Raw genomic sequence first — 288,358 nt, 5'->3', positions numbered from 1 at the left:
ACGACGCGCTGCAGTAATGTAACTGAGAAGTAATTAAAGAAGCTATTCAAAGACCCTACCATTTCCTGCGTGTTCCTGGGGCCAGGGAACACGACATCTGGCGACGAAGGCGACGGCATCCATCTGCGTGCCCATCGAAGAAAAGTGCGATTTTACACCAGGAACCCACCCTGGATCGCATCGTGCCCAGAAGAAGCATTGCATCGTGCCCAACAATGAAGCGCAGCGATGCGGGAGCGCACCCTGACCGCTGCGAGAGAAGACTGATTGTGCCGGTAAGCGCCGTGTATCAAAGCGCGAAGTTTAAAGATTTGGCACGAGCTCTCGCGAGAGTCTCGGCGGCCATCTTGGAGTTAGGCGCGAGGGCCAATCAGCGAGCAGCAACACGCAGGCGGCCATTTTAAAGTCAGGCAACACCACAATTGGCTGCGAAGTCTCGCGAGACTCTCGGTGGCCATCTTGGAGTCAAGCGAGAGGGCCAATCAGCGAGCAGGAAACCCGGGCAGCCATTTTAAGGTCAGGCAAAGATCGAAAATAGTGAAAAAGCACCAATTTATAAAGGAAAAAAAAGGAAAAAGCACAGGCAAAGACAAGGGGAAGAAAATAAAAGGAAACAAAATGGAAACAAAGGAATAAAAAAGGAAAATAAGAGACATTACTGGGCAAACAAAGGAAAGAAAAAAAAGAAGGAACAAAGAAGACAGAAAAGAAGGAGGAACGAAGAAATGGCAGACCCGAAACTGAGTGCGCAATACAGAAGGCCACTACCATTCAGCCTTTCTGAACCACAAACAGGAATCAGATGGGAAAAGTGGGTCAGACGATTTGAAAACTATGTGGAAGCTACTGACGTAGCAGAAGCAAAGATGAGAGGTCTATTTGTGAACCTAGTAGGAGATGAAGTGGAGGACCTACTGGTGACTCTGCCGAAAGAAGAGATTGCCACCTATGACCAGCTAAAGAAATGCCTAACGAATAAATTCGACCCCCATAGAAATGTGGATTTCGAACAATATAGTTTCATGATCGCATTCCAACAAGCAGAAGAATCTCTGGATGACTTTGCAACAAGGTTGCGGAAACTGGTAACTCATTGCGAATTTGACAAATTCGACAACGAACATCATGGAAGGTTGTCGTGACATCGAATTCCGCGCAAGGATCCTAAAAGAACCGATCTCATTAGAAAATATTCTGGCGCTGGGAAGGGCTGAAGCCAGAGCGACAGCACACGCAAAAGAAATGGAACGAGGCAAAGGAAGAGGCACAGAACAGATTCAGCGAATGACGAACAACAACCGCTCAGGAGGCTAGAGAAAAGAAAAGAGTGAACAGACGGCAAAAATACAGCCGGAAGGAACCTGCTACAGGTGCGGACTCGAGTTCCCACACAGAGGCCCATGCCCGGCTTTTTGCCAGACCTGCAGAAAGTGTAATGGAAGAGATCACTATGCCAGTGTGTGCCAAGGGAGGCAATTCAGAAACGACCGAGGAAGGCCAGGAAGAGCACGAATGCCAACAAACAGACACATCAGACATGTCGAGACAGGGGCAAGAAGCTCATCAGTAGAGTCGGAAGAAGAGGGAATAAATGAAAAAGCGGAACGATTGTATCTCATGACCGCAGAGTCAGAAACAGAAGAGGAAGATGAAGAAAGAATATGCCTGATAGACAAAAAGAAAATAAAGAAAACAGAGTCGGTGAACATAAAGGTGGGGCCACATGAAGGAGAATTTGTCCTGGACAGCGGTGCAACATGCAACATCATGTGTGTCTCTGAATATGACAAGATGGAAATAAAGCCGATTCTAAGACTATCTCGGGTCAGAGTATTCACGTGGGGGGCCAAAAGACCAGTGACAAACATGGGTAAATTCAAAGAAGAACTGACGTACAAAGATCAAAGGACAACTGAAGAGATACATGTACTGAAAGGAGACATCCCGGCACCATACCTGCTGAGCAATGTCATGGCTCAAGTAATGGGTCTCATGGCAATGACATACAACATGTCAGAAAAGAAAAATACTCTGAGAGAATACCCCAAGTTACTACGAGGACTAGGAATGTTGAAGGACTGATAAATTACGCTGCACATTGACGAGACAGTAAGGCCAGTCGCACAGCACCACAGAAGAGTGCCAATACATCTGCAGCCACAGGTAGAAGAAGAGCTGGAAGCACTACTAAAGCAAGACATAATAGAACCAGCGGAAGGACCGACGCCCTGGGTGTCGCCCATTGTGGCTGTCCCAAAGAAAGACACATCAAAGATAAGAATATGTGTAGACATGAGGATACCGAACAAGGCCATTGAACGTGAACGACATTCTGGACCACACTTGGATGACATGATCAGCTGTCTTACAGGCACAAGGCGTTTTTCCAAACTGGACCTAAGTAAAGGATACCACCAACTAGAACTGGATACTCAGTCTTGATATATCACAACATTCTCCACCCACCTAGGTCTGTTCAGATACAAACGTCTGAGCTTTGGAATTTCATCGGCTGCAGAGATATTTCAAGAAACAATAAGACAGATAATAAGGCCAATAAAGAACAGCTTAAATTATAGCAATTACATTTTAATATTTGGCAAGTCAGACGAAGAGCATGACAAAGCCCTAAGAGAAGTGTGCTCACACCTGGAGCAGTCTGGTTTAACACTGAATGAAGATAAATGCGAGCTAGGGTGAAATGAACTGGTTTTCTTCGGCCACATCTTCTCCAGGAAAGGAATGCGGCCGGATCATAGCAAGGAGGAAACATTGGAAAAAGCAAAAAAAAAACAGATGTAGCGGAAGTAAGGTAATTTCTTGGTCTAGCAAGCTACTGCGCAAGGTATATCAAAGACTTTGCCACTGTAAGCGCACCACTGAGAGAGCTAACAAAACAAGGACAAAGTTTCCTGTGGACCGACGAATGCAGCAAAGCATTTGAAGACATAAGACAGGCCGTAACAGCGGTGGATCATCTGGCCTATTTCGACCCAAGACTATGCACCGAGTTAACGGTAAACGCCAGCCCAGTGGGATTAGGAGCAATACTGGCGCAGCATCAACAAGGGAGGGGCTCCCCAAGACAAATAGTGGCATACGGAAGCAAGAGCTTGTCGGAAGTTGAAAAAGGATACTCGCAACCAGAAAAAGAGAGCTTGGCAGTGGTGTGGGCCTGCGAACACTACCATATATTCATCTACGGGATGCCATTTGCAATCATAACAGACCACCAGGCACTCACAACAATTTATGGACACCCGAACGCAAAAATACCGCCCAGGATAGAGAGATGGGGGATCAGGCTCATGGACTACAACTTCAAGATTATTCACAAGCCAGGAAAAGAGCACAACCCGGCTGACTATGTGTCGCGGCACCCTCTGCCACAAGCATCACAAGCAACAACGATGGCAGAAGAATACCTCAACTTTGCACTGAAACTCAGTACACCAACAACAATTACATTGGAAGAACTAGAGGACGAGACAAAACGAGATTGCACCATGCAGGAATCGATGAAGATCAACAAACAGCAAAGATGGAGACACATGAACAGCAACAGCTATGTGGAAAAAGGGGTAGAAAAAGAAGAACTGTTAGCTTTCAAAAGGATAAGTGAAGAACTATCGGAGTGCGGGAATGGAATAATAATGAGAGGCACACGGATAGTGATGACCAAGACACTGAGAAAAAGGACCGTGAAGCTGGCACATGAGTCACACAGAGGAATAGTAGCAACAAAAAAAATGTTGCGGGAAAAAGTGTGGTTTCCGGGACTAGACAATATGGTGGAAGAAATGGTGATGAGCTGCTACATTTGTCAAATAACAGGACCGTCATCAAAGCCAGAACCACTGAAAATGTCCCCACTACCGAAGGCGGTTTGGACAGAGCTGGCAGCAGACTTCTATGGGCCCTTGGAAACAGGGAGTTACCTGTTGGTGATCATAGATGAATATTCAAGATTCCCAATAGTGAGACCAGTAGCATCAACGTCAGCAAATGCGACACTGCCTGTGCTAGATAATGTATTCCCAGCATGGGGCTCGCCCCAGACACTAAAAACAGACAATGGCCCACCATTCTCTGGCGAGGAATTCAAGAGGTTCATGGCGTACCTGGGAATAAACCACAGAAGAATAACGCCGCTGTGGCCACAGGCAAACGGCATGGCAGAACGGTTCATGGGAACAATCAAGAAGGCGATACAGAGGGCAAAACTGACACAAATATCAACGGGGCAGGCCCTATGTCAGGTGCTAAGAGACTATCGCAACACCCCCCACAGCTCCACGGGGAAATGCCCTGCAGAACTGGTACTAGGGCGCTCAAGCAGAACGAGACTGCCACAAATAAAAGAGGTGGAGCAGACAGAACAAAAGGACATCGCGGCAAGAGACAAGGGACAGAAAGCGAAAATGAAGGCGTATGCTGACCAGAGAAGACACACGACAAGCACAACAATTAAAGAAGGAGACACCGTGCTAGTGAAACAGAGACGAGTAAAAAAGTCGGACAGCGCTTTTACAAGGGAACCTTTGAAGGTGACTGAAGTCAAGGGGCCTATGATCACGGCATCAGCCGGCAGATATCACATCACGCGGAACAGCTCCCACTTCAGAGAACTAAAAACAAAGGAAGAGGAGACACCAAAGCAAGAACAGAATGAAGACACAGCACAAACAGAATCACCAACTGACGTCAGTGAACAACGACCAAGAAGAGAGTGCAAGAAGACAAAAAGACTGATTGAGGAGATGTAAAGGGACACATGAGGTGGACAAGTACATGTCCGAGGGATAGAGACCTTTATCTCTCTCTCTCTCTCTCTCTCTCTCTCTCTCTCTCTCTCTCTCTTTTTGTTTGTTTACAACAAAGGGGGAGATGTCGTGCCGTGGAAATGGCACTTGGACCCTGGGGCACAGGGTGGGGACAGGGGACACCGGACAACACATCCGGTCAGGGGAGGGGACCAGGGGATAGTAACGAGCAGGACCTCGGGGTGAGAGGTCGGGGACATGACGCGCAGCAGTAATGTAACTGAGAAGTAAATAAAGAAGCTATTGAAAGACCCTACCGTTTCCTGCATGTTCCTGCGGTCAGGGAACACGACATCACCCAGCACCTGTGGAGACACTGTACTTCCCCAACCACTGTCACTCCAGATCCAGATATGCAATACACAACAGGCAGCAAAAAGACACATAGCACACAGTAATGCCCACTTCTAAACGTGGCATTTCTAAATTAGTGATAATAAATCTGCGAACACCATCCAGCAGCATTTATTACCACTATTCCAAACATAGCAAACTTGACCATGCAGCTCCTCTCATGTCTGGAATTACCACTGAAACAAATATCAGGGAATACCCTATGCATTCCTATGAGAGGGCAGCCTCATAGTAGTGAGAAACCAAAATGGTTGTTTGTCACACGGACAGCCTGAATTTGTCACTTTGTTCCGGTCTAGCGCGACCATATAACTACAGTTGGCGCATTGTGCTTTTTGGCGCTATTTTCACTAAAATATTTAAAATTATATATCTATGGTTCTACTGATTGGATTGTTGTCATTTTGGTCTTAAATCATTTACAAAAATGTACCTATTTTCTAACTAGGTGTGGGATTTTTCTTGTGTTGTGTTTCACTTGTTGCATAAATACTTTACACATTGCCTCTAAGTTAAGCCTGACTGCTCTGTACCAAGCTGCCTGAGGGATGAGTACAGGTTAATTTGGGGTTTGCTCATGACTTCAAGTGGCACCCTAAATCGCAATATCCTGATTATCATTTCTGCAGAGAAATTGTAACACCTTGGACCCTCAAGATTCAGGCATGCACACGACACTGGTGATTCAGCCAGTCAGTAAATTCTTTATTCAGTCAAGACATGACCATAAAAGCACACAAAAAGACATCACTCAATAATAAAAAACACTTTATTAAAAACAAACTTTCAAAATGTAGTATACCATATAAGAAATTCTAAAAGACATGCTGTTAGAAATGGGGTCTCTAGTTGGCAATGGATTGCACATCTGTAGGGACCCTTCTTCCTAGTCAGGCTAAGGGAGTTACACTCCTAAAATAACCCCTGCTCACCCCCTTGGTAGCTTGGCACGAGCAGTAAGGCTTATCTCAGAGGCAGTGTGCAAAGCATTTGCACATAACCAACAGTAACACAGTGAAAACACTACAAAAGGACACCACGCCAGTTTAGAAACATATCCAATACTTTATATATTTAAAACAAGATCAAAATGATAAGAATACAACATAAAATTCGTACAAATATGCACTTTGCAAGAATAGTCTAAAAAATGCACTTCCTTGGAGTCGGTATCTCAGTTTGGTGCTACCCTGATACTGAAAACAACAGAATCCAGAAGTTCTGTCTGACAGCGTTGGTTGGGGTGTCGGAAGACTTGTAAACAGTACCTTTTTGTTGCGGCCGACACGTTGGTGCAAGCCGTTTGTAGCAACGAGGCGTAGCGGTGCAGCGTGTGGTACCCTCAAGTCGCAGTGCATGCAGCGGCTCGGTGACGGTCGTCCAGCAGCATCAGTGAGACCATGGCTGCAGTGAGGAGTGAAGGTGATGCTCGATGCCATGCTGACAGATCACAGTGCAGGTGACAGAGCCAGTTGCGGGGAGATGGTGTCAGTCGGTCCGGACTGTAGTGTGGGACAGGGCGGTGCATCATGAGACTTACGAGCGGTGCCCCTAAGCCATGGTGAGGTCACCGGAGTCGAAGTCAGCAGGCAGCAACTGAGTTGGTGAGACCAGGGTGCCGAAGTGAAGGGAGGCAGTGCGGAGTGTGGTGCCCACAGGCCATGGTACAAGCAGCAGTGTTGGTAGTCGTTGTTGGTGACACTAGGGTTGCAATGCAAGTTGCAGCGGTGCCCTGTGCAGAGCCTTCAGGACATGGATCAAAGTAGAAGTGTCTACAAGGGATTTAACTTGCAATCAAACAACGTTTTAACGAATTCACATTAATTTTCGAGTCAGTTTGAAAAAATCAGACTCACAGGTGTCCTACTAGACAGCCTAACACAATATCATTTAAATAGCATAGAAAGAAGAAGTAGGGGAAGGAGCACACGACACATGGAAAATCCTAGTTGTAAAAGATGGATTTATCTGTTTATAACATTTTAAAAAAATGACAAGGGTACAATTGGACAAAGTAAATACCAGCAGGTAGAGTTATGAAAAAGATGTACAAATAAATTTGGGCATACAGTTCATAACCAAGCGTCAGCTCCTAAAAATCACAAAGCAAATATTATCACAAAAATCAATAAATATTGCTTGAGAAATAAAACTTTTTCGTGGAGTTCACGGGAATTTCGACGTTTCGGTCTATGTGGCTTCAGTCCATAAGACCATCCTCAGGACAAACAACTTTGTGCAGGATATATGACCCTAGACAAATATAACAATATGTTTATCACATATCATTATTAAAACATTAATGTTCAAACAATTAAATTAAGCTAGAGACAAGCCGTGTGCAATGGTGAAGAGAAAGAAAGAAAAGGGGGAAGAAAAAGTCTGTGTTTTAAGAATCACTTTTGTGAATGGTCCAAAGGAAGTACCACAACTAAAGGTCAACCTTAAACCCTGTATGTTTTATCAAGGTGAATCAAAGCGAAACCAGAGAAGGATTAGGCTTACTTTTATCTTGGACACAAGGAGACACTAGATGATCTTGAATCAAAGTGACGATTTAAACAAACAGCATGGAGGTCACTGTCAACCTAAATAAAGGAGTGCTCATTACTTAACCGATCAAACATCTATTTGATGAAAGAGAACACAACCATTCGAAAGCATACCTCGTTTAATTGAGCGAGCATGCGAAAGATAGTAAAGCCAACAGCGGGTCTTACTATGTTCTTCGAAGGTGGGAAACACTTCGATTTCTATGAAAGCATGTAATAAAAACATGTCACAAACCATTCTTATAGCTGAAACTTCAACAAAAACTATAGATTCAGTTGAACAGAGCTATAATCAATGTGCTCGCTCTAGACTGGAGATCATGTCAGGTAAGTCAGAGCATAAGGACACATAAGGTGTTGCTTGTCTGACACATCTAGTTTCAGGACATGGAGCCAGCGATGGAGTTGGCCGCTTTCCCCCCTCTGTGACAACTGAAACCACGGTTCCAGAGGCGGTACCCAGAGGACGGTGAAGTCTTTGTGGTCCCTGAGACTTCAGAAAAGAAGGCAAGCCCTACTTCAAGCCCTTGGAGATATCCAGCACAAGTAAAGAAAGTTCAGTCCAGTCTTTTCACTGTCCAAGGGAGAAGCAGCAACTGCAGGCAATCCAACAAAGCAGCAACCCAACAAAGCAACAACACAGCAAAGGAGCAGTACTCCTCCTGGCAGCTGTTCCAGCTCTTCTTCTTGGCACGTTCTTTGAGTCCAGTGAGTTCTAAAATTATAGGGATGTGGCCCCAATATGCTCCGTTTCTCTTTGTTCTTTTGGGCAGAGGGTGACTGTGCCCAGCCCAAACCAGATCTGTCCCTGCTGGCCCGGCTACCTTGCAGGAGTTTTAGACAGCATTGTCCAAGGCGCAACAAAATCTCCTCCCACTACTCTAAATGCAGCCCAGTTCTATTCAGCCCAGTCCTGACTCCTCCAGGAAAGGCAGGACACACCTCGACCCCCCAATGGCTGTCTGAAGAGAATGCACATCCACAGCCCCTGTCACTCCAAAACCAGAAAGTCAATCCACAAACCCAGCAGAGACACACAGGATGGCTAAGTAAGAAAATACCTACTTTCTAAAAGTGTTATTTTGAAGCTCAGAACACAAAAATCATCTTTACTAAAAGATACATTTTTATATTCTGAGTTCAGGCATACTAAACCCCTTTTCCCTATCTTGTCCCAATGGGAAGATATGCTTATAAGATGTTATAAGTAAACTCCCATTCTATCCTATGGTACAGATAGCCTTTCCATAGTGAAAAACTAAATACACTGAAAATTCACTACCAGGACATGTCACAAACACTAATACATGTCCCAACTTTAATATACACGCCACCCTGCCCACAGGGGTACCTTGGACGTACCTTAGGGATGATTTATATGTAAGAAAAGGGAAGATTAGGGCCTGGCAAGTTGATGCACTTACCAGGTCGACATGGCAGTTACAAACTGCACGCAGACACTGCAGATTCCTTTACAGTGCTGCTTGTGTGGGTGGCACCACTAGTGTTGCAGGCCCACTAGCAGTATTTGATTTACAGGCCCGGGCACCCTTAGTGCACTTTACTAGGGACTTATTAATAAATCAAAAATGACAATCATGGAAACACAAATCCATTACACAATTTATAATAGGAGCTCTTGCACTGTAGCTGTGAACAGCAGTGAGAAAGTGTGCAGAGACACTAAACCAGCAAAAACAGAGTCAAAATTGGGAGGTCAGAAAGCAAAAAGATAGGGGAAACACACCAAAAGATGCCAGGTCTAACACATGCTTGTTAGTAAAGACATCTAAATACATTACAGCAAGCTGGCCAAATCTGATCCTTGTTAAAAGAAACTTCAATTAAGGTCCCGTTATGCTAAACGGAAACACATTAAAGGTATTTCATCACTAACAGGCCATCTAAACAATCTTATTATTTAGACTGCAGTTTTAAGTATAAAATATATTTAAAAAGTGCAGAGCGTCACCTCCAGGATACAAAACTGGCCGTAATAACATTTAATTAAAAAACAGATCAGCTTACTAAACAGAGATGCCATACAGATGTTAAAAAAACAGTGTAAAGGTAGCCAGCTTATAAGGCACATTTCCTTCTTATTTTTAAAACAGTGGAAATATAGTTGATAACTGAGGAACACACCAATTGGGAATCTGAACACTCTAAATAATGCAACCTCTCTTTATGTGAATTATAATTCATGTGGTGTAAGAGTGGACATAAGAAATGCGATCTTAAAGTTAAGTACAGTCAGTGTGCAAAAGAGCATAAAGGGCAACATAGATTGGGAAGAAACAGAATCACAGGGGCAACATGGGAGTGTGGTGAACCAGGAACCTGTTAGTGGAAATGCTACTATAAAGTGGACTGTACTTAATCTTACATTTTTAGATAAAATCTATGTTCGGGGTTCACTACCCACAAGTACAGTTCCATCACTACTAAAGTTGAAATTGACACATAGCGGTGAACCAATGCCTTTCTATTCTGCCATTTTTCCTGTCAACAGAGAACTTTTGTTTCACCACCTCTGTGGAATAGACACCAATACTACCTGGTGAATCAAAGAGAGTGTTCAACCAAACATCATAAAATGCTTGCTTGAGATATGCAATCCAAGAAAGAGCAGCCATATTGCTTAAACTAAGAAAGTCCTCTGAAATCATTAAAGAAAAGCTAGTCTCAGGTGTGGACCAGAGTTTCAGACAAAAAAATAAGGGAGCCATTCTAAATTGGTCCTCCAAATAAACCAAACCAAGTTCAAGGTGTAAAATGAAACTTGCCGTATCTTTGGAAACGGCCAAGAGTTTGCGCAAAAATGTGTTCTCTAAGGACTGCAAGTTAGCCAGGCCAACATTACCACAGACACCCACCCAATAAGTCCCTGCTGGGAGGCATTTGCTCTTGTATAACACAATCATTTCTTCTAATTGGCGTGTGGCCTAAGCTTTTCGCAAAGCTACAAATTGCTTCGCAAGATGCTACAAACACCTGAGCTCTCTGAGTAATTAACCTATCCGATTTCGTATTGGCATCAAACAAGATACCCAAATACGTAAAATTTGATACCTTAAGAGTGGGGATACCCCCAATTGAATAATTTTTAGATCAGGTGTTTGTTTAGGCGACAAGTAAAGATGAAGACTTTCTGGTGGATGACTTTCAAATTTAAATTCCTCATAAAATCATTAAATTAATCTAACAAGGACTGTAAGCCATTGGCTGTACGAGCTATAAGAACTGGGTCATCCCCATTTTGGAGGACGAGTACTGGTTGAAACCCGATTTTGGAAAGTTTCTTACCACCTAAGAGTCGAACCAAATTGAGAGCATTGGTTTAAAATAAAATTGGTGCTAGGATACAGCCCTACCTAAACCCTCTTGTAGCCCGTAGTGGCTTAGTACAATCTCCTTTCTGGGTTAAGCATACTTTCATTGTAGTTTCCCAATACAAGCACTTGAGAAGGTACAGTAAAGGAGAGTCGGTTCCTGCCAGATCCCTCAGCTCCCACTGTTTCCCTCTGTCAACAAAGTAAAAGGCACAGTAGAGACCCACTGGTGATTCAATTCTCTCTTATTTCAAACAGAGTGAAGACCCAGGTCCTTTTTTTTTAAGTTAGCAAGGTTAATTCGATATTCATTCATCCAAGCTCTTATTTACTGGTGCTCTCAAGGTTAACCGGATCGGAGTGAGAGGTTTGTTTTTATTATATGTTTAAAAACAAGAGAAAATTAGAATGTTAAATACAGACAAACAAGGGGGGCAGCTGACTGCATTTCTGTGCAGCCAATGCTTTGAAAGTGAAATGAAACTAAGTTGAAAATTGGATATCATTGGGGTAGATTAACGGACTACAACAGGAATTGTGAATCAAGCTTCATAGTGGGCATTGGATGAGAATTGTCCAAGACAGGTACGGAGGCCTGCAAGGTGAGTATTCTATTGAATCAACCAACTGCTCTTCAAAAGCCCTGTTTCAAGCTGTTTCCAAACTCTCTTCCTCAGCGGTTACGAGTTTGGAAACCACTAATCAGGACTTTTGTGATTCCCTGGCATTATTTTTTCTGAATAAAGTAGAAATTATTTTTAATAAATTCACTTCTAAAATAGCAACACAACTCCCTGGGAATGACAATTGTCCTATGGACCATAAGAAGCACTCTTTCTCTGAGTTTAATTCACTCTCAGCATACCAAGTTAGACAATTGGTCCTTTCGACCAAATCTGGCTCTCCTCATGATGCTTGTCCCCCAAAAGTCTTACATCTTATACCTGACATGGTTGCTGCCAAATTGTCACCCATTTTCAATGTTGTACTCAGGACCAGTGTCTTTCCAAAAGCTTGGATATCTGCTTATTTTCTCCCACCGCTTAAGAAAGCACTCTTGACCCAAATAGCTTTAGATCGATATCCAGGCTGTCCTTTCCAGCTAAGATATTGGAGAAAGAAAATAATCTTCAATTATCGGCCTTCCTGGATAGCAATCAGCTGCTGGATGATTCCCAATTTGGGTTTCGCCTGGGGCACTCTACGGAATTGACTATTATTGTAGCTACAGAAATGGTCAGGGCCACAGTTGATGGTGGGCAATGCTGCCCTCATCCTCCGTGATCTGACGGCAGCCTTTGACACTGTCAATCTTGATCTCTTGATACACCAGTTGGTAGACCTGGGTTTAGAAGGGGCAGTGTTTGTCTTTCCCAGGCCCTTTCTGTCAGAACGAACCCGAATGGTAGCCATGAGTGATTTCACCTCTAAACCATTGTCCTTGCTGTGTGGGGTACATCAGGGCTAATTGTTGAGTCAAACTATTTTAAATATTTATGGAACACCGCTGGCTGCCCTAGTGAAATCATTTGGTCTCTCAATTGTTTCATATGCGGACGACACTCAAATTGTCTTGTCCCTTTCCTGAAATGTTCCTGACATGAATGATTCGTTCCGGGTGTGCATGTGAGGTCGGTGCCTGGATGGATGTGAACTGCCTTAAGTTGAACTCTGCAAAAAAGGAGGTCATCCTTTTTGGGAATAACACTTCCTTTTGGAATCCTTCCTGGTGGATATATGACGGTACCACGCGTACTTTTACAACGCGTACCGTTACAACGCTACTTTTACCACGCAAGTCGTTACAACGACTTGCGTGGAGGGGCGCTGGATAGTAAATTTTTTAATTTACTATTCCAACTCCAGTCCCCGTGGACTCTAGGGAAAGGAGTTGGATAGTAAATTAAACTATTTACTATCCTGGAGCGCCCCCCAGCGCAAGTCGTGGTAACGACTTGCGTGGTAAAAGTAGCGTGGTAACGGTACCGCGTTGTAAAAAATGCGTGGTTACCGTTGTATACCCTTCCTGGTGAATTGGGTTCACTTCCGGGTCCTGCGAAAAGTGTGAAAAACCAGGGAATCCTGGTAGATGATAAACTTACATACAAAGTACAAGTAATAAGGTAATTTCTACATCTTTCTCTGTGTTACGCACAATTAGGAAATCAGCACAGTTTCTTCCATCTAATTTACTGAAAACAGTGGTCCTTTGTCTTGTAATTTCCAGGGCGGACTATTGTAATGGTCTTCATGTCAATCTACCCAATACTCTTCTAACAAAATTGCAGATTTGACAAAATACAGCAGCAAGATTGCTGATGAAAATCCGAAGGATTCTCTTTGAAGCGCTCTGCATCACCTATACAGCGATTAACGGACAAGGTCCAGCCTTCTTAAGAGAAAATCTTAGATGGTAAGTTTCTAACAGAACCCTTAGGCCCAGTTCAGCTATGAATTTGGTGGTGCCTCTCTAGAAGCTCTCCTCTTGGGAAGGTAGGAGCTTTTTGGTCTGTACAACTCAAAACTGGAGCAGGCTTTCTTTGGAAATTAAATCATTGCCCTCTCTTTGGAGTAAGCTTTTAAAACCTTGGCTTTTCACTAAATCCTAACTCTGTTCTCTATGTTTCTTTATTGCTTAGCGCCGAGATGCCTCCGGGTATTTGTTTGTGCTCTACAATACTCAAATAAAATAAAATAAAATCCAACCAGTATGTGATTCAGTAGACTGTAGGTTGAGAGCTTCAGAGGGCAGACAGACAGACGGCTTGAGGGCCTGTAATGTTATCACCAAGACTGTTTTCCAGACCACAGTTCTTACATATGTAAGGCGAAGTCTCATTCAAAGACAGATGACCGGAATGTACTTAATTGTAAAGAATGCTGTATTCCATTTTTTCATAGAGAAGTAAAGGTTTCTTCCCTTTCTATTCAGATGGCCCAACCCCTTAATCTGCAAAACTGCTTCAGCCTACAGCACCACCACCCCCAAAAGAAACTAAGCAACTACCAAAGGTTTAGGCATGAGTGCCACAGAGAAGACTACCAGAATGAAAGTAGGGCTGGAACTAAGGATGGGACACGTAAAACAAGTACTCCAAGTAACGAAGATTACCCATAAGTAATCTGGACAATTTTACTCATAGGATTACCATTTGTTAGACATGAAAACCTTTGGCATGGTATTCCCCCAAACTTTTTGCCTTCACTTCCTTACTCTGCTGAAATTGTTTTGGTTAACATCAGGACTCTGCACTTTGAACCTGCTAACCAATAACAAATGCACTTGTACTCTGTCCTTAAAACATGGTAAAGTTGCACGACATCTAATCGGCACCTATAATTTAATTGTAAATCCTTGGTAAATGCTACCAAATGTATCCAGAGCTTGTAAATTAAATACTGCTAGTGGGCTGCAGCACTCATTGTGCCACCCAAAAAGTAACCTTTTAAAGCATGATTCATGCCAGCTTGCCATTGCAGCCTGTAGTGCAGATTTAAAGTGCCATTTTGACCTAAAAAAATACAACTTTTCCTAAGTTTCTCCTTTTCTTTCATTGCTTATAAGTAACCCTTATGGTAGGCCCTAAAGCCTCATAGGGCATGGCTCATGGTATTTGACATGCAGGACATAGACATGTGAGTGCAGTTTTTACATGTCCTGACAGTGAAACACTCCTAAAGTAGGAGTTTGTCACTGTTGTAAGGCCTATCTCTCCCATATACTGACACTGGGTTACCTTATTACTCTTAATAAGTGCTATCTTCCGATTTGGAGCTGATAGAGAAGTGATGTTTACACTGCAATGAATTGTATTTAAAAATCCTCTTTGATGGTAAGGTCGAATTACAGTTACAATTTTGAAAATGTCACTTTTAGAAAGTTGCCATTTTCCTGCCCAAATCAACTGTGCTTTTCTGCTAGTGTCCCGGGTCACAAGATTGAAAATGTCTCTACTGTTGTGGGTTGTGAATTGCTTTCAGGTAGTGAGACATCGGAAGCCTCGGTGTGAGGGGGGAGGGTCTTCCTTTTCTTGCTTTTGGGGGTACTTCAGTGAATTGCCCCACACAAAGGCTGGCTTCAGGTATAAAAGTAGGACCTTCAGAAGCTCTCATCAGAACACACCTAGACTTGTGTAAGATTCAGAAGAAGGACTGCCCTGTTTTTTGAGGAAGAGAGACTACCTTGCTGACTGAAAAAGGATTTGACCCAATTCATGCTTCCAAGAGTGACTCTAAAGGCCAGTTGGTTGACCTCCTGTTAGAGCTACAGGGACAGAATAGGCTTCCAAAAGACTGTGACCAGCAGCACCTGGGCCTGCTTGGACCTGCCTGGGCCCTGCTGCTGGCCTCTGGTGGAGTGAGTCCCCAGCGGTGCCCTAGGTCATGGACCCTTGGGTGGCATCAGTGAGAACTCCTGCTGAAAAAAAGGAGAAGATACAGAGGTATTGGGTTGCTCGTGACCACAAAGTGACCTCTTTGTGCTGTGAACTACGACAACTGCCAATGTGAATATCCACCGGGACCTGCTCTTCGTGCTGACAGTAACTGTGCGCGACAACGACTGGCAACTTGAGACCTGCACTTTGCACAGCGACCAAACGCAATGACCTAACCAATCTTTTACACCACTTGACATACTCTACCAGATCTACTTGCTAAACACTGAACCACATATTGAACCCTGAAAAGGGATTTAAATAAGTACTGGCTGAGGCAATGTTTTTGGCTTTTGTCCACTAAACAAAAGTTACAAGCTTGAATAACAAACAGAAGAAATAGGCCTTAGGTAGAAGTAGTGGGTGTTTATTATCTGCTTACAGGGTAACTGTTCTACACCTGTCATTCCTAGCACAATGTATGTGTGATGTATGTTTGTTTGTATGTGTGCTTCCGCCACCTATCCTCTAATTAGAAAGTTTGTGTTGCTGCCAGTGTCTGTCTGTGTTGTATGTTATTGAAGCTTTGAGACAATAATTTACAATTGAAAAGGAAATTAATTGCTCTATCTATGAGAATCAGAATGTACAAAGGGGGTGAGTGGCAGATGTATGGGGGCATAGAAGGGGTGGGAAGGGTGAGAGTGCATGATGCAAGGATAGAAGGACTTAGAGTGTGAGGATGAACACAGATTTGACAGGAAAGAGCAGTATACAAATAAAACACAGGCTGCAAAGGGCCACAAGGTGCAACAGAAAGTCTAAGGTGTAAGCTACAGTACGTGTTGCAAATGTTGAGTGTAAAGATGTTCACGGTGTAAAAGTTGGGCAATCACAGTCTACAGGGGAGTGCAGGGTGCATGGAAGATGCTGGGAAAAAAGGATGAAAGGGGGAAACACAGGAAGGGTGAACATAGAGACCACGTAGGGTCTCTATGTACGTAGGGGAATGCAGGGTTTAATGGGACAGCACTGTGCAAGGCAAGCACAGAGTGCAGTGGAAACACAGGGTGCAAAGAGGCACCGAATGCAAGGAAATGAGTACTCTGGACACACTTAAGGAGTGGGGAAAGCCAATGGGGAGGAAAGAGGATGACGTAGTTTAAGGGGAAGCAAATATTGAAATTGAAATATTCCGAATAACCATCTTCTTTATGGAAACCAGTTTGGCAGTGCTCCGGGCCAGGACACCCTAGGGTATAAGTGCACTTTAAAAGCTTCACTAACATAACATAACATAACTACATCCAAGAACTCTGGACGTGAAGTCTAGGTTGATAACATTATTTCTTAGTTTGTTCTCAAAATGATTGGCAGATTCAATGGTTTCCATCCATATGATAAACAGACCATCTATGTAATGAAGCCAAAGAATAGCACACCCCATGAAAAGGTTTGCATAGCTAGGGGTGAAACAGGTACCCATTGTGGTACCTCTAAGTTGGCTGAAAAAGTCACCATCAAACGCGAATATGTTATTAAAGAAGCAGTATTTGATCATTACCAAGGTCATCTCGATGGGGTGTCTGTGACAGGTAGGCCTTGTTCTGAGAAAGTGTCTACAAGCTTGTAGTCCATGTGTGTGTTGTATAGCTGTATATTGGGAACAGACATCCAGGGTCATGAGAATAAACTCCTCTTCCCATTCAATCCCCTCTATCCTTTGGAGAAATTCTTTAGTGTCCTGTTTGTATGAGAGTATCGTAGATACAACGTCTTTTAGATATAAACCTATGTAACTCAAGGTATTTTCTAAGGCAGTGCCATTGGAAGACACAATGTGCCTACCAGGGGGATTATTTCTGTCATTGTGGATTTTTGAAGGAGATAGAAGACCGGTAAGTGAGGAGAATCTTTCTTTAGATACTACAATTCTTCTACCTCCAACTGTCCTCTGTCCCTCTAATCCTCCAGTTTTGCCAAAAACTGTACAATAGTCTTATTGTATTCCTCTCTAGAGATGGAGGTGTAACACTCTTTCTCCTTGAGTTTCCTACATGACTCCTTGGCACACATCTCATTGGGGATGATCACAATGTTGCCCCCTCTGTCGGCAGGGTGGATCACTAAATCCTGGTATTTGGCATAAACTTCAATGATTTGTCTTTATTTTCTACTGCTGTCATGTGTTTTGTGTTGTCTATGTTTAAGCCTTTCAAAATCTTTGATAGTCTGTTCAAGAAAAGTGTCTTCGGTGTCATGGGGCATCTGTTGAGGGACTGTAGATGTGGGTCTGACCTCATTGGGACAGCCCTATCATATACTATTCTCAGTTCATCTGAAAGAAGAGTGGGATCATTTACACAATTATTAGCTGCTTTGCCACAGTCTAATTAATGAAGGGTTACCAACATATGACCATCACTTATCGTGAGATCAGAAATGCGCATTTGGTATTCACAGAGTTCTTATTATTATCATACTTGTGTGTCCTAATCTAATGCCATTTCTAAAGTTTAAGTTTCCTAACCAGTCTGAACATATCAATGCAAGATTGTATATTGTCAAAATTGGTAGAGGGGCAAAAAGAGAGGCCTAGTTAAAGCACAGTGAGTTTATCATTAGTTAGCTGCCTTTGGGCAAGATTGACCACAGTGTTATTTACAGTGTCATCTATTATTGATTCTGTGTCATTGCTCTCTTGTTTGTTCCCACCACCTCGCTGTTGCTTTCACTTTCTAAACTTCCTTTGTTTAGTCCTCTTTTTCCTCTTCCTCCAGCTTCATGTCCTTTTTGCCCCTCTGCTTCTGCCCCTGTGTCCTCCCTGGTTGCTGAGGTCTCACTGTGGTACGATACGCCCCTTTCTCAAGAGGCGGTATTGCTCTAAAAAAGTCGTGGGTTTTACTATTACTTCTCCCTCCGAAGGACTGGTCTCACCTGCATCGGAGAAGTCAGTTTCCTCTGTCTTCGATGCTTTTTCTGAGATCATGTTCTCAGGAAGACCTCTTGTAGATATATTGGTATCATAAATGCTATCATATTTGCTGCTGAAGGTATATATTCTACCATACTCGTAAGGCCAGATGCACAACCCTACCAATTTGCGAGTCGCAAATTGCATAATTTTGCGACTCACAATTTGCGACACATAAATAGGAATGTACAACAGTGTCTCAGACACTGTTTGCGATTTCTAATGGGGTCGCAAATTGCCTGTCTCATTATTATTCACCAGGCAGGTGGAATTTGTGACCCCATTAGGAATGGTTAGCACTCCCAGGGATGGTGGCCTGCTGGGGTCAACAGACCACTATGTCTGTGACTGCTTTTTAAATAAAGAAGTTTTTTTTTTTAAATGCAGTCCATTTTCCTCAAGTAAAACGGTATGCATTTAAAAAAAGAAAAATTAAATGTTCCTGTTTCATTTTCTAAGAGTAGGCAGTGGTCCGTGGGACCACTGCCTGCTCTTATAAGATATTTTCAATGCCAGTCACAAAGGGGAGTGGTTTGCTAGTGGCTTACCACCTACTTGAAGTAGGTGATAAACTGCGAGTGTTTTGTGACCTCAATTGCAGTTGCTAAACAATGTTACATACCACTGGGACTCGCTATTAGGAAGGGATACCCTTGGCACGCCCCTTCCTAATAGCAAGTCACAAACCCTATTTTCTGAGTCGGTGATAGGTTATCGACTTGCAAAATTGGGTTTGTACATGGGCCAGACCTATATTGTGGTCGCAAACGGTCCGATTTCCAGTTTGTAATTGCAAAAAAACGGTCGTACAGCTGGCCCGTAATCCTCACAGTCCCTGATATATTTTCTTTGTTTGTGGTTTTTGAGCTCATCTTATTTCTCTGTCCATTTCTTTCAAGAATTTATCTATAGTGCTGTTTTCATTGCTGCTCTTGAGGTCTTCCTGTAGTTGTTTTATTTCTTTTAATATTTTGTCTCTGTCGGACCAAGCATATTCACCAAGATTTTTAGCATCGCTCTAGAGCACTTTGTGGAGTTCTCTGACCATTCCTCTAGCATCCTTGGGTCAGGGGATTCGCATGACGGGATGGTGTATATTCATAGTCCCCAAGTAACTATATTGGTGTCTAAGTAATGTTGTAGCTAGTTACCCTCCTAAAACTTTGCCAGTTCCGTTCTGGATGGCTTTTAGAGCCTCTTGGGCTTTTCTTTGAGTTCATGATTCTTGGCAGACACAGTAGTTTGTCCTCAATTTTTATTCTGAGAGAACATTAATTTTGCTTCCTGTGTTCTCCTTAGGAAAAATCCCTGTAATGTACACCAACCCCCACTGTATCAATATAGGTTACCCACCTTCATATTTGCACTGTTTATTGATCAATGGTTCACTTCTGGCCATCCATCATACAGTTAATGTGGGTTCGAGCAAAGCAAAGTTCCCTCTTGCTGTAAAGGATATAACTGTAATAGCCCGAATATTATTGGGTCTTTCCTCAACCATAAAAAAAAGGCATAAAACTTCTCTGCTAGGTGTTCTCACCTCCCCAGAGACATGATAGGAGGTGGGTAGAGGTCGTGCTGTGTTGAGGGCCCCATGTATCCCCTGACCCTTCAATTCCAGAAACAAAAACAATCCCCTACCCCCACACACTCCTCACCTATGAGGTGAAGCGCAGATCGGTGGTCCACCCTGGGTTTCTTTTTGTAACACCGGGCTTAAATCATTGCGATAAATGCAATCTCTACTGCGGAAAACTGTTGTGACTTTAGAACAGACTGGGTACTTTTGTCTCTTGTGGCAGAATCATAAGTAGGGCTCCCGGTTTTATGGTATTTATTTTTATGCCATTTCCGTCTGTATTTATCCATATTTATTTTTTGCAAATTTTATCTGTATTTATCCATATTTATTTTGGGTTTGGTTGAAAAGTTAAGCTGAAATTAGTATAACTCGACATTTATTTAACCGGTAAATATGCACTCATGCTTGAATATCTGCCAGGTTTCAGTGCTGTGAAGACCAGCAGAAGATAAATCAGTGCACTTATATGAAAAAATGCATACTTCACTATCAACCTTGCGCATATCTACTGCTGTTAAAGCCTCTTTACTAAAATTCCTTTCTTATGTAACCCCCTTATGAATCAATCCACACATCTATTGGCCTGGCAGTCATGGCAGACACTATTTAGAATTACTCAAAAAGCAACCTAATTTCCCTTTGTATCCACATTTAAAAATAAATACAGACAAGGAAATGAATGTTTTCTGTGTGTATTTATCTGTAAAAATCTGTAAAAACTGAAAACAGGAGCCTTAATCATAGGCTGCCCTGCGTGGCTCTCCTCTTAATGCTTTGGGGCTTCTCCACAGTGCTGCTGGTAACTGCGAGCTCCGCAGCAGCCAAGTGTTGCCACTTCAAATCGGAGCGGGTGGGTTTATCTGTGGCGCCAGACCATACGGCCCACCCAATATCCTGGGTACACCTTGGTGTCTTTTCGAAGCCAGTTGCAGTGGTATCCGGCATACAGTGTTGATTACCGATGTCAGAAAAGGCAGTCACAGTGGGATCCGCCACGCAGTGTCCTCTTCAAATGCCGGAAGAACCAGTCTCAGCAGGATCCAGCACTGATTTTGAGTGTCAGAAAAGGCTGTCACAGCAGGATCTAGCATGCAGCATCAACTTTGAATGCTGAAAAAGCCAGTCCCAGTGGAATCAGGCATTTGAGTGTTGCTGGTCTTCCTCTGTAGTGCTGCACAGTATTGCAGCCGTCACATAAGCAGCCTTTCGTGTAAACAGGGAACTATTCTACAGACCTCGTAGTTGCAGTTCCGCAGAGCGAAGTATGCTGAATATTCTCAGAAGGTGAGTCAGGGCATATAGATACACACCATGCGAGTTCCCAGACAATCCCTGACTAATTGGGGGGGGAGGGCACGTCGGCTGGAGGAGAACACCAGGCTAAAATGTCTCAAATCTAATTGAGTAAAGCACTCACACGAAGAAAAGTTAAAACGGGGTTTAAGTACCACACCAGATGTGTTTTAGCCCAGCTGGGCCTTGATCACATGACCCAAAGTTACAAGGATCTACTTATAGTTACCCTTTATTTATGTATAGCCTGACCACTCTGGCTTACTTACAGTTCACTCTCTAATAAAAGAGAGAGGGACCCCAGCTCCAAAGGGATAGGGTTCCACAACTGACTTTCGTCATATAAAGATTCCCTTTGGGCACCTTAGTGTAAGGAACTAAGTTCACACAGACATATAGACAACCAATCAATAATTAAAAATTTTTTAACTAAAGAAGCAATGTAAAAGCAAAAAACACTCTAATATGGTTGTCCTATACAGTTTATTTATATCAGCATACATTGAAACATAATTAAAATTGGGACACAGACATTATTTTTAAAGACCTAGGTCAACCTTTACCCCAACCCTAGGTATGGTGAGCAAAAATGTAGAGGCATTTGAGACAGCGCTCGAGAGCGGAATTCATATGCTGCTTGATAAAGGAAATAAACCTAATGCCTTTAATATCTCTAAAATTGAAAGGGAAGATCTGAATGAACCTAGGAATGATAGCTCCCTTACCATTAAACCTGCGGAGAAGGGTGGTGGAGTAGTTGTATTTGACACTGTTAATTATGAAGAGAGGATACTCAAGCTATTGGAGGTCAAGGAACATTATGTTCGAACCAGTGCCAGTTGTCTTACTGAAATAGCACGTGAATGCTTGGCTCTATTAACAGATGCAAGAGAAGCAGGTTATATCTGTGAGGAGGAGTTCAGATTCCTTAATAACCTGGAACCAAAAACTCCGGCTATTTATGGCCTGCCTAAGGTTCACAAACACAAATTGGATCCCCCTATGAGGCCAATTGTAAGCAGCATTGACTCATTGCTTGAGCCGGTGAGCAAGTATGTTGACCACTTTCTTAGACCTTTAGTGTGCAGCCTTAAATCATATGTGAGAGACTCTGCACACATTATCTCGATGGTTGAGGGTTTAGCTTTTTGTGAGGAGACTGAGGGCCAGATGTAGGAAAATAGGATTTACCGATTCTAAAATACCGAATTTTACCAATTCGGTATTTTAGAATCGGTAAATCCTATGTAGGTAATTATTCGGTAAAAATTACCGAATCGTTAAGATTCCGTATTTACCAAATCGGTATTTACCGATTCGGTAATTGCCATTCATTCCTATGGGCCTGGAGGCCCATAGGAATGAATGACAATTACCGAATCGGTAAATACCGATTCGGTAAAATAGGGAAAGGGTCAAGGGTCAAGGGTGTCACTTTGACACCCTGTTGCACCCCTGAATAGTGCTTGTGTGCACATGTGGCACACATACATGCCCTAAGGGCATGTATGTCTGTCACATGGCACAGTTGAAAATGCACATTTATGCTTTTACATAGGAATTCCTTATTTACCACCAACTAATAGTTGGTGGTAAATAACAAATTCTTAAAGCCCAGAAGCACTGTTTACAGTGCTTCCTACATCTCATTTACCGAATCGGTAAATGATGATTCGGTAAATACCGATTAGTTATTTACCGAATCGGCAAAATAGCCTCCTACATAGGAAAAGGCTTTTAACGTTCGGTAACGGCCGATTTCAGCCATTACCGACCGGTAAAAGCCTACCTACATCGGGCCCTCAGTGTCTGGTTACTCTAGACATTGAGTCGCTTTACACTAACATACAGCAATCAGATACAGTGGAGGTAATTGATGCTCTCCTAACTAACCAGGATCTTGGTGGTTCCAACAAAGATTTCATAGTTGACTGTGTGAGATTGATTCTCACTAACAATGTGTTCCTATTCAAAAATGACTACTATAGGCAGCTTAAGGGTACCAGCATGGGGGCCACCTGTGCCCTCAGTCTGGCCTGCCTTTATGTAGGGAATTTCGAGGCCAAACATATAGATAACGAAATAACTCCGTTTTTTGAAAATGTAGCGGGCTGATACCGCTACATTGATGATATTTTTTTCATTTGGGAAGGCTCCATTGAGCTGTTGGAAGAATTTCTGAGCTGGATTAATTTGGGGTATCCCAATCTTAGATTTACGTCTTCATATAGTACTACGAAAGTAGATTTTTTAGACATCTCAATCAAGAACTCCAATGGGCCGCATACAGTTGAACTATTAACCAAACCAATGGCGAAGAATACTCTCCTTCACTTCTCTTGTTTCCATCCGAAGTCCCAGAAGGAGAGTATCCCATTTAGCCAATTTCTTCGATTACGAAGAAATTGCTCTGATGTCAATGATTATTACAAGCATGCTGAAGTACTGAAGAATAAGCTTAAGGACAGGGGGTACCCTAAGAAATTGCTATCACACTCGCTGAAGAGAGCGAGATTTTATGATCGTGAAGCATTAGTTCAAATCACAAAAAAAGAAAAGGGCCTTCCCAATAAAATTGTATTTGTGAGCAAATTTTCTCAAATGAGTAATCAGATCAAAAATGTAGTGAATAAAAACTGGCACATCTTGAACCATGACGAGGAAGTGACCTTAGAGAAACCTCTTTTTGCTTATAAAAAGAATAAGAACTTACGCGACTTACTTGTGCACACGTATAGGGATGATGTTGTTGACCGCCAAAGGACACTAGATAACACTAAAGTAGTGGGTACCTCTAAGTGTGGAATGTGCAATATGTGTGCCCAATGTATAGTTGCCTCAGAAGTGACCTGTAATGGAATGACTATTAAATGCAGAACCCACAATAATTGCAGGAGCAAGAATAATATTTATCTCCTTATGTGCCCATGTGGGCTATGTTATGTTGGAGAAACCGGGAGAGTGGCCCGTACCAGGCTCCAAGAGCACAGGTCGGCTATAAAAACTCAAACGATCACTGCCCCCATCGTAGGACACTTCATGGAGAAAAAACATGGAGAAAGTGATTTTAAATGGCTCATCTTGGAGAAGGTGAAAATTGGCAAGAGGGGTGGCAATATAGTCACCGTACGAAAGCACAGAGAACAGTGGTATATTTCTTATCTGAACACTGTGAGGAAGGGACTGAATTCAAGGGAAGAATGGGATCGAATCATTGGAGCTAGTTAGATGGCCGTAGTTGGACACTGGATAGGGTAGCTGTTAGTTGGCTGTTGAAACAGTATATGTAGTACAGTGATTGGTTATCATGTCGGTCTTATATAATACTGGCGGGTGTGATAACTAGAACATTTAGTTATAATTGGGTTGTCTAGGACCACTATCAAAACTTGGCCCATAACAGCGATAAAAATGAATCTTATGCCTTATTAACCTGAGCGCCCTCGGACTTTAGGGCTTTGTGAGTGCTTCATTTTATGCGCACCGTTGGATAATTCAGATACCTGAGTACTAACTACTTTGTTATTCTTTATGAACATATTGAAATAGATAGGTAACGGATGTTGTAACAGGAAGTGGCACTTGCACACCGTTGGCTAGTTTTAGATACTTGAGCACTAAGTCCTATGTCTATCTGTATGGACACACTGACATAGCAGTGAACCGGATGTTGTAACAGGAAGCGGTACTTGGTCGGTGGGTATTTAAATCGTGGTTTAGGCGCCCGGAGTGTTTTCCAGCTGGAGGTAATCGGGTTTGCACGCGGGACGTTGGTGTTTTCAAGACCTCAGGTAAAGATCAGTCTTGGTTTACGGAGCGGATTGTTCGCCATTTTTTAGACGTAACTTTATAGTACGCATCGCTTTTTCTTGCAGGGCACACACTATCATATATAGACGTGTATGAAGCTAGTTACAGCTCTTCGTTGTTGCCTGTCGATTTTGAAATTTGTAAGTATCATCGGTGGTGGAATATTCAATAAAGCCCGGCTATGCTGAGTAGGAGACTAATGGATTGTCTTGTATAACAGTTTAGATCAGTGGCTAATGAAGACGTGGGTGGATACAGCCGCGTTTGGATTTAAATTTTGGGCCAGAATTTACCGCGTGCATATTAAGAGAGCATCATAACGCTTTTCTTTGTAAGTATATTACCCGTATTATGATATCTTTTTTTAATCACGCGATATGTAAAATAATTAGAGTAACAGAGTGCCTTTGTGGTATCTTGTAGGTGACAGATCCATGGAGACGCAGGTGTGAGATACCGCATTTTACGCTTCAAAGTGATCACAGCCTTTCGCGTGCTTATCTAACAGCGTGTTGTACCCATCTTTGTGAGTATATTTTCATCATGATGAAAACATAACGAGTTTACAACTGAGAGTGAGTACTGATGGGGTACCTGGCCTTTTCTCTTTATAGGGGTCTTTTAAAAGAAAGTGTTACCCCGCTGAACAACGATCGGAGTAATTTCCCTGGTATATATCGGTGCGATGAGAGATATGCACTGAGTAAGTCACTTTGCTGGTTCTGTAACTGTTAACCTTTACGAGTACATGCATGGTTACCAGTGGTCTACATGTACTTTGTTTTAAACTTTAGAATTACATGAATACTATTTTAATGAGAATCCGTGGCGTCGCTGGACGAGACTGACGTGAGAACATAAGGAGGCACAGACCCCAGGGTTGAAAAGTATAGAAATATTTGGAAGGTATGTTTTTTGAGACAATCTTGAGATATTTTTTCTCTAATAAATGTGCTTAAAGTGTGGTGAATGTAGTTCCATCCCATGCGAGTAGCCTTTCTTCAAGATGAGCCTAATTATATACCAAGGTTGACCTCTTAGCATGATAAGTATAGACGACTGTTTTTCATTATGTAAATAAAATGTTGTTGTTCATGCATTATGATGATATGAACCTCTTCTATGGAGGGTATTGGGCCGTAATACAATGAGATAACTATGTCCCCTAAGTACTACGTCAGTGTTTATCATGTATATATCTGTTGGAGCAACTACAACAGTAAGAATAAGTGTACCAAAATGGTGCAATGTGTTTGTATATGTTATGTCTAGGGAGGATGTGACTTATGATTTTGGTTATTACTATAGAGGCAATGTAGATATAGGTTGTTTTGTATAGGAATTATATGTCTATGTACATTGTTTCTTATTTTAAAATGTATGAACTATGTTTTAAAACAAATTTTGTTTAAATTACAGAACTACTAGGGAAGACATTAGATGTATTCCTGATGAAGGTGGCTGTATTTTATGTCCGCCGAAACACGTCGATGCAAAGGGAGAAATACACCTTATACTAATTGAGGATAATTCTGACTTCTGCTGGATTAATTTTCTGTTTTGTATCTCCTTTTTACTAATAGGAACTCTATTTTTCCTTTTTTTTTTTAAATAATGTCTGTGTCCCAATTTTTAATATGTTTCAATGTATGCTGATATGAATAAACTGTATAGGATAACCGTATTAGAGTGTTTTTTGCTTTTACATTGCTTCTTTAGTTTAACATTTTTTAATTATTGATTGGTTGTCTATATGTCTGTGTGAACTTAGTTCCTTACACTAAGGTGCCCAAAGGGAATCTTTATATGACGAAAGTTACTTACAGTTCACCTATTAAGTTGACACTGCTCCGCACACATGTGCAGAGAAAGGCTATTATTAGTAGTTTAACATAAAAAATACAACTTTTTTAATTTTCCCAATACTTTACCACAGGGTGACTCTACAGTCGGAGTAGAGGTCCATGTATCATAAAGTATAGCAAAAAGTAAGCAAAAATGTATTAAACTTGGAAAAACTCATTAAAACAACTTTTATGTTTAATATTAATGTAAATGATTTCTATATATTTATTTTAATTTTGAATCCAATCTTTGCATTTATTTAAATATATTACATGTAAATAACATTATTTTTCTGAAGTTAAAATATAAATCCCCACTTGCAGTAGCGCATATTTTCAATGATATATTAATAAAAGTGGAGTATCGAATAAATTAAAAACCATTTAATTATATTTTAAGTAAGAAATGAATGTTTCATAAATTTTAAAATTCAATAAAGATTATTACAATATTTATAAATAAATTGTATTATTTCTACAGTTTCTAATTTAAATGTTATTTATTTAAACAGGATTTGTGTATCCCCTGTCTAGGTGCTGTAGTAAATTGCCTTCATCCTATCAGACTCATGCATCTTCCCTTACTGTGGGTACAGGGTCTGCGTCAAACTGGATTTTAGTTTTAGATTTGGGGGGACACTACTGATTACCATAGTGCACTCTGCTACACACGCATAATCCATAGAACCCAAGTTTAGTATGGCTGAAAACTTGTGCCATCTTGAAACTGCCTGACACATGGCTTTTGGGGATTGTTTGCAGTAGGCAAACAAGAACTACTGAAAAGCTGGGTAGGCTTCTCCCCAGGAGCTTTTACACCATTGGTTGGGCGTGTCCTAAAGTCATCCCCACTCACTAGGTAGTGCCAGGCATCAATGTTGCAGCCCAAAACATCCCATCAGAATACTTTTTGGACCTGTGGAAGAGCAAAAGAAATGCTGCACCTGTTGTCTGAGACTTATAAGGAGACCTGAAGGACTGGACCTGTTCCCACGTCTACCCAGGACAATGACGTGGGCTCCAAGGGTCAGTTGGCTGACTTCCTGTTTTTCTACAAGGACACAACAACATGCAATATGCCATTTTCCTAAAGTGCCCAGCTGACCAGTAGCAGCTGGACTTGGACCGGACTCTACTGTTGACATCTGTCTGACACCCTGTGACTCTCTTAGGGCCTGATTCACAGAACTAACTTAAGACAAAATCCTAAACTTACTACTTTTGGTATTCACAGAAGGCATTTAGTAGTAGTAAAGTTAGGATTTTGTCTTAAGTCTGTCTTAAGTCGGTCTTAAGTCTGTCTTAAGTCTGTCATAAGTCTGTCTTAAGTCTGTCTTAAGTCTGTCTTAATTTTGTCTTAAGTTTGTCTTAAGACTGTCTTAAGTCTGTCTAAAGTCTGTCTTAAGTCAAATTTAAGACAAAATCCTAACTTTACTACTACTAAATGCCTTCTGTGAATACCAAAAGTAATAGGACAGGCTTAAGACATACTTAAGACAGACTTAAGACAAACTTAGGACAGACTTTGACCGACCAATTACGATGGTTCCGAACACCGTTCAGAAAGTCTCCCTTTGAATTCAATGGGAACCTGTGTTCCGACCGACAACACAGGCACCCATTGAAAAAAGGGGTAGTTGCGGAAAACCTTGCACCCCGTAGTAGGCACACCATGGTGCCTGCCACATTGTGCATGGTTGTAAAGGGGGGTACCCCAAAAATAAATGGGTACTCCCACGAACCCCAACCGGAGTCCTCAGGGTGAATGGGGTCCTGCTATGGGCCCCCAAAGTCTAGTTCCGACAGCCGATCCATGTCAGAAAGAACAATTTGGAAAGGCTGTCTGAATCTGACATCGTAATATGTTAGTCGGAAATGCGGTACATAGAGCTGTACGATTCGGCTTTAACCGACTCGGAGTCCCCAAATGCCAGTCGAAACTGACTCGGACTGACTGAACGGTTACCTTTCCATCGTAATTGGTTGGTCGGAAATGTTTGAGAGTCGGTCGTAAACATAGGTTCCGACAAGGTTTTGGAAAATTTGAATGCCGTTTGGAGCCTTTATGACTGACATTGTAATGAGGCCATTAATACATATATGAATCCCGGCTTCAATTCACAACAAGATTCATGTTATCCTATCAAATATGAACCATTTCTATAAGTGTTTGAAAAGAAGGAATGAATGGGCCATGTACTGCAGAGTTTGTAAGCAGGAGTGGGCTTCAAAGGGATATAAGTAGGGCTCCCGGTTTTCCGTTTAAATGGATATTTACACATAAATACAGACGGAAAACTATTTTTCCTTTGTCTGTAATTATATGTAGATGCGGTTAAATACTAGTAAATTGTGCGTGCTGCCGTGCTCCAGCCGAGGTGACTTGCCACATCCCTCAGCTGCAGACAGGCTCCCCTCGTGTGTGGTTGCCTGGGCTGAGTCAGCTTCCCGGGCACAGCCACACCCGAGTACTTCACAGGTCTTTAAAAGACCTCTAACTTGTTAATGAGGCTTTGTTATTTTGTCACCACTTCTAGAGCCTCTGCATCGCCAATCTAACTATTGCTGGGAGAGTCGTCTCCCCTCCCCCCCGAAATGTTTTCCCAGCCCCCTACCCCCACTAAATTTGGCTCTAGTTGCGCCGCTGGCTGCAAGGCTTGTGATTTGCTGGAGATTCCTTCTAATAAGGGTATTTTTTGACCTGCTGCCGTGCCCCTGAGCCAATCGCGGTTGGGGCTGGAATCTTTATGTGTTTGTGGCAGGTTGCTCTTGCAGTGCAGTGTACTGTGTACTGTCACATAATCTCCCCGTGACTGGCCAAAATGAATGTGTCCAAATATGAAATGTGTGCGGAGCCGTGTTGACCCCATGGTCATGGGTTGAAATTGCAACAGATTCACGTGACGTTTCTTCCCTCCAAGGCTGATCAGTATTGTTGAGTTGGGTAACAAAACGCATCAGTTGTTTGTCAATAGCGCAAGATCCCTCTGGATGAATATGGATGCTGCAAATGCCCCTGTTTCATGTTTTTACGTTTATTCGTCGTCATATGATGCAGCAGTGCTGGGATGGAGTTAGGCAGGTTTACAAAGGTGTGTGTATGGGGCGGGGAAGCACTCTGCTCCTAACTCAGCAAACGTTCCAATCTGCCAGGTGCAGTTTATGATTAATTCTGGAGCTGGGTGTCATTAAGTGTTCACAACACCACCTTACTTTTGAGTTACTGAGTTTATCATGAACTGCAGCCACCAAAATGCAATGAGGATCTTTACCCGAGTTGCCAGCATTGTGTCTGCCTCCTTGCCCTGCTGCTCATGTGTTCGCTTTGGTCCCTTCATACACATGGCTGCAGTCTGGTGTCACAAGTTCCACAGGATTAGATGGGCTTTCTCATATCCAGCCAACAGAACCTCTTAACTCAATATGAAATTATCCAGCAATGCGCCTTTCGAAGATTCCCCTGGTTTGGTGGAAGCCAAGCTTATAAATATCTGGATATTCATCCTGATTCTGCACCGTCTGGAAACTGCACCGTCTGGAAATGGAGAGGGCGAACGAAGGACAAATGCATGTTACATGGTCTCACAGTCTGTTGGTGAAGACCTGTAGTTTCTGGCATTCTATAGGAAGCATTGATTTCTGCTAGGTGACATGATATATATGGGGTGCCCTGACCTGACTGGGGTGTGCTAGCGTTTCATGGGTGGCAATTACTAGACTGATGGCCAAGTGAACATCACTAAGGAAGTGTGTATTTAGGTATTCCTTAATAGCTTTTGCCAAGATGTTAGGAGCTGTTGGCCTAGAGGGGATGCTAATCTGCATTAGCAGTTGGCATGCGGATGGTACAGGCTGATGGCCTAGTGTGCATCACAAACCAGAGAGCACCTAGAAGCATTTCTTTTTTCAGGATGCACTATGAGAGAATGAATTAATTGACGCAGCAATGCTGGTCTGCAGTTTGCATGTTCAGTACCTTATATAGTAACACGTGAAAAATGAACCATGGCTTCAAGTAACTGTGGTTCAATGATAACTCAAGTTTATCATAATTCCAGAGGGCAGGAGCTCCCAGTAGAAAACATAAGCACACACCTGAAGCTGGACGGTGTACATTGTCCTCTTAAATGTGGAAAAATACTAGCTGCAGCGCTGCCTTTTGATTGCTGCAAAAATAAATGTGGATAAATACAGATAAAATTCCCCAAAAATAAATATCGATAAATACAGACGGAAATGGCAAAGAAATAAATACCATAAAACCGGGAGCCCTAGTTATAAGTTCCATACAAAGTGATAGAATCACAAAGGACTGAGTGTCCTAATGCATTGGTGCATTCAGATGTGCTAATGAATGTGGGATTGTCTCAGCCAGGGTGACTGGGGATCACGGTTCGATCTCCGGTTGTGGATTAGCCCAGCACCATTTGACTCTGGGCAAAAGCTTGCTTAATCTTCCAGACGGACCCCAGCGCCTGAAGACCCTTACGGGTGATTGTTTGCGCTTTACAAATGTGGATTATTATTATTATTATTATTAAAGGAATTATAGAAATTAAATATATATTATATTTTAAAATAACTTATTGTAATAACTTTTTTTAAATTTACAAATAAATGTAAGTTTGGGGCCAAATTAGAGTTTGGCAGACAGGGTACTCCAATGTAACAAAAAAGTACCCTGTCTACCAAATCTTCAGTCCACACACCCATATTTGAGTCATGCGACCTCCAGGTTTATACCAATGGAGAGTAATATACTCCATAAGCGTAAATCTTCCTCTGACATACCATGGGAGTAATTGTCTTCAGAGATGAAACATCCGACCACCCATCTTATTTAGAGTGGGCAGTCCTATAGCGTATTTTCTTTTACTGTCCCTCCCTGTCAGGTATACTCTGGCAGTGAGGGACAGTAAAAATAAACAAAATACTTTACCTTCACTGGAGAAAACTCACATGGTGCTGGGGCCACTTTTCCAAAAACAAACTTCCACTTTAGAAGTTTGGAATTGGAAAAGTAAAATCTTTTAAAAGTTCGGTGTTAGCATCTGTCACCAGTGGTGGACGCACACAAAATGTTTAAATGGCTTTGTACGAAATGCTGTCACTGCTGTTCATTCAAACTCTTAGAGCTCACTGCGGGCCGGTGGGGAACTCTGAATTTGCTGGGCGAAGTAAAGACAGGGTGGTGGATGTAAAGTCCTCCACCACCAAGACTGCGTTTACTCTTTCCACCAAACTCTGGGGCTTATTTATGAGCCCTTGCGTGACTTTTGCGCCTCTGGTGCGTCACTTTTTGTGACGCACCGAGGGCATAAAAAATGCCCGATTTTACATTATATTTATAAAATGACGCATCTAGGTAGCTGCATCACTTTGTAAAGCCCTGTGCCACATTAAACCTGCGTCAGGTATAATGTATGCAGGGTGGGCGTTCCTAAGCAAGTAAGCCTCGTAGAAGTGACGCAGTCAAATCTATGAGATTTCACTGATCTACTTCTAGGATGCAAATGCTTCAATATCTTACGCCTGCTTCACAGCAGGCGTAAGACTGACGCAAGCACATTTGAAATGGGACTTGCCCATGTGAAATTACCCTTTACTGGAGTTGTGTCACTTTTGTGACACACTCCAGCAATGCGTCATTTTTGCGCATACAGATATGTCAGAAATACTGACGTATCTGTAACTCCTTGCTACATGATGCGTCATACTGTAAATATGATGCATCATTGGTGTCGCAAGGAGGGCGCAATGAACAGTGACGCATCGCTGTTATCACGCAGCGATGCGTCACTTTTCATAAATGAGGCCCTCTAATTCTGGCAGTTTATTTTTTAAAGAAAAATAATATAGTTTAACTTAACTCCATACATAACTTTGAACATATTTAATACATAATAAATATATAATCATTTTACTGTAGGAGGGAATTTTGGTTGATAAATCTTTAAAAAAAATTATTCAATTTAATATATTTAAATTGATTAAATATTCAATAAAAAATTAAGGTAATAGTACTGTAGCATTTTACATTTAAAATAACATATAAAATGAATTTACATTAATAGTTATTGTAAACATATTTTAAATTTAATTATTTTTTTTAATTGTCGCTAAACTTTTCTGTCTGGAAATGTCTGCCCTGATGGCAGCGACCACAGCCTACAAGTTCTCCCGAACCCCTCATTCAGGGGTAGTAAATATACACTTATAAATGGTGCATAGGCAAAAGTAGTAATTTTACCTCAAAGTGCAAGGGTAAATCTTCACCTGTAGATTTACTCATGTGTAAATTTACCTTTGTGAATAGGCCCCCACATTTCCAACCACCATCACGGAATATATCCCTAAGAGATTTTCCGGTTATCAGTTTCAACCCAGAACTCCATTGCTTTGACGGATTTTACAAACTGATCAGATGGTGTAATTCCTCCATGGAGATCCGTAGAAAGAGCAGGTTCCAACCTTTGGACACAGTCTGACAGAAGTTCTACCAGGAGCCAGTTATATTGTGGGGAAAGAAGCAGGAGGGTGGAAGCCAGGCAAAATTAGAGGTCTCACTTCTATTTTACAAAGAATATGTATTCTGCAGTTTTATGTCTCAATGGATTAATCTGCATATTTTAAAATCAGATGAGGGATGCTTCAGGTCTTCATACTTCTAAATCAATGAAAGGAATTACCATTGGTTTGCGTAATACTAACACCTTTTATTAAAAACCACAACAATTAATTCAGTTGACAATGTGCCCAATGCCAGGGGCACGGAATTATGTGTCACCAGAGAGTCTAATTGTGCAGTAAGAGTTATGCAAATTATGTATTAAGAACTAGCAAATCTTGCACCAATTAAAGGCAATATCCTTCTTAATTCTGAGTGTCCTCGGGAAATTGATGCTTCATGAACAGTGAAATAAAACAATTTCATTACAAAGACGCATTCACTTATTCCACATTGTTTAAATTGCTTGCAAATATGCAGGGTTTTTGGACTTGGTTTTGAGCTTGGGTGGTTACGAGGTAAAACAATGAGCTGGTATTATTGTTACCGGAGGACCTCTCCAATCTACTTAGACCCTGGTCCAGTAATTTGGGGATTACATCAAAATAAACACTGGTTCATTCAGTAACTCAGTACTCATTGTGCTTAATTTGTAAAATCTTAAGTGCCAGGGCTCCGACCAGGAGGCCACTGCAGCTTGCATTACCCATCGCCCTTGTCATCGCTGCCAAAACAACTACTAACCATCTCTCTTGCATGAAAATACGACAGTTCAGATTATTCCAAGTCCCAAAGCTAAAGGAATGGCTGGGGAGGCAGGTATAAGCAATTTTAATGTATATTGTATTCCTAAACAACCGTTCTGCTCGTCTCTAAGTTAGATGAGCAGCGCCACCATGTGGCAGACTGTTCTAAGAATGGTGTTGACAATTAGGTGCGTGTGCTGAGTACCGGAAACCAATTAAGTGCAGGTGCTGAGCACCTGCTCAAATTAAGCAACATGTGTGGTATTAATTACTAAGAAGGCTCCCAGTGTTAACACTGTATCTGAGAGGAATATTAGAGTTGTTTTCATAATGGTATAGAATCGAGAAATGATTGTGCAACCTGAAATACTGACAATAATTCCTATGTGCACAATTATTCAAAATGTTATAATCCAACTTTAATTTCCTGCTAAGGTAAAAAAATGCCCTTCACTTAGTCCTTCAACTAGACATATTGGGACCATCTTGAAAAATGTCCTCCTTATTCAGTCAATGATAACTGTCATGAAGCGTGACTATTTAACAGTTAACTTTTACAAACTAGCCAACATTGTATTAAAATCCATGAGAAGCAAATGATGGCTTGTGTGGCAAATGCAGCAAAATTACAAATATGCAAAAAATACAGCAGGGTCCAAATAGGGTGACCCCGGATGCCCTGCACATGTTTGGTTAGGTATGGAGCCTGATGGGGTCGTTGCGCCTGCAGCAGAGATTTATGTAAATGTGAGGTTGTATGAGTTACCCCATTTTCTCATTCTGAAGTTGATGCACTGAGTACCACTGGGCTGGTTAGTAATAAACCCTGCATTAAAAAACACCAAGAGTCAAGTCGGATGCATTTAACATACTAATTTCCCTAAACGGTTCCCTTTTCTTTGCCTGCTTGAAAAGGAATCGTTAATTTCTATGGTCTACTGAGAACAGCCTGTGAGACCAGGTGAAATTAATTACAGCTCGAGAAACCGACATCTTGTGCAGAAGGAATGACCTGACGTGACCTTTCCAACAAATGTTTCCTACAGCTCCTGTCTGGAGCCGGCAGCCAGCTGAACTTTTCAGATCGAACTTCCATGAAGCCGCAAGTCCCTCATGAGCATAAACCTCCCAAAATATTTTCTGAATCAGCTGGACCATGAATGCTAACAACTCCTCTCATCAGCTGGAAGGCGGAAAAACACTCTTGGGACCAGCCTCCTCAGCACTATAGTTCGGTGTGTTGTCATTTCTCACATTTAATTGGCAGATCCCTTCTGGGGCTCCCGGTGGTCTGCACTTCCAAAAGCATCATGAATTGGTAACTTTCAGGACATTGCAGCACCTAACTTTGCCCTCTTGGGAACACATTGGTTGATGCCACTGTTGCCATGGTAAATTGTGGGAGGCTTAGCAAGATGCTGAGCTTGCAGCAAGTTGGGCAGTTAAAAGCAACGGTCAGCCATCTTCATAATTGGGTAAGCATTTTCTTCCTTGCTCAGTCACCTCCCCCACTGCCACCTGAATTCAGTCAGAGTGCAATCAAAACAAAAACCACTTTATTGCTGAAAAAGCTTTTGTGATGGTTCATTAAAACAAAAGCAAAGGATCTTGAACCAGCCACTGACAAAAACACACATTTTAAGAGAGGTTTCTATATTTAAAAAAAAAAATCCTCTGTGTTGCCTTAAAATATGTGCTGTCATGGAAGGTTGCCAGCTGGAAACAAGCCCTGGGGCTCTGATGCTGCACTCTGTCACACATTCGACACGTGGGCAGGTGCAGGATGGCCAGCTACCTACCCATCGGCATGTAAACTTGAACTCTATATGTCGCGCCTACTGAGCGGCTCTCCTGTGGCGTAATAAAACTTGAGGGGGTCCCCCCTGCAAGGTACATGGAGGGGCCCCTTCCGGAATCAATCAGGCAGTGGCGGCTGGTTGATTTAGAAAGTGGTGCAGTGTAAACAACGTTTTTGATTTTGACTAAGCAAAAAAGCAAAGAGAATGAGATAAATTGCTATGCCATTTATAGGATGGGCATTACAACAGACTTCCCTTTAAATTCACTAATTGCATTGAAGTCTGATGGGGAGGGTGAATGTTGAAGGCAATGTTGCCTGGTGGGTATAGCTGCTATTCAAACAACACGAGGAAGCAATTTTGAATCTCAGAAAATCTCCTTGTGCCCAAAAATTGAGAATGGCCTGTGTCTTTGGTGAAGCACACATATGTCCTTCAGCAAGGTCGCTCTCTGAAAAACTGCTTTTGCATAGGTCTTTTATGTATTGGTCTTTAATCAGTAAAATGGTCACTGAAAGGGGTGTGATTAATTGGTGTACTGAAATATGTTTGTCACAAGTGACAAGATGGTCTTTGTTGTGTAGGCTAGTGGTCTGCTGAAGTAAGTTAAGGCAAGAGTGACCTGGTGGTGTATGGTGAGATGTATTAAGTGATGCTGTTGCCCATGTCTCTGCAGTGTTGAACCATGTGCTTAAGTGTGAAGGCAGGTGGTGTTCTAGATTTGGAGTTTGTATGAAATGCTGTGACCTGGGTTGTATGCCATGGAATATTGTGGTACTGTAAGAAGAGAAGGCAAAGTAGGGACCAGGGATGAAGTAGCCGGTGAGTTTTATTTGGACACTGAGTTTTAGTGGTGGCGTGTTGTTGAGTAAGTAATGGTCTAGAACAGGTGTGGACAGTGAGCAGGAGAGAGAGCGGCAGGAGAGAGACCAAGAGAAAGAGAAGAATCCACAGTAGCGAGTATATTTGCCAAAGGCTGAAGTATCGTATGGTTATGTGAGGTGGGGTTATAGGAAATGGTATAGTGTTGGGTGAATTGTAGTGTGGGAAGTTGTAATGTCGACTTCTGATGTGAACGATGTCCAGGAGCCATATATAGTAGTTGGTGGTGGGGGAAGTGAGTAGTGTGGGGGAGGGAGGCAGTGGAACAAGAGGTTTACAACTGGAGGGAAAGTTGAAAATAGTAAAGAGAAGACAGGACGAGGGCCCTTGTAGTTAAATGTGAGAGGGGTTTAGAGGAGTCAGCATGAGGAAGTGAAGTAATGGATAGGGTGACATGAGAATGGTGTAATAGAGAGGGTTTGGGAGCTGTCTGTGATGCTGTATCTACATTCTCAAGAATATTAGACTGGTGGACCAATTATTTTCAGGTATGCAAGGAATGTAGGTGTGTTGAACTAGATGTGCTGTGAGTCTCTGTGTTAAAGAGATGGGAAGTGCATTAGGAGTAAATTTAGGGTGAAGAGGAAAGATTAGCTAAATAGAAAAAAACAAGAATACAAAAATGAGGGAGAATATTAGGAGGGAAAATAGAAAGAAGACATGAAAAGGGAAGGGGAGAAGAGAAAGACGTAGAGAAAGATGGACAGCAGAATAAAAGACGTGGGAGAAAAATGGATGGAATGAAAAAATAAGGATCATGTAAAGAAAATGAAGAAAGAGGAGAGGAAACAAAAGGAGAGGCAAGAAAAAGGGAGAGAGTTAATAGTGGAGGTTATCAAATTGTGAAGATGGATAATGGAAATGGGGAAGACTGCAAGAAGGAGATGAAAATGTAAAAGAGGGAAGTAGAGATGGGATGAGTTATGGGAATGTGAGAGGTAAGAAAACAAGAAATGAAGAGAAGAAGAAAGAAAAAAGTAAAGAGGAGATGTAAAGCAAGAAAGTGAAGAGAAAGAAAAGAGAAAGGGAGAAAGGGAGGACAATGGCACAACAAGGAACATGAAAGAGGAGAGAATGAAAAAAGGACAAAACAACATAAAGCGGAGAAAAGGAGTAAGAGGAGATGGAGAAACAAAGGGAAGGAAGAAGCTGATCGCAAGACTAGCCTCTCCAACTGCTTTTCAGCTATTTTAACACATATTTTGTGCTCTATTAACGTAATTTTCTCCTGATGCTCCCCCATACACATCAATACATTTTAATGTACATTTATGACACAGAATAAGTAACTACACTCCATCGCAGTATCTATTTTCACATTGTGGATCTGCTGTTTTTGTCAGCCCTTCTGTCTGGGCCAATTTCTAGTCCACGCTTCACTGGCTTGTAATACCCTTTTTATTATCCTAACCTATATACACAAACAATTCTGTGCAAACGTTCTATTTTTATAATCATGTGCAGCACCTAAGTCAACGATTGTTAAACTCAAAGGCCATTCCCACTGACAACCTTAAAATTAAGTTGAGGCTGCAAATGGAGTTTTTATATTGAGCTGGATTGGTACATCACCTAGCATTACATTTCAATGAGGCCCCTGATTCCGCTCAGGACTACAGCCAGATTTAATTGTTCCAAATGCTGCTTGTTAATGAGTAGCTGTGCCATAGATCAGAAAATAACAAGTATTGTGAAACTGCAATTTTACACATACGAAATGTTACGGTATCAGACTCTTCTATTCATGTCTATAGCATTCCACATAAACCAGAAATGTATGACCCTTATCACTGGTACGTAATGAAACTTGAGGGGGCCCGCTGCAAAGTACATGGAGGGGGCCCCCCATTCTCCACATCAGCAAGAGCTCTCAGGCCAGCAACCCACCATACTGCAGGGGCTCATCCCCACCATGAAAAAAGGATTCTGGTTCCTCCATTTGTCACATCTGCCCTTTCATCGGTTTATTTACATACATCAGTAATACTGCTGCTGCGCCTACCAGCAAAGTTACATAACACTGCCTCCAGCCGGCCCAACAAACACATCCTCCTACTTGATGACCCACCTTCAAGCGGTGCCCGATCAGTTGACCGCCTCCAAACACAGACCACTGCCTTCGTGTCAGCTACTAACGCATCCATTAACTCTACTCTCACTCCTACGAAACCCACAGTTATGCTTTCCGCCCGCCTTTAAAACATGTCTCGGTTGTCACTGTGAACCTGTGACTGCCGCCCACAGCTCCCTTGTCCATCACCAACAAAAAGACTGATGGCCGGTCCTCATCTAACCACTGCCTACCAGTAAAGACAGAGCCTTTCAGCTGCTGCCCTACCCAATGCCACTGTAGTAGTTTAAACATGTTAAACAATCTCTTCAACTGGCCACCCCAAAACAGTTCTTCCTGCTAGCCTCTACGGCATCAAAGCGATTCCTGCTACTTTTCATCCTCTGCCTGATGGTCATAATATTATTAAATGTACAAAGGGTCCGATTTTTGTTTGCTCACACCAACATTAATTTACACTATGTACCCCACTAAACCATACCTCCTGTCAAAGGCAAACCTGATCCCAAGTGCAGCACCAGTCAGCAAGTACCCCAAGGACAAACACCAGAGAGAATGTGCGATTCATGTAATTAAACCTACAGTGACAATGTAGCATTTCCCCACCCACTGTCAGCCCAGCAAAGTCTGCAACCTCACAGTAGCCATCAATACCGGCAACATCTTAAGCACATTTCCACTTCCTTTCAATGGCAGCTCCTGATACACAAACCTATGAATTCTGGGCGGCATCTACCACAGATCACAGCATTCTTTGTCTCCCTAAGACTAACCGAATGCTGTTGGTGAACGCTTCTCTTCCCCTTCCTTACTAATAAGTAATGGAGGATAGCAAAAAAAATATAGTATTTTCTTATGCAAATAGGGTATCAAGTACTTGCTGCCTGCAGTCCTCACCAGATCCACATGTATCAATATTCTGCTATCACACCATCCTGTCAACCCTATTATTATCTGGAGATGTTTTTTATCTGTTAGAAAGGCGATCCCGGGGGAGGCAGAAGATGTCTGACTGACCACCCCAAGGTCCACCCCTCCTTCGGGAAGTGGCCGAGCGTTGTCGAGAGGCCTCCTGGGTGAGGTTCCTCTCCTATAATCGTAACAGCAGAGTAATCACACCACTACAAATGGACACCACACAAGAGGATAGATTCTTAGGCTTTATCAGTAATAAAAGGTTGATTATCTTCGGCAATATGTACAAGCGGATCGAGGGATCCGTACAGTCTCGGTAACAGGGAACAGGGGGTAGCGGGACAGTCTCAGTACCGGATGGGTACAGGGATACCCTGCGCACAGCTCTCAATCCTCGAGCTGGGGGGTTCCGCAAGGTCGAGCCGTGGCAGCGCCAGCAGGGCTCCAAAGGTGGGTTCAGCGAAGATGGACCGCGGCAGCGCCAGCAGGCTCCAAATTTGGTTTCAGCGAGGTTGGGCCGCGGCAGCGCCAGCAGGCTCCGAAGATGGTTTCAGCGAGGTTGGGCCGCGGCAGCGCCAGCAGGACTCCAAAGGTGGTTTCAGCGAGGTTGGGCCGCGGCAGCGCCAGCAGGTCTCCAAGATGGTTTCAGCGTTCAAGGTAGTGAGTTTTTCTCGGGGTCAGCCACGACAGCGTCAGCAGGGCTCTCGACTCCAGGATACAACTGGCGTCCTAATCCAGGGCTAGCCCAGATATAGGACTGGAGTCCTTTGATGTCCGGACCCTCGCGCCTGGGGGCCAGAGGGGCCGGGATAAGGGTGTCCAGACACCCAGCAGGGGGGTGGAGCCAGCGCCCAGGGAGGCCGGAGGGCGATCGATACCAGGCGTCTGGGGACGGCTGGAGGGCTATCGAAACTCCCCTCCTCTCAGATCCGTCGAGTGGCCACTCTACCACCTGGGTGGATCTTGGTGCCTCGATGTCGGGGCTTCGCTGGGGCCGTGGCCGGGGTCGGGCTGAGGCCACGTGCTCGGGACGTGATGGGCCCAAGATGGAGTCGGGCCTGACTTGGTGGTCCGGAGTAGTAGCCGGACCTGCAGCGGTGGGGCGAGTAGGGTTCGCCGGGTTCCAGGGGGGAGAGCCGTGGGATGCCAGGGTGGCTGCTCTCGTCGAGAGTTCGTGGAGGGTGGTGCCAGGGGGGGCAACAGCGGGTCGATGGAGGGCCGATGTCGTCCCGGGCCCGCCATGCGGGAGGGGTAGGACCACGCCACGAGGCCGGGTCCAACATTATCACTTCCGTGAACTGGGAAAAGCAATACCTTGTACGAAAACAAGTCCCTTTAAAACCTTTGCTACTTATACAGGTACGCAAAGCACTTACTTGTTTTACTAACTGTCGTTTTAAAGCAAACAGGTAACTCATTCTAGGATTGGAATTACTGCTTAGAAGTGTGGAAGTGAATACTGAGACGTAGGATGATTTTTTGCATGTCTGCCATACACTCTTCTTCCCTGCATGCGCACACAATGCAACAATACAATTTAGCTTAACAAACTATTCAGAAATGTACCGGAAGGTAAGGAAACAGCCCATATTATTTTTACAAAGAAAAATAGACAAACCTTCACTTTATACCCCATGACATAAAAGCCTTTAGCGTGCACAGCTTGTCCAAATCCACACCACCTAATACAGCCCTGCCAAGCATACTCATCTGGCGTTAGCCTAACGCATTTCAGTGTGGTGATCCGCATCACGGCACTGAAATGCAAAATCACGCATGACAGGCTTCGCGCCTCCTCGGGTACCAGTGCTGCTAATCAATGCTGGTGTAGTATTATTTCCATGTGGCCGCCGTCTGTTTTCTGGTGCTTCCTCTGTCTCCTAAACGCGATGCAGTAAATTTCGTTATGCAGTACAGCTGCCTGTGTGGTAGTCCTGTAAAAAATTTCCCTTTTCTATGCCCACAACATTTTGCCATATTTCCGTAGTGTGTCCATAAAGTTAGGTCTCGCGAGGATTGGTTGCAGGCACGCGTGCACCATGCACCAGCAGCCCTACGATGTCAGCCGAGTGCAACATCTGCAAGGACTGGTTCCTGATGGGAGCTGGGGGCTTGAGAAGGGCACCGGAGCTCTGGAGTGGGTAATGTTGTGACCCGGGATAAACTCCACCTCCCTGCAGGGAGCGAAGTGCAAAAATGGCAGCTTTGTATGGAGGTGCTGGGATCTAAGATTCCAACACAATGACACCATAGCGCTGAAGTGCCCAATTTCATAGCTATTTTGATGTTGGGGGGAACAGAAATAACGATGAGTAAGTACTAAAGGAATAATATGCAGGAGTCTGTTTCCAGGCTGATTCCTACTTGTTTTCTTCGAAGCTTTCACATGGCGGTAAAAGCTACTTTCAGCAGCTGACATACCGGAATGAAAAACAAAAAAGTTAATTGTGAAGATCCCATAACTCCTGTGACCTATGTGTATTAGTAACTCTTACCTGTGTCAGAGCGTTGATTTCTTCAGATGCAAGATAGATATATAGCTACACTGGTTAGGGGTGTTACATTGAGTAATTGCTAAATGCGTGACAATGGTTTCCGAAAGCGGTACTGTACCCAGGTGACATTGTATAGATACCACACATTACACTCTCGGAGTGCATAGACATAACCTCACCTCCCCTTACTGCCATGAATTATTGCTCCTCAGAGGGTTAGCATCTCCAGTCATCTTTCGGAGTTCCACCTGTTACTGTGGTCAGTCACCTCACAGCCATCCAACGCCTGTTGGCACTCCCATGGTCCTCAATACTCCTCTTTTGACTAGAGTCCATCAAGAGGCATGCTCTAACAGTCTACTATATTGCCTCATCCAGCCTCTCAAGTTCGGGCCTCTGCCTGCTGGTCGCAGGCCAAATTTACAGACTCACAGAAGAGGTCTCAGGTCCCCTTCCGTCCAGCAGGTGTTGTATTAATGCACCTACAGACCTTGCTCCGCAGACGAGCTGATTGCGCTGAGGGTCTAGGTGCCTACCGTGGCGCAGGGAGCTGTGGCTTAGCTCCAATCTGGGAGCATCAGAGACACTACTGCACATACTGTTTCCGGCTTGGATCTCCCCTCCTCTCACACTCTTGGCTAAATGGATGAAACATTTCATCCCAGGGCAGTCTAGACCACATAGTCCTAAAACATCTTAGATCCCTACCTCAGACAGAAGGTCACTGAGGAGGTACTAGCGGGTAAATCACTGGGTCTTACTTTGATTTTAGCACCCCAGAAACTGACTGATTACTCAAAGATGAGAGCAGCTCTTTTTGGAAGGTTTAATCTGACCTCTGCATTTCTACGCAGAGTAACCAGACATTATGGGAGGCCATATTGGACCTTGAATGAACTACCACTTTTAAAGTGCTGGAGTAAGTGTAACCTGCGCAGGCAAACCTCTGATTTCTGCAGAGAACATCCTATGTATTTATTTTGTAGAGTTAAGTTAACATGTAGCTGATTGAAAACTTCTTGGGGCTCGCAAATTTGCAAAGACACCTGGCAGGCTGTTCACCATGAGGGTGCAGAGGAATACACCTCAATTAGAGCATAGTTTCACACTGATTCACTCATAGATGCCAAGGATTCAGATTGGTAGGTGTGGCTTTTTCATAATTTAACTGTGCAGTGCTTAATTTGTAAAATGTTAGGTCCCGGTGCTCAATTATTTTTTAGAAGGCCCCATCCACGTCCCAGGCTCTGCCCACTTCCTTCAGAGGCTCCACCCACTTCCTTTATTGGTCCCACTCACATCCAAAAGCCTTGATACATCATAGCCACCTCCTCACATCTTGAGTTCTGCAAGAAGCGGAAGACCAGGCTCTTCACAAAAGCACCTCCGGGACATCATGCCTACACAGCTGCTTAAGTGCCTGGATACCCTCTTGGGTGATTATTGTGATACATAAAACAATCTATCATAACATAATGTAACATATAGGAAGGCACTTTCATACTTGTATAATCACTTTTACAAATTCTGAAAGCATTTGTGTGATTTGTCATTCCCAGAAGTTGACACAAGGGCATTATCCACCCACCGCTAGAATATTTTGGGCAAAAGAATAGTTCCTCGGTCTTATAGAAAAACATGCATGACAGACACAATGTAGACCCTGACTGTGCAGGATGCCATATTGATGTAAACACAACAATCAGCAAAGTCCTGTACCTCTGCAAAAAATGTGAGTGTGTACACCTCAGTCGGATACAATTTAGGAATCCCCCTGCTTAGGCGCCATCTTGTGCAATAGAAAAAGCCTTGTTCAGCTGCTGATGGAACTAGGCAATTCATTCTGAGCAGCAACTCTCTCCCAGTATTTTGATTCGACAACAGTAACCACAGCAGGTGCGACGTGGGGGATGTATGATGGTTCAACACGGTACATAACACCGCAGTACCATCACAACGCAGCTTTTACAACGCAAGTCGTTACCACGACTTGCGCTGTAGGGTGCTGGACTTAGGAATAGTATGATTTACTATTCCAACTCCAGCCTACGTACAGTAGGAAAGGTGTTGGAATAGTAAATCACACTATTCCTTAGTCTAGAGCGCCCTCCAGCGACTTGCGTTCTAAAATCCGCGTTGTAATGGTACTGCGGTGTTATGACCGCGTTGTAATGGTTGTTTACCGACAGAGGAGGGCTCTTTCCAAAAATTACCTAGGCCCATGTCATACAATTATTTTTTGACATAGGCCAACCACTTGATCTTCTTGGAGCTGTTGGAGCTGTCTATACTGAGAATATCAACAACGCCGTCTCTAAAGGAACCCAATAAAGTACCGGCGTAAGGGTGGCAAACGCAGATATAGGTTTAGGTTCAAGGTCCAATGTAAAGGGAACTAAGGGGGTGCCTCTCTCCATCACTGTTTGAGCTCTTATGAAATTGTTCTCCCTAGTTCCCAGTTGACCTGCGTGACAGTGGACCCATAGTTCTGTGGCATTTAATACAGCACCCCTTGGTTGGGCCTTCTCTATCTCCACTGCTGGAAGAATCCGATACCATGGTGCCTTTTTAGCAAATCTAAGAATAGCCCCAGCTCTATGGGTTAACAAAAGTGCATTTTTAGAAATCTGTGGGGCCCATGATCAGGAAACAGGCAGATACATCTCTAAATAGTTAATTCTTTGACTCTTTCCAAAACGTCCCTTCCCAAGCTTATGGTACCCCTTGACCCCCTGAAATAAGTTATATGCTTGGTTTTGGATGCATTAATTTTAAGACCATATAACATACAAAACAGATTAAAATCTGTTAACAAGTGTTTGTAAGCCACCCCTGATTTTAGCTAACAGAACTGTATCATAAGCAAAGAAATGGGCCAGAACTTTATGGTCTGCAAGCATGGGGGAATCATTGGCACAGTTATCCATTGTTCCTTTCGGTGTGAGATCTGGACTTCTGGTTAACACTGAAGGCTAGATACCATTTGGTTCTCAGAATATATAGTGATAAAGAACCATATTCATGTTTGTATTTGGCCTCACTAATTCACTACATCTCTTTAATACCTGCCAAATTTTCTTTAAAAATTTTCAAAACCCAAAGGCCCTCGGTCTGGGGGCTAGGTGATATCCATTTTTTCTGGTAACAAATATGGCAGTCGAATAGGGGATGACACATAATGCAGCAAGTACTGAATTCCCAATGCCTTCTACTCTGGTATCTCACCCGTTCAAATCTGGTGAAATGTTCAATTGGGAAGCAGCTGAAAAATAAGGAATTAGCCTGGCAATTGGTGTGGTTACTGATTCCGGCAGTAAGTCCCTCAATTTTGTGCTCGCACAACCATCTATTATTCCTCAATACTGGTAAATGCGTATCCCACAAACTACAGTTATATCTAACTCCCCTAATGCCTCTCCGCTGTAACCTTTGTGGATGGGCAGGGCCAATCCTTACATGTGACTACAAACATTGGTGAACAAAATCTGACCAATGCAAGTACCAGTAATTCATTGCATGATAACAATGGCTCTTGCGAAGCTGCTCAGACCTTTGCAACCACAAACAAGAATCCTCGGCCTATTAGGTGTATTTTACTAAACACCAGGTCTATGGCGAAACACAAAATTCATTTAGAGTGTTTTATACAAGTAGAGGATCCGGACCTTGCTTTTCCTACTGAAACGTGGGCAAATGAAATTAGTGACCCAGACTGGCATCTTTTAATTCCAGCCAGATATGTTGTCGCCGATTCTGACATAAGAGAGGCAAAGGGTGGTGAAATTGCGATAATTTATCGCTCCCAGTATTCGGTTAGATTCACTCTAGAGACTACCTTAGAAGCTGAAGCAATGTCTTTTAGCATAACACTTAACAACTTAGAAGGGCTTCCAGGTCTGTTAATTTATAGACCCCCTGGCCCCAGATCCTCTTTCTCGATCTCTCTCCAGACATATCTGGAATCATATTTAGACACGCAATCCACCATACTAGGTGACTTTAACTTCCATCTGGAATATAATAATAATCCTGATACCACCAGTTTATTAGGTAAATTAGCTAGTTTTGAATTAAATCAAATTGTCTGTGAGTCTACACATCTAGCAGGGCATACATTAGATGGTATCTGCACCAATAACTCTCTTATAGAGATTAAGAAAGTCTGCCCTTTACCCTGGTCCGACCACTCTGCGGTCATTTTATCATCACGCTACCGACATCAAATGTTGGTCGGAGGATTAGACCCTCAGCTTTCAAACATCGCGCCTGGAAGTCAGTCAGCAAGAATGACTTTATGTCAGCACTAAGTGATAGGCCTGCAATTCCTACTGACTCTAATCAAGCTGCAACAGTTTTCCACAACTGGCCAAATAGAGCAGCAAACATTGTTGCACCAGAAATAATAATACAATCTCGACAAAAAAAAGGCCCCATCCCCCTGGTATTCTACAGATCTCAAACTAGCTAAAATTAAGTGCAGGCAAAAAGAACGTATCTGGAGATCTCAATATAATACTGCACAAAGGAAAGTTTACTGTGCTGCTCTTGAAGAATATAAGGTTGCAATCATACAGGCTAAAACTGCCTACTTTACCACAAAAATCCAAGAGGCTACCAACTCTCCAAAAGAATTGTTCCAAACGGTCTCAGCATTACTAAAGTGTCCGCGGGACACAACATTCACACCAGACCAAAAGTTTATAGACAAACTGGCCGGATTTTTTCAAAGCAAGGTCCAGTCTGTATATAACGACCTCCTAAAATCAGCTAAGGATACAGCGAGAAATGTTTCAGCTCAGCCTGATGACAAGGTCATGCACTGCAGCCTATGGCATTTCCCATTACTGGCAGAAGAGAAAGTGGCAGACCTGCTGTTAAAAATCAAATCAGGCTCTCCCCTGTACCCTTGCCCACCGTATGCACTACATCTGGCTCCAGAGGAGATAAGTATCTCGCTATCCCCTATATTAAATCAAGCTTTGACTTCAGGAGTCTTTCCAACAACCTGGAAAAAGCCTGTATTCGTCCCCTCTTAAAAAAAACAAAGCTGGACCCCCTAGACGAGAAAAACTATCATCCCATCTCCTGCTTGCCTCTACCTGCCAAAGTTCTTGAGAAGGCTATGGACTCAGAACTAACATCTTATCTAGTGACTAATAAAGTTCTTGATACTACACAACATGGCTTCCGATCAAAACACTTTATTGAGACAGCCTTGATCATGGCAGCAGAGGAAATACATAAGGTGATGGATGGGCTGTACTGGTCCTGCTTGATTTAACTGCAGCCTTTGATACCGTGAACCACGCGGTACTAATACAAAGACTACAGGATGTAGGTATCAGTGGTACAGCTCTTGTCCTCCTCTCTTCCTTTCTATCGTCTAGGAAACAAGTGATTTTTTGGGATGGATTTTGGTCTGAGGAGTTTATACTCCTTGGTGGAGTCCCACAAGGTTCGGCCCTATCCCCTACACTTTTTAACATGTATGTAGCCTCTCTGGCCAGACTAATAAAAAGTAACGGCTTCACGCTGGTGTCGTATGCTGGTGACACACAGCTTATAATGTCTGTAACTCAGTCAGTGGATGCCACGACAGCCGAATTTGCAAATGCACTTCTCCCCTGATGACCTGGATGAACTCTAACTTCTTAAATTTGCAGACTAATAAAACTGAGGTCCTAGAGTTTGATCAGAAAGTCTCAATTTGGAACCATTTTTGGTGGCCAACTGCAACAGGTACCTGTCCCACTCTGGCCAACAAAGCCAGGAACCTCGGTTTTATGTTTGACAAAGACCTTACCTGGGCCCCTCATATTAATCAAGTTTCATCCGCTTGTTTTTTTATGTTAAAAGGCCTGAGGAAGATTCTCCCATTCATCCCTTTTCTTTGAGGAAAACAGTGATATTAGCCACGATTCTGCCTAGAATTGACTATTGTAACGCTCTATACTTGGGAGCAGGTGCTGCTCAATTTGCCAAACTTCAGTCTATCCCGAACGCGGCAGCTAGTCTTGCGCAAATTACCCAAACATCACCGTACATCGAACAGTATAAGCCAACTTCACTGGCTCCCAGGCCGACGACGTGCTGACTTTAAAACGCTATTCCTGATGCATAAAGCCTTGTTTGCTGCTGCTCCCGAGGATGTGCAATCCCTGTTTTCCCATTACGTACCATCACGGTGTTTAAGGTCGCCCACCCTTGGCCTGGTACAACTCCCTAAGATAAAGAGAGTAAGGTGTGGAGGAAAACACTTCTCTTTCTTGGCATCCAAACTTTGGAACTCATTGCCTACACACTTGAGACTTTTACCAAATAGATCTGTCTTCAGGAAGGAAATTAAAACATGGGTCTTTTCCCAACCCTGAACATGCTGGCCATTATGTTTAATCACATTACCCAGCGCCAAGACGCCTCGGCAGTAGTGTGCTCTATAAATACCTTCAGTCAGTCAGTCAATTTCTAAGGACACTGTCGGGATCCCAGTGCGGGACATTGTGATATTCCTGCATCCAGGAAATACTGATACCAATGGTATCCAGCTCAAACCCCATCCATTACTATCAGCAGCAAAAGTGCTGTTTCCTATGAAACAAGATTATTATCTACTTATGATGTCTTTTAAATTCCAAGGGTCATACAATTTATTCCTAACAAGTCAAGCAATAACCTGCACACTCTACCTACGCAAGTGGAGCCGGAAATTTGCAAAAATGCTAAAGTTAAAAAAAGCAAATGGGAAATCCTGCAGAGTACTTAGGTGAGAATTCTTGTTTTTTGCCTCTACCTCCTCCGAACTCTTCAGTTTGGTACTACACTATCACAGAACTATGCCAGACAGAATTACCATGTCGTGTAGACAAAGATTTTGGCAGGCTTATTGCGAGCAGGATGCAATCTGCTTTAACATGGTATTTCACACAAAAAATTGACCTAGACTGAGTGTAGAGCAGCGCGTGCACTATGAGACTCAAGCGCAGCCTGCCCTCTGGCAACCATCGTCCGATTTTACAAGGCAATAAATCTGAAGCGCAGGCCGGGCCCTCAGCACAGGAGATTAAAACAAACGTGCCTAAATGCCGTGAAGTTATTTATTTTTGGCGCGTGCAGGTGCAGCTCTTGTTGCTTTTATGAAGCAAGTACATTCTATATACAAAAATGATACCTGTATTGAATGCGGGTGCTGGCGCTCATATATATATTCAGCATTTCTAAAACATTTATTGGCACTTTGGCCGGCCTGCACACTTCCAGCCTGACGGGCCCCAGCTCAGCCAAAAGCCCGCCCTCAGCCATTCTTCAAAGAAAATGAAACAACATTCTGTGAAAGCAGGCGTGATCTGCTCACGACTAGACATCACTAACGTGATGAATGATGACTCTCTTCAAGTATGCCTGGACAAGGGTGGGACTTCCTCTGAGACATACCAGGCAGCAGCCACAGAAGAAGAGCCGCGCAGGAAAATATTTTAATAATTACCAGACCATCGATCTGCTGGTGGAGAAAAATCGGAAAGACCTGGCCCTGTAAAATAGGTACCGGCGCTGAGCACCGGAAAGCTCCGGCACAAATTAAGCACTGGTAATGGGTGACATTCACGCAGTCTGACTCTGCTCAATTTTCAGTTGCCTGCAGTTAGCGCACTTTAGTTCAGTGACTTTCTTAGAGTTTCTAGTTGCTCAAATGGGTGTAATTTCTGATATTTATGTGACCCTCCTCTTCATTGCTTGATTTTGCTCACAAAAAAGTGTCACTCATAGTAGTTGAAATGTCACTCATAATAACACTGAAATTATGAAAATGCTGGGGACATTAACAAACTTACCTGGAGTGCTGCACAAGGGTCCACGAACGCCGCCACCGACCGAGAGTCATTCTACGCATTCCAAGGCGCCACCGCCCCGGGACCACAGTTCCCGGAAGCCTCAGCGGCGGCGCGCACCTCTGACCTCGCGCCAGCACCCGGAGGCGCTTTAAATCGGCGCTGAGGTCGGCGGAGCCTGGGGACATTAACAAACTTACCTGGAGTGCTGCACAAGGGTCCACGAACGCCGCCACCGCCCGAGAGTCATTCTACGCATTCCATCGCGCCACCGCCCCGGGACCACAGTTCCCGGAAGCCTCAGCGGCGGCGCGCACCTCTGACCTCGCGCCAGCGCCCAGAGGCGCTTTAAATCGGCGCTGAGGTCGGCGGAGCCTGGGGACATTAACAAACTTACCTGGAGTGCTGCACAAGGGTCCACGAACGCCGCCACCGCCCGAGAGTCATTCTACGCATTCCATCGCGCCACCGCCCCGGGACCACAGTTCCCGGAAGCCTCAGCGGCGGCGCGCACCTCTGACCAAGCGCCAGCGCCCGGAGCCGCTTTAAATCGGCGCTGAGGTCGGCGGAGCCTGGGGACATTAACAAACTTACCTGGAGTGCTGCACAAGGGTCCACGAACGCCGCCACCGCCCGAGAGTCATTCTACGCATTCCGTCGCGCCACCGCCCCGGGACCACAGTTCCCGGAAGCCTCAGCGGCGGCGCGCACCTCTGACCTCGCGCCAGCGCCCGGAGGCTCTTTAAATCGGCGCTGAGGTCCGCTCCGCGGGACGCGAGCGGGACGCCCGGGGCTAAGCCCGGGCAAAGGGCGGGCCCTCTACGGCCCTCATCGGCAAGAAGAGGCAGGAGCAGGGCCAAGAACGCTGCCTGAAAACGCCTAAGTAAGTTAACCACTCCCTTAAACTCATTTACGCGCCTGGGATACTTCATTGTTTTAATACCCTACGAACTTGACAATTGAATTTAAAATGTCTAAAGCTAAAACATCTTCAGCTCCCCTAAATACAATTGATAACTACATGGTTCAGAAAGTTGCCAAAATTAACCATAACAGGAGATCATCTTTGGGACTGAGTTACTCACCAGACTTGCTTATTGATGACACGCCTTTATCTACTCCAACTCTTGACAACAGTAATGAGGTGTTTCAGAGCCCAGAAAATAACCATTTGACCCAGCTACTAGTAGCCATCAATGAACCACCTCCCGAAACAACACTGGACATTGATATTATTACTCTGGAAGAGGTTACCCCCATTCCGGTCCCAGCTCCCAGAGCGATAAAGGGAGGGGAAAAGAACATGCCTAGACGGGGTGGTCTTCGATCAAGCAAAAACCGCCCTGACGTTTCCCCTCAGGAAAATAAGGGAGATGATACTAGGAATAATGGGGGTGGAAAGGCTTATCTTGACAAAGAACAATTCAAGAAGCTACTGAATGCCATAGATAACAAAATTAAAACTGTTACTAAACCACTCTTAAACAAAATAGATCAGCTTACAGAAGAAGTCAATAAATTGGGAGCTCTTTTGCAAAAAACACTTGAGGAACAATCAAACACTGCTTTGCTAAACCTAGATACGACTGTCCCAAAAACTACTCAAACTGCATCTGGGACAGATTCTTCTACGAACACCCACCGGAACACCATTAGGAGATCAGCCCAAGGGGGGGAAGGATCGAGAGTCCCTGATCCAATTATTGATGAGGAGGCAGCAGGGCCGAGTATTATAAGTACAAATGCAATTAATTACATAGAGAAAGGGCCTGTTGAACTAGTAGTGGAAGCATCCCCATTAATATTGGTTCTGGCAAATGTCCCCCAACTAGAACCAGGGCAAGTAGAGAACGTCCCCTCCTTGATAAATAAATCACTCCATTGGTTATCTAAGAATATGGCTTTTAAACCAGGAGGCAGGGACCAGTTGGCACAGGAAGTAGTCAAAGCTAGAAGAGTCGAATGGATTGGGGGTGGCACCAAAAAATTTGAGGGGGATTGTGTGGTGCTACATTTCTCTGATCCAGTTGTCTTACCAAACATCCTAGCTAATATATTTCCCCCTCAGCGGAGATCTACCGAAATAGTGCCACTAACGTTGGATTTCTTTTATATAAAAAAGGGTAACAATCTAAATCCAACACTGTTGAAAACGAAATGGAACCCTGTAATAAGAAAAGCCAAAACCCTGGAAAATAAAAATAATTGGGGCATTTCTATTGAAAATAGGTTTCATGCCCTTTCAGGCTTAAGCCAATGTGATTGACTGGAAAAACCGAGAAACCTAGGTAAAACTAAGGTTGTGGATCTTGAACAGGGAAATAATAGTACTCTTGGGTCATCAAGAATAGATGGTTGTGAGAGTAAGGCACCTGTCCTTAGAGATTGTACTTCCAATTTAGTAGTGAATGACCTACTAGCTGTCCACTCTAGTATCAATGCTGTAGAAGTTATTACTCCTTCCTGTTCGCTTCCTTCTATCCAGACTATTCCCTCAAATGAGAGGAATATGGTAGTGGAAGGTAGTATTAAGTTCATCTCATGGAATATAGCGGGCATTAATCATAAAGTAGAGTCTCCAGAGTGGTGCGACTTCATTGACCGCTATGATATTATTTTGTTACAGGAAACATGGTCAGGGTTACCAGTTTTTCGTCAGGGTTTTTTAAACTTCTACGCACCCGCGAAAAAGAATATCAAAGGACGTCCCTCTGGGGGTCTAATTATATGGTTACGACAATCCCTGCAATGTACTATTAAGCAGAGATATATTAATAATAGTGACCTAATTTCCATTGAGCTTACTTGGGCTGATGGCCAAAAGTTAGTAATATACAATATCTATGCAAGGGGAACCCAAGGGGGTAGATCATCTTAGGTAATAGGTGTTTTAGATAACGACATAGAGTTACTACCCACGCAGTACATTATTTTGATGGGTGGAGATCTAAACACAACTTTCGAACCTCTAGGCTGTGAGGAAAACGATCTGACCCAAGAGGAAGATACCAAATGGGGAATTCCTCAACTAGACCTCCAGGTGATAAAAAAGTGGACAGAAGTAGCAATACAGGTCAAAAGTCTATGCCTATCCAGAGGACTGAGGGCTGCTAATGGCCGCACCCCTTCGGATCTACAGGGTAGGCATACCTTTGATAACCTAAGATCAAGTAGCAGGATAGACTATATTCTTATAGATGTTAGAGGATGGCATAAAGTTGTTGATATGCAGGTCATTCCTAGGTTGGAGAGCGATCACAATCCTTTGTCTTTGCTCTTCAACATAGAACAAAGAGTATCCCTAGAAAAGTCGTCTAGGGAGTTCACGACCCTAGACATTGTCCCATCTAATGATCTTCGTCATATAAAATGGTCAACTTTGGCAAATAATTTAGAGGATAGACAGGATCTTGAGGGCTTGGTTATCGATGAAGTATCCAGATTGCAGGCTTTTAAGAATGATACAAATTTTAAATTAGTAATTGAAGAATCACAGCCAAAGTTTTTTGATAATATACAGAAGCTATTCCTTAAGAAAAGCAAGAAGAGGAAGGGTACCGGACCACATAAACAGAGGGGATGGTATGACCAATCCTGCAGAATAGCGAGACAAAATCTCAGTAAAGCGCTGAGAGCTAAAATAGGAGTTTTAAATGCTAGAGATGAATATAGAAAAACACAAATTAAGGCAAAAAAACGGTGGGATGAGAAGTTCTGGTTAGACCTGAAGGAAGCATGTGTTGACAAACACCAGAAAGAATTCTGGGCCATACTAAAGTGGGGCTCAGGGGGATTGGTTGATTGCCCAAAAAATCATGTAGCAAAGGAGGCTTGGGTGGACTTTTTTAAACCTCAATATGCAGATCAGTTAGGTTTGCTAACTGTTCCTCCTCCAGCAAGGGTATACTTTACCTACGATTTATTCACCCTGAAAGATGTACAGGAGGCAATGGATGGAGTGACCAGAGGGAGGGCGCCAGGGATTGATGGAATACCGGCAGATGTGTTTTTATCGGACAGGGATAGCTGGTGTAAATACTTCGTATGGCTTGGAAATGCCATTGCGCAAGGGGCAAAGATACCACCAACATGGAAAGGAGCGGAAATAATACCTGTTTACAAAAAAGGGGACAAGGCCTTACCACACAACTATAGGCCTATTAGCCTTATCGACTGTGCCCCGAAGTTGATGGGCAGGATGGTACAAAATAAAATACAAAATTGGATAGTCGACAAGGATATCCTTTCCCCGTACCAAGCTGGCTTTCGCCCCTTAACTAGCTCCGTCGACCAGGTATTCCACTTTCTAACGATATACTGGAAAAACGTGACCCTAATAAATGGTCCTCTCTTTGCTGTTTTTGTTGACCTGAGGTCAGCTTTTGATCTAGTTCCCCGACACAAACTTTGGGTTGTCTTAAGGGATCTTGGATTAAGCCCTGATTTACTAACATTGCTTGTGAGGATGCATGAGAACAACTATGCCCGGATTAGGTGGGGAGCCCAGGGAGATGTCACAGAATCCTTCCCTGTCGAGAGAGGCGTGAGACAGGGTTGCGTTCTGGCCCCCACCTTATTCTCTCTCTACATCAATGGCATAGTTGATTTTTTAAATCAATTTCAGACGGATGCTCCTCTATTAGATGGGAAGCGAGTTCAAGTATTAATGTTCGCAGATGATACTTTGCTTGTCTCGCGGACCCCCAGTGGTCTACAAAAGACAATAAACGCTTTTGGTGACTTTTGTCGATCTCGGGGTTTGGAAATAAATGAATCCAAGACCAAATTCATGAACTTGAATCCCGCTAAGAAATTTAAGGGGAAAATGATCTACAATGGGGCTTTACTGGAGGAAGTGGATGCTTTTACCTACCTAGGCATCTCGCTAAATGCTAACATGAACTGGAGATCTCACATGGACTTTGTAGCGCTAAAATTCCAACAACTGGCAGGAGCAATAGCCCAAAAGCATAAATCATCATTTACAAAACCAATGCAGCCTATAGTGGAGATTTATGGAATGAAAGTATTGGGCGCTTGTCTCTATGGATCAGAATTGTGGGGTTTCACCAATTTGAATACACTAACAGCTGCAGAAAACAAATTCCTTCGGTGTACAATTGGCGTCCCACAGAGTACCCCCTCAGTTCCTCTTCATTACGATCTTGGGAGGAAAAAGATCGAGGACATGGTCAGACTGCGACCCCTTTTATATTGGAGACGCATAAGAACTACTCCTGAGTTGAGCCATTATGCTGCTGCTCTTTTGGATGTTGATAACGCTGATACTTTCCATAAAATACTCTGGATTAAAGAAGTGAGGAACCTACTCCAAAAACTGCACCTCGAATCATTGTGGTCTGCAGCAAACCCAGATGACTTTCCATCTAAAATTACATTAAAAAAAAATTGTACTGGGACATGATAAATAATGCTGCATTGATTTCCAACCAATCTTCTGTGTTGACTTCCCAGTTTTTGGAAGTTAAAATTAGTCCAAAATTCGAACAGTACTGGGATTTGATCACCAAGCCTCTAGACAGGAAACTGTATTTTCAGTTTAGAATTGGCTCCCTACCACTAAATGCTTTCACGGTTAAATGGTCTCCTGATAATGTAAATACTTGTTTTTACTGTAAAACATTTGTAGAGGATATCCCACATTTTTTATTTGCATGCCCTTTATATGCCGCCCCAAGAAGTAAATGGTTGAAGCCAGCATGTAGAAACCTAGGGACAAGGGAATATTTAGAGGCCTTAAGGATTTTAAAATCAAATTGTGCCCCTAACCTTGCAATTGCTGTAGCTAAATATTTGGGGTGGGCATGGATAATACGCAAACGCACTTTAAAACCCTAAATTATCGGATTATCAAATTTTACATTGCTTAGACTTTGTGCTGTGATTCATTCTTCTAAATGTATATTTTCATTGAGTTATTCATCAACAAAGTACAAATTGTATGGAATTTAATATGTTTTTTAAATATTTTAGATTAGTATTTATTCTGTTTAGATTAGGGACACATGCTTTTATGACAATGTTGTCGAATAAAGTATTTGAACTTGACTTGAAAATGTCACAGATAGCAATCTGAAACCTAGCAGCTATGCTAATTCTACCACACACAGCACATTTAAACATCTCATAATTACATGCCACACAATTCAACTATAAATACTTTAGCCCTACAACATTCCATACCACATAATTACAATCCTAAAAATTAAAAAACACATATTTCCACTTCACTCCATACCACATAATTCCAATCCACACAACGCAATTCAACTACACATAATTCCACTTCAACCAATATAATTATACTACACACAGCATATTTACACTCAACTCCAAAACACATAATTACCCTCCACAAAATACAACTCTGCAACATGATGCATAATTCCACTCCGCACAATTATACACCACACCATTCCACAATTCATCCCCACACAATTCATCAAAACATAATTACACTCCACATAATACCACTCAGTGCCACATAAGTTACCTCCATATAATTATGCTCTACTCCATATTGCATAAATGCATTCCACATAAATCCAGTTTATGCCACGTAGCAACATTCCACATAACTACACTACACACCATGCCTCATAATACCACCGGTCTATGATGCTTGTCTCCAGTCCAGGGAGGACCTGGCCTGGCAGTTCGGGCTGGACTGTTCCCATTGGGCACAGGGTCAAGACTAATTTGCATATGGCTGGGTCCAAACTGGAATGGCATGGTGAGCAAAAAACGATGGATTTAGGCCCGGATCTCTGTACAGGGGTGAATGTATGACATTGTTCTGCATTCTGTCCATCAATTGTTCTTTTTTCATAATACCACTCAACACAATTTTAACTCAACAGCGCACACTTCCACGTCACACACATTCAACTCTACACATTTCCATTCCACACCACATAATTCAACAACAAACTACATAATTCAAACTAACAATACAATTACACAACACACCACATACATCCAATCTACACCGCAAAATTCCACATCATGCTACAATATTTAACAGCACACCACATAAGTAAACTCCACTACATACCACTCCACAACACAAAATACTATTGCAGATAATCTTACTCCAAGACACACAATCCCACTCCATGACACACATCCCACTCCAAATAATCCCAGTACACTCAATACCACACAATTACTGTCAACATAATTACACTGCACACCATGCCACATTATTTCACTTCACAGATCCAATCCACAAAACACAATTCCACAACTAATAATTCCAATCCAAACCATATATGACTTGCATATATGCAAACGCATATATTGCAAATGCTTGTTTACCTTCCAATGCGTCCCAGCAGATCCTGTTCCTGGAGCTGCAATCCTTCTCCTGCCCCTGTCAGCTCTGTGCTGTCTCGTCCCTTCTCAGAGGCTGTGCCCTGTGGAGAATGCTGTCTCTGGGGCCCCCATCCCCATCCTTTTTCCGGGCATGGCTCGTGAAGAGAAACAATGTAAGTTGATACTTTGTTTCTCTTCAGTTCTGGGTCAGTGTGAGGAGCTCAGAGAAGACTACACACTGCAGCTGCTTTAGAGCATGCTACTCTCTCACAGCTCTCTACGGAAGAGCTGAGAGGGCCCCCTTCACCTACTGAAGACTGGGGGTCCCCTGCACCGCAGGGGCTGCCGAGGTGTTTGTTACACCCCTGATCGAGGCACAGGGGCCACCAGGGAGACACTAGGTGGTGATGGGTGTTTCAAGGCACACAGCAATCATGGACGTCAATTAGGGGTTGCTGCTGCGACCCCCGCATGCCCTTTGTGACCCCTGGAACTGCCTTTGTGACACCTAGCTTCAGCAGTGACAAAATGAGTGGCAGGAACAGAAGCAGCTCGTCCTTATGGACATCAATGGGGACTTCACTCACCTCTTTTTTTGTCAAATTTGTATTATATTAATAGTGATTAATATTACATTATTCACTATTAGTTTAATAAAAATGGAGTACAAATAGCTGGGTTAGGACTTTCCCCGGGAGCTGAGGTAAGTAAAACAATTCTTTTAAATGTATGTATGTTGTGTGTGCTTGCAGTTTTGAGTGTGTTTATGTAAGAGAGAGTGTGTGCATGTGTGAGTGTGTGTGCATATGTAGGCAGAGTGTGTGTGTATGTGTATTTGTTGTTGTATGACTTTATTCGATACAAATATCATAAAAGTGTACACAATTCGTTCCTCAATTTAAAAGGGCATCAATGTTATAAAAAAGAAGGGTATCCTTTTGCCATATCCGGGGAGACAGGCCTAGTCTTAATTCTCCGGGGCCCTTAGGGTGTTTTCGAGGCTTGGCTACCTCTTTGCACTGGCAGGGGAGGTAGCGGGGATGGAAGCAGTAGAATATTTGGCCTGGGGAAATTCTGATCACTCACTACTCCTGTTGACAATGGGGAAGAGGGCTGGCAGCCAGCCTGCAACTTGGAGGTTAAGCTCTTGGGCCCTGAAGAACTTAGAGGTGACAGATGAGCTAAGGGTTGAATCAGACCTGCACTTTCAGGAAAACATCGGTTCAGTTCAGTCGGTGGTCACCCTATGGGAGGCCTATAAGGCAGTACTCAGGGTTAGGGCACAGAATATTGTTTCCCATAAAGGAAAACAAGAACTGGCGGCTCCAGAGGGCACTCTGCTACACTTAGAGAGTCGAATTAGTGACACGGTCGATACCCATGCCATATGCCAACTGGAAATACTCAAACAAGAGTATCAGGCATTAGCAACTCGTGCGGTCCAGTCGCAACAATTGGCAGTGCAGCATCGATTGTATGAAACAGGGGACAGGGCAGGGAAACTGCTTGCGTGGCTGGGCAGGAAGGAACTTGAGAGCGCGATGGGGGTTGTCCATCCGGGAACGCCAACACTTATATACCACACCAGCAGATATAGCGGGGGCCTTTGCCTTATATTATAAGGACCTTTACGCAGCTAAAATGCAGGTGAGGGTGGAGCAAATCACTCATTATTTTGGCACAATCCCATTGCCATCACAGTACCAAGAAGATAGAGCTAGGTTAGAGGAAGTCATAGCCCTTGAGGAAGTGGACAGAGGCCATTGGCCGCCTAAAGGCGGGGAAAACCCCTGGTCCAAACAGACTCCCAGGAGAATTATTTCAACTAAATAGTGGCCTACTTGCCCCACATTTATTGCAGATGTATTTGAAGTCAAAAGAGCAAGGGATCCTATCTCAGGATCTCCGGACGGCCACGGTGGTGGTAATCCATAAACCAGGGAAACCACAAGACGGATGTGGATCCTATCGTCCCATTTCATTGCTCAACGTTGAAATGAAGATCCCGGCTACCATTCGTGTTATGCGCCTCTTGACAGTTTTTACCCCCCTGATCCATAGAGACCAACTGGGTTCATGCCAAAGCGAGCCACCCGATTTAATTTGCGACGCCCGACTGGATGGACACGGTCCAGGGCCGTGCTACTCCACACCTGCTCCTGTCCTTGGATGCCGAGAAAGCATTTGAAACCATTCATTGGCCTTTCATGAGCTATGCCTTAGAGAAATTTGTGCTTGGTCCCACATTTTAGGGAATGGTTGGCTCTTCTATATACTGCGCCCGAGGCTAGGGTTCGAGTAAATGGGATGACGTCATCGAGTTGGGCCATTCAGCGAGGTACTAGACAGGGCTGTCCCCTATCTCTTCTACTATTTGTGCTCATAGGAGCCCCTGGCCTGAATGACCAGATCCAGCCAGGGATTGGGTGGGTTTATAGATGATTCCCGCTATCTTGATGCCGAACGAATATCGTTATATGCGTACGATATCCTGCTCTAAGTGACGGACCCGACCGAGACCCTTCCTAAGATTCTTCAGCTCTTTGAAGAGTATGGCTGTCATGCTGGCTATCTGGTCAATTGGAACAAATCCTCTCTATATCCAGTGGCAGGGGTGGCGGACTCCCAGTCCTACCTGAGCGGCCTGCAGGTGTCCTCGGAGGGGTTCACATAACTCGGATTGTACATCAGTACTAACACCACGGCCAACTTAGAACATAATCTTCAATGTATCTTTGGCAACTTCCAGGAGGATGTCAAAAGATGGAGGAAACTCCCTCTAACAATCATGGGACGGGCGGCAATGTATAAGATGATCACACTCCCACAAATGCTATATATTTTACACTACACATATTGTAAAATCCCAGAGTCGATATTTACATCTCTTAACAGTGAACTCCGTACACTTCTGTGGGATGGAGCCCAGCCGCGTAGAGCGCTGTAAACCCTACAATGGAAGCAGTACAACGGGGACTTGGCCCTACCTGATATCAGGGCTTACTATAGGGCGGCACACATTATTGTAATTAATGAATGGAGTCATGCACCAAGAGATCACCCTACTTTCCTGTTAGAACGACTGCAATTTAGGTATCGCACACATGTACATTACCTCTATGGTGGGAAGGGTTGCACCCGACTCCTCCTGGCCACTCGACTGACGATAGAGGCATGGAAATAGGCAGAGAAGCAAATGCAATGGGATAAGAAACCTTATTCTCTTATTATTTTTGGGGTTGCATCAGAATTCCAGGGTTCAGCAAAGAACTTACTCTTCTTCGGTATCTTGTTAGCCAGACGGGAAATTTGTAAGAAGTGAAAAGACCCGCTACCCCCTCCCTGCAGGACTGGCGTTCGTCTGTGCTACAAACATCAAAAATGGACCTACAAAGAACAGGCAATTCAGATAAGAGAAACTTTTGGTCTTTACTACATTGGTCATAATTGAGCATGTAATCGGGTTTTTTTTTTTCCCCGAAGTCCAATGATTACGCTGTTTGGCTATCTTCCTCTTACATGTTCGTATACCCAACAGGGCTATTCGACATACGATTGGGTATTTGACTACAGCAAACCACCCCGAGGGGTATCTTGATGTGGTGCCATATGAGCATAGTGTAATACTGTGGGGCGATCAACCTCGTAACATCTAATGCCCCCTACCAGTTTCACTGTGACAGTACACCTATCTCTACGCACCACAACTTAGATACCAAGGGTGGGAATGAGGACAAAAAAAAAAAAAAAAAGAAACCTACTAGGGAAACTCCGCTATGGGAGGGTACCAGATTGAAGGAAATTGGAAAGTTAAGAGGTTTTCATCACTGGGATTTATTAGGAATCTCCAAGGTGGGAGATATCATGGAAAGAGGCACACTGGCATTGTTCGCATGCCTGCAAGCCACTTATCAACTCAACCGAAATCAGGCCTATGCTTACCTTCGGCTGCAACATACCTGGCGCACTGAAGGGTTAGATGCGGAGACACTGCTGGAGTATGCCCCCCTAAAAGGTAGACTCCTTCAGGAAGAGATCCCATGTAAAGCTATCTCGCTAACGTATAAGATACAAATCAATAATATTCCTGACAATCTGGCCCCATTCAGAACTAAATGGGAACGCACTACTGGCCCGTTAGAGAACCTTGACTGGGAGGCTGCTCTTATGCACCCACGTGAAGTGGCGATTAAGCTGCGACTGCGCCTCATACAATACAAGATCCTACATAGGACACATTTTGACAGGGCAAGACTGATGCAATGGGTAGGGCTGACAGCCCGGAATGCCTTAGGTGCCATGCAGATTGTGGTACTTTATACATACCCTCTGGGAATGTACCAAGATTCAGGTGTATTGGAATAAAATAGTGTGCAAATTAAATAAAATACTGGGGGCTCAACTTGAGCTGGAGCCTCGCTCCCTCTTACTGGGAATTGCTACTGAAGTGGATCTCCCACGACATAAGCTGCTGCTGGTCAACCTAGGATTTATAGTTGCTAAAAGGGACATAGCTCACCACTGGGGTGCACCTCAACTCCCTACGTTACAGGAATGGAGAAACAGCTTGAATTTGTATATGGTGGCGGAGAAAATGACGTCCACAGCAAGGGGGTGTCCTCGAAAATTTCGTAAAATATGGTTACCTTGGTTACGGATGGAATGGATCTAGGATGAGAGGGGGAGGGGTTGGGTCCGTCAGGGGGAGAGCTGGGAGGATTGCCTTGATAGTTACATTGCCTGGCCTATTGTGGGAACATGTGGTTGATGTGGATATGAAACCCAATATGTGGGCATATGTAAAAATGCAAAGTAGAACTGTGCTCTTTCAGAGGAAGTGTCGTTTTTATTCTGTATTCCACAGATTATCCAAGTCTACTAGTTTCTTGATTTCTCGCACTCATGATTAAATTGTTCATTGTTTAAAAGTAAATAAAAATATTTATCAAGAGAAAAAGAATCATTGACAAACTCAATAGTACGGGCTTGTTATAGGTGTAATTTTACTTGTAATATTTATCTGGAGGCAATGACAGAAGTAGAAAAATACCAGTCGTGCGCCGCACCAGTGCTAAGTACAGATTTATATAGCTTACATGTTTTTAAGCCACACCCTTGATTACATTAGCCATGCCTCTTTGAGAGACCGCCTAGTTTTTTTCATTCCACTTAAAGCCCTGCTGTCAGGTCAGTATGTGGGCCGTTTTTTGGCTAGTTGTCGACCTGCTTTATGGTCAGGTGAGCCGATTTTTACTGTTGATTGTTATGATATTAAAGCAAACATTGCTTGCTGCAAACTCAAATCAGTGCAGTCTTCCATACCTTACAAAAAACCTATACAGCAGGTCTTTACAACTTTAAAACTGCATTAGTTTGCAAACATGGGACACTTTTCTAGCTAACTAACTCACTAATAGGGGCCCCTTTTACTTTGGTATTGGGGCGTATTTTCTGTTCCAGTATGATGCTGCATGTTAGGCTGGGCCACTAGAATTATGCGATTGTGTGGAAGCAGCAATTTCTGCATAATTATGCATTTGACGTATTTGCCACATAATCGATCATCTGCTGCATAGTCTACAAATGTTAACAACAAAATTGCTTTTTATCTCACACGGTTCAAACGTCACTAAAAATGCAGCGACACGCTTTGCCGCATGTGGTAAGGCCCTTTGAAAAACTGGAATAGTCAACTTTCTGTTTTCCACTACCAAATTTGGGTGTTAAAGTATCCTAATGGGGTGCAATCAGTGCCCAAACAGTGTTACCAAGTTAAAAATGGCAAAAAAATGTAGTAATACTATTTCAAAATTATGCTGCATATTTTGCCTTTTCTTGCCACATAATTCACTCATCCTGGCACATAATTTAGCCATCTCCTGCCACATAATTCCAGTGGTCCTGATGTTAGGGTAATCCATGGTAGTGATGTTGTTCCTGTTTATATTTCCCATTCTTTACTTAAACTTTTTCATTCCCCAAGAGTGGTAGCTATTTCTAACATGTGTGTTTCTGTATTTCATTTCACAGTATATTACTCTTGGATGACGCACACTTTGTACTGAGTCGCCTCCAGGTGTTTATAACAGGCTACAGTTGAGCACTTTGGAGTTGAGGCTGCAGGCGGTACAACTTTCACACTGTGACTGTCTGTGGATCAAAAAGTTGTTCATATTGCATGATCATTCAAAATATGGCCTCTCTGCAGAGCAATGGTCCTGCAGTCCAGTTGTGATTTTATGCAAATGTGTGTGAAGGAGCTACTTATTGGTCAAAACAACAAGGTGAAAGTAAAATCATTTATTGTAGTTACTCATTTAGCTTAAACCGCTAACAACCATTGACAAAACTCAGTCGGCATGACTCGCGGGTGTGAGGGCAGGGGTCACATGGGGGATGGGGTGTATTTAAAAAAAAAAACACAAAAACTTTCCTTAGCCAGCCTGATACGATCCAGAGTCGTCTATGCTTAGGGGCCTCACATGTTCTTATTCTGCCCAGGGCCCCACATATCCTAGGACCGGCCCTGCTTACTACCTAGTTAGCCCCTTTGTCTCTAGAGCCTGTTGGGTTTAGCTGAACTCCCCTCTTCTTTCAAAGGGAGGGCACATGCTTTGAGTGTGTTATTGAATGTACAGCTGTTTTTGTTCGCTTGTCTAACCGCTCACCCTTGTTTCGAATAACACTTAAGTAGACTGACTGCATCCTCTTGTTTCACAATTTGGTCTAGACAGATAAAGCATTTTTTCTTTGCAAGTAAATGTGCTGTGTGGGACTACTGGGCGCTGTAGCATGGCGCCCAGTAGTATCATGTTCTTTGTGATTTGTTAGCACTCTAGTTCTTTGTCACTTTTAGCCTGAATGGTCGGCTGCGCATTGAATGGAGTGGGCCCCCCATACTTAACAGCAGACGTGTGCATGCGTATGCAAGCAATTTATATTTTAATCACCGCCAAGAGTTCCAGTACTGTATGGCATTACATTCTTTTGCTATTTATTTTGATTTTCTTTACTTGATTTGTACATGGCTTAAAGGGGAAAAAAGGGCCATAATGCTGCCAGCAGTGACCACATCATAGCACTTTTTTTTAAATCCCCACTTGTATTTAGATTGTGCCTCATGGAGTTTGTGCGTATACTGCTGGCTCTTTAGCGACTTTAGGGGAGATTTTCAAAAAAGTCGCGCAACGCAGTGCAGCCCACCGAGAGGCTGCCCCGCGTTTCACAACAGGGAGGGAGCAGGAGAGCGCCATATTTTTAAAGATATGGCTCTCTCCTCCGCTTTCCCTTGCGCCAGCACTGATTTCAGCTGTCGTGCACCAGGCACACACCTTAGCGGTGCAGTGCTAGGGTGGGTGCATGAGCGTAGCATATGTTTTGTACAAAATACTATGCAAGGCACGATGCAAAGCATTTCCCACTTTGCATATGTGCTGCACAGTGCACGGGAAAGCCCATGTACCACCCATGTAACGCCCCCTTGGCGCAAAGTAACGCAAAGCAGTGCTTTACGCTGCTTTGCGCTACTTAAAGAGTGTTTTCCAGCGCAAAACAAGTTTTGCACTGGAAAGAAAATAGCAACAAAAAAAATTGCGCTTGTTTGCGTCACTTTTCTGACCCTAAACCAGCGCAAACATTTTGAAATTCTCTCCCTTCATCAGCATGGGCTGTGGTGGAGACTCAGGTCATCGTGTTCAGCAGACTGCATGTTCACTTAGTTGGTGTGTTATGCACAGTGAGTGCATGCGCTGCAGGCTCGGTCTTTGGCCTGTGTGTGAGGAAAAGTCGTGTGACACACTGAAAGCTCATGTTAGCATGTTTAACACACTGCATACTCATGTAGGCTGTGTTATGCACAGTGAGCATGCGCTCTTTAGCATATATATCAAAAAGAGTGGTGAGGGCTCTGGAGACTGGTGGATGTATGACGTTATAACGCATACTTTTACTCCGCAGACCATTACAACGCGACTTTTACACCGCATACCGTTACAACGCATAGCGCCTTGGGGCGCTGGATAGTGGTAAGTATAATTTACTATTCTAACTCCAGTCCCCGTGGACCCTAGGGAAGGTGTTGGATAGTAAATTATACTTATTCCCTATCCTAGAGCGCCCCCCAGCGCAATGCGTTGTAATGGTATGCGGAGTAAAAGTCGCGTTGTAATGGTAGTGCGGAGTAAAAAATGCGTTGTAACAGGTGTATACCAGACTGGTGCTTCTTTTGATCTGCTGCATCCGGCACAGTCGATTCGCACACAGCATGCTCCTCTTGGCTCCTACTACATTGAAGAGTCAGACAAGCCATGCAGCCTGTGACAGCTTGCAAGGTGAGACTTTCTGAAAGCTGCATAAAGAAATTGAAAATGAGCATTATTTTGAGAGCGGTTAACTGACACTTCAGCACCATTGTTGGCAGGCACCAGGGCCCTGTGAGGCAACAACATGACAGCCTTTCTGCTCTAGGGCCTCTGTTAGACCTGATCCTCATCAGGTACCATTTCCCTAAACGTTTTGCTTTATACACCTGTATTTTGCAGATTTTCTTGTGTTGCCTCTGGGCCCTTTCCCCTGTCATTATGGTGCACGCGCCCTTCCTATCAGTGTTGGGAAGTGGCGCTGACTCAATGTTCTGAAACATGGGCCGGCCTGCTATTGCAGACCGGTGTGTGTGCACTGGTATCTATCGTGTTTAGACTTATAAGCAGCCTGCTACTGCAAGCAGCTGTATGCACGCACCCACACCTATGGTGCCCTTGATTGCATGTGCAGCCTCCTATCACAGGCCTGTGCATGGGCCCTGACACGAGTATTATTTAAACCCATGTCCTGTCTACTTTTGTAGACTCAGGCGGGCGCATTTACACCTCTGGTGTTGGGGTACTACGCGTCTAACCTGCCATCGCAGGTCTGTGTGCGCAATAGCACACATGCGCCCAGGTAGTAAGGAATACCTGTGTGTGTTTTCACTACCTATGAGGCTTGCTCTTCCCATAGGTTAACATGGGGAAGTGGTTGACATTACTTCGGGCGTCGATAGTGGACTGCAGTGGAGCAACGTCATGATGTTTCCTATCAATTGTACAGAGGGTTTTGGCAATAACACTCTTAGAAATGGCACTTATAGAATTTGGACATTTCTATGCCCTAAGAGTCTTGTGGGCCCCGGTGCCTGGTTTCGGTGGACACCAGGGGATGGGGGAACACATCTGTGCATTTCCCTGCAACAGCTATAAACGATGGGCATACCACTACAAGGCCAGACCTCTGCCAGTTGAGAGCTGAATGAGATAGATTGGAGAGAGATATTTTGACACTTAGATTCTAGGAGCCGGATAATGGCACCACTAAAAATTAAGATCTACATTCCATGGCAGACAAGCCTACAAGGGGAGACATCGTGGTTCAAAGGGAAACCCCTTAAGCCATGCCTAACTTCAAAGACATGACAATATAACTTCTTGTGCCATCCTTCAGCAAGGGGTGAAATATGCTTGTGGGATGCGGGACCAGAGAACCCAGACTGCATGGTGCACATTGCCAGAGGACTCTGTTGTGCACATGGAAGATTACTGCCTGTGAAGGGGACTGCGTGCCTTTTCTGAATAGTGGGTGGCCTCAGCCAAAGACCTGATGAAGTGTGGCGCTTTGAAGTGTGCTTTCCAAGGGCCCATCTGCGGCCCTCCTGTTCTTCTGAAGATCTCAGGGACATCAAAGATCTCCTGCGAGGGAACTACACCAGCCACCTGTGACATCTGGAGAGCGTTGCACTTTCAAATGCCCACATTTTCTACTAAATGACAACTAGTAGCGCGGTGTGAGTGTGGAACTAAGACTCGTGCCTAGAGACCAGCTTGTCTAGTGCGTAGCCTCCAAAATCTTGCACGCATCTAAGCCATGTAGTTCCTTTACCAAAGAGACCCGAACTATCATAAGAACTTAGGGGTCGATTATGATGGCGGACGGATTGCCTCATCAGAGCTGGCGGGGGCAATCCGTCCGCCATTCTCCCTGAAATGACCCCCCACCACATTAGGATGGCTGGGGGGTCCGCGGCGGACGGCAAGACCGTCCGCCGCTTTTCCGCCGTTCGCCTTCTCGACCGGCGGAAAAAGTGCTCACATATGGTGGCGGTGTCTGCGAGACACCGCCAACCATATTAAGATGCTGGCAGTCCAATGCCTTAAAGGGGCCCGTTGGGGGCCCCCAGGGTGAAGGGGGGTGGGGGGTGCACATGGGGGGTACCTATGGTACCCCCCTGCAGTTGCATGCACAATGCAGCAGGCACCACGCGGTGCCTGCCGCTTTGTGCATGCAAATGCACAGCATGCATTTTTAACTTTGCGTCGGGTGCACCCGCCGCAATGTTAAATATACAGGATGTGACCGCCAGGGTGGTGGTCACATCCTAATCCCAACAGAGGGAACGCCGCTGCCCCTGCGGACGGTCCCTCCACCTCGGGGGTGGCTGACGGACGCAGGTCCGTCCGCCATCATAATCGACCCCTTAGTTGGTGGTGAGCGGATTCACCGAATACAGGGCCCAGCGTGGCTCGTTTCGTCAATCGTGCAGCATCTCTCTCATGCGTCACGCTGACTGCATGCTCATGCATCCGATTCACAGGGTGCGACCTTCGGAGATGGGGGTGTACCCGTAGTTGTGCATCATTCTACCACACATGGCTCTGCTGAACTTGCACCTGTGTGTGTGTGACCTGGAGTGTCTGGTGCGATCCATACCAACGCGTACCAGACGCTGTGCCTGGATTGCCTGGGCATGACCCTGATCAATGTGTACCAGATTGGGGTGCCTCGTCCTAGCAAGAGGATCCCCTGTGTTCCTCCCCTTTCATTGATTGTTCCCCTTTGACACTCATTGCGGCGGACAAACTGCCCTCTCCACACCTGGCCCCTCCCAAAGGCAGCTTGGCACCAGGTAGTAGCGAGAAAGATTAACTGGGTTGAAAGAATGCTTCCAAGACAGTTTGTAAGTGGGTCAAGAGACTGTGTGACTCTATTCTATTCTATTCTGCAGTTTTATTAAAGCGCATGGCCACCAGAAGGTCTCCCAGCACTGCCACAGATAAAGCAGACCATAAGGGAATAGAAATGATTCCCTGAACAGCCAGGTCCTAATGGCTTTGTGGAAGGGGAGTTCTTTCTCCAAAAGGCATAGTTTCAGAGGAAGGGAACTCCAGAGTTTGGACGCCAAAAAGGATGTTGAGCACCCACCCCAATTTGATCTCCAAATCCTGTGGACCTTGAGTAAGTGGGCAGAGGCTAATCTGAGTCTTCTGGGCACAAACAGAGAGCAAAGGGGGCCTCTTCTATTTATCGCTCTATGCATGATTCACAGAGATTCAAAATGAATCCAGCTTTCCACCGGGAGTTCATTGTGTTTTAAGACCTGTGGGTGAACTTCCTGAGTGGCTGCCAAACTCCCCTTGTTTACGTCTACCTCCTAATTAAAACTTACTACATATCTCCACCTGCTTTCCAGGGACCCACACTAAGAGCCAGATTATGAGTTTGGCATCTGAGGACCGCAAGACTCTTGGTGGTGGGGTATTGGCAGTCTAGCCACTGCAGCACCAGCGGTCCGAATGCCCAATGAAGATTTTGTGATCGGACCGCCATGGAACTACCCAAGCTGCCTGTGAACCACCATTCCCTGGTGGTGGTGCGGCAGTATCGAGGCCGCAAAGATGCTTGGTGGGAAACTATTACAAGTTTTCTCTCCACCACGGTTATCATGGCCGTTCCACTTCCATAAAAACTGGGCTAGAGAGGAAAGAAAGGAGGCCCTACAGTGCCTCTTGGCGCCTCACGCAATATGGATGCACCTAGTGGAGCTAAACATGTGCCCGCCTGTGTGCATGTACACCAGTTCCTGCATGGCTTGGACTTTATAGCCCATGCCATGCATTAAATAATTTTGCGGTACCCATTTTTAGAGGCACCGAAATGGGATCACCAAAAACCAGTCCACCAGGCAGGAGGATGCAACTAATCTGGTGGGCAGCCCAACAACAGCTTTGGCGCAGTGTTAGGATGGTAGTAGCGTACCGCCCACACCTGCTGCAACAAAAGTCGTAATGGTTCCATAAGTGTGGCTTCAGCCGCATGCGGCCTAGTATCCGGGAGGAGGGTCTGGTTTTATTCCATCTGAGGGTATAGGACAATCGGGGTGAGATAGAGGGCGGAGGGAGGCTGGGGCCACAAAGTCTGCAGGGTGTTGACCTGCTGAGTACCAGTAGCACCACTTAGGGTGCTGAGTGTGTATGTGTGCAAGTGCATTCTGTATCGACTGGGCTGATACCTGTCGTTCCATATGGTGGTGCAGAGTGAGTGCGTGTGAGTGGGGGGGATCATCTACGGACCGCCTGTAATTCTCGACACTGGCCGGAGGTGCCTCTTTATGCGTTGATTTCATTCCAAAGCACAATGCATTTGACTTTGGGTTTACCCGCATGGCTCCGGCCCGCGGTGCTGCTAAAGGGTGTTCTAGTTTCATGTATGTACATATCATTTGATATCATTATGACCTGGGTGTACTCTATAACTTTGTGGGATGGCATTATCAGGATTGGGCCTGGAGTGTACAGCATGTCGCACCACATAAGTGTACTCTCTCTCTCTGTGGGGGGGTTGGATTAGGAATTGTCCACAGTGTGCATACTATTGATATCATAACAATACGAGTGTGCCTAGTACTGCTAGTAATATTTCCCAATGTGTTTTATGCCCAAAAGTATATAATGTTCATGTTATAATGATAGAATATTTGTATTGAATATAAACGTTATTTACATACATCCTGTGAGAAATCTCTTTTCTGACATTCAGTGTATTTATCATTAGTGGCAGCTGTGCCTTTGCTTACACATTGCCTCTGAGATAAGTCTGACTGCTCAGTGCAAAGCTACCTAAGGGTGGACACAGGTTATATCACTTGCCCTTGATGGGGGCGATAGGTTTTGCCTGGCTGGGGGCGTCCCTTTAGGCAACACAAAAATGTTGGTTTCAACAGTCTCGCTCCCGGATAAAATACTCTGATATCTACCTCTGCCCCTTCCTTTTTCTGCTTTTCTTTTTCTGTTTGCTCTAATTCAGCATTGAATAAGAGGAACCATTCACTGGTCCGTAACCTCTATGCCTCCTTCTTTCATTACACTCTCTAAACAACTCTCCTGCACTCTTACCTTGTCTAATTGATAGGCTTTGCTAAGCTATGTGTGGGCACACTACAGGGAGAGCAGCAGTACTATTGAGAATGACTAGGGTGCATGAGCTGTTTAGGGATCGCTGTATATGTCTTGGAAAAGGAGATAGCGCTGCTGAACAGATTTATGTTTGGAAAATGTAATGCAAGTCTCTGGATAGACAGTGGGCCACATGCATCAAGCGAAAAAACGGTCGTGACCGTTATTTTTGCATTTGGGATGCATTATCCCAAATGCAAAAATCGCAATTATAGAAATCGCTAAAATAGTGATTACTTAATTGCAATTGCATTTAGGGAATCACAAATTGCGACTACCTGAATGCAATGCATGCTGAAATCGCAAATAGAGATTTCGCAAATAGGGGTCGTAAATTACAGTAAATTTGAACTTGATGGTAATTTGCAAAAACTTTGAAAAATGCACGTGTTCAGATTACAATTTCAGGAGTGCAGCAGTATGTCCTTTTTGCACCCTTGCACCCTTGAAATTGCATGCGCAATTTGCGAGTACCTATTGGGTACTCGCAAAATGCGCATGCAATTCCCATTCATTCCTACGGGCCTCTAAGCCATTCCTTGCGACTTGCAATTTGTGAGTCGCAATTAAGGAATGTTTAGGAATCGCTATTTTTTTAGGATGCCTACATGCATAGGCTTTTGCAATTTTTTAATAGCGATTCGTTAATAATCGCAATTAAGGAATTGCAAAAGCCTACCTTGATGCATGTGCCCCAGTATGTGGTACTGCTCTGGATTGAGGTCCACAGGTGCTTGAGATCCTCATTGTGATAAACAGAGGTGTGAGCAAGTGAAGGACTGAGGTTATTTGGAGGGGCTCTGTTTGATAGAGAAGCCTGTCTGTCTTGTGGATCTCTTAAAACAATTTTTTACTTGATTTACAAGTGCATCATTAGGTCCCAGTCTACCAGACAGCATAGCTGCTTGGTTTGCTTATAACTTCTTGTGGGCATTCTGAACGCTTCCCTGGAAATGCTTTCCACCCATTGCGTACTATTGACTTTGTGGTTTTTAACCCAAAGTTTCTTGCTTTCCATTGGCTCACTTTACTTGTTTTAGGCTGTCCAGCTAAAATTCATCCATCCCGTGAGCAAATCTTGTTTACTGTATCCTTCAGATTACTCTAGCCTTTCCAGTACTCGCTGTAAATAGGCTTTTACAATTTGTTTTCTTTTCCTTAGCTCTGTAGTCCTCTGTGGTGAGTTACAACTTGTTACAGCTGCATATTGCTCTGCTTAGCACTCTGCCCCAGCCTCAAAAGCTTTTTGGAGACTTCTTACATGAGCACATTTATGCGGCATCGTGCAACCTTCTTTAGAAAAAAATTTGCCACACAATCCCACAACTAACAATTCCAATACAACCCACATAATTCCACTCCACACTACATACATCCACTCCACTCCATAACACATGGGTAACCGACATTGTCAATTACAACACCAATTTTAGTTTTAGGTAGAAACAGCCCACATCCATCCCAACGCCTCTGTTGTTCCTCTAACTCTCTCTTGCTGCTGCAGCTCCCACATCTGTATTCTTAATTAATTTTACTGCCCCACCCAGCTCCCCCTTGCATCCCACCTCCACCCTTGCATTCCATGTAATAATACAACTTCAGAAAATAAAGCCATTAATTGTTGCTAGTTTTACATAGCAATAGATATCCAGCAGTATTAAATCTCTATAGAGGGCCCATCCTACAAATATATATCTCTTTTTTCGCAGGTAGGCTCTCATTTGTGCAGAAGTTTATCTCTTCGATGGAAATCCACAGTTTGAATACGTTTCTTAAGGGCATCTCTGATTCGCTTGTTTCTCAATTCCACCCCCTTTCAGTTACAGGGGTTGTGCCTTCCTTCCACCTTAGTACCTAAAATCCCGAAACCGACTAGCTATAGTGTCTCATTTGTTCTCCTACATAATCACAAAGCTACAAATGATTAGACAACTCATAACATATCACTCCTGACTCTCTCAGGAATCACGGGAGCAAGATGTGCCCTTTCGCTCACTCACTCATACTTGTCCACAATAAGGATTGTCAGAGTCACTCTATAGTTCAAATTGTTTACTTTAACTATCATGCTCTATAATTCAGTATACAAGTCACTACCAGCAGCAGAATGCATAAACCTAAAACAGTTAACATTTTTACAATACCATAGAATACAAAGGGGGTTGTCATTATATACCGATAGTGAAAAAATGACTATAAGGCATAACCACCCTCCTCTTGGTAAGTTGAAGTTTATTATATTAAGGAAGATCTCTGGGCTATGTCAGCAGACCCCATACCTTAGAGCCAAGATGGTAAGTTCACATCATAGGAATAGCATAGCTCTTCTACAATTAAAGGTCCCTCTCCAAGTCTGTGTGAAAATCATGCATCCCTGTAATATCAAAGCACGAGTTTCCAGCAGTGCAGCTTTGTTTAGCAAGTTTTATCTAGGTGCTAGGGACTGACCAGAACAGAATAACAAGGAGCATGTTTATCGACCTTGTACATCGTGTTCAGACTAAACTCCAGGAATAAGCAGAAAACGCTGAAGCAGAGAGTTCTCATGTGAAAGACACCAACAGAGTCTTGCAAAATAAAGTCATGTAGTAATGTGCGCAAAATCAGCATCATGGCAGCAAAGCTCATGCTAACTTAGCAATGTCAATAATGACCCTAAAATCCATATAACACCACCTGAATAGCCTGCCAAAATTGTCTCATGCTCAGTTTGACCGGTCTCACTCCATAGCCAACCCTGAGGGCTTCACTCACTACTACCAATGTGGGCTTGGTTCATGGCTGTGTAGGTGCATCTGCATGTGCACTGCGCAGGTAGGGATGAACCCCTAAGTGGGGTTTCCCTACCGAGGGGGTTAGCTCTCCCCATGGGATGCAGCCTGGGAGTGGCTGATACTCTTGTTAAGGCCTGGGGTACTTTCCCGCTCTAACTGCAGAATGAAAGTATACATACTCTGAGGTTTTTAGAACATCAGCCAGGTCTGCCACGGCCGGCCGGTGGGGCCACATTTCCACCTATTATGTTTTAAGACCTGGGTTCTCCCTGCCAGTGCCGGCTGGTGGGCGCACTGGCACATATGATGTGTCTGAATGCGTGTCCAACCTGCCAATGCAAGCTGGTGTGCACTCGTCGCTGAAGGTGTGCTAAGCATGGGTCCAACCTGTCATTGCGGCCTTTTGTGCTCACCCACACCAATGGTGCTCCTAAGTACATGTACAGCCTGCCATTGCAGGCTGGTTTGCGCTTTGCACTGATGGTGCTTCTAAATTCATGTCCAGTCTGCCATTGGCACTTTGCGCCTGCCTTGCATTGCAGGCTGGTGAGCACAGTCGCACCAATGGTGCCCCAAAATATGTGTCCAGCCTGCCATTGCAGGCTGTTGTGCACTTTGCGCCAATGTTGTTCTTAAATACTTGTCCAGTCTGCCATTGCAGGCTGATGCGCTCAATTGCACGTGTACTCAGACTGCCCTGTCTAAATCACTAGCCATCCTGAGAGGGCCTTTCACTTCCATCCGAGTACCCTGAGGGTATGTCCTAGGGGTGAGGCGAGTGGTACATGAAAGGCAGGGCAGGTACACATATATGTACCTGGCTTTTTACTGAGGCATATTTGTAAAGCTGTCCCCTCTGTTTGTGTGTTGGATGATCCGCTCTAGCGCCATGATGCCCTTGGGCTACGTTGCGCTTTATAAGACCACATTCATTCATTCAGTCATTCATTCATTCATTCATTCATTCATATGTCCCATGTCCAGTCAGTGAGGAATACCCATATGTGTTTTCACTACCTATGAGGTTTGCTCTCCCCTCAGGCTAACATGGGGAAATGGTTGAGATCACTCTAGGCTGCAAAGGTGGATTGCATTGGAGAAGCCTCCTGAGGTTTCCTATCATTGGATTCGCAGCAACAACCTCTTGCCAGTGGTAAAGATGGCTATGTTGTCATTTTGCGTAGAAATGCCACTGCTAGAAAGTGGGCATTTTATGCTCTAAACTCATTTTGTGCCTTCATGCTTGGCTCCAGTCCACACTGGAGGTTGGGGAGCACATCTAGGTATTCCCCAGGGACAGTTATGAAACACTGGCATGCAACTGGAATTACGGACCTCTGCCATTTGCGGGCTGGTTGGAAAGATTGAAGGAGGAGGTTTTTACAATTGGCGTCTGGGGCAAGAACATGGTCCCACTAAAGATAAAGATCAGCATTCCACTGCCTCTTGGCAGGCAGGAATTAAATTTAGGGGAGACATCTGTGGTTCAAAGGGACCTTTTGGTCCACCCTCAACTTCAAAGGCACACTCCAGTATAACTACTGGTGCCATACTTCAGCAAGGGGTGAGATACACTTCTTGGGACTTGGGAATGGAGAACCTGGAAGTAAGGGATGCACATTGTCAGAGGACTCTGTTGTCCACAAGGAGGATTACTGCCATTGAATGGGACCGTATGCCCTTTCAATTGCTGGCCTGGGCCGAATACCTGCTGCTTCAAGGGTCTATTGAGCTTTCCCCCTCTTCATATGGAGGTCTCAGGGACATCAAAGGTCTCATAAAAGGGAACCACACCATCTAAGGCATGTGGCCCCCGCATTATGGGGACCTTGACATGCATAAGTGAGCGGATCCACTGGTTGAGGGACCAAGCATAGCCCTTTTTGTTAATCGGGCTTCACCATGCTCATCGTGTGTGGTGTCCAAATCACAAGTTGGGAGCCTTGGAGGTGGGGGCGTAACTGTAGTAGTGCCTCATTCTACTTTGTGAAGCATTGCTGAACTTACACCTCTGTGTCTGACCGGAGCTGTCTGGTGTGACCAATTTCAATGTGCACCGGGCGCTGTTCCTCATTTGCAGGGACGTATAGAATTTGCAACTCTTCATTGTGAGTGTGACCGAAGCTGTCTGATGCGGCCAAAATTGACATGCACTGGATGTTGTGCTTCATTTCTAAGGAGGCATGGATTTTGCAACTCTTCAGTGTGTGTGACCAGAACGGTCTGGTGCTGCCCGTACCATCATGCACACAAGGTTGTGCCTAGATTGCCTTGGTGCGACTCTGATCAACATGTTACGGACGGTGTGCCTCCACCTTCTGAGAGACCCTTCACTTCATTCTCCATTCATCTACTGTTCCCTTACTTGGCCGTCAGTGCAGTGGACCAACTGCCATCTCCTCGCCTGGCTTTCCTCGACAACACTGTGTTGTCAGGTAGTGTTGCCTGGCCCATGCCTGGGTTGTGAGAGTGACTGACTGGTCTGGAGGAATGCTTCCAAGAACGATTGAAAGCGGGTTAAGTGACTGAGTGACCCCCTGTGCTTCGCCGAAATGGGCTTGTGCAGGAAGGCCATTAGGAACCCCTTTGGTGTGACTGTCGATTGCCCTCGGCCTGTGTCTGCTCTGCATCCTGTGGGTGAACTTCTCGAGTGACTGCCAAACCCCTTTGTCTGAATGCTTCTTAATTGACCTTGCTGCCTACCCCCCCACCTGCTTCCTGTGACCCTGACTAGGAGTGACTTCAGCTGTGTGTGGCTTAGTGCCCGGTGGGGGAAGGACGGGGTGTCTCCAATCCAGGTGTGTCGAATAGTCAAGGTGAGTTGGAGGGCAGAAGGAGGCGCTTCAGGCCACCACATCTGCAGTATGTAACCCATTGACCTACTGGGTATCGGTTGCACCACATTAGGGTGCTGAGTGCGTATGAGTGCGAGCTCTTCTGTACAAACTTATCTGATATCCGTGGCATCGAATAGCGGTGAGGGTGGTAGGGTGAGGTGTGTGTGTGTGTGACAGCAGGAAACCACCCATGATTCAAGATGGCGGTTTGCCTTATATGTTGATCTCTTGACAGAATAGCAATACGTTTGACGTTGGTTTCACCCACGCAGCCTCAGCACATGTTGCATCTAAAAAGTGTTATAATTTGTTGTATGTACATATTTCTGATGTTGTTGTAACCCAAATTGCACCCGACAACTGTTCGTTATTGAATTATGAGAATTGCAAGGGTGAGCCTGGAGTGGGCAATGTGTTGCACTGCATAAGGGTGCTGGGGGGTGTAGATTAAGATCTATTCTAAGTATGCATATTACTATTGTCATTTGAACACGGCTGGGCCTAGTACTGCTAGTAATAATTCAGAATGTGCTTTATACCCAGGAACACATGATGTTCACGTTGTGCTGATCATTTTGTCTGTCCAATGCAAATGTTTTTACATACATCACGTATGAAGTCTCTTTTGTGACGCTCAATGTATTTAACGTGAATGAGTGCTGTGCCAATTCTTTACACATTGCCTCTATGGTAAGCCTGACTGCTCAGGGTCAACCTACCCAAGGATAAGCGCAGGTTATACAGTGTGTGTAATCACCCGCCCCTTTAGGGAGTGGTAGGTTCTGCATTGCTAGGGTATTGCTTTAGTCAACAAAAAGTGCCAGTTCCAGCACTTCTGCTTAGCTGTATATCCATCACGTGCATTCATTTCCTTTGCTTGCCCTTGGTTGGCAAATATCTCATGTGTAAACCACCTAGGCTACCCATCTTTTATTTGATTTTTTTGACTTACAAAACTATGAAATTGGTAACTTGCACGCAATTTACTTTTATACCTCTCATGATTGCATACAACCTAAGCTGCTGGTCATTTACGTGTACACCTTTGTTTGTGTTTAACTAAGACTCCCAGATTACCATTTTATAATGATTAAAAAGTCACAACTGATGTTAGGGCACATGACATGAGACAGATTTTAGCAGCTAATGAATAATTCTCATCTGTATTTTCACTTGCATTGCGGTCCTCAGTATACCTCACAATTATGTGCCTTCTGATTGCACGCTATGTCATGAAAACTGACGCACTGGGTGCTATATAAAGGTGTGGAAACTATCCTTATTGCTGCTTATGTTGCTGTCGCTGACGCTGTCATCGCACCCCACCTGCGGGACATCATCAACACCTCCTTCGACACCGCCACCTTCCCGGAGAGCTGGAAGCACGCCGAACTCAGCGCTCTACTAAAGAAACCAACAGCGGACCCCAACGAACTCAAGAATTACCGCCCCATCTCGCTCCTCCCGTTCCCAGCCAAAGTCATCGAGAAGACCGTCAACAAGCAGCTGGCCGCCTTCCTCGAGACGAATGGATCCCTCGACCCCTCACAGTCTGGCTTCCGAGCCAACCACAGCACCGAGACCGCCCTCATCGCTGCCACCGATGACATCCGAGCCCTGCTGGACAATGGTGAAACAGCGGCCCTCATCCTCCTAGACCTCTCCGCGGCGTTCGACACTGTCTGCCACCGCACCCTAGTGCAGCGCCTCAGCAACATCGTAATCCAGGAGAAGGCACTGGAGTGGATCATCTCCTTCCTCGCTGGAAGGACACAGAGAGTCCGCCTACCACCGTTCAGATCTGCAGCCACGGAAGTCATCTGCGGCGTTCCTCAGGGCTCCTCGCTCAGCCCCACCCTCTTCAACATCTACATGAGCCCCCTTGCGGCCATCGCACGCCAGCACAACCTCAACATCGTCTCCTACGCCGCCGACACCCAGCTGATCCTCTCCCTGACCAACGACCCCGCCGCCGCCAGAACCAACCTCCACGAAGGGATGAAAGACATAGCCGAGTGGATGACGACCAGCCGCCTGAAACTGAACTCAGACAAGACGGAAGTCCTCATCCTGGGCTCCTCGCCCTCCGCCTGGGACGACTCCTGGTAGCCCCCCGCCCTGGGCACCGCACCCAAACCGACAGACCACGCACGCAACCTGGGCTTCATTCTGGACTCCTCCCTCTCCATGACCAGACAAGTCAACGCCGTCTCCGCGTCCTGTTTCAACATCCTGCGCATGCTACGGAAGATCTTCCGGTGGATCCCCACCGAGACCAGGAAGACGGTCACCCAGGCCCTCGTCACCAGCCGACTAGACTACGGCAACGCCCTCTACGCCGGAACCACCGCCAAGCTCCAGAAGAGACTCCAACGGATCCAGAACACCTCAGCCAGACTCATCCTCGACATCCCCCGACGCAGCCACATCTCCGGACATCTGAGAGACCTGCACTGGCTCCCCGTCAACAAGAGAATCACCTTCCGTCTCCTCACCCACGCACACAAAGCCCTACACGACCAAGGCCCGAGCTACCTCAACAACCGCCTCAACTTCTACGCTCCCAAACGCCACCTCCGATCGACCAACCACGCCCTCGCCGCCGTCCCCCGCATCCGAAGAGCGACAACAGGAGGAAGGTCCTTCTCCTACCTGGCCGCCAAGACCTGGAACACCCTCCCTACCGACCTCCGCCTGACCCAAGACCACCTCTCCTGCAGGAAGAAGCTCAAGACCTGGCTGTTCGAACAGTAGCGGCACCCCCCCCCCTCTCCCCCCCACCCCCCAGCGCCTTGAGACCCTCTGGGTGAGTAGTGCGCTCTATAAATGCCTTGATTGATTGATTGATTATGTGAACTGTTCGGACTAGTTGTTTGCCCATTTGCATGAGGTTCCTAGTAAACCAAATCTCATTCCTACATATTCACTGCACAAAGGCCCTGTCATTATATACACACACACAAACGCACACATGCATGAATGCACACACGCATGCACACACACACACACACACACGAACACACACACACACCCTGGGCCCTTGCTATTCTACATCAGTAATTCTCCTCTCCTTCTTCTCTGCCACCCTACCTTTCAGCATTAACAGACATGGCCAACATGTTAGAAACAGTGTGATTTCACAAAACAGTCTCTTCAGTTTTGCCATTTACATGTTGTTGTCTATGCGACTTGTATTTCTAGTAGGAGTGTTGGTATCTTAGATGATACGTCATATTGTGGCCACCATCATATTTAGCAGACTGTAAGCCTGTGTAAAGTTTATTGACCTAATCCTGCAAAGTTGGTATCATGTGCTCACCGCATACACAAAACACACTAAACCACTATAATGTTGTATCGTGAGCTTCATGCAGCCAGACACAGACTGTTAACTAAGCTCTCAATAAGTATTTTTGATTCTTTCTCCAAAAAGTGTGGGTGTCTGAGTTTAATCTCGGTGTCGTAATGTCTCTGGTTAGCTCAACTTACCTCTCCCTCACATTCCTACCAATCCTGCCACATTTCCCTCACACTCACACTGTCACCTCTCATCTCTCACTCGCAATAGGACTGCCCCCTCTCATCACTCCCTCGCACTTCCAACAACCCTGTCATCTCTCCCCCACAGCCCCCTGCCCCTCTCATCTCTCCCTCACACTACAACTGCCCCCTCTCATCTCGTACTCCCACTGCCCCCTCTCATACTCCATCACACTGCCTGTCTCCTCTCTGTACTGCCTGCTTACACATTCTGCCGTCCTGTACCTCCTCACACTGTGCACTCATCCACCTCCCCCACCTCCCCTTCTCCGAGTGGCCTGCCCACTCGTCTCGGTGCTGCTCTCACTTAGTCAGAAAGTGGAAGATCTGCACAGCCCGTCTCTTTCCTTGCTCACTCTGTCGGCTCTCACACCTGTCTTAGTCCAGTTCCCATTCTCGGTGCTCCACCATCAGCTAGTGCGCAGTCATCGCCTCTCAGAACACCTGACTTACTTTGAGATTAATAAGGTTTCTTTGAAAATATCAACCAGTCCCTCTCTCTTTCTCTCGTACTCTCTCTTGTGGTTCTGAAAATTCTGGACTCGTGTAATAAACTTTGTCGTAGTATGACGATTTTGGTGTCAAAAGACCGAGAATGGCTAGTACACTATGTACAAGCATTTTCATCATATTCGAGTGACGATTTCACATCGAAATCGTAATTTGCGTCCTGAACCCTCGGCTTCCATTTTCTATACGGCAGCCATTTTGTGAGTTGCCCTCACATAGGCCAATGATTAAAGCCAAACATGATTCCAAAGGACACGTACACCTTGGTTGACTTATCTGCGACCTGGGCAAGCTGGAACCATCGCCCCAGGCCGAACCTGCCCGGCCAGTTCCTTTCCCAGTGGCCGAGCGAGATAGTATCAAGGCAATACCTACCATAAACCTTTTCATCGCACACACACCCTGCCTAATCTTGCTCACACCTGTCCCTGTTTCTTTCTCTACGACTTGCTTTACGAGGAGGAGGTGCCCGTTTTTATTGGGGGTCCACCGATATCTGATGAAAATGTTGGGCCTTGCCGGGTAATTTGTTGTGGGCTGGACGAACTGAAATGTGGGCTTGTCATCATGACTCTGCTTTTTCTTTGTAGTGAAAATATGTGAATGGTCAACTGTAAACCTAAGAATGTTTGCCTGAAGCATATTATTTTGTATAAAAAGAGAAGACTAGTTTTGTAAGATTGAGCAGTCTCCTGAGAATATACATCGTGTTGTACTTCTAGGACGCCTGTTACTTGGTTGCAGCCAATAAATTCGATCTTTGACTTCACCTAGAAGACTCTGAGTTTCTGTGTCTGAATCAGGAAAGTACCCGAGGTCTTAGGGTGTACCCTGACACCACTGGGTTCCGAAAAACCCAGTACCTCAGCTGGCGCCCAACGTAGGGCGATACCAGCGGTACCGGTCCAAGCCAGAGGTTCGTGAGGAGCTTCGTGTGAAAATTCTGGAGGAAGGCCGCCACTTCATCAACCCCTGCATGTCGACGTGGTCCGAAAGTCTTTGCTGCGAGGTTCCCCGCTTCCCGATGGCTACGAAGGACTGCTGCCCTGGCTATCGCCCTGATTTGGACCCTTGATGTTTGGTAGAGCGAAACGATAGATGAGTCTTCTGGTGACGTCATCGATACCTCAGTTAAGTATAAGTGGAGCGTCTCCCAGTCCTTAGTTGGTTCTTAGTTTGGGTATCACCTTGGGATCTTTGATTTGGAACTTGCAAGTACCAAAGCCGAGGGACTCGTGTATTCACGAGAATATCGTATTCGATAATCCTTTGAAGTTTGAAGCTAGACTAGAGAGCGAAGATGCCTGGTCTTAGCAGACTTGGAAATTTATTTTGTTGTGGTAATAATAGGGATTCCCGATTGGAGGACTCGTGTCCAGTTCCTCCGATTGGAACTCAAACTTATGAATTGTATGTGAAACATGGCGTAGGCCCCATCATGTATAATGAAGTGTGGATCCGATACACCAGAAAGGATGGTGTTTTAAAATGGCCCCAATATGGTAGCTTTGACACAGAAATCTTAGATAACCTCGAAGTTAAACTTTTCAAGAAGAAAGCCCGGCCGGCGATGTTTGACTCTTTCCGCCTATGGCGTAAGGAAGCCAAACAGAAGGAAATTAAATTAGCGAAGAAAAATAAGAGAGAAAGGGGTATCTCGATAATGCAAGCTGCTATGCAGTTCAAAGATAACGAAGAAGAACAGATGAGCGAGCAGTTGCACAGGCAACGTAAAATGGTAATCGATAAATGCTATCCAGTTTTGCCGCCTCTTCAGCAAGATGCAGCAAAAGACCTTGAAAAAGATCCCCTAATGTCGCATTTGCTAACTTCGCCACCCCCTTATGCGCAGAATGCTACGGCACCTCCGCAACCTTTAGTTGCGCAACCTTTGGTTGTATTGCCTCCTGCTCCTCCACAACCACCAGCTGCTCTTCAGTTGGCTCCTATTCCTCCGGTGCAGCCTCCTCAAGGGCCACCGGCTTTGACATCTGCTCTGCCTTTACTTCCTACAACTTTGACCACTATAACGACTACCACTCCTGGTACTCCTCCTGACACTGCCTCTGCGTCTGCCTTGCCTCACTCTGCTTTTCCGCCTGTCCTTTCATCGACTTCTCCTTCTGTTCGCCAGAGAATGACTAGCACTGTTGCTAGCCTTCTATATCCTCTCTTTGGAGCAACAAGTGCAACCCCTGTCTCTGAGCGTAAACAGTTACGCAGCCAACTGCCTGATTCTAGGGAGAAGGAAACGTTGAATTATTTGGCACATAAATGGCTTTCCGATCCGATAACATATGAGCTAGAATCTGTTATGGATGTCTTCCATCAGTGGGAAGCATCGAAGCAGAGGTACGTTTTTTGAGAAAATGTGTACTTTCCTTTGTGAGGATTTAGAAGAAAATTATTTGGAGCCCAATCCGCCTGAGTTGTGTCGTGTACGGTTCGAATTTGGGAAAGGCGCAATTGTGGGTTCAGATGTTAAGAAAGCAGTTGCGACATTGTTGTCACTAAGGACTGAAGGTGTTTCTCGTCGTTGTTTGCGTCTGATTCCTCTGTTAAGAAGAAGGTGAGACAGTACCCAATGAGAGAAGTTCCTCCAGTATGGAAGGAAGAAATACCTGCTGGTGCTAATAATGTTCCCCCAGCTATTCCAGCACATTTTCAGCGGGTCTGGGTACATGTCCCTTGGAAGCAAGCTGAAGTATTGGCCCTTAAGCAGACATTGCCTGATCCCCGTAAAAATCCTGCAGGGTATTACAAGGAACTGTCACAGACTGCAGGCTCTTGCATTATGAATTTAGCCGACATAGACATGTTGTTTGGGAATGTTGTTCCACAGCCTTTATGGGGAAAGATTCGTCATGCAGATCATGATCAAGAGTTAGGTGACTCATGGGCTAATATTGCTGCTGCAGATGGCCGACAAGTTGGTGGTGCTAAACCCGAGCCTTTAGTAGCAGATCTCCCTGGTAGGATCATTAATTACATGAAAACTTTAATGCCCGCGATGCGTGTGAATTGGGATAAATTGTCTGCGTGTAAGCAGAAGAAAGACTAAACGGTGTCAGATTTCTTCACCAGGTTTGAAGAAACGTTTGTCGACCACAATGGTCAAGATATGAGTACAGAAGGTGGCCAACGGTTGTTCGTCGATAAATTTGTGCATAATTTGCTTCCCGAGTTGTGTAAGAAGTTAAAGGATTCAGAGAGTTCTTGGGCCGTTTCCTCTTCAGCACAAACACTGGCTACTGCACAGTAATACGAAAATAGGGACAAAGATGAGAAAGATAGAGCAGAGAAGAAAACTAAAGAGTTAAAAACGAAGGTTCTGTTACAGCAAGCGTATCCGCCACGTGGTGGTCAAAATAGTGGTGGTCAGAGTAACTATCAGAATAACTATCAGCAGCCTCAACAGTTTCAGAGGAACTCGCAAAGAGTCGAGTATACTCAACCATGTGTCCCTGTAGGTCCCAATCAGTGTTCGTATTGTAAGGAAGAGGGTCATTTTAAGTATAGTTGCCCTATTTTGTTACAGCGTGGAAATGGTGTTTCTGGCTCAAGAGGTCGAGGTGTTCAACAAGCTCCCAGAGGTAGAGGATGTGGAAATTTCCCCCAGAACACACGTTCATTTCCGCCCCAAAATTCAATGAATAGTTTTGATCAGCAAAATAACGCGTCTGGTAGGACGGCTCAGTTCTATGCTGATGATTACTATGCAGAAGATGAGCATATGGAAGGTAATGATTGCTAGGACAGCCGTAGACAAAGAGAGGGAGTTGTTTCAGTTCCAGTAGATCAGAGTGGACCTTATGTTGAGGTGATTACATCAGGTGTTTCAGAGCCTTTTGTGTTGGATACTGGTGCTACAAAGAGTTCTATTATGCACTCAAAACTCCCTGGCGCACCTTTGTCTGGCGAAACGAATGTATCAGTAGGTTTTTCTGGCGCCCCAGTTAGAAACCCGATTTCTGACCCTTTGTCTCTTTCTGTTGGACCTTGCGAATTTGAAGCACCCCTTATTTTAACGACAGGTTGTGGTGAAAACTTGTTGGGATTAGATCTGTTAAAAAGATTGTATGCGACTTTGTACTGTTCTCCTTCTGGAGTACAACTTACATTGGGTAAGAAAGTGGTTTCTCTAATGTATTTATCGAGGGATAAACTTCCGACAGAATTGTCGTTTCTACCTAATATTCTTTGGGCTACTGGTCCTAATGATGTGGGCCTTTTGGAAATACCGCCATATGTTGTGACATTGAAAGCCAATGTTAAAATGCCACGCATTCCCCAATACAAAATTTCTAGTGAAGGTGAAAAAGCGTGAAAAAGTTTATGATCTGATTGAAAAAGATGTGATTGAAGAGACAAGAGGCAACGTTTGCAATAGTCCTGTTCTGCCTGTTTTGAAACAAACTGACCCTTCCCAGCCACCTGTTTACAGATTCGTAATTGATCTTAGAGAGGTGAATAAAATAGTTGTGCCACAATTTCCAGTTGTTCCTGATATCACTGCCCTATTGACCATGATTCCAGCTTCCGCGACCTGGTTTTCGGTGATTGACTTGAAGAATGCCTTCTTCAGCATCCCGATTGCCGAGGAGAGTTGGGATATTTTTGGCTTCAGTTTAGGAGGTCGAAGCTTCCGCTTCCAACGCGCTCCCCAGGGCTACTGTGAAAGCCCATCGATATATAGTCAGGCTTTAAAAACACAGCTTGATACGATTGTTTTACCTGATGGCGCTACCCTCATTCAGTATGTAGATGATTTGCTTGTTGCTGCAGATACTGAGGAAATCTGTAAAGAAGCCACGTTGTCATTGTTGCGTCATTTGTCTGATTTGCACCACAAAGTGTCCCTTTTGAAATTACAATATTGTCGACAAGAAGTGACCTACTTAGGTCATCTCTTATCGAAGGAGGGAAGGAAACTGACCCCAGAAATAATTCAGGCAATAGCGAAATTGAGTGTGCCAAGAACACAGAGAGAAGTGCGTGCTTTCTTGGGCATTACATCATATTGCAGGCAATGGATACCAAATTTTTCCTTGCTGGCCAAACCTTTGGTGGCATTAACTTGTAAAGATACACCGAATCCCGTTCCATGGTCTGAAGAGTGTCAGAAAAGTTTTTCTGAATTGCGCGATGCATTATGTTCGGCTCCTGTGTTGGGTACCCCTGACCACAGTAAGCCCTTTACATTGTATGTCCATGAGAAAGAAGGTTGTGCATTATCAGTGTTGACACAGTTGTTTGGAGACAAGCAGCGTCCATGCGCGTATTTTTCGTCGACTTTGGACCCGGTAGCTAAAGCATTGCCAAGTTGCTTGAGAGCCACAGCAGCAGCAGCTGTTTCTATTCGGCAGTCTGCTGGTTTAGTGATGAATAATACATTGATTGTGATGGTTCCACATGCAGTGGACACGTTGTTAAACAGGACCAAGACACAGCACTTAACTAGTGCTCGATTGTCAGGTTACGAGATGACATTGTTAGCGAGTCATGTGCACATAAAAAGATGCAACACGCTAAACCCAGCTACATTGTTGCCAATTGTAACAGAGTTAGATGCTTCTGAACAGCATGATTGTTTTCTCAGAACGGGAGAAGAAACGAAAGGGAGAATAGACCTCCAAGATACTCCTCTTGTAAAGTGTGATGGTACCTTATGGGTGGATGGTTCATGCTTCAAGCTTCCGAATGGTGATACGACTGCAGCATATGCTGTCACGACTTTGCATACGATTGTTGAAGCTGCACGTATCCCACATAACTCAGCTCAAGCAGCAGAGTTGATTGCACTTACACGAGCATGTGTGTTGTCAAAAGGAATGAAAGTGACTATCTATACCGACAGCCAGTATGCATTTGGTGTGGCTCACAGTTTTGGACGATTGTGGAAAGAACGTGGGTTCCTGACTTCGCATGGAGCTAAGATTCAGCATGGTCAGTTGGTGAATGAGCTTCTTGAATCACTTACTTTGCCCTTGCAAGTTGCGATTGTGAAATGCAGTGCACATAAGAAGGTGACTGATGATGTTGGTCGTGGAAATGCATTTGCTGACGAAATCGCAAAAGAAATAGAAAGGAATGTGATGAGTCGAATGTATGTTGCAGGCCCTGCAAGATGGATTGGTGACGTTGGAATGTGTGAAGACACGATAGAAAGTGTGAAATCGATTCAAGCTGAAGCTACAGAGAAAGTGTTGAGTGTGTGGAGAGAAAGTACGGGTAAAATGGATGCAAATGGTTGTTGGATTGAATTGTCAGAGCATCAGAGATGGTTGTTGCCCGATGCGTATGTGCTTGCAGTGGTTACAATGGCCCATGGAATGGCTCACATCAGTGTGAAAGGGATTTGTAAGTTGTTGGCTCCAGTATGGCAAAATGCTGGAATTCCTAAGTGTGCAGAGAATGTGGTCAAGAATTGCATGGTGTGTCTGAAATACAATCCTGGTAGGGGAACCTCAACTCCAGCTGGTCATTTTGCGCCTCCTACGTATCCGTTCGAGGTTTTGCAGCTAGATTTCATCCACATGGAGAGGTGCAACAATTTAAAATACGTACTTGTTGTTGTTTGTGCCTTTTCAAGATGGATAGAAGCATACCCGCTAAAAGACAACACTGCCTTATCCACAGCTAAAGCCCTTGTGAAAGAATTCTTCCCTAGGTTTGGAATGCCTAGAATGGTCTGGAGTGACAATGGGAGTGAATTTGTGGGTCGAGTGATGAAGAAAGTATGCGAAGGGCTAGGCATCCATCAGAAATTTCATGCTGCAAATCACCCCCAATCAGCTGGACTAGTAGAATGCTACAATGGCACGTTAAAACTTAAATTGGCCAAAATTCAAGCGAGCTCTGGTCTTAAATGGCCTGACGCTCTGCCCTTAGCACTCCTATCAACCAGAATGACTGTGCATTCGCGAGTGGGACTTAGTCCGTATGAAATAGTGTTCAGCCGCCCGGCCAACATATGGGGAGTGCCAAGGCCCACCAAATTCAGTGAAATCGAACACCCTGTTTTGCTTGACTATTTGTACGAATTGACGGCTAAATTGCGTGTTTTACACCAACAGGTTCACGATACTCTGCCTCAGTCCTCTGAAGCTCCAGGTCATCACATCGACCCTGGATCCTGGGTGCTGGTGAAAAACTTTCATCGAACAAAGAACGACCAGCCCCGGTGGACCGGCCCTCACCTCGTCCTTCTGTCAACAAGATCAGCTGTTCTAGTAGAAGGGAAAAAGCACTGGATCCACGGTGTACATTGTAAGAGGGTGCCTTTGCCTCTGTCGTACGACCGGTGGGTCCAGGAGGGTGTCGCGGACTCAGAGACTGAAACTGTGCCTCGTTTTTCACCTTTCAGTGATGCACGTATAAAAGGAACAATTTCCGAACAAGAAAGTGACAATCTCTTGCAAGCAGCTGTGCCGCCGTCAATTCGATTGGACACTACAGAACCTGAACTCCTTTTCCGGGACCAGACAATGCCGGGAAAACAACAATATAATTTCAGGCCGAGAACTATGGACAAATAAAAAAAAAATTCTTTTCATTGCTATTTTTGAAAGTGCAGCTCTCTCATCTGAGAAACTTTTTTATTTTTGTTTTTCGAACCACCATCCAGGTTCCGCTGTAGGGTCGCGGTTGCCCAAAGTCTTTGGGGTGCAGCTGAAGACGTTAGGTCGACAGTTCTGGTTGGTCTAAGGGAGTTGCCCTGGACTGACAGAAGCATTCCTTAGCATAGAACACCCAACCATCGCGAGCAGCATATTAGAGAGGATGGAGTTTTTCGAGATGGAGAGACCTGCCAAAGAAATGAACTTTAAAAGCAGAATATGTAATTTGATGACCAAGAAAAGCTTTTTGATATTGTGCATTTTCATGTTAGTCAGTGTAATGATATTTTTAATAGGATATGTTTTATTCTCTTTTCGAGTGACATTTGCACCCACTACATCGCCTATACCTCCTCCTTCTACTGTTTCCCCTCATTCTTTTCAGCCCCTTCCTGAACATGAATCCGCTAGGAGATTAGAGTTTATTAATAACTCCTTCGTTCAGCTTTTGCACCAACACCAACTAGTAATGAACACGACTAACTGTTGGGTGTGTGGTCTTATGCCTCACACAACGGATAAAGGTATCCTTATCTGGTCCTGCCTTTCAGCCACAATGGTTCTGTGTGGGCATAGAGAACAATGTTCATCTATGCACACGAAGTCTACCCCCTACGTTCTGTAACAGACAATCCTAAGAATAGTGCTCTAGTTAAGGGTATAGTAGACATGATTAAGGAAGATATTTCCTACGAAACTATCCCGAGAGATGAGACACTAGTATACATAGGATGGAACGTGACCGGATATGGAGCTACTCTGAGTGAGAAACAGCAAGCTAAGAGATCTTCCCCGATTTGGATTGTACCCCATCAGGGTCACCTATGTCTGCAAGGTACTGGCAAGAACCCTAGAGCTCAGTTAGGGAAGAGTATATGTACTGAAACGTATGTTTTTGCATCTCAGACTTCCCCTTTGTTATTAGCAGCTAAGGGTACCTATTTCATCTGCCATGATAGAGCCTATACATGGTTGCCCCCTGACTTTTCGGGCACGTGTTTTGTTTCGTTCCTGCTGCCTCCCACCTACACAGCAGCGGCAGATTACCATAAGACAAGGATAGTTAGAGGTGTCTTCAGTAAAGAAGACACTGCAGGACAAGAATTTGGGGACTTCGTAAAGGGTTTTCTGCCGTTCTGGGGACCAATGGTTAACAGCAGGAACATAAGGCAATTGACAAGGGTTGTTGAATCCACCGTAGTTGAAACTGCCGGTGCCCTTAGTAACTTGACTGCTGAGCTCTGGTCGGATCGTCTCATGACCCTTCAGAACAGGGTCGCATTAGATGTCATACTTGCAGACCGAGGTGGGGTATGTAAATTGATCCAATCGAGTTGCTGTGTTTTCATTCCAGATAACGCTCCAACAGTGTACCAGGCCATCTCCAAACTGCATAAGATTTCCGAATCTATTCATGTGGATAAAGGAGATTGGTCGTTAATGGGATGGTTCTGGGAACTGATATCCGCCTGGGGATGGAAAATTCTGATGGTCATTGGGATGGTCTTAGCCATTCTTTTCCTGTTCTGTCTGTGCATGCAGTGTGCTCCTGCAATATGTGGCCTCTGTGCTACATCATGTGTAAGGAAACCTGTATCATGAGACGAGCTAAGTACTAGGATGATGTTACAGCAACATCTCAATGACTTTAGGAATATAGACCTGGACTCAGATTAGCATGAGGGTAGGTTAATTGCCTATGTAAGGGCAAAAGGAGGGTTTGTGGTTCTGAAAATTCTGGACTCGTGTAATAAACTTTGTCGTAGTATGACGATTTTGGTATCAAAAGACCGAGAATGGCTAGTACACCATGTACAAGCATTTTCGTCATATTCGAGTGACGATTTCACATCGAAATCGTAATTTGCGTCCTGAACCCTCGTCTTCCATTTTGTATACGGCAGCCATTTTGTGAGTTGCCCTCACATAGGCCAATGATTAAAGCCAAACATGATTCCAAAGGACACGTACACCTTGGTTGACTTCTCTGCGACCTGGGCAAGCTGGAACCATCGCCGCAGGCCGAACCTGCCCGGCCAGTTCCTTTCCCAGTGGCCGAGCGAGATAGCATCAAGGCAATACCTACCATAAACCTTTTCATCGCACACACACCCTGCCTAATCTTGCTCACACCTGTCCCTGTTTCTTTCTCTATGACTTGCTTTACGAGGAGGAGTTGCCCGTTTTTATTGGGGGTCCACCGATATCTGATGAAAATGTTAGGCCTTGCCGGGTAATTTGTTGTGGGCTGGACGAACTGAAATGTGGGCTTGTCATCATGACTGCTTTTTCTTTGTAGTGAAAATATGTGAATGGTCAACTGTAAACCTAAGAATGTTTGCCTGAAGCATAATATTTTGTATAAAAAGAGAAGACTGGTTTTGTAAGATTGAGCAGTCTCCTGAGAATATACATCGTGTTGTACTTCCAGGACGCCTATTACTTGGTTGCAGCCAATAAATTCGATCTTTGACTTCACCTAGAAGACTCTGAGTTTCTGTGTCTGAATCAGGAAAGTACCCAAGGTCTTAGGGTGTACCCTGACACCACTGGGTTCCGAAAAACCCAGTACCTCAGCCTCAACCCTCTCTCTTGCTCTCTCACCCACTCTTGCCGCCTTGCTCATGTGGTTGACTTCAGGTTTTCAAGCACAGTTTCTTTCCCGTGCTTTTCAAAGTTTCTGTCCTTCAATCCCATGCTCTCCTCCGCTTCTTGGGGTGTCTTCTGTGTTTACAGGCGCTCCCTCTTTATGCATGCCGCCTGCTCTTTCCTTCTTTCTCTCTTTCTCACACACTCTTTTTATTTCTCTGTCTGGAGATCATGCACCATTTCATGCACAAACTACCTATCCCTCACTGTTTGTCTATCTATTCTGTGCAGCTCTCACCACTCTCTATCCACCATACCACCTAATTCCACTGCAAAAATCCACTCCACACCACACAATTCCACAACTAACAATTCCAATCCAACCCACATAATTCAACTCCTAATCACATACATCCACTCCATTCCAAACCAAAACACATGGGTAAAAGACATTGTCATTTACAATGCCAATATCTCTAACTCTTGCAAATGTCAGACCTGTTGCCATTGTCAATATTGTTTCTTTTATAGCACTACTTATCCCGATGTAGGGTGTCAGAGCACTTTAAATCACAGGCACACGTTCTACACCTACAGTAAATAATGCATGTGTGTAAAGCAATGTGCAGATCATGAGTCATAATGTCACTTCCTGTGGTGCCATGTACGATAACACGCACTGTGATATCACACACCATGATGTCACTTGCATACCTCTTAATTTAGTCCTCCTATTTCTTTTTTTAGGACTTGTGACCTGATCCCAGGTCTTCAGAGGTCTGTATACAGTGCCTAGGACAACCAGTTACATACGGATCAAGAGAGGCCATGGGGAGACAAGGTGTGTCTTCCTTAAGAACCTGCAGACCTAGGGTTTCCACTGTCGTTGACACTGTAAAGGCATTGATGCTCCAGATTAGCTCAGTTCTACTGAGGTAAATTACGGTCAAATTTGCTCATTCGAAGAGAATAAAAAATGTGAAAGGAAAAAATGAAATGTCAGCTGGAATTATGGTGCACACTTCAGAAGGAGTCCACGAGGGAAAAAAGGCTGTGCATCTGTAGGACACTTCATCACACAGAGAATGAGGCAAAGCATACAGTTCACTGAGAAGTACAAAGTGGATCACTGTCAGAACTAATTTTCTAGATTACTTTTCAGCATATCTATGTATATTGAGCATTTTGCTGTTATCTGTCCCCTGATACCTTAAAATCAGAGACAAACTGTCTTAGACCATAGAGAGGATCTCATTTCTCCACTTTCAGCTGGATATCCTGTGGAGGAAAGGCAGCATCTTTCCTAGCACTGAGGGTTATATTTACAAAGAAGTGACGGAGCGCAGCGTTAGCCTTCTTGGCTCAACGCCGTGCTCCACCACTTCTGAAACGTAGGGCTGCACCGTATTTACAACAATCCGGTGCAGCCCTGCATTTCCCCCTGAGCTGGTGCAAATTTTAGCTGCCTAGTGCCAACGCAGGCACCCTTGCACCATAGTGCAAGGGTGCCTGGGTAGTGAGGAATTATTATTTATGTGCAGGAAGGTGCCCTTTCCTGCACATAAACAATCTTAAATGGTGATTTGAAACTCCAATGTGTGCTGCTTTGTGCAGCACACATAGAAGTTGCAACTTGTCATTATTAAAATGAATGGTTATGTGCAGGAAGGGACACCTTCCTGTACATAAACAATCATTCATGGTGATTTGCTGTTTCTATGTATGCTGCACGTTGCAGCACACATAAAAACAGCAAGAATGAGGAGAAATATAGCATTTCTCCTCGTTTCGCCATGTTAAGGCCAGGTTTTCCTTGGTCATAATTTTGTGCCCCATATTTACAGCACTCTTGTAAATATGGGGAAGCATCAAAATCAATGGGTTTAAAATGGCAGAAGACCCACGCAATACCTGTTAACCACCCCGTTCACACTAAGTATAGCATGAATGGGTGCCTTATTTACAAGGCAAGGTTAAGCTAAGTTAAGTGGCTTAGTGCCGCCCTGTATATACATGGAGGGAGTATCGCCACAGGAACATCGAAAAAAGTGGCATTCTGGTGGCAATAGGGGCTTGTAAACATGCCCCTGACTGTCCATTATTGTCTGTAAGGAGGTCTGTAATGGAAAGCTTCCCTCCCAGACCTCCTTGTCTCACTCAACCACGGGAGACAGAGTGAAGATTGATCCAGGATACATTAGTGCACACTTAACACAGTTTCAATAAAGATGGGATTTCCAGTCAGAGTTGTTATTGTCTATTAAAAAAACACAGCCCGTTAAGACTCTTTTAGAAAAATAAATATATACTCCTTAAAAATAGTAGCCAAATAATGTAACCTCATGGCATTCGAATAAAACATGAAGCAGCACAACTGAAATATAGGTCCAACATTAGGCACCCATTTTAAACACAATATAAGCTGACAGTAACTGACTTCAAAATGCGAGCTGCTCATAAACTAATTGAGAACATAGAGGGTTGAGATCCTTATGCCAAAGCAGTATTTACTAAACTGGTCATTCGGGATCATTAAGTGATTGGATCACTAGGAAAATTACAACATCCACTGAAATTCAAGTATTTTAGTGTTCACAGTTAAGAGTTATGGAACTGTGAAATACGCTTTGTCTACTGATCTGGGGTTATGACATGTGTGTTCCTTATGTCCTGAGAGAAACCATTGCAGAGACTCCATATCCCGGCACTGGAGTGGGAAAATCAAAAGCCCGACACTTAGGGGCAGTTGAGGTGCACAAAAGCACTGCCCTCACAAAAGCAAACACTATCATTATTCAGGACCTTTTGAGCTAACTAGGCCTGGGTTGGTGGGATCATCATCGAACCAACTTTTTGGGTCGATTGTTATCTCAGTTTCTTTACTCCTCCATTCAACATTGCCAATTTCACTCTTTTATCATTCACCCAAGCCTATCACATAAAGAGGTAAACAGCATTTACAACGCAACTTTTACCACGCACTACCTTTACCATGCGACTTTTATAACGCAAGTCATTGCAACGGCTTGCGCTGGGGGGCACTGTAGGATAGGGAATAGTTTAATTTACTATCCAAAACCTTCCCTACTATCCACGGGGACTGAAGTTGGAATAGTAAATTAAACTATTCACTATCCATCGCCCCCCAACGCAAGTCGTTGTAACGACTTGCATTGTAAAAGTTGCGTGGTAAAGGCATGCGTTGTAAAAGCATGCGTAGTAACGACATACATCCACATAAAGACAAAGAAGTTCGGCTTCCTTCCTCTAAACAACTTAAATGGCATCTCTATGTATGGCGTCAATCTATACATTTGTTGAGCTAATCTTTCTGCCAGCTTTCTCCTGTACCCTTCTCACACGATATTGTTTCTTTGAGAGCTCCATGGAGCCTCTCAACCATTCCATTTGCCCCAGGATGGCAAAGAGAAACGTTTGTATGCCTGATGTACATGTCTTTCGGAAATTAGGCCATTTTACTTAAAACCAACTGAACTCAATTACCTGTAAAGTTTGTTGTGGAAGAGTCCTCTCTGTTAAAGTCCTCCCTAAAGAGAGAACACTCTACGCCTCAATATTGATCACTGCACGCATATTGTGTGTATTTGCCTTCATATTTATCCCAAAATATCTATTGCAATATCTTCCCGCTGTCCTTCCATCAGTCTTTTCATTACCATATGTTGTGCCTAATCTTGTGCAGCAGATCTCTTTTCACTGGAACCATAAACTGAAAAATGTTAGTAGATTTTAAAGCACGGATTTCCCTTCAACAAACTTTGCATTTCTCTCTGAAAAACAGAATTTGCTAAAATGAATCCAACTGGCATCCTCGAGTAGGTGATGGTGACAAAGTTCTTAGCAAATGTTGTCAGGTCTTTTCACTTCATGCAATGTTGCTTAGTAACAACAGGCAGAGACTAAGATGAAGTGGTGAATAGCTTTGCCAATGCTCCTCCCCTGAGCAGTAACATCATATCTGGGATGTTAGGTAGGGGATACTTGTCAACAATTGCAATCTTATTGAGCACAATGTAACCTTGCACTTGCTTTCTATGCAATGACTACTGGGGTAAACCAATCCATTGCTTACACTTCTTCTATTATCCCTCTCTTCTTTAATCTATCTAGTTTGGCCAGACAGTAACCATATAAGGGTTGACACTTGCCGCCAATGTTAAAATGAGCAGCTGAGATCCACATAATGCTTGAATGCAAAGCAATGTTCCCCAGTAGAAAACGTTTTATTCCAGCAAACACCTCACCCATCTTTAATGTCCCCTCTTCTCTCTAGACTCTCTCTACACTTTGAAAGAAACCCATTGTCATATTAATCACTTCAGCGCATTCTATAAATTATCCCCAGTTTATTAGTTTGCTTTACCATAGAATACAACACCATACATGATGGTCCTTGAAAAATGTGTAAAATTATGCGTGGAACACTGAAGTTTAGATATGTACAGGTTTAGAACAAAGCATACCTCTAATGGAACAGCAGGTGAAAAAAAACACCTGCGGTGAGTAGACGGAAGTGGAGCTCTGAACATTGGCAGAAGGGACTGGATCTAGGAACATCTACAATATGGAGAAATATTTATTGGAGATGAATGTAATGTTTTAAATTGAAGAATTTAGTTTTGAGAGTCCTGAATTGGATATGTGTTGGGTTCACTGTGACACTGAAGAGGGCGCTGTTCCAGATCATGACCGCCCAGCTGAAGAAAGATTCTGTTTTCTATTTTTTTTTTAATGCAGATTTTGTGTCCAGTGTGGCGATGGACTAGTTTTTTTGTGTGGCCCAGTCTCCCAGATTTTTTTTTTTTAATCCAGGCATCGGGTTGTTTTTTCTGTTGGCCTTAAATCTGATGCAGCAGGTCTAGAATATTGGACTGGCTTAAGATGGAAGCCAATGTTGTTCATTCAGGGTTTGGCTGAAATATTGATGGTAGGTGCTGCAGCATGAAAGGTGGCACAAGTGGTGTCTGTGTGTTATTAGGGAGACATTACAGCTCTCCATTCGGAAGAGGTCTAGGACTTGGACTATTGTTCTGAAGTTGGTTTAAGGAGAAATAGTATTAACTTTCCTCTTGAGGATGAGTTTGTACAATGCTGTTTTAGTTTTCTTGGCAATGTGTTCTTTGAAGGAGCATGTGGTATCAAATGTGAATCCACATTCTTTTGCATTTGAAATTTGAAGTCAGCTAGGTTGGTAGGCTATTCTGGTTAATTTTGGGAATTCAGACATAGATTAGTGGTTTATTTGCTTCTGCGAGACTTAAAATCACACATGTGACTGTTTCATAGTAGAGACACTGAAGCACTTTATGTGTCCACTTCTGTAGAGGCAGCTGGTTGCTATGTACACTCAAAAGTTATTGCTCTATATCAAAACATTAGATTTGTTTGAATGTCCATCATGCAACTATGTTGGAATGCTCCTGTTGGTTCCAATACGGTTGTATGAAAGAATAACAGGGGTGTGAACATTTATAACGGCTTTCTATCCAAGGGACAAGGTGACTCAGAAATCTAATTGTCCTATAAACAAATCTACTTGTCCTATTTGGTGCAAAACAAAACACTGAGGTGATAAAATATGGTAGCATCCTTGTTAGACCGGTCAGCCTTATGGTGATCTTCTTCATATTTTTGCTGCCCTCATTTTGTTGGCCTTAGGACTTTGTGCACTTTACCACTTCTAACCAGTGCCCAAGTGCTTGTGCTGTCTCTTCTAAACATGGTAGAATTGGCTTATACCCAATTGTGACCTTTAACTTACTTCTCTGTCCCTAGTAAAGTGGTGCTGCCTATACCCAGGTCCTGTAAATTAAATGCTAGTAGTGGGCCTGCATTACTGATTGTGCCACCCCTTTAGTAGCCATGTAATACATGTCTCAGGCCTGCTATTGCAGCCTGTGTGTGCAGTTTTAAACTGCCCTTTCAGTCTAGCAAGGCTCAGACCTTACTTTTTAATACTTATAATGCACCCCTAGGGTAGGCCCTAAACAGCCCATGGGACTGGGTGCACAGTATTTCAAAACCTTTTAAGTTTTACATTTCCAGAAAGTGAAAAATTCTTAAACTCATCTTTCACTCCTGCAAGGCCTACCTCTCTCATAGGATAACATTGAGTTAATGTATTATTTAATAAGTGATAACTTTTAAGTGGGTCCAGGTAGGAATTGTCGCATTAGGTGTCTGAAAAATCATAATTGAAAGCCCTCTTCAATGGTAGATTTGGATTGTAAGTGGCAATTCTGAAAGAGGCACTTTTAGAAAGTTATACAAAACAGTGATGGATGGAATTCTTGAATGAATCTCAGCCACTGCTAATTACTCGGGCCGCAACCCATTTCATCATTAATTTGCACACCATGCCACCTCAGGTTGGACCCAGCTATTTGCAAATCAGTCTTGACCCTGCTCCAATAGGAAGAGCCAAGCCTGAACAGCCAAGCCAGGTCCTCCCTGAACCAGAACACAGGCAACCCAGGAAGTTTTTTTGCCCATGGGTTGGGCTCATCAGTGGGGACAAGCTTGGTTCCAGTGACATAGTGTTCATGAGACCCATGTCTGGGCATACCAGTGCCACTCAGGGTGGCACAATAAGCATACAAAACAGAGGTGCTGGCAACTGGTATTTGTGTATTGCTCCCAGACAGTAAGCCAAAGAGAGGCTAGGAATTGACAGGATGTCTGACTTAACGAGGCGGAGGAGTTGTCACCATATCAAACTTGCACATCACAAAGGCCCTCCTGAACACACTCACAAAGAGTTTGTCATTAGTCAGGAGGATTGAAGGCAAAAAGTTCAGGGACAAATTCGCCAAGGATTTCAGGTCGAACAGGAGACTGAGAGTCAATCATCAGCCACCACATTGTATCAACGTCTATGAAAAATGTTACCATGGATATCAAATAGCACAGAAAAAGACAGGGCAGAGGATACATTGCCTAATTGTCTGTCAGGGCTGTTGACGTTATGATTAGACTGAACATCTAAGTGATCCCAAAATATACAAACTATCACAAGGTAAAACAAATAAAGAGCTGGGTACACAGTTGCTATATTTCATTTGACATGGATAACTGCACCTCACAAGCTAAACTCTGTGGAGGGAGTCCACAACATGCAAGCTTGTGACAGGGAAGTAATCCTACTGTGAGAACAACATAGCTCAAAGTTGTTGTATTGTCAGGTCTCTGCAACACATACATAAAAGGGGCTTGGTGTTCTCACAGAGCATGTGCCATTTCAACTCATCATTGTGGTGGAATCTTAACTTGAGAACAAAAGACACAACTGGAGACTAAGAAGAGTGTGTGCACAGCCTTGATACATTAGCAGCCTCTACACATAGTGTGTCCTTTTTAGGTTGCATACTATATGACCTACATTCATATACAAGTTTGTTCAGGGTCGAGAATGATTAACCAGCAACATCTACACAGGCTGTGAACTTTACAAGATGACAGACAGAACAGAATGTGGTAAGACAATCATACTGTTAAAGCAAAGACAACACTGAATAATACATAGGGTCTATTGTTAGAGCTCAGTTAATTTAACACAATGGAAGACACAGGGAAATGGCATGGTGCATGCCATAAAATTAATTATGTAGAGTGAAATATAGCTTCAGAGGAAACAAAAGGGGGACCTGATTCACAAAGTTATTTGCGCTTGTAAATTTACAAATGCAAGTGACTGGAAATATTACTGTTGCGTTTAAGAGAGTAGTGACCAAGCAAGAATATAGCCAGTTATTCTCACATATTCTTCAGCAAGAATGTAATATTACTTGGGATGTAACTCCCATGCAAGGAGAGGGGAGTGGGGAGTGGGCAGTTCAAGGTATGCTCAACTTGACAGTTTGTGAACCTCCACAAACCCATCAGTTTGTGGCCATTCATATGCTTCTCCTGATCATTTCCCACCCCTAAACCCCTAGACAGCGCTGGATAAAACTTCTGTGTAAAAATATGGGCGTCAGGACATTTAAAGAGGCTGAGCGTATTATAAGGTCTAATACCTCACAATCGGTGTTTTTTTGTATAAGCAGATTTCTATTCAATGTGTTTCTTATTAGAAAACGCCTTGGTTATAAACTATAATGTAATAATGAAATCTGTAGTTTTCTCCCACAATGTTAAACAACCTAGAATGCACTGAGTTAACTTTTGTACAAATTATGTGGTTTTAAAATTTTTAAACCTATGTTTTTAGTCTGGCTTTTATGATGAAATAACCTTTTTATGGTTTTAAATTGAATTTTAAGAATAGGCATAACTATCTGTATAGAATTAACTGTTACTCTGCCCCAGTAAAGATCAATTGCATTGTGTTATTCGATAAATTGTCATAAATTGTACCTTTCCCTTTTCAATTAGCCCATGCTTGTTTATAGTTTATTTTTGTGTACTTCCTGCTTTTATGGCTATCAGCCGAAATAAAGTTGAACTGAACTGAACTGAACTGAACCCCTAAAAATGGTCAGAGGTTTGCTCCAAGCAAGGATTGGAGTAAATCTCTTTTCAGGATAGGAAATGGATTGTAACACCTCAGAATTTTGTGAATTTTGTGTAGAGAATGTTTCTCCACAGGGAAAATAATCTTTAAAAAAAAAAAGTGTGGATTGGGCTGTGGGCCTCTACCTCAAGCGCTAACGTCCCCAATTGTCTTTCTGTCCAGTGGGGTGTGTGGAGGATTACAAAAACAACTTCTCTATTGGCGGTGTACCTGGCCATTGGTAGATAGGTAGTAACGTCTCATTATATTTTCCATACATAACCTTCCCAGCCTCCTCTGTGAGGAGGCAATGTGTGAAACAGCCTGGTTTGATGGAGTCTTTGAACCTGGATGATCCACTGACTTTGATTGTCAGTGAGTCATGAAACATCTAACAGACTTTAGACATATAACCCTGGCTTTCCTTCTCATTTCTTGAAGACCTTTGAATTAACGCCTACAAGGATCCCGCTACTTTTGGTGCTTCCAGAATGTAGAGATGGGTGCTGTCTGTTTTCTACTGGCTAGAAACATGCCTAAAGCCATTCCCTGCGTGGAACGTCATAGCACACCCATGACATCCACTGACGTTGACAAAGTGTCCTGAAGCACTCTCTACCCCAAGAGAAAGGTTACCAAAGAAAAACCTGCCGCTCTAAGTGCAGATGCACTGAGAAGTTACTCTGCGTGGTTACCACCTTCTTTTGGGGGATGGTGAGCACCGGTTGGATTGTCACTTCCCGTGTTCGAGAAAGACCTGTGTGCTGTAATTGTCCCTTTGTGCCTTGGGTTTACAACCGCTTACAATGATCAGATGGAAGTCTGACCTCCTTCATAATCGAGGGTTGGTCCCATCAGAGGGAGGAGGCGTTGACAACCAGTTTAGCGGGCTTCATCATTTTTTGGTAGCTGGCACCAGTGACCCTATGCTTAGTAAGATTAAACTCTTGGCCACAGTCAACATACATTCAGAAATCCAAAACCCTTTTCCCCTTTCCTAAGGCACAGTGTATATCATGTTGTCACTGAATTTCTTTTATTTCTATTTTGTTTTAGGTGCTTAACAACACAACGTGTGAACAATAAGTGTAATAGACTCAAAGCATAGTAATTTCATTTTGGCTCAAGGATTACGATCCCCATTTTGCAGTGTACTGATCCGGTTAGCATTATATGACGGCAAACCTTAGTCAACTTTCTGGAACTTCATTATTGTGGTATTATGCTTTGGTTTTTCAGAATTGTGTTATTTACTAATTGAGAAATGATAAATTCCATATATAGCAATGTGTCCTGTTTTTAACAACCGTATTATCGTAATTTGTGATTTTATTGCGTTTGTGTGCTATCTTGAATGCCAGTTTGAACTACAATTATATTTATGAATTCCTTTGTAATTATGACATTGGTTTGTACTCAAAACTCTGGCTAGCTTCTGGATTGCAGCTGTGATAAATGTCACATATGGCAACTAGACTCCCCCTGTTCCATGAGCTAGGCAACGACTACTTCTAATCGTCTACTCAGAGAGTCACGGAGGCTTAGTGAGACCAACTTTCCATCCCAGAAGTAGTGTCCACTGACCTGGTTGGTAGGGACTTCTAGCATTCTCTCTCTTTAAAAAGAAATCTTTTTATTAAACCATTCACGTCAAGAGATACAATCGAAACATCTTTGGCGTCATAATGTACATATGGCGGCAGTGGTGGAATTTCAAACTGGTGAGGTGTATGCAGAACGAATGAACGTATGTGAGCACAGCGAGCGAGCTCGACGGCAATAAGGAGGGGTTCGGGGCGGTTCTCCCCCATGAAGAATTTATTTTTTTAATTGGCATCTTTTTGGTGCGATTTCAGCACTATTTCTGGGGAAACATCCTTTACAACGCAACTTTTACCACGCAGTGCCTTTACGACGCAACTATTACAACGCATGTCATTACAACTCATAGCGCTGGGGGGCGCTCTAGGATAGGGAATAGATTTAATTTACTATCCAACACCTTCCCTACTATCCACGGGGACTGGAGTTGGAATAGTAAATTAAACTATTCACTATCCAGCGTGGTAAAAGCATGCGTTGTAATGTCATACATCCCTATTTCTGTGATAAATGGACTAAAATTACAGTTCTTCTTGGCATTCATAAATGAAAACTCATACAGTATTTCAGAGAATTTCTGGGTTGCCAAGTCACACACACCAACAGGCCCGGCACATATGTTAACTCGCAGTGGCGTTGAGACAGACTCACTGACACACACCACCGTCAGACCACTGACGCACGCAGGCATGAGTAAGGAGAATTACACAAATCAACATTCATCCACAAATCAACATTCATCCACACAGGTTCCGAAGATACAGAAAAATTGTGCAATTACAAAAGAGGGTAATGAAAAATAAGAAACACCGACCTGACGGAATTACAGTCTTGCAAACAAACGTGGTACAAGAAGTACAGCATCGTCATAATGGTGAAAGGATAAGATGGCCATGTCGGGATTTGAACCTGAAGCTGGCAGAAATCACCGTTCTTTTTGCCCCATGGACATTACACCACAGGAATATCCTAGCAACAACTGCGTGTTTGACCAGCAGAGCTCCTTCAAAACACATTTGTGTCAAGCACACGCAGAAGAAAAACAAGCACTGGCGTCTGGCAAAGCCAGTAGGCCTGGCGTGCATTTTGAGCCTCAAATACAACATAAAACCCTGCTGCAGTGTAAAATCAAACAAAACAATATGTATGCAGTGTATCAAGGAGGTAAAACATAATTAGTAACGATTCAGAATAGTTTTGAGAAAATCTTGCAATTGAAAGCGATAACATCTTCCTGAAACACATACAAAGCACTAGTGAGACGCTGTTTTGCCCCGCAACCCACTAACCCCTTGGAGACCAGCTGGGGTGCTCGCAATCTAGCGAAACAAAATGGGGAACCCACTCACCACAACAACTTCGAGCCAGGGACTTGGCCAAAGGGGTCATTGAGCCCAGGGTCAAGAAGGTGGAGAGGTCAAAGAGCTGCAGGTGCGAAGGCAGCTCGAGGGTCGAATGGGGTCTGGGAGTCCGGGGATACACCGGAGTGCAGGTCAGTAAGACACTGCTCAGGCACGACGCGCCGGTTTTCCAGGGAAGCCACTCACTGCGTCAGAGCAGAAACATGTTGAATATTCATCTGATGTACACACTGGAAGAGATGAAGCCGGCCAACTCTTAAAGCAGCGGCGCAGCCTGTAATTCACAACCAAGGGGTTCCTCGCTTTGCACAGTGATGATGTTTCAAAATGCTTAGCAATTGCGCATATTTCCTCCTGAAATACTTGGCATGTACTATTTTGTGTTTCTCCAAAATCCCCCGGCCTCTCCCCCCAAAAATAATATTTTGTTGCACTCTGTACAACATAGTTCAATGAGTTTTCTGAGCTATACCCTGAAAATAAATCTGAAATCTTTTAGAAATTTGGCGCTGAAATAGCAAACCTTCAACAGAGCACAATGATTCTTTCAAGTGTAGAACACATGCTTTCATACACAACTTCCTCCAAAAAAAGCCAAACTGGCCACAACATAGGCTTTTCTTTTGAAACTTAGCAGGGAGGCTAAACATTGAATGGGTATGAACTCGGACCTCTACTCTCACAATTAGGGCCAGTTAGTTACACTCTGCAAGAATGTAAGAGAAGTCAGCACCCTCAGCTCTCGATTTAGCACTTTGCATGCAAGCCAAAATTCACGCACTACATTGTCCCTAGTACTTAAAGCAAATGCAATATGTAGAGAGCACCGGGTAGGAAACCCGCACCCTTCCTTGAAGTGGTGCCGTTCACTCCAGGGCAAGTAAGACGACTCCTTGGCGTAAATAAAGGTAGGAACAGCACCAGCCGTGGAATGGGCTCTGAAACCAAACAAATCCGCACCCTGCGCCTTTGTACCTGTGATCCTGTGAAGAAGCAAGGAAAAACTGGGCTCACATTCTACAAAATTCACAGACAGCGCACGATTTTTCTCTGCCAGAAAATTTGCTCTATCCAAGTGCATTTGTCTTTGCAAGTTGTTTTCAGAAAGCCTTATATAAGTACCACTACAAATATAGAACAATTAGAAGTCACTCCACATTGTTAATTTACCCCGACGTCAGCCTTGTTGTACAGTGTCACTGAAGAGTCCTTTATTGTTTTAAGAAGTTACTAGAAAGGAAGCCACCCAACCCAATGCAGCGGGTGCAGCATTACTTTAATGAGTATTACACGAATACCACCCTGCCCGTCCCGCAACTTGCTGTCCATTGCATTCCACACCATGTCAGCCACCCCAGAATTCATAGGTGGACCGGGCTTGATGAACCTCGATGTTCACACACACTGCGCTTCAAAGGATAAATAAAAACACAGCCCGCACTCCTGCACCAAACAGCAACAACCAGGACACAAGCCCCTCCCACAGGGCCCTCACCCCACCATCGACCTGCACCCCTTCACCAACACTCTCGCAAGACACCGGGATACACTATAGATCATACTCTCCGCTACAGACACCCATCTCACCCTAACCCCGACACACAAACACTTCGAGTTTAGGCCATCGATCCGTGCAGATAATGACCGCGTCACCCAAGGCCATAAATGCACCATGGAGGATTAGCGCCAAGGAATAGAGCCATTTTTGAACTCTCAGGAGAGGGAGAGGACAGACAGGCGAGAGCCTCTAACACCAGCAGGGCATTAACTGTCCAACAACACGGTCCTATAATAAACCACTTCCAATATTGAGAATGCAGTTTAGGCAATTTATGTGATGAAGTTCTAATTATGTAGATTGTAGGTGGCATTTATACAGCGCACATTCTTATGGCCTCGAGGCGCAAAACAAAACCGCCGCTTCTATGCCCCGTAATATATACATCCAGCATTTAGGGATCTTGCAAATGAGAGCCTGGCCACGTCTCTCCCAAATGTGTAATTTTTAGGTCTTGCCTGATCCAGCGCATGCGCTGTCTGAGAGACATTTAGTTAGTGCATTTTCAAAGTGCTACCAGAGGCTTTTCCTGGCCTCAAGCATGCGTGCAGGCATGTGCAGAGCCGCCATCTGTCTTTCCTCCCTCATGGCTCATAAAGCCTTACAGTGCTCTCCCAAGCACTTCGCTCTGCCCCTCCCCCACCAGAGAGTGCATCCCTGCGATAACTTTCGCTTTCACGGCCGTGTGGCCGCGTTGCTTTCACGGTCCCGGGCCCAATGCTTGTATTTACATTGAACTGCTGCTTCCTGCATGCAGACAGTGATGCAGTGAAGTCTGGCTTCTGGCAGCGGATAGTGCGATGGGCTTACTGCGCAAATTAACATGTGAGCTAAAACGAATGAGCAAAACCGAGTACCCATTTTAGAAACGCCTTCCACATAAACGACAACTGCAGGTGTAGGAACTGGGGTCACCAGTTCCCCAGGGGGTAGCTTGGCGCGAGCAGGTAGGCACCCGTAAGCTTAGGTGTAAAGTGACTATACAGCACACACATCCACTGAGACTTTAAACGTACGCAATGACTGACACCACACCAGTAAATTTGAGTAAAATCAATAAGCTTTTATCTAAGATTACGGATCAGGAGGGGGGTAATCATTAATCACTTCAGTTTCCTTTCACAAGCATATTTCATTAGGCAAGAGTAAAACATTTCATGAGGCTGGGGTAAAACATTTCATTAAAGATCAGGCAACATCTCCTCATGCAGGAGAACTAACATTTCATCCAGTAAAGCCAACATGTCATTAGGCCAGAGGCAAACATGTCATGGAGAATCAGGCAACATTTCGTTATGCAAGGATGAGTATCTCATTAGGTAAGAGCACTTCAGGACTCAAGGATAACGCCTCCTTGGGTCAGACTAAACCTCTCCCTGATCAGGACCACACAGGGCCTTATTCTCCTGAAACAGGCTTAATTAACAGTCCCCCAACAGCAGTCACAGACCTATAGCCAGGGGCTAACTCGAACATTCACCAAATTGTCAGCAAAGGGCTTCACCCGGGCCCTTGCCCAGTGCAGGATGCCTTCTCAGTTACTTGGGGGCCAACGAGGCCCAACTTTAGCTTCCCCGGGGGAGGGGCGAACCCGGGGCCTCTTCAGCCTTCCGCCCTCCTCCCCGGGGGTTTACCTTGTCTCTTCGGGCCTTCCCGGCCCCTTGCGGAGTTTGCGGCTGGTGGGGAGGGCTCCGGCCCTCTGGTAGGCCTCACGCAGCCTTCCGATTGATTTCAGGCCCTCTGGGGGCCTGCGCTGGTAGGTGGGGGCTGGGACCAATCAGCGGGCTCCAGGGGAGGGGCGCGGCCACCAATGGCAGCGCTGCCTGCGGGGCGTCCCGGCCTTCTTCCAATTGCCGGCAACAAAGGCGGGGGCACGGCCAATGACGTGGCCGGGCGCCCTCGTCACATGAGGAGGGATGGCAGTAGCTTCAGGGCCTAGCGCGGCCTACGCACAGTTCGCGGAGGCCTACCTCAGGCTCCGGGGGCTGCCGCGGGGACTCTACACTTTTGGGCCGGGGTGCGGCGTTGATAGCGGCCCCCTAGGTGCGCCGGATGACGGCGCCTCTCTCGGTCCCTCTCCTGGGCCGGGCGCGGCCCTCAGCAACATGGCGGCAGAACTCTCCTGGTACCGGGGGCCGCCGTGGGGGCAGATGTCTGCAGTGTCGGCACAGCAGGCAGTCCGGGACGCAGCGGTGTTGTGGTGAGGACAGCACAGTTAGAGGGGCAGCGCTCCAGGGACGCTCACAGCGCTCGGTCCGCGCAGCACCTCGTTGGTCAGAGGAGCGCTTGGGGGCACAACAAGGGGGCTCTGGAGCCACAACAGGTCGCCGATTTACAGCGCTTCTCAGAACACAACAGGTGAGCGCTTGAGTGGCCCGGTAGGCAGTTCATGCAGTTTAAACAGGGCAAGCCACACAACAGTGGCAAGACAGCAAGGGGATTAGGCAGGACAGCGCAGGGGCCCAGGTCAAGATAAAGGGGCGCAGAAGGGACACAGCCCAGTACCTGGTTGATCCCCAGTAGTTCTGTGGGCAGTCAAGGGTTCCTCTTGGCGCTTGTTGGTTCCTGCGCCCTTGATAGGAAATTTCTTGAAGGGGGGTTGAGTTGGTGGCCAAAGGCAGATGGGTCCTTGTAGTTTACTGCAGATGGTCCCTGGGTTCCCCTCCCAACGGGCCTGATCAGTGGGCTAGTTCAGTGTTCCTCACACAGCTTGGTGGCCAGCGCCTAAACCCTGTTACCCCCAGTGCTATAGGTTCCTGACTAGGCCCTACCGCCTAAGTCTCCTGTGTAGGTTCCCCCAGGTCAGTGATGCCCCAACTGACTAAAAACTTTCCCTCCTTTCTTTATATATGCCCAGGTCAGGTGACCACACTCTAAGGCGGCAAAAGCAGACCCTTCCCCTATTCTGGAAGGTTCCAGGAGCTTCCCTACTCTAGCTATGGGCAGGCAAGGCAGGCTGGTGTTGCAACAATGTTTAAGGGTCCCAGCCAGCACCTGGCAACTAGGGTTCTCCTAAAAAGACCACGCTGCAGTAGCAGGGGCCTGTGGCAGCCATGTTGGAGAAGAGAGCACCTGCACCTTAGCATTGATTAGCAATGGGAAGGCGCTCGGAGACCTAACTTAAGGCCAACAAAAAAAAGGTTGGAAAAATGAGGCAAGGGCGAAAAAAGAGGGAAAGACCACCCTAGGGCTGACAGGTCCAACAGCAGGTCACTACTTAGACGGGCCAGTTGTCACTGCTTTTGAACTGGCTGTAAAGCAGTAGGTGAACGAGAAGAAACTGGCAGCAAGCTCCATTTATATGCTGCAGTACAATACCACTCCCAATGTATGAGCTGCACCTCAGGGACAACAAACAGAAACCAACACAGAATGTCAGGCAGACACCAGCTGTGCATCCACCCTGAGCGGTCATGTGCGCGATGTTCCATTCCAATGCCTCTCCCCCCCACCCCTAGCGTTCTAGTCGCTTACTGTTACCAAAGAGAACTTGTCCAGGTATGCCATCACCAGCCACGGTGGAGGTAAACCACCTTCCGAACATCGCTTTCTCCCCAGCATCAGTCGAGACTGCGTCCCCAGGCAGCTTCCTCAGCCGCAGCCTCTTCGTTGGCACTGACATCACTGGGGGCTGCCCAGAGGAGGTATTCCCTGTGATGCACGAAGACCGACGGCAAGCAGAGGGGCAGTCTCTGAGCACCTGCACCACAAGGTCATAGCACGCGACGCCTCCGAGCAGCTACCTGAACCAGTCCAGTTCCTCCCTCCCTCCCACAGCCAACCAAAGGACCCTTCCGGGGAGTTACACTGCCATTTCTACAAATAAGATAACAGTGGAAAGAGAATGCTAAACATTTAGCATCTTATTTAACGGAAAGCAGTCATAGTATGGGTTAGCAAATATAAAGTATTTAATGGGAAGCCATCCCACCAACTGCCACAGGTGTGTAGAATTCCTATCTCCCACGCCCAGGACATATTAGTTGGGCTCAAGGACAACCAGTTTTCATGTTTATTTGATAGCTGGACACGTAGGTACTGCAGACCCATTGGCTTCCAGTTTACAGTAAAACAGTACGTATCCGTGAAAGAGGACTGACTGCCCAACTAAGGCAAGATTTCTATCTATATGTGCAAGTTGTTCAAGTTTGTGTCTATGCTTCATTGATGTAAACCACTTTATTATTAGGTTGAGCTAAGAAAATGCAGGGATATGCAATATTAGCTTGCACTACTAACATTGAGGCCAAAACAAACAGAAATGTGTAAATGTATGCAAAATATAGTAATTGAAGCTACTTCTTTTGCTCCCAGATCACTCCCTGGTTAAAAGCAAATGGATGCCTAAGTTTGAAAGAAAAATAGGTGATTTTGGGTTTTAAAATTTACACAAGAAACTGCAACTTGGAAAATAAAATATTTTGATTAACTATTTTGCAACTTTAGACACCAGTACACAGAGACGACATTTAATAAAATAAGTTTGAAGCATGCCAATATTTAAAAAAAATACTAATAACGGAGTAAGTAAAGCCACTATGGCCAACAGGGAAATGAATTCGAGTCTTCATAAGTGTTTAGCCATGCAACAGTTGATGTTGTTGCACCATGGATATTGTGCTGCATAACTAAATACTTATAAGGTACCAAAGCGAAACCTATTGGCTATGCCAATGCTTGTTTACAGTTGTCTCCAGACTAGACACCGTCCTGGAGGGTTAAGGGTGCAGGCGTGGCGCTCTTACCATCGGACTGAGGCACTATACTGTTGCCACTCATTCACCTCAGTTGTCGCATATTTTACCCAACTTACTTTGGTGTAAGCGCCCTGTTTCCGCTGTAAACAGAAAGTGACTGAAGTGTTTTTGTAATCCCCGGCTCGCGTTCTTTCTTAGTGTGAACCGTTTAAAAATTCGCCCTTGAAACGCTCCAGCAGTCGCAGCTCGCAATACTCACCAGGGGGGGGAGGGTCACGCGGGGGTGGGGTCGGGCCGGGGGAGTTTTAAAATAAAATTAAAAAACTAACCTGACCGGGTCTGCGCCGCCTCTGCTCCGGGGTCCCATTGGCGCTACAGGAACATACGCGTCATTGCTAGCAAGCCCTCTCAGCCAATCCTGGTGCTGCTCCAGCAGCACCAGGATTGGCTTAGCAGGGCTGCTCCCCGCCCACCTGCCCATTAGGAGACTGAGGTTTCAGCCTTTCCTCAACCCTCTGTCTCCTAATGTGCAGCCGCAGCCTGAGCAGACACTAGTGCGCATGACTGGGCTGGTCGGTAAAATTTGCCGACCTTCCCCTGTCATGCGCACTTGTGCATTGTGCTGCTGCCTGCTCCTGGTCTGAGTTAACATGACACCAGACCGCCCACCCCCTTCAGACTCTGAAGGGGGTGGGCTGTCCGACATCATGCTGAGTGACATGATTGTCAGTTCTCCCTCGTGTCAGAGAGTTTACTTAAGTTAAGTTCAGAGGCGCTGAGGGAGCTGCGGGCATGGGCGGCTTGTGGTGCAATGCCCCAGCACCCTAATGAATGCACCGCCCCTGTATGGCAGTTACAAAGCGTGAATCACAGGTTACCATGTCATAAATGCAATTAGCAAGGGTGTTTTACGGCCCATCTGCAACGCCTCTTTCAGGGTACATTCATTTCAGGAGTAGTGCAGCGGATAGTCCCCTGGAGTATGGATTATGTTACTCAATATCCCCTGTATGTCTGCCGGGCACCCCACAACCTTTCCCACTTCTTCGGGCACCCCCTACTCTGTTATACCACTTTTTCTGCACTTTGGCACCAGTCTAAATCTGATTTCCAGTCCCTCAACCGAGGAGGGTAGGCCTTCCCCATAACCTAGCGTTTGTTTGACTTCTAGCATTCTCAAGCAGAGATTACTTGGTGACTTACACAACTACACACCTGAGAGATAAAGCCTGACCGACCCCCAGCGTGGATGTCCATTTTGAGGAATCACAAAAAACACCAAAAGGGACCTCGCGAGCCGGCGCCCGCTATAAACCACAAAAAACACCAAAAGGGGGCGCCCGCTATAAACCACAAAAAACACCAAAAGGGGGCGCCCGCTATAAACCACAAAAAACACCAAAAGGGGGCGCCCGCTATAAACCACAAAAAAACACCAAAAGGGTACAACACTAGATCGACCATGCACACACAGAAAAAGATGTGAAGTGGACTGTCATCTCCAAGATAGAACCCGACCAAAGGGGAGGTGACTTGGAAGCGAAATATCAACACAAGAGGCAATTCTCATTCTAAAATACAATTCTGCAGTTACAGGATTAAATGAGATGTCTGAATTATACCATTTATGACCTTTCAAACCTGTGTATATTGTCCATTCAACATGGTGAGTTCCGCTATGAAACAAGGAAGATTTCACCAACTACATCGTCCAGCATGCACTATAACCTTCACGGAAAACATTGAGTCTTTTTTTATCAAACACACAGACCTAAGAAGGTCCCAAGTCATCATTGCGAACTACACGAATTAATAACTACTTTGCCCAATGTGCACTACAGTGCTCATAGAGAAACATCAAGCGCCGTTGATTCATGGACGGGGCTAATGACATTCAATAAGTGCCACTATGAACAATCCCATCCAACAAACACCTGTTTGGACTTGAAAACAAGAATAGGACAATGAAATTTTCCACCGCATTAACAACTACGATTCCCAGACGACTCAGCGCCACATGCTGCTGTCATATGACCCGTCGAAAGTGATGGCCCTCAACGCGACGGCAGACTGAGAAACGCCGAGCGAGGGAGAGGAATTCTGTTTCCAACCAAGGTGAGCCTGGTTGATTACAGCCGATTGCGCCCCCAAGATTGCGTTCTCTTTGAGACATGTGGCACATGCAAGAATACACAGGGCACAACCGTGTTCCAACGATTAAACTAGGAGTTCGTTTTCTTTTCCGCCCACTGCAGGAATTGAATCGAACAAATACGCTGAAAGAACATACCAGTCTTTACATCGGTCCGCCTGGGACTGCAGGTAATTTAATTGTGCGCTTGACACACGCTCGAGTAGGTGACTATCACAGTGCTTTTTCACAATGCGTTCTTGAGTGCATCTGACAGTGAAGTTTTTATCAACAGAACAGATGGACAATTGAGTCAACGACAGCAAAACTGTGCTACCATCAAGAATAGCTACTTGCGAAATCCCCAAAGAAGACGAAGTAACTTTTCAGGTTATGCTTGTCTGCATATAAGTTGAGGGTTCTAGTTCAGGAGTTCGGCTTAGTAAGTTGTTGTTGTTTTTTTCACAGGACTGAACCCTACGAGGTCGTGAGGAGAATCCCCACAGTAAAGGGGTTTCGAAACGCGTCGACCCTCTCTGTACACGAGGCCAATCTTTATGTCAAATGGAAGTGTGTAATATTTAGATTGTAAATAGATGTGATGGCCTAATTTCAAATCTTTTGTAAATATCATTGGAAAATAATAATACCCCTTCCCACCAACTAGAGTTACAGGTTCTGCGGAACCTTGGTGAGGCCCTTCTGTTTTATCTAATTTGATTTTCCCCCTTTTTGACTCTTTTCCTTTTCCCCTTCCTGCACAATTCACTTTTCCTATTTATTTTTTGGTGTGTTCATAAATGACGGTAAGAATGTTGGTACGAAAGTCTCACAGTGTAAATGATGGACGTGTAATATAGTGTGTACGAATGAGATACGTTTTCTAGTCCCGGGTGACACTCTGCACTTCCTTTGAACTACTTCATGAGATTCCCATCTCCCCCATTTTTGAAAATAGTGTACCCCTTCCTTGAAAGAAAAATAAATTTTGAATTTTGATAAAAAGAATTTAAAAAGAATAAAAGATTCATACAGACACATTTGCGTTTTGTGTATATGCGACAGTTGTTTAATTTCATTGTGCATCAAAATAGCTGAAAGTATATGGCAGTACTGGCATTTCGTTTTGTTTAGATTCATTTTGAGGAATAGCATAACTAATGTCCTCTATACATTGGTAGTTATCTTCCCGAGTGTGGAGGACTTTTTATCAGAGCAATGGTGTGCACAGCAGTGGCAAAGAGAAAGAATCCATTTCCACTGGTAGCAGTGGAATCTTGCAGTCCACAGTCCACAGGCACAAGGATCTATACGACCAACAGGAGTTTTCCAAAGATCGAACCTAGGAAGTCAGGACACTCCCATCTTTTGGCAATGTCTAGATTCAGTCCATCCATTAATCACTCCCCGGCTGGTCAAGTACCAAAGCCAGGGTCAGGATATAAAAGAAATGTCAACATCATGATGACATAGCCAGAATATTGAGGGAGGCAAATGTCTTAGAAAAAATATTGAATCCAAAATATTGGAAGGTATGTAAGTATAGATTTTCTATACCTAACTCCACATATATGTACCCTGAAAATGCTTTCCAAAACTAATGTGTAACCCTTGTTTTTTAAATGAATATGTGTATATATTCAGAAGTGCAAACATCACTAGACAGCATCTCCCGAGTACCTGTATTCCAAGGACCACTGAGGCATGGTTCAGATACTTTTTTTTGCTATTAGCTGCTCCGATGCATTATGAAGCGTTATTAATGTGTGTGGGAGCAGAAGAGCTGTGATTTTCTTCGCCCTCTCTCACTGTACATCAGACACAGACCTTCTAGCACAGGGATGCGGTCTCAGAGCTGCCAGCTGGGGTTTTATTGTTTACCATGTCATGGCCACAGAATACCTCTGGTGGAGTTCCTGGAACTACTTTTGTGCTTTTCCCATTAATTATTCTGTGTCGCAGCATTTAACGACTACTTACAGACAGCACCTAATTATCTCATGAATACCTTTGCAATGCTCGAAATACATAAACCCCCCTCTGAAATCAGCAAACATCTTGGGACCGACAGCACTCACGTCAGTTTTATAACTTGAGCTCTGTCTAGGAAGGTATTTAAAATCCCACCCACTGGCAATTGCAGCTATGTTCAGGTCTGTATAGTGAGGGGTTGAAAATAGCAAGAGAGAACATCAATGCTTAATTTGAGCCGGTGGGTGCAGGTGGGGGCCACCAAGAATCATTTTTGGAGACTGGCACTTACTTTTCCTCGACAGTCTTTCACCAAGATCAAGTGAGAGAGAAAAGCAAAAAAAGAGGAACGAAAGATGAAGAGAAATGCACAAGTACGGCTGGTACGGAATGGGGGTGGCGGGGTGGGGAGGTGAAAGAAAAACAAATAACACTTACCTCCTCTGCACAGCTACCTTGTGTCTGCCTCTCCTCTGTTGTTTCTCCTCCCTGAAGCAGGCTCCACACAGCCAATCACGACGCTGCAGTCACCAGGATGACAGCAGCGCCATGATTGGGCTGAACGCTGTCGTTAAGTGCTCAGTAGGGACTGGGAGCCTGTGCATGTTCTCCACCACATCTGTGCGATATAGCTTGGTGGAGAACATGCTAAGTGTGCATGATTGTAACCTTTTTGTTTGTTATGCATATTTGTTTTGTTTGGAGTGATATTCCTTTGATGCCTGTACTGCAACTGTTACCTTCCTTTCCCTTAAATTGTAAAGCGCTCTGATATCCTTCAGGATCATGTTCGCGCTATATAAAACTTTATAAATAAAAATAAATAATGCCTCTAGCTACATCTTTATACCCTCCTCCCATTTGTTTTTAAGCTTCAGTAATGCTGGCCTCAATAAGTTGCGCATTGCTGAACACTGTCTCAATATTGCCTGACAATACATAGAAAAATGAGAATTAAACAATAAAGCAAATTATGGTCCCACAATAAATTACTAGTTAACTTCTCAGATTTTTAAACACAAACATCATAATACCGATATCAATAGAAACAATATCTAAGATACCATTAGTCTGTCTGTTCTAAATAACTTCAGCTCCTTCTCCTGTCCCTGAAGTTGTTCTAACTCTGCCCTTTCTCCTCCCTGCTTATCGTAGAGGCATCTGCTTTTGTGATTGTGACCCTGGGCCCACCGTCAAGCTACCGAATGTGGCTGAAAAGCTAGGAAGTACAGCTCTAGATTTGGAGCTCCAACTCCTCCTCTCTTAGCTATGAGATGCAACTTGTTAAAAGCCGCCTTGCGTATAGTGCAGTCCCACACCATGGGGCATATTACCAACACGTATCGATATTTATCGCTAAATAGGCTTAGCAACAATTTTTTTATCGCTGGATATGTTAGCGGAGAAAACATGCTATTAGCAACGTTTTTCTCCATTGTGCTAAAATATCCAGCGATAGTGGCGAAATGCGTGAATATCGCTGAGAATACAGCGATATTCACGCATTAGCGACAAAATGCTCTTAGCCATGTTATCCACCTCCCATTGGATAACATGGCTAAGAACTGGTCTGAGCAGCCGTTGGTGTTTGGCGATAGCGGGAATATTTCTATCGCTACGCCTGCCTTGCTAATAGGCGATAGCGACGTTAGCGACTGCTTTCAGTTGCTAACTGGTTGGGTACGCCCACTTTGCATGTCATTAGCGATAAATATTGCTGACATGCAAAGCGGGCCCCAAACCGCTCGCTATCGCCTAAAAGCTGTCGCTAACATCAGTTAGCGACAGCTTGCTAAATAGAGCGATAGAATTATCGCCGCCTAGCGGCTGAAAACGGCTGCTAAACCGGCGATAATTGCCTATCGCCACCCTTGGTAATATACATATGTTTTATCATTGCATCTATTTCTATGAAGTAGAGTCTCTTTAAAGACATGGCTTAGCCCCAAGTAAATAGAGAAATTTAAATAGAGTCACTATCTTGGTGATGGCTACTTCCCTCACAGTATAGAGAGGTAAGGTTTTCCAAAAGGTGGCTTAATGTCTCACCTTGCATGTTAGCATCACACTCCTGTGTGAATTTCTTTCAACAAAGAGAAAGCAGAACATTTTTCTTTTAATAATGTACACTGATTGTTAATTATAAAAACAGTTCTCCGCCTCGAGTCAAAGGTAAAGAACTATGGCGTTGTAGGAAAGTGGATTATTAGTAGGTTGACTTAGGTACCTTCAGCTAGTAATAATACCACAATCACTAATAAAGTCCAGTCAAGTCTCAAAAAATGAATCCATGCTCAACCCTTGGTAGCTTTGCAGGTGAGCAATCAGGCTTAACTTAGGATACAGGTGTCTAAAGTCACCAAAACAATAAATAAGTGAAAGAAGCAACACAATATAAATCCATCACCAATTTATAAAAGTAGAGAATACTTATATCTTTGAAATGACACCAAAACGACAAAAATCCAATGTAGGGAAACAGAGATGTGAATTTTTGTTAAAAAATTGCATTCTAGCACCAAAGAACATAAAGCACTACTCGTGACTATCTGGTCGTGATGTACCCAGACAAAGTGCAAGTCTTAGGCCTACTGTGACGTATCACAGGTTGGATAGGTTGCACTTAGTCACTCTTTTGGAGCTTTTCTCTCAACTACGAGCCCTCGGGTTCCTCCAATTCGGAGTTGGCTTTAACGATGGTGGCCTGCAACAGCGTGATGCCTCGATGAGCTCCTGGAAGTCGTTGTCCTCAGCGTTGACCGAAAGGAGTTGCAGAGCTTTCAGTGGGACAATCTAGCGCAGTCAAACCGATTCTCAAGTCGACGACACTGGCTTGACTATCGACATTGAACCTGCCTTCTTATGGAGCATTTTACCGAAACTTTGTAAAAAGTTTCTAAACTTTCAGAACTCTTCCTGAGTAATTTTTTTGTGTTAAATGTTTCTACCAGCACCAGCCAAGGGTTTAGAAGCTCTGGCTTGCCAGTTGGGGTCTGGGCATTTTACGCCCCCTGGGCGTGTTGAAGGGTGTGGGGGTTGCTGGTGATTTCCTCAGCGGCTGCCCCACGACGACCGAAGTTAAGAGCGGGGGGGGTGGAAAACCCACCCCCTTACTCCCCCTTGCTACGCCATTGGTTCTGGGATGCAATCTACTGCAATGCACCTGGCCAGTCCAGAAAAATCCAGTTGCAGCTGGTCAGCTGGAGTAGTCCTCTCTTTGGATGTTGCAGGTGGCTTCTCCCAGCAGTTTTCTATCTGTTGCTACTAAGGGATTTTACCATCCTTGTCCGCATCTAATACCTACTGTGTAGTTATGCAGGCTGATAAGCTCCAATCTTCACTTCAGAAAAGAGCTGAAACAGGTCGGACCCTGGTTCGGGTCTTGATGTCGGCTCAACATCCCGTGATTCTGGGCAAATCACTTAATCTCCTTGTGACCACAAAAATGAATGTGTCCCTGTGTAATTTGACTGGTGCTCATGCTGTACATGTGGGTAAAGTTTGCATTACTCAAAACTACAACAACAACAAAAGAGGAAACCTCACTATCTTTCAGTCTCTGAGCCAACTAGCCAGTGCTGTAACTGCTGGAGCCCCTCTCCCTCTTTCCAGAATGTGAAGAGAGGCCCCTGAGCCGCCAAAATCTCACAGATATTCATTGGCCCTGGGCTGAAGGGGTCCACATGAAGAGTTGGGGTCCCCTGATGAGTTAGAGACCCCCCTGCAACCAGGGACCTGCTTTTCAAGTGAAGTCAAGTCAGGATATTTATATTGCGCACATATCACATCCAAAGAGTCTCATAGCGCATGCAGGCGGTTCTGACAAAAGGTGAGCTGCTGAATTTAGCAGAAAAGCCAGGTTTTAAGCTTCTTTCGGAAACTGGTGTGTTCAGAGATTGTGCGAAGGCTCAAGGGAATATTATTCCAAAGGGATGGGGCCAAAAAGGAGAAGGCGCGGCCTCCCTTCCTGGTAGTTTGGATTCTCAACGGAGTGAGCAGTGACTCCATGCTCGATCTCAGCTGCCTCCTTAGTACATACCATGTGAGCTTTTGGTTCCAATATTTTGGGCCCCTTCCATACATGTGTTTATGTACCATACATAGTGTTTTAAAAATTATCCGTTTTTTTACAGGAAGACAATGTAAGGTTTTTAGACATGGCGCGGAGGGAGACCCTCGGGGAAGATCTAAAACCAAGCGCGCCGCCGTGTTCTGTAGAACCTGCAGTTTCCGGAGGTGGCCTTCGTTTGTGGCAACAAGTAGCGAATTGCCATAGTCCAACCTGTTTATAATCGGACCTTGTACCAAGGGCTTGCGGGCTTCAGCTGGTATCCACTTGAAAACCCTGCGTAAACTACGCATGATTCCAAAGCAGGTACCCACAATATGGTTTACCTGGGTTTTCATGGATAACTTATTATCCATGTGCAGACCCAGATTGCGGACCGATTCCTTAGGGGCAGGACTCTCGCCCAGCTGTGAAGGCCACCAGTCCTGGGTCCAATGTTCGGTAGCTTTGCCTCTGACTTGCTGCCGTTCAGCTGCAAGTGAATACGGCCCATCCAGTTTCTTACCTCTATCAGGCAGTTCTTGAAACGACCTTTGGTCTCGCAAATGTCAGGGCCAAGAGTGACCAGGATTTGAGTGTCGTTGGCGTAAGATAAAACATCAAAGCCGAACGCTCTGATTACTTTGGCCAGGGGGGCCATATAAACATTAAAAAGCGTGGGGCTCAATATAGAGCCCTGCGGTACACCCCTTGTCACTGGCCGCGTACTCGCCAAGGTCTTGCCTATTTGAACTGTGGTCGTCCGATTGGATAGATAGCTGTTAAACCATTCCAATACCTGCCTTCTGACACCAATATCCCATAGCCTCTGCATTAGGATACGATGGGAGATGGTGTCAAAGGCCGCAGACAGGTCCAAAAGGACAAGAATGGAAGATTGACGTTTGTCCAGAGCACGCCTAATGTTATCTACGTCCTCAACCAGTGCTGTCTCCGTACTATGAGCGGCACGGAAGCCCGATTGTGAGGGGTCAAGTAGGTCATTAATTTCAAGATATTTTATCAGCTGTTCATTGACAGCTGCTTCCAGCATTTTTCCAAAATATGGCAATAAGGAGATGGGTCGATGGTTTATAAGGATATTAGCGTCTGCTCCTGGCTTTTTCAATATTGGCTTTACTCTCACCGCCTTCCACATAGTTGGAACATCCGCTTCCCGCAGAGACTTGTTAAGGAGGCTAGTGAGACAGTCGACTAAAGCCGGGGCAAGTATAGTGAATAATTTCGGGGATAGTTGGTCATTCGGGGCGCCTGATTTAATTTTTTTCCCTACAGAAATGGTCTTATCCTCGTCAAACATTTCGAAGGAGGCCCACCTCGGAGGGAGCTCTTCAGTCATGGGGTCGTGATCTTGGTACAGTATAGGCACAGTGTCTGCATCGAAGGATTCACATATAGTTGTGATTTTATCCTCCAAGAATTTAGAGAGCGCTTCGGTCCATTCTATAGTGTCAGGGGTCGCTAATGGGCTTTTAAGAGAAGTGAATTCTTTTAGAATATAATGAAGCTCTTTCGCCGAGTTTTCGGCTTTGATTATGCGCTCTGCTAAATATACCCTCTTAGCTGTTCGCACTTCCCTCATGTAGATGGTGTGCAGAGTTTGATAAGTTTTACGATCAGTTGTGTCCCTACTTTTTCTCCATTTTTTCTCCGCAGTCCTCGTAATGGACTTAGTTTTTTTTAGCTGGTCCGTGAACCAGAGTGATGGCTTCTCTCTGCACTTGACCATGCGCAGGGGGGCAATACTATCCAGTGCCTTGCCAATGGCTGACTCCAAGTGTAGTGCAGCTAAATCAACATTTGCCATCAGATCTATTGAGTCCTTCTGAAATTTGTCGGAGAAGGATGCAAAAGTGATCTTTTTCAGGGTTCTACACACTTTTAAATTGGTCTTACTGGGCAATCCCAATACCCATCTATTTATGGTGAATTTCACCAGACAATGGTCGGTCCACAGTAGTGGAATTGGGGGATCCGTCCAGATGTTAGGGGAGTTAGTAAATAGAAGATCGAGTGTGTGTCCCGCCCGGTGCTTAGGACCCACGATCCTTTGACTGATATTAAGAGTGCTCATAGCAGAGATTAGTCTTTCTGTCTCAGCGTCCGACTGATCATCTGCATGGTAGTTAAAATCCCCCAGTAACAGAAACCTGTCAGCCGTTAGTACATGGGGAGCAATAGTTTCTAATAGGGTGTTGGCGAACTCTCCTTTGTTCCCCGGAGGTTGATAGAGCAAAGCCCCTTTTCAGACCTCCTTTAGAGGGCCACTCAGTTTAAAAAACATAATTTCCGTAAAATCAATCACCACACTTTCTATAACGCAGACATTCATAGTCTCCTTAGCTGCAATCAATAAACCCCCACCTCTAGCTCCCCTTCTGTCTGATCTGACTATTACATATTGTTGGGGAAAAGCTACATGAAGATTGGAAGTGGCATACTCATGAAGCCAGGTCTCTGATATAAAGCACAGATCTGGAGTTTCAGCATCGAGGAGGCTCCATATATCAAGTGCATGCCTGAGAATTGATCTGGCGTTCAGATAGATAGCCGTCAATTTGCTCAGGGCTGAAATGGTAGGATTGACATTAGGCTCTGCCCTCTTAGTCCTTTTCTCAGCAGGCGGTTCTACACTGAGGGAGCAAGGGGCCGCCCAAATGTCTGCTAATATTGCCTCCGAAGCTAGGGCATGAGGGGCGTTAAATTCTAAAAGTTCATTCCTAGCATACCTGATACCTGGTGTGATGGTGACAGTCATCTTCCTGCAGAACGAGATACACGGAAAAGTGACACCTACTGGAGGCGATATGGTGTGGCGGCTGGCGGCGGTCTGGCGCGGACGGGCGCAGACGGGCTTGCCTTTGGAGCGCCGCAGGCGCGCCACTGCGCCTGTCCGCGCCTTTCTCCCAGTTATGTAGGGGATTAGGGCCGGAGGCTAGAGCGCTGCAATCGCTTCCGTGTGTCCTACCAGAAGTGAGTGTTTGCCTAATCACGGAATTTCATCCGGAGATCGAGTGTGACCGAGTACATGGCCGGTTGTGGAGTGCTGCTAAAGTCATATGGTGACCTTCGGATATAACGACCAGTCTGGCGTTTAATTGGCTTTTTCCATTGAAGTACTTGTGGGTCCGGAATGTTTGGACACATGTTTCTGTGCAACTCTTCTGTCCTGAAGATGGTCCTATGGATCGATTGACCAACAAGGACCGAAACGTCGACGCATAACGCCTTTTTGCAATATACTATACATAATTCACTTGAAAGTACAAAGTGTGAATTGTATTGTTCTAATCATTTATATGTGGCTTTATTGTTTATCCACATTGTAAGCGAAAGGTGTTTTCTTACTACCGCATTACTTGTAATAGCTGCGTTGGTAGTATTTCTGTTGCCAGACTTTTATTGTCAAAAAAGTAATTTATACACAGAAAATAAAAAACAATCTATTTTTGATACTACTTTGAGTATTGTTGATGAATCCCTATGGTCATTATAATTAAGTGTTCACATATGTGACACATGGGACATTGAAATTGTTTTTCTAGAGTGATTCCTTCCCGGACACTTAGCTTCTATTGTTTACGATACCCAGTCCTGGGGGGATTATTGGGTGGCTCTATTCTATTATTGTATTCACTGTACAGCGCTCCATGACGCAATGAATGACAGATACGTCTGGAATCCTGATGTATCTGTCAACGCTAGAGTCATGCATTGCTGTAGTTGTGTCACAAGCATGGCACAACTCCAGCTATGCATGGATCTAGCCTATTCCTGTGGCACTGCGTCACCATTACGCCTGCCATGAGGCAGGCATAAGGTACTGACGCAGTGGCATCCTAGAATAGTCGCAGTGAAATCTGATGGATTTCACTGTGCCCCTTCTATGAGGCTTTGTTACGTGGGCACGCCCACCCTGCATACATCATACCTGATGCAGGTATAATGTGGCACGGGGCTTCACAAGGTCACACATATGCCTCACTTTGGAAATACGACGCAACGTGGTGCAAGAATCATGCTGCATATACGTCAAGGAAATGACCCACCAGCGGGGTGAAACTCTCAGAAGAGGCTCATGAAAAAGCCGCCCTGTCTTTTTCCCCTAAGTTGACGCACAATGGCTGCCATGCGCTAACGCAGGCACCCTTGCGCCATGCTACACGGCTGACTGTGTTGCAGAGTTGATTAATGTTGTGGCCCCACCCCTCCTCAAGACATCTGCAGGTGGGGCTGTACCAGTGGAGGGTGGCAGTGAACCAGATGGCTTTTTTGGAATATTGTGTGCATGGTCTTTTCTTGAGGGGTGCCAGGGTGTCGGCGCAGTTGGAGATCCATCGGTGAAGATTACACACTGCGGTGTTCGCGTCTGTAAGCGGTGGCGGAGTGGTGGTGCTGATGGAGTTGACTGGAAGTTCTTCGGTAGCCTTGATCCAGCTGCGAGGGGGGGGCGATAATGGCAGTGGTGTACAGTGGGCATGGTGAAAATGTGATGTACACAATGATGGTCGTACAGGAGAGTCCGGTGGTGTGGCTGTAGTTGAAGTTCCTGCTGGCAGAGGAAACGTGCTCGAGTGTGTGTCCGGCTATGTGGGTTGGGGCGGTGACTAGCTGCTCGAGTCCGATGTTGGCGATGTTTTCCAGGTGGGGGTTGTGTTCTGGTCACTGGGGTTGTCCAGGTGGAACTTGAGGTCTCAGACTAGGATATAGTTGGTGTATTGGAGTGCCTGGGGTGCAATGAGGTCTACAATGGCATCAGTGAATGGGGGTCCATGGCCCGGGATGCCTGTAGATGAGGGTGCCGTAGAAGATGGCGTTGGTGTTGGTCCGGATCTGGCAGTGGAGGTGTTCCATGGTCACCGTTCGGTCATTAGAGTGCATGGTCAGTCGGAGTTTGCATTTGTAGACGATGGCAATGCCTCCTCCTGGGTGGTTGGGTAGTCCTTGTGGGTGATATGGTAGCAGTCAGAGATGGCGATGACAATGTCCGGTCAAGAGCAGAGGTTGGTTGAGATGAAAACAATTTAGGAAGATAGAAAATAATTTTGCGGACCTGAAAAGCATACAGAACATTGCATATATGCATCATTAATTACAAATATGTATATTTTTTATTTTTTTTATTTTATAAACTGGTCATATTTTTATATGATTTAATTACTGTATCCTCTGTTGTAGAACGATTGAAGTATTTATCTGTGTAAACATTTTGCACCTTTTAACATAGAGGTCATCATTACCTCCAATGTATTTCTCTCATGTTATTTCTTTTGCTCTTAAATCAGATAAAAATATGACCAGTTTAAAAAAATATATATGGATATATATATATATACATTTTTGTAATTAATGGTGCATGTATGCAATTTTTTGTATGCTTTTCAGGTCCGCAAAATTATTTTCTATGTTCCTAAATTGTTTTGATCCTAACTAATTGATGCACCCTGATTTAGGAACTACCGTCAGGGGTACCTTTATCTTTACAAACAAGAGCAGAGGTTGGTCCAGGTTTCCGTGAAGAAGGTGATGTCTGAAGAGGTGGCGTCGAGGAGATCCCAGATTTCAGTTGCATGTTTGTGGAAGGACTGCACGTTGAGGAGGATGCAGTTGAGCCGGTTGGCTGCGCTGTTAGTGGGCTGGGCAGCAGGAGGCACTTGTGTGCTGATGTGGCAGAAGGTGCGTTTGTAGTTTCAACAGGGGCAGGGTTCAAGCAAATTCTACAGTGTTGCTAGATGGCAGGCGGTGTGGCATCCAGGGTTGATGGCAAGGAGGGTGCTGGTGTTGTAGCGGTGGAGTGTCCGAGAAAAAGGGTCCTTGGTGCTGGGCGCAGTCCAAGGGCGGAAGGACGCAGGCAAGTTTGCCAGTGGTACACCTGCTGTGCATGGAAGCATTCTGTAGTGCTGCATGGGGGACTCGACAGCTGGGAGGTTGGAAAAAACCCTGAATGGGGCGGGGATGCAAGGGGAGCGGGGATTATAAATATATTTTTTTTATTCTTACCTCGTGGCCGAGTCCCATGTCTTCTGTGCTCCTGCTCTCCTGTCTCTGCTTCCAGCAACAGGAAGCTGGAAGCCAGGCTCCCTCCCCTAAGCCAATCAAAACACTGCAATCCGGCGTTGTGATTGTTCTTGAGTGCCATGCCGAGGCATTCAGCCAGAGGCTGGAGGGGTGGGCATGTTTTCCATGCAGGCTGTAATGCAGCCTTCACTGTGAACAGGGATTTGCGCATACCTGCTTTGGGCAGCCTGAGTGTGTCGACCAGTCATTGCACACTTGAGTGGGCATACCACTCCGCCTCAGCTCTGCTCTGAGTAGTGCAGCTCCACCCTCCCGCCCGCAAAGGAAACATAGCATGAGTACATCAGTAAGTTATAATCATGTTATGTTTCCTCTCTTGCACTGCTTGAAAGCAGTCGGGCAATACTCTTCCATCACAGTGTATGAGCCACCACTGGGGTTGCGTCACACACAGGTGCTAGGCCTGAGCCAGACTCGACCCCCGGGCTTCCTCCGCTATGCATACCACCTTCTCCTCACCTGTACATTGACACTGTTGCTCAATCTGCTGCACTCTCTCCAAATCTGTGACTCATCCAGCAGGAGCCTCAGCCAGGCAGGATTTCACAAGCCAGGGTACAACACTTGATGCTACTTCCGCTGGGGAACCTCCGGATGCAGGTGATGCAATAGGGCCCCTTTAGGCATGATGTTGCAGCGCTCCCGCCACACAAGTTTGGTGCAGCTCAGGGGCCTCACCCTCCCTAGCGTCCGGCCAGTGCAACATCTTCTGGCCTGTAATGCAGAGAGGTGTGGCTCACCACTGGTTATCTCCTCCTTGTACCCCGGTGTAGTAGTGGTGCGTGATATGCGATGCAGACCTCTCAACGTTGGTGCGCAGGAGCGCCTCTACTGTTCACAGCTCCAAGGGGCACCAGGTAGTCTTCTCACATAGGTCAGCAACGTGTCTCCATGTGACCTGGCGGATGTATGACGTTACAACGCATACTTTTACAACGCCTACCGTTACATCGCAACCTTTACAACGCATACCATTACAACGCATAATGCTTTTAGGCGCTGGATAGTGAATAGTTTAATTTACTATTCCAACTCCAGTCCCCGTGGATAGTAGGGAAGGTTATTGGATAGTAAATTAACCTATTCCCTATCCTAGAGCGACCCCCAGCGCAATGCGTTGTAATAGTTTGCGTTGTAAAAGTTGCGTTGTAATGGTAGTTCGTTGTAAAAGTTTAGTTGTAAAGGTTGTTTCCCGACCTGGCAGACTTCACCACCAGGTAAGGGTGATCGCCAACACCTCAATGTCTACCACCAGAGGCCTGCAACTGCACAGCACCCCTGCATCCCACTTTGGGGCCCAGACGCAGGCCCGGCAAGGCATTTGGGCCCCGGGGACTGTCCGCTCTTTCAAGGTTTTGGATGCCATGGTATTGCAAGGAGTGTGCACCGATAAGTGATGCATCACTGGTTTTGCCCAGCGATGAGCCTCTTTTCATGATTGTAGCCCTGGATTTCCTCTGTCCCTGGGACTCTGCCTGGTCATCCCTGCTATTGGGGGGTTTGGGGGGTTGTTGACCGGTGCTGCACTTAGCCCTGGCTGCTCCAATCTGCATTCCATTAGTTTTGTTTCCTATTTTTCATTGGGGGTGGACTTATAGGCAATTTTGCCTCTAGAGGCAAAAAAATTCATGTTAGGCTGACTAACGTGAGTTTTTTTACCGCAAATTGGCCTTTCGACAGTTTTCGCCCGCTAACGCCAGAATTTGTACCACCTTCACTCTAGTGTTAACAGCAGTTTTCACCGCAGCTACCTGGAACTATCGCCATGTAGCGGCATATTGTAAACACCTTGCTAACAGGGCGATAATTTTTGGTGATAGGCCGCATTAAGAAAACTGCCGCTAACTAGTGTTAGCGTTAGTTAGCGGCAGTTCTTGTACATATCCCCCTGAGTTTTTCCTTGTTCCCGCCTTTTTGATGGCTGAGGCCAGGGGTATCAAGGTCAGAGCCTGGAGTACCGAAGGACAAGCCGGGGCATCAGCCGCTGGCCCTCCTTGATGCCCGTGACATTCAAGCACACAAAAGCCTCAGTTCTATTTTCAGGCATTTCTACGCTACTTGCGCAAGGCAGGCCGCGCTCCCACCATGATTGCCCGTTCTATAAATCATTACTTTTCAAATACACTTATAGAAGCGGCTGGAAAACCACAGCCTGAACGAAGCGCTCCCTGAGTCCGCCCCATTAAACCCCCAGCAGATGGAATCGCCGGGCATTCACGGCTTTGCGCTGCGTTTGACTCCCCGGTGATGGCTGCACTGTGTACAATTATGGCTTATTTTTAGAGTGGGGCAGAGGCAAGGCGATATGCACCCCACCAACAGGTTTTATGTGCCAGGGCCATCCTAATAAGAAACCACTCTGCTTGTTAGATAGTTTATCATTTGTGAGTCAGCTGTTCTAATTAGCAGGGGACTGGCTACACCTCACTAATTGCAATATAAAAATAAACCATAGCATCTATAATTAGCTGCCTGGATACAAAGGCACGGCTTCACTCCGCACAGACGGGTGACCCTGCGTCTACCGTGGGCAGGTGGGACTGGGAGCAGATGTTCGACCTCGCCTGGCTGCGAGATGGTGCAGCAAACTGCTTGTTTTAGCTCGGTTCTACGCCAGGACATGTAGGATGTCACAGTAACATTAGGAACACAGGAATGATATCCTATGGAACAGATGTTTCGGAACGTCGTTCCGGCTGAGGTCGAACAAACCCCTTGCAGATAGTTTAAGACTTGAAATGTCTTTTTGTCTATTATCACTATCATAATTGACATATTATCTCCCAATCTACTCCATAACCTAATTAGATAATGTTGCCTCTGTGATGTTACATATTGAATGTATTTACGTTTACGTCTACCTGTAATTGTGCCGTTGCAAGCTTGTTTGCTTTTACAGGTATGCGGGTGTAAATAGTGCTTTCTTGCAGCTGATTTATGTGTAAGCACATCATTGTAAAAATGGAGCAATGTGCAGTTTGTAAAATGCTCTGACACCTGTCAACAAATAAGGGGGATATCATCAATGGCGGGAGTTAAAATTATCGCCGCTTTTGCGTCCGTTTTTGGATGAAAAGCGGCGATAATTTTAACACCCTATCAGCATGGGCACGCTAACGCGTGAATCCATGCTGTAGGGCCCATTATCCTTTAGCCTCGCATCGCTAATGAGATGCAAGGTAGGCATTCCCGTGTGAAAGACACACAAAATACACCGAATATATTTGCTGACAGAGGTTCTCCCTATCAGCAAGAAAATCGCTAGCCGGCCTAGCGATATTTAAACTAGCGCTATCAGGCATTATCGCAGGTTCCTTACGCATGATAATGACACGACTTAGCAATATCTTGAATGGGAGATGGATCATAATACTAGATCCACCTCTCCCTATTTACGAGGTTTCCTCTGATTGTGTGTCATATCGCTGGTATTCCTGCGATATTTTATGCTTAATGCTGCTTTTGCCGGGATTTCTATTGCCTCGGCGATGCGCGTTGTAAATATTGTGCTGACTGGGTGATAGAACCCGGCGTTAGGAGGCGTTAGGATTTTGCACGCTATAGGCGACCAGCGATAATTATCGCTGCCGCTTTTAGATATGCCCCCAAATATTTTCGACAATATAGAAGCATTTTGGACACAGTGACAATTTTCAGCCACATTCGTGACTGAACGAAGACGAAAAGCAATTAAAATAATTCTTGTAGCAAAAGTAAAACTTGACTAATTCTTTTGTCGCATACTGCCTATGGCGGCCATTTTATGATTTACTCTTTTTTCTACATGTCATGATAAAAAGATCTGACAATTTTGCAAAACCAATATTTTTGGATTATGAACATTTCACGCGTACGATTTTGCACAGACATTGGCATTCCGATGAGTGTATAAATGCCATTTGCACCAACTAACCAGTGGAAAAGCAACAGTTTACACTTGTTTCTCAGTCCAAACGCAGACGTAAATGCCAGTGCCAAATTTGACTGAACTCAGTCACCACAATCTCTAAAACCCATCACACACCATCAGAAATAGCTTTTATGGAGCAAACTCCAGATTACACACAGATTGAGATTACAAATTGGCTGCACTTTGCATCTGACACAGGTGTGGGCTCCTACAATTTGCAGCAAGAAAAGTCTGCCACATACCATTGCAGTTTAGTTAGTCCGACATCCAGATCTGGGTACTGTAGCCAGACTAACTCGTTTTTTCATGCACTACAGTGCAGCAGCCATATTTGCTGTGCCGCGTTGCACTAGGGAAAACCAGCATAGAGGCATATCTACCAACATTGCCCTGCTACTGCTGTCATCCCCTGGGCTGTCACTTTAACACAGGTCGCTTTGTGCAACACACATCTTGGCACCATGGTGCCGAGGTGAGCGTGCACTCTCTAGCACAGGATTAGTACTGAAAGTATAAACAACTAGTTTACATTCCCATGCTAGGACAATTTCAAAAGGATCAACACACACTAGAAACGTGCTATGCACAGCAGCATACATGAAATTAGTTTTTCACTGTGTTAGTTCATGACGCACAGCCAGGTCTGGCTAGCTTAGTAGACTGGGCTTTAAACCAAAAACTATGGGTGATTTGCTGTTTAGCACCAGTAACGCCCTTGAACGCAAATTGCAGGGCACAAGTCCTAAAAAAAGAAGTGGGGGGACTAACCTAGTTAATCAGTATGCAAGTGGCATCACAGTGCATGGCATCGCAGCATGTGACATCTCGGCGCGTGACATCTCGGCGCGTGACATCACAGCGTGTGACATCACAGGAACTGGCATCACAAGATGTGATATCAGATCTTAAGCCCTCACATATATGTTTAGCAGTTGTATCATTAGTACATTTGAGCACATTTTGAGTATACTTGCAAACCATCCTGATTTAGGCAGAAGATTCACACTTTTGTATGCTACATATAAAACAATGATATCTTTTGTCAGATTTAAGCTTTGTATAGCCATAGTGCTTTTAAAGAAATAGTGATATTTAAATTATTACAACGCCTCCTCAAGGGTAATAAGCGTATATAAATGCAATTTATTTTGTGCAAATACTAGGAAAGATTAACACATCTGACGTTCTAACAGTGCATGCAAATCTCCTAAACAAGAGCCTGGACAAAGTGAAAAGCTGCCTCTCCTAAGTATGTGTGAAGAGCTAATAAGGTGTGAGCCTTTGTTTCTCCTCTGCTGCATTTGCATCAGGTGTGAGGCTCCTGACTGCTGCCAGCCAGGAAACTCCAACAAAAGGAGGCTTGATGACCCCTGAGACTCGGTCTTTGTTATGGCCGAGCATCCCAGCATGAGTCAGAAATAAGAGAGCCCCATCCCCACCTGCACATTGTTGTTATCGAAAGCAGATAAGAATGTGGAGGCGCTGCTGAATGTGTCCCGGTGTTTGGAAATTACACCGGGACGAATTCAGCATCTTTTTTAGTGAACCCAACTTCTTGGCAGGGTGGATGGCATCCACCCTGTGAAAGAAGTGGGGGGACGCCGTCCACCCACGTGGACTCCCGACTCGTGCCCTGGCAAATTGGCACCATGCAGTGCAAAGGGTTTATTCTGCTGCAGGTAAACATCATGTACCACTTTACGTAATTGAGCGCCATTGCAAAGTCTTAGTAAATTTGGGCCTTTGAGTAGGGCATCATTCCCAACAAATAGGGCCCGATTACAAGTTTCGGCAGTGCGGGAGTGGGTGAGTCGCCACGCTCCTGCACCGTTGGGACTCACTACCGCCCATCAGGTTACAACTTAAAAGTAGTCTAGCGGGTGGGCGGCGTGGCGGTGCTGTGGTTGTGACTCTTTCAAAGGCAGCAGTGCCTTTGAAAAAGGCACCGCCATGGGAACGCCACGCAAGGTTCCTGCAAGACATGGATTTAAGAGTCAATGCCTTGCAGGAACTGGTGTGCAATGCACACAGGGGGCACATGTTGTGCCCCCTTGTGTACATCTACATGCGGAGGAGGCACAGTTGGCCCTGTCGGTCTGCCTTTGTTTCCTCTCTGCCATGGTTTGGAACTGCCATGAAAACTGTGGCAGAGAGAAAACTCATATTATGCTTGGTAGGACCACGGCATCCCGCCAAGCATATTGTGGCATCAGGACTGCTGTACCAGCTCCAGGTGGGGGTCAAAATGTTCACATCTTTAATACTAGCCAGTTTTGATCAACAGTTATTCATCACTGTGATATCGTCATAAATCATGGATTTTTATTGTTTTGTTATGTTGCAAATTTGTTTGGCTTAGCTATGAGCCTATGTGTTTTTGTAAATAACGTATCTTTGTGATTCGCACTTCCTATTCACTCCTTTATCCTGACTCGAACTTCCAACACTTCAATCCCCCTTTTCCCTCTCTGCTGTAGGGGCACTTTTGAAATTATTAACAACATTGTTAATCAATGTATGCCCAGTGTGATTAAATAACACTGTGCTAACTACAATATGTGTTTTGTGTATGATTATCTTTGACTGATATGCTTTGTGTGTTCACTTATTTCTACTGGGACCATTTTTCCTATGTACAAGTCGTAATGAGGCAGTCAGACAGCCGATGCGGCAATGGCTAGCCCACCACCGATGCCACCACGAGTCTGGCAGTCCTCAGACTGCTAGACTCGTAATTGGGCCCATTTTCTTTTCTGTGCTAGAACTAGCGCAAGCGCTGTGCAGCAATGCGGAGTCAACAGGTTTTCTCTCTTTTTAGTCACAATGAAGCTCTTACTTTCAAAAGTAACTTTGGAAACTAGTTCAAAAGTAAAAGATGGGCTGGCATACAAAATGTACCTATTAGTTCAACCAGTCATATCCTTGTGCATCCCACTGTTTAGTTTCACCCAATACAATGCCATGGGTCTCCCCCATTTAACTTGGCAAGTCAATAAATTTGGTCAATTGTAGGAATCTTCGTTTGAACAGTGAAGTTGCCCTAGATAGGAGAGCAACAACGGCATACCAAATATTCCTGGTCCATATGTTATGACCTGACCTGCTCTTCAATCCTGTTGGTGCCACAATATGTCAGTGCTTGCACTCAACCACCAGCATGGATATCCCATGCACTTCTCATTGCTAGTATCCTATTCTTTTCAAGGCATATGCTCTACCATTGCTTTTTCCACCCACACAACCTTTGCTCTATTCCCAGGTTGATGACATTTCTAAAGTGTGCAAAGACCCTAAACACTGTCCTGGTGTTATGAGCTACAGAGGCCAAGAACTATGAATACCTGTATGAGGAAAGAAGAGAAGAGCAAAGTCATTAGGGACTTATAAAACAGTAGATGATTGCTGAGATGTTGTGTGCCATGGAGCAAACATGACTTATGAACTTTTACAAAAGATTTTCCAAACCCGAGAGACGTACCAGAGAAATTGTATTCATAAATGTATCTGATTGTGTGTGTGTCACAGGTTTAATTGGCAGATTCAGATGCCTTTGATACCAAAGGATTTGTGGCTTGAATAGAAGACAATAATCAAATGCCCAGAAAAAGAACCTGAAAGGAATGCGCAGCGATGTAAGCCTTCTCCAGAGGTTATTGAAAAATATGATGAGGTTACTGATCATTGGAAGAAGGTTCCAGTGAAACAGATGAATTGATCAAAAATCGTGAAAACGAACCAGAAGACTGATGAGTCAGTTCATGTGTACTATTTGAGATTAATACAGGTGTACCATCAGTATACTATTATGGAGGATCCTACTAAAGAAGGTGTGTGAGGTTTTATGTCAGCTTTTGTGTTGGAATTGAAATGACAACTGAGCACAAAGATTCATCAAAGTGTGATGTGCATGTAGGTGAAGTCAACTGATGAGATTGTTCGTTATGCAAAGTATTGTAGTGATTATTGGGAGCCCAAAAAGAAATTGACAAAGGAGTTGATGATGACTGTTGGAAACTGGCTTACTGGTTGAGGGGAGTGAACCCCTAATCAAGCAGTAACCACAATCTCTGTCTGGGCTTAACACAAGCAGCCCTAAATTATCCTGTGCTTAACCGTCTGGAAGTTTAGCACAAAAGCAGTTAGACTTAACTTAGAGGCACTGTGCAAATTAGTTTTTGCAGCACTTCAAACAGTAATAAAGTGAAAACACAAGACAAAGTACACACCAATTTTTTCACACCAAAAATCCAATCAGTAGAACTAGTGAGAGCAGGTAGTATAGTGCCAAAAACCACAAAGAGCCACTTGCAGTTATCTGGTCATGTGAGACTAGGTAATTGCCAAAAATTCAGGCCGATTGCGATGGAGTGGGGTTTGGAAACAGGGACCAGGTTAGTCCTGTTGAAAGAGTAATCCTCAAAATTCAGTGCGAAGAGTTCCGTTTGCGGTGGAGGGGCGCGAGCAGCAGGTAAACCGCTGCAGATGGTCATCGCTGTAGCACAAACATCCTGATGAGCATTGCGGACAGTCATTTCTGGAGTTTCGCATTGGTGGTTACTGAAAGCTGTTAATGCTGTAGCACTAAGTGCAGATCTCATGTCGTCATTGCGCATGAAGAGTCAGGTTCGCTGGAACTTCACTTTGGAGAGCGACACAGGTAGCAAGATCTTGGCATGAACAGGCCCTTTCGTGGTCACAAAGATCCCAAAACTTCAGGATTTCTGCTTTTCCTTGGAGATGAGCTCACCTGATGCCACACCAAGGGTCCAGGACCTGAGGGGCAACTCTTAGGGGCAAGGAATGCACACTAGAAGAGGCCGGTCGGGCTCAGGCACTTAGAGTTGCAGGTCCAGTCAGCAGGTTCACTAGGCAGTTGCAGGGAGCCTCTGGAGTTTGTTATGTCCCTGTGGCTCAGAAAACGGGAGGGTGCTGGTCCAGTCTTCCTTCTCAGCAAGCAGAGCAGCAGACAACGGAGCTGAGAGGTAGCAGGGCAGCAGAGAGGCGGCCCTTCTGGCAGCAAATTTGCACAACGGTCCTTGCTCTGCAGCATCCATATTTGCCCAGGAGTGTACTTAAGAGTGTTTCTGATGTTCTTATTTTTATACCTGGTGCCTCTGTTGAAGAAGGAGATATTTCTAGAGAATTCCTTTTGAAGTCCTATAGGTCTCCTGCCACCCTTGCTCTTGCTCCAAGCTGGCTGCATGAACAATGCAGTGTTTGACAAGTCTTTTGTGTGAAGGCAGGACACAATCTTTTCAGTTGCAAGTGGGACAGTGCCCAGATCTGCCCTTCCAGCCTTCCAGTTGCTGGTCCATCCAGACACACCTAATACCTCTACTGCGTGGCTGCCTGGGAGTAATAAGCAAAGTCCAATTCCATCAACTCTCAGTCATGTGACCCAGGAACAGGCTGCAGGCATCAAATAGGGCAGAACAATGGCAACTTTCAAAAAGCGACATTTTCAAAACTGCAAATTTAAATTTGACTTTAACATTAAAGAGGATTAACAATTTCTCAGACACCAAACATCAAAGATTTACCAATCAAAAGTTAGCACTACCATTAAAATGGATTTTTAATAAATAATAATGTAGACACCAAAGTCGGCATTCCTATCTGCTGCCAAGTGAAAGTTAGCACTTATTAAATGCAATAAGGCAACCCAATGTTATTCTGTGGGGAGGCAAGCCTTGCAGTAGTGGAGAACGATTTAAACGTTTTTCACTACCAGGACATGTAGAACTTAAAAGTACATGTCCAACTTTTTAAATACACTGCACTGTGCCCTCTGGGCTATTTAGGGCCTACCATAAGGAGGCATATATATTAAATGAAGGTTTAGGCCTGGCATACAGTTAATTTGCCAGGTCAAAATGGCAATTAAAACTGCACACACAAGCTGCAATTACAAGTCTGAGACATGTTTAAAGAGGCTACTTAAGTGAGAGGTACAATCAGTGCTGCATACCCTCTAGTAGCATTTATTTAATTTTCACGCCCTGGGTACATGTAGCACCACTTTACTAGGGATGTCTAAGTATAATAAATGTGCCAACTAGGTATAAGTCAATTTAACCATGTTTTAAGGAGAAATTACAGGCACTTTAATACTGGTTAGCAGTGGTAACGTGCGAAGAGTCCTAAAAGCCAACACAAATGGATTCAGAAAGCAGGAAGGTAAAAGCAAAAAGTTTGGGGATGACCCTGCAGAAAGTGCAAAGTCCAACAATAACACAGACTAAATTATTTCGGCAAGGAGGGCAACCATCTATGCCCTAGAGGAATGGGATGTTATCCCATGGTGTTCAAGCTCCTGGTCCTGCAAGAAGTGGAGGCAGGGGTCAAGGTAAAGGTAGAAACTTCAATAATAATGGTAACAATGGGGCATTGAAGCCTGAGGATTGCCAAAGATATTGAAAATGGGGTAATCGGAAACGAGAGAGTAGGTTGAATATACTGGTGCCACAGTCTGCCAATCAGATGAAGATTGTACCTGTAATGACTATGATGCCATAGAACGGGACAATGATGATTTCACTGATTCCAGCCCAACAAACACATGAGAATACATGGCTGCTCCACAGAGCTGTGCCTTCAGCACCTTCCTGACTGCCACAGTTACAAAATGTAGTACAATTTACACCATATGTACAAGTGCAAATGAATGTGGTAGAATAGCTTGCGAGATAATCAGTGATTAGTGATTCATTTCCACAGTTTTCAGCTACTCTAAGGATACTGCAAGCACTTAGTCAAACACAATAACTCTGCCTGAGGGAGGAAAAGAGCTGCATGCTTGGCCCAGTACTGTGGGTACACCAGAGTGCATCATATGTGGAAGGTACACTTAATGGCCATTCCTAGTTGGTAATGCTGATACATGGGTGTTAGACCTGGCACCATTGGCGTGGGTCTCTCTTCCATTACTGCAATTGCCTCATGTGCTTTTGCTGGTGTTAGATGCTTTGGGCACTGTGCCACTGCTGTCCAGTGCCACAGTGCAAGTGCTCCCTACTGTAAATTAATGTATTGATTAGTGGTTCCATGATAGGCTGGTTTGGTTTACCTGTCAGACCCTAGTACAGTGCACCAGGAATGCCCAGGGCTTTTAAACCAAATGCTGCTGGTGGGCTTGCATCACTGGTTGTGCCACCCACAGAAGCAGTCTTGTAAAATGTGTCTAAGGTCTGCCATTGCAGAGCCTGTAGGCAGTCTGGTACTGTCATGCTGTAGTGTAGTTCCTATATTCCCAATAGGCCCTACGCATTGGAATAATAAATCCTGTAGTTTAGACGTAGGACTGAGGTCGACTAGGTCTCTACCGAATCTATTAGACTTAATTGTGAGTGCCAGCTAGCTCAGAGGTCACTAGAAACTTTCTCGAATTCACAAGAAAGGATTAGTTTCTGACAACCGCATAAACATGACAACTTTGTTTCCCAAGAAAAAAATAGACAGCTATTTTACTTATTCATTCGTGCATGCTTCGTTCCACCAGAGGTGCTGAGAAAATAGAGAGAGGGGCGTTTTCAATGAAAAGTATTTATTGAACAGTCTTCTTTCTCAAGCATAAGAAATGTACTGCTACAATCGTAATACTGGTAATAAAGTACAGAGTATATAATTTGAACAGTATTATAAAGTAGTACTGTAAAACCATGATATGATTTCTAAGCCATAAATTGCCTTAAAACGGATAAAATACATACAGTGTTGAAATGATGGCTAAAAGTACTCAACTGGTGCTTCTAAAATACGCCTACCCTGGTGTACCTGACCTAAGCCTAGCACAAGGGAAGAAGTAAGAAGTAAGGAGTGAGGAGTAGAGAAGTGTAGCTCAATGGTTAGAGCGGCAGACCCTGATGCAGAGGTCTAGCCCGGGACCAGGGTTCAATTCCCCGCCTCGGCGGGTCTTGGGCTCAAAATTCCTCGGACCTGATAATTCTCGCCTCGGTGCTTATTCCAATCATGGAGTCCCACTCTGCAACTCTGGGCAATAGCTTGCTTAATCTCCACAACGGCCCCCACAATGCTAAGGATGCCTGGCCTCCACCTTGGGGGTGCCCAGGTGTGGACACCTCACAGGGAAAACCAGGATGGGTTCCACAGCGGTATTTGTACAAGTGCCTTGAGACCCTTGTGGGTGAGTAGTGCACTATACAAGTATCGATTTACATTTTACATTTTAAGTTTAGGGCTTAACCAGCTCCGTACCTTGGTTTAGAATGAAGGAGGTCTTGTATCTCTCCCTCAGCACTCGATTTCCCAGCAACCCGCAAGGGTAGCCTGGAAACACTGGAGCTGGATTTCTCGGCAGGAGAAAAGACTGAGTCTCTCAGTGCGTCAGCTGGAGGGTCGGCTTCCTTCGGCACTTGCTGCTGCAGGGCGTCAGGCAAGTAGTCAGTCGATCTGCTCCAAACCACCGTGTGTCTGCTTGGGCAAATCTAGGCATATTTATACTATGAAGGTGCCGAGTTTGATGTGTGATTGGACTTAATAACGTCATAGAAGACTCAGTTCTTCAAAAACTCCATGATTTCCTAGATAAATTAGTATTCAGGCAAGGGGATGTCCCTAGCTGCTGAAGGCGGGTTTCTCTAAGAAATCGCTGCTGATTCTTGGAACCTAGTGGAAGTAGCCATGCCGTATGTGGGCTGCATAGGCTCAGTCTAAATATGGTAGTGATTTCTATGCCTATATAAGGATAGGATAATCCGTATCTATATAAGGGCATGAATCGGGAAAATTTACACTAGGGTCCTAGATTCATGTACAACAATGCTGACTGGGCAAGTGCACCCACTTGCCAGTCCCTAAACCTTCCATTTTCTTCATATCAGACACCCCTGCTGTAGGCCCATGGGCAGGGTGCATTGTAAGTATAAGGTAGGACATGCCCTGGTGTGTGTGGCATGTCCTAATAGTCTGCTCTTTCAAGGTTTTGGATGCCATGGTGTTGCGAAGAGTGCGCAATGATAAGTGATTCATCACTGGTTTTGCCCAGCGATAAGCCTCTTTTCATGATTGTAGCCCTGGATTTCCTCTTCCCCTGGGACTGTGGCTGGTCATCCTGGCTGTTGGGGAGATTGGGAGGGTTGTTGATCTGTACTGCACTGGGCTCCGGCTGCCCCAATCTTCATTCCATTGATTTTGTTTCCTATTTTCCATTGGGGTGGACTTATAGGCAATTTTGCCTCAAGAGGCAAAGAAACGCACGTTAGGCTGACCAACATGAGTTTTTCGCACGCAAATTGGCCTTTCATCAGTTTTCGCCCGCTAAAGCCAGAATTTGTATTGCCTTCACGCTTTTGTTAACGGCAGTTTTCACTGCAGTTACCTGTAACTATCGCCATGTAGCGACGTATTGTAAATACCTCGCTAACAGGGAGATAGTTTATGGTGATAGGCCGTGTTAAGAAACCTGTAGCTAACTAGTGTTAGCGTTAGTTAGAGGCAGTTCTTGTACATATCCCACTGAGTTTTTCGTTGTTCCCGCCTTTTGATGGCTGAGGCCAGGGGTATCAAGGTCAGAGCCTGGAGTACCGAAGGACAAGCCGGGGCATCAGCCGCTGGCCCTCCTTGACGGCCGTAACATTCAAGCACACAAAAGCCTCAGTTCTATTTTCAGGCATTTTCACGCTACTTGCGCAAGGCAGGCCGCGCTCCCACCGTGATTACCCGTTCTACAAATCATTACTTTTCAAACACACTCATAGAAGCGGCTGGAGAACCACAGCCAAAGCGCTGCCCGAGTCCGCCCCATTAAACCCCGAGCAGATGGAATCGCCGGGCATTCGAGGCTTTGCGCTGCATTTGGCTCCCCGGTGATGGCTCACACCGTCTGCAATGATGGCTTATTTTTATAGCAGGGGGGGGAGCGGAGAGGCGGTATGCACCCCTCCCCCCTCACCCCTAGTAGGTTTCATGTGCCAGGGCCATCCTAGCAGAAACCATTCTGCTTGTTAGATAGTTTATCATTTGTGAGTCAGCTGTTCTAATTAGCAGGGGACTGGCTACACCTCACTAATTGCAATATAAAAATAAACCCTAGCATCTATAATTAGCTGCCTGGATACAAAGGCATGGCTTCACTCCACACAAACGGGTGACCCTGCGTCTACTGTGGGCAGGTGGGACTGGGAGCAGATGTTCGAACTCGCCTGATTGCGAGATGGTGCAGCAAACTGCTCGTTTTAGCTTGGTTCTACGCCAGGATGTCCTCGCCGCTGTTACATGCAGGATGTCACAGTAACATTAGGAACACAGGACTGATATCCTATGGAACAGATGTTCCGGAACGCCGTTCCGCCTGAGGTCGAACAAACCCCTTGCGGATAGTTTAAGACTTGAAATGTCTTTTTGTCTATTATCACTATCATAATTGACATATTATCTCCCAATCTACTCCATAACCTAATTAGATAATGTTGCCTCTGTGATGTTACATATTGAATGTATTTACGTTTACGTCTACCTGTAATTGTGCCGTTGCATGCTTGTTTTCTTTTACAGGTATGCGGGTATAATTAGTGCTTTCTCGCAACTGATTTATGTGTAAGCACATCATTGTAAAAATGGAGCAATGTGCAGTTTGTAGAGTGCTCTGACACCTGTCAAGAAATAAGGTGGATATCATCAATGGCCGGTGTTAAAATTATCGCCACTTTTGAGTCCGTTTTTGGACAAAAAGCGGCGATAATTTTAACACCCTATCAGCATGGGCACGCTAACGCGTGAATCCATGCTGTAGGGCCCATTATCCTTTCGCCTCGCATCGCTAATGAGATGCAAGGTATGCGTTCCCGTATGAAAGACACACAAAATACACCGAAAATATTTGCTGACAGAGGTTCTCCTGTGATGTATTCCTATAGGTACTGTATCGATTCCCCTATTCCTGACCCTGGTTTGGTTAATAATTAACTAGCAGCCATCCAACGGTGCAAAAAACGTTATCTGATTAAGCCACACCACGGCACAGAAGCGCGTTATCTGATTAGGTCATAACGCATGCCATCTAATTAGACAAGCGATATTCCTCCAGCCCCTGATAAGGCATACGGAGTTCTCAAAACAAATCAAACCTACAGCGACCTGGGAAATTCCCATAGCCATTGTTTTGATTTCACCGAGAACTTCAGCAAAAGAATGTGCGAACGAGCCCGTTCATATGACATCCTTATTGACGTATATATGTCCATCCTTACGTCAATCTCGGCACCTTTCAGGTATAAATATTACCGACATTGCCTTAAGCAAACCCATGCGGTGGTGACGAGATCGGAGCAGCGAGACGTGCTGAGGAGCCCAGCAGAGAGCGAAGCCCACAGACGCTGCCCCGCCTTCCTGACGCGCTGAGAACGAGACGCTGCCTTTCTCCTGCCGAGAAATCCAGCTCCGGTGCTTCCAAGCAGCCCTCGCAGGCAGCTGGAATATCAAGACCTGGGATAAGAGATACCAGCCCTCCATCATTCTAGATCTCAGGTACAGAACTGAATAACCCCTTGCAGAGAATTCTCGAATCAGTCCCTTGGCAAAACAAACTTAACTTAAACTGCTACTTATCTACTCCCGCCCACGTATTAGGCTTAGGTCAGGTACATTGGGGTAGGCGTGGTTAGAAGCACCAGTTGAGTACGATTAGTCAAATGTATATATGTATGTATCTATTTTATCCATTTTAAAGTATCATATGGCTCAGAAACCATATCAATGCTTTTACAGTATTATTTTATAGTTCTGTCTCTACTGTATGCACTTTACTTAACTACAAGTATTGCAATAATAGCGATTCATTTCTCTTGTATGAGAAAAGAGACTGATCAATAAATAACATCTTTTATTGAACCACGCCCATCTCTTATTTCTCTACAAACTGGTGAAACTAAGAATGCACGTACTGACTGAGTAAAATAAGTTGTCTTTTGTTTTCACACGACTCTAGAGATACACTCTTGATTAGGGGAGAGCAAAGTTGTCATGTTCTATGGTTGTCAGAAACTAAATCCCTTCTTGTCTATCCAGGGAGGTTAAAATCCTCCTTGCCTATTCGAGAAAGTTTCTAGTGAACTCTGAGCTAGCTGGCAAACACAGAACTTTAAGTCTAATATTGTCGGTAGAAGACCTAGTTAACCTCTGCCCTAGGTCTATACTATTGAAGATATTATTCCAATGCACAGAGCCTATTGGGATAATAGGAACTACACTACATGGCGCCCAACGTTTGGATAGGCGATAAAACTAACGCAAGACATTAGAGTAACTCAGTCGTGCTTTTTCACACAGAACCCCCTTTTTCCCATAATACTCCAAAGACGTCTGGAGTGGGTGAAAGGTCATATCCGCCAAACCTCGCAGGAGGAGACTCCTATGTATAGTTCTTGGTTTATTCAACGTTGAAAGATACACTGTTCCAAAATATTGTGCATCTAATCTTTATATTCCGTGGAAACTTGATCTGCAAACAAACAGAATAACCTTCATGTCAGTAAAATGTCAGACACTGAAGAAGAAAGAGAGACAGCTAGACTAGCAGCTGAACTAATAGCAGCTGTTAATACTCTGCTACAAAATGACCCGGATATAATACTCATCCCGGTCAACATAAGAAAATCTATATTTTTAAAACGTATAGAAAATGGACTGACACCAAGAGGTGGTACAGTCATATTCGTAATTGAGGCACACGAATATCGGCAGACAGAGGTATTCTATTCATGGATAAACTTTCCAGCAGCAAACGCTGTAACAAAAGACTTCCACTATTACAAAATAGAGGAACCTTCTAATGAGTACACTCCTTTCGAGGAGGTGGAAATACCACTCAAATTCCAAGAGCATCTGCTCTTGTTTAATGGCGCCCTAAAACATAATAATCACATCACCAGGCTCGGTCCACTAGGTAGACCAGGAGCAACGTGGCCGGTCCTAGCCGGATACACACCACATCCAGACATTGAAGAAATTCCTGCACCAGAACTTTTAGCACAGCTAAAACAATTAATAAAAATACATAGACAATTAGTCCAATATGTAATGCGGACTTCAACAATCCAACCAGCAATTAAAATTCCACAGCTGACCAGTCATCAGGGGAACACAAATAAAATTACACCACAGAACATACAGTCCTGTCTAGGTAAGGTACCCGCAAAACGGGAACAAATTCCTTTCTGGCTAGCACAAAAAATAACTCAAATAGAGGCGGTGTTTCCAGATACCACCCCTGTTGAGAAACATAGGATTCTGACTATCTGTCTTCCAATGGGAATCGCACCACATGTGGAGGATTGTGACACTTGGGGAACAGTCTTTGCTTCCATTTACACAAAAACACATGGTGTACCATCCATGTCATTAATACCAGATGTGCTAAAACAGATTCAAGATGAATACGGTCCAGAACCCGCTTTAACTCTCAGTATGAAACTACTGAAAGACTTCAAGCAGGTCTCTGCAATATTATTAGCCAACATAAAGGGAGAAGCAGCAAATATGGCGATTCGCCAGAGGTTAAAAGAGACAAATATAGCAGACCAACCATCGGAAATTGCCAGAATCATAGAAAAATCCTATGAAGAACTAGAAAGAGATAGTTTGGGTGGAATACCAGTGAAACCCCAACTAGTTGAAAGTCCTGAAAAGGTATTTATAAAAAATAATTTAAACACTCAAAAAAAGAGCTGGGATGGAAATAAACAATCCAATCCTAAAGAAAAAAGATTCCAGTCCAGAGGAAGGTCTACTTGGCGGAGAGAAAGATCTCCCGACCAAGGACGGAAGTCTCCCCAACGGGAGCCCTCTGTGAAAAAATACAACCTTAGAAATAGGGATAACATAAAGAAACCTGATAGATATCAAGATATTGATACACGTCCCTCTCAATCTTTTCAGACTTCCTCGCAGAAATCGGAAAGAAGAGGACGATCAGAACAAAGGGAAGAGCACGTCAAGTCCAAAGACAAAGAACCTGCTCATCTGAATAAAAAATTACAATTTCCAAAAAAGAAGGTAGCCAGTATTAAAGTAATCAACAATGCCGAGAATACTGAGGACACAGCTGAAAAACGGAGAATGGGCTCAGACAATGCTAGACAGCGCAGCAGAAGTGAGCATAGCTCGCAAAGTCCTTATGAATCATCTGGAGACAGTGGACACGAATGAATACATTCAGGTGGAAACTGCAGATACCAGAGTTAGCAACCCTCATAAAATATATGAAATAACATTGCGTATAGAGGGGGATAAGACTAGAAAAATAAGGGGACTATTTTGGGATAATCTGTCCAAGGGCTATGACATCCTTCTAGCTGAACGAGACTGGCCTCCAGAGTTTGTCAGGGAGTGCCCACATGGCGAAGAAATAATTATGCCTGCCTTCTCAAACCATATTCCAATTCATAAAAAATATACACTTGCAAGAAAGTGGGCAGTAGCTCAAGCCCCTGCCTTATATAAAAATCATGTGGGATGGGATGAGGACTCTCCTCCTCACAAAATCCAGTTAAAATCACAACCTACTGCACAGAGGCAGTACCCGATTAAGCAAGAAGCTAAAAAACAGGTAAAAGAGATCCTAGATCAACTTGAATACCAGGGGGTGATTGAAACTTGCACCTCACAAATGAACAACCCTTTGTTTCCTGTCTCCAAGCCAGACAATTCATATCGTCTTGTTTTGGACTACAGACACCTTAACTCATGTTGCAAAACCTTTGCAGTACAAAACTCGCATAGTGCGGCACTAATGAATAACATAGTGCGCAAAAAATACAAAACAACATTAGACATCTCTAATGGATTCTTTTGTCAGAATATAGCACCAGAGAGCAGATATTTGACCGCGTTCTCAATAAATGGCGCGCAAAAGAATTTCTGTCGTTTGCCCCAGGGGTTCAAGAACAGCCCAAGGTTATTCTCAGCGAGGGTAACAGAGTTACTACAAACCTATGATGACGAGGCATTATCTTATGTCGACGACATCTATCTAACAGACGATGACTTGGATACTCACTTGAAAAGAGTGAACACCATAATACTTGGGTTCGCAGCAGAGGGTTACAAATTTAACTTTAAAAAGTCAAGAATTGCCCATCTAACAGTCCTGTTTATAGGATATGAACTATCAAGTGAAGGCAAAAGCCTGGCTGACAATTTCCTAGAGAAATGTGCTGTAATCCAAGCACCTAGAACACTAAAAAACTTACAATCAATTCTAGGCTTCCTAAATTTCGGAAGAACTTACATTATAAATTATGCAGAGAGAATTAAACCTCTCTATGATCTAATAAAACCAGATTTTAAAAGAATCAATTGGACTCAAAAACACACAGAAATTTTGAGATCTTTACAAACGGATATGTTAGTTAAAACAAAATTACAAACACGTGACAACACACGCAACCTTGTGATTCGAGTCATCCCAGGAAGATGCGGATTCACATACCTGACCTCTAATGAGGGAGAGAAGGTACCAATAGCATACAAATCACATTTGTACACAGAAGCTGAAAAAAGGTTCAGCATTAAGGAAAACATTGTTCATGCGGTTCAAACAGCTGTAGAAAAAGAAAAATACCAATCAGACTGTAGACAGGTTACAGTCAGAACAGCAGAATCAGCTTTTGAGGCATTAACAACACCATGTAATTTACAGACAACTGCACTAAATCCAGAATGGATACAATGGGTAAATTCTGTTGCTACAGACAAAGTAAAATACAATTTTGACCCGGAAATGAAAGAATTAAAATATCTAGAATATGAGAAAGAATACCCTCTGCCAATCGACATTCTGCCTTTACGACAGTACGCCTGTGTAATACATACAGACGGGCATGCTCAACCCTCAGTTTGGGGAGAGCTGGCTTACAAGGCCACATGCGAAATTGTAAAAGAAGTGTGGCGCGGAGGTAAATTAAGACCTCTACTTACAAAAACACACTCAGTGGAAAATAATTCAGAACAACAAACTGAAATATTAGCGTTAAAAATGGCGCTAGATAATGCCGATCGCGAATTCCCGACACTTATTGTGTGCGATTCGTATTACTGTGTCAAATCATACAATAACGATTTACAGAAATGGATTCAAAACGGTTATAAAGATAACACAGGTGCAACAATAAAGCAAAAAGTGCTTTGGGAACAAGTAGTTCTTTTACAGAAAGAACTACCAAAAACTCACGTGATACATTCACTGAGTCATCAGCGTGATGGCGTTCACGTTGCAGGGAATTCATTGGCTGAGACAGCCACAGCGGTAGCAACTAAACCGGCTTCCGTAGCTACAAAAAAGCGTACAGTAAAACACATTGACGGTGAAACTGTGCTGGCGGTGAAAACGTCATCAAAAGGCGACTGCTCGGCGCTACCGATCAATTATCCACTCAATTATACATACATAATCGATGCAAACTCAGTCCCTTTTGCTCGAATCCCTGGAGTGGGGGATAGAGTGATTCCAAACACGGACAGGAGAGGCTTGTTAATAGCAGACGCACATATGGGTGAGGGTCTCAGACACCTTAAACAAAAAGATTCTCTGGAAGAATTACAATCAGTGTACTGGTGGCCAGGCATGAGCCTGCATCATCACATTTTTGTAAAAAACTGCCCAGACTGCAATAGAGATCGCAGTGGCGAGCGGGGAGGACTATTGCCATGGCATTTCACTCCAGATAAACAACAACAATAAGAAAGCCCCCATCATGAAAAAAAAGCGTTATATTAACATAAAAAGACTAATTTTCACTTATAATGTAGACCTCAGCGCTCGGCTGACGTCTGGACTGTTATAAAAGGATTTGCGAGTCTATAATGGCATATACGCTAGGAGCATGCTACGTTTTGACTAATGTATTCCTTTTAGCCTTCAAGCTTATGGGGAAGCATGGCCAAATGAGCATAGCATAGCGGGACTCTTCTCACTTCCTTCCTGAGGGATACGGGATGGTGTAAAGAAAAAACCAAGACATAAAGCAATCTATAACGGAAAATGTATTAGGGTCGGGTGCTGGGTGGGTCAAACAACTAATAAGTGTCCAACGTAGTCTAAATAACCTGCCAAGGAATTCTCTGAAAGGGTTCAGTCCGTACGAACTATTGTTCGGGACTAGAATGATGATCCAAGATCTTGATAGTCAGACTTCAGTGGTTAAAGACAAAAGCTTTGATATCAAAGATCGTTTGGCTATTTTACAGGACTTAAATGAAACAAGAAAAGACCTGAGCAACATAAAACTGAAACAACAGCCAACAACCACTGAAGAGAAACCACCTGTCCCAGCAAGACCTGTCTGGATTCCAAAAGTCGGGGATCTGGTCAGAGAGAAGATCGCGGTAAAGAAGGAATTTGGGCCTTCTTACAGGAAAGCAGTTCCTGTCTTGTCTATCAACGGGACAAGATCAGTAGTACTACCGCCCCTTGCTGGTAAAAAGGAGAACAGAGTTGTATCCATCGACCTGGTAAAACCACAAACATGTGGCCGATAACAAACAGTAGGCCAAGTGGACTCCCAAGAAGTAGTAGAACACCAATGTTTGCTACAAATTCAGAGGTTCAAACTAAGAGGCTAATAACATTCGAAATGCCTAAGGAACATCAACAAGGACTATGCAATAAAGCAATGGAACTTAAACCTCTAAAAACCCAAATTAAAACTTTTCATCAAGAAACAACAACCTATGATGATGTAACTGCAGACTTTGCTAATGAAACAAAGCAAAATCCAAAAGCAATTGGAACAATTGACAGAACAGCATCCGGCTACTTCATTAACTTCGATGATTCATCTGAAGCCCTGAGTGAAGCAAAGAAACAGCCATCAACAAAAACTTTTAAAGACAAAGCTAAGGAACTTTTTCAACAGCTGAAAGAAACCTATCTGATCTCTCCATGGATTGAATTTTGGGTGGCCTTCGGTGCATTTATCCTCATTCTTTGGCTCATCTTAGTACTATGTTTGGGACATTTCATTGAAGGGAAATATGCTAAAATGGACACAGCAAGCCAGAAAATCAACTTGGTCCTTAAACCACACACATCTTCACACATCGAGAAAAGAGAACTTTCTTCAGTAAACTTCACAGCCAATCCTATACCAGGCGGTGTAGCATGGGACAAAACTGATTATGAAATCTATGGTCCGGTTGAAATCCTGAAGTATCCACACCAATTCAAGATCTCATTGAGTGACTTTGTAAAACCAAGCTCATTTGCGGATGATTGGGACTTTGAAAGTATTAATGATATGATGTCTGATCTTGTGATGTCTGCTAAATTTACAGAACATGATTATTTGCAGGGTTTGTCTAATTATGATCAGATGTTCTGCTACAACCATTATGGTAACCATTATCTACATAAACCTAGAAATGTTTTAAATTATAACCAATGGGAACATTGTGCTACTCCTCCAAAAGATAGCTCGAAAACATTTTATGATAAATATTCATACTTTTCAGGGTTTAACACAAGTAATGCAGAAACATTTTATTTCAAATTGTCAAATAAGACAGGTATGAAGACCATGCTTACAAACACAAAATTGATATATTCCGATTCATTCTTTGAACAAATGAATACATTTGGGTTTGATTTCTGGAACAATAATATTGAAACAAAAACTGTTTGGGGTACAAGAGATTGGCAAGTACAAGGTATAGAATCATTGTTTAGAGCCTGCATGATCCCAGAACAAATTATATTTTTGAATGACACTATTCAACAAACTACCTGTCTTGGCTTAGCCAAAATCAAAGATTTGAACAAACCGTCTATTCCAAAGCCAACAGTGAACAGTAATAGCTCTATAGATGCTGAGATAGACGTAAACCATATATTAAACCAAAACAGAACACATCCTGAATGGAAAAAATGGTTGATCTTGCCCACAGATACAAATAACTGTCAAGACAGATTCCTGAACAAAGTACAGGGGTTCACATTGACTAGGCCAGACCCTAGATATTCCCAAAGACAACATTCAGGGATAGTAACCACCTACAGCGTGGGCAAGCTCTGCCTTCAATGGCTACAAATGTCCACACTGGCTGAAATTAAGCAACACCTAACTTTACTTACAGAAGGTGCTGACTTGCGTGATTTCATATTGGGACCACGCAAACAGCGTCAAAAACGTTTCATAGCGGCCTCTATATATGCAGCTTATAACGAAGTCTGGAAAGTAACTCAAATTGAGACAGCAGAAAAAATACGGGAAATTGACCGTATTAATTTGGAAAAATCACTTTCTGTGGTGGACAATGGGTTAATGACTCTGTCCTCCAGAATATATTCTCTGGACAGCATTGTGTCTTCAGCAATCGATATAATATCGCAAGACTTACTGATGTTACAACACGGTCAGTCCCAATTGCGTTCTATTGTACAGCTTGGCTGGACATTACATAATTTGCGTTCTGGCTATGTGCCTTGGCGTTTAATCAACACAACGTCATTATTTAATATCTTTAACCTCACTGATAAACAAATCAGTTTGGCACAGAAGGGTGCTGACTATACAATTCTGAGCATTGAAAAACTTGAGAGATTACCATTGACAATGTCAGAACGACCTGTCATTGAATGGATAATACATGGAATAATAAATATTCCGATAACTACTTTCCAGTTTCAATTCTGCCAAAAATATATACAGGCAGGCCAGTATGAAAGGTTGGGTAAAGGATACATTAAGTCAATATGGAACTTGCCCTATACACACGAATGTGTCAGCAATAAAGGCCAGAAAGTGTTTCTCAGTGGCGATAATTGTGCAAGATCACTGAGCGGTACACTTCTGTGTCAGGGTATTAGTTTGCACGGAGCCTGTGAAGGGACTTCAAATAACCTTTCATGTTACCAGCTAGGCACACCTGCAACACGAATAGAACCATTCTTTAGGAGACTCTCGAACGGGAGTTACATTCTAATAGTAGATCGCAGATGTTGTAGTTTGCTGCCCGGAAAACCTTATCTCATAACTGTGACTAGGAAGGTCGTGTGCTGTGAACATGTATTGTTCCCCAGCGAGTCTGCAGACAGGGAGGCAAGGTTATGGCCCGATTTGAAAATTGCTTCTATTCGAATAGATACTTTAAGCAGAATGAAGACTGTGCTCCTACAGACGCCGACCAGGCTCACGTCATCAAAAGAAACGTATGATCTCCAAGTTGCAAGGACAACAGAAGAGATTCATTCATTATTATCAACTAATTCCCCCATACATTTCGCAGAAATACTGAACGAAATCTTAAATATTTCTGATACCACTGGTATCTCCAGTGTATTTAAAGCAGTGTTTTCGGGTGCTTTAACTCCATTCAAAGCCATCCTTGGTATTTTTCCAGACTTTGTCCATTCCATTTTTGGCGGACTTCCTCTCCTTTTAGGACTAGTAGCGGGTATTCTATTTTTTATCCTGTTATTTCGCTATGGCAAACCATGTCACAGACAAAACACCTGCGACAAGGGAAGAAATGATCCTAGCTATTGGCTACCGGGACCGGGTAACTAAAATCCTTGGACTATCCCAGCTTAGAGACCTGAACATGACTTGGTTTCTTTCATTTAGACCAATGTGGCAAAGTTGTGTTATGCCTGTATTAAGGTGCTTGCTATGCGGCGAAGAATGCGTGTTGGACACCTGTCTGGCACTACAATCGGATGTGCCAATGGACGCAGATACCTTGTTGGGTCCGGTAACGGCTCATGCATTGTGCTGTCCCCAGCGGCTACCAATCCTAATGACGGCATTCGTGGAGTCTTCACCACTACGATTGAGGGGTAGTGAAGTACAAGATGAAAGCAGCATCGATCAGGTACGACCTTCAGTCAGCTATGCTGATCCAAACATCAATGGAGGCAATCATGCTCAGGCTCATGAATGCATGGTAACAACCTTTTCCGAATTAGTGGAACTTACGCAAGAAGCTGTTGACAGTTTTTTCAACAGTCTAAATGATATGATGTTTTCACTAGAGCAGCAGGAATAACTTTGAGCAAACTAGCACTTGGAGTTCCCTACATGCTGAATTTGGCCTTCAACTTTTTGAAGAAAAGCGATATGAAAAATTTTTCTCATAATTTTTTTTCAGACTGCAAGAACTTTTTCCCCAATTCCAAAATATTTACGATTTTTGGGACACTTATCTTCTGCTTAAAGTAGACGTTATTCTTAGAGAACTAAATTTCTATTTTTAGGTAGTCACAAGACATTCGCTATGCTAGCACTGTTATACATACATTTATGATTGTGATGAAATGGTCTCGCACTTTTTTTTCTGTATTAAGAGCCATTTCATGTGTGGTTTTCGCATTTAGATTATGCTGAATTTTTAACATCTGAGTAGCATTATTAGACTGCTTGTGCTTATAGTATACGTGACAGTACATGTGATTGTGTTTCGTATATTTTATAAAATCCAATTTTCGGAATGCATATAAATGTATTTTGGGGTGGTACGGTATACACAAACGCTACTGATATTCACTATGCCTAGATTTGTAAATATGGACATATTCTACGTGGAGTGGGTGTGATGTATTCCTATAGGTACTGTATCGATTCCCCTATTCCTGACCCTGGTTTGGTTAATAATTAACTAGCAGCCATCCAACGGTGCAAAAACCGTTATCTGATTAAGCCACACCCCGGCACAGAAGCGCGTTATCTGATTAGGTCATAACGCATACCATCTAATTAGACAAGCGATATTCCTCCAGCCCCTGATAAGGCATACGGAGTTCTCAAAACAAATCAAACCTACAGCGACCTGGGAAATTCCCATAGCCATTGTTTTGATTTCACCGAGAACTTCAGCAAAAGAATGTGCGAACGAGCCCGTTCATATGACATCCTTATTGACGTATATATGTCCATCCTTACGTCAATCTCGGCACCTTTCAGGTATAAATATTACCGACATTGCCTTAAGCAAACACATGCGGTGGTGACGAGATCGGAGCAGCGAGACGTGCTGAGGAGCCCAGCAGAGAGCGAAGCCCACAGACGCTGCCCCGCCTTCCTGACGCGCTGAGAACGAGACGCTGCCTTTCTCCTTCCGAGAAATCCAGCTCCGGCGCTTCCAAGCAGCCCTCGCAGGCAGCTGGAATATCAAGACCTGGGATAAGAGATACCAGCCCTCCATCATTCTAGATCTCAGGTACAGAACTGAATAACCCCTTGCAGAGAATTCTCGAATCAGTCCCTTGGCAAAACAAACTTAACTTAAACTGCTACTTATCTACTCCCGCCCACGTATTAGGCTTAGGTCAGGTACATTGGGGTAGGCGTGGTTAGAAGCACCAGTTGAGTACGATTAGTCAAATGTATATATGTATGTATCTATTTTATCCATTTTAAAGTATCATATGGCTCAGAAACCATATCAATGCTTTTACAGTATTATTTTATAATTCTGTCTCTACTGTATGCACTTTACTTAACTACAAGTATTGCAATAATAGCGATTCATTTCTCTTGTATGAGAAAAGAGACTGATCAATAAATAACATCTTTTATTGAACCACGCCCATCTCTTATTTCTCTACAAACTGGTGAAACTAAGAATGCATGTACTGACTGAGTAAAATAAGTTGTCTTTTGTTTTCACACAACTCTAGAGATACACTCTTGATTAGGGGAGAGCAAAGTTGTCATGTTCTATGGTTGTCAGAAACTAAATCCCTTCTTGTCTATCCAGGGAGGTTAAAATCCTCCTTGCCTATTCGAGAAAGTTTCTAGTGAACTCTGAGCTAGCTGGCAAACACAAAACTTTAAGTCTAATATCGTCGGTAGAAGACCTAGTTAACCTCTGCCCTAGGTCTATACTATTGAAGATATTATTCCAATGCGCAGAGCCTATTGGGATAATAGGAACTACACTACACTCCCTATCAGCAAGGAAATCGCTAGCCGGCCTAGCGATATTTAAACTAGCGCTATCCGGCATTATCGTAGGTTCCTTACGCCTGATAATGACACGACTTAGCAATATTTTTAATGGGAGATGGATCATAATACTAGATCCACCTCTCCCTATTTACAAGATTTCCTCTGATTGTGTGTCATATCGCTGGTATTCCTGCGATATTTTATGCTCAACGCCGCTTTTGCCGGGATTTCTATCGCCTCGGAATGCGCGTTGTAAATATTACGCCAACCGGGCGATAGAACCTGGCTTTAGGAGGCGTTCGGATTTTGCACGCTATAGGCCGCCAGTGATAATTATCGCTGCCGCTTGAAGATATGCCCCCAAGTATTTTCGACAATATAGAAGCATTTTGGACACAGTGACAATTTTCAGCCAAATTAGTGACTGAACAAAAACGAAAAGAAATTAAAATAATTCTTGTAGCAAAAGTGAAACTTGAATAATTCTTTTGTCGCCTACTGCCTATGGCGGCCATTTTATGATTTAATCTTTCTTTCTACATGTCATGATAAATAGATCTGACAATTTTGCAAAAGCAATATTTTTGGATTATGTATGTACATTTCACGCGTACGATTTTGCACAGACATTGGCATTCCGATGAGTCTATAAATGCCATTTGCACCAACTAACCAGTGGAAAAGCAACAGTTTACACTGGTTGCTCAGTCCAAACGCAGACATAAATGCCAGTGCCAAATTTGACTGAACTCAGTTACCACAAACTCTAAAACCCATCACACACCATCAGAAATATCTTTTATGGAGCAAACTTCAGATTACACACAGTTGGAGATTACAAATTGGCAGCACTTTGCATCTGACACAGGTGTGTGCTCCTACAATTTGCAGCAAGAAAGGTCTGCCACATACCATTGCAGTTTAGTTAGTCCGACATCCAGAATTAGGTACTGTAGCCAGACTAACTCATTTTTTCATACACTACACTGCAGCAGCCATATTTGCTGTGCCGTGTTGCACTAGGGAAAACCAGCATAGAGGCATATCTACTAACATTGCCCTGCTACTGCTGTCATCCCCTAGGCTGTCACTTTAACACAGGTCGCTTTGTGCAACACACATGTTTACATTCCCATGCTAAGACAATTTCAAAAGGATCAACACACACTAGAAACGTGCTATGCAATGCAGCATACATGAAATTTGTTTTTCACTGTGTTAGTTCATGACGCACAGCCAGGTCTGGCCAGCTTGGTAGACTGGGCTTTAAACCAAAAACTATGGGTGTTTTCCTGTTTAGCACCAGTAACGCCCTTAAACGCAAATTGCAGGGCACAAGTCCTAAAAAAAGAAGTGGGGGGACTAACCTAGTTAATCAGTATGCAAGTGGCATCGTAGCGCATGGCATCGCAGCGTGTGACATCACAGCGTGTGACATCACAGGAACTGGCATCACAAGATGTGATATCAAATCTTAAGCCCTCACATATATGTTTAGCAGTTGTATCATTAGTACATTTGAGCACTTATTGAGTATACTTGCAAACACTCCTGAAGATTCACACTTTTGTATGCTACATATAAAACAATGATATCTTTTGTCAGATTTAAGCTTTGTATAGCCATAGTGCTTTTAAAGAAATAGTGATATTTAAATTATTACAACGCCTCCTCAAGGGTAATAAGCGTATATAAATGCAATTTATTTTGTGCAAATACTGGGAAAGATCAACACATCTGACGTTCTAACAGTGCATGCAAATCTCCTAAACAAGAGCCTGGACAAAGTGAAAAGCTGCCTCTCCTAAGTATGTGTGAAGAGCTAATAAGGTGTGAGCCTTTGTTTCTCCTCTGCTGCATTTGCATCAGGTGAGAGGCTCCTGACTGCTGCCAGCCAGGAAACTCCAACAAAAGGAGGCTTGATGACCCCTGAGACTCCGCCTTTGTTATGGCCAAGTATCCCAGCATGAGTCAGAAATAAGAGAGCTCCGTCCCCGCCTGCACATTGTTGTGATCGAAAGCAGACAGCGTGGAGGCGCTGCTGAATGTGTCACCGTGTTTGGAAATTACACCGGGACGAATTCAGCATCTTTTTTAGTGGGTCCCAACTTCTTGGCAGGGTGGACGGCATCCACCCTGTGAAAGAAGTGGGGGGACGCCGTCCACCCTCGTGGACCCCCGACTCGTGCCCTGGAGTATTGGCACTATGCAGTGCAAAGGGTTTTTTCTGCTGCAGGTAAATATCATGTACCACTTTACAGAATTGTGCGCCAACGCAAAGTCTTAGTAAATTTGGGCCTTTGAGTAGGGCATCATTCCCAAAACATAGGGATTAGAAGTTTCGGTGGTGCGGGAGTGGGTGGGCCGCCACGCTCCTGCACCATTGAGACTCACTGCCGCTCATTAGATTACAACTTAAACGTGGTCTGGCGGGTGGGCGGCGTGGCGGTCCTGTGGTAGTGACCCTTTCAAAGGCAGAGGTGCCTTTGAAAAAGGCACCGCCATGGTAACGCCACGCAAGGTTCCTGCAAGACATGGATTTAAGAGTCCATGCCATGCAGGAACTGGTGTGCAATGCACACAGGGGGCACATGTTGTGCCCCCTTGTGTACATCTACATGCGGAGGAGGCACAGGAGGCCCTGTCGGGCTGCCTTTGTTTCCTCACTGCCATGGTTTTCATGGCGGTGGAACTGCCATGAAAACTGTGGTGGAGAGAAAACTCATATTATGCTTGGTAGGACCACGGCATCCCGCCAAGCATATTGTGGCATCAGGACTGCAGCACCAGCTCCAGGTGGGGGTCGAAACGTCCACATCTTTAATACTAACCAGTTTTGATCAACAGTTATTCATCACTGTGATAGCGTCATAAATCATGGCTTTTTATTGTTTTGTTACATTGCAAATTTTTTGGGCTTAAGCTATGAGCCTATGTGTTTTTGTAAATAACGTATCTTTGTGATTTGCACTTCCTATTCACCCCTTTATCCTCACTCGAACTTCCAACACTTCAATCCCCCTTTTCCCTCTCTGCTCTAGGGGCACTTTTGAAATTATTAACAACATTGTTAATCAATGTATGCCCAGTGTGATTAAATAACACTGTGCTAACTACAATATGTGTTTTGTGAATAATTATCTTTGACTGATATGCTTTGTGTGTTCACTCATCTTCTACTGGGACCATTGTTCCTATGTACAAGTTGTAATGAGGCAGTCAGACAGCCGATGCGGCAGTGGCTAGACCACCACCGCTGCGCCACCACCAGTCTGGCGGTCCTCGGACTGCCAGACTCGTAATTGGGCCCATTTTCTTTTCTGTGCTAGAACCAGCGCAAGCGCTGTGCAGCAATGCGGAGTCAACAGGTTTTCACTCTTTTTAGTCACAATGAAGCTCTTACTTTCAAAAGGAACGTTTGGAAACTAGTTCTAAAAGTAAAAGATGGGCTGGCATACAAAATGTACCTATTAGTTCAACCAGTCATCCCACTTGTGCATCCCACTGTTTAGTTTCACCCATTACAATGCCATGGGTCTCCCCCATTTAACTCGGAAAGTCAATCAATTTGGTCAATTGTAGGAATCTTCGTTTGAACAGTGAAGTTGCCCTTGATAGGAGAGCAACAACTTCACACCAAATATTCCTGGTCCATGTGTTATGACCTGACCTGCTCTTCAATCCTGTTGGTGCCACGATATGTCAGTGCTTGCACTCAACCACCAGCATGGATATCCCATGCACTTCTCATTGCTAGTATCCTATTCTTTTCAAGGCATATGCTCTACCATTGCTTTTTCCACCCACACAACCTTTGCTCTATTCCCAGGTTGATGACATTTCTAAAGAGTGCAAAAACCCTAAACATTGTCCTGGTGTTATTGAGCTACAGAGGCCAAGAACTATGAATACCTGTATGTGGAAAGAAGAGAAGAGCAAAGTCACTAGGGACTTATAAAACAGTAGAGGATTGCTGAGATGTTGTGTGCCATGGAGCAAACATGACTTATGAACGTTTACAAAAGATTTTCCAAACCTGAGAGACGTACCAGAGAAATGTATCTGATTGTGTGTGTGTCACAGGTTTAATGGGCAGATTCAGATGCCTTTGATACCAAAGGATTTGTGGCTTGAATGGAAGACAATGGTCAAATGCCCAGAAAAAGAACCTGAAAGGAATGCGCATAGATGTAAGCCTTCTCCAGAGGTTATTGAGAAATAGGATGAGGTTACTGATCATTGGAAGAAGGTTCCAGTGAAACAGATGAATTGATCAAAAATCGTGAAAACGAACCAGAAGACTGATGAGTCAGTTCATGTGTACTATTTGAGATTAATACAGGTGTACCATTAGTATACTATTATGGAGGATCCTACTAAAGAAGGTGTGTGAGTTTTTATTTCAGCTTTTGTGTTGGAATTGAAATGACAACTGAGCACAAAGATTCCTCAAAGTGTGATGTGCATGTAGGTGAAGTCAACTGATGAGATTGTTCGTTATGCAAAGTATTGTAGTGATTATTGGGAGCCCAAAAAAAATTTGACAAAGGAGTTGATGATGACTGTTGGAAATGGCTTACTGCTTGAGGGGAGTGAACCCCTAATCAAGCAGTAACCGCAATCTCTGTCTGGGCTTAACACAAGCAGCCCTAAATTATCCTGTGCTTAACCGTCTGGAAGTTTAGCACTAAAGCAGTTAGACTTAACTTAGAGGCATTGTGCAAATTAGTTTTTGCAGCACTTCAAACAGTAATAAAGTGAAAACACAAGACAAAGTACACACCAATTTTTTCACACCAAAAATCCAATCAGTAGAACTAGTGAGAGCAGGTAGAATAGTGCCAAAAACCACAAAGAGACACTTGCAGTTATCTGGTCATGTGAGACTAGGTAATTGCCAAAGAATCTGGCCGATTGCGATGGAGTGGGGTTTGGATACAGGGACCAGGTTAGTCCTGTTGAAAGAGTAATCCTCAAAATTCAGTGCGAAGAGTTCCGTTTGCGGTGGAGGGGCGCGAGCAGCAGGTAAACCGCTGCAGATGATCATCGCTGCAGCACAAACATCCTGATGAGCATTGCGGACAGTCATTTCTGGAGTTTCGCATTGGTGGTTACTGAAAGCTGTTAATGCTGTAGCACTAAGTGCAGATCTCATGTCGTCATTGCGCATGAAGAGTTAGGTTTGCTGGAACTTCACTTTGGTGAGCGACACAGGTAGCAAGATCTTGGCATGAACAGGCCCTTTCGTGGTCACAAAGATCCCAAAACTTCAGGATTTCTGCTTTTCCTTGGAGATGAGCTCACCTGATGCCACACCAGGTCCAGGACCTATGGGGCAACTCTTAGGGGCAAGGAATGCACACTAGAAGAGGCCGGTCGGGCTCAGGCACTTAGAGTTGCAGGTCCAGTCAGCAGGTTCACTAGGCAGTTGCAGGGATCCTCTGAAGTTTGTTATGTCCCTGTGGCTCAGAAAACGGGAGGGTGCTGGTCCAGTCTTCCTTCTCAGCAAGCAGAGCAGCAGGCAATGGAGCTGAGAGGTAGCAGGGCAGCAGAGAGGCGGCCCTTCTGTCAGCAAATTTGCACAACGGTCCTTGCTCTGCAGCATCCATATTTGCCCAGGAGTGTACTTAAGAGTGTTTCTGGTGTTCTTATTTTTATACCTGGTGCCTCTGTTGAAGAAGGAGACATTTCTAGAGAATTCCTTTTGAAGTCCTATAAGTTTCCTGCCACCCTTGCTCTTGCTCCAAGCTGGCTGCATGAACAATGCAGTGTTTGACAAGTCTTTTGTGTGAAGGCAGGACACAATCTTTTCAGTTGCAAGTGGGACAGTGCCCAGATCTGCCCTTCCAGCCTTCCAGTTGCTGGTCCATCCAGACACACCTAATACCTCTACTGCGTGGCTGCCTGGGAGTAATAAGCAATGTCAAACTTCCATCAACTCTCAGTCATGTGACCCAGGAACAGGCTGCAGGCATCAAATAGGGCAGAAAAATGGCAACTTTCAAAAAGCGACATTTTCAAAACTGCAAATTTAAATTTGACTTTAACATTAAAGAGGATTAACAATTTCTCAGACACCAAACATCAAAGGTTTACCTAACAAAAGTTAGCACTACCATTAAAATGGATTTTTAATAAATAAAAATGTAGACACCAAAGTCGGCATTCCTATCTGCTGCCAAGTGAAAGTTAGCACTTATTAAATGCAATAAGGCAACCCAATGTTATTCTGTGGGGAGGCAAGCCTTGCAGTAGTGGAGAACAATTTAAACGTTTTTCACTACCAGGATATGTAGAACTTATAAGTACATGTCCAACTTTTTAAATACACTGCACTGTGCCCTCTGGGCTATTTAGGGCCTACCATAAGGAGGCATATATATTAAAGGAAGGTTTAGGCCTGGCATACAGTTAATTTGCCAGGTCAAAATGGCGATTAAAACTGCACACACACGCTGCAATTACAAGTCTGAGACATGTTTAAAGAGGCTGTTTAAGTGAGAGGTACAATCAGTGCTGCATACCCTCTAGTAGCATTTATTTAATTTTCACGCCCTGGGTACATGTAGCACCACTTTACTAGGGATGTCTAAGTATAATAAATGTGCCAACTGGGTATAAGTCAATTTAACCATGTTTTAAGGAGAAATTACAGGCACTTTAATACTGGTTAGCAGTGGTAACGTGCGAAGAGTCCTAAAAGCCAACACAAATGGATTCAGAAAGCAGGACGGTGAAAGCAAAAAGTTTGGGGATGACCCTGCAGAAAGTGCAAAGTCCAACAATAACACAGACTAAATTATTTCGGCAAGGAGGGCAAACATCTATGCCCTAAAGGAATGGGATGTTATCCCATGGTGTTCAAGCTCCTGGTCCTGCAAGAAGTGGAGGCAGGGGTCAAGGTAAAGGTAGAGACTTCAATAATAATGGTAACAATGGGGCATTGAAGCCTGAGGATTGCCAAAGATATTGAAAATGGGGTAATCGGAAACGAGAGAGTAGGTTGAATATACTGGTGCCACAGTCTGCCAATCAGATGAAGATTGTACCAGTAATGACTATGATGCCATAGTACGGGACAATGATGATTTCACTGATTCCAGCCCAACAAACACATGAGAATACATGGCTGCTCCACAGAGCTGTGCCTTCAGCACCTTCCTGACTGCCACAGTTACAAAATGTAGTACAATTTACACCATATGTACAAGTGCAAGTGAATGTGGTAGAATAGCTTGCGAGATAATCAGTGATTAGTGATTCATTTCCACAGTTTTCAGCTACTCTAAGGATACTGCAAGCACTTAGTCAAACACAATAACTCTGCCTGAGGGAGGAAAAGAGCTGCATGCTTGGCCCAGTACTGTGGGTACACCAGAGTGCATCATATGTAGAAGTTACACTTAATGGCCATTCCTAGTTGGTAATGCTGATACATGGGTGTTAGACCTGGCACCATTGGCGTGGGTCTCCCTTCCATTACTGCAATTGCCTCATGTGCTTTTGCTGGTGTTAGATGCTTTGGGCACTGTGCCACTGCTGTCCAGTGCCACAGTGCAAGTGCTCCCTACTGTAAATTAATGTATTGATTAGTGGTTCCATGATAGGCTGGTTTGGTTTACCTGTCAGACCCTAGTACAGTGCACCAGGAATGCCCAGGGCTTTTAAACCAAATGCTGCTGGTGGGCTTGCATCACTGGTTGTGCCACCCACAGAAGCAGTCTTGTAAAATGTGTCTAAGGTCTGCCATTGCAGAGCCTGTAGGCAGTCTGGTACTGTCATGCTGTAGTGTAGTTCCTATATTCCCAATAGGCTCTACGCATTGGAATAATAAATCCTGTAGTTTAGACGTAGGACTGAGGTCGACTAGGTCTCTACCGCATCTATTAGACTTAATTGTGAGTGCCAGCTAGCTCTGAGGTCACTAGAAACTTTCTCGAATTCACAAGAAAGAATTAGTTTCTGACAACCGCATAAACATGACAACTTTGTTTCCCAAGAAAAAAATAGACAGCTATTTTACTTATTCATTCGTGCATGCTTCGTTCCACCAGAGGTGCTGAGAAAATAGAGAGAGGGGCGTTTTCAATAAAATGTATTTATTGAACAGTCTACTTTCTCAAGCATAAGAAATGTACTGCTATAATCGTAATACTGGTAATAAAGTACAGAGTATATAATACGAACAGTATTATAAAGTAGTACTGTAAAAGCATGATATGATTTCTAAGCCATAAATTGCCTTAAAACGGATAAAATACATACAGTGTTGAAATGATGGCTAAAAGTACTCAACTGGTGCTTCTAAAATATGCCTATCCTGGTGTACCTGACCTAAGCCTAGCACAAGGGAAGAAGTAAGAAGTGAGGAGTCGAGAAGTGTAGCTCAATGGTTAGAGCGGCAGACCCTGATGCAGAGGTCTAGCCCAGGACCAGGGTTCAATTCCCCGCCTCGGCGGGTCTTGGGCTCAAAATTCCTCGGACCTGATAATTCTCGCCTCGGTGCTTATTCCAATCATGGAGTCCCACTCTGCAACTCTGGGCAATAGCTTGCTTAATCTCCACAACGGCCCCCACACTGCTAAGGATGCCTGACCTCCACCTTGGGGGTGCCCAGGTGTAGACACCTCACAGGGAAATCCAGGATGGGTTCCACAGCGGTATTTGTACGAGCGCCTTGAGACCCTTGCGGGTGAGTAGTGTGCTATACAAGTATCAATTTACATTTTACATTTTATGTTTAGGGCTTAACCAGCTCCATACCTTGGTTTAGAATGAAGGAGGTCTTGTATCTCTCTCTCAGCACTCGATTTCCCAGCAACCTGCAAGGGTAGCCTGGAAACACTGGAGCTGTATTTCTCGGCAGGAGAAAAGACAGAGTCTCTCAGTGCGTCAGCACTTGCTGCTGCAGGGCGTCAGGCAAGTAGTCAGTCGATCTGCTCCAAACCACCGTGTGTCTGCTTGGGCAAATCTAGGCATATTTATACTATGAAGGTGCTGAGTTTGACGTGTGATTGGACTTAATAACGTCATAGAAGACTCAGTTCTTCAAAAACTCCATGATTTCCTAGATACATTAGTATTCAGGCAAGGGGATGTCCCTAGCTGCTGAAGGCGGGTTTCTCTAAGAAATCGCTGCTGATTCTTGGAACCTAGTGGAAGTAGCCATGCCGTATGTGGGCTGCATAGGCTCAGTCTAAATATGGTAGTGATTTCTATGCCTGTATAAGGATAGGATAATCCGTATCTATATAAGGGCATGAATCGGGAAAATTTACACCAGGGTCCTAGATTCATTTACAACAATGCTGACTGGGCAAGTGCACCCACTTGCCAGTCCCTAAACCTTCCCTTTTCTTCATATCAGACACCCCTGCTGTAGGCCCAAGGGCAGGGTGCATTGTAAGTATAAGGTAGGACATGCCCTGGTGTGTGTGGCATGTCCTAATAGTCTGCTCTTTCAAGGTTTTGGATGCCATGGTGTTGCGAAGAGTGCGCAATGATAAGTGATTCATCACTGGTTTTGCCCAGCGATAAGCCTCTTTTCATGATTGTAGCCCTGGATTTCCTCTTCCCCTGGGACTGTGGCTGGTCATCCTGGCTGTTGGGGAGCTTGGGAGGGTTGTTGATCTGTACTGCACTGGGCTCCGGCTGCCCCAATCTTCATTCCATTGATTTTGTTTCCTATTTTCCATTGGGGTGGACTTATAGGCAATTTTGCCTCAAGAGGCAAAGAAACGCACGTTAGGCTGACCAACATGAGTTTTTCGCACGCAAATTGGCCTTTCATCAGTTTTCGCCCGCTAAAGCCAGAATTTGTATTGCCTTCACGCTTTTGTTAACGGCAGTTTTCACTGCAGTTACCTGTAACTATCGCCATGTAGCGACGTATTGTAAATACCTCGCTAACAGGGAGATAGTTTATGGTGATAGGCCGCGTTCAGAAACCTGTAGCTAACTAGTGTTAGCGTTAGTTAGAGGCAGTTCTTGTACATATCCCACTGAGTTTTTCGTTGTTCCCGCCTTTTGATGGCTGAGGCCAGGGGTATCAAGGTCAGAGCCTGGAGTACCGAAGGACAAGCCGGGGCATCAGCCGCTGGCCCTCCTTGACGCCCGTGACATTCAAGCACACAAAAGCCTCAGTTCTATTTTCAGGCATTTTCACGCTACTTGCGCAAGGCAGGCCGCGCTCCCACCGTGATTACCCGTTCTACAAATCATTACTTTTCAAACACACTCATAGAAGCGGCTGGAGAACCACAGCCAAAGCGCTGCCTGAGTCCGCCCCATTAAACCCAGAGCAGATGGAATCGCCGGGCATTCGCGGCTTTGCGCTGCATTTGGCTCCCCGGTGATGGCTCACACCGTCTACAATGATGGCTTATTTTTATAGCAGGGGGGGGGGAGCGGAGAGGCGGTATGCACCCCTCCCCCCTCACCCCTAGTAGGTTTCATGTGCCAGGGCCATCCTAGCAGAAACCATTCTGCTTGTTAGATAGTTTATCATTTGTGAGTCAGCTATTCTAATTAGCAGGGGACTGGCTACACCTCACTAATTGCAATATAAAAATAAACCCTAGCATCTATAATTAGCTGCCTGGATACAAAGGCATGGCTTCACTCCACACAAACGGGTGACCCTGCGTCTACTGTGGGCAGGTGGGACTGGGAGCAGATGTTCGAACTCGCCTGATTGCGAGATGGTGCAGCAAACTGCTCGTTTTAGCTTGGTTCTACGCCAGGATGTCCTCGCCGCTGTTACATGCAGGATGTCACAGTAACATTAGGAACACAGGACTGATATCCTATGGAACAGATGTTCCGGAACGCCGTTCCGCCTGAGGTCGAACAAACCCCTTGCGGATAGTTTAAGACTTGAAATGTCTTTTTGTCTATTATAACTATCATAATTGACATATTATCTCCCAATCTACTCCATAACCTAATTAGATAATGTTGCCTCTGTGATGTTACATATTGAATGTATTTACGTTTACGTCTACCTGTAATTGTGCCGTTGCATGCTTGTTTTCTTTTACAGGTATGCGGGTATAATTAGTGCTTTCTCGCAGCTGATTTATGTGTAAGCACATCATTGTAAAAATGGAGCAATGTGCAGTTTGTAGAGTGCTCTGACACCTGTCAAGAAATAAGGTGGATATCATCAATGGCCGGTGTTAAAATTATCGCCACTTTTGCGTCCGTTTTCGGACGAAAAGCGGCGATAATTTTAACACCCTATCAGCATGGGCACGCTAACGCGTGAATCCATGCTGTAGGGCCCATTATCCTTTCGCCTCGCATCGCTAATGAGATGCAAGGTAGGCGTTCCCGTATGAAAGACACACAAAATACACCGAAAATATTTGCTGACAGAGGTTCTCCTGTGATGTATTCCTATAGGTACTGTATCGATTCCCCTATTCCTGACCCTGGTTTGGTTAATAATTAACTAGCAGCCATCCAACGGTGCAAAAACCGTTATCTGATTAAGCCACACCACGGCACAGAAGCGCGTTATCTGATTAGGTCATAACGCATGCCATCTAATTAGACAAGCGATATTCCTCCAGCCCCTGATAAGGCATACGGAGTTCTCAAAACAAATCAAACCTACAGCGACCTGGGAAATTCCCATAGCCATTGTTTTGATTTCACCGAGAACTTCAGCAAAAGAATGTGCGAACGAGCCCGTTCATATGACATCCTTATTGACGTATATATGTCCATCCTTACGTCAATCTCGGCACCTTTCAGGTATAAATATTACCGACATTGCCTTAAGCAAACACATGCGGTGGTGACGAGATCGGAGCAGCGAGACGTGCTGAGGAGCCCAGCAGAGAGCAAAGCCCACAGACGCTGCCCCGCCTTCCTGACGCGCTGAGAACGAGACGCTGCCTTTCTCCTGCCGAGAAATCCAGCTCCGGCGCTTCCAAGCAGCCCTCGCAGGCAGCTGGAATATCAAGACCTGGGATAAGAGATACCAGCCCTCCATCATTCTAGATGTCAGGTACAGAACTGAATAACCCCTTGCAGAGAATTCTCGAATCAGTCCCTTGGCAAAACAAACTTAACTTAAACTGCTACTTATCTACTCCCGCCCACGTATTAGGCTTAGGTCAGGTACATTGGGGTAGGCGTGGTTAGAAGCACCAGTTGAGTACGATTAGTCAAATGTATGTATCTATTTTATCCATTTTAAAGTATCATATGGCTCAGAAACCATATCAATGCTTTTACAGTATTATTTTATAATTCTGTCTCTACTGTATGCACTTTACTTAACTACAAGTATTGCAATAATAGCGATTCATTTCTCTTGTATGAGAAAAGAGACTGATCAATAAATAACATCTTTTATTGAACCACGCCCATCTCTTATTTCTCTACAAACTGGTGAAACTAAGAATGCACGTACTGACTGAGTAAAATAAGTTGTCTTTTGTTTTCACACGACTCTAGAGATACACTCTTGATTAGGGGAGAGCAAAGTTGTCATGTTCTATGGTTGTCAGAAACTAAATCCCTTCTTGTCTATCCAGGGAGGTTAAAATCCTCCTTGCCTATTCGAGAAAGTTTCTAGTGAACTCTGACCTAGCTGGCAAATACAAAACTTTAAGTCTAATATCGTCGGTAGAAGACCTAGTTAACCTCTGCCCTAGGTCTATACTATTGAAGATATTATTCCAATGCGCAGAGCCTATTGGGATAATAGGAACTACACTACATGGCGCCCAACGTTTGGATAGGCGATAAAACTAACGCAAGACATTAGAGTAACTCAGTTGTGCTTTTTCACACAGAACCCCTTTTTTCCCATAATACTCCAAAGACGTCTGGAGTGGGTGAAAGGTCATATCCGCCAAACCTCGCAGGAGGAGACTCCTATGTATGGTTCTTGGTTTATTCAACGTTGAAGGATACACTGTTCCAAAATATTGTGCATCTAATCTTTATATTCCGTGGAAACTTGATCTGCAAACAAACAGAATAACCTTCATGTCAGTAAAATGTCAGACACTGAAGAAGAAAGAGAGACAGCTAGACTAGCAGCTGAACTAATAGCAGCTGATAATACTCTGCTACAAAATGACCCGGATATAATACTCATCCCGGTCAACATAAGAAAATCTATAACTTTAAAACGTATAGAAAATGGACTGACACCAAGAGGTGGTACAGTCATATTCGTAATTGAGGCACACGAATATCGGCAGACAGAGGTATTCTATTCATGGATAAACTTTCCAGCAGCAAACGCTGTAACAAAGGACTTCCCCTATTACAAAATAGAGGAACCTTCTAATGAGTACACTCCTTTCGAGGAGGTGGAAATACCACTCAAATTCCAAGAGCATCTGCTCTTGTTTAATGGCGCCCTAAAACATAATAATCACATCACCAGGCTCGGTCCACTAGGTAGACCAGGAGCAACGTGGCCGGTCCTAGCCGGATACACACCACATCCAGACATTGAAGAAATGCCTGCACCAGAACTTTTAGCACAGCTAAAACAATTAATAAAAATACATAGACAATTAGTCCAATATGTAATGCGGACTTCAACAATCCAACCAGCAATTAAAATTCCACAGCTGACCAGTCATCAGGGGAACACAAATAAAATTACACCACAGAACATACAGTCCTGTCTAGGTAAGGTACCCACAAAACGGGAACAAATTCCTTTCTGGCTAGCACAAAAAATAACTCAAATAGAGGCGGTGTTTCCAGATACCACCCCTGTTGAGAAACATAGGATTCTGACTATCTGTCTTCCAATGGGAATCGCACCACATGTGGAGGATTGTGACACTTGGGGAACAGTCTTTGCTTCCATTTACACAAAAACACATGGTGTACCATCCATGTCAGTAATACCAGATGTGCTAAAACAGATTCAAGATGAATACGGTCCAGAACCCGCTTTAACTCTCAGTATGAAACTACTGAAAGACTTTAAGCAGGTCTCTGCAATATCATTAGCCAACATAAAGGGAGAAGCAGCAAATCTGGCGATTCGCCAGAGGTTAAAAGAGACAAATATAGCAGACCAACCATCGGAAATTGCCAGAATCATAGAAAAATCCTATGAAGAACTAGGAAGAGATAGTTTGGGTGGAATACCAGTGAAACCCCAACTTGTTGAAAGTCCTGAAAAGGTATTTATAAAAAATAATTTAAACACTCAAAAAAAGAGCTGGGATGGAAATAAACAATCCAATCCTAAAGAAAAAAGATTCCAGTCCAGAGGAAGGTCTCCTTGGCGGAGAGAAAGATCTCCCGACCAAGGACGCAAGTCTCCCCAACGGGAGCCCTCTGTGAAAAAATTCAACCTTAGAAATAGGGATAATATAAAGAAACCTGATAGATATCAAGATATTGATACACGTCCCTCTCAATCTTTTCAGACTTCCTCGCAGAAATCGGAAAGAAGAGGTCGATCAGAACAAAGGGAAGAGCACGTCAAGTCCAAAGACAAAGAACCTGCTCATCTGAATAAAAAATTACAATTTCCAAAAAAGAAGGTAGCCAGTATTAAAGTAATCAACAATGCCGAGAATACTGAGGACACAGCTGAAAAACGGAGAATGGGCTCAGACAATGCTAGACAGCGCAGCAGAAGTGAGCATAGCTCGCAAAGTCCTTATGAATCATCTGGAGACAGTGGACACGAATGAATACATTCAGGTGGAAACTGCAGATACCAGAGTTAGCAAACCTCATAAAATATATGAAATAACATTGCGTATAGAGGGGGATAAGACTAGAAAAATAAGGGGACTATTTTGGGATAATCTGTCCAAGGGCTATGACATCCTTCTAGCTGAACGAGACTGGCCTCCAGAGTTTGTCAGGGAGTGCCCACATGGCGAAGAAATAATTATGCCTGCCTTCTCAAACCATATTCCAATTCATAAAAAATATACACTTGCAAGAAAGTGGGCAGTAGCTCAAGCCTCTGCCTTATATAAAAATCATGTGGGATGGGATGAGGACTCTCCTCCTCACAAAATCCAGTTAAAATCACAACCTACTGCACAGAGGCAGTACCCGATTAAGCAAGAAGCTAAAAAACAGGTAAAAGAGATCCTAGATCAACTTGAATACCAGGGGGTGATTGAAACTTGCACCTCACAAATGAACAACCCTTTGTTTCCTGTCTCCAAGCCAGACCATTCATATCGTCTTGTTTTGGACTACAGACACCTTAACTCATGTTGCAAAACCTTTGCAGTACAAAACTCGCATAGTGCGGCACTAATGAATAACATAGTGCGCAAAAAATACAAAACAACATTAGACATCTCTAATGGATTCTTTTGTCAGAATATAGCACCAGAGAGCAGATATTTTACCGCGTTCTCAATAAATGGCGCGCAAAAGAATTTCTGTCGTTTGCCCCAGGGGTTCAAGAACAGCCCAAGGTTATTCTCAGCGAGGGTAACAGAGTTACTACAAACCTATGATGACGAGGCATTATCTTATGTCGACGACATCTATCTAACAGACGATGACTTGGATACTCACTTGAAAAGAGTGAACACCATAATACTTGGGTTCGCAGCAGAGGGTTACAAATTTAACTTTAAAAAGTCAAGAATTGCCCATCTAACAGTCCTGTTTATAGGATATGAACTATCAAGTGAAGGCAAAAGCCTGGCTGACAATTTCCTAGAGAAATGTGCTGTAATCCAAGCACCTAGAACACTAAAAAACTTACAATCAATTCTAGGCTTCCTAAATTTCGGAAGAACTTACATTATAAATTATGCAGAGAGAATTAAACCTCTCTATGATCTAATAAAACCAGATTTTAAAAGAATCAATTGGACTCAAAAACACACAGAAATTTTGAGATCTTTACAAATGGATATGTTAGTTAAAACAAAATTACAAACACGTGACAACCAATGTTCCCTCTAATTTTTTTCATCTGTGTGCGGCAGTGGAGGGTCTCTGTGCGCTGCAACCATGGCTATGTGCGCCAGGAACCAAACCGCGCGTGTCTGCGGCGCCAAATGGCACTCCAAAATTTTTCTTTAAAAAGCGAAAAGATAGTGCATTTTCACACATACAGCGCCACAATAAGGGTCTTAAGGGCAGTTTGCAATATTGGATAAGCACGCCATGACATGAACTGGTTACACTGGCAAGTACACTTCAAGTTTAGAAAAGCACAAGACTTCAATGGTGGTACCATCATTAGATTTTAATAAATATTCTTAACTGGAGCACAGTTCATTGGGTGGGGAAATGCTGCGAGCCTATACAATATCACATATACACAAGAAGGTAGAGGGCTGTTCAGACACGTCAAGTGGCGTCACTAGATGGGTGACAGGGTTGCTTCTCACGGCGATCCTTGCCATTTTTCCAGTGCTGATAAACTCGGTCTAGGTCAACTTTCCCGTTCAGGAGGTAGGCCTTTGTCCTCATCAGCATGTCCAAATGCTTCTGCTCTAGTCTATTCCTCAATTTGCTCTTGATAGTATTCATGAGGCTGAATCCTCGTTCACAGTCTGCACTAGATGCTTGAAATGTTGCGCAGACATCAACAAGCTGAGACACGACACTATACTGAGCAGCATTGCGTACAGTGAAAGTCACCATGTCTTGAAAGGTGGTAAATAACCCACCCTTAACATGTTCTGCCACCACATATTTATAGTCTCTGTACTGTCGAACAACATCTTCTGGTGTTTCACAATCACCCAGGACCAAGACATTTTTATACTTTTCAACAAGTCTTTCAATATTCTCAGTCCCAAAATCAAAATGCGATTGTGTGGCTATTGCCTGGATCTCAAAACTTGCCCATTCTTTTAGCTCACCTTCAGGGAACCTTTTTTGCATGTGCTCACAAAGAAGGGAAACAAAAGACAAAATAGGCCCACTGTCAAACTCTTGTCTATCCTTGTACAAAACCATCAGCTCTCTTACATTGCTGCTCCAAAAGACAGTGTCCCCCAAATACTGTTGCTTAATTTGGCCAATCTTCGCTCTTGCATACTGTACGGCTTCAACAGTAGTTAAAGAACTTTTTTGGAATAGTTTGCACAAAGATGCAAATTCACCCAGAATGTCATTAAGTACTGCAAGGGAAATATGGTAGTTGGAGTCCGATAGCTTTTTATAACAATATTTAGCAATTGGATCATTCTCCTCAACTTTCTCATGCTCAAAGTACTTAAGAACAGTTTCGTAATTACGAATTAGTGCACCAACAGCAAAATGCCTTGAAAGCCACCGGACTTCATTCAGTGGTCGAAAAGAGACAACTTCACATTCAGTGACCGATGCAATTTCATCCAGCTTGGACTTCCTTGCAGGAGATCTGGAGAACACAGTGTAGACAGTCCTCAATAATGTCTCCATCTCTTTAATCATTGGAACCCTCTTCCAGGCATCATCAACTCCCAAATCTTCTCGATGGGCGACACAATGCTGCTCAACTAGATGAGGAATGGATTGTTTAAGGCGAGTAGCAACACCATTATTCTTCCCCAGCATCACAGATGCACCATCAGATGTGAACATGACCATTTTCATGAGGTCCAGTTCATTGGCAGTGTAGAATTCTTTCACGGCAGTAGTGATAGCCTCAGCATTACAGCTAGTCAGCTTCACTATGCCCCCAAACTGCGTTTTATGCTCAGTTGATGTTACAGGTCGGAACTTGAAATACAGGATGAGCATTTTTGAAACAGAAATATCTGTGCTCTCATCAATTATCAAGGTGTGATACAAAGCTTGCCGAAGTTCTGTCATAGCTTCACAGTGTATCACGCTATTGATGGCCTCAAGGAACTCAAAGGCATAGTTCTTGCTCCTCCAGCTGTCTGGTATCTTCACATACAAAGCTAAGTGGTCATGGATGTCTTGTACAGATAACATTGAAGTGTTCATCTTGACTGCCAGCAACACGTTGTTGATGAGAATCTTTATCTCCTCAGGCATAGATCTTTGGCGTTCAACTACTTCCATTCTATTTGCTTTGTCTGTGGCAGTTTCTGTCAGCATTGCCCGTACTCCAAAACCAAACCTCGCAGCAGCACTTCTGTTTCTCAATATCACCATGGCAGACTCGTGTACTTTGCTAAGTAGATGGCGTTTCATGTAGTCCAGTTTCCAGCCATCACTCCATTTCTTCCCTGTGGAAAAGTCCCCAACAATCTTGGCTTCGGCACATGCTTTGCAAATCAAGCCCACATCCGGACTGTATTGAAATAGTTCCCCGAGTTGCATGCGGACCTTGCTTCATGACTTCTGTGTCTCAGCCTCCACAATTTCCTTCATCCACTCTTCCTTGAATACAAGGCAACATTTCTTCCTTTGTGGTGAAGCACTGCACTCTCCCGAAGTTACAGCTTTGCGCTTGAACATTTCCGTACCCGCCGGTTTGAGCCTGCTGTCCCACAAAGCCTGCAAAATAAGGAAACATGGCTTACGGTGACGCCTAGCTCATGAATGCAAACTGTTATACTACAATATTCAAGATGCACCACAGTTTAACTCAACCCAACAATTACCTCTTCTGCCTGCACTCACGTGCGCCTCTTTAAATGTATGGGGTTCTTGCTGTGAAACCTGCAACAGAAGAAAACATCGGTAAGTATATATGGTACTACAATGTTCAAGACGCACCACTGTTTAACTCAACCCAACAATTACCTCTTCTGCCTGCACTCACGTGCGCCTCTTTAAATGTATGGGGTTCTTGCTGTGAAACCTGCAACAGAAGAAAACATCGGTAAGTATATATGGTACTACAATGTTCAAGACGCACCACTGTTTAACTCAACCCAACAATTACCTCTTCTGCCTGCACTCACGTGCGCCTCTTTAAATGTATGGGGTTCTTGCTGTGAAACCTGCAACAGAAGAAAACATCGGTAAGTATATATGGTACTACAATGTTCAAGACGCACCACAGTTTAACTCAACCCAACAATTACCGCCTGCACTCACGTGCGCCTCTTTAAATGTATGGGGTTCTTGCTGTGAAACCTGCAACAGAAGAAAACATCGGTAAGTATATATGGTACTACAATGTTCAAGACGCACCACTGTTTAACTCAACCCAACAATTACCTCTTCTGCCTGCACTCACGTGCGCCTCTTTAAATGTATGGGGTTCTTGCTGTGAAACCTGCAACAGAAGAAAACATCGGTAAGTATATATGGTACTACAATGTTCAAGACGCACCACAGTTTAACTCAACCCAACAATTACCTCTTCTGCCTGCACTCACGTGCGCCTCTTTAAATGTATGGGGTTCTTGCTGTGAAACCTGCAACAGAAGAAAACATCGGTAAGTATATATGGTACTACAATGTTCAAGACGCACCACTGTTTAACTCAACCCAACAATTACCTCTTCTGCCTGTGCAATTGTCTTTGTAGTACGGTCTCAATAACCTGCAAAAGAAAAAAGGGTGCAGATTGTGAATCTATTTACCCAGCAACCCCCAACCCAACGAGGAACGTAAACAGAATTACCTTGTCTTTGTGGTACTCGCACCTGACCACTGTAATCCAAATACCGTACAGACTGGAAACCTACAAGTGAAGACAAGTAAGTCAGCAAACGCCTGAAGAATTACAAACTGTGAATGGGACCGGTCAAGAGGCCCAAGACAAAAAATGACCAAATAATTACCTGGGATTTCAGTCTAGGACAAACAGGGGTGTGCCCATGTGTTCCATTATTAGCATCCATTATCTTAAACTGGTCTATAAATGTGAATCCCAGGGGAAAGTGGCATTACAGAAGGTGTAGCACAAAATACAAACTGCAAATGGTTGAGGTGGGTAAACAAGGTAACCCACAGGATGGCTGAGAAGCACACAATCCATCAAAGACAAGTACAAAGGAGACCACAGACAGAGGTCAGTGGGATCTCAGAGCTGAGGCAGCAGGGCCTTGTGGAAGCAAGACATGTGGAGAGGAGGCCTCAGACTTGAGGCTGCAGTCAAACAGAGGACAGTGTGTCCTCAGGGCTGAAGCAACAGAGCCTCGTGGGAGTATAATGAATATGGAGGAGTCCTCAGGCAGAGGTCAGTGGGTTCTCAAACCTGAGGCTGCATTCAGATGACAGTGTGACTTCAGAGTAGAGGAGAGGGAGACAATAAATTAACAGGAAGGGTTGAGCTAGAAGGGAGTCAAGAGTGGGCTCTAACAGCCTGTGCACAAGCTGAGTCTGAAAAATATTTGGTATATAAGTTGTGATGTATTCCTATAGATTCTGTATCGATCCCCCTATTCCTGACCCTATTCTGGTTAGCAAACTAACAAGTTAACTAGCAGCCATCTCATGAGGCAGAAAACCCCCATGATGCAGGAACCGTTATCTGATAAAGCCACACTACGGCACAGGAACGTGTTATCTGATTAGGTATAACGCTTGCCATCTAATTAGACAAGCGATAATCCTCCAGCCCCTGGTAAGGCATACGGAGTTCTCATAACAAATCAAACCTATGACAACCTGGGAAAAACCCTGCGGCCATTGTTTTGATTTCACCGAGAACTTCAGCAAAAGAATGTGCTAACGACCTGGTCGTATGACATCCTTATTGACGTATCTATGTCCATCCTTACGTCAATCTCGGCACTTAAAGGTATAAATATTACCGATATTGCCCTATGCAAACACTCGCGGTGGTGACGAGATCGGAGCAGCCAGACTTGCCGAAGCCCAGAGCAGAGCAGACCCCGCTGGCGCAGCCCCGCCTTCCTGACGCGCTGAGAACGAGCAGCTGCCTATTTCTCCTGCCGAGAAATCCAGCTCCGATACAGAAAAGGGGGTGGTGATGAACAGAGTGTCTGAATTAAGCAGACCACTCTTACCCAGTCCAAAGATCAGGGCTTGATCCATCACCGTTATTTATCTCACTGCCCCATCCCAGCTCAGAACCTGGCTATATGCAAATCAGTCTGTCCCTGGCCCAGTGCATCATGGGAACAGGGCAGACCAAACTACCAAGCCAATTCTTCACCAGAAAGGGGACAAGCTACCGGGGACCGGTTTCTGGCATTTCAGCCTCTTCGGCCCGGCTTGCTTGAATCCTGATGGAGCAGTGAGAAAGGGACTCATGTCTGAGTATACCCTGCCACACCTATAGTGGCCAAAAACGATACAGAAAAGGGGGTGGTGATGAACAGAGTGTCTGAATTAAGCAGACCACTCTTACCCAGTCCAAAGATCAGGGCTTGATCCATCACCGTTATTTATCTCACTGCCCCATCCCAGCTCAGAACCTGGCTATATGCAAATCAGTCTGTCCCTGGCCCAGTGCATCATGGGAACAGGGCAGACCAAACTACCAAGCCAATTCTTCACCAGAAAGGGGACAAGCTACCGGGGACCGGTTTCTGGCATTTCAGCCTCTTCGGCCCGGCTTGCTTGAATCCTGATGGAGCAGTGAGAAAGGGACTCATGTCTGAGTATACCCTGCCACACCTATAGTGGCCAAAAACGATACAGAAAAGGGGGTGGTGATGAACAGAGTGTCTGAATTAAGCAGACCACTCTTACCCAGTCCAAAGATCAGGGCTTGATCCATCACCGTTATTTATCTCACTGCCCCATCCCAGCTCAGAACCTGGCTATATGCAAATCAGTCTGTCCCTGGCCCAGTGCATCATGGGAACAGGGCAGACCAAACTACCAAGCCAATTCTTCACCAGAAAGGGGACAAGCTACCGGGGACCGGTTTCTGGCATTTCAGCCTCTTCGGCCCGGCTTGCTTGAATCCTGATGGAGCAGTGAGAAAGGGACTCATGTCTGAGTATACCCTGCCACACCTATAGTGGCCAAAAACGATACAGAAAAGGGGGTGGTGATGAACAGAGTGTCTGAATTAAGCAGACCACTCTTACCCAGTCCAAAGATCAGGGCTTGATCCATCACCGTTATTTATCTCACTGCCCCATCCCAGCTCAGAACCTGGCTATATGCAAATCAGTCTGTCCCTGGCCCAGTGCATCATGGGAACAGGGCAGACCAAACTACCAAGCCAATTCTTCACCAGAAATCCAGCTCCAGCGCTTCCGGGTAGCCCTCGCAGGCAGCCTGGAATATCGAGACGAGAGATACCATCCCTCATCCATCCTAGATTCCAGGTACAGAACTGAATAACCCCTCACAGAGAATTCTTTAGTCAGTCACTTGGCAAAACAAACTTAACGTAAACTGTAACTTTCTATTCCCGCCCACGTATTAGGCTTAGGTCAGGTACACGGGGTAGGCGTAGCTAGAAACACCAGTTGAGTACGATTAACCAAATGTATATGTGTATGTAATATATTTTATTCACTTTAAACCTTCATATGGCTTAGAAACCATATCAATGTTTTTACAGTATTATTTTATACTTCTGCTTTTAATGTATGCACTTTACTTAACCATAAGTATTGCAATAATATCGATCCATTTCTCTTGTATGAGAAAAGAGACTGATCAATAAATAACATCTTTTATTGAACACGCCCGTCTCTTCCTTTTCTCTACAAACTGATGAGACTAAGAATGCACGTACTGACTGAGTAAAATAAATTGCCTTTTGTTCACACGACTCTCGAGATACACTCTTGATTAGGGGAGAGCAAAGTTGTCATGTTCTATGGTTGTCAGAAACTAAATCCCTTCTTGTCTATCCAGGGAGGTTCAACTCCTCCTTGCCTATTCGAGAAAGTTTCTAGTGAACTCTGAGCTAGCTGGCAAACCCAAAACTTTAAGTCTAATATCGACAGTAGTAGACCTAGTTAACGTCTGGTCTAGGCCTATACTATTGAAGGTATTATTCCAATGCGCAGAGCCTATTGGGATAATAGGAACTACACTACATGGCGCCCAACGCGTTTGGAAGGGCGATAAAACTAACGTAAGACATTTAGAGTAACTCAGTCGTGCTTTCTCACTCAGACCCCTTTTTTCCCATAATACTCCAAAGACGTCTGGAGTGGGTGAAAGGTAATATCCGCCAAACCTCGCAGGAGGAAACTCCTATGTATGGTACTTGGTTTAGTCAACGTTGAAGGATAAACCGTTCCAAAATATTGTGAATCTAATCTTTGTTTCCATAAGAAACCTGATCTGCAAACAAACAAAATAACCTTCTGTCGGTACAATGTCAGACAGTGAAGGAGAAAGAGAGGCAGTTAGATTAGCAACTGAAATAGCAGCAGCTGATACTGCACTGCAAGACGCAGACCCGGATATAATACTCATCCCGGTCATTAAAAGGAAATCTATAACTTTAAAACTTATAGAAAATGGACTGACACCTAGAGGTGGTACAGTCATATTCGTAATTGAGGCACACGAATATCGGCAGACAGAGGTATACTATTCATGGATAAATTTTCCAGCAGCAAATGCTGTAACAAAGTACTTCCACTATTACAAAGTAGAGGAACCTCCTGGAGAGTACACTCCTTTCGAGGAGGTGGAAGTACCACTTAAATTTCAAGAGCATTTGCTCTTATTTAATGTCGCCCTAAAACATAATAATCACATCACCAGGCTCGGTCCTTTAGGTAGACCAGGAGCAACGTGGCCGGTCCTAGCCGGATACACACCACATCCAGACATCAATGGGATGTCTGCAGCAGAGCTGTTAACACAGCTAAAACAATTAATAAAATTACATAGACAATTAGTCCAATATGTGATGCGGACTTCAACAATTCAGCCAGCAATTAAAATTCCACAGCTGACCCCTCACCAGGGGAACACAAATAAAATTACACCACAGAACATTCAATCATGCCTAGGTAAAGTACCAGCTAAACGGGAACAAATACCATTCTGGTTAGCACAAAAAATCACCCAAATCGAGGCTGTGTTTCCAGACACCACCCCGTTAGAAAAACACAGGATTCTGACTATCTGTCTTCCAATGGGAATCACACCACACATTGAGGACTGTGACACTTGGGGTACAGTCTTTGCTTCCATCTACACAAAAACGCACGGTGTTCCATCCATTTCGGTAATACCAGATGTGCTAAAACAAATTCAAGATGAATATGGTCCAGAACCCGCTTTAACTCTTGGTATGAAATTACTAAAAGACTTCAAGCAGGTCTCGGCTATATTATTAGCCAACATAAAAGGAGAAGCAGCGAACGTGGCGATCCGCCAGAGGTTAAAAGAGACAGATATAGCAGACCAACCAGCTGAAATTGCCAGAATCATAGAAAAATCCTATGAGGAACTAGGTAGAGATAGTTTAGGTGGAATACCAGTAAAACCACAACTGATTGAAAGTCCTGAAAAAATATTTTTTAATAATAACTCAACATCACAAAAAAAGAGCTGGGATGTAAACAAACAATCCAATCCTAAAGAAAAGAAATTCCAGTCCAGAGGAATGTCTCCTAGGCGAAGAGAAAAATCTCCGAACCAAAGACACAGGTCACCCCAGAGTGACCCCTCTGGGAAAAGATATAACCTTAGAAATAGGGATAATATAAAGAAACCTGATAGATATCAAGACATTGATACACGTCCCTCTCAATCTTTTCAGACTTCCTCGCAGAAATCGGAAAGAAGAGGACGATCAGAACAAAGAGAAGAGCACGCCAAGTCCAAAGACAAGGAACCTGCTCAGCTAAAAAAGAAATTACAATTTCCAAAAAAGAAGGTAGCCAGTATCAAGGTAGTTAACAATGCCGAGAATACTGAGGACACAACTGAAAAACGGAGAATGGGCTCAGACAATGCTAGACAGCGCAGCAGAAGTGAGCATAGCTCGCAAAGTCCTTATGAATCATCTGGAGACAGTGGACACGAATGAATATCTTCAAGTGGAAACTGCAGACACCAGAGTTAGCAAACCTCACAAAATATATGAAATAACATTACGTATAGAAGGGGATAAGACTCGAAAAATAAGGGGACTATTTTGGGATAATCTCTCCAAGGGCTATGACATCCTTCTAGCTGAAAAGGACTGGCCACCAGAATTTGTCAGGGAGTGCCCTCATGGCGAAGAAATAATTATGCCTGCCTTCTCAAATCATATCCCAATTCATAAAAAATACACACTTGCCAGAAAGTGGGCAGTAGCCCTAGCTCCTGCTTTATATAAAAATCACGTAGGATGGGATGAGGACTCTCCTCCTCACAAAATCCAGTTAAAATCACAACCTACTGCACAGAGGCAGTACCCAATTAAGCAAGAAGCTAAAAAACAGGTAAAAGAAATCCTAGATCAGCTAGAATACCAGGGGGTGATTGAAACTTGCACCTCACAAATGAACAACCCTTTGTTTCTGGTCTCCAAACCAGACAATTCATATCGTCTAGTTTTGGATTACCGACACCTTAACTCATGTTGCAAAACTTTTGCCGTACAAAACTCGCATAGTGCTGCACTAATGAATAACATAGTGCGCAAAAAATACAAAACATTAGACATCTCTAATGGATTCTTTTGTCAAAACATAGCACCAGAGAGCAGATATTTGTCTGCATTCTCAATAAATGGCACTCAAAAACAATTCTGTCGGTTAGCCCAGGGGTACAAGAACAGCCCAGGAGTATTCTCAGCGAGAGTAACAGAATTACTACAAACATATGACATTATCGTATGTCGACGACATATACTTAACAGATGATGACTTGGAGACTCACTTGAAGAGAGTGAACACCATAATACTTGGGTTCGCAGCAGAGGGTTACAAATTCAACTTTAAAAAATCCAGAATTGCCCATCTGACAGTCCTGTTCTTAGGATATGAATTATCAAGTGAAGGCAAAAGCCTGGCTGACAATTTCCTAGAGAAATGTGCCGTACTCCAAGCACCTAGAACACTAAAAAACCTACAGTCAATTCTAGGCTTCCTAAATTTCGGAAGAACATACATTGCAAATTACGCAGAAAGGGTCAAACCCCTTTATGATCTAATAAAACCGGATTTTAAAAGAACCAATTGGACTCAAATACACACAGAAATTCTGAGATCCTTACAAACAGACATGCTAATTAAAACAAAATTAGAAACACGTGATAACACACGCAATCTTGTGATTCGAGTCATCCCAGGAAGATGCGGATTCACATACCTGACCTCTAATGAGGGAGAAAAGGTACCAATTGCATTCAAATCACACTTGTACACAGAAGCTGAAAAGAAATTCAGCATTAAAGAAAAAATTGTTCATGCAGTTCAAACCGCAATAGCTAGAGAAAAAGATCAAGCAGACGGTAGACACACCACGGTCAGAACAGCAGAATCAGCCTTTGAGGCATTAACAACACCATGTAATTTACCAACAACAACATTGAATCCGGAATGGATACAATGGGTGAATTCAATCACAACGGACAAAGTATACTACTACTTTGATCCAGAACTAGAGGAACTAAAAAATCTAGAATATGAAAGAACATTCCCTCTGCCAATCGATATTCTGCCCTTACAACAATACGCTTGTGTAATCTATACAGACGGACATGCTCAACCTTCCGTTTGGGGAGAACAAGCATACAACCCAACATGTGAGATCACAAAAGAAGTGTGGCGCGGAGGTAAACTAAGACCTCTATTAACAAAAAGACAATCAGTAGAAACTAATTCAGAACAACAGACTGAAATAATAGCATTGAAAATGGCGCTAGATAATGCGGATCGCGAATTCCCGACACTTATAGTGTCCGATTCATATTACTGCGTCAAATCATATAACAACGATTTGCAGACATGGATTCAAAACGGTTACAAAGATGACACAGATGCAACAATAAAGCAGAAACTGCTCTGGGAACAAATAGCTCTTTTACAAAAAGAACTACCAAAGACTCACGTGACACATTCACTGAGTCATCAGCGTGATGGCGTTCACGTTGCAGGGAATTCATTGGCTGAAACAGCCACAGCGGTAGCAACTAAATCGGCTTCCGTAGTTCGGAAAAAGCGTACAGTGAAGTATATTGACGGTGAAACAGTGCTGGCGTTGAAAACGTCATCAAAAGGTGACTGCTCAGCGCTACCGATCAACTATCCACTCAATTATACATACATAATCGATGCAAACTCCGTCCCTTTTGCTCGAATCCCTGGAGTGGGGGATAGAGTGATTCCAAACATGGACAGGTGAAACTTGTTAATAGCAGACGCACATATGGGCGAGGGTCTCAGACACCTCAAACTAAAAGATTCTCTGGAAGAATTACAATCAAGGTACTGGTGGCCAGGCATGAGCCTGCATCATACCATTTTTGTAAAGAACTGCCAAAACTGTAACAGAAATCGCAGTGGTGAGAGAAACGGTGTAATACCGTGTCGTTTCACTCCAGAAAAGATCAACAGTAAAAAGCAAAGCGTCCGATTAACATATACAGGCTAGTTTCCACTTATAATTTAGATCACCAGCACTCGGCTGACGTCTGGACTGTTATACAAAGATTTGCGAGTCTAAATGGCATATACGCTAAGAGCATGCTACGTTTGACCATTGTTTTCAATCTGGCCCTCCAGCCTGAGGGGAAACATGGCCAAATGAGCATACCACAGCGGGAATCTTCTCACTTCCTTCCTGAGGGATACTGGATGGTGTAAAGAAAAAACCAAGGCATAAAGCAATCTATAACGGAAAGGTATTAGGTTCGGGAGCTGGGTGGGTCAAACATCTAATAAGTGTCCAACGTAGTCTAAATAACCTGCCAAGAAATTCTCTGAAGGGATTCAGTCCGTACGAATTATTATTTGGAACTAGGATGTTAATCTCTGACCTTGACAGTCAGACTTCAGTGGTAAAGGAAAAAAGCTTTGATATCAAAGATCGTTTGGCTATTTTACAGGACTTAAACGAAACAAGAAAAGACCTGAGCAACATAAAGTTGAAACAGCAGCCAACAACCACTGAAGAACCACCACCTGTCCCAGCAAGACCTGTCTGGATTCCAAAAATCGGGGATCTAGTCAGAGAAAAGATCGCGGTAAAGAAGGAATTTGGGCCTTCTTACAGAAAAGCAGTTCCTGTCTTGTCTGTCAACGGGACAAGATCAGTTGTACTACCGCCGCTTGCTGGTAAAAAGGAGAACCGAGTTGTATCCATCGACCTGGTAAAACCACAATCATGGGGCCGATAACAAATAGTAGGCCGAGTGGACTCCCCATAAGTAGCAGAACACCAAGGTTTGCTACCAGTACAGAGGTACTAACAAAGAGGCTAATCACATTCGAAACGCCTACAGAAGAACAACAAGGACTATGCAACAATGCAATGGAACTTAGACCTCTGAAAACCCAAATAAAAACATTTAGCAGAGACACACCAACCTATAATGAAGTAACAAACGACTATGCAAGAAACAGTAATCCTGAAGCTATTGGAACAATTGACAGAACTGCATCCGGCTACTTCATAAACTTCGATGATTCCTCTGAAGGCTTCACTGAATCAAAAACACAGCCATCAACAAAAACCTTTAAAGATAAAGTTAAAGTACTTTTGAAACAACTGAAAGAAACATATCTAATTTCTCCATGGATCGAATTTTGGGTGGGTTTTGGTGCATTTATCCTCATACTTTGGCTCATCATGATACTTACTTTGGGACGCTTCATTGAGGGAAAATATGCTAAAATGGACACAGCAAGTCAGAAAATCAACTTGATCCTCAAACCACACACATCTTCACACGTCGAGAAAAGAGAACTTTCTTCAGTCAACTTCACAGCCAATCCTATACCGGGTGGGGTAGCATGGGACAACACTGACTACGAAATCTATGGTCCGGTTGAAATCCTGAAATATCCACACCAAATTAAGATCTCATTGAGTGACTTTGTAAAACCAAGCTCATTTGCTGATGATTGGGACTTCGAAAGTATAAACAATATGATGTCTGACTTAGTGATGTCTGCTAAATTTACCAAACATGATTATTTGCAGGGTTCTACAAATTATGATAGTATGTACTGTTATAACCACTATGGTAACCATTTTCTACATAGATCTGCACAACCTAGAAATGTTTTAAATTATAATCAATGGGAACATTGTGCAACCCCTCCAAAAGGAAGCTCACGAACCGTTTACGACAAATATTCATATTTTTCAGGTTTTAACATAAGTAATGCTGAAACATTTTATTTCAAATTGTCAAATAAGACAGGAACGAAGACCATGATAACAAACACAAAATTGATCTATTCAGACTCATTCTTTGAACAAATGAATACTTTTGGTTTTGATTATTGGGACAAATATGTTGAATTGAAAAGTGTTTGGGGCACAAAAGAATGGCAAGTACAGGGTATAGAATCTTTGTTTAGAGCCTGCATGATCCCAGAACAAATTATATTTTTAAATGACACTGTTCAACAAACTACCTGTCTTGGCTTAGCCAAAATCAAAGACTTAAATAAACCGTCTATTCCAAAACCAACAATGAACAGCAATAGCTCTACAGATGAAGAGATAGACGTAAATTATGTATTAAACCAAAACAGAACACATCCAGATTGGAAAAAGTGGTTGATCTGGCCCACAGATACTAATAACTGTCAAGACAGATTCCTGAACAAAACACAGGGGTTCAAAATGACCAGGCCAGACCCTAGATATTCCCAAAGACATCACCCAGGAATAATAACCACCTACAGTGTGGGCAAATTATGCCTTCAATGGCTACAAACTTCCACACTGGCAGAAATTAAGCAACACCTAACTTTACTTACTGATGGTGCTGACTTGCGTGATTTCATTATGGGACCGCGCAAACAGCGTCAAAAACGTTTCATAGCAGCCTCTGTATATGCAGCATACAACGAGGCCTGGAATGTTACTCAAATTGAGACAGCAGAAAGGATACGGGAAATTGACCGTATTAATTTGGAAAAATCACTTTCTGTAGTGGACAATGGGTTAATGACTATGTCCTCCAGAATTTTTTCTTTGGACAGCATTGTGTCTTCAGCAATCGACATATTATCGCAAGACTTACTGTTATTACAACACGGTCAGTCCCAATTGCGTTCTATTGTACAGCTTGGCTGGACGTTACAAAGTCTGCGTTCAGGCTATGTGCCTTGGCGTTTAATCAACACAACGTCACTTTTCAATATCTTTAACCTTACTGATAGACAAATCAGTATGGCCCAGAAGGGTGCTGATTATACAATCCTGAGCATTGAGAAACTTGAGAGATTACCAGTGACAATGTCAGAACGACCTGTCAGTGAATGGATAATACATGGGATAATTAATATTCCAATATCAACCTTCAGGTTTCAATACTGCCAAAAATATATACAGGCTGGCATGTACGAAAAGCTGGGAAAGGGGTACATTAAAACAACATGGAACTTGCCCTATTCACATGCATGTGTCAGTAATAAAGGACAGAAAGTGTTTCTTAGTGGCAATAATTGTGCAATGTCACTAAGCGGTACACTTCTGTGTAACGGAATTAGTTTGCATGGAGCCTGTGAAGGGAACTCAAATAACCTTTCATGTCACCAGCAAGGCGCACCTGCAACGGAGATTGAACCATTCTTTCAAAGACTCTATAATGGGAGTTACATTCTAATTGTAGACCGCAGATGCTGTAGTCTTATGCCCGGGACTCCTTATCTCGTAACTACGACTGCGAAGGTCAAGTGCTGTGGACACTCATTGTTCCCCAGCTCCTTTCCAGACAGGGAGGCAAGGGCATGGCCCAACTTGAAAATTACTTCTATTCGAATAGATACTTTAAGCAGAATGAAAACAGTGCTTCTTCAGACGCCGACAAGGCTCACGTCATCAAAAGAAACGTATGATCTCCAAGTCGCAAGGACGACTGCAGAGATACATTCATTGTTATCAACTAATACCCCCATACATTTCGCAGAAATCCTGAATGAAATCTTAAATATTTCTGATACCAGTGGAGTCTCAAAGGTATTTAAGACAGTATTTTCGATGGCATTAACACCATTCAAAGCCATACTGGGTATTTTTCCAGATTTCGTCCATTCGATTTTTGGCGGACTTCCCCTCATTTTGGGACTAATTGCAGGAATCCTATTCCTAGTCCTTATATTTCGTTATGGCAAACCATGTCACAGACAAAACACCTGCGACAAGGGAAGAAACAATCCTAGCCATTGGATACCGGGACCGGATATCAAAAATCCTGGGACTATCCCGGCTTAGAGACCTGAACATGACTTGGTTTCTATCCTTTCGACCAATGTGGCAACGATGTGTTTTACCTGTATTAAGGTGCCTGTTATGCGGAGAAGAATGCGTGTTAGACACCTGTCTGACGCTACAATCGGATGCGCCAATGGATGCAGAAACATTGTTGAGTCCAACAAAGGCTCATGCTTTGTGCTGCCCTCAACGGCTACCAATCCTGATGACGGCATTCGTGGAAGCTTCACCACTACGATTAAGGGGTAGTGAGGTTCAAGATGAAAGCAGCATCGATCAGGTACGACCTTCTGTCAGCAATCCAAATCAGAATGTCAATGGAGACAATCATGCGCACGAATGCATGGTTACACCTATTTCCGAGTTAGTGGAACTCTCCCAGGAAGCTGTTGACAACTTTTTCGAGAGTCTAAATGATATGATGTTCTCACCGGAGCAGAAATAGAGACTTTTGAGCAAGCTCGTACACGGCGTTCCCTGAATTTGGCCTTCAACTTTAATAATACAGTCACATGAACAATTTTCCCTCCAGTTCACGGACAGCATATTTTTCAGCGGCCCCAAAATATTTTTGCATATTTTTCGGGACACTATCTTCTGCTTAAAGTAAGAACTATTCTTAGAGAACTAACATTTCTAATTTTAGTTAGTTTATAGACATTAGCTGCCCGCTGGTATGTTCATAAATATTTTATTCTGTGATGGAATGGTCTCGAACTTTTTTTTCTGCATTAAGAGCCATTTCATGTGTAAATTTTCATATACATAATAGCAATAATGTATACAAATGCGTGATTACTTTAGCATTTTCCTACAGCTTGAGTGCATACTATACATATGACTGCATTTTTTCCGTGTATTTGATAATTTCAAAATGCATTTATGTATTTTGGGGTGGTAAGGTATACACATTACTCTATAGTATGTTTTACTATGCATAGATTAGTAAATATGTCCATAGTTAGCGTGGAGTGGGTGTGATGTATTCCTATAGATTCTGTATCGATCCCCCTATTCCTGACCCTATTCTGGTTAGCAAACTAACAAGTTAACTAGCAGCCATCTCATGAGGCAGAAAACCCCCATGATGCAGGAACTGTTATCTGATAAAGCCACACTACGGCACAGGAACGTGTTATCTGATTAGGTCATAACGCTTGCCATCTAATTAGACAAGCGATATTCCTCCAGCCCCTGATAAGGCATACGGAGTTCTCATAACAAATCAAACCTATGACAACCTGGGAAAAACCCTGCGGCCATTGTTTTGATTTCACCGAGAACTTCAGCAAAAGAATGTGCTAACGACCTGGTCGTATGACATCCTTATTGACGTATCTATGTCCATCCTTACGTCAATCTGAGCACCTTAAAGGTATAAATATTACCGATATTGCCCTATGCAAACACACGCGGTGGTGACGAGATCGGAGCAGCCAGACTTGCCGAAGCCCAGAGCAGAGCAGACCCCGCTGGCGCAGCCCCACCTTCCTGACGCGCTGAGAACGAGCAGCTGCCTATTTCTCCTGCCGAGAAATCCAGCTCCGGCGCTTCCGGGTAGCCCTCGCAGGCAGCCTGGAATATCGAGACCAGAGACAAGAGATACCATCCCTCATCCATCCTAGATTCCAGGTACAGAACTGAATAACCCCTCACAGAGAATTCTTTAGTCATCACTTGGCAAAACAAACTTAACGTAAACTGTAACTTTCTATTCCCGCCCACGTATTAGGCTTAGGTCAGGTACACGGGGTAGGCGTAGCTAGAAACACCAGTTGAGTACGATTAACCAAATGTATATGTGTATGTAATATATTTTATTCATTTTAAACCTTCATATGGCTTAGAAACCATATCAATGTTTTTACAGTATTATTTTATACTTCTGCTTTTAATGTATGCACTTTACTTAACCATAAGTATTGCAATAATATCGATCCATTTCTCTTGTATGAGAAAAGAGACTGATCAATAAATAACATCTTTTATTGAACACGCCCGTCTCTTCCTTTTCTCTACAAACTGATGAGACTAAGAATGCACGTACTGACTTAGTAAAATAAATTGCCTTTTGTTCACACGACTCTCGAGATACACTCTTGATTAGGGGAGAGCAAAGTTGTCATGTTCTATGGTTGTCAGAAACTAAATCCCTTCTTGTCTATCCAGGGAGGTTCAACTCCTCCTTGCCTATTCGAGAAAGTTTCTAGTGAACTCTGAGCTAGCTGGCAAACCCAAAACTTTAAGTCTAATATCGACAGTAGTAGACCTAGTTAACGTCTGGTCTAGGCCTATACTATTGAAGGTATTATTCCAATGCGCAGAGCCTATTGGGATAATAGGAACTACACTACAAAGTCAAGCAACAAACATGTTAGAATAGGATTACAATACGTGCTGCTCAACCATAACATCCAAAACTTCTTCTACCAGGTCATTTGCAATAAATGCTAGGGGAGCAAAATGTGCAAATGTGCATCTGTACACTGTGAGGATCTGGGGGGGGCATAATGCCCTCTTTCTGAGTCTTTAACGAGCTCCGTGGAGGCTGCCTTTTTCCACTAAAACTAATGCAGGTGATAACAGGTGTAAAACGGTTTTAGTGCATAACTGCCAAGGTTTCAGATTGCTATGTGTGACATTTCCACAATGTCAGTTAATTATGAGTGACATTTCAATGAATATGAGTGACTCTTTCACGCAAGTAAAATCAAGCATTGAAGACGAGGGAAACAAATTAATATCAGAAATTACACCCAGTTCAGCAACAAGAAAGTCTAGGATCTCAAAATTGCATTAAAGCACCAGAAACGGAAGGGCACCAACCAAAGACAAACTGCATGACGGCTCTTAATCACAGACATCCACTCCCCACCCCCCCCCCTCCCTGAATAAAACCAAGCTCTTAAGTCCATGGAAAAAGCTCAATATCAGGAAGTATGCCCTTAAAACAATACCTCGCTTTGAAAGACTTTCAAGCTGCTGCAAAACCCCTGAAATGTAAAGTCACAAACCTAGTGCCCCTTTCCAAAAAGACGGTTACAGGAAGGGGATCCAAGAGGAGCCATTTTATAATTCAGGCTAGCAACAGGCTTGTCTTTTAAAATTCCATATTGCACACAGATAATCGATCAATCATGGTAATTAAGAAATATGTGAACTGTAAGTAGTCAAAGTGTGATTTTTAAGGGGCCATTTCTCCCTTTTCCGTTTTCATGCTGCTTTACAAAAATGGTATTTTTTGGCAGGCATTTACAACGTGATCTGTGTGAATTAACCTTGCTGTTGCTGAAAGTAATTGTAATGGACCGGCAGCACTGGTGGCTCGCTTGCACAATTAATAACATGTAGATCACATTTTCAAGAAAAGATAACTCACTGAGGCGCAACACTTACTTTCTAAGGCAACTCAAGGAACAGTAATTTTACCGATCGCACATCGCCACTGACGCAACAACTCTCACCACAGCAAACACAGTCCGGGCAGGATAGGGAGTATGGCTCAACAGCAGCTGCACAAGAGGGGCTGGTCTGCTGCTGAGAAAGAATCCCAGAGGCCGTGGCGGTCCGTGCGGGATTCAGCTGACCCAACCAGCTATGTGTCTGACAGACTGATTAAAATAATAAAATAACAATGGCACAACTCAGTCGGTGTGAGCACCGCGCCGCTGCAACTCCATTCACTCAGCGCCGGGTAAGGGCTTACATTAAATGGGAAGCAGATTTGCAGGTGCTAAAACTGCTATTTTACCAGCAGGGAACAGCCGATAACCTTTTGTTCTGTGGATTGCACGCTGTGGTTATGTCGCTAAACTGGAAACCGGATTATGTTTTACAACCCTGTGCATTTTTCCTGAATCGCCCCTGACGAAGGGTCTTAGTCATAGACCCGAAATGCATTGGGCAACGTGAATAATGTACAAAGTCTAACCACTTGATGAATTAATGATTTATTCATATGAATGAAATATGAACATCTAAAGAAATAATGGAAAATAAATGAGAATTATTTGAAAAACGAAATCACGACTCGACCATTTGAATTTGAGAAGAAATTTAATTATTTCATGTCTATATGAGCGCGCACTTTCGTGACAGTTGTTTCAACTATCGCACACTCTTCAGTTATTCTAAGGCACAATCGGGCATTGTGCGACAAGTGCTGACGCCACCCTAAAGAATAAAAAACATTGTAGTTGAAGAGATAAACCAAGTGAGTGCATAGGGATCCACGTGACATTGCTAAACTGGAGGCACCACACACTATCCACAAGTGTTTCGCCCTTGGATATTACTACAATAGACTTAATCAGGGCTGAGGTTAACAGGGGTTCCCAAACTTATATACAGTGTTCAAACACCCTTGGGTACATGGACTCAGAAGGATATCTCTAGCCCTTCAGCAGAATAAAGAATGCAAGAAGATTGAGTACAAAGGAAAAGATTGACTGGTGTCAGAGTGCTCGAGATTTCTTTTCATGTTCTTGGACCTATTCCCCATTAGAGAAGATTTGGTGGCTTTTCGTCATCTTTGAATACCCATTTTCATGTTCGGAACCAACTGTACTAATATCTTTGACATTCTGTGATACACTGACAGTGTGTGCGTGTGCACGGCAAGAAACCCAGCCGCCATTTCTTCCGACCTACATAGCAGACATGTTAACCGCGGGCTCGCTCCCTAAAGTCAACAATCAGGCAAATTGTCCTCCACCCGTCGGGCCGGAGTAGATGTGAGAATTGATGGAGAGAAAGCCCATGCAGTCTTTTATAGAGAAGACTATGGCGCGAGACGGTGATAGAGATGCCCTGGATTTGCCCGATCATTCCTGGTTAGTCACATCTGTTCGGCCAATTTCACTACGTTGAAAGCACTCCTCCAAACGACTACCCATTAATTACCAAGCGACTTCTCCCGCTCCCACACTACCATAACCCCCACAATAACCACCGGTTCCTCCCGCCTCCCGCCTCCCGCCTCTCGCTTCCCGCCTCCCGCCTCCTGCCTCCCGCCACCCGCCTCCCGCCACCCGCCTCCCGCCGTGGTAAATACATTCTCCTCCCGCTCCTTACCTGCAACTTCTCACGCCCGCACCGCCGCCAACCGCCGCCACCACTGGAAATGTGCTTTATGTCATGTTCGCGCCGCTCGCTTTTTAAAAGTGGCGGGTGGCGCGAATCTCTTGCGACGGCCTGTGTGCGCGCTCCACGATAGGTGGTGCGCGCTGACGTCAGAGAAGGTGCGCGCGCGGCCTAGAGGGAACAGTGGTGACAACACACGCAACCTTGTGATTCGAGTCATCCCAGGAAGATGCAGATTCACATACCTGACCTCAAATGAGGGAGAGAAGGTACCAATAGCATACAAATCACATTTGTACACAGAAGCTGAAAAAAGGTTTAGCATTAAGGAAAACATTGTTCATGCGGTTCAAACAGCTGTAGAAAAAGAAAAATACCAATCAGACGGTAGACAGGTTACAGTCAGAACAGCAGAATCAGCTTTTGAGGCATTAACAACACCATGTAATTTACCGACAACTGCACTAAATCCAGAATGGATACAATGGGTAAATTCTGTTGCTACAGACAAAGTAAAATACTATTTTGACCCGGAAATGAAAGAATTAAAATATCTAGAATATGAGAAAGAATACCCTCTGCCAATCGACATTCTGCCTTTACGACAGTACGCCTGTGTAATACATACAGACGGGCATGCTCAACCCTCAGTTTGGGGAGAGCTGGCTTACAAGGCCACATGCGAAATTGTAAAAGAAGTGTGGCGCGGAGGTAAATTAAGACCTCTACTTACAAAAACACACTCAGTGGAAAATAATTCAGAACAACAAACTGAAATAATAGCGTTAAAAATGACGCTAGATAATGCCGATCGCGAATTCCCGACACTTATTGTGTGCAATTCGTATTACTGTGTCAAATCATACAATAACGATTTACAGAAATGGATTCAAAACGGTTATAAAGATGACACAGGTGCAACAATAAAGCAAAAAGTGCTTTGGGAACAAGTAGTTCTTTTACAGAAAGAACTACCAAAAACTCACGTGATACATTCACTGAGTCATCAGCGTGATGGCGTTCACGTTGCAGGGAATTCATTGGCTGAGACAGCCACAGCGGTAGCAACTAAACCGGCTTCCGTAGCTACAAAAAAGCGTACAGTAAAACACATTGACGGTGAAACTGTGCTGGCGGTGAAAACGTCATCAAAAGGCGACTGCTCGGCGCTACCAATCAATTATCCACTCAATTATACATACATAATCGATGCAAACTCAGTCCCTTTTGCTCGAATCCCTGGAGTGGGGGATAGAGTGATTCCAAACACGGACAGGAGAGGCTTGTTAATAGCAGACGCACATATGGGTGAGGGTCTCAGACACCTTAAACAAAAAGATTCTCTGGAAGAATTACAATCAGTGTACTGGTGGCCGGGCATGAGCCTGCATCATCACATTTTTGTAAAAAACTGCCCAGACTGCAATAGAGATCGCAGTGGCGAGCGGGGAGGACTATTGCCATGGCATTTCACTCCAGATAAACAACAACAATAAGAAAGCCCCCATCATGAAAAAAAAAGCGTTATATTAACATAAAAAGAGTAATTTTTACTTATAATGTAGACCTCAGCGCTCGACTGACGTCTGGACTGTTATAAAAGGATTTGCGAGTCTATAATGGCATATACGCTAGGAGCATGCTACGTTTTGACTAATGTATTCCTTTTAGCCTTCAAGCTTATGGGGAAGCATGGCCAAATGAGCATAGCATAGCGGGACTCTTCTCACTTCCTTCCTGAGGGATACGGGATGGTGTAAAGAAAAAACCAAGACATAAAGCAATCTATAACGGAAAATGTATTAGGTTCGGGTGCTGGGTGGGTCAAACAACTAATAAGTGTCCAACGTAGTGTAAATAACCTGCCAAGGAATTCTCTGAAAGGGTTCAGTCCGTACGAACTATTGTTCGGGACTAGAATGATGATCCAAGATCTTGATAGTCAGACTTCAGTGGTTAAAGACAAAAGCTTTGATATCAAAGATCGTTTGGCTATTTTACAGGACTTAAATGAAACAAGAAAAGACCTGAGCAACATAAAACTGAAACAACAGCCAACAACCACTGAAGAGAAACCACCTGTCCCAGCAAGACCTGTCTGGATTCCAAAAGTCGGGGATCTGGTCAGAGAGAAGATCGCGGTAAAGAAGGAATTTGGGCCTTCTTACAGGAAAGCAGTTCCTGTCTTGTCTATCAACGGGACAAGATCAGTAGTACTACCGCCCCTTGCTGGTAAAAAGGAGAACAGAGTTGTATCCATCAACCTGGTAAAACCACAAACATGTGGCCGATAACAAACAGTAGGCCAAGTGGACTCCCAAGAAGTAGTAGAACACCAATGTTTGCTACAAATTCAGAGGTTCAAACTAAGAGGCTAATAACATTCGAAATGCCTAAGGAACATCAACAAGGACTATGCAATAAAGCAATGGAACTTAAACCTCTAAAAACCCAAATTAAAACTTTTCATCAAGAAACAACAACCTATGATGATGTAACTGCAGACTTTGCTAATGAAACAAAGCAAAATCCAAAAGCAATTGGAACAATTGACAGAACAGCATCCGGCTACTTCATCAACTTCGATGATTCATCTGAAGCCCTGAGTGAAGCAAAAAAACAGCCATCAACAAAAACTTTTAAAGACAAAGCTAAGCAACTTTTTCAACAGCTGAAAGAAACCTATCTGATCTCTCCATGGATTGAATTTTGGGTGGCCTTCGGTGCATTTATCCTCATTCTTTGGCTCATCTTAGTACTATGTTTGGGACATTTCATTGAGGGGAAATATGCTAAAATGGACACAGCAAGCCAGAAAATCAACTTGGTCCTTAAACCACACACATCTTCACACATCGAGAAAAGAGAACTTTCTTCAGTAAACTTCACAGCCAATCCTATACCAGGCGGTGTAGCATGGGACAAAACTGATTATGAAATCTATGGTCCGGTTGAAATCCTGAAGTATCCACACCAATTCAAGATCTCATTGAGTGACTTTGTAAAACCAAGCTCATTTGCGGATGATTGGGACTTTGAAAGTATTAATGATATGATGTCTGATCTTGTGATGTCTGCTAAATTTACAGAACATGATTATTTGCAGGGTTTGTCTAATTATGATCAGATGTTCTGCTACAACCATTATGGTAACCATTATCTACATAAATCTGCACAACCTAGAAATGTTTTAAATTATAACCAATGGGAACATTGTGCTACTCCTCCAAAAGATAGCTCGAAAACATTTTATGATAAATATTCATACTTTTCAGGGTTTAACACAAGTAATGCAGAAACATTTTATTTCAAATTGTCAAATAAGACAGGTATGAAGACCATGCTTACAAACACAAAATTGATATATTCCGATTCATTCTTTGAACAAATGAATACATTTGGGTTTGATTTCTGGAACAATAATATTGAAACAAAAACTGTTTGGGGTACAAGAGATTGGCAAGTACAAGGTATAGAATCATTGTTTAGAGCCTGCATGATCCCAGAACAAATTATATTTTTGAATGACACTATTCAACAAACTACCTGTCTTGGCTTAGCCAAAATCAAAGATTTGAACAAACCGTCTATTCCAAAGCCAACAGTGAACAGTAATAGCTCTATAGATGTTGAGATAGACGTAAACCATATATTAAACCAAAACAGAACACATCCTGAATGGAAAAAATGGTTGATCTGGCCCACAGATACAAATAACTGTCAAGACAGATTCCTGAACAAAGTACAGGGGTTCACATTGACTAGGCCAGACCCTAGATATTCCCAAAGACAACATCCAGGGATAGTAACCACCTACAGCGTGGGCAAGCTCTGCCTTCAATGGCTACAAACGTCCACACTGGCTGAAATTAAGCAACACCTAACTTTACTTACAGAAGGTGCTGACTTGCGTGATTTCATATTGGGACCACGCAAACAGCGTCAAAAACGTTTCATAGCGGCCTCTATATATGCAGCTTATAACGAAGTCTGGAAAGTAACTCAAATTGAGACAGCAGAAAAAATACGGGAAATTGACCGTATTAATTTGGAAAAATCACTTTCTGTGGTGGACAATGGGTTAATGACTCTGTCCTCCAGAATATATTCTCTGGACAGCATTGTGTCTTCAGCAATCAATATAATATCGCAAGACTTACTGATGTTACAACACGGTCAGTCCCAATTGCGTTCTATTGTACAGCTTGGCTGGACGTTACATAATTTGCGTTCTGGCTATGTGCCTTGGCGTTTAATCAACACAACGTCAATATTTAATATCTTTAACCTCACTGATAAACAAATCAGTTTGGCACAGAAGGGTGCTGACTATACAATTCTGAGCATTGAAAAACTTGAGAGATTACCATTGACAATGTCAGAACGACCTGTCATTGAATGGATAATACATGGAATAATAAATATTCCGATAACTACTTTCCAGTTTCAATTCTGCCAAAAATATATACAGGCAGGCCAGTATGAAAGGTTGGGTAAAGGATACATTAAGTCAATATGGAACTTGCCCTATACACACGAATGTGTCAGCAATAAAGGCCAGAAAGTGTTTCTCAATGGCGATAATTGTGCAAGATCACTGAGCGGTACACTTCTGTGTCAGGGTATTAGTTTGCACGGAGCCTGTGAAGGGACTTCAAATAACCTTTCATGTTACCAGCTAGGCACACCTGCAACACGAATAGAACCATTCTTTAGGAGACTCTCGAACGGGAGTTACATTCTAATAGTAGATCGCAGATGTTGTAGTTTGCTGCCCGGAAAACCTTATCTCATAACTGTGACTAGGAAGGTCATGTGCTGTGAACATGTATTGTTCCCCAGCGAGTCTGCAGACAGGGAGGCAAGGTTATGGCCCGATTTGAAAATTGCTTCTATTCGAATAGATACTTTAAGCAGAATGAAGACTGTGCTCCTACAGACGCCGACCAGGCTCACGTCATCAAAAGAAACGTATGATCTCCAAGTTGCAAGGACAACAGAAGAGATTCATTCATTATTATCAACTAATTCCCCCATACATTTCGCAGAAATACTGAACGAAATCTTAAATATTTCTGATACCACTGGTATCTCCAGTGTATTTAAAGCAGTGTTTTCGGGTGCTTTAACTCCATTCAAAGCCATCCTTGGTATTTTTCCAGACTTTGTCCATTCCATTTTTGGCGGACTTCCTCTCCTTTTAGGACTAGTAGCGGGTATTCTATTTTTGATCCTGTTATTTCGCTATGGCAAACCATGTCACAGACAATACACCTGCGACAAGGGAAGAAATGATCCTAGCTATTGGCTACCGGGACCGGGTAACTAAAATCCTTGGACTATCCCGGCTTAGAGACCTGAACATGACTTGGTTTCTTTCATTTAGACCAATGTGGCGAAGTTGTGTTATGCCTGTATTAAGGTGCTTGCTATGCGGCGAAGAATGCGTGTTGGACACCTGTCTGGCACTACAATCGGATGTGCCAATGGACGCAGATACCTTGTTGGGTCCGGTAACGGCTCATGCATTGTGCTGTCCCCAGCGGCTACCAATCCTGATGACGGCATTCATGGAGTCTTCACCACTACGATTGAGGGGTAGTGAAGTACAAGATGAAAGCAGCATCGATCAGGTACGACCTTCAGTCAGCTATGCTGATCCAAACATCAATGGAGGCAATCATGCTCAGGCTCATGAATGCATGGTAACAACCTTTTCCGAATTAGTGGAACTTACGCAAGAAGCTGTTGACAGTTTTTTCAACAGTCTAAATGATATGATGTTTTCACCAGAGCAGCAGGAATAACTTTGAGCAAACTAGCACTTGGAGTTCCCTACATGCTGAATTTGGCCTTCAACTTTTTGAAGAAAAGCGATATGAAAAATTGTTCTCATAATTTTTTTTCAGACTGCAAGAACTTTTTCCCCAATTCCAAAATATTTACGATTTTTGGGACACTTATCTTCTGCTTAAAGTAGACGTTATTCTTAGAGAACTAAATTTCTATTTTTAGGTAGTCACAAGACATTCGCTATGCTAGCACTGTTATACATACATTTATGATTGTGATGAAATGGTCTCGCACTTTTTTTTCTGTATTAAGAGCCATTTCATGTGTGGTTTTCGCATTTAGATTATGCTGAATTTTTAACATCTGAGTAGCATTATTAGACTGCTTGTGCTTATAGTATACGTGACAGTACATGTGATTGTGTTTCGTATATTTTATAAAATCCAATTTTCGGAATGCATATAAATGTATTTTGGGGTGGTACGGTATACACAAACGCTACTGATATTCACTATGCCTAGATTTGTAAATATGGACATAGTCTACGTGGAGTGGGTGTGATGTATTCCTATAGGTACTGTATCGATTCCCCTATTCCTGACCCTGGTTTGGTTAATAATTAACTAGCAGCCATCCAACGGTGCAAAAACCGTTATCTGATTAAGCCACACCACGGCACAGAAGCGCGTTATCTGATTAGGTCATAACGCATGCCATCTAATTAGACAAGCGATATTCCTCCAGCCCCTGATAAGGCATACGGAGTTCTCAAAACAAATCAAACCTACAGCGACCTGGGAAATTCCCATAGCCATTGTTTTGATTTCACCGAGAACTTCAGCAAAAGAATGTGCGAACGAGCCCGTTCATATGACATCCTTATTGACGTATATATGTCCATCCTTACGTCAATCTCGGCACCTTTCAGGTATAAATATTACCAACATTGCCTTAAGCAAACACATGCGGTGGTGACGAGATCGGAGCAGCGAGACGTGCTGAGGAGCCCAGCAGAGAGCGAAGCCCACAGACGCTGCCCCGCCTTCCTGACGCGCTGAGAACGAGACGCTGCCTTTCTCCTGCCGAGAAATCCAGCTCCGGCGCTTCCAAGCAGCCCTCGCAGGCAGCTGGAATATCAAGACCTGGGATAAGAGATACCAGCCCTCCATCATTCTAGATGTCAGGTACAGAACTGAATAACCCCTTGCAGAGAATTCTCGAATCAGTCCCTTGGCAAAACAAACTTAACTTAAACTGCTACTTATCTACTCCCGCCCACGTATTAGGCTTAGGTCAGGTACATTGGGGTAGGCGTGGTTAGAAGCACCAGTTGAGTACGATTAGTCAAATGTATATATTTATGTATCTATTTTATCCATTTTAAAGTATCATATGGCTCAGAAACCATATCAATGCTTTTACAGTATTATTTTATAATTCTGTCTCTACTGTATGCACTTTACTTAACTACAAGTATTGCAAAAATAGCGATTCATTTCTCTTGTATGAGAAAAGAGACTGATCAATAAATAACATCTTTTATTGAACCACGCCCATCTCTTATTTCTCTACAAACTGGTGAAACTAAGAATGCATGTACTGACTGAGTAAAATAAGTTGTCTTTTGTTTTCACACGACTCTAGAGATACACTCTTGATTAGGGGAGAGCAAAGTTGTCATGTTCTATGGTTGTCAGAAACTAAATCCCTTCTTGTCTATCCAGGGAGGTTAAAATCCTCCTTGCCTATTCGAGAAAGTTTCTAGTGAACTCTGAGCTAGCTGGCAAACACAAAACTTTAAGTCTAATATCGTCGGTAGAAGACCTAGTTAACCTCTGCCCTAGGTCTATACTATTGAAGATATTATTCCAATGCGCAGAGCCTATTGGGATAATAGGAACTACACTACACTCCCTATCAGCAAGGAAATCGCTAGCCGGCCTAGCGATATTTAAACTAGCGCTATCCGGCATTATCGTAGGTTCCTTGCGCCTGATAATGACACGACTTAGCAATATTTTTAATGGGAGATGGATCATAATACTAGATCCACCTCTCCCTATTTACAAGATTTCCTCTGATTGTGTGTCATATCGCTGGTATTCCTGCGATATTTTATGCTCAACGCCACTTTTGCCGGGATTTCTATCGCCTCGGCAATGCGCGTTGTAAATATTACGCCAACCGGGCGATAGAACCTGGCTTTAGGAGGCGTTCGGATTTTGCACGCTATAGGCCGCCAGTGATAATTATCGCTGCCGCTTGAAGATATGCCCCCAAGTATTTTCGACAATATAGAAGCATTTTGGACACAGTGACAATTTTCAGCCACATTAGTGACTGAACAAAAACGAAAAGAAATTAAAATAATTCTTGTAGCAAAAGTGAAACTTGAATAATTCTTTTGTCGCCTACTGTCTATGGCGGCCATTTTATGATTTAATCTTTCTTTCTACATGTCATGATAAATAGATCTGACAATTTTGCAAAAGCAATATTTTTGGATTATGTATGTACATTTCACGCGTACGATTTTGCACAGACATTGGCATTCCGATGAGTCTATAAATGCCATTTGCACCAACTAACCAGTGGAAAAGCAACAGTTTACACTGGTTGCTCAGTCCAAACGCAGACATAAATGCCAGTACCAAATTTGACTGAACTCAGTTACCACAAACTCTAAAACCCATCACACACCATCAGAAATATCTTTTATGGAGCAAACTCCAGATTACACACAGTTGGAGATTACAAATTGGCAGCACTTTGCATCTGACACAGGTGTGTGCTCCTACAATTTGCAGCAATAAAGGTCTGCCACATACCATTGCAGTTTAGTTAGTCCGACATCCAGAACTAGGTACTGTAGCCAGACTAACTCATTTTTTCATACACTACACTGCAGCAGCCATATTTGCTGTGCCGTGTTGCACTAGGGAAAACCAGCATAGAGGCATATCTACTAACATTGCCCTGCTACTGCTGTCATCCCCTAGGCTGTCACTTTAACACAGGTCGCTTTGTGCAACACACATGTTTACATTCCCATGCTAAGACAATTTCAAAAGGATCAACACACACTAGAAACGTGCTATGCAATGCAGCATACATTAAATTTGTTTTTCACTGGTCTGGCCAGCTTAGTAGACTGGGCTTTAAACCAAAAACTATGGGTGTTTTCCTGTTTAGCACCAGTAACGCCCTTAAACGCAAATTGCAGGGCACAAGTCCTAAAAAAAGAAGTGGGGGGACTAACCTAGTTAATCAGTATGCAAGTGGCATCGCAGCGCATGGCATCGCAGCGTGTGACATCACAGCGTGTGACATCACAGGAACTGGCATCACAAGATGTGATATCAAATCTTAAGCCCTCACATATATGTTTAGCAGTTGTATCATTAGTACATTTGAGCACTTATTGAGTATACTTGCAAACACTCCTGAAGATTCACACTTTTGTATGCTACATATAAAACAATGATATCTTTTGTCAGATTTAAGCTTTGTATAGCCATAGTGCTTTTAAAGAAATAGTGATATTTAAATTATTACAACGCCTCCTCAAGGGTAATAAGCGTATATAAATGCAATTTATTTTGTGCAAATACTGGGAAAGATCAACACATCTGACGTTCTAACAGTGCATGCAAATCTCCTAAACAAGAGCCTGGACAAAGTGAAAAGCTGCCTCTCCTAAGTATGTGTGAAGAGCTAATAAGGTGTGAGCCTTTGTTTCTCCTCTGCTGCATTTGCATCAGGTGAGAGGCTCCTGACTGCTGCCAGCCAGGAAACTCCAACAAAAGGAGGCTTGATGACCCCTGAGACTCCGCCTTTGTTATGGCCAAGTATCCCAGCATGAGTCAGAAATAAGAGAGCTCCGTCCCCGCCTGCACATTGTTGTGATCGAAAGCAGACAGCGTGGAGGCGCTGCTGAATGTGTCACCGTGTTTGGAAATTACACCGGGACGAATTCAGCATCTTTTTTAGTGGGTCCCAACTTCTTGGCAGGGTGGACGGCATCCACCCTGTGAAAGAAGTGGGGGGACGCCGTCCACCCTCGTGGACCCCCGACTCGTGCCCTGGAGTATTGGCACTATGCAGTGCAAAGGGTTTTTTCTGCTGCAGGTAAATATCATGTACCACTTTACAGAATTGTGCGCCAACGCAAAGTCTTAGTAAATTTGGGCCTTTGAGTAGGGCATCATTCCCAAAACATAGGGATTAGAAGTTTCGGTGGTGCGGGAGTAGGTGGGCCGCCACGCTCCTGCACCATTGAGACTCACTGCCGCTCATTAGATTACAACTTAAACGTGGTCTGGCGGGTGGGCGGCGTGGCGGTCCTGTGGTAGTGACCCTTTCAAAGGCAGAGGTGCCTTTGAAAAAGGCACTGCCATGGTAACGCCACGCAAGGTTCCTGCAAGACATGGATTTAAGAGTCCATGCCATGCAGGAACTGGTGTGCAATGCACACAGGGGGCACATGTTGTGCCCCCTTGTGTACATCTACATGCGGAGGAGGCACAGGAGGCCCTGTCGGGCTGCCTTTGTTTCCTCACTGCCATGGTTTTCATGGCGGTGGAACTGCCATGAAAACTGTGGTGGAGAGAAAACTCATATTATGCTTGGTAGGACCACGGCATCCCGCCAAGCATATTGTGGCATCAGGACTGCAGCACCAGCTCCAGGTGGGGGTCGAAACGTCCACATCTTTAATACTAACCAGTTTTGATCAACAGTTATTCATCACTGTGATAGCGTCATAAATCATGGCTTTTTATTGTTTTGTTACATTGCTAATTTTTTGGGCTTAAGCTATGAGCCTATGTGTTTTTGTAAATAACGTATCTTTGTGATTTGCACTTCCTATTCACCCCTTTATCCTCACTCGAACTTCCAACACTTCAATCCCCCTTTTCCCTCTCTGCTGTAGGGGCACTTTTGAAATTATTAACAACATTGTTAATCAATGTATGCCCAGTGTGATTAAATAACACTGTGCTAACTACAATATGTGTTTTGTGAATAATTATTTTTGACTGATATGCTTTGTGTGTTCACTCATCTTCTACTGGGACCATTGTTCCTATGTACAAGTTGTAATGAGGCAGTCAGACAGCCGATGCGGCAGTGGCTAGACCACCACCGCTGCGCCACCACCAGTCTGGCGGTCCTCGGACTGCCAGACTCGTAATTGGGCCCATTTTCTTTTCTGTGCTAGAACCAGCGCAAGCGCTGTGCAGCAATGCGGAGTCAACAGGTTTTCACTCTTTTTAGTCACAATGAAGCTCTTACTTTCAAAAGGAACGTTTGGAACCTAGTTCTAAAAGTAAAAGATGGGCTGGCATACAAAATGTACCTATTAGTTCAACCAGTCATCCCACTTGTGCATCCCACTGTTTAGTTTCACCCATTACAATGCCATGGGTCTCCCCCATTTAACTCGGAAAGTCAATCAATTTGGTCAATTGTAGGAATCTTCGTTTGAACAGTGAAGTTGCCCTTGATAGGAGAGCAACAACTTCACACCAAATATTCCTGGTCCATGTGTTATGACCTGACCTGCTCTTCAATCCTGTTGGTGCCACGATATGTCAGTGCTTGCACTCAATCACCAGCATGGATATCCCATGCACTTCTCATTGCTAGTATCCTATTATTTTTCATGCATTGCGATACCATTGCTTTTTCCACCCACACAACCTTTGCTCTATTCTCAGGTTGATGACATTTCTAAAGAGTGCAAAAACCCTAAACATTGTCCTGGTGTTATTGAGCTACAGAGGCCAATAACTATGAATACCTGTATGTGGAAGGAAGAGAAGAGCAAAGTCACTAGGGACTTATAAAACAGTAGATGATTGCTGAGATGTTGTGTGCCATGGAGCAAACATGACTTATGAACGTTTACAAAAGATTTTCCAAACCTGAGAGACGTACCAGAGAAATGTATCTGATTGTGTGTGTGTCACAGGTTTAATGGGCAGATTCAGATGCCTTTGATACCAAAGGATTTGTGGCTTGAATGGAAGACAATGGTCAAATGCCCAGAAAAAGAACCTGAAAGGAATGCGCATAGATGTAAGCCTTCTCCAGAGGTTATTGAGAAATAGGATGAGGTTACTGATCATTGGAAGAAGGTTCCAGTGAAACAGATGAATTGATCAAAAATCGTGAAAACGAACCAGAAGACTGATGAGTCAGTTCATGTGTACTATTTGAGATTAATACAGGTGTACCATTAGTATACTGTTATGGAGGATCCTACTAAAGAAGGTGTGTGAGTTTTTATTTCAGCTTTTGTGTTGGAATTGAAATGACAACTGAGCACAAAGATTCATCAAAGAGTGATGTGCATGTAGGTGAAGTCAACTGATGAGATTGTTCGTTGTGCAAAGTATTGTAGTGATTATTGGGAGCCCAAAAAAAATTTGACAAAGGAGTTGATGATGACTGTTGGAAACTGGCTTACTGCTTGAGGGGAGTGAACCCCTAATCAAGCAGTAACCGCAATCTCTGTCTGGGCTTAACACAAGCAGCCCTAAATTATCCTGTGCTTAACCGTCTGGAAGTTTAGCACAAAAGCAGTTAGACTTAACTTAGAGGCACTGTGCAAATTTGTTTTTGCAGCACTTCAAACAGTAATAAAGTGAAAACACAAGACAAAGTACACACCAATTTTTTCACACCAAAAATCCAATCAGTAGAACTAGTGAGAGCAGGTAGAATAGTGCCAAAAACCACAAAGAGCCACTTGCAGTTATCTGGTCATGTGAGACTAGGTAATTGCCAAAAAATCTGGCCGATTGCGATGGAGTGGGGTTTGGATACAGGGACCAGGTTAGTCCTGTTGAAAGAGTAATCCTCAAAATTCAGTGCGAAGAGTTCCGTTTGCGGTGGAGGGGCGCGAGCAGCAGGTAAACCGCTGCAGATGATCATCGCTGCAGCACAAACATCCTGATGAGCATTGCGGACAGTCATTTCTGGAGTTTCGCATTGGTGGTTACTGAAAGCTGTTAATGCTGTAGCACTAAGTGCAGATCTCATGTCGTCATTGCGCATGAAGAGTTAGGTTTGCTCGAACTTCACTTTGGTGAGCGACACAGGTAGCAAGATCTTGGCATGAACAGGCCCTTTCGTGGTCACAAAGATCCCAAAACTTCAGGATTTCTGCTTTTCCTTAGAGATGAGCTCACCTGATGCCACACCAGGTCCAGGACCTATGGGGCAACTCTTAGGGGCAAGGAATGCACACTAGAAGAGGCCGGTCGGGCTCAGGCACTTAGAGTTGCAGGTCCAGTCAGCAGGTTCACTAGGCAGTTGCAGGGAGCCTCTGAAGTTTGTTATGTCCCTGTGGCTCAGAAAACGGGAGGGTGCTGGTCCAGTCTTCCTTCTCAGCAAGCAGAGCAGCAGGCAATGGAGCTGAGAGGTAGCAGGGCAGCAGAGAGGCGGCCCTTCTGTCAGCAAATTTGCACAACGGTCCTTGCTCTGCAGCATCCATATTTGCCCAGGAGTGTACTTAAGAGTGTTTCTGGTGTTCTTATTTTTATACCTGGTGCCTCTGTTGAAGAAGGAGACATTTCTAGAGAATTCCTTTTGAAGTCCTATAAGTTTCCTGCCACCCTTGCTCTTGCTCCAAGCTGGCTGCATGAACAATGCAGTGTTTGACAAGTCTTTTGTGTGAAGGCAGGACACAATCTTTTCAGTTGCAAGTGGGACAGTGCCCAGATCTGCCCTTCCAGCCTTCCAGTTGCTGGTCCATCCAGACACACCTAATACCTCTACTGCGTGGCTGCCTGGGAGTAATAAGCAATGTCCAACTTCCATCAACTCTCAGTCATGTGACCCAGGAACAGGCTGCAGGCATCAAATAGGGCAGAAAAATGGCAACTTTCAAAAAGCGACATTTTCAAAACTGCAAATTTAAATTTGACTTTAACATTAAAGAGGATTAGCAATTTCTCAGACACCAAACATCAAAGGTTTACCAAACAAAAGTTAGCACTACCATTAAAATGGATTTTTAATAAATAAAAATGTAGACACCAAAGTCGGCATTCCTATCTGCTGCCAAGTGAAAGTTAGCACTTATTAAATGCAATAAGGCAACCCAATGTTATTCTGTGGGGAGGCAAGCCTTGCAGTAGTGGAGAACAATTTAAACGTTTTTCACTACCAGGATATGTAGAACTTATAAGTACATGTCCAACTTTTTAAATACACTGCACTGTGCCCTCTGGGCTATTTAGGGCCTACCATAAGGAGGCATATATATTAAAGGAAGGTTTAGGCCTGGCATACAGTTAATTTGCCAGGTCAAAATGGCGATTAAAACTGCACACACAAGCTGCAATTACAAGTCTGAGACATGTTTAAAGAGGCTGTTTAAGTGAGAGGTACAATCAGTGCTGCATACCCTCTAGTAGCATTTATTTAATTTTCAAGCCCTGGGTACATGTAGCACCACTTTACTAGGGATGTCTAATTATAATAAATGTGCCAACTGGGTATAAGTCAATTTAACCATGTTTTAAGGAGAAATTACAGGCACTTTAATACTGGTTAGCAGTGGTAACGTGCGAAGAGTCCTAAAAGCCAACACAAATGGATTCAGAAAGCAGGACGGTGAAAGCAAAAAGTTTGGGGATGACCCTGCAGAAAGTGCAAAGTCCAACAATAACACAGACTAAATTATTTCGGCAAGGAGGGCAAACATCTATGCCCTAGAGGAATGGGATGTTATCCCATGGTGTTCAAGCTCCTGGTCCTGCAAGAAGTGGAGGCAGGGGTCAAGGTAAAGGTAGAGACTTCAATAATAATGGTAACAATGGGGCATTGAAGCCTGAGGATTGCCAAAGATATTGAAAATGAGTAGGTTGAATATACTGGTGCCACAGTCTGCCAATCAGATGAAGATTGTACCTGTAATGACTATGATGCCATAGAACGGGACAATGATGATTTCACTGATTCCAGCCCAACAAACACATGAGAATGCATGGCTGCCTCACAGAGCTGTGCCTTCAGCACCTTCCTGACTGCCACAGTTACAAAATGTAGTACAATTTACACCATATGTACAAGTGCAAGTGAATGTGGTAGAATAGCTTGCGAGATAATCAGTGATTAGTGATTCATTTCCACAGTTTTCAGCTACTCTAAGGATACTGCAAGCACTTAGTCAAACACAATAACTCTGCCTGAGGGAGGAAAAGAGCTGCATGCTTGACCCAGTACTGTGGGTACATCAGAGTGCATCATATGTAGAAGGTACACTTAATGGCCATTCCTAGTTGGTAATGCTGATACATGGGTGTTAGACCTGGCACCATTGGCGTGGGTCTCCCTTCCATTACTGCAATTGCCTCATGTGCTTTTGCTGGTGTTAGATGCTTTGGGCACTGTGCCACTGCTGTCCAGTGCCACAGTGCAAGTGCTCCCTACTGTAAATTAATGTATTGATTAGTGGTTCCATGATAGGCTGGTTTGGTTTACCTGTCAAACCCTAGTACAGTGCACCAGGAATGCCAAGGGCTTTTAAACCAAATGCTGCTGGTGGCCTTGCATCACTGGTTGTGCCACCCACAGAAGCAGTCTTGTAAAATGTGTCTAAGGTCTGCCATTGCAGAGCCTGTAGGCAGTCTGGTACTGTCATGCTGTAGTGTAGTTCCTATATTCCCAATAGGCTCTACGCATTGGAATAATAAATCCTGTAGTTTAGACGTAGGACTGAGGTCGACTAGGTCTCTACCGCATCTATTAGACTTAATTGTGAGTGCCAGCTAGCTCAGAGGTCACTAGAAACTTTCTCGAATTCACAAGAAAGGATTAGTTTCTGACAACCGCATAAACATGACAACTTTGTTTCCCAAGAAAAAAATAGACAGCTATTTTACTTATTCATTCGTGCATGCTTCGTTCCACCAGAGGTGCTGAGAAAATAGAGAGAGGGGCGTTTTCAATAAAAAGTATTTATTGAACAGTCTACTTTCTCAAGCATAAGAAATTTACTGCTACAATCGTAATACTGGTAATAAAGTACAGAGTATATAATACGAACAGTATTATAAAGTAGTACTGTAAAAGCATGATATGATTTCTAAGCCATAAATTGCCTTAAAACGGATAAAATACATACAGTGTTGAAATGATGGCTAAAAGTACTCAACTGGTGCTTCTAAAATATGCCTATCCTGGTGTACCTGACCTAAGCCTAGCACAAGGGAAGAAGTAAGAAGTGAGGAGTCGAGAAGTGTAGCTCAATGGTTAGAGCGGCAGACCCTGATGCAGAGGTCTAGCCCAGGACCAGGGTTAAATTCCCCGCCTCGGCGGGTCTTGGGCTCAAAATTCCTTGGACCTGATAATTCTCGCCTCGGTGCTTATTCCAATCATGGAGTCCCACTCTGCAACTCTGGGCAATAGCTTGCTTAATCTCCACAACGGCCCCCACAATGCTAAGGATGCCTGACCTCCACCTTGGGGGTGCCCAGGTGTAGACACCTCACAGGGAAATCCAGGATAGGTTCCACAGCGGTATTTGTACGAGCGCCTTGAGACCCTTGCGGGTGAGTAGTGCGCTATACAAGTATCAATTTACATTTTACATTTTATGTTTAGGGCTTAACCAGCTCCGTACCTTGGTTTAGAATGAAGGAGGTCTTGTATCTCTCTCTCAGCACTCGATTTCCCAGCAACCTGCAAGGGTAGCCTGGAAACACTGGAGCTGGATTTCTCGGCAGGAGAAAAGACAGAGTCTCTCAGTGCGTCAGCACTTGCTGCTGCAGGGCGTCAGGCAAGTAGTCAGTCGATCTGCTCCAAACCACCGTGTGTCTGCTTGGGCAAATCTAGGCATATTTATACTATGAAGGTGCCGAGTTTGACGTGTGATTGGACTTAATAACGTCATAGAAGACTCAGTTCTTCAAAAACTCCATGATTTCCTAGATAAATTAGTATTCAGGCAAGGGGATGTCCCTAGCTGCTGAAGGCGGGTTTCTCTAAGAAATCGCTGCTGATTCTTGGAACCTAGTGGAAGTAGCCATGCCGTATGTGGGCTGCATAGGCTCAGTCTAAATATGGTAGTGATTTCTATGCCTATATAAGGATAGGATAATCCGTATCTATATAAGGGCATGAATCGGGAAAATTTACACTAGGGTCCTAGATTCATTTACAACAATGCTGACTGGGCAAGTGCACCCACTTGCCAGTCCCTAAACCTTCCCTTTTCTTCATATCAGACACCCCTGCTGTAGGCCCAAGGGCAGGGTGCATTGTAAGTATAAGGTAGGACATGCCCTGGTGTGTGTGGCATGTCCTAATAGTCTGCTCTTTCAAGGTTTTGGATGCCATGGTGTTGCGAAGAGTGCGCAATGATAAGTGATTCATCACTGGTTTTGCCCAGCGATAAGCCTCTTTTCATGATTGTAGCCCTGGATTTCCTCTTCCCCTGGGACTGTGGCTGGTCATCCTGGCTGTTGGGGAGCTTGGGAGGGTTGTTGATCTGTACTGCACTGGGCTCCGGCTGCCCCAATCTTCATTCCATTGATTTTGTTTCCTATTTTCCATTGGGGTGGACTTATAGGCAATTTTGCCTCAAGAGGCAAAGAAACGCACGTTAGGCTGACCAACATGAGTTTTTCGCCCGCAAATTGGCCTTTCATCAGTTTTCGCCCGCTAAAGCCAGAATTTGTATTGCCTTCACGCTAGTGTTAATGGCAGTTTTCACTGCAGTTACCTGTAACTATCGCCATGTAGCAACGTATTGTAAATACCTCTCTAACAGGGAGATAGTTTATGGTGTTAGGCCGCGTTAAGAAACCTGTAGCTAACTAGTGTTAGCATTAGTTAGAGGCAGTTCTTGTACATAGCCCACTGAGTTTTTCGTTGTTCCCACCTTTTGATGGCTGAGGCCAGGGGTATCAAGGTCAGAGCCCGAAGTACCAAAGGACAAGTCGGGGCATCAGCCGCTGGCCCGCCGTGACGCCCGTGACATTCAAGCACACTAAAGCCTCAGTTCTATTTTCAGGCATTTTCACGCTACTTGTGCAAGGCAGGCCGCGCTCCCACCGTGTTTACCCGTTCTACAAATCATTACTTTTCAAACACACTCATAGAAGCGGCTGGAGAACCACAGCCTGAATGAAGCGCTGCCTGTGTCCGCCCCATGAAACCCCGAGCAGATGGAATCGCCGGACATTCACGACTTTGCGCTGCGTTTGGCTCCCCGGTGATGACTCGCACCGTGTACAATTATGGCTTATTTTTAGAGCGCGAGGGGGGGGGGGACAGGAGAGGCAGTATGTACCCACCCAGGTGCACTTGCCCAAATTCTGGCATCACATTTGGTGATGCAGTACACACAATGAAATTCATTTATTTATATGTTTACTTACCTGTTAAAGTCCGTAATCCATACATTACAACCCCCCACCCTGCCCCTCCCCCTCCCCACGTCACCGCCCTGCAGTTACACCTACTACCGGCTGTGGCTGTATGCACCCCTCACCCCTAGCAGGTTTCATGTGCCAGGGCCATCCTAGCAGAAACCACTCTGCTTGTTAGATAGTTTATCATTTCTGAGTCAGCTGTTCTAATTAGCAGGGGACTGGCTACACCTCACTAATTGCAATATAAAAATAAACCCTAGCATCTATAATTAGCTGCCTGGATTCAAAGGCACGGCTTCACTCCGCACAGACGGGTGAGTGACCCCGCGTCTAATGTGGGCAGGTGGGACTGGGAGCAGATGTTCGACCTCGCCTGGCTGCGAGATGCTGCAGCAAACTGCTTGTTTTAGCTCACTCCACGATGTCCTCGCCGGTGTTACATGCAGGGTGTCACAGTAACATTAGGAACACCGGGGGCGGGAGGACCGATATCCTGTTCCGCAACGCCGTTCGCCTGAGGTCAAACAAATCGCTCTTGGGAATAGTTTAAGACTCTAAATGTCTTTTTGTCAATTATCACTATCAGAATTGATGTATTATCTCCCAATATACTCTATAACCTAATTAGAGAATTTTGCCTCTGTGCTGTTATATATTCTATGTATAAACGTTTACGTCTACCACTGTAATTGTCTCGTTGCATGGTTGTTTGCTTTTACAGGTGTGTGGGTGTAATTAGTGCTTTCTCGCAGCTGATTTATCTGTAAGCACATCATTGTAAAAATTTAGCAATATGCACTTTGCAGAGTGCTGGACACCTGTCAAGAAACAAGTATTTTCGACAATATAGAAGCATTTTGGACATAGTGACAATTTTTCAACCACATGCGTGACTAAATGAAGACGAAAAGCAATTAAAATAATTCTTGTAGCAAAAGTGAAACATGAATAATTCAGTCCTGCCAAGCGTCACGCAACTCGCGTGACGCCCACGCATTTCAGTGCGGTGATCCGCATCACCGCACTGAAATGAAATGTCACGCATTTGGCACCTGACAGGCGAGCCAACGGCGCCTGTCACTGTGCCCGTCACTCACTGTGGCTCTCTGCTGCTCGAGGTGCCGCCTGTGTCCCAAACAGTAAGTAGCATCCTGCGCAGCTCTCTGAGAGCCGGCGGCGGGCGCTACAAATGTATCGAGTTGCACTTGTCTGCCAGGAGAGCTGCCCATTGCCCTGGAAACAGCTCAAACAGAATGCGAGCACATGATGACACCGCAGGGGCCGGGCTGCCTCCATAGTGCAGCCAATCATGATCACCGACGTGTCACCAGGGGGCCGGGTCCTAAATCTGGATGTGCGGTACTCCCGCCTCACGTCGTCCGGCCGCCAACAGGAAGTTAGTAAGGTCGGCGGGGGAATCTGAGAGTGAGCGTGTGGGCTTCCTCAGTTGCTCACTCTGCGCATACAAAATGTAATATTATTATTTACCGCCCGGCCGCCTAAGTGGTTGGGTGGGACGAGACCCTAACGGAATCATCATCCATTGAGTAGAGTAACCTACAGTGATTTACTGTGACTGTCCGACCTACGTGCAGATGATTGCGGCGGGTGTCGGCTCATGGCGGGAGCAGCCCTTGATTTTGGTCACCCGTCCTTAGTGAGGGAAAGACGGAGGTTTATTCTGGATGCCTCCCCACACCGGGCAGCTCGAGCTCGTTGCATTGAGGCGCGTGGTTGGACCACCAGAGAGTGTAGACCGGGAGCGGTGGTCGTCGGGTGGGCCCCCATGCCCTCGAGGTGCTCCTTTTGATGGAATGCACCCGTCCAGCCTTCAAAATAAAGTAAGTGTGCCTAAGCGCTTTACTGGCCATGCGCAACTTTTACCAGTTGAAAGATTCCTCTGTTTTCTATGTTGCCACATTGCACAGGGCCTCTGACTCTGCAGCACGCGCGCCCTACCTTAGCAAGATACTTCAGCATGCAGCAGAAAGGTGCTAGTCGGAGTCCCGATGGTCTTTGTCGTTTCGGTTTGTAATGAAGGTTTGCTATGCCTTCTTGAATTAAAAGCTTAGTTTTGAAAGTTAAGTGGTATCCAGAAATGCTGTGCTGCCTCCAATAAAATATACTTTCTACATCGGATGTCTGTTGTGGGAGAAAACGTATGAATGTTTCACCCAGGCCTGGAATTTTCTTTGCATTCTAATGTTTGCTGTTATTTATCATACCGAAATGCAAAACAACAAACCCAGACCAAGTCGAGACACAGTGAATAAGTAGAACACACGTTACCCCCACCCATTACAAGGGCACTGGGTTAGTGCCCTTACAATTGTAGTGCTTTACAGATGTTTTAAGGTCTTCTTACGAGTTTTTTCGTTGCTCAAATGGGTGTCATTTCTGACATGTATGTTTGTCCCTCGTCTTCATTGCTCGATTTTGCATGTGAGAAAGTGTCACTCATAGCCAAATTATGAAAATGTCACACTTAGCAACCTGAAACCTTGGCAGCTATGTAATGGAAGCAGACCCTTTGAAAGTCAGCAGTACAGGATTATATTTACATAGCTCTCCAAACCAAGTGTACCTACCTGAACCCGCGCTGCCGGTATATAGTAGTTTAGCTTACTTGCTGTCGCCGCTATTAATAAATACAATTAATGCCTCAATCGTTCTGAGCTGCCTGTGCACTCTGCCTTTAGTGTACTGTGTCGGAGAACTGTGCAGTCACGCTGTCTGACTCCGTTCTGCTCAGTTTTCAGTTGCATGCCATTAGTGTACTTTAGTTCAGTTACTTCGTAGAGTTTCTAGTTGCTCAAATGGATGTAATATTATTTTTCCCGTGTCTTAATTACGTGACTTTGCTCTCGAGAAAGTGTCACTCATAATCGTTGAAATGTCACTCATAATTACACTGAAATTATGAACATGTCACACATATTCTGAAACCTTGGCAGCTATGATAATTCTTAAGTCGCATACTGCCTATGGCGGCCATTTTATGATTTACTCTTTTCTTCTACATGTCAGTATAAACAGATCTGACAGTTGTGCACCACCATTCACAATTACATAAATGCATCACCTCCGGTGCAAATTTGTACCAATATTTTTGGATTATGTTCATTTCACGCGTGCTATTTTGCACAAACCTGGGCATTCCGACGAGTGTATAAATGCCACTTGCACCAACTAACCAGTGGAAAAGCAACAGTTTACACTGGTTGCTCAGTCTAAACTCAGACGTAAATGCAAGTGCCAAATGTGACTGCCATCAATCACCACAATCTATAAAACCCATCACACACCATCAGAAATATCTTTTAGGGAGCAAACTCCAGATTACACACCGATTGAGATTTTTAATTGGCTGCACTCTGCATCTGACACGTGTGCTCCTACAATTTGCAGCAAGAAAAGTCTGCCACATACCATTGCAGTTTAGTTAGTCAGGCTTCCTTATCTGGGTACTGTAGCCAGACTAACTCATTTTTTCATGCACTACACTGCAGCAGCCATATTTGCTGTGCCGCGTTGCACTATGGGAAACCAGCATAGAGGCATATCTACTAACATTGCCCTGCTACTGCTGTTATCCCCTGGCCTGTCACTTTAACACAGGCTGCTTTGTGCAACACACATGTTGGGCCCATGTTCCTTTCTGTGCAAGAACCAGTGCAAGCGCTGTGCAGGTATGTAGAGTCTATAAGTTTTCTCTCTTTTTAGTCACAATGAAGCTCATACTTTCAAAAGGAACTTTTGGAAACTAGTTCTAAAAGTAAGATGGGCTGTCATACAAAATGTACCCGTTAGTTCAATCAGGCATATCCTTGTGCATCCCATTGTTTAATTTCACTCAATACCATACCATGGCTCTGCCCCATTTAAATTGGCAAGTCAATCAATTTGGTCAATTGGAGGAATCTTCATTTGAACAGTGAAGTTGCCCTTGACGGGAGAGCAACAACGGCATACCAAATATTCCATCAGGTGTGCCATGTAGGTGGCTTCTTTGTGCAGTTCAACAAAGGCAGCCAGTGGCCTGACATTCTGGTGCACTACCTTTGTGCACATTTCCTGTGTGTTCCTCAAACTGGTCCATTCCATGTGAACTGCTATGTCCTGCCACTTAGTGTATCATTGTGGTGTGAACCTGTTCCCTGTGTTATGACCTGACCTGCTCTTCAATCCTGTTGGTGCGACAATATTTAAGGGCTTGCACTCAACCACCAGCATGGATATCCCATGCGCTTCTCATTGCTAGTATCCTATTCTGTTCTATGCAAGTGCTCTACCTTTGCTTTTTCCACCCACACAACCTTTGCTCTATTCCCAGGTTGATGAAATTTCTAAAGTGTGCAAAGTCCCTAAACTGTGTCCTGGTGTTAATGAGCTACAGAGGCCAAGAACTATGAATACCTGTTTGTGGAAAGAAGAGAGGAGTAAAGTCATTAGGGACTTATGAAACAGTAGATGATTGCTGAGTTGTTGTGTGCCATGGAGCAGACACAACTTATGGACTTTTACGAAAATGTTTCCAAAACTGAGAGACGTAGCAGAGAAACGGTATTCAAACGTTTATCTGACTGTGTGTGCGTCGCAGGTTTTATGGGCAGATCGGGATGCCTTTGATACCAAAGGATTTGTGACTTGAATGGAAGACAATTATGAGAAATATAATGAGGTTACTGATCATTGGAAGAAGGTTCCAGTGAAAAAAATTAATTGATCACAAATCATGAGAACGAACCAGAAGACTGATGAGTCAGTTCATGGGTACTATTAGAGATTAATACAGGTGTACCAACTGTATGCTATGATGGAGGATCCTGCTAAAGAAGGTGCGTGAGGTTTTGTGTCAGCTTTTGTGTTGGAATTGAAGAGAGAACAGAGCACAAAGATTCATCAAAGTGTGATGTGCAGGCAAGTGAAGTCAACTGATGAGATTTTGCATTATCCAAAATATTGTGATTATTGGGAGCCCAAAAAGAAATTGACAAAGGAGTTGATGATGACTGTTGGAAACTAGCCTACTGGTTGAGACGTGTGCAACTCTACTCAATCAGTAACTACAATCTCTCTCTGCGCTTACCACAAGCATCCCTAAATTGGCCAGTTCTTAAGCCTCTGGAAGTTTGGCACAAAAGCAGGTAGGTTTAACGTGGAGGCACTGTGTAAAGTAGGTATGCAGCACTTCAAACAGTATTAAAGTAAAAACACAACAAAAAGTCCACAGCAATTTAGAAAAATAGAGTACAGTTTAACACATTATTTCACACCAAATATCCAATCAGTAGAACCAGTAATAGCAGGTAGTATAGTACCAAAATGCTCACTTGCAGTTATCTGGCAATCTGAGACTAGGTAAGAGTAAAAAATTCAGGCCAATGGCGATGGAGTGGGGGTTGTATACAGGGACCAGGTTAGTCCTGCTGAAAGAGTTATCCTCAAAATTCAGTGTGATGAGTTACGTTTGCGGTGGAGGAGCTCGAGCAGCAGATATGCCGCCACAAAGGGTCGTTGATGTACCACGGATCCTGATGAGTGTTCGGACAGTCATTTCTGGAGCTTTGTATTGGTGGTCACTGAGAGCTATTAATGCTGTAGCGCTAAGTGCAGATCCCATGCTGCCCGGCGTCATTACGGCATGAAGAATCAGGTTCGCTGGACTTTGGTTTGATGTGTGACACAGGTAGCAAGATTTTGGCATGAATGGGCCGTTTTGTGGTCCCAAAGATCTCAAAACGTTAGGATTTTTGCTTGGAGATGTGCTCACCTGATGCCACACCAAGAGTCCAAGACCTAACGGGCACCTCTTAGGGGCCAGGAACTCACATTAGAAGAGGCAGGTAGGGCTCAGGTCGGTCAAGTTGTAGGTCCAGTCAGCAGGTTTACTACTCCGTTGCGGGGAGCCTCTGGAGCGTATTATGTCCCTGTAGCTCAAAGACTGGAGGGTGCTTCCTTCTGATCAAGCAGAGCAGCAGGCAACAGAGCCAAGAGGTAGCAGGGCAGCAGAGTGGCAGCCCTTCTGGCAGCAACTTTGTACAACAGTCCTTGTTCTGCAGCATCCATACATCCAGGAGTGTACTGAAGAGTGTTTCTGATGTTCTTATTTTTATTCCTGGTGACGCTACTAAAGAAGGAGGAGTTGATAGAAAATTCCCTTTGAAGTCCTATAAGTTTTGTGCCATCCTTGCCCTGGATCCAAGATGGCTGCATGAACAATGCAGTGTTGACACGTCCTTTGTCTGAAGGCAGGGCATAATCTATTCAGTTGAAAGTGGGACAGTGCCCAGATCTGCCCTCTTATCCTGCCAGTTGAAGGCCCATCCAGACACACCTAATTCCTCTACTGCGTGGCTGCCTGGGAGGAATAAGCAAAGTCCAACTTCCAACAACTCTTAGTCATGTGACCCAGGAACAGGCTGCAGGTATCAATTATGGCAGGAAAATAGAAACTTTCTAAAAAGGACATTTTCAAAATTGCAACTTAAAATTTTGGCTTTACCATTAAAGAGGATTTACAATTTCTCAGACACCAATCATGAAAGGGGTTTCCTCTCAAAAGTTAGCACTACCATTAAAAAGGATTTTAAATTACAATTTATTTTCCTATCTGCTGCCAACTGACATTTTGTATGAACAACACAGGAACTTGACTCTTCACCCAGCAAGGCTAAGTCTGATATGAGGAATAAACAACACGAATGCCAATACTGGAATTGACTTACCAATTTTTTAGTAACCCCTATATGAATAAAACATATCGGTCCGTTTTTTTTCTAACGTCACTAGTTTGTTTATTTATTTATTTCACTAGTCACTTTAACTTTTTGTTTTTGAAAAGTACTTTTTTTAGGTGCGTGCATATACAAAAATATTCAATAAGAAATTAATTACAATAAGATATAATCACTGTACATATTTACAACACAACCAACACACACTGTTGACTAGTCCATTCATCACACATTCACACATACATATATATAACAAAAAAACATATAATATGGCCCTTTGCCAAAACAAATGTATCAACGTGCAATATTATGTATCCTATTACCTATCCTAATGTGACTATATTACATGAAATTATGCAGTTAGAACTCAATTTCTTATTATCCTAACACAGTCCTTCTAGTCTTATTATTGACTCAGGGTCAATTAATGTCGACGCGTTTCGAACCCCCTGGTTGCGGGGTTCTCCTCAGGACCAAAACGTTCTACAAAAAACAAACAACAGAAAATTGCCAGATTAAGTCACCTATTGCATGGAACTACCTCTTTACATATCAATAAATAGCCGCCATCCGGCCCAAAACCGCCTACCTTTTGTCTAAGGAAATTAAGTCCCTTGGGAGGTTGTATGATGTAGTCACAATGTGCTGGACAAAAAAAACAATTACATGGAGACATTTACTAAACATGTGAAAGAGCCTCTAAATGCTCACCTTTACTAATGGGGAGGCAGTTTAATGGGACTCACCTCATTAAACTCGTGTTGAGTGGTGACGTTAAATGGAAAGGAGACTAACGATTAGTCAGAAACTAAGCCTACCAGACGTACTAAAAGAAGAAACTGTGGTTAGGACTAACCTTGTTCATGCATTGGCAGGGCTCATAGTGCCTAAAAAGAAGAAAGCGAGTGTCAAAAATGAATGAACCAAGCCCTACAGTAGTGGTAACAGTTCTTGGAGGACATGAAGTCTGAAAACAAACAGACTTACTCGGTCTCAAGCGAAATGCAGCCACGCCGGGTTAGTAATTAACTGGCGGTGCTCGAACCACTTAGCGATTCTAAAACAACAACAATGAGAATGGGCGGGCTTAGTAACTCACCACTCAACACAAGTTTAATGAGGTGAGTCCCATTAAACTGCCTCCCCATTAGTAATGGTGAGCATTTAGAGGCTTTTTCACATGTTTAGTAAATGTCTCCATGTAATTGTTTTTTTTGTCCAGCACATTTTGACTACATCATACAACCTCCCAAGGGACTTCATTTCCTTAGACAAAAGGTAGGCGGTTTTGGGCCGGATGGCGGCTATTTATTGATATGTAAAGAGGTAGTTCCATGCAATAGGTGACTTAATCTGGCAATTTTCTGTTGTTTGTTTTTTGTAGAACGTTTTGGTCCTGAGGAGAACCCCGCAACCAGGGGGTTCGAAACGCGTCGACCTTAATTGGCCCTGAGTCAATAATAAGACTAGAAGGACTGTGTTAGGATAATAAGAAATTGAGTTCTAACTGTATAATTTCATGTAATATAGTCACATTAGGATAGGTAATAGGATAAATAATATTGCACGTTGATACATTTGTTTTGGCAAAGGGCCATATTATATGTTTTTTTGTTATATATATATGTATGTGTGAATGTGTGATGAATGGACTAGTCAACAGTGTGTGTTGGTTGTGTTGTAAATATGTACAGTGATTATATCTTATTGTAATTAATTTCTTATTGTATATTTTTGTATATGCACCTAAAAAAAGTACATTTCAAAAACAAAAAGTTAAAGTGACTAGTGAAATAAATAAATAAACAAACTAGTGACGTTAGAAAAAAACGGACCGATATGTTTTATTCATATAGGGGTTACTAAAAAATTGGTAAGTCAATTCCAGTATTGGCATTCGTGTTGTTTATTCCTCATATCTGACTTAGCCTTGCTGGGTGAAGAGTCAAGACCCTGTGTTGTTCATACAATTATAGTGCGGGCGCTGGCTCGCGAGGTCTATAGGGGGTGGAATTATACCTCCCACATTTAGGGTTAGATTCACACTAAATGTTGTCTCGTGTTGATGTGCATATTGTCTAAGTCTTGTCATTGTTTGGTTCCAATTTTTTATCTTGGAATATGTCAGAGAGAGACACATTCGCTTATAGCGAAGAACACATCCAGAAACTGATTAGAACACCACCGGTTTTTGCTTCTGCCACCTTAAGTCTAACAGCAAAGACTCAAAATGAATCTGACAGATTAATTAGGTTACGTAAAAAGCAGATCAGAACAGACCTACACAGTCATTTTTTGCTCCAACATTTGCGGGCAGGTACAATCCCTTCCGGCTTGCAGATTAGAAATACTCCTCCTATGGTGTTTGTGGATGACCCAGAATATAAAAAAAGCTTTAGTGGGATAGAGACCAAATGCAGTAGGGACCTTATGGTCCTCACTGTTGAAACAGCGCATAGGATTTCCCTAAAACAATTGCAAGAAATATCAGTTCTGGAAACACAAATTCATAGCAATCAACTGATTACGGACGCGAAAGGACTCCTTGAAAAAATAGAAAAAGAAATATTGGAGTTTAAGGACTACTCAGTAACCCAAAAGGAGAACAAATTTGAGCTAGACAAAAAGAACTTCTCATTAGAAACGGTTTATCCGTACTTACAACAAGACTTTTACACACGGCAAAATCAGAGACAGTTCTTTAGGGATAATCAAGGCCGTTCAAAAAACAAATTTCTAACATTCTCGGACACCTCTTCATCTTCAGGTGGAGACACAGATACAAGTGATACAAGGAGCAATACAAATTACAGGGGTAATCAGAATAACCAACAACAGAACCCGCAGCCTTTTTTAGACAGAGGCCGACAGCGAGGGAGAGGTCGATCACGCCCCAATTACCAGCCATGGGAGATGAGAACCAGACACCAATATTACAGGAGCTAAATACATCACCAGTTTTCAATCTGTCTGATCGAGTCCTTACCACCTCGGAAATAGCCATCCTTAAAAAGGGACTTTCTTTCGTCCCTGTACGACCAACTGACTTCGTGAGAATGAAATTAGAAGCTACGGAGTTCTGTCGTAAAATAAGACTTAAAACATTTTTTCATGACACACCACAGGCACAAGGAAATGAAGTCACAGGCCTTCGGAAAAAATCATCTTTTTGTCCACTGATTTGTAAAACACCGAAAGAGGTGATAACTTTTGAGAGGACTATACTGTCAGGTATCACAGCCCTTGAGAAGAAGAAACAGTACACAAATTACAACTTATCAAGAAATTAGAAGGATGCCATCACCACACTCAAAAATGATACATCGCTTGTAATCAAACAAGCAGACAAAGGGGGAGCGGTGATCCTCTGGGACATCAACAAGTACAAAAAAGAAGTAAGACGTCAACTTGGAGACCCCACCTGCTACAGAAAAATCAATAACAACCCCACAAAAGAACTACAAAATTAACTGCTTTCTATTCTGCAGGAGGGTTTTGAGACAGGGATCCTAGGACCAAAGGAAATGGCCTTTCTCCAAAACCATAACCCCAGGATACCGGTTTTCTACGTTCTTCCTAAGATGCATAAGAACTGCAAGGGAATGGTAGTTCTTTGAAAACTCCATGAGTTCTTGGACAAATCAATATTCAAGCAAGGGGATGTCCCTGACTGCTTAAGCCGATTTTTCCAAGAAATCGTTGTGGCTTTCTGGTACGGGTGGAAGTAGCCATGCCTGTATTTGGACTGTATGGGCTATGTCTAAATATGGGTATGATTTCTATGCCTATATAAGGGTAATGTGAGTTGTACATATATAAGGGCATGAATCGGGAAATTTTGCTCGGATCCTAAAACGCCATACACCACCCACTCCACTTTATTATGTTCGACATTACTAAATTCTAAGCATTTAAAACATATCTAAAGCATGATGTGTATAAACCCACCCAAAATATATAAAATACGAAATGGTTGTACACGAAAATGAGCATTTGTGCTGTACGCATTTTAAAAGAAATGTATCCATTCAAAGCATACAGTATGACGTTGGCAATGCTATCTGAATGAATCATGAAAGTACATTCATGAAATGGCTGTTAAATACAGAAGAAAAAAGTCGAGACCATTCCATGACAGAATATATAAATTCTTTTGGTTGTGGACAAGGTCAAAATATTATCTCTTGGAATTATTCAAAGAATTCTTGTTCTCTATGAATAGTTCTACTTTAAGCAGATTACTATGTGCTAAAAAAAGAGTTCACATTTGGATGAAAGTCAAATCGCAGAAATATAGAGTTCTAAAGTTAGAAGTTTTGTTTTTGACAAAGTGAAGGTTGAAAACAGAGTCCCATAGAACGCTGTGTGCTAATTTAAAAAGTCAGTCTCATTGTTTGGAGAAAACATAACATCTTCTAAGCTGGTAAACAATTTGTCTACCACAGTAGGTGAAAGTTGGACCACTTTGTTAAGCAAACCGATTGCACAAAAATGTAAAGCATCGCCATCAGCGTTAGCCGCATTAGCAATGTTCGAAGGAGATGGAGATGGTACCAGTGTGCCTGTCGATCCACGTATCTCACCGTCAGCAGATTGCGTCTGTGAGACCTCAATGAATGCCGTCATCAGGATTGGCAGTCGCTGGGGACAACACAATGCATGGGCCATTACTGAACCAAGCAAAGTATCAACATCCGTTGGCAATGCTGATGGAAGACTAGACAGATGTCCAACACGCATTCTTCTCCACATAGTAGGCATTGTAGAACAGGTAAGATGCAATCTTGCCAGATTGGTCGGATGGATAGAAACCACGTGGTATTCAGATCTGTTGAAGGAGCCAAGCCCAGAATCTGTATCATGCGCTCATGACACTTCATTGCCAGGAGAGTGTTCTCTATAGTAATCTGGGTGTCGCTGGTGACTGGACTTGCCATATCGGAGCAGAAGGAACAAGAATAGTATTCCTGCTACGAGTCCCAATATGAGAGGCAGGCCGCCGAACTCAGAGTGCATGAAGTTTGGAAATATGCCGAGGACTGCTTCAAAAGGTGCTAACAGTCTTGAAAAACTGTCTTAAATACATGTATAATACCAGTGGTATCAGACATGTTTAAGATACGACCTAACATTTCTAAGAAATGTACAGGGCAGTTTGTCTATGAAAAGGCATGTATCGCTGCGGAAGACCTTGCAAATTGTAGTTCATAGGTCTCTTTGGATGAGGTCACTGGCACAGTTTTTTGTAAAAGAATGGCTTTCATTCTGCTTAAAGTATCAATTTGTATAGAAGAGATGTTCAGTGAAGGCCATAACGTTGACTCCCCGTCTGTCTTAGTTTCAGGAAACAATACTTGCATACAACAAGTGACCCTGGCTGACACAGTTACGAGATGGGCTATTCCTGGCAACATGCCACAGCAGCTGTGATCATTCAACATAATATAGCTTCCGTTAGAAAGCTGCCAAAAAATTGGATCTATCACTGCAGCTGGAGAACCTTGCAGGTGGCAGGATAAGTTTGTCGAAAAACTGTCACAGGCTCCATGCAAATTAATACCCTGACATAAAAGTGTACCACTTAGTGTGCTTTTGCAGTTTGTACCACTAAGAAATACTTATTTTCCCCCACTCCAACATCTGTGTGTATATGGTAATTCCCAGGTTGACTTAATGTATTCTTTACCCAACTTTTCATACACGCCAGCTGGTATATGTTTCAAACAATATTGAAAATGGAAAATTGTGACCGGCAGAGTGATTGTTCAGTGTATTAACCATTCTTTTGCAGGTTTTTCTGAAACAGTTAATGGTAATCCTTCCAGTTTCTCAATGCTCAGCACCGTATAGTCTGCTCCTCTTTGTGCCAAAGTGATTTGTTTATCTGTTAAGTTAAACACAGAAAACAGTGACGTGGTGTTGATTAGATGCCATGGCACATATACAGAACGAAGATTTTGTAACGTCCAGCCTAAAAGCATTTTAGAACGCAATTGTGACTGTCCATGCTGTAGCATGAGCAAGCCCTGTTCCATTATGTCTATGGCAGAGGATACTATGCTGTTCAAAGAATAAATTCTGGATGACAGAGTCGTTAACCCATTGTCAACTAAAGAGAGCTTTCTCTAAACTAATACGATACATTTCTCGTATTCGTTCTGCAGTCTCTGCTTGTGTCGCTTTCCAAGCTTCATTATAAATGGCATATATACCAGCGTATATAAAACGTTTATGGCGCCGTTTCGCTGGACCTTGTAAGAAGTCCCTTAAATCAACGCAATCTTTAAGTAAAGATAAGTGTTGTTTTACCTCTGTTAGTTTGGATTTTTATAGCCAGTCAAGGCACAGTTTTCCTACACTGTATGTTGTTACTATCCCTGGATGTTGTCTCCGGACATATCTTGGATCTGGCCTAGTGAGTGTAAACCCTTGTGTCTTATTCAGGAATCTATCTTGACAGTTGTCTGTGTCTGTGGGCCAGATTAACCATTTTTTCCAATCAGGATCAGTTCTGTTTTTAAGTAAAATTGTTTTTGCGTTGACCCCTCCTTCTGAAGTGTTTTTACTATCAGGTGTAGGTGTAGGTATAGACGGTTTGTTCAAATCTTTTATCTTGGCTAGACCAAGACAGGATGTCCTTTGCACGTTGTCGTTCAAGGATAATGCAGGATCGAAATAAAGCTTCTATGCCCTGCAACTGCCAGTCTTTTGTGCCCCAAACCATTTTTTTTTCAATGTTGTCGCTCCAAAAGTCAAAACCTAATGAGGACAGCTGGGCATAAAAGGCGGTAGAATACATTTGCTTAGTATTAGTCAATATACTTTTAATTCCTGTCTTTTTAACATTTTTAAAGTAAAATGCTTCCGGATTTGAGACATTAAAATCTGAAAAGTATGGACATTTTTCATAAAAAAAATGTGAGCTGCCTTTTGGTGGCATTGGACAGTGTTCCCATTGATTATAAGTATAAACATTTCTAGGGTTTGCTGATTTGTGCAAATAATGATGACCATAGTGATTATAACAGTACATTTGGTCATAATCTGATGACCCTTCTAAATATTCATGTTTTGTAAATTTTGCAGACATCTCTAAGTCTGATTCATATTATTAACAGTCTCAAAGTCCCAATCATCAGAAAATGTGTTGGGTGAAACAAAGTCACTCAAGGAAACCTTGAATTGATGTAGAATCTTCAACAGCTCTGCAGGACCAAAGAGGTCATATTCAGTTCTGTCCCTTGCTATACCACCAGGTATAGGAACGGCTGTGATGTTCACTGATGTCAAGCCTCTTTGTTCACGATGAGATGATTTGTGTGGCTTGAGGAGTATGTTGATGTTCTTACTTGCTGTGTCCATTTTACTTTATCTTCCATTTATCAGCATTCCCAAACTTAATACAAGAATTAGCCAAAGTAGGAGAAGTAGGAGAATAAGTACACCTAGCACAATCCAAAGTTCCACCCATGGTGAACCCAGAGAAGTTTTTTTTCAAGTTGGCTTCGTTTCAGGCTCACTTGGATCCTCGGAAAACGTATCAAAGTGAATTAAATAGCCAGATGCAGTTCTGTCAATTGTAGGTATTGCATCAGAATTACTTGAAATCACTGGAGCTACTGCATCCCTTGTCATATTAGTATAGTCAGATGTTACATCATTGTAGACCGGAGTTTCTTGACAAACTGTTATTTGGGTCTCAAGAGGCACAAGTTCCATAGCTTTGTTGCTTAGTCCTTCTTTTCGTACTGCAGATTCCTCAAAGGTGATGAGTCTCTCAGTTTGAACCTCTTGGATAGTAGCAAGCTTTGGTCATCTGCTACATCTTTGGAGTTCACTGGGCCTACTACTTATGATTGGCCACATGATGTGGTTTTACCAGGTCGATGGATACGAACCTGTTCTCCTTCCTTCCAGCAAGGGGCGGCAGTATCATTGTTCTTGATCCGTGGATTGCTAGCACAGGTACTGGTTTTCTGTAAGAAGGCCCAAATTCCTTCTTATCCGCGATCTTTTCTCTGACTAGATCCCCAATCTTTGGAATCCAGGCAGGCCTTGCTGGGACGGGTGGTTGCCCTTCAATGGTCATTGACTTCTGCAATGTGTTGCTTTGATTTCTCCTTTTTTCATTTAAGTCCTGCCAAACAGCCAAACAGTCTTTGATATCAAAAGATTTTTGTTCTACCACTGAAGTGTGACGAAAAAGGATTTCGTATGGAGTGGTTCCACCCATAGAATTTCTTGGCAGATTATTTAGACTATGTTTGACCCACCTGTCACCCGAGCCTAATACCCTAGCTGTTATACATTGCTTTATGTCCCAGTTTTTTCTCCCCACTACAGAATTTCCCTCAGGATGTAATGGACTAGAATACCGCAATGCAACATGCAGATTGGCCATGGCCTCCTTGTAAGCTTTGGAGCTAAAGGCAGGACCCTGGTCAGAATGTACCGTGCCGACTGCATATGTGCCGATAAAGACTCGCAAAACGTTTATAACAGTTCGGGCGTCAGCCGAGCGCTTAGGCCACTTCCAAATGAATCTATCCTAATAGTTGTGGGACTGCATTTGTCCATACGGACGTCTGCGTGTAGACAGTCTAATGCTGTCTAACAACAGTGTCTGTAATGGGCTGGCTACACTGTAGTCAGGTATCTGGCGGCGTTCTTTCTGCAATCTCTGTTGCAGTCATGGCAATTAATTGCAAATTCATGAATGTGGGCATTCATCCCTGGCCATCAGTATGTCTCCTTTAATTCTAGTATAGATTTAGAGATCCCTTGATGTATCAGACCCTCTTCCAAATGTGCTTCTTGTATCAAAGCTACTCTACGTTTCCTGTTTGGAATTACTCTGTCCCCTACTCCAGGGATTCGAGCAAAAGGAACAGAATTGGCATCAATTATGTATGAATATTCAAGTGGATATTTTTGAGGTAACGCTGCACCGCTGCCTTTGCTTGTGGCATTGACAGCTAGCATTATTTTGCCGTCTATTTTAGTTTTAGAACGAGTGATTGCAGCTATGGAAGCTGTTTGCATAGCTGCCTTCGCAGCTTCATCAGCCAATGTATTCCCTGCAACATGAACGCCATCACGCTGATGACTTAGTGTATGGATCACGTGAGTCTTTTGTAGTTCTTTCTGTAATTGAACTACTTGTTCCCAAAGCAACTTATGCTTGGTTGTGCCACCTTTTGCGTCTTTGAAACCATTTTGAATCCAATTCTGCGAGTATTTATTGTAAGATTGAACGCAGTAATACGAATCGCACACTATGAGTGTGGGGAATTCGCGATCTGTATTTTCAAGCGCCATCTTGAATGCCTGTAATTCAGCTCGCTGAGCTCTACAATCTCTGAGAGATTGCGATTTGTGACCATAGGTCGTAATTTACCATCGCGCCAGCGACCTTTAACGATCACGCTCGCAGCACTATAAGCCAATTGCGGGCTGTGCTGATCCGTCTGTATAAATTATAGTTTCATACTGTTCTAGAGGCAGAATCTCAGTGGGCAGAGGATATTCTTGTTTGTATTGTAGAAATTCTTGAGTTTTCAAATAGGGGTCAAAAACGTATTCAACTTCTGTTGCAGCAAGAGAGTTAACCCATTGTATCCATCTTGGATATAAAGCCTTTGCATTCGGAATGCTTGCTTTTGTCACTGCCTCTAAGCCAGGTACAGGAGTAACGACCATTATGCGTTTACCCTGTGCAAGGGCTCTCTCTTTTGCTACTGCAGTTTGAACCGCCGTAAGAATTTTTTCTGTAGTAGTGAATTTCATTTCAGCTTGTGTGTACAAGTGTGATTTATAAGCAATTGGTACTTTTTCACCTTCATTAAAGGTTAAGTACGTGAATCCGCATCTTCCTGGGATTATTCTAATTACAAGGTTGCGTACGTTTACGCGTGTCTGTAAATGTGTTGTTGCTAACATGTCTGTTTGCACTGAACATAAATTTCTGGGTGTTTTTGAGTCCAATTAGTTGTTTTGAAATAAGGTTTGCTTAATTCGTAGAGAGGTTTAACCCTTTCTACGTAATTTAGAATGTATGTTCTTCCGAAATTTAGGAAACCTTGAATTGACAGTAAGTTTTTCAGCATTTTTGGAGGTTGTAGCAGCGCACATTTTTCCAAAAAGTTGGCTGCCAGTTTTTGCCTTGTCTTGTTTACTCATATCCTAGAAAAAGGACGTTGAGGTGGGCAATTCTTGATTTTTCAAAGTTGAATTTATACCCTTCAGAGGCGAATCCAAGTATAATGGTATTCACTCTGTTCAAGTGCCTGTCCAAGTCATCGTCTGTTAGATAGATGTCATTGACATAAGATAATGCCTCATCATCATATGTTTGTAGTAACTCTGTTACTCTAGCTGATAATGACCCCGAACTATTCTTGAATCCCTGTGGGAGACGACAGAAGTGACCCTGTGTCCCCATAATTGAGAAAGCGGTCAAGTACCTGCTTTCAGGTGAAATGTTTTGACAGAAGAAACCGTTAGAAATATCTAATGTGGTTTTATATTTTTTACGCACAATGTTATTCATTAGTGCTGCACTGTGTGCATTTTGTACTCAAAGGTTTTACAACAAGAGTTTAAATGTCTGTAGTCCAAAACTAGACGATATGTATTGTCTGGTTTGGAGAAGGGAAGCAAAGGATTGTTCATTGACGAGGCGTATGTTTCAATCACCTCTTGATATTCAAGTTGATCTAATATCTCCCAGACCTTTTTTTTAGCTTCTTGCTTAACTGGATACTGCCTCTGTGCAGTAGGTTGAGTTTTTAAATTGATTTTATAATGAGGAGAATCCTCATCCCATCCTACATGATTTTTATATAATGCTGGAGCCTGGGCTACAGCTCATTTTCTGGCATAGGTGTATTTTGAGTGAATTGGAATATGATTGGAGAAGGCTGGCATAATGATGTCTTTGTCATGTGGGCACTCCCTGACAAATTTTGGTGGCCAGTCTTTTTCAGCTAGAAGAATGTCATAACCCTTAGAGAGCTTCTCCCAAAAGAGTGCTCTTATTTTCCTAGTTATAGCCCCCTCCATCCGGAGCGTTACTTCATATAACTTATGGGGTAAACTAACCATGGTATCAGCAGTTTCAACTTGCATGTACTCATTCAAGTCCACTGTCTCCAGATGATCCTTCAAGATCTTGCGAGCTATGGTGTCTTCTGCTGCACTGGCCAGCATTGTCTGGGCTCAGTCCCCGTTCTTGAGTTGTGTCCTCAAGATCCTCGGCATGTCTTATTTTTAGACCGGCTACCTTCTTTTTGGTGAATTGGGTTTTCTTATTTTTTGGAACGTGTTGATCGTCTTTGGACTTCACGCGTTCTTCCTTGTGTTATGACCGATTTCTGCGAGGAAGTCTGAAAGGTATGAGAGAAATGTGAATCAGTATCTTGATATCTATCTGGTTTTTTCAAATTATATCTGTTCCTGAGGTTATACCTCTTTTCAGAGGGCTCCTTTTGAGGAGACCTTCCTCGGTACTGAGAACACTTCTCTTTAGAAGTTTGTTTAGTGTTCTCCCACTTTTCAGGACTTTCAGTTAGTTGGGGTTTAACTGGTTTCCCACCCAAACTATCTCTACCTAGTTCTTCATAAGATTTTTAAATTATTCTGGCCAGTTCATATGGTTGCTCAGTTACATCAAATTCTCTTAATTTTTGGCGGATCGCCACTGATGCTGCCTCACCGTTAATGTTAGCTAATATTATAGCAGAGACCTGTTTGAAATCTCTCAGTAGTTTCATACCCTGATTTAAAGCAGGCTTTTCCCCGTATTCATTTTGAATCTGTTTCAGGACATCTGGTATTACCACCACAAACAGAACACCATGTGCTTTTGTGTAGATTGCAGCAAAGACTGTACCCCAAGTGTCACAGTCCTACATGATTTTTATATAATGCTGGAGCCTGGGCTACAGCTCATTTTCTGGCATAGGTGTATTTTGAGTGAATTGGAATATGATTGGAGAAGGCTGGCATAATGATGTCTTTGTCATGTGGGCACTCCCTGACAAATTTTGGTGGCCAGTCTTTTTCAGCTAGAAGAATGTCATAACCCTTAGAGAGCTTCTCCCAAAAGAGTGCTCTTATTTTCCTAGTTATAGCCCCCTCCATCCGGAGCGTTACTTCATATAACTTATGGGGTAAACTAACCATGGTATCAGCAGTTTCAACTTGCATGTACTCATTCAAGTCCACTGTCTCCAGATGATCCTTCAAGATCTTGCGAGCTATGGTGTCTTCTGCTGCACTGGCCAGCATTGTCTGGGCTCAGTCCCCGTTCTTGAGTTGTGTCCTCAAGATCCTCGGCATGTCTTATTTTTAGACCGGCTACCTTCTTTTTGGTGAATTGGGTTTTCTTATTTTTTGGAACGTGTTGATCGTCTTTGGACTTCACGCGTTCTTCCTTTGTTATGACCGATTTCTGCGAGGAAGTCTGAAAGGTATGAGAGAAATGTGAATCAGTATCTTGATATCTATCTGGTTTTTTCAAATTATATCTGTTCCTGAGGTTATACCTCTTTTCAGAGGGCTCCTTTTGAGGAGACCTTCCTCGGTACTGAGAACACTTCTCTTTAGAAGTTTGTTTAGTGTTCTCCCACTTTTCAGGACTTTCAGTTAGTTGGGGTTTAACTGGTTTCCCACCCAAACTATCTCTACCTAGTTCTTCATAAGATTTTTAAATTATTCTGGCCAGTTCATATGGTTGCTCAGTTACATCAAATTCTCTTAATTTTTGGCGGATCGCCACTGATGCTGCCTCACCGTTAATGTTAGCTAATATTATAGCAGAGACCTGTTTGAAATCTCTCAGTAGTTTCATACCCTGATTTAAAGCAGGCTTTGCCCCGTATTCATTTTGAATCTGTTTCAGGACATCTGGTATTACCACCACAAACAGAACACCATGTGCTTTTGTGTAGATTGCAGCAAAGACTGTACCCCAAGTGTCACAGTCCTCCAGGTGTGGTGCGATTCCCGTTGGTAAACAGATTGTTAAAATTCTGTGTTTCTGATGAGGGGTAGTATAGGGAAATAGCTATCCTGAATGGAATTTGTTCCCTTTTTACACAGTAATTTACCAATGACTGATTGCATAGTCTGTGGTGTGATTTTATTTGTGTTCCCCTGGCGAGGGGTTTGTTGTGGAATCCTTATAGGAGGTTGGACTGTTAGAGTCCGCATGACATATTGAACCAATTGTCTATGTATTTTAATTAGTTGTTTTAGTTGAACTAATAGTTCCGCACCTGACATTTCTTCAATGGCAGGGTGTGGTGTATAGCTGGCTAGTACCGGCCATGTTGCTTCTGGTCTACCTAGTGGACAGAGCCTGGTAATGTGATTTTGATGTTGTAGGGCGCCTTCAAACCAGAGCGCATGCTCTTGGTAAGTTAGTGGAATTTCAACATCCTCGAAAGGAGTGTATTCCGTTGGAGGTTCTGCTTCTTTAATGAAGTGAAACACATGTGTTACTGAATTCGCTTCTGGGAAGAAATTCCATGAATGGAATACCTCTGTCTGCCGATATTCATGTGCCTCTATGACGAAAATTACCCTACCACTTCTTGGTGATAGGCCATTTGTTACAAGCTTTAGAGTGATGGTTTTCCTTAAGTTTTCCGGGATTAATATAGCATCCGTGTCGTCTTGTTGGAAACCTGTAATGTCAAAGCCTGGTTGGGTTGCAGTTCCTGCAGCTCCACCGGTCTCGTTTTCAGTCATTTTGTTGGCTGACAGTTTGCAGAGCAAGTTTCAAGGAAACAAAGATAAGGTGCACAATATTTTAGAATACTGTATTCTTCAACGTTGAACAAACCAAAAACTAATACATAGGATTTTCGTCCTACTCAGTTATGGTGGATATTGTATCCTTTTACCCACTCTAGACGTCTATTGGAGTATTTTCAGGGAGAAAAGGGTCTCTGTGAAAAACACGACTGAGTTACTTTAGTATCTAGCGTTAAATTAGTGCCTTACCAAACGTTGGGGCGCCATGTAGTGTAGTTTCTGTATTCCCAATAGGCTCTGCGCATTCGAATAATATATCCTATAGATTTGACGTAGAACTTACGTCTACTAGGTCTCTATCGAATATATTAGACTTAATTGTGAGTGTCAGCTAGCTCAGAGGTCACTAGAAACGTTCTCAAATAAACAAGAAGGGATTCGTTTCTGACAACCGCATAAACATGACAACTTTGTTTCCCCAAGAATAAACGTATCTTCAGAGTCGTGGAAACAATAGATAGATATTTTACTCAGTCAATTGTGCATGCTTCGTTTCATCAGAGGTGCAGAATAATAGAGAGATGGGCGTTTTCAATAAAAAGGATTTATTGAACAGTCTTCTTTCTCATGCAAGTAAAGTGAACTGCTACAATCGTAATACAGGATGCAAAGTATAATGTGTACAGCAAGAAGAGTATTATAAAATAATACTGTAAAAGCATTGTATGGTCTCTAAACCAAAGATAAATACATACATAAATAACAAAGGCTAAAAGTACTCAACTGGTGCTTCTAAAATACGCCTACCCTGATGTACCTAACCTAAGTCTAGTACGAGAGAAGAAGTAAGTGAGGTGTAGCATAGGTTTAGTTTATTTTCCAAGAATCTATCCAAGATTTCTCTTCAGGGTCTAATCAGCTCCATACCTTAGTTTAGAATGAAGGAGGTCTGGTATCTCTGTCTCGGGAATCGATTTCCCAACACCCAGAGGGGAGCTTGGAGACACTGGAGCTGGATTCTCAGCGAGAGAAAGGACAGCTTCTCGATCAGTGCGTCAGCTGGAGGGTCGGCTGTCTTCGGCACTTGCTGTAGCAAGCAGCTTCGGGCAAGGAGATTGTCGAGCTGCTCCGAACCACCGTGTCTTGCTAGAGCAAACGAGGGCATATTTATACCTGGAAGGTGCCAAGTTTGACGTAAAGTCGGGCATAATAACCTCAGAAAAGAACCCCAAGGGAATGGTAGTTCTTTGAAAACTCCATGAGTTCTTGGACAAATCAATATTCAAGCAAGGGGATGTCCCTGACTGCTTAAGCCAATTTTTCTAAGAAATTGTTGTGACTTTCTGGTACGGGTGGAAGTAGCCATGCCTGTATTTGGACTGCATGGGCTATTTCTAAATATGGGTATGATTTCTATGCCTATATAAGGGCAATGTCACAGAAGAAGCAATTCCTCCTGATTAAAGACTGTGAAAAGGAAAATTTGGGACTTGACAGGTACAGACACTGGACTTATTAAAAGTGTTTTTGCAAGCTTAATAAAAATGCTAACCCAATGCATGTTACATTAAAACAGGGAGCAATCTATCCACATATACCACAGTACAGACTCTCTTGTGAAGCGAAGGAAGAAATTACATCAGCAATTAAAAAGATGATACAACAGGGAATCCTAGTAAAATTTGTGGGGAGCTCATGTAACAAATAATTGTGCAGAAGCAGTTGTAAAATTTTATGCGGCACCGAGTACTGCATTGCCAACGAGGGCTGATAATCACCCAGTGCCTGTTCTTACTTGTGTCTCTGGATGGTTTGTGGGAAGTACTGGATGCAATATCACATGAGGAAAAGAGAGTGAAAAAATGCGGGTGTGAACAAGGACAGGAAGGTTTCTGGAAACACAATGCTGAAAGATTTGTCTTGCTAAATTCACTTTTACCACAAATAGTGAGATTGTTCCATGGACGTACACATGTGGAAAGAGGTGGGGTGATAAATACATGTAATCACTAATGGTTCAATCTACACTTTAGGAATAGAGTAGAAAGTCACTGTCAAGTGCATTGTGTCGAAAAAATAATTTTAGAGTTAAAACTCATGCAGTCATGAGTTATTCTGGAAATGCACATATCCCTTTCATTAGATTGCCGATCAATTTTCTGAAAATGGCACTATGTAATAATCTATGGTGCATATTAATAGCGGTGTGCATGCTTTCAAAATGGGTTGAAGCATACCCAACAAAGAGGTATAATGCACTTACAGTCGCAAACTTATTTCTCAGGGATGTTGATCCCCAGTATGGAATGCCATTGATGTTCGAATCAGACAGAGGTGGACACTTTAAGAATGACATCATGAAGATGATCTGTGATGCATTAGACATTGCTCAAAGGTTTCACTTGAGTTACCAACACAATCATCAGTTGTTGTTGTTGAAAGACTGAATCGTTTGAACAAAAACAAGCCGGCAAAATTGTGCACATCTACTTCTCTGAAATGGCAAGATGCACTCCCTCTGGTGTTGCTGAGTATGAGATGTAGTCAGACCAAAAAGACTAATCTAAGCCCACATGAAATATTGATTGGAAGACCAATGCAGATCCCTGGGATCCTGTTTGCGGCTCTGCTCAGTATTAATGAAGACAGTGGAATATTGTATGCGTTCGGTTAATACTGAGCACTCTATCTCTCACCAGGTGCAGCTTGCGATCCCCACTCTACCATCAGCTGCATGTTACAATCTATAACCCGGATAATTGATTCTTGTCAAAAAGCATGCAAGAAAGGACTATCTCCAACAGCGCTGAATAGGGGCAATTGGGGTTTTCCTGGTAACAAACACTGCTCTAAAGTGTAATGGACTACATTCTTAAATTCATGCCTCATACACTCAGGGAGAGTTGGTAGCAGAAAGGCTGATATCTCAAATGGTTGAGTCAGGGAGCCAGATTAAAAACTGTGAGCCTTATTTATGAGGCCTTGCGATAGTTTCGCGCTTCTGTTGTGTCACTTTTTGTGATGCATCGGCAGCGTAAAACATGCCTCCTGCTGCACCCTATTTACAAAGTGACGCATCTAAGCAGATGCGTCACTTTGTAAACCCCTGCGCTACATTATACCTGTATCAGATATAATGTATGCAGGGTGGTCATTTTGACGCAAGTAAGCCTCGTAGAAGTGATGCAGTGAAATCTATAAGATTTCACTGGGCCACTTCTAGGACTCAAGGCAAGAGTAGGACTGACGCAGGCACATTTCACATGGGATTTGCCCATGTGTAATGACCCATTGCTAGAGTTGCGTCACTTTTGTGACACACTCCAGCAATGCGTCATTTTTGTTCCTACAGATACGTCAGAAATACTGACTCATCTGTAACTCCTTGTGACAAGATGCGTCATACTGTAAATATGTAAATCATAAGGAGGGCGCAGGGAAAAGTGATGCATCGCTGTTTTCTCACAGCGATGCGTCAGTTTTCATAAATGAGGCCCTAAGATTTTGAGGGAGGGATGACAGAAGAGGCAAGTGAAAACAATGATAACTAAAGTTCAAAAGAAGTTCAGGCGCACAAGTTCAAGCTGCGAAGTAGTTCAATGCATTATGGTTCAAGCGTAGCTGAAGAAATGAGAGACAGTTGTACTGAAGAGCCTGAAGTTAGCACCGAAGCATTCACACAGGAGGTGCAACATAAAAATCATTGAGTTAGGGAATGGCAAACAAGAAGTACAGAGTTCTTGAATGAAAGAACCTTAAAAGAGTTGAGCAAGAAGAAGACGCTAACTTGAAAGGTCTTGGATTTTTGTTTGAAGATGAAGAAAATCCTTCCTAAATGGAAAATGAGAAATCCTTGGATGCTGAGTAATGTTGTCTGAAATACAGTGAACTGTTGAATATTTTTGGAGTTCATTTTGAAGATCTTTGTTGTGAAATACCTCATTTTGAAGGACTGATTGTAAGAGGAAATGCAGAGAGAAGCTTCCTTTGATTTCCAAAGCAATTTAAGTAGCTTTGATTTTGGCTGTCATTATTGGACTGCTACTTTATGCATTTCCTCCTGTGTGGTATCTCAAACATTTCTAATAAGAATATTACCAAACATGATGAATTAGATGTTAGAAATAAAGTTAAAAATGGTTATTTAGTAAATACTTACATTGTATTGTTAAAGAATTATAGCAAGATCATGGATATTGCTAACAGTATTTATCCACAGCTCCTGAATTCAGTTTCTGAAGGTGTGGCATGCATGCAATAACCTTTGTCCTATAAGTAACAACAACACAAATACAGGCCAACTAGTACATGCCAGAATTTAGAATGACCAAATGGCCCTGCAAGCAACTGGAATAGAGATGGAGAGTGAACCAAACTGAATCGGACAAGGAAGCTTTAAAATCTGCTCAGAGATGCTACCACTAGAAAATCCCAGAAACCAAAAGGAAGGCCTTAGTAGAGGATATTGACAACAGTTCCAAAAGCAGCAGGGACATTTTCACAATCATTAAGGACTTCACCACACCAGCAGCAAAATTTAGCAACATCACCGCTGCAGAAGAGCTGTGCATTCACCTCTCAGACTTCATTTGCCACTAAATCATAACCACCTACGCCAATTTTGACCATCACTCAGCCCCATCAACCTTGCAATACGTCTGCCAGTATTGACAAAAGGCAACACCCTTAGCGCATAGAACCCTATCACCACACAGGAAACCATAGCAATCAGGAAATCCATCCATTTTGGGACCCCTATTGACACTTGCCCCCACCACGCCTTCAAAAAAGGCTCATCCCCCTTCAGAAAAGCCCTCACCCCCAGCTTCAACAGCACTATCAACATGAACTACCAACCAATCTCCCTCCAATTATACCAAGCAAAGATCCTGGAAAGAGCCATCAACAGAGGCACTGCTGACCAGCTCACTGACCACCAGCTCCTCAACAGTATGCAATCCAGTTTTAGGCCAAACCACAGTACAAAGACAGTAATCATCACAACAACAAATGGCATCCAGATGATCCTCGGAAGGGGAAACTGCAACCTTCATCCTTCTCAACCGCTCTGCAGCCTTCAACACAGTCTCCCATCCCATCCTCATCAGACAACTTCACAAGGCTGGCATCTAAGGGCCCACCCTGAAATGGATCTGCACCTTTCTTACCAGAAGAACACAAACAGTCAGGATGCCACCAGACTCCTTGAAACTCATTTGCGGCTGAAGGGCTCTTTGCTCAGCCTGACCCTATTCAACATCTACATGACGCCGCTGGCATACGTCATTAGTGGGCTCAACGCTGAAATACTTACCTATGTCAGCAATACACATCTGATACGCTCTCTCTCAGACAGCACATCCAGCAAGAGAAAAGACTTCAACTCGTGCAAGTCGAAAGTTGTCACCTTGATGAAGTCCAACTCCTTCGAACTCAACATGGCCAAGAACAAAGTCATTATCTTCAGAAAAGATGCCTCAGCGTCTGACTCTGCCTGGTGGCCCACCCCAGCACACATGAATTAAATCTCTGGGTCATCATCAACAGCAAGCTGGACATGCGCGACCAGGTCAATACCATCACCACGGCCGGCTTCCACACCGTGAGGATATTGAAAAAGATTTTCAAGTGGTTGCATAACAACACCAAGAAAACCATCACCCAAGCCCTCATGAGGTACTGAAATTCTGAACCCGTTTCATAAAAGTCGTCGTATCATGACGATTTTGGTAGCATCAGACAGAAAATGGCGAGTGTAAAGTATTTTTGTCATATTCGAGTGACGAAATCACAGTGAAATCAGAGTTTCCGTTCTGAACCCTCGGGTTCCATTTTGTGTACGGCAGCCATTTTGTGGTTGCCCTCACATAGGCCGGTGACAGTGGCCGAATGGGTCTCCAAGCACACGTACACTTTTAGCTGACTTCTGAATGACCTGAGCGAGCGACCCTCTTGCCTGAAGCCAAACTTGTTAAGTCGGTTCCTTTCCCAGTAGCTGATCCGATCAAGACACAAGACACCATCAAACCTTTTATTACGCACAGCTATGTCTTATCTTGCTGACACCTGTCTCTGCTCCTTTCTTTATGGTCCGTTTACGATAGGGATGTGCCCGTTTTTATGGTGGGTTCGATCGACCAGTCTGATGAAGAAAGTTGGGTTTGACCAAAAGTTGATTGTGGGCTGGACAAACTGAAAAATGGGCTTGTCATCATGATTCTGCGTTTTTTCGTGAAAACATGTGAATGGCCAACTGTAAAATAAGGAATGTTTACCTGAAGCATAATATTTGGTATAAAAAGGGATGACTAGCCTTGTAAAATCGAGCAGTCTCCTGAGAACATACACCGTGTTGTACTTCTAGGATACCTGTTACTGGCTGCAGCCAATAAATTTGATCTTTGACGTCACCAAGAAGTTTCTGTGTTTCTGTAGTCTGAGACAGGAGAATCTGAAGTCTTCAGGTGTGTCCCCTGGCACCGCTGGGTTCTAAATAACCCGGTACTTCATTCATCACCAGCATATTAGACTATGGGAACACCTTCTACTTCAGGAATTACTAATCAGCTCACAATAAAACTTCAGACCATCCAGAACACAGCACCCAGACAAGTCACCTCACACCTAAGGGAACTAAACTGGCTTCCCCCAACACTCAGCCGCAAGACTAAAAATAAAATTATCTGCAATATGATTGCTTTATTTATTATATGCCTCTGAAGGCAGTGGGGTGACGCTCCAACACCATAGTGGAGGAGCCACCCCTGTAAGTGCAGACAGTTTAAGATCCTTACCCGCACATACAAAGTGCTATACAATGCAGGTTATGCTTACCAATACAACTACATGCAGTTCTACCTGCCCACCTGGCCCAGCCGCTTGGCAGGATTTTCACTTGCACATGTACCATGAATAGCTAAAAGCGGAGTAGGAGAACATGCTTTTACAAATATTGCTGCTAAAGCGTGGAATAACCTCCCACATTATATTAGGGCCTCCATACCTCTCCTTGAATTCCGAAAGAAGGTTGAGGCCTGGCTCTTTGAGTAAGATCCCTCAAGGCCAGAACCACAAACCTACTAAGTGACAGATTACCCCCATGGGTGATTAGACGCCATAAAAACATTCATAATACAACATAACATAAACATTACCTATGCAGTAATAAATAAACATCAGAAGTTGCAAAAAAAGTTATCTACTGTGAAATACTTTGTACTAGATTTGGTTAGTAGCTAAACAGTTGTTGGATGCCAACTTTAGAGGCATAATCATCTCAAAAAGCTTGTAAGTCTTAGGTCGGTATCTACGACCATTTTTTGCGGTTGCAAAGGGGCATTTGGCCCGTTTGCGACTGTAAAAAAATGGATGCACAATGTACTTATCCTATTTTGCGAGTCATTAATCTATTAGCGACTCGCAAATAAGGTTAGCTACTTGCTATTAGGAAGGTGCATGCCAAGGATTTACCTTCCTAATAGCAAGTCCATAACCAATGTATGATTGTTTTAGGACCTCAATTACGGTCCCAGGGACCACTGCCTGCCCTTAAAAAATGAAACTGCAAAGTTAAATTTTTCTTTTTTAAATGCATTTAAAAAACCTGCTTTATTGACAAAGCAGTCCCAGACATGGTGGTCTGCTGACCCCAACAGGCCACCATCCATGGCAGAGCTAGCCATTCCAATGGGGTCGCAAATTGCGACAGACTCATTCATATTCATGAGGCATGCAATTTACGACCCCATTGGGAATTGCAAATAGTGTCTGAGACCCTGTTGTACATTGAATTTCGTGACTCTAAAATTGCGACTTGCAATTTGTCGCAATTTGTGAGTCGCTAAATTCAATGATCTGGCCCCTAATCGGAATTTAGAGAAAGTCGCAAATGTATAATCCTCTGAAAAAGGGATAGTAAAAAAATGTGCTCCAGGTGTGTATTTTCCTGGCGCGCTCTCCACTGACAAAAATCAGTGCTGCTTTTCGAGGTAATATTGACTGTCACACTTCTCGAAATCAAACCTTTGTAACAGTTGTCTTGCATTGGGTTCAGCAGTGAACTGTGGATAACACAGACAGACTTGAATTGCGATATTTTTTAATTTACTGCAAGCAGGTGCATGGTTTGAGGCTAGCAATATCTTGACCAAGTGACTTGATATTTATTTATTTACTAATAAATACAGAAATTATACATCATTGTCTAAAACTGTTCCCCCCACCATTCCTCTTTCTAGTGCTCCCACTCCCTCTCTCTCTCACACGAACACATGTTACCCAGTGGCGGTCAACGCAGAGTAATTATAGTTAGGACCACATTTTCATATGAAATTTATTTTTTGTTTTTTTAATTACTTGGGCACCGTTTGATGAAGTCTCACCAACCTCAGCTGTCTCTTCAGAAGTTTTGGGGCAATCCATCATGTGAGGGCCAAGAAAAAGAGGAGGTCCTAAAACATATTTTCTCCAGGCATTTTGTTATAGGAAAATTGAAACAAGATAAAAAAATGGCTGAACTGAACTACATTACATTTGGCAGAAAGCTAGATCTTGATCCAGAAAATGTGTTTTTGTGATTTAGTGTAAATCAATTCAGTAGTTTTTGAGAAATGAAGGCTCAAAATGTATGCATATCCTTCCTGACAAAAATTAAATCAGGCCCATAGTTAGGTGTGGAATAAGACACAAACGTATGTTTAAAATCCAAAAAAACACTCACATTTGCCAGTTATAGTTTATATAGTTAAGTGAACTAACCATAAGTTGGGCCTTGTCATGCACTGCTTATGACCTCACATATTACATCACTCATGTAGATTTTATTGGGATCACTTACTTTATAAAGTTTGGCCCTGAGGTAAAAAAGTTCATTATTAATTCAACTAAAGGGGATCACCCACCAAATCAAGTCACAAGACTCACAATTTGCCATCAAACAGTTGACATTTGTGCATTAGTCAATGACTAGACACCTTCAAAAGACAAATCGTTATTGTTTTGTAAAATACACTGCACACCTTGCTGACATAAGCAGAATGGCATAACAGTTTAGAGCATGTTTAAAAACACACTTTGAGTTACTACACGTGTCCCTCTCTAAATTGTACATTCTTGAACTAAGTGAAATTACTCAAAAACAGGAAAGTTCTCCAAAATGAGCACATTATAAAGCTTATCTTTACATACAATGTATCTATAGCCACATTTTTCACACATGCACCGATTGATTATCTTTTTGAACAGAATAGTTGACTTTTCTCAATCAGAGATTTGTAATTATAATCTTTGCCAATAAGGCGGAACTAGGTTTCAAATGTGCCTTTGCAACCTACTTCAGATGTGCTCAGTTTTTGGCCATTTCTAAGAAACAATACTGCTTGCATCCCAGATCTTTACTGGAAGATAAAACAATGCATCATATGACTTCCCTATGCTCAGCCACACTTGGCTCCAGGGCGTACCATATGCCTGTTTTATTCACCAGCCGTTATTTTAGATTGTTCATGACTGCAGACCCTTCACAAACAAAAGGTTGTTTTACAATTACGTGGGCAAGCTTGGTACTGCCCACGTATTTGAGTCCACATGGACAATTGAGGACGTACACAGCGAACTCGGTCTTACATGTCAATAGTTTGGTTATCTGGTGGTCTTTGTGACTAAAAGCATCTTTGTATACTTTAGTATTGATGCCATGGATGCATGATTTACATGTCTTGCATCTATAAAAACCACTGTTAGTCTGTAGCCAGGAAGTTTTTTCTATGACATCAGGGCTGGTGTTAACTAGACGCTCTCTCATGCATGGTGCTCTACTGTATGTCAAAGATGCAGTGCGGGGAAGTGTAGGGCCAATGACTGGGTCATTCAGGACAATAGACCATTTATGGTTAATGATTCTGTAAATGTCTGCGTGTTGTTTGTTGTAGCTGGTAATCAATCTGAAATGTTCAAACAAATGGGGAAACCCTGTGTCCCTCAGAACCTGGGTAATCAATGTTTCAAGAAAAAATGGTTCTGTCGGGTGGACCTGTAATTACTTCCAAGCTACAATATATGTAATACATCTAATTGCACTTTCAACACACACAACAAAAACCCCAAAGACAACCATCAATTATTGCTCAATATTCAGGCATAATGACATAAAAATAGTGTCATTGTTGCTAGGTGACAGGAAGCATCTTACTCGTTTACACGAACCAGGTAGCGATAAAAAACCCCATGAGGTTACCATAACTCATTCAGTGATTCAATGGCATTCTACAACTAACAACATTATTAGAAAATAAATAAATCTGAAAGGGCCAGGTTGTTTTTTCACTGGGTTTGTTGTATTTTCCCTTGTGTCTTTGTCCTGTGGGTCCTCCTGACTGTATCTGTTGAGGAGAGTTAGTCTATCTAATGACATGGATTTTGTAATGGCTGTGTTAATAGTGTTTTCAGTGTAACCTCTCTCTAGGAATCTGGTTTTGCTTTCACATTGGGCTGTTTTCAGATCGCTGATGTTGCTGCACACTCGCCCCAGCCTCAGCATCTCCCCGTAGGGGATGCTGGATATTAGATGGGCCGGATGTGCACCAGTGGCGTGGAGAATAGTATTACCCGCTGTGCTTTTGCGATACATTCTGGTCTCTATTTTCCCCTCTTTAATGAATACCTCAGTGTCTAAGAACGGGACTGATTGCTGACTCATATAGGCAGTGAATTGCAAATTGAATGTATTGTTATTGATCTCCTGTATGAATGTCTCAGCTTGTTCCCTTGTCCCCCTCCATAACACAAACAGGTTGTCAATGTATCGCAACCATTTCACAATGTTTTCATCCCAAATACTTTTGCGCTCAATATATATTTTACCTACTGGCGGTCGTCAGTAGGTAGTTATAGATAGAATGTTGCAGATTTCCTATGGAAACTAGGTCCTATTTGGAATAACTGTGGCGCTGGTTGATGAATCTTCGCGAAATTATCCAAGACAATGGGGCGATCCGCTCCGCTCCTATCCTGAAAGTGTCAGGGTGATTCGTCAAGCGGGGGCCAAGAAAAAAGGGGGTTCCCAAAACGTGTTTTCCCCATGCAATTTTCCATAGGGACCTTTAAGTGAGGCTACAGTCCGATCTGCTGTACGGAATTACACCAAATTTGGCAAAAAGGTAGAGTTTGGTTCGCAGATCACGTTTTATGTTAAATGGTGTAAATACGTTCAGTAGTTCCTGAGAGAATCAAAAGTAAAATCATAGATATATCTATAGACGAAGTACGGTACGAGTATGCCTCCCGAGCACGAGCTTTATGCTAATTGGCTGTCAACACTCCAAACCAGGAAGTGTTGGCAGCCATCTTGTGTGCCTCGGTAAACTGAAAAAGAAACGCGAAAAACATGAAAAGGGGGCAGGTTAGAAACACCCTGGCCCCCTAGGCCTGCTCAGGGGGTTCAACAAGGACCCCTAAGGCCAACATTTAAAAAACAAAATCGAGGGATACGCATAGGTTGAAAAATAAAACCCCAAAGCCGCTTTATTGGGAATTAGCCCCTGGGGGGGGCCAAATCCTGGGGGCAATTTTCTTAATTATAATGGGGGACCCAGAGGGGCACCCCAGCCCCGGGGACTGCCACCCCCGGGGTTTTAACGTTATGTATGCAGGGGGCTCATGGCCCCCCCGCAGCCCTGGGGACCGCCACCCCCGGGGGCTTCTTTTAGTTATAATAATGAGGGGCTCAGAGGGGCCCCCCAGCCCCGGGGACCGCCACACCCGGGGCTTTAATATTATGTATGCGGGAGGGCTCACGGCCCTCCCGCATACCTGCTCTCTCTTTCAAAAACCAAAGCCAATTGCTTTTCTGCATGGGCAGCAGCATGTTAGCTGCTCCCCATGCAGAAAAGCAATGCTGGCTCCCGCAGGATGCGGGGAGCCGGCAGGTACCATGGGGGGCTTGGGGACCCCCCCATTGGTCCACAACAGAGAGGGCCAGGCCCCGGGGGATGAAGTCCCCAGGGCCAGAAGTGTCCCGGGCGGGGGGCCACCCTGCCCCCCTCCCCAAAATATTTAAAAAAAAACATTTTTAAAAGGAGGCAGGCCGGCCCCGGGGGATTGGGTACCCGTGGCCTTAAGTGGCCTGAGACGGGGTGCTATGCAGCCCCCTCATTAAAAAAATGAATGGGGTTGGGGTCCCCGGGGCCTGGAATTAGCCACGGGAGGGGGGCCACGCGGCCCCCTTCCCGTTAAAAAAATAAAAAAATTATTATTGGGAGTCAGGCCCTGGGGGATGGGGTACCCAGGGCCCAAAAAAAAGAAAAAGAAGGGGGGCTACACTGCCCCCCTTCTTAAAAAAAAAAAGAAAAAAATTCAAAAAAACGGGATGGGCAGGATGCCACGCCCCCTCCCTGCACCACTCTGCAAACGCACCCCCTGGTACATACTGGAGGTTCCTGGTGGGCTAGTTGGCCCCCAAGGGACCCCCAGTATTCAAGGGGATTTAATTCCCACACTGGAAACGCACCAGGGGGCTGCGTTGCAAAGAGGTGTAATGAGGCCATGCCCCTTTTTACACCTCTCTGCAACACAGCCCCCTGGCGCATACTGGAGGTCCCTGGTGTGCTAGTTGGCCCCCAGGGACCCCCAGTATGCAAGGGGACTTAATCACCCAACTTCGAACGGGCTACGGGGCGTGTTTGCACAGTGGTGAAGGTAGGGGGTGGGGATTGAGGTTATATGTGTGCAAACATGCCCTGTGGCGCGTTTTAAGTTGGGGAATTAATTCCTCTTCAATCCAGAGGTACCCTAGGGGCCAACTAGTCCAAAAGGTACCTCCAGTAAGCGCCACGGAGCTGCATTGCAGAGTGTAGTAAAAAGGGGGCGTGGCCTCTGAACACCTCTCTGCAACACAGCTCCCTGGCGCATACTGGAGGTACCTGGTGGGCTAGTTGGCCCATAGGGGACCTCAGGATTGAAGAGGAATTAATGCCCCAACTTAAAACGCGCCACAGGGCGTGTTTGCACACATGTCACCTCAGGCCCCGCCCCCTTCCTTCACTATTGAGCAAAATATTCCTCTAAAATCAGCCGAACTACAAATTCCGATTTAGTCACCTGTTACCACGAGAGACGTCAGTGCTGCATCTTTGAGCCCCGTACGGACCCTGAAAAGTAAATCTAAGCGTACTTACCAGTACCTTGTATTTCCTTCCATAGGAATCTATTGTGTGGTTTTCACCAGAAAAGTTTCTGTGTCTATTTTTGAAACGTACACATATTCCTCTAAAATCACCCAAACTATGAATTCCGATTTACTCACCTGTTATCAGGAGAGACCTCAGTGCTGCATCTTTCAGACCACTACTGATCCTGGAAAGTAATTCTAACCATACTTATAGTAACTTGAATTTCCTTCCATAGGCTAACATTGACTGGTTTCACTTGGAAATTCTTCTAAGTGTGGAGTTTTGGAACTTTAAAAAATTCCTCTAAAATCAGCCGAACTACGAATTCCGATTTACTCACCTGTTATCAGGAGAGACCTCAGTGCTGCATCTTTCAGCCCAGTACTGATCCTGAAAAGTAATTGTAACCATACTTACCAGTAACTTGAATTTCCTTCCATAGGATATCATTGCCTGCTATATAAAATATATTTAAATTAAAAAAATAACATAAAAAAACCAAATATTACAATTTCAATACTTTTTAAAACATTTCTTTTTTCAATTTATATTAAAAATATGTAGGGTAATTTAAAAAAATAAAACATCTAAAAATAAATACTTTAAAACAATGTAGTAAATCAGTATAAAAATATAACAATTAATACATTTAAAAATTATCATTTACAAAACTTTGAAATTCACTGAAAAAACGATAGGTTTCAGCCACGTTATAGTTAGGAATTAGAATTTAAAAAACCTTAGAAATTCACTAAAAAAAAACATAGGTTTCAACCACGTTATTGTTAGGACTTAGCATTTAAAAAACCTTAGAAATTCACTGTAAAAACCATAGGTTTCATACATGTTATAGTTAGCTGGACATTTCACTCATACGAAACCATTGAAATTCCCCCGTAATAGTTAGTTCAGCTAACTATAACTCGCGCGCCTGCAATGCACTGCTGATGACGTCACATTTTACATCACTCATGACATGGTCAGTGACATCACTTATGACTCTGCCTCTGACTCCCTCTTCTCCAGAATCATCAGAGTCGGCCACAGGAAAGTTGAAGGTTTTGAGAGCTTTGAGGGCTGCCCTTCTCAGGATGCAAAAGTAGCCTCCAAGGCTTTGTTAAACAGCAACAGCAGTCCTGTGAAGTACTACACCCAGGTTCTGGCTGACCTTCTTTAGAGGCAAGAGAACCCTGATGGTTCCATTTAGAAGAGCACTTCCCCTCCATGTTAAGACACATAGTGAGACAAAAAAACGAATTGCTCTTATATGCCAACCTACTTCCTGAATGCTCGTTTGCTGGCAAAGGCAAAAGAAGAGATGCTGGGGCTTGAGAAAGGTACAGCATACGTGCCCCTGAGTAGGAATCAAAGAAACAAAGGGTATGCAGTTTCTATGGAAAATGAGGGGGATAAGGCTCTAGGTATAAACAGAAAGGGAAGGGAAATTATCCTTTAGGAGCAGGGGACCTCACACACCCCAAGGGGTGTCACACTTCATCATAGGGCAGCTCCTCATTGGCCCGGCACTGAAATGCCCAACAGGCCCCGCAGAGGGGCTCTTTGCTTGAGGTCTTCTCTTTTTGCCAGTATGAATTTGATGGAGTGGTGGGGCATGTGGTAAAAGAAAGTCTGGGAGGAAGTGGAGAGAGAGTGTGTGAAAATAAGAATAACAGCAGGAATCCCAACGATCCTTTATTAGTTGGATTACTATATTATGGTTAAAAGACTAAAACGTCAAGGCGAAAGCAGGTAATGATGGACATCTCAAGCTCTAGTTAGTGTGTGTGAGAAAAGGGGGTCTATATGTTTCATGCCTTTCGTAGTCCACTGGATTCTTGGCATTTCATCAGGACCAGGGAATCTTATCTACTCATGTAGGGATGGTGAGTGCGTGCATATGCGTAGTACCATGCCCTAGAATACTGCAGTTTATAATATAATATGTCATATACTATAATATAGTATACCTTCAGGGTAGACCTAATTGGCATAGGGGGGCTAATGGCCCCAGTCGTTTAAGCCAGGACAGTCGCACGATTGCGTACCGGGAAGCTGCAGGCGAACTCCGTTTGACCTACCCCTCGTCCTACCTTACGGGAAGTGGGGCCAGCTCTATCAGAACAATGGTCTGCTAATTACCCCATAATACAAACACGGAATGCGTCTACAGCAGCCCGTAATGTCAATAAAAACTAGTTCCAGCAGCTTACGAGTGGAGACAGCAAAGTTTACAGGAGCACTCAATCAATCAATCAATCAGGTCATTTATAGAGCGCACTACTCACCCGTAGGGTCTCAAGGCGCTGGGTGGGGGGGGTGCCGTTTACTGCTCGAACAGCCAGGTCTTGAGCTTCTTCCTGAAGGAGAGGTGGTCTTGGGTCAGGCGCAGGTCGGTCGGGAGTGAGTTCCAGGTCACTCACTCCTTCGCCCATTTGAACCCACCGGTTATATTGAAAACACCTCGAAGAGACAAACACAAGCAGGCCACACCTGTTGCTTCCCAACCGCTCAGGTGGAACAAGGGTCCTCAGAAGAATAGATGGGCTGCTGCCAACCAATCGCTCAGCGGGAGGGCAATCTATACAGTTAACTCAAAAAAGAACAATTCAGATACTCATACCTGCCAACTCACACAGTGCCACCGTGTAAAATACAATGGTGGTAGAGAAGACAAGCTGAAAACCACTGTAACTAGTGACTTTCCAGCTCGTTTTCCGAGGCTTTGAAATGCCAAAGTCTATTAAGGTGTGTGAAAACACCCCAGGACATCGGTACTAGCCGCAGCAAGCTTTTTTCATTTTTTTGGGGGGGTGGGTGGAGACTTAGGGCTGATTAGATCTCAAAAGGGCCTCCTCGTAGGAACTTCTCAGCATGAGGCTACGCGCCTTTCAAGGGCCCGCCCTCTTCTCTCACAGTGAGATTTCTGCAATTCAGCAGGTATGAGCTACTAAAACAGGCCAAAAACAATCAGACTGAAGAATTAAAAATATATTCACTTACCTTTAGAAACAGATCTCTGTTGTGCAGAGAAGCAAAAAAACAGAGGGGCATATGTACAAGCCCCTATCGCCACCACAATGTCACCTATATTGACATTGTGGAGGCAATAGCGGCGGCGCCTTATATACAAGGCGGTACAAAAGGGGGTGGGGATGGACGGAGCATCTGAACCAATCAAACACTCACACCCAGTCAACAGATCTGGGTTTAATCCATCACCGCTGCCTTGTACTTAACAAGGACGTGGAGAAACCCAATATACCCATGGAGGCTTGGGCAGTCAAATGATGAGTAACAGGTGCCTACAAGGGAACTAATTTCGCAATTCCTACTTTTTGTGTATTATACACAAAGTTACTTAGTGGTTCAATCGAAATTGATCCTGAATCTTAGAACAATCAATACATTTGTCAGATTAACAAATACTGGTACTCAATAAATAGAAAAATTATTTCAAAGAAAGACGGAAATATCTTTTTTTCAAGAATTACATAGTTTTTATATAGGTAAAATACCAAAGGGTACTGACAACGTAAGTTAATACAGCATAAAACCATGAAAGAGGAATGAACAAATTGACCTGCAATTCATGAATGTATACATCTATTCCATGGTTATTAAAGTTACATGTCTAAAATGCAGAGTACAGTTACTGGTAAACAAAATTATTAGGAAATAGATGGAGAAGTTTTTGCTTTTGCCTTATGTGCTGCCTTGTACACACATGGAAAAAGCAAAATGCCATTGTTTGTTTATATGTAGGAAGGTATCCCTTCCTGCACATCAACAAACTTATTAGTCAGTCAGTCATATATCTTTTATTCGGTTTCCATAATTTTTTAGGAAACATAAAAAGTACATTACAACAAACATTTTATAAAAATAGGGCGGCAGAAAGAGTTATACCAAAATACAAAATTTTCATAAAAAGAGATACATTTTACTGTTAAAATCAGATGGGGTTGTTAAACAGAGTGTTGGTAAAGTGCGAGTGCATTAAAAGACAAATTAATCATAGTTACACCGATATTTTAAACATGTTTTGAGAAAACCAGCTACGCATTTTGCAATGAATTCAGAGTCTAAGTATTTCAAAGCAAGGAAAGCTGGACGACAGGATCTAAACCCATAGATGACAATAGAGGGATAGTCCAACGCTTTCGCGGTAATTCATAGAATCTGCAAAATAGCGTGACATGGATTGTGGATTGTTCCGAAGTATCATCACATGGGCATTTAATAATAGATTTTGACCAATCTTGCTTTTTCGGAAAGGAAACAATACGAAAGAAAATATTAAAATGAAACCGGGTCAGCAGGTATTTTTCATCTGCCTTCAGATGGTATTTCAAATATGGTTGAATGCCTAAGGCAGATTGAACACTTAGGATCTGGATATTGGTGATCTTGGTAATTTCTTGAGATATGCGGTGCTCCCTCAAATATGATAAGCATAAGATTTTTTGGTTTTTCCTTGAAATGCTTAACAAGGTTGAGGGCTCAAAGAAATACATAGTCATGTTTATACCCTAAAAAAGTTACTCACGTAGGCCAGCCAGGGGATTTGTATCCAATTAGCCAGGCCCAGGCAGTCCATATAAGTGAGCGCGTCAATTTACACTGCTCCGTGGTCCAAACTCGATGCCATAAGAGAATGGGCTGGATTTTGATGTTATCCGTAATGTAATCCATACCCAGCTCGATATGGCTACCGAAGGTTGGAGCACCTTTTGGAGTTGCCAGCATGTACCTAATAAAACCGTTCTCTACCACCTGAAGAGCTTCTACGGCAGCATAGCCCCACACCCCCGCTCCATAGACTGCCACGCTGTGGCATTTGGCATAGTATATTTTCAAAAGTTCTTCGGGAGGGGGCTTTCCAAGTTTTCATGAGAAAGTAACCAGTGCAGTTGTTGCACTTAGAAACATTAATTTCCTACTGCACATGGCCTGCTTCCAAGACATTTTGCAGTCAAATAAAATACCTAGATAGGGGTACGTATTAGTACATTCCAGCTTGTCTTTTGTGATAAAGATCGGTTTAGGCTTCTTTACCCGCTTGCCAATGTGCATTACGAAGGTCTTTTTAATGTTGACCATCAGGTCCAAAGATGACATAAACTTGTAGTAATTAATAAGAAGATGCTGGAGCTGGTTTGGGGTTCTTGCCATGATCACCGAATCGTCCGCAAACAATAATGCGGGAATGGGGCGATGGTCAATTGTTGGTAGGTCCTGGTTCCCTTCCAACATGGCCAGCTCAAGGCTGTTGGTGTAAAGGTTAAAAAGGAAGGGAGCTAGGACACAACCCTGTCTAACTCCCCTGGTGACGGCAAATGATGGAGTAAGTTCGCCGTGAACCCCGCCGTGAACCCCGTGAATCTCACTCTCGCCGAGGCGTCAGAGTAAAGTTCTCGTAGAAATGTGACCAGAGGCGGGTCAACACCCAATTCGACAAGTATCGACCACAGTTTAGAATGAGACATGCAGTCAAACGCTGCGGACAAATCTACATACACTAGATGCAGATTACCATTCTTTGCCCCAGCGTACTTGCCAATAAAAAGGGAGAGATTTAACGCCTGCTCTACGGTTCCCAGTCCCTCCCGGAACCCATATTGCAAATCAGTCATGATATTGTTAGCAGCGGCCCAAACCTGTAGACGCTCGAGGACCAGCCGACCGGCCACTTTGCCAAGGGAGTCAATGAGGGATCCCTATTTAAAAATGGGGAGCTAGGTTGAGGTAGACCAAGAGTCAATTAATCCCAATGATGTGACGGCTTCTAGAACACGGGTCAAAATCGGTGACCATAACTCCTGATTATGGGTAAAAACATCTAACGGAACCCCGTCAGGGCCGGGCGCCTTGCCAGGTTTAGAGGCTGACAGGGCGGTAATGATTTCATTATGCCCAAATGCTAACTGGATCGGGTAGATGTTGGTAGTATGGGGAACACCTTCCCTAGCTTTCCCACTGTCGTTCTGTGTTAGATTATCTGCACAGCAAATTTTCGAGAAATGGTTAACCCAACTCTCTGTGGTTACTGCCACTTCTAACCTGGGTGCAGACAGGCCCGGACTGGCCGTTGTAGGCACCGGGCAATCCCCCGGTCGGCTGCAAGGGTGGGGGCCGGTTTTGGGCCCTGGGGGCCGTTTTTGTTGCAGAGCCGTTTTTGCAGCATAGCTGCAAAATCGGCCCTGTAACAAAATCGGCTGAAAAGCGGCCCTGGCAAAGCGCTCGCCCCCCTCCCGCCCGGGGGCGCGGGGGGCCGGCCGAGCACTTTGCCAGGGCCGGTTTTGGTTCCCAGTCCGGCCCTGGGTGCAGAGCTTGAGTCGGAGATAAAAGGGGATTTGACTACTCGCCAAAAAGCTGAGCAGTCCTTAGTGCGACAGCTCTCATGGAGCTGTTCCCAAAGGTCCTTTTTAATTTCCCGTCTGCAGTTCTTAATAGCCAGATTATATTCTTTCCTTAATTTTCTGACTTCAAGAGGATCTCTTTTAGGGTTGCGTAGGGCCTCCTTTAAAGATGAGAGCGCCCTATGACATTGAGGGTTAAACCAGCCTTTCACTTGTGATTTATTAGAATTTTGCTTATGGAATAGTTCCTCTCTTTTTATTTTGGTGATCTCAGCAAAACTGGTTAGAATCAGATCCATTGGAGACTCTAGGTCTAAACATGTTTCCAATAAGGGGAGTGCTCTTTTTATTATATTAGCGGACAGTACGTTCGGGTCTGCTTTCGACCATTTAACTGAATAGCCGTTCAACTTGGCTAAGGTCAGGGCTTGTTGGTTAAGCAGACTAGGAATCTTAAGTTGTTGAGGGGTACTCTGAACTGTAACTGTAAGACTGTTAGAATAATGATCGCTTCTAATATCCACTCCCGTTGCTAAATTTGACAAGTGTGCTTGCGTGTTATGTGTGCATAATATGAAGTCTATAACACTCGATAGACCCCTCCCATGGAATGTAGGGGAAAAAACCATAGGAGGGACTACCAGGTCATTTGCAAAACCCAAATCTAAGGAAAAAAGATGTTCATTTAAACAGTTCCCAGAGTTAGAATGAGTATAATGGGCTAAAGGGCACCCACATTCGTCTATAATACCACACTTAGCATTTTCGTAATTAACACACAAAGGAATATTAAAATCACCGCCCCAAATCAAATAAAAAATAGATACTGGGTATCTAGACCGTTGCATCATTAAAAAAACTGATATTTCATTTAAAACATTTACGGATTCAAGTAGAGGCAAATTGTTGTAGAAGTTAACCAGCAAATACGACGACCCTTTCTTCACCGTTATTCTACGAATTTGAAAATTCTCGGCTATCTTCAGTTCAGATATTTCCTTGAGAGTTAGGTCGTTGGATAGATAGATAATTAGACCTCCTTTAGGTCTACCTGAGGGAGAAGGACGAGCGCTTGAGTGGAACGTCTTATAACCCTGTAAATGAATAGGAGAAATCAACCAAGTCTCCTGGAGACATACTATGTTATGTTTACGGATTGTTTCAAGCCAGGAATGTTTGTCGATTTTTTTACGTAACCCTGCTACATTCCAATAGATCATAGTCAGGGTTAAAGAACAAATTGGTTCAATAGGGGGAGAAGGAGAAACTTGAAAGGCTTCAGTTACAGGGGGGAGGTCGGGAAAGAAAGGGTTGTGCGATGGTTTAAGGGAACTATCCGCCACTGGGCATCGGTCCCGATTCTGGGATTTAAGGATGCTCTCTAGGGGAGGGTTATAAGAGAGAGCTTCCAAAATGGGAACGTTTACATTCTCAGTGCCTATATCAATTGCGGTTACATGGTCCTTTTGGATCTTGTTGGGCTTATCTGCAAGTCAGTCTACCCCCTCTAAGCTCGAGAGAGCCACAAAACGATTGGAGGTAGCAATGTTAAAAGTTGGGCCCGAGTTACTCTTGGAATTCATAGGCTTTTGAATTTCAACCAAGGCTCTTGGGTAGAAATAGCTTAATGATCTAGTAGATATGCCTCCCTCATAGCTATCGCAATACCAGTCTCGGATGAAATTTGTAGCCCTATAGTCTTTGAAATTTATAATTACACTTTCACCTTGTACATCCTTAGGCCTTTGTCCCAACCATGGCAGCCTCCTAACGTTTAACATTTTACCATCAATACTTGCGGGTAGTGGCCTATTAACACTTAACCAATACGTAACCGTGTTTTTCAGGGTCTGGTAATTTTTGAATTGACCTGGCTTCAGCTCTGGAACCCCAGTCAATACTATTACGTAAGGTTCTGCTTCAGGCGGAAGGTTTACGTGCTGCACGTTCCCTCTGGGGTTTTTGACCGTCATTCGCCTCCCCCCAGGATTATCATGTGCCTGTCCCCTTTTGTTAATTTGCTCTAATTCTCAGGTTTCTCTGAGTTTAGAGATATGGGGAGCTGACTTAATGGATTGATTAGTGGGGAGAATATCTTAGGCGGATGATTGAGGCTTACCCCTAGATGGGCAGTCGCAGAGTTTGTGTTTTTCTGCAGGTACAGAAGTGTTAAGAGGATGCCTGGTTATACACAGTTCTCTAAGTAAATTCATGTTCGAGATACCAGTGACTTCAACTGACCCAAGTTGGTCTGCTATTCACTTAACCCTCTCTACCAGAGTGCCTAGGGAGGAACGTTTGTTATGCCACTCTGATGATATACGCCTTTCAGCCTGCTCTATTTCACGTTCTACAACTGAAACGGCCCTAGTGATGTAGTTATCTAGGTTCCCTTTAAAGGAGGAGGATGAGCCCCCCGCTTGGGATTTCCCACCCAGACTAGATTTCGTGGTCATGTTAAGGTAGGGAACATACATTGTTATAGCAAGATGTTAAGCGAAATAGTTCACAGCAGTTCTTACTTCTGAGTCTGAAGTGGAATTGGCAGATAGTAAAACAAAAGAGGGGTGGCCCAGCCCAGCTCTGGACAGCCCCGGACGGCCATAGACGCCCCCGCCCTTTGCCCGGGCTTAGCCCGGCGTGTCCCGCGCGCGTCCCCGCGACGCAGGGAGTGCGCGCAATTTAAAGCGCCTCCGGGGGCGGGAGATGACGGTGGTGGCTCCTGCTGCAATGCCCTCAGGGAAGTGTAGTCCTCCTCACGGCGGCCGCTGGTGTGGAATGTGGCGGCGGGAGGACCACCAGCAAAGATGGTGGTGGCGGTGTCGTCTCCAGTGGAGGGACCAGGAGGGACCAAGAAATGCTGCCAATAAGCCTCAAAAACAAGGTAACACCGTCTCCACCGGGAGTGCGCGCAATTTAAAGCACCTCCGGGGGCGGAAGAGGACGGTGGCGGCTCCTGCCGCAATGCCCCCAGGGAAGTGTAGTCCTCCTCACGGTGGCCGCTGGTGTGGAATGCGGCGGCGGGAGGACTACCGGCAAAGATGGTGGTGGCGGTGGTGTCTCCAGTGGAGGGACCAGGAGGGACCAAGAAATGCTGCCAATAAGCCCCCAAAAAAAGGTAACACCCGCTCCACCGGGAGTGCGCGCAATTTAAAGCGCCTCCGGGGGCGGGAGATGACGGTGGCGACTCCTGCCGCAATGCCCCCAGGGAAGTGTAGTCCTCCTCACGGCGGCCGCTGGTGTGGAATGCGGCGGCAGGAGTACTACCGGCAAAGATGGTGGTGGCGGTGTCGTCTCCAGTGGAGGGACCAGGAGGGACCAAGAAATGCTGCCAATAAGCCCCAAAAACAAGGTAACACCCGCTCCACCGGGAGTGCGCGCAATTTAAAGCACCTCCCGGGGCGAAAGAGGACGGTGGCGGCTCCTGCCGCAATGCCCCCAGGGAAGTGTAGTCCTCCTCACAGCGGCCGCTGGTGTGGAATGCGGCGGCAGGAGTACTACCGGCAAAGATGGTGGTGGCGGTGTCGTCTCCAGTGGAGGGACCAGGAGGGACCAAGAAATGCTGCCAATAAGCCCCAAAAACAAGGTAACACCCGCTCCACCGGGAGTGCGCGCAATTTAAAGCACCTCCCGGGGCGAAAGAGGACGGTGGCGGCTCCTGCCGCAATGCCCCCAGGGAAGTGTAGTCCTCCTCACAGCGGCCGCTGGTGTGGAATGCGGCGGCAGGAGTACTACCGGCAAAGATGGTGGTGGCGGTGGTGTCTCCAGTGGAGGGACCAGGAGGGACCAAGAAATGCTGCCAATAAGCCCCAAAAACAAGGTAACACCCGCTCCACCGGGAGTGCGCGCAATTTAAAGCGCCTCCGGGGGCGGGAGATGATGGTGGCGGCTCCTGCCGCAATGCCCCCAGGGAAGTGTAGTCCTCCTCACGGCGGCCGCTGGTGTGGAATGCGGCGGCAGGAGGACTACCGGCAAAGATGGTGGTAGCGGTGGCATCTCCAGGGGTGGGACCAGGAGGGACCAAGAAATGCTGCCAATAAGCCCCAAAAACAATGTAACACAAACTTATTAAAAAATGCCATTTTGTCACTTTCATGTGTGCTGCATGAAGCAACACACATGAAAGTGACGGGACGGCATATCTAGGATTGTTTATGTGCAGGAAGGGATACCTCCCTACACATAAACAATCCTCCCCCGCAAGCAGACACCCTTGCACTCTGATGCAAGTGTGCCTGCGTTGGCGCTAAGTTCCTAAACTTAGCGCCATCGCAGGGGGAATCTCAAGGCTGCACCAAATTCTTGTAATTACGGTGCAGCCTTGCATTTCAGAAGTGGAAGAGAGCGGCGTTAAGCCAGGAAGGCCATCTTTGGTGGTTTGTTTTTCCTGAAAGAGTAAATAAATCCTGTGAACAACTGAGTACTAGTCCTGTTAGGACGGTGGCAAAGAAAACGAACGAGGTAGATAAAAGAATCTCTTCTTGTGTGTAACGTGCTATAAATATGAACGCAATCATTCAAAATGTATCGCGACATATAAAAGGCTTACATCGGCTCCCACATTTGCACAACTCCTTTGCAGACGCAGAAAATACCTGTATCCTCAACATCGCCCCTGAATATTTTGGAACGGAAACTGTAAAAGAGCTTGTGCGTGTCTGGATTTGAAACATAGATGCGGAGCCCACTCAACTGGCAAACACAGTCCAGAAAGAAAAGCAAAAACAAGAACAGATCACCGGCATAAAAAGAGTGAAGTTAATATTCCAGGCGCGCCTGCTAGACGCAGCGAGTGATGGGCGCATCTGGCTGGGAGGCAGCTGTGCAGCGGCCTCTCCCCGGATGAGGGCTGGTGAGTCTCATCACACAGGGCAACTGCGCGCGAGCTTTCTTCCTCTCCCAAATTGAGTTGGGGAAGCAATGAACCCAACACGCTTTGCATTCATCTGACATCCTTTCTTCCCAAGGAGTGGAATAACAAGTACATAGCAATGAGTGTGCCTAGCAGCTGCACAGCGCGGAATGTGCCTAAGACGTTGGCATCCACAGACTCTCCTCTCCGCTTCTCTATTGTGCCTTTTGCAGACAGTAGTGTTTTATGTAGGTCTTCCGACGTAAAATAGTAGAGAGTTAATGTAAGATTTAGTTAGGGATGAAAGCAGCAAACGTTGACGGTTCCTTGTTCTTTATTTAAGAATGTATGGGTATTTGGCTTAGAACAGCTCAGCAAGTCAACTTGGTGCTCTGCCTACGCCAAAGTGAAAGGCCAGGAATGTATTTATGCAATATGGTGCATTCCTGGCCCCTGCCTCCCCTCCTCCCCCCACGCGCAGGGGCGAAAATTCAGCAGCCTAGCGCCAACACATTCACCTTTCCACTATAGTGCAAGGGTGCATGTGTTGCTGGCACAATTGTTTTCTGCACAGAAATGATTCTAAGAGGCGCTCTCCTCTTTCTATTTGTGCACACACATAGAATAGAAAAAAAACGAGAAATAAAGTTATTTCTTCTTGTTACGCCTCACCTCGGGAGGTGTAAGATATTGGCGCTTCCCCATGTTTACATGTTCGATTTTCACTGCCTTGCCTTGCTCCATATCTATGAGGCCATTCAAAGCCACGCATAGTGGCTTTGTGTGGCCTCATACATATAATTTTGTGATTTGCGGCGCCGGAGCTTCCCAAAAATGTAACGCTCTGTTGGGCAAGGGGCTCTTAAATATGCCCCTGGGATTCTCATAGGAGAGGAAGATCTGCATTTGGAACAAATTCTGTTTTACATTTTTTCTTGTGATGGTTTTCATTGGATGAAGTAGCAAAGCGTCATCAAGGAAGTTTGAGTCTTTTTCTTCCTTCACGGTACAATGGCAGTTATGGTGCACTACAGTGTCTTGTGGTCCCTTCTAACATTTCATAATAAGTTTTTTTTTCGCCACGCTGCCCATTCACCTCTAGGATGTTTGGATTATTCCATGCCCCTGTGGCTAGAGAACAATTTACTCCTGTCACAAGCAGGAGTAAATATCCCATTATTTCATGGGTGGGAGACATTTGTGAATATTCACAAGTGCACATGTTTCTTGATGTTAACAAACTTCCATAGCAAACCAAACCATGAAGTTTCCATTTCTCAGTCCTCGCAAGTAATTTACTCCGGCATAACAATTTTCAATAGTATAGTAAAGTAATATTATGTAGCATTAAAAGAATTTACAGTGGCACATTATACACATAGGGCCAGATGTGTGACCATAGCATTTTGCGACTCACAAATTGCGATGAATTGCGAGTCGCAATTTGCGAGTTGCAAAATGCTATGTACAACAGTGTCTGACACACTGTTTGCAATTCCCAAAGGGTTCACAAAGTGCATGCCTCTTTAATATTAATGAGGCTGTCACAATTTGCAACCCGATTGGGAATAGCTGACACTCCCAGGGATGGTGGCCTGCTGGGGTCAGCAGACCACCCTGTCTGGGACTGCTTTTAAATAAAGATTTTGTTTTTTCAATTGCAGCCCGTTTTCCTTAAAGGAAAAGGGATGCATTTAAAAAATAAAAATGAAACTGTCCAGTTTCATTTTTTAAGGGCAGGCAGTGGTCCCTGGGACCACTACCTGCCCGTAAAAAATATTTGTGCATGCATTCACAAAGGGGAAGGAGTCCTCTGGGGATCCATTCCCATTTGCGAGTGCTTTACTACTCTTCTGTGAAGGGTGGCAAACTGCAAGTGTTTTGCTACCACAATTGCGGTCTCAAAACATTGATACATACTCGCTATTAGGAAGGGATGCCCTTGGAATGCCCCTTCCTAATAGCGAGTGGCTAACCCTATTTTGCGAGTCAAAAATTGTTTGCGACTCGCAAAATAGGGTTGGTACATGGGCCACATGTTTTTTGTGGTAATAAATGGGGCTAAAACCCCTTTGCGCCCGCAAAAACGGTTGTACATCTGGCCCATAATTCGTATTTACTTGTGCAAATGACGAAAATTGTGTTAAGTTTTAAAATCATTAAGAAAGTTGTAAATATAAATATCATAATTTTCACAAACTTTGTACTATCTTTGTAGTGGGTCACAGGTCGGCCTCCTGCTGGAACAGCGCATCTTGAATAGGTCTAGAAAGCACTTTCTGGAATGCTAGATAAACCTGCTTCTTACATTGGTCGAGTATCTTGTTCAGAGTGGGGAGCAGCTTAGTAAAATTTGTTAGCTTTTCATGTATTATAAAGAAAACAATCAAACGCCTAACAGGTAGCTCCCCCAGTGTGTTAATTGAAGATATTGTTTATTTATTGATTGATTTATTTATCTATTTTTTTTTTGTTTCACTGCATGTTACAGGTTCTATACATCAGAGTCTGACTATAGATTCAGCTTATATACATACACTGTGTCCACTTAAGTTACAATGATGATATCAAATCAGAGTTAACGTATAAGACTATTTGTTTCTGCTTTGTTGTAGCTGGACTATTGAGGCTGATAATCTGATATTTTTGCTCAGTATTTGGAATAGACTACTATTTTCATAATGAAAATATGGTAGTGTAATGATAGGCCTGGTCTCCGATCACCACTTAGACCACCTCAGCCATCATGCATTCATCGACTCCGGGGAACCCAGCGACCCTTGCCCCCACCATCACTTAAATCTCCGAAGCAACCCAATCAGCTTGGAACTCACCAGCCTTCTCAACACTTCCATCTCCACATCAACACTCCTATCTCCACATCAGCCTTCTAAATGGATAGAAACACTCAGAGGTCCAACCCCTCCCAAAGAAACTCTCCCGACACAAGCGACCGCAAAAATTCCAGACCCACTGTTGGAAAGTGGGTTATTGGTAGGGGCAAGTCTAGGGTTGCCACTGGCAATAAGGCCACTAACACATGGTAGGACTCAGCATAGGTCTTAGAAAATTATTCCTATGCTCAACCCTTGGTAACGTGGCTGCGAGCAGACAGGCTTAACTTCAAAGACAGGTATGTAATGCATTTAAAAAAACATTTCAGTAAATAATTAAGACACAACACAAAATAGAAATCCAACACCAATTTATACAATTAGGAAATATTTTGATCTTTAAAATGACACCAAAACGACACAAATACAATGTAGGGAACCGGAGATATGAATTTTCCAAGATTTAATAAAATATAGCACTTAGAAGATTATAGCACCACATTGTGATACCTGCTCGTGATAGACCTGGCCAAAGTCAAAGTTTCAGGCTGGGCATGATGGACCCCTGAGCAGCTACAGCTCGGGCTGGTCTCAGTCTCAATGTTTACCTTCACACTTGGAAACTTTTCTGGAGCTTTTCTTCCTGGGGTCCCTCGGCGCTCCAAGCCAGTCCGGATTCGGTGAGGGTTCGCTGGCTTGCCTTTCGACGACCTCCTGGTCAACTTCCCTGAAGCAGACTTAGAAAATTTCTCTCTAACGCTTCAGCGGGGCAATCCAGGAATCCAGGCCGACACGCTATGGAAGGCAAACGGCTTGGCTTTCGCGGTTGCTCCCGGTCACCTTTTCTACGAGCGTACTAATAAACCTTTCTAGAGCTTTTTCTCGCGGGGTCTCTCGAAGCTCCTCATGTAGCGGATCCGGTGAGGGTTCGCCAGCTTCAGATTTCTTCTAGTCCCGATCAATCTCTGGAAGTTGGAGCGATGGAGGTTTGAGCAGGGCTATCCCGGTTGGCTTGGCCCACTTGCGGTTGAAGGCAAGCCGCCTGGCTGGCCAGGTTGAGCCGGTCCCTCTATGGAGCTTTTTTTTTCAAAGTTGCTCCAAAGTTCTCCATACTCCTTGAACTTCTTCCTGAAGTTCCTCCAGGGGTCCCAAATTGTCTCAAACTCACTCCAAGGGCTTGCAAGCTCCAAGATGGTCCTTGAAAGTTGAGGACTTCAGTTCCCACAATCCACTGGAACAAAAACTTCACAAATCCACTGGTGGTGCGGATTTAGTTGGTGATGTTCAAGATGAGCTCTTTTAACCTGTAGCTTTGAGGGAGCCCATTCTTTAGTTCTTGTTCAGCAAGATAATCCACAGGGCTGTAGTTTCAGATGGCGCAGTCTTCAGAGGTCAGGCCTTAGAAATCTTTGCACAGCAAAACTTCTCAACAGGACACTATTTGCTTCAGTAAGTTTCAAGCAGCAGATCTGGAGGGCTCTGCCTAAGTATGGGTGAATTTTGCGAATTCGCAATCCGCGAAATTGCATATTTACGGATTCGCAATCCGCAAAATTCGAGAGTTCGCAAGTGTTTCTGCCATTTCGCAAGGGTTTTTTACCAGTTCGCAAACGCGAACTTACTTGTCGGGTAGCAACGGTCGCGACCATGTTGTTTCTACGTCTGGTTCATCGCAGCACCCTCTTTTACACCACTGCCACCCTCTGTTTCACCACTGCCACCCTCTGGTTCACCCATGCCACCCTCTGGTTCATCACTGTAGATTAGGGGGGAAAAGCACACCTACCCTGCCTCAACTGACATGAATGAATTAGGGGCTGATTAATGTGTCACTGAATTTGAACTTCCAGTCTGGCACCTGCTTCCTTATCTGTATTTGCTTTCTGTTGCAGTGTAATTTTTTTTAACAGGACCTTTGTGGCATACTTGTAGCTATTCTCTGAGCCTGCTGTGAGAGTAAGAGCAGGGTCATAGAATAGTTGCAAGTAGGCAACTGAACTCTGGAGGGGGCCCTCAGGAAGCACTGCAGGGAATGGTTACTAATGATAAGATTGAACTTTTGCACCTGCTGAGTGCTTTCAGTTTTGCAAAAATCGTTTTTCTGCAATTTCGTGCGATTCGCGGGGCGTGAATTCACGCGAGATCGATTTCAGAAGCCGCTAATTTGTGCGAATATACGATTTGTTTGGAGCCGGGAAGCAGCCTGAGAAGGGGAAGGGTCCCGCACCCCGTGCCCGGCTCCCGTGCGGGCGTTTGAGGGGGGAGCAAGTCATAGCCCGGGAGCTCCAGCAATGCTCTGGGGCGCCCTATCTCCCCAATGCTGCGTGAAGCCATACGTCTGCATCAAGCAGGCGCAGGGTTTGAGTCACGCATCATTGTCCTAAAAGTGACTGATTGAAATCTTGTAGATTTCCCTCAGCCACTTTTAGGATGCGTTCCTGCGCAGGAAAGCCCTCCCTTGCGCCGGAACCCCCCTGATGGTGCAGGGCTTTACAACGTGATGCACTTCCCATATGCGTCATGTTGTTAATATACGCCGCAACCATGGCGCCTCTTTTGTTCTGCCGCTGCGTCACAAAGGTCACGCAACAATGGAGCAAAAGAGCCGCAAGGGGCTTGTAAATCTGCCCCTACAGACTCAAGTCCAGTCCTTCTTTTGTACACCTGGCAATAAGAAGAAATAGTGGTGGTGGATTGATAGTTTGAGTATTTTAATGACTGGTTAATGTAGTAGGAAACTTTTTCGTGTTGTCGCTGATCTGCAATCACGATGGAGTTTGTCTGTCACTTCGCGTGCTGCGGACTGCTGCCTGCAAAACCTAGGCGAACCTTTTTAGTAGTTTGTTTATTGAGTTACATAACTTTCCAAGTCGACGGTCCGCAAATCAAGCAATATTAATATCGTAGTAGACCACATGAGATAGGTCAATATATCCCGTGGAATAGTTGTCTATTTACTATTTCGCCAAAATATTTTGTTATTGTTCTTTTGAAATGTTTGATTTGGTTGACAACAATCATCCATGTTTTCGGGTCTTTCTTTCTTTTATGTTGTACATCAGCTCCCCCCAGGGGCAAGAGGACAGAGGAGGAGTGGTTATCGGCTGCTGCTGCTGTTCAAGGCCAGGATCGGTCAGGCGAGGGCTCCTCTGCTGGCCCCGGTAAGTTTTAATTTTAATATAGAGTACCTATTTTTTCCTAGCGTTCTTCATTCGATTTTTTCTAAATCGTCTTTGATCTTCTTGTAGACTGTATCTAAATTCTTATCCTGCCTCTACTATGACTCCCTGTGGTATTACTAGATTATTCTTATTAGTCTGTCTGTTTAGCTAACTAAGATTGCACATTTGGCAAAACTCCCATTCTAGTCAGCAATAGCTCTATGTACTGAGTGCAGTCCTCTGGGATTGTCCATAATGTCTTTTCAAGTCTTCTAAATGTTTATGCTTTGACAATTACCAACAATAAAAAGGTGAATGACCACCAAGAAAGAATAAGATACTCCTTTACTTTTGGTTTGGATAGGCGGACAATCCATACTACTACTGTGGCAGGGACAAATCTACACAAACAGAACTATGGACACTAAATAGTGCATTGTTTATCAATTATAATAGGCGCAGGTAGACTTTCCACATACCTCAGTGATATCAGACTTTGAAGAACCCCCAATCTCCTTACTGACTAGATAGTGTGGCAGAGTCATTTAGCTCCTGAATTCATCAATGATTGATCCCCAATGATGATTATCCAACGCAGGACAAGAGTACGGAGTCAGAGTCCAGAAGTGTCAGAGGCACGGACTCATGCTTGGAAATTGCAAAACCTTTTGCTCATTCACTCTTGACCACAAACCACAGAGTCTATTTAAGTTTTAAAGCTTTATTAAAAGTAAAAATATTTATTAAAATCAAGCTTGTCATAAAACATAAACGGTTGATTAAAAATGGGAAAGTGCTTAGTCATTTATTTCACATATTTATTGTGGGCGAGCCGAGCCCTCACCTGGTTTGAACTTTAATTTTTCTTTTTGGTGCTGAATCGTTGGTCACTCCGTCCTAGTGAGGATGATTTGTTCTTAGAAGTGAAGCTTCTGTCTGTTATGAGAAAAATGGTGCGTGTTAAAAAGCAAGCATTCATCAGTTGTACCAAAAAGTGCAGCAAGACAACACCCTTCCCCGGAAAAAGGGAAATTTTTACTTTAGAGTAGACAGTCACAAATGATTAGATTGGTTTCTGTATTCACATTTCTTCATTCCTAGACAAAATACTAGTGAGTGGTGTATGTCTATGACATCTAACATTCCTAAATGTACTTTGTAGGTGGAACATCTGGTGCTGGGCCCAGCGCGGAGGTGGAGGAGGACACTTCTGAGGAGGAGGCGGTGCAAGTGCCGGACGAAACTGCTGTGCGGGTTGCCACGGTAGTAGCGGGCAGTGGTAAGCTCTTATATTCCTTACTTATTGAGATTGCAGACTGCATAGTGTGCTCTCTGCACGGATGTAGAATATATGTTCTACAGTTAAGTTACTGTACTGTTAAGCAGACTTTCAAATTTAGAACAAAGTTTTTATCAACCAGGTAGTAGCCTCCTCTAAATTTACTTCAACTCAGCGGTGATTTTTTTTTTGAGAATCCAAATCAGATCTGAGATGAACTTGATGGATGGGATGAACGAAAAGCGAAAGAAGGGTGTAAGTAAGTGTGGAAGGAAGAGCAAGTTAAAAGTAATGATGACTGACAAAGAAGAATGATACGTGTTTGATTGGTGCCCGAGGTGGCTGGGAAGGAATATGATGCATGGCTGGGTGAAGGATGAAGCAAGGATGGGTGGAAGGAGAACAGCCTGGGTGGGTGAAACAGAAACTGTATGTGTGCGCAATATATGCTTTGGTTGAAATTCAAATGCAAGTCAAGCATGGATGTATGGCCTGCGGTTTCCCAAATAAAATGAAAAAGGTTGTTTTCCCGTGAGAAAAGTAAGGTTTGTCCAGATGAGAGACATGAAGAAGAATGATTGACATATAGTTTGAATGGATGGATGCCTGGATCATGGTACTATCTGACTCTTAGATAGCATATGTGTATCTAGAGAGAGTAGACGGTCACTGGAGGAACTAAGTGTTACTTTGAAGAGTATGTAACACCGCATCAGCACGTCCGTCCCAGTGTAGGAAAGGCAAGGAAAAGAAGTTGTAATTTTGTCCGAATACTACCATGAATAGTAGCAGTAGTTTGTATTGCAAGCACAGCATATATCCGATGGCCACTCACTACCTCTGTTAATAAGTTTAGTAGAACTCGGTCATTCATGTGTGGATGTATCACTGTTCACTCAATAAAAAGCAAAGCACCTAAAGTCATCCCATATGTAAGCAAATACATACCATGTGCAGTGATAGATAATCAGATTATTTATCTTCACTTTCTTTTTCTAGTATTCATTGGCACTGTAGGGTGAAAGTTAAATTAATTAAGCAGTAGCCCTTGTAACAGAGTATTCTCAGTGCCACCTGTAATAGAAAAGTAAGAGCATCACCACCTGCATGTACTGGACTGGTACAGTAACGCAAGTCTGTCTCACTCATCATGGCGGTCGTCTGTTTTTCTCGGGTGCAAGTTGACTGCGCTGGCATTATGCCGGCTTGCAGAAGTTAACGTACCAATTTTGCTAAACAAGAGAGAAGAAGAAGAAGAAGACTGGTGTACTGTCATAGTCAACTCTAATGGAGTGAGTCCATAGTGCTCGTAGAATTGATTCCTTAAACTCCCACTAATGTTAGAGCAAGGATGAAGAAGTGGGAGGTTAGATAGATACTGGCCACAATAGTTATGTACTGCGCTTGCAATTTGCTAGTTCTACTGTGACACAACTTTTTGCTGAATCATTTTGTGTTAATCTTAAAGAGCATTGGTTACAGACTATGTCTTTCTTTCTTTCTTCATATTTTTTTTTTTTTTTTTTTTTGCCAAACCAACACGGAAGGAGCTGGCTAAAAGGGCCCGGCAACGGAGGCTGGAGGCCACTGTCGCCGAATATCGGCGGCTGGTGGCCCAGGAGGAGGAGGACACGCAGAGTACGTCGACAACATCCACAGCGACACCTGCATCCTCCTCCGCGCTCCCTGGGTCAGCCAGTAAGCACAGCAGGTCTCCAGCAGTACGGAGCCGGGGTACCGCAGCCACCCGCCACCGCCGAGCAGCAAAGAAATCAGCTGCCCCCCACAGCAGGTGCAAGGCACGCGTGCACCGCCTTTCACTGAGGGTGCCCTACCTCGAGCAGGAGCTCCTCAACACCAAAACCCTGCTTGAGACCCTCCGCAAGGAGCATGCCGACTTGGCCCGAAAAGTCAACAGCAGCCAGCAGTAGGAGGAGACTGTCCCTTGCCCCTTTTTTAAAGACTTCTGGGGGGTGGGAATTGGGAGTTGGGTTTTCTACTTTTTTGGACTTAGTTTTCACGGACATTCGTTGGGGTTTGGGAGGGGGGGTGGGTGGGGTCTTGCGGGAGATTATTTATGTTAGGGATATATAAATATACTTTAAACTTTATCTTAACATACGTGTTTTTTACTGCTTTTGAGGCTGGTGGGTGGGGGTTTAACAGTAAGTTTGTTTTCCTGAAACTTAAGTGGCATCTTGATTCAAGTTGTGTAAGTACTAGTAATTGCCCAAATGTTTTCAAAACTAAGTGCCTGTCAAGGACTAAGTGAATTCAATAGTCCTAGGACCGTCAGTCTCTCGTCTCTCCTAATACTCCATTATACTACCTCCCCCCAAACGCTTATCTTACCTGTAATTTGTGTTTGGAAATAGGGCTAGGCACAGGGCTGGCTGCACGGGAAATGGCGATTAAAGTTGGCAATCCTGGGCGGATGAAATGTCATCATTGCGGTGGTACTTGTGGTGTTACACAGTGGCAGTTGCAGCATCTGAAAAAAAAGAAAATGAAACCTTGTTTGTCCTTACCGTAGCATTAGAACGGTACGATAGAGAATATAGCAGGTGACAGTACACTAGAACAGTGCCACAATGTAGCCGAACAAATGGTAAAGTATTGAAAGTATAACTAGTACTTGCGTTGAATTTCTTTGACATTGGCTACTACTACAAGAAATAGTACTGAAGGTGAAGGACACAGCAGCGTAATAATTTGCCACGTCTAGGAGGAGGATGTTCTTGATGACCAATCAAGTTGATGGCGCACATGAAAATCTGCTTTCATTTGCCAATAGTGACTCAGTGTCAAGCTGAGTAAGAATATATCCTCGGATTCCTTCACCAGCCTGTTGCTATGACCTTATCTTCCCCAGCAAGTGTGTGGAATTATTGCTGTCCTTTAGTCACACATCAATGAAAACCACACAGCCCGGGGAAAAGGGTTAGGGTTTGGAAAATGGATGGGAATGGGGGTTTTTGGGAAAGTTTTGTTGAGAGAAGGAAAAAAAAGCACAGCATGGACAAACAATATTTGAAGATAAACAAATCTTTGGGTGCAAAGCTATCCATAAATCTTGTAAGTGACATAAAGGAAGTGCATGCACTACTGCATGCATGGTTACTGAAAAGTAAGTAGTACTTTCGACAACCGTGAATGAAAGAATGCGACAGTACAGGGCTGCAGTAATAAGTATGCGTTTTCACTTGCCTATCTCTGCACTCAGAGAAACACTTCTTACATTAAATTAGGTTTAAAAAATAGCAGAAGTAAAACCTATAGAATGGCTGTAGGGATGAATTTAGAAGGAGAGATCAAAGAAATGCAGAGTCACACTCATAGAAGTTCACAGCAATAACATTACTTAAAAGATAATCAGAAAAGAACGGATACTGTATCTGTATGTTTTTGTAGTTGTCCTGTTAAATTTGGTAAGTTGCATGCATCCAACCATTCCTCTTATTAGCGGGACTCCTCCATTTCATCTGACGCTCCGTCCATCAATGTTGGTGACCAGAAGACACCCTGTCCACTGCCTGCCTGGCGGATGCTGAATTGCAGCTCGCTAATGTGAAGCCTGACTTCATCCTTTTTTTCCCATTGCACAGGCTGAAACCCGGCCTGTAATTATTGATGGAAAAACAGGAAGTGATATTAGAACACCACTGACAAATAAATATAAGGTGTGTACGCTGTGTAGTGCAAAAAGTCCCACTTTGAGTTTCCTAATAGACAGTACAATATTTTTGAAAGTGCCTACTCTGTCTGAGTCTCCTTTTGAAGGATAAATAAGTATGGGCAAATTAATTTAGCGGATCTTTCCCCTCAAGCTAGGTGTACTGTAAACTGTGTTTTAGAACAAAATTAGACCTTCCCAGCAGTGCTCCCAGCCCCTTACTAAACACAGTCGCAAAAATGTAGAAGACCCCCAATCAGATCTCCGAAAACGAGGCCTAGTAGAAAATAGTGACAAAACGTACTTTGAAAGTAAAGTAGGCCCAAATCCCCCCTTACCCACCATGGATTGTATTCAAACCACTTGCAAGCAAGCAAAAGTATCCGTACCCAGCATTGCTTCAAGACTCACAAACCCTCCCACAAACACCAGGAACCCCCACAAACAGCCCCCCGAAAACGGTAGAGTGAGCAAAATCTCAGAAAATGCAAAAACTTTTTCCCCAGGGATTGTCTCCAAAACACTTTCTTTCGTGTATTAGACCTTTCCAGCAATGGCTCCAGAACTGTCAACCTGGGTGAAAACAAGTTTAACCCCCCCAACAAGCCAAAAGGAAAAACCCGGGAAAAGCCACACTTAAAAAACTTTGGGGCATATTATCAAGGGGGTTTATCTCCGCTTTTTTGGCTTTAAAAGCCAAGAAAGCGGAGATACAATTATCTCCCTATTACCAAGCTGTCGCTAACACCAGTTAGCGACAGCTAATAGGAGATAGCGACCATCTTGGGCCCCGCTTTGCATGTCAGTGATATTTATCACTAATGACATGCAAAGTGGGCGTGCCAAGATGTTAGCGACTGGAAACAGTCGCTAACATCGCTATCTCCTATTACCAACTTTTGGAGATATTCGCGCTAAGCGCGAATATCTCCAAAAGCTAACACCTGCCCTGAGCAGTTCTTAGCCATGTTAACCAATGGGAGGTGGATAACATGGCTAAGAGCATTTGCTCGATAATGCATGAATATCGCGGACTTTTCAGCGATATTCATGCATTGCGGCCGTTTTTTATCGCATTTGCGATAAACCTTGCTAATAGCAAGGTTTATCTGCGATAAAAATCGCCGATGTGCGGCGATAATTTTTGTCTCTAAACAAGTTAGAGACAAAAATTATCTCTATTGGTTGGTAATATGCCCCTTTGGGCCTACCTGGAATTCAGTCCAAATGCGCTCTGCAGCTAGGCCCTAACTCCCCTTTTCCACCATGAATTTCCTGAAAAACAAATGCAATCAACATTAGACTGTGCCAGCAGTGCTCCCAGACCCCAAAACCCCCCCACAAACACCCGTAACCCCCCAAACATCACCTCAAAGACAACCAAGTCAGCAAAAACGCAAAAAAATTTTCACCTCTGATTTTGTCCAAACCACTTTTATCCGGTATTAGACATTCCCAGCAATGGCCCCAGACCCCTGCAGCCACCCGCAAAAAAGCAGAACACCCCCAAACAGGCAAAAAGCAAAAATGGGCCTACTACCTTCAATTCTGTCAAAATACGCTGTGCAGCTAGGCCCTAACTCCCCTTTTCCACCATGGATTTCCTGAAAAACAAATGCAATCAACATTAGACTGTGCCAGCAGTGCTCCCAGACCCCAAAACCCACCCACAACAACCTAAAAGCCCGCCAAACAGCACCCCAAAGAAAGGCAAGTGATCAAAAGCGCAAAATCTTTTTCTGCTCCGATTTTCTCCAAACCACTTCAACTAATCCGCAAGAAGTAGAACACCCCCACAATTGCAGAGTCTTTCTTCATTGGGCGTAATGCAGCCATCTGCTTTGAGTGAAATAGGAGTCTGGAGGAGGAGGAGGATAGAGGAGCATGTTCTTGTGAACCTGAGGAATGCAGACTGCGGCACCTTCAAATCAATAAGCAAATAAGTGAAGACAGTTCTGCTGATGGGCTTGTTTTTGTGATTAGGTGATTTAAGTTTTTTTATATAGATTTTGCAAAACAAAGAAAGACAGACACACAGGAATAAAAGTGAATGAGGACGAAAAAGAAAGTTAGTGATTCATTGACTCATTTTCAGGGCTCGGTGTCAGGGAAGAAGAGCTTGTCCTCAAACTCTGCTAATTCAGTAGGTCAGTTAACAGGGAAGAACTTCCCTCATCTAAGTTGGTGTCCTACTCGTCTTCTTCCTGCGTGCATTCTCGTATTTTGTAATCTGGTGGTATGAAGTGCTGATTCATCTTGATCATTGTTTTTTTTTTTTAAATTTATTTTTATTGTTGCATCTGTAGGAATAAAACGGCAAGATATTTCAGCAGCCGGCAGGGCGTCAACATTCCGCCTCTGTCCGCTGTGTGCGCAACTTTTGATTCCATCAGTCACAGTATTCTAAATATAGCCACAACATGAACATTATAACAATACTTCGAAAGCAGCATACCTCCCCCCCCCCCCTCGTCCCACGGACCCACCTCCCTTCTGCCCTATCAAGTCAGTCTGTTATCCCCACACCAGAGTATGAGCAGTCGAGCTGCGCCTAGTCCACACTGTAGCTTCTAACAAATCTGTTGTGTCCTGAGTCCTCCCGTCGTTCAGTTCCCCCCCCTAGGCCTCCCTCCAATCCATGGTGTTGTCTCCATTTTGTCCACACTCTCTTAAACTTTTTGGGGCAGCCCCTAGATTTATAAGTCACTCTTTCAGCTGCCATATACAGATCCATGCCCCTCCTCCACTCCTCGATGTCCGGCCGTTCCGCCGCACCCCAATATTTAGCAATGTCTCGCTTCGCCACCACCAAGGCAAGTACCAAGAAAATAAGCAGGGGGCGCGGTAAGTCAACCTCCGTTGTCATGCCTAATAAAGCTAATTTAGGGTCGCGTGTCAAAGCCAATCCCAGGACCTCCTCCAGCTCAGTGAATACGTGCCCCCAATATGTCTGTATAGTGTCACATGCCCAGATCGTGTGGAAAAAATCTCCACGGCCGTGGTGGCACCTAAGGCACGCCGGGTCAGTTATTCTACCCATTTTGAGGAGGCGTACCCTGTCAAAATAGGTTCTGTGTAGCACGTTCAGTTGGATGAGGCGTAGCCTTGATTTAATCGCCACCTCACGAGGATGCATCAAGATAATTTCCCAGTCTAAATCTTCCATGTCTCCCACATCCGCCTCCCACACTCTCCGCAGCCTTGCCAAGTCGCCTAACATGTGGTTGGTCAGGATTTTATATGTGAGTGATTCCACTTTTCCCATGACCTGCTCTTGGAGTAGCCTACCCTCCAGCGGTGCATATTCTGGGATCTCTGTGAGTGTGAAGTTTTGTGCCCCCCATGCATGCCTCAATTGAGCGTACTTATAGAACTGCGTGTTGTGCAACCCAAATTCGTTTCTAAGCACCTGAAAGGACTTCAACCCCCCCCTCGTAATTACATCCCCAATGGTGGATATTCCTATATCGTCCCACCTCCGGAAACCGCGTAACTTACTGAGTTCTCTCAACCATTGGCAATGCCACAGTGGCGTCTGTTCCAGGCGTCTAGGGTGATCACCGTGGCCGGTAAAAGCGATGTCCGCACCGCCCCCGAATAGATAATAGAAGAGATTTCTGGATGACATAGTGAAGCGTTCCAGCGCATAAGTGGGGTGATCAGCAGGCGCGTGTAGCCATTCATTGATCGGGGCGAGGTGTTCCGCCCAGTAGTATGCCTCTAGGTTGGGGAGGGAGATCCCCCCGCTGTACTGATGACATTGTAAAGTCGATAAGGCCACTCGGGGTTGTTTCCCTAACCACAGGAACGCCCGGAGGTCCGCGTGGATTTTGGTTATTGTATTAGCCGGTAGCTGGTAGTACTCATTTTGGAGCGCATACAGAAACTTCGGAAGGATAATCATTTTGTACATCGCTGCTCGGCCCAATATGGTGAGCGGCAGGTGTCTCCATCTGGTCATCTCCGTAGTCGTGCTATCCATGATTCGTTTTATATTTTTGTTAAAGGAGAGTTCCTTTTCCAGGGTAACATAGATACCCAGGTACTGGAATCCCACCGGAGTATGTATTAGTAGCTCCGGGAGGTACTCCCCTCGCTCTCGACCTTGAGGGTCATAGAGGACCGATTTGTGCCAGTTTATGGTATGGCCCGCCTTGGCACCAAAGCCGCCCAACTCCCTGAATAACTCCGGGATTGTAGTCTCGGGCTCGGTGATATACAACAACACGTCGTCCGCGTACAGGGATATTTTTTCCTGAGTAGCGCCGGGGTCTCCCCACGAAAAGCCCCGGATCTCCGGATTCTGTCTAATCCTTATCGCTAGAATTTCTATGGTGAGTGTAAACAAGAGGGGGGATAGCGGGCACCCTTGGCGTGTGCCTCTGCCGATCTGGAATTCGCGAGACAGCCTTCCGTTGACCCGAACCCGTGCCTTTGGGCTGTGTACAAAAGTCGGACCCATTGTTGGAACTTGGGGCCGAATCCAAATCTATGTAACACCGCCATTAGGAACGGCCAATGTACCGCGTCGAATGCCTTCTTCGCGTCGAGGGAGAGGAACCAATGGGGCTCCCTCCTCCCCCTAACCTCCTGCAACCAGTTATGAGTACGACGGAGGTTCAACTTAGTCGCCCTATCCGGCAGGAACCCCGACTGATCCATATGGATAAGGTCTGTTATGACTGTCCTCAGACGTTTAGCTAGAATAGTGACAAGATCTTCACCTCCATATTAAGGAGAGATATGGGGCGGTATGATGCACACTCTCCCCTCGGCTTGCCCTCCTTATAAATCGGTACTATCGTGGCCAACGTGAGGTCTGGTGGTAGGCATCCCCCCCGGCATGCCTCCAAGAACAGGGTTTTTAAGTGGCGTGTCAATAGATCAGCTGTCTTTTTGAAAAATTCCGCTGGGAAGCCATTCGGTCCGGGCGTTTTCCCCGACTTCAGAGTGGCTATGGCGTCTGCTATCTCTTCCAGAGTGACCTCAGCCTCCAGTGTCTCGCAGGCCTCGGTGGACAATACCGGTACCTCTGCATCGCCTATATAGTACTGTGCGTCGTCACCCATGCCCAGGTCCCTGACTCATAAAAACGTTCAAAATAGGACGCAAAGACCTCCGCTATGGCTTCACCTGTATGCATCTGCCTTCCATCTGCTGCCGTGACCTGTTCCACCCACCTCGCCGCCCCTTCCTTTCTGCTGAGCCATGCCAGGAGTTTGCTGGATTTGTCCCCCACATCGTATAATTGGTGTAGGGTTGCCAACGACTGTGTTCGAGCCTCATTGGGCACCTTCTCCCTATAGTGTCTTTGGGTATCCAGCAGCCGACTGAGTGTTCCTGCCTCCTTCCTCTGTTGGTAGTCTGCCTCTAGGGTCAGGATATCTGTTTCCAGGGTGGACACCCCAGCTTGTTGTGCCCGTCGTGCCTCCCCCAATCTACTCTGTATTCGGTCCCTCAGTACCGGCTTCATTGCCTCCCAGAATGTGATCCCTGAGTCGACTGTCCCTTCGTTTTCGGCTATGTAAACCTAAATGTCTGCTCTGATGCCACGCAGTATTTTCGGTGTTTGGAGGTCCCATGCCGCTAGGCGCCATTCAGCCCTTCTTCTACCCATCTCCCTTCCCAACTGTGCATAGAGTGGCGAGTGGTCCGAGATTCCCCTCGCTTTATATTCCGCCATGTCTCTCGAGGTTAGGAACTGTCTGGACGTGAATATGTAGTCTATCCTTGAAAAGACTCTGTGTGCCCCTGAGTAGAAAGAGTAAGCCGCTTGTGTAGGATGGAGCCACCTCCAGACATCAGTGAGTCCTATGGTGTGCATCTGTCGTGCTAGTGCCGAACATGACCCCCCTTGACGCGCTGTTCCAGTGCGATCCTGCGCTGCACACATGACATCATTAAAGTCGCCACCCACTATCTAGACAGTGTCCGCTGTATCGATGAGGATGGAGGTGACTGCTTTGAAGGTGCATTCCTGGATTTTCCGTGGTGCATATACTGAAATGATAGTGTACCTACAGCTTTTCCATGTCCCTTGCACCCCCACATAAGTCCCCTGTGGATCCATCCATGTGCGTGTGATATGAAACGGTGCTGTTTTCTTTATTAGAATCGCCACCCCCCTGGAGTCTGATGTATATCCCGCATGTGCCAGTGCCACATGGTGCCCCCTCGCTATAAAAGCACACTTATTGCCCCTGAGGTGAGTCTCCTGTAGTAGGACGATGTCTGGTGCCACCCTTTTGATGTATGCATTCACCAGCCCCCTCTTGATCTTTGACCCAATGCCGTTGACATTCCACGTCAATATGGAGAGTCCCTGGTCACCCAGATGTGAGGTACTTAGTGTACTTGCCATTGTGTCAAGTCCGTTCCTATAGTGGTGCGTCCCTGTGGTGGAAGAGTGGTGTATCGTGTCGAGGTGCGCTGCTTCTGCCCACTAACTACCTCCCCCCTCCCCCCTTGTCCCTCACTGGCCCCAACTTGAGAAACATCGAAAACCTTCCCCCTTCCCACACCCCACCCCACCTCCCTCCCCTTCCAGTCGTATCCCAACCTGGGACCAAACTATCCATGGGAGAAGGCCTGTCGCCCTCCCACACATCCCTCCCTTCACTGGTCAAAAAACAGTAAGAAAAACGTAAGAAACAAAGAAGGGCGTGGTAACTTGCGTGCTCCACATCGTCGAGCTGCAATCACTCTAGTCCTCGAACACCATTGTTATTCATGAGCGTGAGTCTTGTGTGTCCATGGTGAGCACCTGCCCCGATGAGTCCTGTTCCAAATGCTGGATTTCTGTGACCAGCGGGTGTACCGAATCATCCACTGTATCTTCCTCCTCTCCTTCGGACGTGCGACCCTCTGATCCTGCTCCTTCGTCTCCTTCCGATCGGGTTCCGTTCCTCAAGACGCTGAATCTAGAGCTTGCCACAGAGCCAAGACCCGGCGACATCGACCTGCTTCGTCTCCTGTCCTCTGTACCACGGGGTTGGTATGGCGTCTCCGGAGTCCGAGTCTTCATCCGTCTCGTTTTCCGTCTCTGTGGTTTTGGCCGCTCCCAGAGCGGCTTGTCTCGTAGTGATCTCTCCATCGCTTCCCGGCCCGCCGCCTCTCTACCATTCAGGATGGGGCGCTCCTCGAGCCACTGCCATGCGTCCTCTGGATGTGCGAAGAAGATGGACTTGTCCTTATAGAGCACTTTGAGTTTTGCAGGGAAGAGAAGCATGTAGGAAATGTTCAAAGACCTCAGCTTTGCCTTCACTGAGTCGAAGGAGCGACGCTGTTTCGAGACTTCCTGGCTGTAGTCCGGGAAAATCATTATGGTTGTGTTCTCCCACCGAATCTCCCCCCATTTCCTGGCTTCTCGTAGGATTAAATCTCTATCGGCATAGTTCAAGAAGCGTGCTATAAGTGGCCGTGGCCTCGCCCCCTCCGGAGGTTTGGCCAGAAGGGCCCTGTGCGCCCTCTCAATGACCAAGCATGCGGAAAACTGCGCTGTTGGGAATGTGGTCGTCAACCAGTTGTGTAGGAAGGAGGACATGTTCTTTCCCTCGCTTCCTTCCCTAAAGCCCACAAAGCGGAGGTTATTGCGTCGTGATCTATTTTCCGCGTCATTCACCTTCCACAGCAGCTGACGGTGTGAAGCCTGCAGCTCCGCCATATCTTTCTTCAGTGCAGTTATTGCTGTATCATGGTCACTTATTCCAACTTCCGTCGCCGTCACCCTTTCTGTTAGATTCCGGATGTCTTGACTAAGCAGCGTCACCTCAGAGCCAACCTCCCCAATTTTCACCTCCAGGGCCGATCGGGACGCCTGTATGTCATTCCTGGAGGCCTGGATGGCCTCCATCAACATTGCCGTGTCAGACCGCGTTCCGTGTGGTTCGGGCTGCTGCTCCGCGGCAGGTCTTGGCGCCGAAAAAGTTATCCATGGGGTCCTAGTAGCTGGGTCTCTTTTCCCCATGGCTACTCGTTCCTCGGATATATGTTCCCGCTGCTGGACGCAAGCCACTGACCCCAGGCGCAGCGTGGGAGTGTGCCCGGCCAAGCAAGAAGTAGTGACTCTCCGTTGCACAGCACCGCATGTATCAGTGCCGAGCAGTGTATCTTCCCCTTGATATCTCCTGGCCTTAGCTCCTCAGCCGATTGTCCCCACTTCACTCTCTGTTCCCCGCCCTGAGGCACTCCACCTGCGCAGGGCCTATACGTTGTGGGGGCCGTGGTAGTATGCACCACGCATCCCAGGTGTCCAATTCCGGCTTGTCTTTAAGGCAGGCGCCAGTGACCCCTCCAGGTCGTTTGTGTCACACTCTGGACTTCTCAGCGAGGATAGGGGGGGGGGTCGGGCGGGGTGCCGGATGGCCAGATGGGCAGAAGCAGAGCCCTCACCGGCTGGCCACCTTCGCTGTTGTGCGTCCCCCCGAGCGTCCTCCGGCCGCCGGCGCCATGTTGCTGTAGTCTCCCTCCCTCGCTGCGTGTGTCCCGGCGTCCCGCAGCTCCCTGTCTCGGCCAGACACCGTGACCTCGCTCGGCCGCTCCTCTGGTACTTCGGCTCTTCCTCCAGTGGCCCCCGCCTCACCTCCACACGGGAACCGCTACGGGGGGCTGCTACCGCACCTCAGGACCTGTCACTGGTAATGCCGGCCGCCATCTTGGTAAAGGCGGCCGGTCGACCGAAGTGTCCCGTGTTGCTTCTGGGCACCTCTCCTCGTCACAGTCAGTCTCACCGGGGCTGGTTTCTCGTCGCGATGTCGTCGCTAGCCTCTGTCGGTACCGGCGTGCTACGGACGGACTCCTAGGCTCTCCGGATTCGGTCGGGCGTCGCGGCCGCCATCTTGTCCGCTCAGGGGCACACCGGGTTGGACAAAAGCTCTCGTTTTGCCATGGACCCAGGCTCCGGTTCGCCGCTACAGCACTTCCCACAGTTTCTATGGTGCCTGGGCTTCCGCTGTTAATCGTTGGTGTTTCACGGGGCAAAGTTTAACGTCGGATCATGATGCTGCTCGGCAGGAGCTCCGGCAAGGTACGTCTAAGCCGCCATGCCGCTGGCCACGCCCCCTCATCTTGATCATTGTTAACCTCTCCACATTTTTGGGCGAGAGGCGGGTCCTTTTGGAAGTTACAATGCCACCAGCAGCACTGAAAACACGTTCAGAAGACACGCTTGCGAGTGGGCAAGACAAGTAATTTATAGCCAGGTTGGTGATCTCTGGCCACACATCTGTTTCCCATGCCAATACGCCAATGGGTCATGAGAAAGATGGACCTCTGTTGAGACATTCAGATAGGCCTGCACCATCAACTCAAGGTTCTTCAGGGTTCCTCAACTTTGCTTACTTTTTTCTGGGACCATTTCAGAAGCAAACCCTAGCTGAGTTAGCCAATCCTCTTCTTCACACAATATTACTGTTGTGTCTTGTGCAGATGATACGGTTGCTGGTGTCGTTAACGGCTGAGAGGGAAAATCACTCACTTCTGCCACAGCCACAAATGCAGAAGTGGATTTTTTTGACTGCGGACGGCTTGCTGATACTGATGTACTGCCTTTTCCTACAATTTCCTGCCGTTCTCTTTCAAACCGAGTGGCTGACACAGCTAGCCAATGTTTGTACTTTGTAACATCTGCGTCATCAAAAGGAAAGAATACTCTGCCTGCCACTGCCTTTTTGTACCGTGGATCCAGAATAGTAGCACAAATGTAATGCTGTTCTGTGTTGATCATTTCAAGACGATCATCGCCAAGTAGGTGGTGTAATAACTTCTCCGCCAACTCAAATGCTTCTTCCTTTCCATCTTTTTCAAACTTAGAACACACCGCCTTCAGTCGGTGCTCTAGCACGCTCAACAATGGGATAGCTTTTCCAAAATTACAGTCCTCCCTGCTGACTGCACGCGTGAAGACCTCAAAAGGACGAAGCATGTCTGTCAGGCTTTTAACTAGGTCCCATTGCTCCACCTGTATCCTCATGTCTATCATAGGTGTACCCAGTTTAAAGAAATACTGATCGACTACCGCATACTGCTCATACAGATGCTCAAGCATGTAGAAGGTTGAGTTCCAACGTGTTGCCACCTCCTGGATGAGTGCTTTCACTGGCAATTTACGTTCATGTTGCAGGCACCTCAGCTGTTTCCGGGCCTTAAAAGAATGGTTGAAATGTGTGCAGATTCTTCGGCAGGTGGTCAGTAATTCGGAGACTGGACTTTCTTCACTCAAGAATTTTTTAACAACAAGGTTTATACAGTGCGCCAGACACGGCACTCTGAAATAGTTACCCATATTCATGGCCTTAACTACATTGGCGCCATTATCCGTGGAAACATAACCAATCATGCGTTTTCTTGGGGACAGCCATTCAAAGACCTTTGTGTTAAAATCATGCAAAATGTTTTCTCCTGTATGACTTTTCTCCATGGTAAACATGGCTATTGTTGCATGTTTCCGAGCAGCTTTATAAACTTTGTCCGAGTCAACACCTGCGTTTATCTTTGCTTTAACCCCTGAAAAAGAGACCCAGTGTGCAGTGATGCACATGTAATCAGTGGCTGCGCAACTGGTCCACATATCTGTTGTCAGATGTATAGTGTGAACAGCACTCTTCTGCAAAGCTGCCCCAATCACCTCCAGCACATCTTCATGTAGTGCTGGAACCGCAACTCTGGCAAAATAGAACCGGCCAGGAACCTTCCATTTAGGGCAGAGCGTTGCCACCATTTCAAGAAAACCCACCCCTTCCACAAAAGAAAAAGGGAGAAGGTCCAGCGCTAGCATTTTAACCAGCTTAGTGTTATACAGACGCGCCATTGGGTTGTTGCGTTCATATGGCGCTTCTGAAAACAACATGCTTCTAATGGTGGGCTGGACCATTTTACGGGATGATGATGACTTCTGCGACCCAGTTACGCTCAGTGATGATGAACTTTTTCGCATTGGTGTCTCACTCTCTCCCATACTCTTAGTATGGCTCATATATCTTGGAGGGGGTGTGCTGCTGACAGGGGTACTGGGTGTAACTGAAGAAATGTTTGACGCTTCTTCCTCCTCGTCATCAGCAGATGAAACATCAACGGATACAATTTGTTGACTTGCAATTCAGGCATCCTTGATCTCCCTTAGTTGCGCATGCCATTTGACAGTGTGCTGTCTCTCAAGATGACCTCTCTGGCCTCCGGTACCATAGTTGGTACCAAGCTTACCATGACTAACTCGAACCTTACAAATGGTACAAATGGCTATGTTTTCCCTTGTTGGGCTAACACTAAAGAAGTCCCAAACTGCGGACTTCAAATGTCTGTGGGGGGCAGAGGACGCGATACTGGGAATGCTGCTAATGCAGATGAACTGGAACATGTGTGTTGCCAAAATTTAGTATGTTGTGCACTTACAGCACCACTAATTGAGGAAATGGAGGTCGAGGTGGATGGAGGTCCCTTCTGGCGAGAAAATATGGAAGCTGTAGGTGGTGGTGTACTAGTTAACTGCATTCGTGGTGGTCCCATTCCCACGTCGCCATCATCATCATCACGCTCAGCAGCATTTCGGGCTAGGGTTAAAATGTCTGTGTGCTGCATGCCCGCTGAGGCTGGAGTGATGTCTATGATGACTGCGTCGTCGTCGTGAGAGTCTTCATCAGCAGGAGTATACGCCACGTTTTGTTCAGCGTCATCATCACACTCCATAACTCTTGAGACTTTCTGGGACCTTCCTTTTACGCTTAACTAGCTTTGTCAGATCATGGTGTGCCTCACTCTCAGACGGCCGTGGTGGTTCCCAAGTTTCATCCATATCATCAGAAGGAAAGGGGCTTGAAGAAGAAGTAGACACCATCCTTGATCTTTTCCTTGCTGGGGATCTGGAAGACAATGAATCATCAGGAGGAGTGGCTTCCTCATGTGATACCTCGGCTTGAATGTCGATTTCCTGATGTGCCCCTACTTCGGGAGGAACAACTATTGTGGGCACTTGTGACGCTCCATTCACCTCTGCTTGCTCCTCTCCTTGCGCTGCCTCTCCTTCCACATGTACTTGGGCTTGTACTTGCACATGTGGTTGTTGTTGCGGCTGTGGTTGTTGAACACTCGTCAGATTAGTTACAACAACCTGTGTTGATTGAGGGATGCTGCTACTTTCTTGCGATGAGCCAACATCACTGGTCGATGGTGATTGAACAACTATACTGGCTGCCTCTGCAGCACTCAAGGGCTTGGACCTAAGTTGGCGTGGTGGTGGTGGCACTGAGCCCAATGGAGCGGAGGTGCTGCTCCCAGCTTGGTCCCCAGCAGACTGCGCTGCTGCTGCAGGCGTACATTTTTTTCTGCCAAAAAATGTGGCTGTCGTCACACCAGTCTCCTTGGTAAGTGGCGCCAGTTGCTTCTTCTGCTCCTTACTGGCAACTTTCTTGCTACGGGCAACTTTTTTTGGGGCTATCTCCTTCAGATGTCAGAACAGCAGGCCTCAGTTGCACAAGTTGCAGAGTTGTCTGTGGCCACACGTGACGTTGTGCTGCACACACCGCAGCAGGACTTCTTCCTGGCACTGATGAGGAACGATGAGGCTGATGATTCGTCTTTCTGCACCTAAAAGCAAACGAAGTCAGAGGAACATCAGTTAAATAAATGTTGCATATGTAGCGCTTCAATTAATAGTTTGCAAGAAAGCATTTTTATTATACCCACCCCCCTAAATGGAAAGACCAATAAAATGCACCACTGACAGAGCACCCCGGGCATAATGGATGAAAGCATAGCAGACTGGGTGCAGGCCTACGACACAACAAAGCACACTGACTGGCTTCAAAATTGCCCCTAGACCCCCACCCACATGACCAGGCCCTTCCTGGACCAGGCCTCAAAATGGCCCCCACCCACATGGCCATGCCCCATCAACACCCCAAAAATCGAAAAACACACAAAAATCACCGCAATCCAATGCCATCCATGCCCTCCATGATCTTTACATTCAAGACACCCCACAGAAACACTAGGCCCATGCACCGCTGAGTACCCCTGGGCAACTTCTGAAAACAACATGCTTCTAATGGTGGGCTGGACCATTTTACGGGATGATGATGACTTCTGCGACCCAGTTACGCTCAGTGATGATGAACTTTTTCGCATTGGTGTCTCACTCTCTCCCATACTCTTAGTATGGCTCATATATCTTGGAGGGGGTGTGCTGCTGACAGGGGTACTGGGTGTAACTGAAGAAATGTTTGACGCTTCTTCCTCCTCGTCATCAGCAGATGAAACATCAACGGATACAATTTGTTGACTTGCAATTCAGGCATCCTTGATCTCCCTTAGTTGCGCATGCCATTTGACAGTGTGCTGTCTCTCAAGATGACCTCTCTGGCCTCCGGTACCATAGTTGGTACCAAGCTTACCATGACTAACTCGAACCTTACAAATGGTACAAATGGCTATGTTTTCCCTTGTTGGGCTAACACTAAAGAAGTCCCAAACTGCGGACTTCAAATGTCTGTGGGGGGCAGAGGACGCGATACTGGGAATGCTGCTAATGCCAGATGAACTGGAGGATGTGTGTTGCCAAAATTTTGTATGTTGTGCACTTACAGCACCACTAATTGAGGAAATGGAGGTCGAGGTGGATGGAGGTCCCTTCTGGCGAGAAAATATGGAAGCTGTAGGTGGTGGTGTACTAGTTAACTGCATTCGTGGTGGTCCCATTCCCACGTCGCCATCATCATCATCACGCTCAGCAGCATTTCGGGCTAGGGTTAAAATGTCTGTGTGCTGCATGCCCGCTGAGGCTGGAGTGATGTCTATGATGACTGCGTCGTCGTCGTGAGAGTCTTCATCAGCAGGAGTATACGCCACTTTTTGTTCAGCGTCATCATCACACTCCATAACTCTTGAGACTTTCTGGGACCTTCCTTTTACGCTTAACTAGCTTTGTCAGATCATGGTGTGCCTCTCTCTCAGACGGCCGTGGTGGTTCCCAAGTTTCATCCATATCATCAGAAGGAAAGGGGCTTGAAGAAGAAGTAGACACCATCCTTGATCTTTTCCTTGCTGGGGATCTGGAAGACAATGAATCATCAGGAGGAGTGGCTTCCTCATGTGATACCTCGGCTTGAATTTCGATTTCCTGATGTGCCCCTACTTCGGGAGGAACAACTATTGTGGGCACTTGTGACGCTCCATTCACCTCTGCTTGCTCCTCTCCTTGCGCCGCCTCTCCTTCCACATGTACTTGGGCTTGTACTTGCACATGTGGTTGTTGTTGCGGCTGTGGTTGTTGAACACTCGTCAGATTAGTTACAACAACCTGTGTTGATTGAGGGATGCTGCTACTTTCTTGCGATGAGCCAACATCACTGGTCGATGGTGATTGAACAACTATACTGGCTGCCTCTGCAGCACTCAAGGGCTTGGACCTAAGTTGGCGTGGTGGTGGTGGCACTGAGCCCAATGGAGCGGAGGTGCTGCTCCCAGCTTGGTCCCCAGCAGACTGCGCTGCTGCTGCAGGCGTACTTTTTTTTCTGCCAAAAAATGTGGCTGTCGTCACACCAGTCTCCTTGGTAAGTGGCGCCAGTTGCTTCTTCTGCTCCTTACTGGCAACTTTCTTGCTACGGGCAACTTTTTTTGGGGCTATCTCCTTCAGATGTCAGAACAGCAGGCCTCAGTTGCACAAGTTGCAGAGTTGTCTGTGGCCACACGTGACGTTGTGCTGCACACACCGCAGCAGGACTTCTTCCTGGCACTGATGAGGAACGATGAGGCTGATGATTCGTCTTTCTGCACCTAAAAGCAAACGAAGTCAGAGGAACATCAGTTAAATAAATGTTGCATATGTAGCGCTTCAATTAATAGTTTGCAAGAAAGCATTTTTATTATTCCCACCCCCCTAAATGGAAAGACCAATAAAATGCACCACTGACAGAGCACCCCGGGCATAATGGATGAAAGCATGGCAGACTGGGTGCAGGCCTACGACACAACAAAGCACACTGACTGGCTTCAAAATTGCCCCTAGACCCCCACCCACATGACCAGGCCCTTCCCGGACCAGGCCTCAAAATGGCCCCCACCCACATGGCCATGCCCCATCAACACCCCAAAAAATCGAAAAACACACAAAAATCACCGCAATCCAATGCCATCCATGCCCTCCATGATCTTTACATTCAAGACACCCCACAGAAAGACTAGGCCCATGCACCGCTGAGTACCCCTGGGCAAAAGGCCCCAACAACAGCCAAAAAATCGAAAAACACACAAAAATCACCACAATCCAATGCCATCCATGCCCTCCATGATGTTTACATTAAAGAGACCCCACAGAAAGACTAGGCCCATGCACCACTGAGTACCCCTGGGCAAAAGGTCCCAACAACAGCCAGAAAATCGAAAAACACACAAAAATCACCACAATCCAATACCATCTATGCCCTCCATGATGTTTACATTAAAGAGACCCCAGAGAAAGACTAGGCCCATGCACCACTGGGTACCCCTGGGCATAATGGATGAAAGCAAGGCACATTGGATGCAGGCCTATGGCACAAAGCACACTGCCTGGATTCAAAATGGCCCCTTGACCCCCACCACATGGCCAGGCCCTGCCTGGACCAGGCCTCAAAATGGCCCCCACCCACATGGCCATGCCCAATCAACACCCCAAAAAATCGAAAAACACACAAAAATCACCACAATCCAATGCCATCCATCCCCTCCATGGTGTTTACATCAAAGAGACGCCACAGAAAGACTAGGCCCATGCACCACTGGGTACCCCTGGGCATAATGGATGAAAGCAAGGCACATTGGATGCAGGCCTATGGCACAACGCACACTGCCTGGATTCAAAATGGCCCCTTGACCCCCACCACATGGCTAGGCCCTGCCTGGACCAGGCCTCAAAATGGCCCCCACCCACATGGTCATGCCCCATCAACACCCCAAAAAATCGAAAAACACACAAAAATCACCACAATCCAATGCCATCCATGCCCTCCATGATCTTTACATTCAAGACACCCCACAGAAAGACTAGGCCCATGCACCACTGAGTACCCCTGGGCAAAAGGCCCCAACAACAGCCAAAAAATCGAAAAACACACAAAAATCACCTCAATCCAATGCCATCCATGCCCTCCATGATGTTTACATTAAAGAGACCCCACAGAAAGACTAGGCCCATACACCACTGGGTACCCCTGGGCATAATGGATGAAAGCAAGGCACATTGGATGCAGGCCTATGGCACAAAGCACACTGCCTGGATTCAAAATGGCCCCTTCACCTCCACCACATGGCCCTGGACCAGGCCTCAAAATGGCCCCCACCCACATGGCCATGCCCCATCAACACCCCAAAAAATCGAAAAACACACAAAAATCACCACAATCCAATGCCATCCATGCCCTCCATGATGTTTACATTAAAGAGACCACACAGAAAGACTAGGCCCATGCACCACTGGGTACCCCTGGGCATAATGGATGAAAGCAAGGCACATTGGATGCAGGCCTATGGCACAAAGCACACTGCCTGGATTCAAAATAGCCCCTTCACCGCCACCACATGGCCCTGGACCAAGCCTCAAAATGGCCCCCACCCACATGGCCATGCCCCATCAACACCCCAAAAAATCGAAAAACACACACAAATCACCACAATCCAATGCCATCCATGCCCTCCATGATGTTTACATTCAAGACACCCCACAGAAAGACTAGGCCCATGCACCACTGAGTGAGTACCCCTGGGCAAAAGGCCCCAACAACAGCCAAAGAAATCGAAAAACACACAAAAATCACCACAATCCGTTGCCATCCATGCCCTCCATGATGTTTACATTAAAGAGACCACACAGAAAGACTAGACCCATGCACCACTGAGTGAGTACCCCTGGGCAAAAGGCCCCATCAACACCCCAAAAAACCAAAAAACACACAAAAATCACCACAATTCAATGCCATCCATGCCCTCCATGATGTTTACATTCAAGACACCCCACAGAAAGACTAGGCCCATGCACCACTGAGTGAGTACCCCTGGGCAAAAGGCCCCAACAACAGCCAAAAAAATCGAAAAACACACAAAAATCACCACAATCCATTGCCATCCATGCCCTCCATGATGTTTACATTAAAGAGACCACACAGAAAGACTAGGCCCATGCACCACTGAGTGAGTACCCCTGGGCAAAAGGCCCCAACAACACCCCAAAAAATCGAAAAACACACAAAAATCACCGCAATCCAATGCCATCCATGCCCTAAATGATGTTAAAATTCAACAAAACAGTTGCATCATGCACCCATAACTAACCCTGGTCCTACTGGATACTGTGGCGTCCCACAATATATTTTATTTAATGTTCTGAAAAAAGTTCCAAAATTGTAGTTGCAGCAACTGTAATGCCCCAAACAAACTTACTTGTGAAATTTCTAATCCAAAAGTGATCCAAAGAAAGTAAAAAAGGCCTCAAATCCAAATATCCAGCAGCATCCACAAAAAGTAATCCTTCCAGGTCAAGATCCAAATCAAAGTGACCAGCACATGAAGAAAGCACTGGGAGGAGCCTGCTGGACAGCAACAGGAAGTTGGAGGCTGTGGGGCACTTCCTTCCTCCCACCCCCCCTCCAAAATAAACTCCTTGCAAAAACAAAAGTGCAGGCAAATGTCAACCTGAGGAGTTATTCTGATAAAAATCATAATTTTCAAGGTTTATGCTGCCTGCTGGTGGATTTCTTGTGCGAAATTGCAAATTTTGCAATCTCGCAATTGCGAGATTGTCGCTGCCCGCCGCATCTACGTGTTCGCAAGTGTTTACTCCCGCGATGCGTGATCACGGGCCTTTACGATGTACTCGCGTTGCCAAACTCTCGCTGTGCAAGGTGGCAAGCCGCGATGACGTAATCGCGGTCAACAAACTCCCGCAGGATCCCGCAGCAAGATCCAAAATGGCGCAGCACATGCAAACATAGAGAAAAACAACTCTTCAAACGCTGAATGACGGTAAGTGAACGCTGCTAACATGCAAGTGCAGAAAAAGGCTGCTGGCCTCTAAACTGTCATGTCCCAGGGTACTGGGGACTTCTATGTAGTTTCAATCCCCCTGCCCTATTATATTCTAGGGGCCTATATGAGAGGTCATGCCAATCACAGGGGTTCCCCACCATACCATTGTGTACCATAGTGTATGTTGGTGTTTTAACTGTATTCTAATGTGTCTCTTTCAGCATAGCACAAACCCTGGGCCTGGTAAGGCAGAGCCCAGGGTCAGTCAAAATCAGTCACCACCAGTACCAGTCAGCAAAAAGTTGGGGGGGTGCCCAGGACACAGGATGACTTTGCAACACCAATCTACCTGCTCTCCTACCCAGCCAATGTCTTTTATAAATCCATCAACCAACAGTTCACCGAAATACCTGGAACAAAACCACCTTAATATTGCCGCACAATCAGGAATCCATGCTAACCACAGCACTGAGATCACACTGATTGCGGCCTCCGATGACATCAAAACTCTCCTCGACCATGGAGAAACAGTGGCTCTGAGCTTCCTCGACCTCTCTGCTGCGTTTGATACATTCTTCCACCACAACGTCCTTGACAGACTCCACAACATTGGAATACAATAAAACACCCTCAAGTGGATCCCCTCTTTCCTCTCAGGATGCACTCAGAGCATCACTTGCACCTCGGCACCCAAGGAGATCATATGTGGATCATCCCTCAACCCAACCTGTTCCACATCTACATGACCCCCCTTGCAGACATCATCAGATCCTATGGACTCAACATTATCTCCTACGCTGATGAGATTCAACTTATCCTTTCACTCACCGAGGAACCCTCCAACTCCAAATCCAACTTCTGCAACGCCATGACCAATGTAGCCAAATGGATGAGAGATACCTGCCTCAAACTCATCTCTGCCAAAAAACCAATACTGATCTTTGGGAAGAACATCTCTAAGTGGGACCACAGCTGGTGACCAATACTTGCACCCACAGACCACGCATGTAACCTCTGCATCATCCTCGACAGTCAACTGACAATGAAGCATCAGGTCAATGCAGCCTCCTCCTCCTGCTCCCATACCCTCCACATGCACCGTTGAATTTTCAAGTGTAACCCAAACAAAACCATAAAGACTGTCATACATGCCCTAGTCACAAGTCGCCTCGACCATGGCAATGCAATCTACACTAGAATTTCCGCCCAGCTCCTCAAAAGACTACAGACCATTCAAAACACCCCAGTCAGACTCATCCTAAACCTAACTACTACACAACGAGACCTAGACTATAGAAGCACATGTAGAAATTCACCCTTATTTAGGATAATTCGTTTGTTGCTCTTAATTAGCAAACATTACTCCCCTTCTTAAATATTAAATGGGGTAGCCGAAATACCTGAGGGTAGTGCTAAATTCAAACAATTGCCTGATTCTCATTCACCAGTAAAATACAGTTGAGAGACCGATCATACCACACTTAATCTCGTGTTCAACATATATAGTGCTAAACCGAAAAAAAGTGTGTAGGAGCGAGATGGCACCTCACGGGGGCACCACCAAACGGGGACCTGACTGGTACTCGCCAGGACAGCCCTGTTGTCATCATCGGTACCATCAAGCTCTGAACAGAAAATAGTGTCCAAATACACAGAAAATTTGTGAAAAGGTGCAGTGAGCATAAAGCAGAAAAGAAACCACTACAGTGTCAAAAACATTAAAACACTCATAACACAACACAGACACTACAATTTTATTCACTTTCTTGTGTTGTGTATGGAAGAAATAAAAGGAAAAAGTAGATGTGGTTATCACCTATTTAACCACTCATACTTTTACTTGCCGACATGTTTCATTGTGTCTCAGCCCGTGCATCAAGACACAGCGGCCGCTTCTCGACTGTCCGCAATTTGAAGGGGAGAAGTGAATTATCGACTTTTTGCGATTTTTCTTGTCTTTTAAATGACAACCGTGTTCCATCTGGCTGGTAGGAGCACCTATGGCCATAAGAGGTTGTGAAGACGTGTGGGTCCATCTGCAGTGGCTTTAATATACATGACGCCCTGATGAAATTGCCTACAAGTTACCAGGCAATGAAACATGTCGGCAAGTAAAAGTATGAGTGGTTAAATAGGTGATAACCACATCTACTTTTTCCTTTTATTTCTTCCATACACAACACAAGAAAGTGAATAAAATTGTAGTGTCTGTGTTGTGTTATGAGTGTTTTAACGTTTTTGACACTGTAGTGGTTTCTTTTCTGCTTTATGCTCACTGCACCTTTTCACAAATTTTCTGTGTATTTGGACACTATTTTCTGTTCAGAGCTTGATGGTACCGATGATGACAACAGGGCTGTCCTGGCGAGTACCAGTCAGGTCCCCGTTTGGTGGTGCGCCCGTGAGGTGCCATCTCGCTCCTACACACTTTTTTTCGGTTTAGCACTATATATGTTGGACACGAGATTAAGTGTGGTATGATCGGTCTCTCAACTGTATTTTACTGGTGAATGAGAATCAGGCAATTGTTTGAATTTAGCACTACCCTCAGGTATTTCGGCTACCCCATTTAATATTTAAGAAGGGGAGTAATGTTTGCTAATTAAGAGCAACAAACGAATTATCCTAAATAAGGGTGAATTTCTACATGTGCTTCTATAGTCTAGGTCTCGTTGTGTAGTAGTTGCATATTGAGTGGAGGGCGACCTATTGACTAGCTTTTCCCTCTAAAGCTCCTCTTTTTCTAAACTCATCCTAAACCTACCCAAATGGACGAGCATCACCACACGCCTCATAAACCTCTACTGGCTATCCATCCAGAACAGGTGCCAGTTCAAAATCTTCACACACACATATCAAGCTCTACACAACTGAGGACCATCCTACATCAACCATCAACTAAGTTTCCACCTACCTGCAAGCCGCCTGCACTCTCTCCACTTAGTATCTATTGCATACTTATGCAGGAACAGGGAACTAAAAACTCACTCTCTACTGCATTTGCGTGCAGGACCAGGGACCTTAAACACTCACCCCCTACTGTATACTCTACCAGGACCAGCGCAGTAAAACACACTATACATCAATCATACACATGCAAAACATGGACACTCTCTACTACACACACTTGCAGGACCAGGGAACTAAAACATGGACTCAGTCATAGCCACAACTCCTCAAAAGACTCCTGCATATTCTAACAGGAGTATAGCTGCAAACAAGGAGCACTAACTCCTCACAAAGCTCTTGCATAAAACAATCATAAAAAGCATTTTTTTTTATTTAGCATGACATTGAAAAATATACTTTGGCAGCATATTCAGTATGGCATTGTAAACGTTTTTGAGACAGCAAACTCAATGTCCTCCACTCCTGTGACCAACTTCTCACCGAAACACACAACCTAGAACACTGACTGTAGACCCAATTGAAACAGTCAATAACCCCAGAAGTACCATGTGGGTATCAACTGTTGCAGAAATCCAGAAATGTAATCTTCTAGAATGCTGACAGTGCCCAACCACTAGATGCACGTCATAAATGCAGATCATTTTGTTTGTGGAGCACACGCATCTTTACATCTCCAAAATGGCTCCATGATGCACCGCTCATGTGCGTGTGTATACTCCTGATTGAACTGTCCCTTGCTTTCCCTTTGGTTAGCTTACACTATGTCCTTTTACGTGGAGTACTTGCTGGACTAGTTTTGCTTCAGTGTTCAAAGCCTAAGAGTATTAGTGCTGTAGTCCCACCTCACTTTCAGCATCAGTTGACAGGATACACCTTAAGCCTTCACAGTGACTTCCTGAGCAAGCACGATTCTCCTCACACTGCACAGCTGTTCCTAGAATGCCTTCCCTGCTAAAGTGAGACCAGCCAACAGTAGGTGCCAAACTGCCCTGCCCGGCTCCCGCTCAGTCACTCGTGTCTCTCCACTCACTGTGCGGACGTTTGTCATTAAAGTGATCAGGCAGTGATTATTTTCCTGACATTCACTGCTGAGCCCGACACACTCTGCTGTATTGACATGTGCTGCCATGATCTGCATGAGCGTGTTGAACCTGGAAAATCTCCCCACATAAACGCATTAATGGCATGCAACATGGCCTCCCCTGAACATGCAGTCTCAATGAACAGCTGTGCGGCGGTGCCTGGTCACTCAAGCGCTCTTAGCAATGCAGCTCAATGACTTGAGGCAGCACACCATGTGCTAACTGCCAAACGAAGTTCCGTCATAAACAGGGAGAAAAACAACTTACCTTAAAGTAAAAAGCTAAAATGTGTGCATTCGCAGTTTGTCATTTATGGTACGGGGCAAACAGTGCAAACTGTGCATAATACAGATGTGCATGTAATGCCCATCAGCATTCTAAGTCTAAGCAATGTCATTCAGTATTTGACTCCAGTTTGAACCAGTGGCACTGGTAGACACCAAACATCATTGTCATTATCTGTACTTCAGAGTACACTAGTCTACACACAAGCATTTAGTCTTTGAGTTTGTTGTCCTCAGGTTGTCTGTTGGAAAATACACTGGTTGGTTACACAACGTCTCTTCTCTGTTCCTTTGTCTTCAATCCTATTTCTCTTTGTTTCCATCAGTTTCTTTCGTAGGTTCCCTTTCAGGTCGTCTCCAGTTTTGTAATTAAAGGATTCCCTCTTGGTCAGCAGGAGTCAGGTAGTCAGTTCACATAGAATAACAGTGTGTATGTTTATTGTAGAAGCTATAACTTAGGTTACAGGTTACAAATTACGCGGTAAATTACCCCATCAGCAGCAGTATCCTCTCTGCTTAGCCCACTCTCTCTAACTGCCAAGCAGCCTCCAGTCACTCACCAACATTGCATGACATCACACACTGCTGCGCAGACCAGGGAACAATTGAGGTGAGCATATAATGCATCACAAACATGGCAGATTATAATCTTTTCCTATGTGCCAGATGACCCAAGTCCCACATGCGTCTTTCTGTTCCCAAGCAAGGAGCCAATGCTGTTTCGATTTGTTCTGAGGTAACAAAAAATACACACAGTGTCACGGTCCTCAGTAGGGAGAAGAGATGTGCATCTGTGGCCCAGCAGGAAGCCAGATGCTTTGTGGAGTGAAAATGTATGTGTCTGGAGGAGTTTTTCTTCTCTTTGAAGAAAGTTCTATTGAGTGGGACAACACTGTTCTTGACTGTTTCCTATCAAGTCTGAATTTAAAAGAGGGTTCTGATTCTACCTTTTCAGCTACATTAATGCCCTTTTTCTTGCTAAACCTCAACGGGTGATTTTACCCTTGATCTCTGACATCTTTCATTTTATTTTTTTCTTATACATCTGTCACCGTGAGGCCTCTCGCCCAGATATTGCTTCTGCTACTTCTACAGGGAAATTATTTCCTTTAATAGGAGAGACAAAAGGGCAGGGGTGTTTGCTTGGCTTTTAAGTCTCAACTAACAGGGGCAGCTGGTGGAATTCGAAACTGTATGCGAGCGAGCGTACCGAGCGAGCCCGACGACAATAAGGGAGGTTCGAGGGGGTTCTCCCCCGTGAAGAATTTTTTTTTAAATTGGCATCTTTTTGGTGCGATTTTCAGCACTATTTCTGTGATAAATGGACTAAAAATTCAGTTCTTCTAGGCTTTCATAAAAGAAAACTCATACATTATTTCAGGGAGTTTCTGGCTTGCCATGCAAGTCTGACTTCTGAAGAGGGCTAGGGCACTAAGCAAAGCAAGACAGCTTTGGCTCTACCCTTTCCAATAGAAAACACTAGTTAGCGATGTGAACAATTTCAATGGACAAACCTGGGTCTAGGGAGAGTCTCTCTCCTGAGAAAAAAATGTAAATAGATTGGCAAATGGTGCATTTTAAAGCAAATGAATGCAGTGATAAAGCAAGGCTTATTAAGCAGTGGGAACGTATAGTCTGGAAATATTAAACACATTAAAAACTCTCCAGTATCTTCCTACATTAAATTGTTCAACAGGTACTGTAATATGTATATTGTTTTGCATGACAACTTTACCCTTTACTCTTGGAATGAAAAGACAAACAGAACATTTACAGTCTGCAGCCATAAAAGTTCCCAAACATTTAAATCAATACAAAACAAAGAAAACACCAAGCCAATTCAGAAAACGTTATGCAGGGTTACTATAAAGGAAATTGGACAGTGTCTCCAGGTTTGTGTATGTTAAGTGTGTGTACACCCAGCCGGCACATCTTTTTTTTAGAACATGTATTTTTGATATGCTTGGGATACAGTGAAAATATTTCTATTTGAGACATTTCATATAACGACATAGAGAATAACAGCAAAAATACTAATAATGCATCGAGCACTACACCTCTTCCCGAAAGTGGAATATAAGGGTATATTCAAAGTTATCTAAACATTACATCTAATCTAGCTACATTAACATTTTATACCCAGTGCTAAAATTTGTTAAATGGCATGGCACACTGTGAAACGGTGACTTGGAAATGTTTGAATGATTACAACAGCTGTCTCAAATATACTGCCAGTGTTTGCGTTTTATGTTATGTAATAAGCAGTGATGCACACAGGTGCAAGACAACTGCGTTTGGAACAGAGCAGACACACATAAAGGTACGAGACAGACTCTTAATAAATATGCATCGCTAACTTCCATCCACTGCTCCAGTGCAGACACCACATCAAATCCAGCACATTTACATCTACAATACCAATGCTGACACCGCCATCCACAACACCATGAGCAGTGACAGAAGCACTAGCAACGATTCCATCAAAAGCACACCGATGCAGACACGTTTCAACACTAGTGTGAACAAGCAGAGATTAGCTTTTAAACAAGTGAAAAAAGGATGAAAGAAACAAACTATAACAACTTTAACAACTTTTACTCTAACCCAGCAGCAACCTACGTTACTTCACTCACTTCCCTCCAGAGGACACATACTAACAGAGGATGGATATTAATTTCCCTACCTCTCCCGATTCGGGTCGGTGTACCTTGTTCTGTACCCCACCTGCCCTGCTTGCTCGAGTTGTTAAAATACTCGTCACTCAAAAGCATCAGTCCATCTCAAACTGTAACCTGTGTATCCATCTAGATTTTATATTATGACTTGTCAGGTTCAAAACAGGTGCATTGTTCACCAATCCACGCATGTGGAATCAGACACAATGCCTGCACTGGCGGTGGATTTTCTTCCGGTTTAGTTTCAGCGGCCAGCAGCCGGACCAAGACCAACATATCTCAAGATATTTATCTCTGCACCTATGTAGAACTCATACTTAAATGCACCCAGTAATGCGCACACACACACATAAAAATACACACAGACCTCCGTCACTTCCCACACTGGTCTCTGGAGCATGTCATCTACACGTTACCACCATGTTCTGGGTCTTGTGGATACATACTTAATAGAAATCAGCATATAAGTTCAGCTTTGTTGCCATCTCTTGGCCCTTCAACCCACCTGCCCTCTCCCCCACCCCCGCCACCACCAGATCGTCAAATCGTGCATCTGATTCCCCGTACAAATTACCCTTTCAACAGTCTATGGTGGCCTTTGCCCCAATGTATGGCAAGCTGAAATTACATTACTTGTTAGCATTGTGCAGACATGTCTTGGCTTCCAGGCACTACATAACAGTGCACCCATCCCTCCTGCAACTTCAAAGACTGCCAGTACAGATACAGAGAAACTTTATCCCACAAAGAGGCCTCATTCTCAGAGTGGGGTGCCTCTACCAGACAATTTGGAAAATACATCACTTCGTGGTTCTGTGAGAGAGAATAAGAGGACGGGCGTTTTTCTGGGTTTGAAACCTGACGGATTCTGGGAGGGCACCAGACCAATTGAGAGGGAAGCCAGTCACCGTCCTAAATGCATGGGTGGGCACCATGCCCGACGTAGGCACCATGGCAAGTGAAAGAAAGGTGGTCAGTAAGATACATAACATGTGACAGGCATAGGCACGAGTCCAAGGAGCAGCAGTAGATGCCATGGCAAGTAGTAGACGCCATGGCGAGTGACATCAGTGGGCACCAAGACACGTCACAGGACCAGCTGAGAACATTTATAAAGTGACGAGGGCAGAATAAAGCCACCACAAGAGAATAGGTAGCATTGTGACATGGGAGAGGACCACGAAAGGGCAGGCAATGCCCCATGGCACCACTGAGACTGAAGATGAATCCGGCCTAACGAAAATCACAACGGAAGTGAATATATCACCGACATGAAATGATAAATGTCCTAACGGGCCAGGAAGAGGAAGTGAGAGCCGAGGGTGAGCGGGGACTGGCAGCAGGAGCACCCTTTATCCACCGGTCCAGCAGGTGCCATTTGAAAGCTCAAGAGGCTGCTACATGGGTGGTGAATATAGGGAGATTCCGTGGGCGGGGGGAGGTGTAGGAGGCAACATGCACAGCACTTGTTCAGTCTCCACCGAGGCTCATTTCTCACATCAGTTAACCATTTTCTTTACCTCCGGTGCAGTATCCTCTTCAAGCCCATAGTTACATTCCGAGTTGCTAAAACAAATGCTTGATCGAGCACCCTACAGAGCTACTTTGTTGACTTTGATCACATCATGTGCCTCATCAAACACCAGGGTCCAGCAAAACCGTTCGTCCAGTGACCTCTTTATTCATTTCCAGTGGCGGGGGGATGTCGGGTGGGTGTCGCGCTGGGCTAGGGGGGCCGGGAGTTTTTAAAAAGAAAGTAAGAAAAAAAAAGAAAACTTAACTGACTGCCGGGTCCGCACCACCTCTGCTGTGTGCTCCTAGGTTGGGGTCAGCGTTGGTGCCTTCCTGAGTGGCCACTGGCTGGTGGCAAGCCCTCTCAGCCAGTCCAGAAGCTGCTCCAGCAGCACCAGGATTGCCTCAGGCATGGACTGTCTCCGCCCAAAGGAGACCGGGGGCTGCGGCCACTGGCCAGTAGCAGCCCTCGCTTGCTCTCCTAATGTGCAACAGGCGCAGCAGCACTGCAGACTAATACTAGTGTTAATCAGAAAGGACTAGCCTATTTATGGGCAATACAGGACTCAGGACTGTATGACAAAAGGGAAACCATTATGTTTCTTTATGAAGCCCTCACCCACCAACCTAGTTGGTGGCATGCTTCATCATCGGGCCCACCCACGACACAGAGTGTGTCCCGGGTGTACTACTACGCCTGAATACAGTGGAGCTGGTATGTTGCTGAGTGTGCAGGCATGACTGACAGCCCATACTAATATGGCTGGCGGTGTCTATGAGACACCGCCACCATATTAAACATTCTCCACCCCGGCCACAAGGCGACCGGGGCGGAAAAGCGGCAGACGGTCTTTCCGTCCGCCGCGGTCCCCCCCGCCATACTAATATGGCGGGGGGAATTCGGGAATGGATGTCGGGCGGATTGCCTCGACATCGTAATGGGCCTCTAGGTATCCATGCCAAATTTGCCTTCTTATTTTCCAACATCATGGGGATTCTGAAGGTACCCAGGGTTTGTGGATTCCCCTAGAAGGTACCTAGTAATTAGGCAAAAGACATCAAAATTTCATTTTGTTTGAGAAACAAATGCTTCAAAAGAAAGCATCAGGTTTTTTCATGCAAATGGCATCAATGAAGGGTTTTGTGGTGTCACCATCTTATCAGCTTTCAGGAACAGACAGACTTGAATCAGAAAACCAAATTTTTCAACACAGTTTTGGCATTTTACTGGGACATATCCCATTTTCCCAAACTTTTGTGCTTTCAACCTCCTTCCAGTTAGTGGTAGAATTGGGTTTGAAACCCATGGTAGATTCCAGAAAGCTTTACATTGCTGGAAAGTGGGCAAAATGTTGAATTTAGTAAGGGGGCACATGTGTAGATGCCTCAGAGGTTTAACCATAAAAAGTCACAGATAAAATAAAAAAATATTGAAATTGAGTTGAAAAAAACATCCATTTGTGTCCGCATTTTCATCTGTAACTTCTTCTAACTATGGCATATTTTCGAAAGCAATATACAGCTACATCTGCCGGACTATTCTGGGTGTAGGGATATACACGGCATGCAGGTTCTTTAAGAACAAGAGCAACCCAGAAGCAATAACAGAGCTGCACCTTGCAATGGTTTTTGATTGTGTACCGGGTATACAGCAATTCATTTGGTAAAATATAAAAAGTGAAAAATAGGTAGCAAGGCATCCTATGTATTTCCCAAATGGGTATAAGATATCGAGGTCATGTAAGTCACTCAACCTGCAGGTCTAGTAAAATTTTTATAATATTTCTATACATGTGGAGGACGGAGCCAAGGGCGGAGCACCCACCCCAAGGCTCTGGTGGAGCTTTTGAACCCAGCCATGCTAAAGAATACTCCCTGGGCTTGCAGGACTCCATCCTGGGTGCTTGGACACACGATGGGCCGCAGGACAGGAGCTCCCACCCACTGGGTTATTGTTACAAAGGACACTGTATCCAATTTTAAGCAAGAATCCTTTATTGTAGTTGAGGAGCTGGAAACAGCATGACCACAGCTCAAGTAATAAGAAGTAAACTGCTGTATCTCAAATACAAACATTCTCAGTGACATAGGTATATTCCATTACAAGGATTACTTCTCATAAGCTGTAATAAAGAATGAAAACACAACACTTATTCAACAAGAGTAGAATTTTAGCTTGTTTGTAAAATCTTGTAACTGTAGATGTTTCTAATGATGTGTTC

At 44.3% G+C, this 288,358-nt stretch overlaps 1 protein-coding gene across 1 annotated transcript; it reads right to left on the bottom strand.

The window, feature by feature from the left end:
- Positions 1-165,524: 165,524 nt before the first annotated feature.
- On the bottom strand, positions 165,525-167,825 carry LOC144827097 (zinc finger protein 862-like). The gene is given in 1 exon segment (XM_078685540.1): positions 165,525-167,825. A coding segment is annotated over 1 exon segment (2,070 nt). The 3' UTR covers positions 165,525-165,755.
- Positions 167,826-288,358: the final 120,533 nt, after the last annotated feature.

Source organism: Lissotriton helveticus, chromosome 4_1 (genome assembly GCF_964261635.1).
Source record: "Lissotriton helveticus chromosome 4_1, aLisHel1.1, whole genome shotgun sequence".
NCBI classification, from domain to species: domain Eukaryota; kingdom Metazoa; phylum Chordata; class Amphibia; order Caudata; family Salamandridae; genus Lissotriton; species Lissotriton helveticus.
The sequence above is the reverse complement of the archived record's forward strand: the minus strand, read 5'-3'. Positions and strand labels throughout refer to the sequence as shown.